At 46.0% G+C, this 269,868-nt stretch overlaps 6 protein-coding genes and 1 non-coding gene across 14 annotated transcripts; 4 read left to right on the forward strand and 3 right to left on the reverse strand.

Annotated features, from left to right (window-relative positions):
• Positions 1-16,154: 16,154 nt before the first annotated feature.
• LOC142772369 (small subunit ribosomal RNA) lies at positions 16,155-16,758 on the reverse strand. Its single transcript, XR_012886340.1, has one exon. It is a non-coding gene; the product is annotated as a small subunit ribosomal RNA (ribosomal RNA).
• Positions 16,759-24,801: 8,043 nt separating this feature from the next.
• On the forward strand, positions 24,802-74,432 carry LOC142771942 (uncharacterized). The gene is made up of 7 exons (XM_075873945.1): positions 24,802-24,899; positions 27,908-28,307; positions 46,309-46,381; positions 49,482-49,615; positions 55,648-55,710; positions 68,569-68,763; positions 74,300-74,432. The coding sequence occupies exons 1-6, from the start codon at positions 24,897-24,899 to the stop codon at positions 68,730-68,732; spliced, it is 837 nt and encodes a 278-aa protein (XP_075730060.1). The 5' UTR covers positions 24,802-24,896; the 3' UTR covers positions 68,733-68,763; positions 74,300-74,432.
• Positions 74,433-79,592: 5,160 nt separating this feature from the next.
• LOC119185447 (uncharacterized) lies at positions 79,593-92,528 on the reverse strand. 4 transcript variants are annotated; one of them, XM_075873948.1, is made up of 3 exons: positions 92,006-92,528; positions 89,722-89,817; positions 79,593-81,969 (listed from the first exon to the last, which is right to left on the reverse strand). In XM_075873948.1, the coding sequence occupies exons 2-3, from the start codon at positions 89,759-89,761 to the stop codon at positions 81,443-81,445; spliced, it is 567 nt and encodes a 188-aa protein (XP_075730063.1). In that variant the 5' UTR covers positions 89,762-89,817; positions 92,006-92,528; the 3' UTR covers positions 79,593-81,442. The 4 variants fall into 4 exon arrangements, 3 of the variants coding, with proteins under 3 accessions (XP_075730063.1, XP_075730062.1, XP_075730061.1); XM_075873947.1 differs by having other exon boundaries at positions 91,739-92,528; XR_012886216.1 differs by having other exon boundaries at positions 79,593-85,263; positions 89,722-92,528.
• A 421-nt stretch (positions 92,529-92,949) lies between these two features.
• Positions 92,950-121,899, forward strand: LOC119185444 (uncharacterized). 3 transcript variants are annotated; one of them, XM_075873950.1, is made up of 5 exons: positions 92,950-93,224; positions 98,184-98,288; positions 99,012-107,527; positions 109,288-109,331; positions 119,717-121,899. In XM_075873950.1, exons 3-5 carry the CDS (start codon positions 107,304-107,306, stop codon positions 120,079-120,081), a joined length of 633 nt encoding a protein of 210 aa, XP_075730065.1. In that variant the 5' UTR covers positions 92,950-93,224; positions 98,184-98,288; positions 99,012-107,303; the 3' UTR covers positions 120,082-121,899. The 3 variants fall into 3 exon arrangements, with proteins under 3 accessions (XP_075730065.1, XP_075730066.1, XP_075730064.1); XM_075873951.1 differs by having other exon boundaries at positions 101,271-107,527; XM_075873949.1 differs by having other exon boundaries at positions 98,184-107,527.
• A 6,764-nt stretch (positions 121,900-128,663) lies between these two features.
• Positions 128,664-136,685, forward strand: LOC119185445 (uncharacterized). Of its 3 annotated transcripts, none has more exons than XR_012886217.1 (2): positions 128,664-132,541; positions 136,536-136,685. XR_012886217.1 is itself a non-coding variant. In XM_037434454.2 (2 exons), exons 1-2 carry the CDS (start codon positions 129,105-129,107, stop codon positions 136,586-136,588), a joined length of 645 nt encoding a protein of 214 aa, XP_037290351.1. In that variant the 5' UTR covers positions 128,698-129,104; the 3' UTR covers positions 136,589-136,685. The 3 variants fall into 3 exon arrangements, 2 of the variants coding, with proteins under 2 accessions (XP_037290351.1, XP_037290350.1); XM_037434454.2 differs by having other exon boundaries at positions 128,698-129,696; XM_037434453.2 differs by having other exon boundaries at positions 128,699-129,756.
• An 18,822-nt stretch (positions 136,686-155,507) lies between these two features.
• On the forward strand, positions 155,508-198,352 carry LOC142771944 (uncharacterized). The gene is made up of 16 exons (XM_075873952.1): positions 155,508-155,594; positions 157,986-158,018; positions 159,082-159,114; positions 160,297-160,329; positions 164,118-164,144; positions 164,337-164,363; positions 164,445-164,466; positions 165,832-165,917; positions 171,784-171,978; positions 174,305-174,527; positions 185,048-185,204; positions 186,632-186,744; positions 188,869-189,001; positions 194,642-194,845; positions 195,909-196,031; positions 198,098-198,352. Exons 1-16 carry the CDS (start codon positions 155,591-155,593, stop codon positions 198,317-198,319), a joined length of 1,635 nt encoding a protein of 544 aa, XP_075730067.1. The 5' UTR covers positions 155,508-155,590; the 3' UTR covers positions 198,320-198,352.
• Positions 198,353-200,611: 2,259 nt separating this feature from the next.
• Positions 200,612-227,675, reverse strand: twf (twinfilin actin binding protein). The gene is made up of 8 exons (XM_075873953.1): positions 227,312-227,675; positions 226,493-226,570; positions 226,334-226,384; positions 224,123-224,250; positions 212,002-212,334; positions 209,107-209,257; positions 205,778-205,899; positions 200,612-202,288 (listed from the first exon to the last, which is right to left on the reverse strand). Exons 1-8 carry the CDS (start codon positions 227,334-227,336, stop codon positions 202,133-202,135), a joined length of 1,044 nt encoding a protein of 347 aa, XP_075730068.1. The 5' UTR covers positions 227,337-227,675; the 3' UTR covers positions 200,612-202,132.
• Positions 227,676-269,868: the final 42,193 nt, after the last annotated feature.

Consider the following 269,868-nt stretch of genomic DNA (forward strand, 5'->3'; position numbering starts at 1 on the left):
TTGTGAAACTGTGTGGTGTAAGATTACTTTCAACGGTATAGTGTACAATATTGGCTCGGTATATAGACTACCTGCGTCTACACCTCAGTTTCTACATTCGCTAAGTGATGTCTTGAGTAACTATGTTAACGGGAACACGATGTTGATAATGGCCTGAGAATTCATCTTGCCACACGTTGACTGGCAAAATAATATGCCAGGTGAGACTGAAACAATTCTGAAAGACTTCTGGAAATTAATTTCTGCCATGGCCTGGAACCAATTGTGCGCGAGCCAACTAGGATTACAAGTTCGTTGAAGTCATTATTAGACCTCCTTTTCTTGTCACAAAATGTAACAGACATCGCCCTAGACACTTTAGATGGCACATCCGATCCACAAACTGTTGTTCTTGGTCATAAAGACAACTGCATGCCCTTTAAAAAGACCGTTCCTTCCAGTAAAAGTAAAAGACTTTAAAAAGACCGATTACACTTCCATCTTGGATTTTTTAAGAACAGCAGCTGTATGACTTCGAGCTAGCATCTGGCTTCGAATCTGTAGAACAATTGTGGCAGTAATTTAAAAGCGATGTCGTGACTTGCGTTGATCGCTATGTTCCTACTCGCATTATTAAGAAAATGCGTAAACGAAATCCTTGGATATCACGTAGCATTACCCATATGAAACGGCAAATCAAACGACTAAAAAAAAAGATAGAGCGACGGAAGCGGCAGCTGTAAAAGTCAAGTTGAAACAAGCCCTGGGAAATTCAAAAATAAAGTTTTTTTGGTGAAACGCTTGTTAACTTCCTTAGAAGTTCGCCATGCAAATTGTGGCGTTACTTCAGTGAAAGAAAGGAAAGAATTGAGCATATTGATCACGAGGGACGCATTCTGACAAACGTTGAAGACTTAGCCGATACTTTTAATCGTTTTTTAGTCGGTTTTCACAATAGACCAGGGGGATAAGATTGAGGCATCCGTCAGCACCGACGTAACAACCGCAATGGAGCCCTTTATTATCAATCGTGAAGGTGTTTTTCAGTTACTGCTTGAGCTAGACACGAAGAAAGGAAGCGGTCCGGATAATCTACCAACAGAGTTTCTCAAGAGATATGCCGAATGGGTTTCTTTTTATTAGCAATATTATTTGTAAAATCGGTTAACACGCGATCACTCCCGCAAGACTGGCGCAATGCAATGGCAATACCGGTTTGTTTGTGTGTGTGTGTGCGTGCGTGTGTGTGTGTGTGTGTGTGCGTGCGTGCGTGCGTGCGTGCGTGCGTGTCTGTGTGTGTGTGTGTGTGTGTGTGTATGTGTGTGTGTGTGTGTGTGTGTGTGTGTGTGTGTGTGCGCGCGCGTGCGTGCGTGCGTGCGTGCGTGTGTGTGTGTGTGTGTGTGTGTGTGTGTGTGTGTGTGTGTGTGTGTGTGTGTGTGTGTGTGTGTGTGATGCTACGATGACGGGTAGACGTGGCCTGGCTCACATGCCATGTTTATTTCATAGCACTTCTTCCTCATCTGCTTTTCCTAACCATCCCTGCCTTCTTACATCACAGGAATCCCCCTCCCCCGTATAGAATGCGCGCGTTACACATAAATCATGATGAACAATCAGTCTTACAGTGAAAAAAATGTCGAAATGGGCTGTAGTTCTGTATCACAACTATATACCGTAAGCTCGCAGAAAGGCTTCACAGGAGAGGGCAGCAATGCGGGGTATCAAGTACAGCTCTGGAGGGCGAGGCTGGCTGTCGCGCTTTGGCCTACATAAGCATGCTTTGAGCGTGGAATCAGATGGAAACACAGCCGGCATTCTAGGGATGAATGAACGTGGTGTGATGGGCGTGGAGCATCGGCTGGATGATTTGCGCAGGCATCGTGCTCTTTGTCTTGATTGGAACACATGTGGCGCCACCCGTTTACGTGTTTGTTGACTGAGGCTGGTGCGGTGATTTCTGCGTCCTTGCGAAATACAGGGTGTGGTTTGGCGCCTTTCTCGTCGTTGATTGATATGTGGGGTTTAACGTCCCAAAACCACCATATGATTATGAGAGACGCCGTAGTGGAGGGCTCCGGAAATTTCGACCACCTGGGGTTCTTTAACGTGCACCCAAATCTGAGCACACGGGCCTACAACATTTCCGCCTCCATCGGAAATGCAGCCGCCGCAGCCGGGATTCGAACCCGCGACCTGCGGGTCAGCAGCCGAGTACCTTAGCCACTAGACCACCGCGGCGGGGCCTTTCTCGTCGTTCTATGTCGTGTTGCCTGAGTATTGATCTCGACTGGAGAAAGCTTACTCGACGTCCCTTGGGAAAATATTCTGGATTCGATGCTTTCTTTGTTTCGAGCGAGACATCTTGCCTATGTCGTCGGTTTGGTTGACTCGTTTGTAAACGGATTTTTATAAACCATGTGTGTTCTTTCGAAGATGGTTCCGTTCGTCGTACCTTGTTGGTGTAGCCTTGGAGACTATATTGTCCTTGGGCTTGCTTTTGCTTGCATTGATTGTGTTGCTGCGGAAGGAGCTGAGGTGGTAGCCCTTTTTGACCATGGCACTGATTTTCTGGGCCAATTGATGTGGTCTTCAGTAGATGGACGTGTAGTCTGTGGACTGTTATGCTGCATTTCAGGTAATAAGGGTTGTGCGCTAGAATTCTCTGGAAGATCTTTCGACGCCGTCATTAATGGATGCTTCAGGCTCTCGGCAACGCGTGAGATTTGATGCTTCCGAGCCTCCTGTGTTTTTAAGACTCTCAAGTGGCTGCACGCGGCGACACCTCGAGAGCCGTGATTTGTTCGAATTTTACTTGGCAATGTCTGTCTGTCTGCGCAACTAAGGAGCTGAGTTGTTCTGACACGTGAATCTGGGCGGAAGACCCAGGGTTCGGCTGAGTATCTTCCGAATTCCGTGGCTCTATCTCGACCGTAGTGAGCATGTGAGATGCGAGTTGAGCGTTGTGAGCAACTGAAGAGCCAGACGACGGAAAAGCAGGAGGTGGTCGACGTGCGCGAGACGGAGATTACACTGCACAGGTTGGCTCCCTAACGTGAGTGCTACGATGCAGTGATGGCGTAACGATTGGTTTGCGATCGGGCAGTTGCAAAACTTGGTGCGGTGGAGGGTACACTTTTCCTGCAAAAAGATCTGGCTGCCTTTCAGAGAGAGGGTGCTTTAATTAGTCTTGTTTCAAAGGCCGATTCTTTCTTGGTGTCTCAATGCGTGAGCAGTGCTTTTGGCTGTGGTGACCGAGTGTGATTGTTTTCAGATGGTTGGCAGTGAGAAAGTTTTCATCATAGTCACGAAAACGGGCGATCATCTCTTCTTTGATCTTTTGCCACGATTCGTCGTTTTCGAATATGTGTGTCAAGTAAAACTTGAAAGCCTCACCGGAGATGTAGTCGGTGAAGTTGGAGATCATCTCTCGTTCCGACCAGGATGCAGCGGTGGCGTGGAGCTCGAAGAGGTTGAACCATACTTCTACGGGTACGTCGTCCGCTGATCTCTTAGGGACGTCAAGGTAAGCAGGTGGCTCTGACATGATGCTGGTCGATGCGTAATGCTAGGCGCTTGTATGGTAGCCCATGTATTGTCAGGGTGTCTTGCAGAGAACTGCGTCAGTGCTGAGCGACGAATGAAGGTGCAGGCAGGTCTCCATCCAGTCGATTCGTGTGACGCTACGATGACGGTGAGACGTGGCGTGTTGCTGTTGTTGTTGTTTTCCTCTGGCTCATACGCCATGTTTATTTTAAAGCACTTCTTCGTCTGCTTCTCCTTACTATCCCTGCCTGACAAAGGTATATATATATATATATACCTCATTTGGATCTTTTGTGTACTGTAACAATCTACTATTCGTAATAATAACTGATTGCAATAATTGATTGAATTATTTGCACTTAAAGTGAACAGAACTTATTGTTGCACTGTGAAACAGCGCTTATCGAAAATTTACAACATGAAATGATTGTAGAAGTGCCCAACCACCCACTTTATTAGAAATGCAGGTAGACGTAGGCTCCCACGAGAGCTCTTTATGATAACGCTCAATGTAGGCAAAAAAAAAAAAACAAGCGTCTCGCCTGGTCTCGAGATCACACATTGACGTTCTCCATCGGTCTTGTTGGGGCCGTGACTCCGCGAGCGGCAGATTTCAGTCTGTAATAGACGAACCCGCCATGGCGAGTTGATTCTGGACTCGGGAGAATAGCTCGCTTGCCGCGATGATGCTTTTGTAAAGTTCGCACTGCTCATCATCCGATTTCAGCAGCGTCAGCGCACGGTCAAGCTTCTTGCGAACGTTACCCAAGTCATGGACTAGGGACACCGCTGCACTTGAGCCTGACGAGGCTTCTGAAGCGCCCGCGCAGGTTGTAAAGTGAGCGCGCATCTCCTTGTAGATCACACCCCGCCCGCACCTCACGCATGCAACGATGTGGAAAGTGCAACTGTTTCTCAGGTGAGAATCCAAGTTGAGAAGCGTATCTTCGTACTCGCAACCACGCCTCGCATTCACACAGTGAACTTTCTCCGACCCAACACAATAGCTCTGTCGCCACTGAATCTCCATGAAGCGAGACAAGGGTCTGCCGTGAACCGGGCAAGCACCTGAACCAACTTCGTCGTGGCATTCCTTACAGGCGATGTCTCCGCAGTTGGATAGATTCGTCTTCTCTTTCGTCACCGTGCCACACCAACTGCATACAGACACGGCGTCAAGTTCACGGATGAACTCGACGAGCTTACATTCGATGAGGCTGCCGAATCCCCGTACTCGGTACACGAAACCATCTGTGCCCTCTGCCATTTCTGGACAACGAGACGCCGAGCAGGAATCCTATAGTGTTCACTTGTGTGGTGTAGCGTGGATGGCTCCGTAAATTATTGGGACCTCTTGTGACACAATGAAATCAGAAGAGACTGCGAACACGTTGGCATCTCATGCTATAGTTGCTGGCGTTATCGTCGGCGCAGTATAACGCCGCAAGTGAGTGCAGGAAATCAATGGACAATTGATCCGACCTATCTGGGCTTACATATCTGAGCAATCAGGAGGCAGATCCGGCCTCGCAAGCACCTGTCTTCTATGCTTCAAACCGACCTTAGAACAACCACTTGCGGCTTTTTTGAACACAGACACACAGACAGACAATGAACTTTATTAAGGTCCAGAGGGGCGACTCTTTACGGGGGAGGAACCACTGCGGGCATGCAGCTCGCACGTCGGCACGGGCAGCCGTGTCTGACCGCCGCGTCGTGGGCCCTCTATGGATGGCCCGTAACTATAGAATGTTTAAGCTAGTATAGTGCCCGTCGGAATGGGTATAGCGAGGATGCAACTGGGCGTTCTTCAGCATTTTGCAATTAATTCTGAATATTCGTGGTACTTAACAGCGTGAACGATAAGGAACTGGTTAAAAAGGAAACACGAGAGGCGCTGGCTCGCAACCAAGTTTAATCAATTACAATCGGGAAAATATATCGAATAAGGATGATATTGAAAATCTTGATTATTATGGTAGCACTCGCAAATGGTGGAAAGAAAACTTTTCAAAACAATAAAGCTTTCACTTGGGCTGATTGGTGCATGCTTGAACACATATTTGGGTTGCGCGAAAAATCGCAGAACAAGGAGAGTCCACAGGAGCAAACATCCTCAGTTGAAGTTTGCGCCCGTCCTGTGTACCATCCTTCGTCTGTGTTCTTTCGCGCAAACCAAATGTGTGTTATTATAAACACCGCTTACACGTTAGCGAAGATAGCTGAATAGGTCGGCTGATAGTCTATTCCTCTATGACGTGGCACAATCTGCCAATTGCTTGCTTAATCCTTTGTCGCGGCTCTCACCCACTAAGGGGGATTGGCCAAGAAGCCGGCGGTTAATGTAAGTCAATACCTGAAGCTTATCCAGACTAGGGAAATATGATTACTTTGGACTTAGCGGGATTATTTTGGCCCAATGTGAAAAAAATGAAAGAAAATAAATACTATACTTATTTGTTAACTGAGTTGTAATCGTTATATGAAATTCTTCTGAATATTAAGTCATTGCAGTGCAATAGTTAAATATTAAATGTTAGATTGGCTAGTAAAAATCGAGAGCTAATCAATGGCTTAGCAAGCTAATCTTCTTGTGCCACGTAGGAATTCGCAGAGAGCACCGCAGATGTTCCTGTCGCTGAGTCCTAATGAAGCAGCCCCAAAGGATAAAATATTAGGAGTAGTAAGTAAGTGATAATCCTATTTTCAAATGCGAAGCATTTCTTAGGAAACGTCGGCGACTGTGAGCGTATCTATCTATCTATCTATCTATCTATCTATCTATCTATCTATCTATCTATCTATCTATCTATCTATCTATCTATCTATCTATCTATCTATCTATCTATCTATCTATCTATCTAGCTGCCTATGACTTTTAGCTCTCCTGGCCGTTCTGATAATGGTATCAATACCAAACTTGGTATGGCACAAAATGACTGTATGAAGAACATATTTGAGTATTCATAACATGAAAATCACTACATGTATGTCATGAATCTCATGATTTACATTTCATGGACCTGCAGCTCTTGCGGTGGTTTCGTTCACATTGCATGTTGCAAAACTGGTATGGTATGACATGATTGCATGGCGAACACGAGCGACAGACCCTAACATGAAAATCATGACATGCGTATAATGTCACAACATGACTACATGCCACGCTCATGATGCGCTCGCGGCCGTTTCGCTAGCGTCACATATACCAAATTTCGTATTATCGTACGTGAATGAATGACGAAGTACGAAGTTATGTGACCGGTGCACACATGATAATCATGAGATGCGTCTCATGTAACAACATGGCTACATGCCACGCTCATGATGCTCTGGAGGCTGTTTCCCTAGCTTCACATGTACCAAGCTCGGTATTGATTGATTTGTGGGGTTTAACGTCCCAAAACCAACATATGATTATGAGAGACGCCGTAGTGGAGGGCTCCGGAAATTTTGACCACCTGGGGTTCTTTAACGCGCACCCAAATCTGAGTACACGGGCCTACAACATTTCCGCCTCCATCGGAAATGCAGCCGCCACAGCCGGGATTTGATCCCGCGACCTGCGGGCCAGCAGCCGAGTACCTTAGCCACTAGGCCACCGTGTCGGGGCACCAAGCTCGGTATTACGCGACACGAACGGACGACATAGCTAAATGACACATTCAAACATGATAATGACGACATGCGTGTCATGTAACAACATGACTACATGCAACACTCTTGATTCGCTCGCCATCGTTTCGCTAGTTTCCCATATGCCAAATATGGTATCACGTGACGTCAATGGATGACGAAGGTATGTGACTGGTGCAAACATGATATTCATGTGATGCGTGTCTTGTGAGAACGTGACTACATGCCACAGTCAAGGTGCCAATACATTTCGACGTGACGCGGTGCGCGTGCTCGCCGGCGTTCGTTTCGTCGCGTCACGCCGGCGTTGCCACCCCAGACGCCGGTCCTGCCAGATACTCGTAGGCACGTGCCGCACTGCTTTGCTTTGACGCATGCGCGTTTCAGCGCATACAGCGTCCCTCCGTCACGAAAAGAGGGAGACGCAGTGTTGTCTGGGTAACGCATCGGCGCGAAATGCTGCACGTCGCGTTTCGCGCAGGTTGCCGTCGGGCCACGCCGACGAACGCTGGTCGCGCCTGGCGTCAGACTATAGAGTGCTCACATTTCACTAACGTAGAGTCGCTGTGCCCAGCTTGCGCGCGTCAATGCTACATTTGAGCATATTGGGCCCTTCATGAAGCGCTCGTGGCCGTTTTTCTGCCTCCACATATACCAAATTTGGTGTTAGCGTCGTCAATAGCTGACGAATGTATATCACTGGTGCAAACATGATAATCCTGACACGTGTCATATAAGAACATGACAACATACCACGCTCATAGAGTGCTCGCGGCCGTTTCAATAGCTCCACATGTACTAAATTTGGTATCACGTGGAGTGAATAGATGACGAAGGTAAACGACACATCCAAACATGATAATCATGACATTGAAGTGATTTATGACATCATTTACCTCCACCTCGTAACGTTCTGCTGACTTTAAAGTGACATATAAACCTTTCTTAATCATGCTTCGCATATCATCGATTCTCACTGTACGTGGGATCTGCGAAGTTTTTAAATAAAATTTTAAAACAATGTGTCTTTGATTTTTATAACGAAGGCATGTGAGAAGGAAATGGTCAATGTTTTCAGGTTCATTACAGTTTTAGCACAGAGAGGATGGCACCATACCATACCTGTTTAAGTATAAATTAAAAGGTGGTACACGGCAACGTAATTTTGTTGTGGAGACTTCCACTCTACGCGTGGTACACCATTTATTATTCCATGTGAAGTGCAGGTTCGAGACATATGGATTCGGTATCCTAATTTTTGATGAGTCTTCAAGAAGAAAATGTTTTCTGAACCTCGCTGCTGTTACATAAGCTGTGAGAGGCATGCTTGGCGCAATCGAAAGAGCAAGGGATGCTCACGCGAGGGAGTCAGCCATCTCATTTATAAGTATACTACGATGACCTGGCACCCATATCATTCGCACTAGACGAATGCTTGCTGGTATTTATGATTTGAAAGTTTGGTACTGCTGATGCCGACGACGATGATAAAAATGAACACGCGGAATATGAGTCAGTCACTATCACAGCTGTCGAATGAGTCACTGGAAGTTCACGAAGAGCTAGTATAACGGCCGTTAATTCCGCTTCAAATATTGGTGTACAACCTGGGAGGCGTAATGAAAAGGACCAGAATAATGAGAGAGAAAAAAATACCCACACCTGCTTTCTGGCCAGTCATATAGATGCATCCGTTGCAATTACTACATTAGTACCTAATTGAGACAAGTGTTCTTCTAATAAGCCTATCAAATATTTAGAGGGCATTCGTTGGGAAGATATCGTCAAATTCTATTTGCACTTGGCCGATTGGTTTGTCAGATGGTATGATCTCGAATTTATTAACATTTAAAGCACCTAGACGTGTTTCAACAAATAGCACTTTGAGTTTATATACATGGGACCAATACTCATTGAAAAATATACCAGGCTCGGCAAAGAATTCAACTGTCGCCTTCCTAAAATAGATTCAGAAAATGTTAAATAGGTTTTAACTCTTAAAATACTGAGTCTGCAAGCAAGAGTGGGTATTCGAGCTTCTTGATATAAAACATCGTTAGTTGTGAGTTTTGCCACACCTAAACAACTTCGAAGAGCTTCCCGCTCTAAGAGAATCAAAGAATTTATTTTGTATGCTGGTCCACCAGAGGATAGTACATATCAGGATTCAAGAATCGGACGAACGTACATGCGGTAAATCATGATCAACGTATCTCTGCGAAAACCGGAACTAGGCCGGCCATGCCTATACCTATCATCCCAACAGCGCGTGTAGCCTTAATTTTAATATTTTCAATGTGATCACGCCAGCCCACTTTTTAGCCGTACATTACACCCAGATGTTTATTACAGTTAACTTGGGGAATTATTTCTTGATGGCCAATAAAATCACGCGTGAAGTGTTGATGATTTTCGTCCTCTTCGATTCATCTAGGCAAGCGACTCGTAACATTTGACCTTCCCGGATGGTGGAGCACAGTCAGTGTGAAGGCTAATTACACTGATGCTTACTCCGAAACCAAATGGCGCCACCTCACGATTTTCTCTATCAGACTAGATTATTTGTTTTTGCATATTCAGTCGATGGCAATGTAGTAAACGCGAAGAATTTCTAGGGTGAACAGACGCACTTTGACGGTATTATCTGCCTGTGTGTGTAGTCACGTGCATCTTCGTGATCCAGTGGTCACGTGTCTTTGTCGACATTGCGTATATAAAAAAATGGCACCACTGACGTGCACGCACAACAAACTAGTGAAGGGTCATGACGTACGGCGTTATGATAAGCATACATGTCATCTGTATATTTAAAAACTCTTAGGGTCCTTCGTGCATTAACCTAGGGCAACTCGGAGGTGAAAACCATATTATTTTTATTCTAAGTCGATGCATTAATAATGGTTCATATATTATTAGTTAATTATTAGTATTATTTATTCATAAGCACTGCAATTGCAGCAGCACTGCAATGAACAGTGGGGTGGTACATGAAGTGTGTCTTAATTAAACAATGACAAGGCCAGGAACATGTTTAGGGCAGATGCAACTTTCCCCGATCAAGAAAGATACCAGAAAAAATAGAAGATTACAATTATACAGACATGTGCAGTAGTATTCAATGCAATTAGACTCGTTAGTACACCTTCTAATTCTGCGTTCCACAGCGCAACAGCGGGGTCTCCAGCCCCCTACATCGCGGTCATGGATGTACAATCCCCGGGGATCCCGCCCGGTACCAGTTCATCCACGGGCATTGCTTCAAGAAAGCGTGGTAATACATCTAGTGAGAGCGAGGACACCGAGCCATACTCTGCATCAGACTACGAGTCCTCGGAAGACGGCTTTGAACCTGTGCTCTACCGCAAGGCCAAACGAAGAATCATGAACGCATCATCGGCATCAAGTACAGCCACTGTGAGGACAGCGCCTCAGCGATGGCCTCACTCCATTCTGTTTGTGCCGCAGACTACTACTGCCAATCTACGCTTCCTCAACAGGCAAGCACTGTCCTTGTACCTTGAAAACATTGTGCCTAACGAGATTAAGGACATCAGGATAAACACGAGGAAGAATATTTTGGCAATCGACGTGAGGAACCCGAGTGCACTGAACACGCTACAGCATGTGTCGGAGCTGGGAAACATCAAAGTCCGATCCATCATACCAGCGAATGGTGACACCGTAACAGGAGTTATCTATGACATAGACACTGAAATCACCAATGAAGATCTTCCTGTACTGATAAAACCAGTGAGCGAAAACAACGTCATTGTGCATGCTGGTCGCCTAGGCAACTCTCGTTGTGTGCGAATAACATTCAAGGGTGACTGTCTTCCCTCTTACGTGAAGGTTGGCCATTTCCGTCACCAGGTTCGCCCATTTATTCCGAAGCCTATGCAGTGTTTCAAGTGCCAGAAGATTGGCCACGTGCAGGGCGTTTGCAGAAATTCCGCAGTGTGCCCCCGATGCGCTGAACACCACTCAGAAGACGACTGTAATGCAACTACGTTGAAATGCCCCAACTGCCAAGGCGCTCACAGTGCTTCCTCCAAGGACTGTCCTCAGATTAAGAAAGAGATTTATATTCTGAGGCAAATGGTGCGAGACAACTCGACTCACAGAGAAGCTGCGCAAAAAGTAAGGCGAAGGCGCCGCCATCGTCGAAGGTCCTCACGAAGGACAGTGCAAAATCTGACGACAAAGTCAGAAACTCAGGTGAAATCGACAGGCGCGGCTCCTAGCACGGCAAAAATCTGCGCTGAAAGAGAAGATGCCGGAAGATCTCTCTCTCCAAAGGAATTGCCACCCCTTCAGCCTAGGCGATCTGTTGAGCCTCAACAGAAGCCGCCTACACGACCTGTTGAGCCTCAACAGAAGCCACCTCAAGAACAAGCACAAAATGCTGCAACAGCCGGGAAGCCAGATCATCGCGTGATGGTGATGCTAAGATCATTAGTGGACACCATTCGCATGTTGTTAAACGACATGAATACACCGTCAGCCAAAAGTGCCCTTCAAGTACTGGACGCGCTTAGTCCAGTGCTAGCAGCCCTAGAGTAGACCATGGCTAACCCACCACTGTCTTTCAGGGAGGAGGTTCGTAAAGCAGCAATACTGCAGTGGAACGCCAGGAGACTGAGATCGCGCATTGGTGACTTTCGTCAATTTGTGTACGCCAATATGTTTCCCGTAATCGTCATCTGTGAGCCGAACTTATCGAGTGCAATACGACTCTCGGGATACGAACCTTTTATGTCGTCTACTGTTACTGAAAGCAGCAAGGTTCTGGTGTACATTCGCCGAGACCTCACTTACATCTTTCAACCTGTACCACCTCATGACGGAAACCAATACGTATGCTTAAGAGTGAAAAAGAGGAGGCTCAACATCACGGTGGTTGGCGCATACCTATCACCATCAAGCCGTTTCGATCAAAAAAGACTACGAGACATCATAGCGTTAACTCCTGACCCGTGTGTTATCATCGGAGAATTTAACGCTCATCATACATTATGGGGAAGTCAGAATACCAACATGAAGGGCAGAAGCTTGGTGTCTTTTGCCTCCGACAACCAACTTTGGTTACTGAACGACGGCAGTCCTACATTTTTACGTGGCTCCACATACAGTAGCTGTCTCGACTTGGCTTTTGTTTCGCGAAGCCTAGTGAAACATACTGAATGGTTCACGGATATAGAAACGCACGGGAGTGATCACATTCCAACATACGTCAAGATCAGAGGATTGTCGCCTCCTAAAGTGCGCGACATGGTTAAAAGAGTGGACTGGAAAAAATTTCAGTCTCGTATGGAAGACCAATGCCAAAAACACATATCCGATTTACAAGAGGCCATCCAGAGCACTGTAAAAGAGACTGTGTGTACGATCCCATGCCCTGCAAGATTCATGGACATCGACATAGAGCTGGAGCGGCTTCGAGCCTTGCGACGACGAGCTGAAAGAAGGTACCGGCGCACGAAGGACATAGAAGATTTACGGACTGCTAGACGTATGCAGAAGAAGATCAAACGTCGGTTGGACAAGCTAGCATTCCAACGCTGGATTACTTTCTGCGAGTCACTCGACCCTCGTAAGCCTTTATCGCACATATGGACGACGGTTAGAGGTTTGCGGTCATCGCCCATTCAGAAGTCACCATTCAAGGCCTTAGCCCTTCACCAAAATCGACCAGATGTGGACGTTGCTGAAGAGTTCTGTGCCGGATTATCAGGGCAAACTACAGCCATCAGCAGCTCACCACTTTCGAGCAGTTGTCCGCCACCACGTGATTCCTCTATGGACTTCCCGTTCACCATTCAGGAGCTCAAAGCAGCACTCGCTTCATGCAAACGTACCTCTGCACCAGGACCTGACGGAATCTCCTACAGAGCCCTGTGTCATCTGGGTGAGCGCGCGAGAATAGCTCTACTTCAGCTATATAATGATTGTTGGCTAGAGGGCACTGTCCCCTTAAGTTGGAAAACTAGTCGTCTAGTACCATTACTGAAACCTGGCAAATCACCATTGGTACTCTCCTCCTATCGCCCGATCGCATTGGCCAGTTGCGTGGGTAAAGTGATGGAGAGAATGATTCTCGGCCGACTCGAGTGGTACTTGGAGTATCATCAGATCTACCCAAATGCCATGGCTGGCTTTCGACGTGGTCGATCATCGATCGATAACGTCATCGACCTAGTCACGTACGTTGAACACGAGAAAGGCCATAAGCGTCTTTGCGCCTCTCTGTTCCTTGACGTCAAAGGAGCCTATGATAACGTGACACATGAATCCGTCCTTGCCGCACTAGAAGAGATTGGAGTGGGTGGCCGAATGTTTAAGTGGATACGCAGTTATCTCCAAATGCGATCCTATTTTGTGAGTACAGAGAGAGAGAGAGAGAAAACTTTATTTGCGCATAACGCGGAGCATTCCAAATGGTCGGGCCCCTATTCCAGGGCTCCGCTGGCCCTAGCCATCATCTCTACCCGTTGGACCAGCCAGCGCTGATCAACAATGGCCGAGCTGGACAGCAGCGCCTCCCATTGTTCCTCTGTGTTGTTCATGTTGTGGTGTTCATTGTGATGCGTACACTCCCACGTGATGTGAAACAGAGTTGGTGTGGCCCCACACCACGGACATATATCTTTGTACTGGGAACACGTCTACACATTTCAGTTGTCGTGGCGTCCCTCAGGGTGGTGTACTGAGCCCCGTGCTATTCAATATAACACTAATTGCTCTCCATACGCACTTACCAAACAATATTTATCTATCAACATACGCTGATGACATCTGCATATGGACATCTGCGGTAACTCGCCTGCGGTTACGAGCGAGAATACAGAGAGCTGCTACTTCAACTGCTTTGTATCTACGCAATCGAGGCCTGGAAATTTCCTCCGGAAAGTGCGCTCTTCTGGCATTTACGCGCAAACCCATGTCGAATTACAGAGTGTCAATTAACGGTCAAAATATACCATATCGTCGATCTCACAAATTTCTGGGTGTCATAGTCGACAGAGACTTATCATGGAGCCCTCATGTGTCGTATTTCAAAAAGCGATTGACAGGCATATGCCATCTTTTCAAGTTTCTCGCTGGAAAGACTTGGGGAATGCAGCCTAATGCTACGTTACGACTGTACAAGGTGCTTTTCCTTGGCTTTTTACGATACAGTCTGCCTGCATTATCAAACGCCAGCAAAACAAGTCGACGCATGATACAAAGCGTTCAGGCTCAGGCGCTTCGAATATGTCTAGGTCTGCCTCAGAGTGCCTCAACAATGGCGACTATAGCTATAGCCAAAGACCACCTCGTGCAGACCCATATTGAAATTGAAGCTTTGAGGATACCCATAAGGCATGTGGGCCGGAATCCCCATCACCACCTAGCCTCTCTACCAGTGGATAGACCTCATACTTCCTTTTGTCGAACAATAACTACACATGGTGACTCCCTACCAACTGGTTTTACGCCCGCGGCGAGACCTTCAATTCCTCCATGGTGCCTCAAACAGCCAGTCATCTACCTGACAATACCAGGCATTCAGAAAAAAGGTGATTTCTCAATACCAGCCCTCAAGCAGCTCGCATTACTTCTGCTTTACGAGAAGTACCAAGACTGCACCCACGTCTACACCGACGGCTCCGTCCTGCCAAACAGCTCAACTGCGGCGGTCGTTATTCCAACGCACGCCACAACCATCAAATTCAGGACAGCTCATGCAACCACAACAACGGCAGCAGAGCTTGCAGCGCTTGGCGCTGCGCTGCGTTTCATTAACGACCAAAGCACGCAACGGTGGACGATTTTTTGCGACTGCAAGGCGGCACTGCAGTCACTTCTGTCAAATCTACGCCGTGGTCCACACGAGCAGTTGGTATTTGAAACAGCAGAAATGCTACACCACATAACAGAGAAAGGGCACCACGTTATATTTCAGTGTTGCCAAGCCACTGTGGAATTATCGGTAACGAACGAGCTGATCAAGCAGCCCGTTCAGCCCATACAGAAGACAACGACCAGTCAATACCTCTCTCAAGAACGGACGCTGCTAGGAGGCTCCGAATGCTTGCTCGCCAACGCTCCATGGCTCTTTGGAATGAGCCTCTCTTTACGCATGCAAGATTACGATCCCTTGATCCAACGTTAAGCATGCAGCTTCCAACAAAAATTCGACGAGGCGACGCTACTGCTCTGTGCAGACTATGGTTGGGAGTCGCGTTTACCCGTGCGTACGCGTTCCGCATAGGTATGGCCGACACCGCCGACTGTGCACACTGCGGAGATGAAGAAACAATTCGACATATCCTGTGTGACTGCCCGAAATACAATCTGGAAAGACAACACCTTTCTAATAAACTAAACAGGTTAGATGACCAGCCGCTGTCAGAAGAAAGGATACTGCGCCATCGTCATGACTCATCGTCACAGAAGAAAGCCGTGCAAGCGCTACTGGGCTTCTTACGAACTACTGGCCTGTCGGAACGCCTCTGAGTGGACTGATTTTGTGTGTGCGTGTGTGTCGGTGTTTTTCTCTTATTTATTTTTTTAACTCTCCCTTTCTCTTTCAACCCCCTATTCCCTAACCCCAGTGTAGGGTAGCATACCGGATACTAGCATCTGGTTAACCTCCCTGCCTTCCTCTTTTCTCGTTTCTCTCTCTCTCTAACGAAAGCAACGTCAATGAATGTGTTGAAAAAACTGCGCCTGTACCCTTCGAAAGCTTCCTGCACCAAGGGTAGTTTTTCGCTGCCTCCAATATCTAAGGCACTTCTACTGGTTTTGCATTGCATCCGTGATCAGACCTTTCTTAACTAAGCTACGTTGCTATGTCGTGACATAATCACGTCGTGACACCTCACGGAGCGCCACACTGACGTCATGATCACCTCGTAGTGATATCACAAACTTGAGCGACTCGTTTTTTTTTTTTCAAAGTAAAAGCACCGGCCATCTCGAGGCACACAGTGAAGTGCACCAAGAAAGAACCGGCATGATGTTCAGTCCGAGCCGTCGCATCGGGTAAATGCACTACTCGTCTGGAACTGAGATCCAACTACGAGCTTTTTAACTGCAGCAGCTTTAGTATACGCTATTGACGCTGGAATTACCGCGGCTGCTGGCACCAGACTTGCCCTCCAATTGATCCTCGTTAAAGGATTTAGAGTGTACTCATTTCAATTACGGGGCCTCAAAAAAGTCCCGTATTGTTATTTTTCGTCACTACCTCCCCGTGCCGGGAGTGGGTAATTTGCGCACCTGCTGCCTTCCTTGGATGTGGTAGCCGTTTCTCAGGCTCCCTCTCCGGAATCGAACCCTGATTCTCCGTTACCCGTAACAACCATGGTAAGCAAGTAACCTACCATCGAAAGTTGATAAGGCAGACACTTGAAAGAAACGTCGCCGGCTCGTGGCCATGCGATCAGCACAAAGTTATCCAGAGTCACCACACAATACAGGCCGAAACGCGATCGATCTTGGTCTAATAAAAGCACCCGTTACCCAAAGAGCTCCAGGCTCACTGCTCCAGGCTCACTTTTGTGCCGTCTGTGGATTGGGGTGGCCTTTACGAATGCTTATTCGTTTCGAATCGGAATGGCCAGCAGTTCGACATGTGACAACTGTGGCTGCGCAGAGACTTTCTCCCATCTTCTTTGCGAGTGTCCTCGCTTCAGCGTGCCAAGAAAAGAACTGTCGAAAGCTTTAGATAGAATAGACAATCGCCAGTTGTCGGAAGAAAAGGTATTAGGACACTGGCCGAGACCGTCCTCTGCACGCAAGGCATTGAGAGCGTTGTTGCGCTTTTTGCGGGCAAGTGGTCTTAGAGACAGACTGTAAACAGCGTCGTGAATCGTCTGATGACCTTCTCTCTCCTTTTTTTTACAACGTCTCTTTTCTCTCATCCTTTATCCCCCTTACCCCCTTCCCCAGTACAGGGTAGCCAGCCGGTCTGAGAACTGGCTAACCTCCCTGTCTTTCCTCATTATTCCTCCTCCTCCTGAGCGACTCGTACGTCATCGCGACATCATAAGGTGACACCGTCATATTTGGCATAACTCTTCCCAGATGACGCGGGAAGCTGACGGTCAATGTTTTGCCTTTCATAGGACATTGAAGGCCTTCGCCTTAAGCGACGAGATGGTGTGTACGTCAAGGAGTTCTCGTGGGCGTTGCACTAATATGGTATAAATGAGAATGTGTAGGCGTGAATAATAGTGTGATGACTGGGATGACATGACATGCATGTCAAATGTGACATGATGTAAATGATATCAATGAAGAGGCATCAGCTTCGATCCTTTAAAAAGACAAGTCCGCTTGTCGAGACGTCGGCTCAAGCGCACATGACCTGCTTACAGATTTTCAGATGCAAGGCGTCTTATGAGCGAGCTTGTTCCGGTGGCGTCCCTGCTCCACTGCGCATGCGCGCCCTTTACGCCTCTCCCCTCCCTCTCTCGCCTATCAACGCCGACGTAGGCAGCGTCTGCAAGCTTACGCTCGCTCCTTCAACTCTCTCTGGGCATCCCACCCCGCGGTGTTTACACTCCGACCGCGCATGCGCGCCCCCTTTTTTTCTTTTTCTACATTCCCCAGCTGTCGCCTCGCAAAGCCGACGCAGGCAGCGTCTGCTAGCGAGTTTCTTGATTAAAAAAAATACGGCTGCTTTCCCTGCACAACCGTCCACGACCATCCCGTATATATAGACACTGGATCTCTTGACTTTCAAGGTTGTGCTGGTAGGAGATTTCTCGTGTTCTTTGTTGAACAATAAAAATTCGCAGTGTGCGCCTGAAAAAAGCCAAGTGTGGCCATGCGCGCCGCGCTGCAAGGCGACCTTCAGCAGCGCGTCGTAGGGTCCAAGTTTATGGGCACGAATCTTGGAGGCATTAATGTGCCTTCGTGTGCATTCGTGTGAACTACAGATAGCGTCGTGTTTCATTTTTATTTTGTTTAAAGAGATACAAAACAAAAATTGGCCCCATATCAGCATGTCAATCTGCAAATGTCGTCGAAAGACGATAGTCTTGCATCTGAAGAGATTGAACAAAACGTTTATTTCATGTTCTGCGCAAGAAAATCGGGGAATGACATTCTGGAGGCGCTGCATTAGAGTGCCTCGAGTGTGCAGCGGAGGCGAATCGAGTCACCAAGTCATGTCACACGTGAGACATGAGCGCTATCTGGCAGTTATCTTGAAAAACGAAGCACGTGGCTCTGAGACGGGCGTGCGTGCCCGTCTCAGAGCCGCAGAGGTGATAAGGTGTAGAACGTATGGCGACGGGTAGGTGCCACCGCCATGTCGTCTTAGCAAAGAGTTGGAAACGCTTCCCTTTTCGCGCAAGCGTTGCATCGTCAGCGCCACGTGATAAACACTCTTTAACGCGTTTGTACGCGTTATTCTCTTTAACGCGTTTTGTACGGTGTTTACAAACACCTACCTGTCGATTCAAGCCATGTCCTCGCAATCAGACATCCTAGAAAAGATTGACGAGGACCGGGAGAACAAGTGGGTGGTCTTTGCGAATGAGTCCAGGCCTCGCAACATTAACATGCACGGTTGTACGGGATACGAACTGATGCCAACATTCATGCACAGGAGTCCACCAAATTTTGAGCAAACTTCGCGACTGTGCGGGCCCTACAGTACATATCCCGAAAGACATCCCCAATGCCACCACAATAAAAAAAAACAGCAGATCCTTGAAAACGTACCGCATGCGAAGGGAAGGTGATTGTTGTAATTTTTATTGAGCGAAATGTTCCGAAATGACGCTAAATACATGTACAAACGTTGAACGCACAGTTAGTTATTTACACATGCGCGCAAGCGCCTATACTTACGAATACAAGTATGACCGTTGACATCTAAGCACATTACTGTCAATCATTCAGAGCTGTTTATGACATTGGTGCTGTCCTGATACACAATGAGGGAAAATGTACACCAGCTGTTTTAGGTGGCATACTATTTTTCTATGTTTTCTGGTGATGTGAATTTTGGATGATACGAATAGCTTCGGTGACTCCACGAGATTCGCATCACCGAGGTTTCATGCTGCACTGCGGGTACATGGAAACGTACTGAAATGGTCCATCAAAGAGCACCTTTTCACTTTATTTTCTACTTTTGAGAAGTAAAATAAAGAGATCAAGGTTTTTCACTGAAAGCAAGTGACGAAAGCGCACGATTAGCAAAAAATATAGAACTCACAAGAACTCTAGGTGGGTAGAAACTTTCACGTGTATTCAACTGCTTTTCAACATCACACGAGAATTTTTTTGTGAAAGCGGCTCGTGTCGCTGACAATAACGTGCAGCAACGCACCAAGAACAGCTTCTTTGTTGTCCTAAATCTCGCTCCAGTCAGATACTGAGCTTATACCGCTCCTAGCGCCAATGCACCATCCGAAAGAGAGGCAGCAGCCATGGCGAGTTGAGTTTGAAGTCGCGCGAACATTTCGCTCGCCGACTCGACAGCCTTGCTCAGCTCGCAGCTCTCACCATCAATATATGTCAAGGCCAACGCATGGTCCAGCTCCTTGCGAGCGTTGGCCAAGTCCTCGAGCAGAGACGCCGCGGCACTAGAGCCTGACGAGGATTGCGATGCACCCTTGCACGTCGAGAAGTGAGGGCGCATATCCTTGTAGGACACAGCTTGCTTGCACTTGACGCATGCGATGAAATGGAACGCGCAGCTCTTCTTCAGGTGGGTATCTAGGCCGGAGAGGGTGCCTTCGAACTGACAACCTCGCATCACATTCGCGCAGCGAATTTTCTCGTCGCCGACGTTGTGGCCATAAGGGAACTGCAGTTCCATCACTCGAGACACGGTTTTACCGTGAACGGGGCAATCCCCGCTGCCGGCCTCGACGGAGCATTCCTTGCAGGCGATGTCTCCGCACGAGTACAAGCTCGTCTTCCATTTCGTCACGAAGCCGCACCAACTGCAGACGTGCACGGCATCGAGCTCGCGCAAAAACTCGACCAGCCTAGAGTCAACGTGGCTGCCAAAGCCGCGCACGCGATACACGAATCGTCCTCCGCCGTCTCCCATTGCCTGGGGGTGTCCACTGACACGCACCGTACTTCGAGCGCCTCTACAGTTGAATGTATTTCGAACTGACTCCCGCTAGGGTGCGCAACGAACAGCAACTCCCACTACGTCTTCGAAAAGAACACGGGCCTCTTGCTACACACTGCTGCGATAAGACACAGCAATCCGTTCGACTGCTGACGCGTGGCGACTGCGATACTATAGATATATTAGAAAGGCACAAGAGCTTGCAGGAAAACAATGGGCAATGTATTCGGCTTATCTCTGCGCTTCCCTGTTTCACCACCTCCAAGCACACTACAGCCTGACGACAATGTATTGCTAGACTATCAAACCAAATTCGGAACAATTGGCATTCAACACTTTGTTCCTTGCTCAAGTAGCAATTTTTAAGCTATTTGTACTAAGATTTAGACATCCGCGTCTTGGTTGTGATGCAAATGTTAGTAACTTAAATTTTTTTGCAAATTTTAAATACTTAATGTTTCCTTATTATAACTTGTAGTGTTACTAACCAATTTATTGAAATTTAACAAGCGAATATGCTTAAGTCGGAAAACTGTCACCATCAACGGATATGAGCCACACAAATTGGGCGAGTCCCACTATTACAACTTTTGGTCCAACAAAAAATGAAGGCGACAAGAAACTGCTGCAAGCGATGGCCGAGAGAAATGAAATATAAAAACTCACACCGCGAAAAACACACAGCCAGAGATAAACAATAGAAAGAAAGAAAAAAGACAGCGAAATGTAAAGGGAAACAGAACATAAAACATGAAAAGAAAGAGAAATTTAAATCAATAAAAGTACTAAAGACATTAAAATAAAAAGAGCGAGAAGGAGAGCAAAATGAACAGAAAAGGGAGAATAAAAACAGAGAAAAAGGGACAAAAAGAAACAGACACGAAAGAGAAACCGACATAATAAAAAAAGAGAAATGATTAGAGAGAAGGAAAGAAAGCGAAGGAAAAAGAGAAATCGAAAAAGTAAGAAAAAAATTGAAGCACAGAAAAAAAAAAGAGAAACACGGCTGATCTCTCCGCCATAGGAATCGGCAAAACACGAAAGTGAAATGTGTCTCCACAGAACTTCACAGTGCGATGGCTGTATGACTGACCCATGCTCAGCGTCTACAAAAATTGGTTCCACACACGCTAGTAATTTTTTATCATGTTGGATTAAAAAAAAACCGACAAGGGGGCATTCGCCTAAGGTGACTGGACGATTAAACCTAACTTTTTCTCTTCGCCTGTCGCTGAATTTATTATTCGCCGTAAACTACAAAAAAAAAAAACTTTCTTGACCTAATGGGGTCATTACACAGTCACCAAACAATTCGTGTTTTTCAGCGAAAACAAGAAGTAGACGGTCCGTTCTGCTTACACAGATATGAAAAATGGGCCGTAAAGCTGAATTCCGCTCACAGCCGGCGACCGCCATTTCGCCATGGCGTCTCTGACGCCACGAGCAGCCAAAAGCCACCGTTTCAGCCGCGATACCGCTGAAGAACTCGTTTCGCAGAAATTCCGGTCTCGCCGGCGTTGGTTGTGAGCGAACAATCATCATCTTACGCGTGATGGACGAATCGAGAACCACTGCAAATAAAATAAATATTTAAAAATTCCTGGGTCTGAATAGGGATCAAAACTAGGTCGTTTGGGTCCAAGTGCGGATCGAACCCGGGTTGTTTTCCGTAGCAAGCGGGTGGTCTATCACACGACCACGCGTCCGCTTGGGAACACTGTGAAAATAACTTCCTCTGCTTGGAAATACAGTGAAAGTAACTCATGTTTTACAAACACACGCACCCTGTATACATGGTTCACAATACAAGACGAAAAATTTCAGTGGTACAAGCGCCCATTGCAATCGGGCGTCAGAACACGTGATTATCACAATGACTTCGTGGTTTAAAGCCGGTAGCCCACTCCAAAGTAAAGCTCGAAAAGGTTTCATGCACGAAGTGCTTGAAGTGCGCACTAGAAACAGAAGATCGCTATTGCATTCAACTCGATTAGGTGAAGCTTTATGGTCCTCTAATTGTTTTCTGTGTCAGGCAGAAGAAAGCTCAAATACCGCGCTATCACGTGCAACTGGCACCGAAAGTACATGCACTTTTAGCTGACCACATTTTGCCTCCCGCTCCGCTCAGCCAGTCGGTGGTTACGCCACTGCGCATGCGCTAGACTCTCAGGTGCTGAGCTTGTGAGGGGACCGTGGTAGCGAGCGAAGGATCACGTGACGTGAGGAGAAACGACCAAAATGACAGCCTCTTGTGCCGCGAGTCCACACTGCTCGGAAAACGCAGTAGTTGTTCGGCTAACTCGCAAGCAGCGACGGCACTTCAGGACACGCAAAGATCTGTGCCTCCTCCGGGCAGTCGTCGCAGCCAATGCCTTCGAGAATCCGCGCATGTGGGGTGAAGTTCCACGAAACGATTTAAAGCTGACACTTCGCGCCGTCCAGGAGCGTCTCGAGATTCTTCTTTGGTACTTCCGTCAAAGGGACTTCGCGAATTTTCGATGGTAAGCGATTTTTTGTAACAATAGTAACAATTTCGTTTTCAACAGAAGCCACTCTTCCATCTTTTATGTGTTCCGCGGCATTATGTGTTCGGTGGTTATGTGTTCGGCGGCATTTACAAACGCAGTAAGCAGGGTGCGTCGTCAGATGATGATGAGCAACTTGTGGAATTACCCCCCTCCTACAAAACGCATCGTCCAGATGCGTTGAGAGGGCCATAAGTTTTGAAATGCATGGTTTGGCTTGATGGTTGAGCACGTGTATCAGCGTTGTTCATTGTATTTCGTAGCAGGGTTTCATGCGTAGCATTGTGTACGCACGAAGCCCTACTTGTTGGCGGCTGCCGATCTCTCGCGTCGGTCCTTTTGTACTGAGTACTGTTCTGCGCTACACGCCTTAGACTCGGCGTTATTAAAATTACGAAAAACATTGTGTGCTAAACGAGTTTTAAACGGATAAAAAAAGGGAAACAAGTTTCCTTGCGTCATTACGTTTTCGGGATGCCGAAAACTTCCAGTATGCCGCGGAAAGACGCTCGGCGCGAAAGAAAATGCGCGATATTAAAATGCCGGTGGCGGTGTCAGATTGAAGTTCCTGCACCAGGCGTCATGACGTCACCGATTTTGACGGCGTGTGTTGGGCCCTTGCGTAGTTCCTAATCAGAAGTATCAGAAGTATCTCAGATCGTCTTCTGAGGAAGCCGAACACAGCAGGGTTCAGGAAATACTTCAAGCCAATGTGGTCAAGACACACACACACGCACACACACACACACGCGCGCACGCACGCGCGCACGCACACACACACGCGCACACGCACACACACACACGCGCGCACGCACACACACACACGCACACGCGCACGCGCACACGCACACAAACACGCACACAAACACACACACACACACACGCACACGCGCACACACACACGCACACACACACACGCACACACACACGCACACGCGCACACACACACGCACACACACACACGCACACACACACGCACACACACACGCACACGCGCACACACACACGCGCACACGCGCGCACGCACTGGCCACGGTGTTTTAGTGGTTGGGGTGCTCGACTTCTGACGCGAGAGCCGCGGGGTCGAATCCCGGCTGCAGCGGCTGCATTTTCTGGTGTCCAAATGCTGATTCAGTAGGCGCGTGTTCGAAGAGGAATGGGAAAAGCTGAGTATCGGCATCCAGACGTTCAGCCCGTGGAACTCAGTCAGGACTCTACTTTCGCAAGTGTATTGTACGGTTTTCCTTTCCGTTGAGAACTTCTTTGCGTGGTGAAACTTCTCGACTGAACTGTGCGAGCTTAAACAGTTCCTGTATATACGGGTTGGCTGGTGAACGGTTGTGCAGCACGGGCAGTCTGTTTTTAAATAAAGAAATTCGCTAGCAGACGGCGCCTGCGTCGGCGTAGTGTGACGAAAGAGAGAGAGCGTAGGAGAGGAGAGAAAAAGAGAGAGAGGGCTGTGCATGCGCAACAGTGTTACCGCCGCGGGGAGGAATGCCTAGAAATACTAGAGGAAAGACGGGGAGCGTAGAAGAGGAGAGGGGACGCGCACGTGCTATGGTTGTGTTAATGCCACTGCGACGGTTGCCTAGAGGAGAGAGATGAGGGAACGAGTGCAATCAGATGGTAGGAGAGACGTGGATAGCGTAACGCACAGCTGTTGCCGAGAGGGAAGGGGGAGAGTTGCGAATGCGTAGTGTGAGTGTGGACGCCGCTGACGCCGCGTGATATAGGTCGGAGCAAGAGATGCTTCGCATTTAAAATGTTTATTTGAATTAAGACGGCTATATTTGAATACGTTACCATAACTATCTATACCGATCAGTCTGTTTTTTTAAGGTCTACAAATTATGTATGGTGATTTTGTGAGGCTATTTGTCTTTTGGGCAATCCCCGTGAGTGTGAGCCCATTGTAGAATTTCGATTTCATCTTCATCCTCTCAGTTCATGTACAAACGAGTTCATGTACAAACGCGCTTCCGTAGCACCGCTTCTTGACCCATACCCCATAGTGGGTAGTAGCCAGTATAAGGAGCAAGTGGGCAAACGGTCTCCGGCTCGCTGCCGATGTCGAGGGAGCGCAGGGCGTTGCCCAGGGGTTGAGACCGCGGTCAGCTTGCAGCATTCCGATGGTAAGTGCGCCCCTTTCTTTCGTAGCCGTGACGACAAGCAAATCTCAACTTTTGCTCGAAGCTTGAAATACGTCGGCATAGTGGTCAATCGTAGCTGGCTGTTCACTATTGGCGTCATGTTTGAACTGCAGAATCCACCACATTCAGAGAGGCTGCGCTGGAGCCTCGCGAGCCCAGTCCATACTGCATGACGTTCTCGCACGCGGTATTATTGCTGAACGGAACCCGGAGACAAATACGCAAAATAAAGATATTGGTAGTTATTTCAGGCCATATTCATTGGCATATAGAGTACTCGTCGAGCTAGCTAATGTAATGCTGTGCGCATTTTCAAGGGTGCGGGATCACTCTCATATATCTGTAGTATAGTATGCAGATAAAAATTCTGGTACATGAGGTCTTGCTGGAGGCAATACGTTGCGTCAATGGGTCTTGTATGTTTCAAGGTAGCAAGTGCCTAGTATATTGTGCGCAGTGTCTACTCGCAAATTAGTAAGTACTGTGGTGGGGGAACGGCATACTAGATAATTTTCTCTTTAGCGTGAGATCTCAAGACACGCAGTCACTCAGCATTTACAGCATCGGCATATTAAGAAAGTTAATATGAACAGCTTACTAGCGTTTATTGCATGCCTGAAGCGTTTTCGGCTTACCTTAAATATACAGCAATTATGAAGTATACGCGAATATCCCCTTCGCAGACCTGGCCGTGCGTTGTAATAACAGAATTACTTAACTGTTATTGGAGGGCACTGGTAATGAGTAACAAGGAGCTGTCCTGTAAAACGTTGATATTTATTCACAATATTTCCGACAAGGTTCTTTTTTTATCAGTGCGACAATTTGAAAACCATCTCTTTGCTCCCTTCCACGCCATCAGCGGTGGTGACCTATAAATCTATACAGCCGACAGAGAAACTGTCGCAGCAGGCACGAAACTGTTGCAGCAGGCACAATCCTCGCCAGCGAAGATTCGAACAACCGGCGTGAATATGTTCCTGCAGGCACGAATACACGCCATGATCAAAATACTTAAACTTCATTCGCTGATATTGTTCGAGAAAGCGAAGAAAAGTTCCCTCGTATGCTAACGTACAGGGGCGATGTAAAGAAACGTGAACAGTGCGGCAGGCACACCTTCTCTGCGGTTTCGCTTTTTCTTTTTCGAGCGATTCTAGCCTGGATAGTAATAAATAAACTATTAGAGTCATTCATGATACAACCAAGAACCATTCTAGCATCGGTTTATTGCCACCAAAGTCACATCGCGATGAAAACAGCTCGCCGCGCTGCTTCCATTTCATCCCCCCTTTAAGTGACGACAAAGGCACCCGTGTTTCAACCGACCTATAGTTGTAGTCACATACAACTTTAGAGATAGAGAGAGAGATCAGTTAATCACGTCAGGCATTGCCCATCGCCCCTAGCCGTCGGCCGGAATCCATTGAGGCATGACAGCAGCGAGGGCTTGGCTGATGATGTCTTGCTGGAGTCAGCGGCACTCTCCTCCCAAACTCGTATGCACACAAGCAAGCATCAATGGGCGCGCACTTCAGACTGACGTCATGCGCCGAAGGGCCGGTGGCCGCACCTTCGGAGAACATGTCGTTGGAATTGGCGGGACTCTTACTCTATTGTCGGTTAGAATGTAAAAATAAATACACGCTCCGCCCTCTGTTATCATGCATGCCTGTCATTCATCTGTGCAACGGAACAATGATCGAGTGGTGATTTTCGTTGTACCCATCACACATTTTTGCTGGTGATGCAAATAGTACGTATATTATAGATTGAAAGTTCGTCGTTCCTTGTTGCAGCGCTACGTTTAGCAGAACAGTGAAATCGGAATTTTCCACAAAATTTGCCAAGTAAAATTGTTTGACCGAAAACTTGCAAAATGAATATGGGCCTGTACGCCTGAATTCCGTGAAATCTGCCTGACGTCACGTAAATAACTGACTGATAATCAGTAAAACGTTTCTGCGAATTCTTCTCGGGTGCGATGGTGACGACTGTGGGTGGAGCTTACATTTATTCTTATGCTGTAACCGAGTCACAAAGGCCATAGGTACCGCGCTTCAACCATCTGGACAGTGCCTATCTGTACTGAAGTTCTATTCGACTATGCTTTACAGCTAAACAAGCTATTTTGCTGGCGTATTTACTTCTCGCAGTGTGTTCTCAGTAAGGAAATGAATTATTTTATATACTATATGTATGTTACTACAAGATCAGTACTGCGACATAAGTCAGCGACAAAAGGGGATAGTTGCTTCATGTTTGCTTAGCGATGTGCTTAATGCAGGGAAATGGCAGTGAAATACAGTTGAACTAATGAGTGAACTTTATTTGAAGCTCGGGCAAGGTAGGGGAAAGGGGGGATTAACCACTGTCCCCTCCCAGCCTTCGTCGATGATGATGGCAGCTGCTCAGGTGACCGCTCGAAGTCCTTGGGCCCGTGTGGCATCTTCGGCTTGCCGGACGGCCCAAGGTAGTCGGACAGCTCGCCGCTGGTGAGTGCCGCCTCCCAGCGGCAGCGAAGCTGACGCAGCCGATCCGTGGCAGTGACCGCAGCCGCGGCGGTCAGCTGCAGCTGGTAATTTGTCCATGCATATATCGACATAAAATTCAAGCACTTCGTGATGAAGGTCACATAGGTAGAATGAAGTGCATTATCTCTTTCTAGGTTCTCCTCGCATTTTATTTCGACGCATGAACAATAAACCAGTTGAAGATAGCGCTCATCCGGTTATGATTGCGTCCTGCGTTCTTCGTAGTCTGTCTGTCCTTCGTAGCGTCTGCCTATCGTAAGCGCATTGCCAAGTCTACAAGTCGCCTATCCTACATCGTTCGTCTCTTGAGAGTGGCTGCAAAGCAACTAGATCTGACGTGCATCAACGCACGGGGAAATCAGCAAAGAATGAATTGTCTGGGAGAGTGGTCAGTTTGTCAGTCATAGATTGCTTTCACGTTCATAGCTATGCTAAGCCCATATACCCGTTGTGCAGGCGGTGGCAATGCAGTACGCCCGGCAGGATCCGTATGCACCACCAGCGGGCGGCATCTACTCTCAGGGCGGCACGTATGCTCCGCAGCCAGCTGCGACGCCTTATGCAGACCCGGCGTACGCAACGTCCCAGTCGTCCCAGCCACAGCTGCCACAGCCCGCCGCGTTTGGAACGCCGCCGCAGCCCGCCTCATACGGAACGCCGCAGCAGCCCGCTTCGTATGGAACGCCGCAGCAGCCCGCCTCGTATGGAACGCCACAGCAGCTCGCCCCGTATGGACCACAGCAGCCCGCCTCGTATGGAACGCCACAGCAGCCCGCTCCGTATGGAACGCCGGCTTACGCCGCTGATCCGTATGGTCAACAGGCCTTGCTACCTCCCCCCGCGCCCTCAATACCGCGTGAGTGGGCACATGCTCTTTGTTATTTTTACAAGCGGTTATTTCGATACTCACACGCTTTTCCAGAATTCAAAAGGACCGACAACGGCCCTGAGTATGAAATGACATGACTTCACCGATGAAAAGATTGTCCGTCGCAGGGACTCAAACCAACCCTGTCTTTTTTACGTGAGAGCTGAATTTATATTTTAATTTCCTCCTGATGGCTCTAAAAATGACCCGTGGTGCCTCTGGTTGCAAAAGCATGAACGCTTCATGTATCTGGCCACCTGACCGTTGATTGCTGTGCGCGTTCGACAATTTTTAGATGTGAAGAAGCCTGGGGTCGAGCTCAATCAGGTGCACGGCGTGGCCACCCTTACTGCGCATGCGCGTCCACCAGCCCTTTCTCGCCTTGCTACGCCAACGCAGGGCGCAATAACCTACGCTCACTCCCCCCTCTCTCTCCTCTAGGCATTCCTCCCCGCGGCTCTTACACCCCCAATGTTGGCGGAGCTCCCGCGTGTGTGGAGAGAGGGTGAGTGCAGTGCTTCGACGCTCCTTCTCTCACCGTTCACACTCTCTCCTCCATTGGCCCCATTTTCCAGTCCACTCGCTTGTACATATTGACCCGTGTCTACATGTGGACAAAAACGATGATGGGGGGATTTAGCGGACACCAGGTAGTGGGCCTCTGGCTTGACTCGAGAACGAAGAAGAAAATCTTGCGGCTCAGCTGTTGAAAACACGCTGCTTTCGCTGCCTCAAGGCGTACTTGTGCTTTGTTCGCGTTGTACTGCGACACTGGTGGAGGTGCTGACCCGCGACCCCGCCTGATGCTCCACACTCCCACGGGGAGCCGTTCATCCAGCCCAGAAGCACTTGTCGACACTCCCGTGCATCGCTTCAGTAGTCGCTTGCGAGGCCTCCTTCCAGAGTTCACCCTCTCACAGGAACACTCTACAAGGCACCGCTCACATCTACCAATGGCCACCGCCAGTCCACAACAGTTACTACGAGACAGTAGTTTGCCAACCCCATCTCAGGTAACCCTTTTTTCACCACTGGTGCCTGATCGCTTTGGTGGTGGAGCACATGAAGACGTCGAAGAATGGCTTGATCACTTTGAACGTGTCGCTAACACCAACCAGTGGTCCCTTGAACAAAGGCTTTCCCGCGCCTATTTTTATCTCGACGACAGCGCTAGAACTTGATACGAGAACAGAGAAGGCAGTTTGTCAACATGGAGTGACTTTAAAAGAGGGATGATTGACACATTTGCCGATGTCTACCGGCGCGAACGTGCGCAGCACTTACTCAAGCTACGGGCTCAGAAACCCAATGAAACGGTGGCAATGTTCGCTGAGGACACGGCCCGTCTCTTCCGTAAAGCTGACCCGCGCATGACCGACGACAAAAAGTTGCGCTACCTCATGCGCGGCGTTAAAGAGCAATTGTTCGCCGGACTTTTGCGGAACCCGCCAAGCACCGTGACAGACTTCATCAAAGAAGCTACGGCTATCGAACGGGCGCTTCACCTACGATGCCGACAATACGATCGCTTGTCCAGCAGCGCCCACATACAAGTCGCCGCTACGACATCTGACAATCAAAGCTCGTTGCGCGATTTAATAAGAGAGATTGTTCGCCAAGAGCTGCTGAAGCTGCGGAATCTGGTCACGGAACCACCCACGGCGTCTGTCACTGAAGTCGCCCACGAAGAAATACGCCAAGCGTTTTCATCAGCTGATCCTACTGACGATCAGCGACCTATGAGCTACGCAGCCGCGCTTCGCCGCCCACCGCCCGTTGCGCCGTCGTACCGCCAGCCATCGGCAGCCGTTCCTTGGTCGCCACCGCAAGAACAGACACCGCGGCGCCCTGCCGTCGTGCCGCCGTACGAAATGTCGCCGTACCAAGAGCCGTCTCCCAACGAGACACGGTCTTTTCCACATTACGAGCCGTTACGGCGTCCACAGCTTCGTAAAACAGACGCCTGGCGCACTGTAGATAGGCGTCCGCTTTGTTTTACCTGCGGAGGTGTGGGCCACATTTCCCGTCATTGCTGGCACCGCGTAGATATGTTTCGACCTCTTCGGCAATGGTCTGACGATCGACGCGCCAACGACGGCTACGCACCACGCCGGGACGCTCATTCTCAAGGACCCCCCTTGTCTCAGTCTCATTTTGACAACCGCTGTGCCAATAATGACGACAGTGTGCCTGATTACCAGCCAGGTATGGGACGTCGATCACGCTTTCCGTCTCCGGCACATTCGCCTTCGTTGCGCCACCGAAATACAGCCGACGTCTGTGGAAGGAGGTCACCAAGTCCACGCCGGGAAACTGAAAGCGGCGACCTCCGGGGGTGAGGTTGCTGGCCGTCAAGGCGACGAAAAAAAAGCCCCCGTTACTTGTACCACAGGACGCCGTAAAACCGAGAAGTTGTAACACCGTCTAAACTGTGACCACAGATCTTACCGTTTCGGTAGACGGACAGCAAGTAACAGCCTTAGTTGACACCGGCGCCGACTTTTCTATCATAAGTGAAAACCTTGCCGTACGCCTCAAAAAAGTGAAGACTACGTGGACGGGACCTCACCTGAGGACAGCAGGCGGCCAGCTGTTGATGCCTGTCGGAAGGTGTATCGCAAGACTCGACATCGGTGGCTCTTCTTTCGTGGCGACGTTCGTCATCCTCACCTCATGTTGCAAGGACTTGATCATAGGGATGGACTTCTTAAGAGAATATGGTGCCGTCATCAACATCCCGAACCGTTCAATTACATTCCGCAACAGCTCTGGTTTAGTTGACTGTTCAGACGCAATACGTAACACTTTGCGTATAATTGATGATGATGTGGTCGTCCCGCCCCGGTCATGCACTCTTGTTTCGGTGGAAGGCCACGAAGCGTTTGATAGCGAAGGCATTGCTGACCAAATTGGCTCGCTGCTATTTAGTCATGGCATTTCGGTCGCACGAGGTATCGTCCGCCTCACTGGTGGACGCACGAATTTACTTCTGACGAACTTTAGTGCTGAGCGCCGGCACCTATCGAAGGGCACAGCTATCGCTTCGTACGACAATATCGTAGAAATGCGAGGCAGTTTATGTTTGTCCGTATTGGACGAAGCGCCTAATCAAGAACCAGAACCCGTTCTCGACGTTGGAACTATTCTGTCAAAGGACGAGCGACAGAGACTTCTTCAGCTGCTAGCCGAATTCCGTGACTGCTTTTCGACGGCATCACGAGTTGGTCGAACACCTTTGATAAAGCACCGAATAATCACCGAGGACACGGTGAGACCTATCCACCAGAACCCTTATCGTGTAGCTTCAAAGGAACGCGAAGCCATACAACAAGTCGCGAAAATGCTTGCAGATGACGTCATTCAACCGTCACAGAGCCCCTGGGCATCGCCTGTAGTGCTAGTAAAGAAAAAGGACGGCACCCTGCGTTTTTGCGTGGACTACAGAAAGCTGAATTGGGTGACCAAGAAAGATGTGTACCCGCTACCACGTATTGATGACTCCCTTGACAGACTTCGGCACGCTCGCTACTTTTCTTCCATGGACTTGAGGAGTGGATACTGGCAGATCGAGGTAGACCCAAGAGACCGGGAGAAAACCGCTTTTGTGGCGCCAGATGGTTTATATGAATTTAAAGTCTTGCCTTTCGGTTTGTGCTCCGCGCCCGCGACTTTTCAAAGGCTTATGGACACAGTACTTTCGGGATTGAAGTGGAAGACGTGCCTAGTCTATCTGGACGACGTTATAGTGTTTTCGACCACTTTTGATGAGCATCTCAAAAGGCTGGAAGTTGTTTTACGTGCCATACGGTTCGCGGGCCTAACATTGAAACCAGAAAAGTGCCATTTCTGTTTTCATGAACTTCAGTTTCTCGGTCACGTCGTCAGCAACGCTGGCGTCTGGCCCGATCCTGGAAAAATTGCCGCCGTCGCACAGTTTCCAGTACCCTCCAATAAGAAGGCTGTCAGACGCTTCCTGGGCCTTTGTGCCTAATATCGCCGGTTTATCGCAGACTTCGCGCGCATCGCGTCGCCACTAACTCGTCTCACAAGAGACGATGTTGCCTTTGAGTGGAAAGAAGAACAGGAGGCTGCCTTTAATGACCTGCGTCAACGTCTTCAAACGCCCCCGGTGCTTGCCAACTTCGACGAAGAAGCCCTGACGATGCTTCACACAGACGCTAGCAACGTAGGTCTTGTGGCTGTGCTTGTGCAATGGCAAGAGGACACAGAAAGAGTGATCGCCTACGCAAGCCGAACGCTAACACGCGCAGAGGCTAACTATTCAACAACAGAGAAAGAATGCCTCGCCGTAGTATGGGCAGTAATGAAATTTCGCCCGTACTTGTATGGCCGGCACTTCAAAGTTATTAGTGACCATCACTCCTTTTGCTGGTTAACTAATCTAAAAAATCCCACCAGCCGATTAGCGCGTTGGAGCCTAAAACTGCAAGAGTTTGATATGACGGTCGTGCAAAAGTCAGGCAAGCGGCATATGGACGCTGACTGTCTGTCCCGTTCACCCATTGAGTCGACAACCCTACCTGAGGAGGAGGAAACGGCATTTCTCGGTGTCCTAGACACGACCGCCATTGCGCAGCAGCAACGTGACGACACTGAGTTGCTTGGCTTAATTAACTACTTGGAAGGCAGATCTCAGAAGGCGCCAAGAGTTTTCGCAAAAGTGTTGTCATCGTTTTGTTTGCGGGGCGGAGTACTCTACAAAAGAAACTTTTCGTCGACAGGATCCGCCTATCTGCTCGTCATACCAGCAGCCCTTCGAACCGAAGTACTCAAAGCATGCCACAACGAGGTGACCTCTGGCCATTTGGGTTACATGAGTACGTTGGCCAGAGTACAGCAAAGGTATTACTGGCCGAGACTAACCACAGCCGTGAAGCACCACGTTCGTACCTGTCTCGACTGCCAGCGACGCAAGTCACCACCGACTAAACCAGCTGGCCTCCTGCAACCCATGCAGGTCCCAACAGCTCCATTCTACCAGATCGGCATGGACATTTTGGGCCCACTTCCTATTTCTACTGCAGGGAACCGCTGGGTTATCGTCGCGACGGATTATCTGACCCGTTATGCCGAGACAAAAGCTATCCAGAGAGGCAGAGCAGCGGAGGTGGCAAGATTTTTCATCGAAAATATTGTACTTAGGCATGGTGCACCAACCGTCGTGATCACAGACAGAGGAACTGCATTTACGGCAGCTCTTTTGGATCATGTTTTGATGCTGAGTGGAACAACGCATCGTAAGACCACTGCCTACCACCCACAAACAAACGGGCTGACGGAGAGTCTGAACGAAACCATTGAAGACATGCTTTCGATGTACGTAGACATTGAACACAAAAATTGGGATGAAATCTTGCCATACATAACGTTTGCGTACAACACGGCCAAACAAGAAACGATCCGCATGACCCCGTTCAGCCTCGTTCATGGACGAGAAGTACTAACTATGTTAGATGCGATGCTACCGCACGAAAGTGATGACATCGACCCAGACGCCAACACGTTTACAGAATGCGCGGAAGAAGCTAGACAACTGGCACGTTTACGGATCCGCCAGCAGCAATAGTACGATGCAGGCCGCTACAATGCTCACCGCAGAGCAGTTGTCTATCAAACTGGCGACAAAGTATGGGTTTGGACACCCGTACGGAAACGAGGACTATCAAAAAGCTCTTAAGAAGATACTTTGGGCCACACCGAGTGCTGCGACAACTGAGTGACGTCACTTACGAAGTCGTTTCCGACGATTCATGTAGTACCAAGCGTCACCAGCACCATCCTGAACTCGTTCACGTAGTGCGCATGAAGCCTTACGTTAGCGAGTGATTGCGTGAGACTTATAACAAAAACTGCCTTATTGACTTCGCATCGGGTCGATGCTATTTGAGAGGAAGGCAAATGACCCGTGTCTACATGTGGACAAAAACGATGATGGGGGGATTTAGCGGACACCAGGTAGTGGGCCTGTGGCTTGACTCGAGAAAAAAGAAGAAAATTTTGCGGCTCAGCTGTGGAAAACACGCTGCTTTCGCTGCCTCAAGGCGTACTTGTGCTTTGTTAGCGTTGTACTGCGACAATATGTATCAATAGACTGAAGCGCGCTCCTCATTCTCGACCGTACGCTAGGTGATCAATGTGTAAATAAATGATTATAGTGCAAATCTTCGCCTCGTCATTAATTTACGCCATTAAAATTACTACGCCGGGTACTCGGAGCAAGAAATGCATTCGCATTTCCTCATGATTACTTTCAGGGAGATGGGGCAATTATTTTTTTTTTACTGTCAAACGTTGCCTGCGTCTGCCCGGCGAGGCGAGAGAGGGAGAGGGGAGCGACAGTTTTGTGAGTGTCATCTTGGGCCTGCACGAGACGTGAGACGCAATCATGCATATAAAAGGCCCGGCCGCGGGTAAGCGTGTGGATGACACCACTGCCGACGCCGATGCGCGACAACGTGCGACCAAGAAATACTTCTCATTTAAAAGTCGCAGCATGCGCGTTAACTAACAGCGGACTGCTGGTCCCTGTGTGTGATCGGGTTCTTCTGTCTCGCATTACACTTTAAGTAGTGATTCAGTGGCAGATGGTGAAGTTTTTTGTTAGTATTGAAATATTGTTCGCTCTTTTATATTAAAAGATGTTACTCCATAAAAATGTACATGTATGCATGCGAGGTGGAAACGCCAAAGACATAACCGGGCGTTGAGGAAACGCATAGCACGGTTAGACAGAGAAATTGAGGAACATGCGTTCCAAGTCTGTAGGTCACAATGGGAAGACCTGTGCAACGGCCTCGAGCGACAGATGCGCGGGGCGAGTGCTTGGCGCCTTTTCCGGCACCTATTGGATCCGGAAGATACTCGTGCCGCTCAAGGCCATAAAACTCGGAGACTTGTGAACGATCATAAAGGCGATGACCTGCTCGGTGCAATACGTGACCGTTACTTTAAGTCGGCAGAGAGCGTCCAACACCCAGATTATGACGGCGTTGCTAATGAGCAACTAGACGCCGAATTTAGCGAAGCGGAAATACGGGCAGTCCTTTTTGAACTAAACACCCGATCGGCGCCCGGCCTGGACCGGGTTTCGAACAAGGCTCTCCGCAACTTAGATGACGAGTCAATCTCCCGATTTGTGACTTATATCAACGAGTGCTGGCAACGCGGTTCCCTTCCTGAAGCGTGGAAAAGAGCTCGAGTTATCATGATTCCTAAACCGGGCAAGCAGGTTGCGCTTGATAATCTAAGGCCAATTTCGCTCACGTCTTGTGTAGGAAAAGTTCCGGAGCACGCAGTCCTCAAACGCGTGACTGACTTTCTCGAAGTCCGCGATGTATTTCCGCACACCATGCTAGGATTCCGCCGCAATCTCTCCGCACAAGACGCGTTGCTTCAGCTGAAGCACCACATTGTTGATGACATTACCAGCTCAACCAAGGCGATCCTTGGCCTAGATATAAAAAAGGCCTTCGACAGCGTTAAACACGAAGCAATTTTAAACAGAGTTCAAACATTAGGACTAGGACAAAAAAACATATAATTACATACGTGACTTCCTTGCCGGCAGACGCGTACGCGTCGTCGTTGGAGATGTGGAACTGCAAGAATTTGAGATGGGCTCGAGGGGCACGCCACAAGGCTCCGTAATTTCGCCATTACTCTTTAATTTAGTTCTATTGGGGCTACCCGAGAAATTATTAGGCATACAAGGATTGTATCACAGTATCTACGCGGATGACATCACCCTCTGGGTTCCCGGCGGAGGTTGTGATGGTCACGTCGAGCGTACGCTCCAGGCAGGTGTAGACGAAGTTCAGGAGTACTTGCGAGGAACGGGCCTCGAATGCTCGGCAACCAAGTCGGAACTTCTAATCTACAAACCTACAAGTAGAGGTCGCAAAACCCCGCGCGACGAGGAAAGGGAGTGCTACAAAATAAGCGTTCTATTGGCAGATGGCACTCCCATTCCACACGTAGACAAAATTAGAATTCTGGGGTTACACCTGCAGGCAAACCGCCATAATGGTGAGACGGTGCGAAGACTACGTCGTTCGGTAGACGACACGATCCGACTCCTACGTCGTATCACGAACAGACGTACTGGTATGCGCGAACACTGCGCGATCCGCCTAGTGCAGGCGTACGCAATAAGCCGTATAACATACGTTGCCCCCTACCTCAAATTGCTAGACTCAGAAAAAAACAAGATCGAATGTATAATACGAAAGGCTTTCAAGAGAGCAATTGGAGTTCCACTGAATGCGAGCACTGAAAAGTTACTAGAACTTGGACTGCACAACTCACTCGACGAGTTAATTGAGGCCCATGTCGTTTCGCAAAACGAACGCTTGTCGGGGTCTAAGACGGGTCGACACATCCTCGAGTCACTTGGCATCCGGTACCACACTCAGCAGGGAGAAAAAGCGGATGTTCCTGCCTCGGTTCGCGACCGCCTAATTGTTCCGCCGCTTCCTAAGAATATGCACCCGACGCATCACGTCGGGCGCCGTAACCAGCGAGCTAGTGACCTTCAAAAGAAGTATGGCACTAGCGACGAAGTTGTGTACGTAGATGCCGCGAGATATGGGGACGGGAGACACGCACACGCCGCTGCGGTCGTTGACCGTGCGGGCAAATGCCTCGCGAGCGCCACGGTGACCACGGGACATACGGAGGCGGCCGAAGAAGCCGCGATAGCCCTAGCAATCGCCACGGTGCCGAACGCTACGATCGTAATCAGCGACTCGCAGGCAGCAATCCGCGGCTTCGCGCGCGGCCGCGTCTCGCGGGAAGCGGCCCGCATCCTTAAGATGTGCGGTTATGGTGACTCAGCGTCGCGATCGCCACAACAAAATTTAACAGTCTTCCTCCTTTGGACCCCGGCACACACCGATGTCCCGCTTCCGGGCAACGAGGCGGCCCACGCCGCGGCTCGAGGTCTCACTCGCCGAGCCGCGGCACATTCCGTGGCCGCCGCCTCCGCTCCCGAGAACGGGGCTTCTGATCTGCCGGATCGAGACACTTCGACAGACACGCAGCGACATCACAGACCACAATGGTCGTGGGGTGATCGTCTCATCACGTTCCGAGATATTACGCAACACTACAGACTGGAAAGGCGAAAGTTCCCGCCACCGCATGACAAATTAAACAGACACGATGCCGTAAGCTATCGCTTACTACAAACCCACTCTTACCCCAGCCCGGTCGTCTTACGCCACTGCTACCCGCACTTACACATTACCGATCTATGTAAAGCATGCGGGCGCAGAGCAACGCTGCGCCACATGCTCTGGGAATGCGCCGGTAACAATGGTCGAGAAACGGCCGCCGTTCGCGATGCGCCTATGGCGGCTGCCAATACCAGGCAACAGGAAGCCTCGAGCTCACTCGTTCCCGCCGCCGTCCCGTCTGCGGGAGCCGTGGGGGACCTTCTCCGTCGGCGACGCCGCCGCTGGGAGGCGGCGCTCAGAAGCTCGGAGCTCAACGACCAGCTCTGGGCTGTCCGGCAGGCCGAAGATGCCGCCCGAGTTCAGGGACTCAGCGCCGCCATCTGAGGCCACCAAGACCAAGCTGCCGGCCAAGTTCTAATAAAGTTTCCTCTCTCTCTCTCTGTATGCATGCGCTGATAGTATGCATTAAAGTGCTGCTACCTTTGCGAAAAGTTAGGATCCCATGCTCGTCAGCACGTCATGAATAACTTTTCAGCGTGCTCACGCAATGATAGAGTTTTCTAAAATTAACAAGAGGACGCTCTGGCGCTGCGCTCATTCAGTGACCATGGAAACGATGAATAGTACACAAATTTACCTAGCCTTCGTTCTTGCGGGCTTCCAACGCACTTGTGGCTTCGTTTATCGTTGCTCTTTAATTTGATATAAGGTAGCTGTTGCAAAACGAGCGCTCAAAAAGGGTGCGCCGCCAAATTCTCGCGACGAAACGCCGGAGTGACGCCGCGAGGTCAACGATAAAAAAAAGAAAACAAACATCCAAAGACTCCCCGAGCGCGCGACTCTCTCCCTCGGAAGCGTAGGTTCGCCGACGAAACCTCCTCGCGTCGGCGGCCGAGCAAGCCCTGGAATTTTCTCGATGGAAAGGGGCGTGGTGATGCCGGGTTGAGTCATCCGTCGCGGACGGCCCCCGTATCGTCTCGCCCCTTCCCCAGCCTTCGCTGCGCATCGCGCCGACGAAATGATGAGAACTTTCTGGAATCTCACGCGGAAGGTATTTAATCGAGCAGCCGAGATGGGAGATCAGGAGAAGAAGGAAGTTAACGCCGGTGTGCGTAGGGTATCCCGCCGCGTCTGTCGGTGAAGGTTTTGTCCTTAGTGACAAAGCAGGAGAAGAAGGAAGTTAACGCCAGAGTGCGCAGGGTATCCCGCCGCGTCTGTCGGTGAAGGTTTTGTCCGTAGTGACAAAGCAGGGGATGAAGAAAGTATGCGCCAGAGAGCGTAGGGTGTACCGCCTTGTGGGCGAAGCCTTTTGTCTTCCGTGACAAAGGAGGAGAAGAAGAGGATTTTTACCTGATGGGTGAAGGCTCGAGCTACAGGCAAGAGTGTGTGTCTACCGCTATCGAGCGAAGACGCGTGGCAACAGCTGCGTGTGTGAAGCCGACGTGTTTCCGGCGAAGAAGTTTGAAGCTTGGAGAGTGGCCAATTGAAGACGCGAGGTTTGCTGGAAGAGAAACTTCGGGGGCAGCGGAACGACAACAAAGCTGGACTTTGAGTGAGTGATTGTCGGAAGAGTATCATTCAGACTTTTGTTCCAAGAAGTTTAGACTGAATAAGTTTTCTAACTCTTTAGTCTTCTTTGTTCAATGCATGCGACTGCATTGTAGTGCGTATTGTTGTCTGTGTCCGTTGTTTCGAGTGTGGCTGATTGTACTGTGTAGTACGTTGTTTGATTGGTGACATATTGTACTCAACTATTGTGGAGTGTGCATAGTTGAGTATTGTTTTTGATCTGCCATTATTGAGAATATAATTTTGTTTTGTTCATCAACTCTCGGCTCTGACTTGTTCTTTGGGCCACAGCCGGCGTCCGCTGGCGCGCCAAAAAGGACCACTTCCAAATTGTCCACGCTTTCGTGGTGCGGTTCGGGGGGCCGATACTTCGGCCCTTGGAATTAACCCGGCGATCGCCTCCCGAATTAACGGGACCTGTGACAATTAATCTGGCGTCCGCGGCAGGACCTTTTGGTGCACAGTGTGTCCAAAGTAGTGAGAAAGAGCCTCGAGTTGTTGATAGTGCTATCGGAACAATTTTGTGTGTTGCTCTGTGCTCTCGTTAACGAGTGCAGGAGAGTGTTCCGATAGGCTGATTTAGGCAGATACTTTTTGCACACGGCCAGACTTTATCTGCGAGACACCATGCATGGATCTCGAAAAGTTAGTAGCTCTTGGTGAGAAGATGGGGCTTTCTGGCGCCGAACTACGGAAGTGGGTAAGCCAGAAGGAGAAAGAAGCGGTGGAGAGAGAGAGGTTGGCAGCTGAGAGAGCCAAGGAAGAAAAAGCAGCTGAGTTGGAGAGAGAAAAGTTGGCAGCCGAAAGGGCGAGAGAAGAAAGAGAGCAGCAATTGAAGTTGGAGCTTGAGAGAGAAAGACTGGTAGCTGAGAGGGCGAAAGAAGAAAGAGAGGAAAGAGAACGGCAGCGACAGCACGAGATAGAACTCGAGCGGCTCCGTTTGCAACAGCGAAGCGAAACTCCGGTCCAAGCTAGAGTTGAAAGCAGCGAACGGGAAGATCATGGCTTCCGCTTGAACCCAAGCAAGCTGCTCGTCGCGTTTGATGAAAGGAAGGACGACCTTGACGCGTACCTTCACAGATTTGAGACGATTACACCGAGCCAGAATTGGCCGGAACATCAATGAGTAACTGCTTTGAGTACTTGCTTGAGTGGTGAAGTGCTCAGTGTGTACGGCAGGCTGACGCCGACCGATGCAGCCAACTATGCAAAGGTGAAAGCTGCTTTACTGAAGCGATTTAGATTTACTGTGGATGGTTTCCGGGACAGATTTCGGACAGGAAAGCCAGCTGATGGTGAGACGGCTACGCAGTGTGCCGCCCGACTTTGCCATTATTTCGACAGATGGATTGAACTTTCAGGGACAGCGCAGGAGTACGATGAGCTTAGAGAGCTCCTAATTAGAGAACAATTTCTTACTAGTTGCCACCCAAGCCTGTCACTGTACTTGAAAGAGAGGAGAGCTAAGTCACTTGAAGACATGCTTGAATTAGCTGATCAATTCTTGGAAGCGCAAGGTGGAACTAATTTGGCCAAGGTCAAGAAGGAGTGTCCCGAAGACTCGAAAAATTCGGCACCCGAACAAAAGAAGCGTGCACCGGAGAGTATTCCACGATGTTTTCTGTGTAACCGAGTGGGTCACCGCGCTAACAACTGCCGAACTAACTTCACGAGCCCTACGGTTGTAAAATGTTTCAAATGTGGTCACACTGGGCACAAAGCAGACGCTTGTCGTAACGGAGTGAGTCAAATTCACCAGGTATCCTGTGTGCTAGCAGCACCGAAATCCAATGATAATGCCATCACCGACGGATTCGTAGAGTTGAAAAATGGGGAGAAATTTCCTATTGTGGGTGCTGTAATGACAAAACAGCCAACCGGTGTTACGAAGGGAATGCCAACGCTGCCTGGAAAAGTTGCGGGCAAGAAGGTTACGGTGTTAAGAGATACCGGTAGCTCCACTGTTATCGTGCGGAGAAATTTGGTACGGGAAAGTGAGTTGACAGGCAAAACGAAACCGGTTCGCCTAATTGACAGTACGGTTCGGATGCTTCCCGAAGCAGAGATTGAGGTTGAAACCCCGTACTTCAGCGGGAAGGTTACCGCTCTATGCATGACGACCCCCCTGTACGACCTCGTCATTGGAAACATCGACGGGGCGCGAGGGCCGAATGATCCAGAATGTTCGGGGGAAAACCCGAAGATGGAGCTTCCGCTGACACAGGGACCGCGAGATTCAGCGGAGAACAATCCTGTGAAGGATTTCACTCGAGCCCAAGGTGAAGCCTGGGCGCAAGAGACAGTGAATGAGAACATCATCGTATTGAATGAGTTCACGTGCTGGGCAGCTGGACTTACGTCGGCACGACCTCAACCGACCGACAGTGCAAAGGTGACGGAGTCGGCCAGCCAGGCCAAATGTCGGGACATGAACAAGCGGGTGAATAACCGGACAGGATCGGTTGAGCGTCATGACCCGTTAACAATGTCGGAAGTGACAACGATGGCTGAGATGCCGCCTCAGATACCGTTGTTGGATAGGGCTCGCCGAAAAAGAACGTGGAAACACAAGAAGAGATCGAGCGAGCACCGCAAGAAAGGGCGCAAGCGCCGTTCGAAATGCACAGGATAAGTGTTGAGGACGAATTGAAATGTGTTTGACAGTGCTATATCTTAAGTTAATGAGGTTGTTGTCCTGTGTCACAACTGTATGTCGAGTGAATCAAAATTTCTGTTACGGTGATGTGGTGTATAGTATGGTACAATTGTTGTAAAGACAGACCTTTGTACATATGTATTGCTTGAAGTATGTGATGGAGTATTGTATTCATGTACCTGTGTCTATATTCTATGTGTTGTGAGATTGAATTGTAATGTACAATTTTATTAAGTGATCTATTGTGAATGTGACGTGTCATGAGCGACGGACTATGTTACAGTCTCTGAGACTGTGGGGACTGTTCGCGCTCCTTTGTGTGGTTTTGAATATTATGAGATAATATTCTTAAAGTGGGGGGCAGTGTCACAAAACGAGCGCTCAAAAAGGGCGCGCCGCCAAATTCTCGCGACGAAACGCCGGAGTGACGCCGCGAGGTCAACGATGAAAAAAAAAACATCCAAAGACTCCCCGGGTGCGCGACTCTCTCCCTCGGAAGCGTAGGTTCGCAGACGAAACCTCCTCGTGTCGGCGGCCGAGCAAGCCCTGGAATTTTCTCGATGGAAAGGGGCGTGGTGATGCCGGGTTTAGTCAGCCATCGCGAACGGCCCCCGTATCGTCTCGCCCTTTCCCCCAGCCTTCGCTGCGCATCGCGCCGACGAAATGATGAGAACTTTCTGGAATCTCGCGCGGAAGGTATTTAATCGAGCAGCCGAGATGGGAGATCAGGAGAAGAAGGAAGTTAACGCTGGTGTGCGTAGGGTATCCCGCAGCGTCTGTCGGTGAAGGTTTTGTCCTTAGTGACAATGCAGGAGAAGAAGGAAGTTAACACCAGAGTGCGTAGGGTATCCCGCCGCGTCTGTCGGTGAAGGTTTTGTCCGTAGTGACAAAGCAGGGGAAGAAGAAAGTATGCGCCAGAGAGCGTAAGGTGTACCGCCTTGTGGGCAAAGCCTTTTGTTTTCCGTGACAAAGGAGGAGAAGAAGAGGATTTCCACCTGAGGGGTGAAGGCTCGGGCTACAGGCAAGAGTGTGTGTCTACCGCTATCGAGCGAAGACGCGTGGCAACAGCTGCGTGTGTGAAGCCGACGTGTTTCCGGCGAAGAAGTTTGAAGCTTGGAGAGTGGCCAATTGAAGACGCGAGGTTTGCTGGAAGAGAAACTTCGGGGGCAGCGGAACGACAACAACGCTGGACTTTGAGTGAGGGATTCTCGGAAGAGTATCATTCAGACTTTTGTTCCAAGAAGTTTGGAGTGAATAAGTTTTCTAACTCTTTAGTCTCTAAGTGTCTTGGTTGTTCAACGCATGCGACTTTATTGTAGTGCGTATTGTTTTCTGTGTCTGTTGTTTCGAGTGTGGCTGATTGTACTGTGTAGTACGTTGTTTGATTGGTGACATATTGTATTGAACTATTGTGGAGTGTGCATACTTGAGTATTGTTTTTGATCTGCCATTATTGAGAATATAATTTTTTTTGTTTATCAACTCTCGGCTCTGACTTGTTCTTTGGACCACAGCCGGCGTCCGCTGGCGCGCCAAAAAGGACCACTTCTAAATTGTCCACGCTTTCGTGGTGCGGTTCGGGGGGCCGATACTTCGGCCCTTGGAATTAGCCCGGCGATCGCCTCCCGAATGAACGGGACCTGTGACAGTAGCATATGTGCGTGCATTGTCATTCTATACATCACTATTTCCCGTATTATCTGTCTGTGCCTTGTGTGTATGTTTTAAAAAAAGTAAAAGGCTGGGCAAGTTGGTTTTAGTTTAGTACAAGCTGACGGTCGACAAAATACTGCACACAAGGAAAAGAAGGACACAGATGAGGCGCTTTCCTTGTGTCTCGGAATGTCTTCTCCGCGTGTGCCGTATTTTCGGGCCCCTCATTTTATATTATGTCACACCTTGACTGCGTTCTCTCTCGACCCGCCACGTGCACGGTGGTCTAGTGGCTAAGGCACTCGGCTGCTGACCCGCAGGTCACGGGATCGAATCCCGCATTTTCGATGGAGGCTGTAGGCCTACGTGGGCTCAGATTTGGGTGCACGTTGAAGAACCCCAGGTGGCCGAAACTTCCGGAGCCCTCCACTACGGCGTCTCTCATAATCATATGGTGGTTTTGAGACGTTTAACCCCACATCGATCGAATGACACCACGAAGACCGCTTCGACCTCGAGAGAGACTTTATTTCCTTGCATTGGCACTTTCAAGTTACGTGTGATCAAATCCAAAATTTCTGCTAGCCTCACTTCCTATAACATTTCAGTTTGTTGCTATCACATTCACTGCTTCGCTCTTGAGGCGAAACTGTGTGTTAGTGCGTGTGTTATTACATTTTTTCGTGTTTTCATAGCGATAGAGAATGGCCGAGCCGGGTGCCAGCGTCGTAGTCGTTCGCCGTTAAGTTCATTCGTTGAAGATCTGATGCGACTTACCAAGCGGAGGATAGTAAGACCCAGAAGTGGGGGAAGGAAATGAAGTGATGTGATCACTCGCGGAAGGGCGTTGTAACTGACTTGGTAGTGAGTAAATAAACGAATGAAACAGCATGAATTTTCTTGGTGAGCTAGGATACATGATCCGAATGAGAAGAAAAACAAAATGACTCAGTGTTAATCACAGATTTACCAACACATTCAATGTGAGTTTCACTGTGAGACCCCAAAATCTTCTATTAGGGCCGCTTTGAGTTTTTTTAAATGACCCTTTGTACTGCTTTGTAATTGAGCTGAACAACCGAGAGCCCTTTCTGTGTTTTTTTCTTGCCCGTATGTATTAGGAGCGAAGCACCTAAAGCTGTGGGTCTGCTTCTCTCAGTCGTCGTGGTGCGTGACCGCCTAGTTCGTGACAGCCTAGTCGGGGTTCGTGACTCACTCAGCACGTGCGGACAGACAGGTCGATGAACAGATGGACGGGAAGACAGACAGACGCACGGACGGGCGGACGAATGCTTCGCCCCACTCATCATCATTTACTGCGTGGATATGCTGAGATTTTTTCATTTAATAATTTTATGTTTATTTTTCTTTAATGGCACTCAGTACGCTTAAGAGGGTAACGGCAACGCACAACAATTAGAAAAGAGAAATCACAAAGCACAGATCAAAGAAATATAGAAAATATCATATTTATTAATAATTGAGTTTCACGTCCCAAAACCACGATATAATTATCAGAGACGCCGCAGTGGAGGGCTTTGGAAATTTCAACCACCTCGGCTTCTTTCCAAAATTTAGTAAATTATTGCGGCACAAAGATGATTATTACCATACACCAATAACGAGCAAATGATAACAAAAATAAGTTTGTTTTTATTACATACTGGCAATAAGCAGAACAAGTCACATGTTGAAGAAGACATTAAGGAGCTGATTACGTAATTATTGTTTGATGGATATTCTTAAATAGAAGGAACTCAGTGGTGCTTGTTAATGGTGTAGGCGGGCATTCATTACAAATTCTTGGGAGATATATGACTGGGTATGTTTTACTGCGTTCCAATTGGGAAATCGACAATGACAATGACTTTATTTTCGCATCAATACAGTGAATGATACGAAGGGGCGGACGGGAAAAGCTGTCGTTCAGACAGATTGACGAGGCCGCTGGCACCTTCATTGCATGCGCTTAACAGCAGCGATGCAGTAAAGATAAACCAACATAATTCAGCAATATATAACACAAGACATATACAGAAACAGAACAATAATGTCTAACTTTACTAAATTGCAATTCTTTGCAGAGAGAAAGCAAAAGAAAAAAACGCAATATGAAAAAATTACAGCATATCCAAGGAGTGAATGATGACGAGTGGGGCGAAACGTCCGTCAGCTCATCCCTACTTCCGTCCACCCGTTAGTTCTTGCTTCCGTACGTCCGCGCGACCACCCGTGCGTCCATCCATGCGTCCGTCCGTCTGTCTGTGCGTCCATCCATCCATACGTCCGCGCGTCCGTCTTCTAGTCCGTTTCTCGTCCGTCCATGCGTCCGTCCACGCGTCCATCTACTGAACACTCCCAAGTACCGCCATCTCCCACCTCCCATCCCGGTGGCTACGTACGACAACAACGGAGGACGGACAGACCCACGCCTTAAGAATCTTCGCCCCTAAAAAAACATACGTGGGGGCAAAATTTACATGTGATAGGCGTCAGAAGAATGTTTTTCGAGAATAGTTGTCTTGAGTTTAAGATAACTGTGTATGGTTTTTAAAGACGTGTTCTCTAATTGTAGTCCTTCGCAAATTATTCTGTTTAATAATCTTGGTAAGTTATTTCCGAGTGTTTGTTTTTCATGTGTTTCCACCATGCTAAATGACATTTTTAAAATGCGATGTGACATGGCGCGCGGAATACAGCAGCGGACTTCACTCATGAGTACCGTGAATCTGTTGCCGCTCGTTGGTCCTCGTGGCGCGTGCATTGCCGCTGAGCTCTGCGTTCGTATACTTCTCTACATAGATTAGGTTCACACTAAAGACCATTACTCTCGCCTGTGAGAGGCTAAGTTTTGTTGTCATGTGCGGGATGCGTTTGGTATATCTGTAATTTATAAACTACTATGTACTTTTTACAGCCGCTCCAACATATGATCCCGGGTACGCCAACTACCTCTACAGTCTGGTGTGGCCACGGAGTTCCAGACGATAGTGAGTTTGATCCTTGCCTCCGTTACGAATGCGTTCGTATTCTTGCGCTTTGCGCATCGTGCAGTCACACCGTCCGCGTTCCAGTACTCATAAGGCTCATTCATCCCCCCCCCCCTCTCGTGAGAGGGAAACGCCACAGCTGGTACTGTGCCAAGGAACTGGACACCGGCCATCGCGAGCATCAGACATTAAATGCCTTCCCATAAATTAGGCACTATAATTCACTATTAAAGTCTTGCACTTTTCATAAGTTAGAATTAACAATAATCAGACAACCACCACAAAGCACGCGCGAAGGACCGTTGGTAGGCATGCTCTGCTAGAATGACACAACGGTTTTCGTGCGGCAAGGACGTAAAGGGATGTTCGCGCGTGGCGCATCACCGGGACCGCCTTTCCGGTGCGCCCGGTGCGTTTAGTTTCGGTTTCTCCCGCATCCTGGTCCGGAAATTCGATTGAGGGCTCTAACCCTAACGAGGGCGCACACGAGGCCATGCGAGGACTCACTGACAGCGCCACCTCCGCAGTCCCTCTGCCTCGCTGGGAACCCTTACTCACGTTCAACGAAATAACAAAGCACTACTATCTGTCAAGAAGGGTATTCGCTCTCCCACACCCTGCCTTGTGCAGGGTGCAGGCAGTTACCCTTAGACTATTACAAGCCAGTGCGTATCTTGACCCTGCGGTTCTTCATGCCATCTACTCTGAACGGTATCCAAGTGCGGACTGCCCTGCCTGTGGACTATTAGCAACATTCAATGACGTGTTGTGGCAATGTAAAGCCGTCCGCTTCGCCTTCAGTGACGACAGGTGGGCAGCGCTCTTACGCAGCCCGAACTTAACGTTCAAACCCTGACTGTCCAGAGTGCCCCTGAACGCGCCGCCAAGTTTGGCTTGTCGTACCTTACGTGGGATTAGCCAGGTGGCGTGGGGTCTCACTGGACCCAAAATAGAGTTTCAATTATCATCATCATTATCAATCTCTCAAATTACGCGCGATATTTTTAATTTTTTAAAAACTGGGCTGGTCATAATTTTGGTGCAAAAGCGAATTGTCCTTATGAACAACCACCCTAAAATTATTAATTAAAAGTTAATTGAAGTAATAATGATAATTAATCATTTCTGAGGTATCTAAATGTAGTGGCATACTCGTTCCACCTCAGCCTAGTGAAGACAAGTGCCCAGCCATTATAGTTTTTATGGCAAAATGTGTATTGCTTATACACCCTTATATTGCCTGAGAGAAAGCGACAAATGGAAACTCGAAGCGAATGGCTGTTTACTCGGACACAGCACCACGAACTTCTACGCTCTTCTGCCACCACCGCATGCAGCGCGGCATTCGTACGGATTCTGCGGCTCCGGATAACAGGGAAAGCACGAGAGCGACATAAGAGAAACGAGAAAGAAATGCAACAATCCTGTGGTTACGAGATGTAGACTTCGGAAACGGGCTGAGTAAATCCATCCCGACCTTTTCAAAATGTGCGTGAGGAGGTCGCATAGGCTGAAGCAGACCGGATGGTTTCGTCGGCGTATTTTTGGGGCATTGGCAAGATGTACAAGCTGGACGTACTGCCTGACGGTTTTTGTAAGGCGCCGCCTGTAGTACTTTTGTCCTGGCCAGAGTACGGGCGAATCCAAGATGACCAAATGATGGCTCATCATGGCATGTACGCAACATGTCGTCGCGGAGAGCAGCAAGAATGACTAGAAGGTCATAGAATGAAATTTGTGTTTGTAGGGGGCGTCGTTTCGTAAAGGGAGAGATGACCGCGCAAACTGACGGGGGGGGGGGGGGGGTTGTGGGCGACGTCTCTCAAGGTATTCGATGAGCGGTAGCAGTTCTAAGTCTTTGCGCTGCTGCTGAATCACGTTTATTGGTGTTAGAATAGCAAGGTGACTGAGCTCTTTGTCCTTGTCTTCTGCAGTGGTCTCAATGGGTGCGCGGGAAAGACAGCCTGCGTCGGTGTTTTTCTGGCCAGACTTGTAAACTATCGTTATATCAAATTCCTGTAACCGAAGGCTCCATCTTAATTGCGGGACGGCCTAAAGTATCTTTCAAATGCGTGAGCATTTGAAAATATATAACGTTTGTGTGTGTAAATATATACATTGTTTGTGTGTGTAAAAATATATAATGTGTATGTGTAAAGTTGAAGCTGAACACCTACGATTTGATTACACTCATTCTGTGAGACTGATTGGGAAGCTGATAGTCTAACCCTGATAGACGTAGATAACTTGTGCAACTCAAAAATGAGAAGAATTGACGCGAATACAACTTAGACACTTCAATCAATACCATCTTAGTATATATATATTTTTTCAACGGCAGAGCGAGCACTCTTATATACGATTGTCCTAGTGAGGAGACTCCAAAAGACACGATATATTAGTGACATGGCAGACCGAATTTAATTCGAATTGAAGTCTCTTTGAAATAATTTTTCTTGAGTGCACGGAAGTGACTGCATGCCAAATAATCGTTTCACCGTTCGATTGCTCCGTCCGCTTTATTAAAGGTTGTCTATCTATAAAATCTCACGTACCCTCTGAGGGCACAAATCGAAAATTTGGCGGCTAGCAGTGAATAAAAATTTTAGAATAAAGGCGACATGAATGCAGCGTTCAAATGAAATATATCGATTACGCGAAAACAATACCTGGGGTTTTATGTTTCAAAACCACAATATGATTACGGGGGACGCCGTGATGAGGGGCTTCGGCAATTTCGATTATCTAGCGTTCTTTAACGTGCACATGACATCACCCAATATACGGGCCTCTACCATTTCACCTCCACCGAAATGCGACAGCCACGGCCGGGATCGAACCCGCGACCTTAGGGTGAGCAGCCAAGCATCGTAACCTAATCGTTACACCATGTTGGCGGACTGTTTTTGATTGATCGACATTCGTTGCAGTTCTTAGTGACGTCGAAGTCTGCAGAAAGCATCTTGTTAGAGCGAAGCGCTCAACATAACGAAACCCCGGTCTGGCTGCGCATTAGTAGCCGTGAGTCACATGTCGCAAGCCTTCCTAAATAATCACTCTTCCGGGCAGGTTAAATCTTTTCTATTTTTGCTTGTTTCAGTATCATTCAGTCTCCGACGAGCCGCAAGGACTTGTTCAGCGGGAGCAACGTTCTCAGCGTGGTCATCATTTGCGGTACACTGTTCCTCGTGTTCATGCTCATGATGTTCGTCATCACGGTCGTCATGCCAAGGAGTGAGCACAAGTTTGCACGCAATTCTCTTTCTTGTGCCGGGATTATCAATTGCCGGCTTCGTGTGCTAGTGCGGTCGCATTCCTAAAGGGACACTCCTTTAAAAAAAAGTTTGCATGAGCCGTGACCAGCTTAAGAAAAGCGCAATGTGATGCATGAGCCGTGACCAGCTTAAGAAAAGCGCAATGTGACAACTTAAATAAAAGGACTCTGTGTTAAACTCTAAAGTGTGTTCGGCGAACACCTGTGCATGTGCCCGAAGAGTTTCCTAAAAATTAACTAGAGGGGACTCTGGCGCTGCGATCGTTCAGCGACTATGGAAATGATGGATAGTACATGAATTTGTCAAGTCATCGTGCTTGTGGGTTGCGAATGAACTTGTGGCTTCGTTTATAGCAAGGTTTGGGTTTGTTACCGAAGTTACCGAATATCAACTAGAGGGGACTCTGGCGCTTCGATCGTTCAGCGGACATGGGAATGATAGGGAATCATGGGTAGTACACCCATCATTTCTATGCTCGCTGAAGCGCTGTGCGTTGCAGCTCCCGCAGACACTAGTGCCAGAATTTCCTCTAATGTATGGGAAACCCTATGCCTGAGCCCATTGAGACGGGGTCGGCCAGGACGAAACATGACGCGCGCGTCTCTCTTCTTGGATGAGTGGGTACACTTAACAGAGCGACGCTACACAAAGCGCACGCCAGGCGCGACCGGTGCCAACGGCGTCCATTAGTGCACCCCCGTGGCCACCTGGCGCCGTGACAGGGTACGGACAGAGGGAGGGGCGGACAGACGTGCCTATGAGACATCAAAGGCTTTCGCCGTAACAGCAAAGTTGCATGGGTGATTTTAGGAGCTTAACGTGGTCTTCTTGGAGGACTTTAGGTCTTTTCTGGCGTATACCGAGTTGAGCCAAGCCACAGTCTGTCAAAGGCCAGCACACAAGGCTAACGTGCAAACTCGGCTGTGGCATCCTAGGTAGACGTGCACCCTTCGTCGATCGTGTTCCGCTTACGTCACACTGGGAAAACTCTGCGCGGCGGCTGTGCAGGCTCTCTGCGTCAGTGGCGTGGATTGGCGGCAGCTGCTCTTCGGACCATGCGCGCCTAGGCGAACAGCGTTTTTTGCGGACGGCGGACGTTTTATCACAAGCTTGAAGAGCGAAGCTCTTAAACCGCTTCATTTCATTGCTGCAAATAACCGCTTCACAATGCCAAAACTACCAATGTGGTTGCCATTGAAAAGTCTTTCTTTAAGCCAAAAGAAAAATTATGGCAGATTTTCCCTGGGCCTTTCTGGTTAGTCCTCGTTATTTATTTCCTTGTTTCCTTTCTTTATCTTTCTCTCTTTCGTGCATTTTTTTACTTTTGCCTCTATTACTTTCTATTTATGCCTGTCGATAGCTTCTCTTTCTGTCTTACTTTAGTTTTCCCGTCTCTCTTTCGCGTGTTTTTATCTCCTTTTCTCGATTTCAGTGTTTTTACCTTTTCCACATCTTTTTATGTCCTCTCTCTCTCTTTCTGTGTATATTTTCTATCCCTTTCTTTCTTTTTTTTATTGAACTTGTTCGTTTTAGTTCTAAATTCTCTTCTGCTTCACATTGTAGTGAGGCTTGGCCGATTTCCGCGCACGGTGTTGGGGCTTGCCCGGTACCCACTTGAGCAGTCTTGTAATGACATCGCATAAACAACGGTGAACTATATGATGCATTGGAATTCAAACGTAAAAACCGACAGTAAATGCACATGGCAACAGCCCGCCCCTACAGCCTCCACAGCCAACTCACAATGTTTGATTTCAACGGCGTCTGCAAGGGGCCGTCGAAAATATTTCTGTTCTAAGCAGACGTTTACACTTAACGCCAACAGATTCAGCAAATATCATTGAGTCAATGCGCTCAGAATTACAAAATTAAAACAATTGTTGAAATACCCAGCTTCACACCGAGACGCGTCATTCTTTTTGGTGGGCGGAGCGCTCAGACGGCTAACACCGAATGGCCGGAGCTTCTGCCACCGCTTCCCTAGCGTCTCAGCGTTAGTGCACGCGGTCCAATGAAGCCGAATACTTGTACATAGATGTTGAATGAAATTATTCACCTCGTAACTGTGTAAATAAAATTAGGTCCTTGTAAGTATGTGTCTTCCCCACTGGAAAACATCGCCTATATGAAAAACAGCGGTGGCCAGTACGAGACCCGCTTGACCGCACACATTACACGGCTTACATTTTGCCGCCAGTCCATTGAGAATGGTAGAGAAGAGGCTTGGACACGCTCACTCTGTGCTTGAGCACAACCTTCAGCTCGGGGTTATATGCTCTTTCTCCATCAAAAGGCCTCCGCCTTTGTTATGGTGAGAAGCAGGGCAATGACAACTGGTGTTCTTGCGCCGATCACCACGAGCTTTGAACAGTTTCGAATCAGTAACCGTAGCACGTCCACTGCACGTATTATGACCAGCGCTCGTCTCAAAGCAACAAAAATCAACATAAATCTTTTTTTTTATTGAAGCCTGCCTGAAAGATTCATGTATAACGCTTAATGCTACAAATGCGCATGCATTACATCTTGCGGTCCACTGTGCGAATACTAAAAGGTTTGTGGACGAAATTCTGCATGGACTATCGTTTGTGTCATTGCGATATCGATTATATGTACACTCCAGGCACATTTTTGCCGTTGCCGATACCTTGAAATCGCGTGTAAAGCCCAAGGGCTATGAAACTGCCACACGTCCCATACTCTTTGTGCGAGTGAAAGTGGGGACGAAACGCGCTGGCCGTCTTCGGTCGCGCGAAGGGCCCATGGAGGGTCCCAGGGAAAAGATTAGTAACTCCGACAGGAAACGTCTACAATGAGCTGCTGGACATGGTCACGCGTGCTTTATTTCGACAGAGATCAGCAGAGGGCCCATACATTTCACGTGGTGTGCTTAAAACACACAGTTTGCGTTGAAGCAACAGACAGCACGGAGCCATTTCACTAGTTGGGATGGCCGATTTCTGTAGTACATGTTCACACGCGTGGGCCACTCTATACATTCGTTGTTGAGCATGGTCGAGATTTATATTTGGGTTCACAGGTGCACCCAATGATGACGACCATAAGCGTGCGCAGGTTTCCCCTTTAGGGGAAGGGGTGTTGAAGGTTCGTGGCAGCGTCCCCTCACCCTATCATGTTAATGCACGGGTCTGACGTTGGACATTGCGCACCCACCCTCTCGCGCCCTCCCTAATATGTCAATGTAGGTAGCTAGCTTTGCCCCCCCCCCCCCTGCCCTTGTCCCCCCTGCCCCTCCTGCGTGCATGCTTATGATGACGATGTACTAGTCCCGCGCTTTGGCAACTCAATTCTGTGAATGCCAGGCGACAAAGGTGAGCCTGGAGGGTCATTGATTTGTAGTTTAATTACGGTCATTGCCTCGAGCACCTGGAAGCTCTTACGCTTGCAGTCAGCTGAAGACGGGCTTTGTAACATGAAAACCTTTCCAGCAGCTACGCCTCATGTTGAGACCACAATCCAGTTGAAATAGTTTCGGCCAACAGGTCCATGTGTTGCGTCGCCTGTGTCTCACAGGCAGCTCATCATTTCGGCGTTTCGTGAGTAGCGCATGGTCAAAAACTACACCATCTTCCCGAAGGGGACCATGGGGTGCAAAGCATTTCTTAGCGAACTTCGGTGACTTTGGATCTATCTATCTATCTATCTATCTATCTATCTATCTATCTATCTATCTATCTATCTATCTATCTATCTATCTATCTATCTATCTATATATATATATATATATATATATATATATATATATATATATATCTGTCTATCTGTCTATCTGTCTGTCTGTCTGTCTGTCTGTCTGTCTGTCTGTCTCTCTATTCGCCGACGCCTTCTAGGTCTCCTGGCCGTTTCGGTAATGGTATCGATACCAAAAATGGTATGGCAAATGAAAATCATGGCATTGTCATGAATATCATGGTTTATATTTCATGGTCTTGCTGCACTTGTGGTGGTTTCGTTCACACGACATATGACAAAACTGGTGTGGTATGACAATACTGCATGGCGAACGTGAGCGACAGACCCTAACGCAGAAATCATGATATGCATGTCATGTAAGACATGACTACACGCCACGCTCATGGTGCGCTGGCGGTCGTTTCACTAGCTTTACATATACTAAAGTTTGTATTACGGGACGCGAATAGATGACGGAAGTATATGACTGGTGCAAACATGATATTCATGAGATGCGTGTCATGTAAGAACATGACTACACGCCACGCTCATGATGCACTCACGGCTGCTTTGCTAGCTTCACATACACCAAATTTGGTATGTGACGCGAACGGACGACAAAGGTAAACAACTCTTCCAAACATGACAATGGTAACACGCGCGTCATGTAAAACATGCCTATATGCTACGCTCATAGGGCGCTCGCGGCCGTTTCGATAGCTTCACATATACTAAATTTGTTGTTACATGACGTTAACGGCTGACGAAGGTATATAACTGGTGCAGATATGATAAAGATTACATGCGTGTCATGTAAGAACATGATAACATACTAGCTCATAGCGCGCTCGTGGCCGTTTCGCTAGCTCCATATATACCGAATTTGGTATCACGTGACGAGAGCCCCGCCACGGTGGTCTAGTGGCTAAGGTACTCGGCTGCTGACCCGCAGGTCGCGGGATCGAATGCCGGCTGTGGCGGCTGCATTTCCGATGGAGGCGGAAATGTTGTAGGCCCGTGTACTCAGATTTGGGTGCACGTTAAAGAACCCCAGGTGGTCGAAATTTCCGGAGCCCTCTACTACGGCGTCTCTCATAATCATATGGTGGTTTTGGGACGTTAAACCCCACAAATCAATCAATCAATCAATCAATCAATCACGTGACGAGAATAGACGAAGGTGAATGACACGTCCAAACAAGATAATCGAAACATGCATGTCATGTAAAACATGACTACATGCTATATAGTGTGCTTGCGGCTGTTTCGCCAGCTTCACATATACCAAATTTGGCATTACGTGACGTGAATGGATGACGAACACACATACCAGGCGCAAACATTATAATCATGACACAGTCATGTGCGGCATAATACACGTACGTCTCGTAACGTCGGGCTAATTTTAGAGTGACTTATCAAATCTCCTAATTTGTGCTTCGCATATCATTGATTCCCATTGTACGTGGGATCTGCCCATTTTTAAATCGAGACACTCGCTAGCAGACGCTGCCTGCGACGGCTTCGTGAGACGCCGCGGCAAGGAATGCCTAGAGGAGAGGGGGTGGTGGTGGTGGTAGTGGTGGTGGTGGTGGTAGTGGTGAGAAGAGGAGAAAGGCACCTAATTTCTGCTGCCCGGTCGGGAGCACTGCGCAGTGCCTAAGAGGGTGAGCGAGCTAGGTTAGAAGATGCTTCCTGTGTTGGCGTGACGAGGCAGCAGAAAGGGAGCGTAGGAGGAGAGAGAGGGGATGGTATGCCCATGTGCCATGGGGGAGCGAGCGCAAGCAGCTGGTAGAAAAGAAGTGGGGAAAGTGAAGTGCAGCTGGGAAAAAGAGTGAAGCAGGAGAGTCGCGCGTGCGTAATTTGAGTGCGGACTATGGACGCGTGACATACTCCCGAGCAAGAGATCCTCCACATCTAAAAGTACCATATCGTACGTCGTCATTGGAAGAACAACGGAGGATTAAAAAGCGGATCCGTATTTTGGAACAGTGCCTTGAAACTGTGATCTGGTCATCACGGCCCATTTATGTGACGGAGTCAAAATTTCTAGCGTTGTGCTTATGAATGATAATATTCGCCTTCAGTTCACTTGCCAGACCCTAGCCGATTCCGCGCCAAGTGAACCCATGGAGGTACAGGTATCCTGCAGAAGGTAACTTAAAAAAAAACATTACCATTGCGAGCTTCATTTATCATGACAAATGTCACACAGACCAAATATGCAGTTTCAAATCAACTAGTAATAGGCGATGCAACGAACACAGTCATGAGGTTATAAACGCTTCTTTTTGGCAGTGTCAAGGAAGCACCACGCGGGTCACAGGAGGAGGCACCAGCACCCCCATGACGTCGACAACCGTGAGTATATTGGCGCTTACAGAAGTCGTGTGGCTCTTCCGGCACCGCGACAGCGGTAACGGTGATAGGCTCGTTCACTTTTAACGCGGCACGCATCACCGACGAACATCAAGCAGTTTTTTCAGCTAGCGCCATTCAGTTTCAGTACGTGTCCGTTGTACTTAGTTTCAAGTGACCAATAAGGAGAATGCCATGCAGGGAAGGAGTGGAGGTTTCGGCATGATTAGTGGTCTTCAAGTTGTAAGCGCACGGGGCGTCAACACAAAACTGGCTCTTGAGACACGAAGCGCAACGTACCAGCAGGGGGTTTGTTCAGCACCACACATACACTCGAACAGGGTCACCGCTCGTGCTCGCTGCAGTGCTTCATTAGAACAGTGCTTATGTTAAACGACTGCCACGCCTCGTACTGTTCAAGAGCAGATTGTTTCTGTTTTCTCGGGTTTTCCCAACCATGGAACGTTTCATCTGAATGCTTAGCTTTGGCTACAGACCTTTCCATGGGAGGTTGGGCATCCCAAACTAAACCAGCATAATCCGCGCGCTATCTTGCTGGAGGAGTCTTGTGGGTAGCAAGATGAGTGTCATCAAGTAGTTTGCCTGGCGCCCTTATTTCTTCACTTTAGTTGGTCAGTCAGTCAACTTTAATTATATAAAAATAAATTGTCTCGAGAAGCTGATCACCCTCAAGAGGGTGAGTCGGGAGTGGACCGCACCGACGTTGGGACAGAAAGGACGAGTCACTCCACTGAATTGCGAACCGTCTGTACAGCCCGGATTTGAGGGCATCTCGGTCCGAGCAGGTTTTGATGGGATCTAGTTTCATTTACAAAAGCTTGTAGCACTGCTCCGGCCAAAACGCGGAGAAACCCATGAAATTCGTGATTGTTTCAGATCGTCCTGCTAAGGTTATGCGTAGGACGCAATTAGTCATGTTCATTCGAAACTTACGCGACCACCAACGATAACGCCATGAGGTTTGATCACTGTAAAAACCATGCCGATGATCAGTTGACTATATATATATTTCACTCCCTACACCCCAAACCCAGTGCAGGTAGCATACCAGATTCTACGATCACGTTACCCTCCCCGCCTTCCCATTCTCCTCCTTCTCCCTCTCTCCGAATTTTAGGGACGATGCTTCTTAGGACGTCAGCCGTTCGTCCCCATTAACGTTTGATTGGAACCGCCGCTCGGTGAGTCTAGAATTCGGCCATAAATGGCGCTACTTGTACTATATAACGAATGCATATACGCTGAGAAATGCAAAATCGTCTCACACTAGAGAGCGTTTTGTAGCCCCGTAGTTGGAGTTCAGAGTTCAGTTCAGTTCAGAGTTCAGTTCGGACTGGCACGGTGGATGGACGTGTTTTTGAGCGCTCCCGATCGACTGCATAGATAAGTGGTTTTGAATGTTTTGAGCTTGCCTTTGTAATTAATAAGAGAGCTGGTAAATCTTTGCAGCACTTATTACATTGTACGGCTTTTTCGGAGTCAGTCACCAGGTATTTACTAGTTTGTGCGTGTGTGTGTGTGTTTGTTTGTGTTTTTTCTCTAGCTACCCTGTGGGGTAGGTGCACGTAGATTAATCACGCAAATTTTTGTAGTAGAGCTTAGACTTTCTCTTTTTCGTAGAACAGATATTGTGTTTTGTAATTATCGAGTAAGACAAGTACAATTACATTACAAGACAAGTACAAGACAAGGAGAATTGGTGTCATAAAGACATGGTTAAAAAGCTGTAAGGTGTTCAAGATGTGGGGTGAGTTTGAAAATAGACCCAAGTGCAGAAGCGAATAGAGAGGACGCTGACGCGAAGTGTAGGCAATGTGAGGTCGAGGAAAAAATGGAGAAAACGATGATTGCCCAAAGTGAACTGCTGATGAGAATCACCGAGTTGAAGAATGCGTTGGCGACAGGGCAAGAGAAAACGAGGGCAATGAGAGAAAGGCTGATGTCCGCCGAGGAAGCACTAGCCAAGGTGTACAAAGGAGCGGCCGATGGAGAGAACAGTAGGGCACTGGCAACCACAACGACGGAGAAGAAAAAGCAAGCAAGTTTGGAAAAAACAGGTTCAGCCGGTTCAATTGTCGCAAAGCCCAGCTTCAGCGAAGTAGTGGTTGGGCTGGGAGGGGACAAAGTAGCCGGCGTCACAGGTGCAAGTAACCCCCATATGCAGGACGCTCCAGCTAAAAAGTCACAGCATGTGATAATTGCCGGTACTCGAATTTAAATGTATGTGCAGAAGCAATCATAGAAAGGGTAAGAGGTGACAAGAGGGTTGCAGTAGAGAAGTTCCCAGGATGCAAGCTGGAAGCAGTCATGAGGCAAGCGAGTGCAAAACTCAAAACTACAGCTGATATACGAAACCTCGTGATAAATTCAGGTGGTTTAGACGATGTCTTAAATGAACATACGGCAGGACTAGCGACCACACTGGCGAAAGGGGTCGATGACATGTGCGCCACTTCTCCTCAGGTGCAGGTAGTGATATGCACGATACCGGAGTACCGGTGCGTGACGGCAACCTGCAAAGAGCGGTTGTCAACGCAAACCAAGAGATATGGTGGATGAGTCGAGAGAAAGGCTTTGAGGGGGTGGAAATAAACAGAGAGGTGCATAGGTGCGGTGGTTTTCAACGAGACAAAATTTACTTCGATAGGTGGCTAGGTCATGAGGTAGTTTGGCGACTTGCAGGACGCGCAGTAGCTTTTTTGGGGGGCAAGCGAGCCCTTCGGGGTGCAGGATAGCTAGTGTAGCGGCGAGAGAAGGAGAGACGTGAGATGACGTCGAAGGCGGCCGATGGGGCCGTGCCGATCTCGCCACTTTATTCCTGGCCTGAAGCGGAGCCACGTCGGTTACCAGCGTCCGCCACGCCAGGCGTGTCAGCTCGTTCTCCTCGCGCAGCTCGACCTAGCATCAGCTGCGTGAGAGGCGCGGCGCGGTGATCAAGAAATGATGGCGAAGATGATGGCACTACAGGGCTCCCCCCCTAGCGCTTTGCGCGATTCGAAGGCATATGAAAAAAGAAAGAGAAAGAGACTATATACATGAACGACAATCCGCAAGGTGTCCGTTTTGGAAGTTCTAGTTTGTCAACGTGTAGTGACCATCGGGAACCAGTGGGTCTCTGGCGGGCGACACTGGGAATGGCGCAGCGGACGAGGGTGGCCAGGCAGGCACGCTGTTGGAAGGAGCGGGCGAGGGTCGTGATGAAGGGACACCCTTGTCGACAGCGAGCACCAACAACAAGGTGAAAAATGTCCAAGGGCCGAGAACACACACCGGCCGCCCCGGCGCGGCCGATTGTCGCGCGCACTCGGACACTGATGCTCAAAAAATGAACTGCAGCATGAGCGCAGCACGGCCAGTTCAGAGGGTCCAGCGTTACCTCCACGTTGGAGCTGGTGGGGACGACGACAGGGAGTGCGGTCAACCCTGGCAGTGCACCCACCGTGCCGGTACCGTCGCTTCCGGTTGCACATCAGCGGGCGCGGCGGCCGCCTGGTCGGCCGAGCAGGGTGCAGATAAGTCTGAAACGGTGCGCTCTGCACCGACGAAGTGCGACATGGTTTACAGTGACAACGAGCCGGCCCAGAGGGCACTGACAGACCGCTTTCCCCGACCTCTGACGACGCGCGACGCGTAGGCGTACGCCGATGAGTCGTCGCGCTGTTCGAGCCAAACCCGACGTCCGGTGATGCGAGACCGAGCGACAGGCATGCGGCGTCACAGCTGTCATGGGCCGTCGACGGCGCCGATATGCTCGAGCACGCGCACGCAGTGGCAGGCGGATGGCCCAACTGCGCATCCGTTGGGGCACGCACGGTGTGCTCCACCCGCGGTGAGCCAGGCGTGTGGCCCTCGGGACCCCCTGACATCGCCACAGCATCACGCACGTCCAGCCGTGCATGCCCAGGGGCCCGAATCCCCGCAGGACACATCGAGGATGATGTCAGTAGGCGCCGGCAGTCCACGAGGCCCTGAGCAGCAGGCACCGGTGTGCAGGGGAAACTGATGGCGTGGAGTGTCACAGCGGGCTCTGGGTCCACAGTGCGAGTGGTGCCGCGGGCCTCCACAGGCGCCTGGACAGGCGGGGAGTCTGCAGGAAGGTCAGCTGGCCCAGCCGAGGTCGTCATGGAGTCTGGTGGGGCCACGGTGTCACGTGCCGTCGCTTTCGTGGAGAACGTGCAGGTGGCAGGTACGTGTGATGAAGCTCCGCACGGGGGCTCTGAGGGAATGTACCTCTCGGAGGGAAGGTCAGTCGCAGTGGGGGAGTCTTCTACCTCGCGGTCGTGATCAGGTGCAGGAGTGGATGTTTCTGTGACCGGATCAGGTGTAGAAGTAGTCGAAGCCGGGGTACCGAGGTAGCGGTCAATGGAGGGCTGCGGACCGGTTCGTACCTTGCTCTGCGACGCCGGGGAAACTTGCCTGGTGCGGGTAAACGGAAGCGGACGGTATGTGTTGCCGCTGCGGGCGAGCACCGCAGCGCAGAGGGCATCGTAAGGCTGCGGGCTGGTGCTTGAAGTGGCAGCGAGATGGCGCAACTCTACCGGAAGGGCGTCGAGAAGAATGGCGTGCATCTGCAGCTGGTCCGTGACGCCATTCACCGCAAGAACGGCGTCGAGCTGCATAAACCATACCTTGGGGTAAGTTGATTGGTACGGCGGCACTGGTGGGCAGAGTTGCGGGAACATGGCCGCGGGCCGCTCGGCGAAGGGCGTGTTCTCCGGGTCACCAATGTAGCGGCGAGAGAAGGAGAGACGTGAGATGACGTCGAAGGCGGCCGATGGGGCCGTGCCGATCTCGCCACTTTATTCCTGGCCTGAAGCGGAGCCACGTCGGTTACCAGCGTCCGCCACGCCAGGCGTGTCAGCTCGTTCTCCTCGCGCAGCTCGAGCTAGCATCAGCTGCGTGAGAGGCGCGGCGCGGTGATCAAGAAATGATGGCGAAGATGATGGCACTACACTAGCAACGAGGAAAACAACCAGGGACACTCTTTGACAGGTGGTATGGACAGATACGATTCCAAAGTGGCACCAGTATCTAAGAGAGGTTGAGTCCGGGGCAGAAATAGACGTAGCCACGAGCGCCAAGCCAATTGAGGCATAGGATATATTAACATGCAGTGTGGCAGGAACCGGCTGAAGTGAGAAAAGATAGAACAGCTAAGGGAGGAGAGGCCGATGGTATACGGTTTTGTAGAAACATATCTTGGGTACATGGAACAACCGCCTAACAATCCGGGCTACGCGTGGGAATATTGTAATAGAACAGAAGGCGGCAGAAAGGGTGGTGGTATTGGGGTATTCATTCATAATAGTACAGACTGGAAAAGGGTCAAGAAGGAGTGCAAGGAACATTTATGGCTAAAAAGGAAAGTGGCAGGGCAAATGGCACTCCTTGGTTTCGTGTACTTGTGGACGGGAGCAAAGGCCAGAGATGAAAACCAGGCAGTGGTAGAGTGTATATCAAAGGACATTGAGGAATTAGGAGGAGAGTGCGAGATAATTTTACTATGAGATATGAATGCGCACATGGAGGATATAGATGGGTATACCGACCCAACAGGCAAAATGATCTTAAATATGGGTGAAAGGCATGGTTTGATCATTTGCAACAGTACCGAGAAGTGTGAAGGGCAAATAACATGGGAGGTAGGAAGGCTGCAGTCGGCGATAGATTACGCACTGATATCACATATGATGTATGATAGGCTCAGGCGAATGCACATAGATGAATGTGTCTCCAGACGTCTGGGTACTGATCACAAACGTATCAAGCTAAGTTTTCGAAGAGCAGTGAAAGTGGGTAGAAGACAAGATGAGCAACTACAGGAAAAGTTTTATTCAGAAAGGCAAATAGAGATAGCTACTAAACAAATTGAGAAAGTAATCACTGAGGATAATTCAACAGCGTGCACATCATCATCATCAGCCTGACTACGTCCACTGCAGGACAAAGGCCTCTCCCATGTTCCACCAGTTAACCCGGTCCTGTGCTTGCTGTTGCCAATTTATACCCGCAAACTTCTTAATCTCATCTGCCCACCTAACCTTCTGTCTCTCCCTAACCCGCTTGCCTTGTCTTGGAATCCAGTTAGTTACCCTTAACGACCAGCGGTTATCCTGTCGGCGCGCTACATGCCCGACCCATGTCCCTTTCTTCTTCTTGATTTCAGCTATGATATCCTTAACCCCCGTTTGTTCCCTAATGCACTCTGCTCTATTCTTGTCTCTTCAGGTTACACCTACCATTTTTTTTCCATTGCTCGCTGCGTCGTCCTCAATTTAAGCTGAACCCTCTTTGTAAGTCTCCAGGTTTCAGCTCCGTAGCTAAGTACCGGCAAGATACAGCTGTTATATACCTTCCTCTTGCGGTATAGTGGCAATCTACCTGTCATAATTTAAGAGTGCTTGCCAAATGTGCTCCACCCCATTCTTATTCTTCTAGTTACTTCAATCTCGTGGTTCGGCTCCGCGGTTGTTACCTGCCCTAAATAGACATAGTCATTTACAACTTGAAGTGCACTATTACCTATCTCGAAGCGCTGCTCTTTTTCGAGGTTGTTTTACATTACTTTCGTTTTCTGCAGATTCATTATAGGACCCACCTTTCTGCTCTCCTTGTCTAACTTTGTAATCATGAGTTGCAATTCGTCCCCTTAACTACTCAGCAATGCAATGTCATCGGTGAAGCGCAGGTTACTAAGGTACTCTCCATTAACTCTTATCCCTAACTGTTCCCATTCTAGGCTTCTGAAAACCTCCTGTAAGCACGCGGTAAATAGCATTGGGGAGATTGTGTCCCCCTGCCTTACACCCTCCTTGATTGGTATTCTGTTGCTTTCTTTATGAAGCACTATGGTAGCAGTTGATCCCCTGTAGATTTCTTCCAGAATGTTTATATATACTTCATCTACGCCCTGATTCCGCAGTGTCTGCATGACGGCCGATATTTCTACTGAATCAAACGCCTTCTCGTAATCTATGAAGGCTATGTATAGTGGTCGGTTATATTCTGAGCATTTCTCTATTACCTGATTGATAGTATGAATGTGGTCGATTGTTGAGTAGCCTGTTCGAAATCCTGCTTGTTCCTTTGGTTGATTGAATTCTAATGTTTTCTTTACTCTGTTAGCAATTACCTTTGTAAATAGCTTGTATACTACAGAGAGCAAGCTAATCGGCCTGCAATTCTTCAAGTCCTTGTCATCTCCTTTCTTAGTTATTAAGATGATGTTAGCGTTCTTCCAAGACTCTGGTGCCCTTCCCATCAGGAGACACCTCGTAAACAGGGTGGCTAGTTTTTCTAACACAATTTGTCCTCCATCTTTCAGCAGATATGATGTTACCTGATCTTCACCAGCAGCTTTGCCTCTTTGCATGCTCTCCAAAGCTTTTCTGCCTTGTTCTATCATTACTGGTGGGGTGTCATCTGGGTTACTGCTAGTTCTTATAGTATTAAAGTCGTGGTTGTCCCGGCTACTGTACAGATCTTTGTAAAACTCCTCCACTACTTTAACTATCCTATCCATATTGGTAGTTATTTGGCTTCTTTGTCCCTTAGTGCATATATCCCATTTTTGCCTATCACAAGATTCCTCTTCACTGCTTTGACGCATCCTCCGTATTTCAGAGCGTGTTCAAATCTCTCCATGTTATACCTTCTTACATCGGATACCTTACGCCTATTAATCAACTTCGAAAGCTCTGCTAGTTCTATTTTGTCTGTTGTACTTGAGGCTTTCATGATTTGACGCTTCTTAATGAGATTCGTCGTTTCCTGCGAAAGCTTGCCAGTGTCCTGTCTAACTACCCTGCTTCTAACCTCCACTTCACACTCCGTAATGATACTCGTCAGATTATCATTCATTGTATCTATGATAAGGTTGGTTTCCTCACTAAGAGCCGAGTATCTGTTCTGAAGCGAAACTTTGAACTCCTGTACTTTCCCTCTCAGTGCTAGCCCATTGATTGGCTTCTTGCGTATCAGTTTCTGTCGTTCCTTCTTTAAGTCTAGGCGAATTCGAGACCGTAACATTCTATGATCACTGCATCGTACCTTGCCAACCACTTCCACATCCTGCACGATGCCTGGGTGTGCACTCATTATAAAGTCTATTTCGTTATTATTTTCGCCATTAGGGCTCCTCCATGTCCACTTGCGGTTTCCTCACCAGAGAAGGATTGGCCACCCTGGTGCAGTATCTGGCCACTACCTCCCACATGCATACGTCAAATAACTCACGGCTCTCAGTCCCCAGCAGCTGCGAAGTAACTGACCACGGTGGTGGTCAGATCTGCAACGCAGCAGAGGGTGCTAAAAATTTCTGGATCCGGACAGGCCGCCATTGGAACCTGAACTTGGCAACGTTTAACGCTAGAACCTTATCTAGTGAGGGAAGTCTAGCTGTACTGTTCGAGGAGCTAGAGGCTGTTAAATGGGATATAAAAGGCCTCAGTGAGGTTAGGAGGACAGATGAGGTCTATACGGTGCTACAGAAGGGGCCTGTCCTTTTTTATCGGGGCTTGGCTGACAGAAGAGAACTGAGAGTGGGGTTCCTAATTCACAGAAACATAGCTGGCAACATAGAGGAATACTATAGCATTAGTGAAAGGGTGGTAGGTATCGTAATTAAACTGAATAAGAGATACAAGATGAAGGTGGTACAGACCTACGCGCCTACATCCAGCCATGATGACGCTTCAGTTAAAAGCTTCTATGAAGACGTGGAATCGGCAATGAGTAAGGTAGAAACACAGTATACAATACTGATGGGAGACTTTAATGCAAAGGTAGGGAAGAAGTATGTGGGGGACCAGGCAGTAGGAGATTATGGCATCGGTACTAGAAACGCCAGAGGAGAGCTACTAGTAGAATTCGCAGAACGCAATAATTTACGGATTTTGAATACCTTCTACCGAAAACGAGGAAACCGCAAGTGGACATGGAGGAGCGTGCACATACACGAATATAATTAGAATGCTTGAGCTAGAGCTTGCTAAAGGACGGGAGCAGTCACCCCGGAAAAGAAGACACAAACCCAAGAGTTGGTGGAATGAGGAAGTTCAGAGAGTCATAGCAAAGTGTCAGGAAGCCTCTAGGGAACACAGACATGCTAAGCAGCGGGTGAACCGACAGATGATGTTGAATGAAAATGGCAAATCTTTCTAAGCTGTAGAAGGGATGCATCCCTTCTGGTCAATGAAAAGATTAGAAGAAAGGAAGCTCAGTGGCTGGCAGAAGTACATAAAAAAGATAGAAATGCAGCTGCGAAATTTTTGAACCATCTAAACTCCCTAGGAAATGAGACGAGCCTAGAGCAGAGGTTTATAACCACAGCTCAAGGTTCTAGGCTGGAATGGGACGAAGCTATTGAATATATAAGAACAAGGATGACAGAAAATTTTCAACAAAGAAGTGCTTTATGCACTACAATAGACAAGGATGAATCGAGTGGCGCAACAGCTCCATTTTCACAACGAGAGTGGGAAAGTGCTGAGAAGAGAGTTCCTAGTAGTACATCAACACGCCCAGACGGCATTCCAATTACGCTGATAAATACATTTTGTCCGAAGTCTAAGCAGGCTTTGAGAGAGGCAGTGAGCAAAATAATAATTGATGATGAAGTCCCCGATGGATGGAAACTCAGCAGAATGAGCATGATCTGCAAAGGAAAATCGGACAAAGCTGACATAAGCAACTACAATCCTATAACAGTGACATCAGTGGTTTACAGGCAGGCGATGCAGATTATAAAGGAAAAACTGCAGGCATGAATAGAGTATGAGGGGGTGCTGGGAGAACTGCAGAATAGGTTTCGGAAACACAGGAGCGTGGAAGACAATCTGTTCTCACTGACGCAGTGCATCGAAATAGCAGAAAAGGAACACAGGCCCCCGTGGCTAGAATTTTTGGATATCAAGGGAGCGTACGATAGCGTGGTTCAGGAGGACTTGTGGGGAATACTGGACACACTAGGTGTGGAAGATGGAGTCACTAATCTTGTAAAAGATATCTATAAAGGTAACAAGGAAACAGGTATCCAAGCCTGCAGAGGTAAAACAGGGGCTCAGGCAGGGTTGTCCTCTGTCACCCTTGTTATTCATGATGTACCTACAAGGCTTAGAGGCCAAATTAGAGGGAAGTGGACTGGGCTTCAACCTCTCTTTCGTCAAACAAGGAAAACTCATCGCACAGGAACTACCAGCATTGATGTACGCATATGATATAGTACTAATGGCCAACAACAAAGAAGATTTGCAGAGATTGATCGACATCCGCGGTAATGAGGGAGATAGGTTAGATTTCAGATTCAGTAAGAAAAAATCAGCAGTCATGTTTTTAATGATAATGAAGGTAGTGAGTTTAGAATACAGGAGGTCACGCTAGAGATAAAAGATAAATACAAATATCTGGGCGTATGGATAAGTGATGGGGCCGAGTACCTAAGAGAACACGAAATATACGTGACAACTAAAGGTAACACGAATGGAGCGCTGATGAAAAACTGGGCACTGTGGAATTACAATTGGTATGATGTTGTGAGAGGAATATAGAAAGGGGTCATGGTTCCTGGTCTGACGTTCGGCAATGCAGTCTTGTGCATGAGATCAGGAGTTCAAACAAGATTAGAAATTAGGCAACGTGGAATAGGTACGCTTGCCTTAGGAGCTCACGGGAATACACCAAATCAGGGAGTACAGGGTGACATCATTTCAAGGCAGGGAAGCTAGCAGAAAGATAAAATTTGAGAAGCGATTGAGAGAAATGGGGGAGGAGCGTTGGGCTAGTAAGGTTTTCAGCTACTTGTACATGAAGAATGTCGATACAAAATGGAGGAAGCGAACCAGAAAATTGACTGTAAATACTTTGAAAACAGCAGGGGGCCAAACCAAAAAGAATTGTCGGTTAAGAAAAAGGTGAAGGAAGCTTAGACCGATAGGTGGAGAATCTGCATGATTAAGAACTCCGCACTAAAGATCTATCGAGCTTTTAAGCAGGAAATTGCCAAGAAAAGGATCTATGATAATACTCGGGGTAGTTCTCTACTGTTTAAGACCACGGCGGGAGTATTCCAAACCAAGACATATCGGTCCAAATACGAAGGGGTAGACACGGCTTGCAGTGCGTGGGGAGAGGAAGAGGAGACTGCTGAACACTTGATGATGTTCTGTAAAGGGCTTCACCCTATAGTTCAGGATGATGACGCAGAGTTTTTCAAAGCACTGGGGTTTAGGGACAGGGACGGCAAAATAGACTTTAAGCGGGTAGAATTGACTAGAAGGCGGTTACCTGATTGGTGGCAAAAGTCAAGGCACCAGTGAAAATTAAACCCTTCACTGCAAAGTACGAGTCCCTAACCTCACTATTGAAAGGGGAAAAATAAATCTAGTTTGTGGTTCACTAAGCATTACGGCTTGGTGGCGTTAGCCACCGCCCGATCTAAAAGAATAGCCATATCAATCCATCCATCCATCCATCGTTGGTTTCGGTAGAAAGCGGTGCGTAGTTTCCCTCTTTCGGCATTTTCCGAATAGACGCCACCAGCAGGCCATTCGGAATCGTCGACGCACGCGACGGGGACGTATCTTGTGATGTAGCGTTTCGCGGCTTTTCAAGTCTCAGTGAAGCAAAAGACGTTGACGTTAGAAAATATGGGGTCCCGTTTCACGCCGTTTACGTGTGCAGTGAGGGAACGAACGTTGAGGAGAGCTAACATGACTTCGGTGGCTCGATCGACTTCTTGCTCCAAGGACTGGAGGCATACCGCTGCGTGACAGTGGGCAGCCGGTGTTGCTCGAGTCGTCGAAAATCGTCTGTCATCTCTCTAGCTTCGTTGTCCTTCGTGTGATAGAGCTTGTGGTCTCCCTTGGCGTTCTTTAATACATAAGAGCTTCGCCCATGCTTCATCAATCACCGCGTGGATATGCTGTCATTTTTTTTATATTCCGGGCACTAATTCGCCCGGTAGGGATGTTTTATCTGTACCAACTTGTGTGCTGCGTTCTTCAACCTCACAACCACGTGACCATATCATCTGTAAGAGTCTGAAGAGTATACAGCACAGTATTTGATTTACAGCTTCACCTAATGTTCGCTTCACAATGAACTAAAACATGAGCGTTACGTATGAACAACGAAGGAAAGCGAACTTTAAAGGCTCGTTTGTTGTTGTTGTTGCTGCTGCTGCTGTTGTTGTTTTTGTTAACTATACAGCGTTAGTTGGACCTAACATATAAAAAAGCCGATGAAAGCACAGGAGATGTCTTTTTGTAGTGATTATGATGTTGATGTGCAGAAAGCAAAGCGGACGGAAAGATAATTTGCTGCTGGCGATGACCGAGCCTGCGACAACGCGTGCGATGCTCTGTCCAGCTGAGCTACACCGGCGGTCATCCCTCCATCCACTTTATAGGGTATACATGTGCACCTAAACGGGGCAGTGTTAGTCAGTGCGTCTAGGAGCCATGACGGCGAGTGGCCTGCAGCACATTGTTGATAGAGCATCGGGTGCATTATTCGAATGTCGTAGGTTCGGTCTCTGCCAACGGCAAATTATCTTTTCGTCCCCTTTACATTCTTCGCATCAACGTCATCATTGCTACAAAAACATCACCCGTGTTTTCTTTAGCTTTCTTGTCTGTTAGTTCTAATTAGGTGTGAACAAATGTTATCTCACAACTTTTCTTGTGGCTTCTGCTTAGTTTCTTTGGGAGGAACACAAAAGGTTGGCTTATTACATTTGAGCAGCAGGAGCCTTCCACACACTTGAAGTAACGGTGTTCTTACGGACATCAAAATTTATATCAAACAAAGTTGCGTACTTCCGTGGCCCTATGCCCTTCGCAGTGGCCTATGAAGAGACACCCATGGACGCGCCCCAGATGAGTGCTGGCTCCAAGAACGAGCAGGCAGAATCTAAGACCGACACCACCAGAGAGACGCACGGACCTAAGCTTAGCCACAAGGACCCGGAGACAGCCGGACATGCGAAGAGCCGCTCGAAGGGATAGTGCTTCAAGGGGAAACAACAAGCGAAAATGCGTGAGTTCGTTAGCGACACGAAAAAGGTTATCGAAAACATCATAGACACGTGCTTACCTACAGCGATTACTTAAATGAACCCCACTGAAGACGTATCCCTGAAGCACACGCATTCCTGACAAAGTTGATTCTGTGCACACAGTTTGTTCCTCCGAAAATGCTACGTCTGTGCGTCTCCATCTTTACCGCTATGTAGAGGTTCTAGTACGAGGAATTAGCGTCGCGATGAGGCAGCAACGCATGCATTGCGGAATCGACACCGTTATAGCATGTCGATGACTAATCCCCGCCGATGGATGCCGGGACGCAGCAACTTCTCGGGAAGACGAAATGACATACAGGGACGTTCCAAACGGACAGACAACACACGTATCGCCACGCCCAACTTACGGTAGGGGAAAAACTATTTTTCGTTGGACCATTCAGGGAACGCTTTGCAACCTCTCCCATATAGTTTCGACAAATAAGCTACACCACTCTTTCTTGCTGCAGTGCAGCGAAGATTACTTTCTCTAAGGTACGCCGTATGGGCATATTAAACACGTGACATCTATCCATGGTAATCCTTAGCGGAACGAGACGGCACAGTCAAGGCGACAGGGAGACGGCTACTGCTATGTAATGCCATTCCTCTAAAGAAGTGTGACGGAAGAAATGACAGCTGTGTCCTGTCATCTTTTTAGGTTCCGCTCGGGGCTCCTGGTGTCTATGGTTACATACCACAGACAGCGCTGAAGGCTACTGTGGTGATACTAACGTCCTTGAGGAGCTTGAACGTATTGTTAAAAAAGAGGAAGATATGAAGTTCCCTTTCATATTCAATAGTCACGTCTTGACGCGGGGCACCACAACTATGACGCTGGAAGGCAGCGACTCCTGATATGGCTCTGATTCTTAACAGAACGAGCAGATCTTTTCGAACATGCGAAACCGTCAAAACCTACTTGACAAATTTCACGCAGTACGAGTTCTTGGTCGTGACATGACATGTTCCTTGAAGGACTATACGTGTTAAGTTCCGAGTCATGGAGTATTTTGACGCCATAAAGTTACAACCATGTTCCGGTTTGTTTTCGACGCACCTTCTCATCCTCCTGAGCATGCATCCCTATATATATTGTTTATCAAGGGGTCGAATTAATGAAGCTCCTGATAATGTTTAGGTACGTGTACCAAATGAGCATATTTTCCGCCATAATGAAGGCTTAGCGGATAATTGTTCCTCCACGAAGAACACAAATGCACCACGTTTCTTTGGGGCACTGATGCACCAAAGGATTGTAATCTACTATTGCCAACAATCACTCATTAGTTATCGAATCACCCGCATTACGTTTAGTGCCACGTCAAGCCTTGTTCTTTTAGAGGCGACGCATCTCCATTACCCCCTCTCTGAAAAACTATATCCTAGCTAGTGAATGCCTCTGATGATTACTTTACCTTAATAATTTAGAACTCGTCGTGAATAGCTTGCAGGCCAATGTTATTGATGAATTTACTCTTCGTGAAAAATGAATCCCAAAACGTGCAACATGTTTTCATACCGATAGCATTGATCTCTGGTAGTAAGCGGTATCGCAAGTATACTTGAAAAATCACAGAATTCAACAATGGCTTTTAGGGTGAGAACACCGCTCCACCACGTCTCGCAGGGTTATTCATCGCGTCGCAATGACCTTGAGCTGTTGGATTAAGGGTAATGTCACGCCACGTGATGCGCTGTTAAGAGGCGTCACTGCTGCGCTTTTTCAGAGCCGCGCCATTGCGGTACCACGTGACTAGGCGAAGATTTAACGGCTCTTTCGCCGGCGCATAGTCTCTCTACCTCACCATAGATCGTGCGTACGCTAGGCTGTTCGTGAGTGCGTTTCAGAGCAAGCGACAGGCTGAATTCAATCAACTGCCAGAAGCTTGCCGAATGCGGTAGCGAACTGCAGCAGTCGCCGTCTTTTAGCAACACTAAAAATAAAAACAAAACAATGATAGCATATCTACGGGGTGAATGATGGAGAGTGGAGCAAAGCTGGGTCCGCACGCCACGGCCACGCCGCTACGGCCTTCCGTTCTTCTACGCCGGGATGTGGTGGCACTCTGAGTGACATTGAGGAGAATAGGGTCCACTACACGGACGCGGCTCGCACGACAAACGGACACTCAGCGGTGGTCGTTAGAGGTACTCATGAGATCGTAAGTGCGGCCTCAATATCTACCTCATCTTCAGCCACCAATTCGGGCGAGATCCTGGCGGTTACCTTGGCGATACAACACACCTTGTTCCTCTTCGCGGAAACATACTACGTACTTACCGACTCGCAACTGGCATGTCAAGCTTTTCTAACAGGTCGCAATGTTCCCAAAAGCTCCCATTCTATTCTCTTACGCACATTCAAAGTTGCTTCACACAACAGCCACATCATACACCTGCTCTGGACTCCTGGTCATGCCTCACTGTCGGGTAATGAACACTCTCATGTGGCTGCTCGAGAACTCACCCTACGAGCGGCTCCACGCAATGAGGCGGCCAACACAGAGCCAGGTTCCCCACTTCTCTCACATATCACGAAGCCACACAACATTACATACGCCAACGACAGCAATACCAACTCCCACCAGACTCGTTCACACGCGAGGAGGCTGTCGCACTTCACCAACTGCAGACCTGAACTTTTCCAAACCTCCACTTCATGAATAAAATATACCCTACTCGTTTGATGCCTGTCCAGGCTGTGGCGCTATCCCCACAACTTTTCACGTTACCGTAGAGTGCTCCACCGCCTGCTTCCCTTCCCTCCCTGCAATCCTTCGGTCCACCCGTACCCCTGAGCAGTGGGAAGGCACTTTTTGCGACGGCGCCCCCGAGGTCTGCCGGGCCCTCATTCTCAGGACCCAGGCTGTCGCAGAGGCTACCACAGGAGTCCTGGAATAGGGACTGCTGTAACCCATTGAACGACGCGACCCAAGCTCTCAAGTGCGCATGTGCACAATCTTATCCCCCTTCCCTCTCCCCCTTAGTTTCCTTTATATATTCACGAGTGTGAATAAAACTGGCTGTTCTTTTCTGTTGGCATGGTCCGACTGTCACGTTTACTGCTGGAGCGGCGTGGCCGCCTCCCAACCAACAGTGGCGACGAGGATGGGATGCAATTATCGGATGCAATTATCGGAACGCACCACACCAGGAGGGTCCTTCTCCCTCAGAGAGGCTATTAGGATACCGTCTGCGCACAAGAATGGAGATGTCTTTTCCTTCCAGAGTCTATCCTGCCAAAGCTGCGAGTGACCCAGGCTGGAATTTCGCACCGGGAGACTACGTGTACGTGCGAAATTACGGCGCCGGAGACAAGTGGTTCCCAGGCACAGTGGAGGCTACGCGTGGCACTCGCCTCCTGGAGGTAAAGACTGTGGATGGCCTTGTCCGCCGCCACGTGGATCAAGTTCGCAAGCGGAGCCCAGATGAAACGCCAGCAGCCGACGACATGTCGAGGCCATCTACACCGGTTTCCCCAGGGCCGGTACGACTAGAAACAACGGCGCCGGCTACCTCTCAGAGTACCCCAGAATCGCAACCATACGTACTACGTCGCTCCACACGAGCCAAGAAACCGGTCGTGCGTTTTGGCTACTAAGGGGGAAGAAATGCTGTAACCCATTGAACGACGCGACCCAAGCTCTCAAGTGCGCATGTGCACAATCTTATCCCCCTTCCCTCTCCCCCTTAGTTTCCTTTATATATTCACGAGTGTGAATAAAACTGGCTGTTCTTTTCTGTTGGCATGGTCCGACTGTCACGTTTACTGCTGGAGCGGCGTGGCCGCCTCCCAACCAACAGGGACGCTCCCCGTTTTCTTTGAATTTTCATAATAAAATGTTTTCATCTTCATTGTCGGCGCCTCCGCGCAGCTTCACAGCACGCTTTTGCCTCACACGCTCGCACATCGGGATTCCGTCTTCGAGTGTGAGCCACCACCGCCTTGCGCGCACGCCGCTCTGCAGCCTTGTCCAACCGCCGACCTTCTGAACTTGCGTGCGCACCAAAATGGCTTTTATTTTACTACACCGCGCCCCCTAGCGTACGGCGCTGCCGACGAACACGAAATCGCCTACGTCTTCGTGTGACGTAATTTCTATTTTACCGCGCGCTCGCACATCGGGGTTCCGTCTTCGAGCGCGAGCCGCCGCCGCCTTGCGCGTATCATACTTTTAATGTGATAGCGTTAAAGAGCTCGTGTCGCAGAAAACCCGCCGCCGGCGTCAGCCCCGTTGGTTGTGAGCGAAAAATCGTCTGTGCGTCTGTGACCGAAAAATCAAGTTACCGAGATAGCCGCGGGAGGCCGCTCTTTGTCCACACATGTGCGCGCGATCACACTGAAAAAGCTGCACATTCGAAGAAAAAAAAAGTGCTCAAGGTCACGAGGCGCGGTAGTTTCTAGGCCCTGCCGCCCCTTCCTGCTTAGCTTCCAGCGCTTTCGTCGGGACGAGAGAAGACAGAATGCAATTGCTGCATGCGATAAACCTTTGTAACTCCACTCGCACTGGACAAATTCTTAACACTTTTGCGGCATTGAATTCATGTGGTATTAAGCTCTTCTCCTGAATTCATTCCATGGTTACTTGAAAAAAAGTGTTTCATGGCCCCTTTAACGCATTTTGTTCGACAGGTGTCACGACGAAAACGAGCCCATTCGGCGATAATAGCGCGCGCTGGTCCAATCTACTGTGTGCGTGTTAGTGTGCGTGCATGTGTATGTAACAAGACCTATGAAAAAGTTTGCACTTAGTGGTTGAAGGGTGCACTTAGGGGCCAGATCTCGCTATGTCGTTCAACCCTTAAAGGTGAAGCTTAAGGGTCCCCCAATTTTTATTTATCGGCAAACCATGAATCATCCTCTAGCCGCGTCCGTCCATAGTCTGTCTGCCTGTCAGTCTGTTTGACGCAAGGACGGACGGACGCATGGACGAGCGGACTGACGCACGTACAGACGAACGGACGAACGCAGAGACGGACGTACGGATGAACAAACGCGCGATATAACGGCCGCACGGACGGTTGCATGGACGCATGCACGAATGGACGGACCCACGTATGAACGGATGGACGCATGGACGGACGGAAGCGCGGGCGGAATGACGGACGCTTTGCCCCACTCATCATCATTCACTCCATGGATATGCTGTGATTTTTATTATTTATCATACTACAAGTAACGTCCTCTAGTATCGTACCATTTGCATTTTTAAGCGTATATGCATTTCATTAAATGTACAAGTACCGCTCTCTACGGCAGGTTCAAGAACTAACGGGAGGTTGCTACATACGATTACGATGGGACGCTCAGCGCGCGCCTGAAGGAACTTCACTCTTAAAAGCACAACATTAATGAAACAAGCGTGCATAGTCTTCGCAAACCAAGCCAAGCATACATTTCGATCGTAACTATGGGTTTACGTTCTAGTTCACTATAGGTTTACGACACTGAAAGCATCAGCCGTATATATTTTTAATTTGCTCTCCATATTATTGTATCATCCACAACAGGTGGCGACGCGAGACCCGGAAAGTCACCGAAGTGGAATGGAAAAAGTGGACGGACGCTGCACCAGCAAGCGCGGCATACTGGCCTCCGGATATCAGTGATTCTACGAAAATAAATCCACCAAAATCTCCATAATACGTTCCGTCTATTTGCAACACTCATCACTTAAACCATTATCGTCCGTATCAGTGGTGTAGCCTTTACGGTGCTCGACTGTTCAACCTAAGGAAGCGGGTCTGATCCGTGCCATGGCGGCCGCCTTGTATGAAGGCTCGTGTACACCAGAAATGCAAAAGTGTTCCATAAGCCGGGTGAGTTTATGATTAAAAATATACTCCCACTTAGCACTAAAGATAGATATTTTGTTGAGTCGGAGTTTATTCTTAATCATGAACTCTAGAAAGTCCCAATTAAGGAAATTCTCACGGTGTCCCTCATTTCCCTCATAATCATATCGTGGTTTTGGGACGTCATGCTGCACGTAAAATGATTATTACTGTTACGAAGCCTTGCGTTGAAAGAATCTTCCTTCTCGTGAAGAATTCGTCATAAAGCAAACGCAGAACTTTTGTAATACTAAGATAACCGTTTCTTGTGCTAGTTTGTTAGCAATTAGTGAAGACATCAAGGAGCAGAATAGAACAAATACGATGAGAGAATTATGCACTAAGAAGCCCCATTGGCGCTACACTCACAAACGCTTTGTTTGACCGACAGAATACCAGGAATCTTTACTGCAAAATATACCCACCGCATTGAAGTTTACCTTGGTAAAATTAGTGAAATTACACTCTTTTTAATGGTGCACTCTGTGCCATTTTGTTACACATGCCTGTTTCAGCTAACTTGTGTGTTCTATTAAAAAAAAAAAAGCATATGCCTTACGTGCCTTCAATGCCTTCAATTGGCCCATCATTGTATGTATAGTCGTGCGCAGCACGTTGGGCCGTTTTTCAACCCATTAAGCTTGGTAATTAACGATGATTATTTAATCAACATTTGTAATTTGTAACCGTAGTGATAATTTCACAAAAATTGTAGCACTTGCTCAGGAACGTCAGATTACTCTACTGCTAATCCAATAAGCTGGGTAATTAACAAAGCTTGCTTTGAAATGTTCACTGCCCAAAAAAATTTATGGAGTCGAGAAATTTTAATGCATATTCAGCTACGCTGATTTATTTATATGTTAAGGTAACTATCCTGCTCTTTTTAAGAGTGGGCAATTTTGAATATACTTGGCGAGGAGTTAGCTGTAACACCCCGGCGCTCAAACTGTCCTCCGGCTGGAACTGAATCTGACACTTTGGTACAGCATCGGGTGCTACATCCGAAGTTCGCAGGTTCAGTCCATGCCCACGGCTGGTTGGCCTTTCGTCCACTTTAACTTCTTCGTATTTATAACGCAATCACAAGCATTGCCGCAAATCGTGGCGGGGAGGGGGGGTCAGGTAGTCTGGACATTCCTTGCAAGTTTCTCCTCTTGAGATTTATCTTTAGGAAATAATACATTTGAGTCACTTGATGCTTAAGTATAGCGCATTCAGCGTATTTGTGTTGAATACATGACCTCTATAAAGGAGGTCGTAGTTCAATGCTCTTTGGCAGTACATGAGACTAAATATCGCAAAAGCCACTCCATCGGTTTTTAGAACACTGAATAGAACAATGCAGTTAGTCACTCGAGCTGGACGCCACGGTCGTTTTTTTTTTATTTTACTTCAAAACATGTTTCACTCAAAGGTGAACGTACTTGACATATCTCTCCCCACTCCTCCCTGGCTGTGTCAAAATTTATATTACAGCGAAAGCTGTCATGAGACCACAACGCGGCTCGCGTGCGCGCCGTATACATATTTGTCCGCCGCCGCCGGTGTCCATAACCACTATTGCACGAAATAAGAAAAAAAATCATAGCATATCCACAGAATGAATGATGAGTGGGCCGAAACGTCAGACAATCTGTCCGTGCTTCCGTCCGAGCGTTCGTCCGTCCGTACGTGTGCCTGTTCGAGCGTCTGTGCGTCAGTCCATCCGCACGTGCACCCGTTCATGCGTCTGTCTGTGCGTCCGTCCATGCGTCTATCCACCCGTCCGTCCACGTATTTGTGTGTTTGTTCGTCCGCTTGTCTGTCTGTCCACCCTAGCGTCAGTCCGTCCATATGGTGAACACTTCAGGTACCGCCATCTCGCTTCTTTTTATCAAATATTCATCATATACAAGTACCGCCATCCAGCGGGCAATTCAAGGACTAAACGAGAGTATGTTCCACATTTCTGCTGTCGGCGCTTTGTTAACACCGACAGCGTGATAATGACGCCGGCTACGTTTTTCGTAAAATGTGGACATGCGGATATGGGCCCGAGGGCGGGTATGTGCCACTGGTATGCGGGTGGCTACCTACTACTACTGCAACTACATACGTCAGAGGATGTACAAACCCATTCCTTAAGGGGCTTCGCCCCTAAGAAAGCTCAGTAAATTCAAAAAGAAACACAGGACACAATGGGATAAGAGCCCAGGTCCCCTGCGTGCCTGCCCAGTATTCTGCCACTGAAGCAAAGCGAGGCTTGAAGCTCAACAGCCCCGCCGCGGTGGTCTAGTGGCTATGGTACTCGGCTGCTGACCCGCAGGTCGCGGGCTCGAATCCCGGCTGCGGCGGCTGCATGTCCCATGGAGGCGGAAATGTTGTAGGCCCGTGTGCTCAGATTTGGGTGCACGTTAAAGAACCCCAGGTGGTCGAAATTTCTGGAGCCCTCCACTACGGCGTCTCTCATAATCATATGGTGGTTTTTGGGCGTTAAACCCCACATATCAATCAATCAGAATCTCTTTAGCAAACTGGCCTTAGGCAGGCTTGATGTGGGGAAAGGAATCCTGTTAATATGAGTAATAAAGCGTTTCAGAACAGTAAATGAATAACCAGGTGCCACACAGTGCGAATCGCGCAACGAGTATGTCGTCGAATGCTCCAACCCTTTACAAAAAAAAAAAAAACTATCTCGTTCACCTATTAACTGTGGCGCAAACCCACTGTGGGGCATTGTGAGGATTACAAAAGCTTCTGGCTTGATTCTTTATCGTCGTTAGTTGCCGCAAAAAAAAAAAAAATGCACCAAGTTACTTGCATGTGCGCAGCGCGTACCACGCTTCGCCGAAGAATAACGAAGGCCGGGTGGCATAATAAATGCGCCAGCCAACTACATAATGATTAATGGCGTAGTGGGTACCCTGCAAGTGTGCTTGCAGCAGGTACTCAAAGTGTTAAAAAAAAAGGAGGGCCCTGAAAGGCCGCTTTTCCAGCTTTCGCCGGCCTGGTGGTTTTTTATAAAACACTTTCCAGTCACTTTAAGTCGATAGTTGCTAATGGTAAAATGAAAAAAAAAATTAAAAACTGGTGCGACGTTTAGAAAGCGTTCATTGAAGGCTTATGAAATAAAAAAATCAGAGACTCGAAGAGAGAGAGGATAAAATGAGGGAAACGAAAAGACAGGGAGGTTAACCAGAAATTGGGGCATCCGGTTTGCTACCTTGCACTGAGGGAAGGGAAATGGGGACTCAATATGGGAAAGAAAGCGAAGAGCAAGATAGACGTGCGGAAAAAAAAAAAAGAGCGGGGGTGCTATAGCTTATTAAATAGGCCACTACCACGCAAAAAGTTCAAGGCCTTCACTGATTTTCTTTGCGAAGACAGATCATTTCAACTTTCGAGCACTGACTGTTCTAACAATTAAGGGTCTGTCGTAAAGGCGGGCTAACGCAGCAACTAGCGGCTGTCTGCTTAGCCATGGCTCGGCAGGTGGCGGGTGGAAGCAAAATGAATTACACCCACCACTGGTGGTACCTGTCGTCACGTCCGGTACCTGACGTCACGTCCTGACGTCTGGTACCTGACGTCACGTCCGGTACCACCACTGGTGGTACCGGACGTGACGGCCTCACGTTCGACTCGCGGGTCGTAAATCGCAGGGGATTCCTACGGAGAGTTGAAACCCTACACGCCTTACCGTATCGCGCTACCTTCGCATTCAGGTAAGCGGGTGTGTCTCTCTCTCGGTTCTTGCGGCACTTCGCGCACTCGACTCCGAGCTCCGCGATAGTCCCAGAGGACTAACCTCCTTCCTTTATCTTTCCCGAATGCCGCCTGGTTTGATGAACCGCGACATACACACATTCGCTCGGGTTTCTAGCAAGGCGGGTTTCACACGCTAGTTATCCTGGCGCACCGAGTCGGACATCGTCGATTGAGCATCGCGTTTCACCAACTCACCAATGAATGGAGCTGGGACGGGAGGAGGGGACCTTCGTACCCTAAAAAAGTAAGCCGTCAAATCTTCCAGACAAGCTCGTTGTTTATAATTGCGACTCCTTGAAGCACTTCTGCAGCTGGCTACGTGCTGTTCGCAGTGCTTCCTCTTGCTGCCCATGTGCTCGTAAGAGTTGTCGAACTTCACGTGGAAGTACAGCTGAAGTGGCTACTGCCTCTCTCAGCCACGACTAGCCATCACAACATTTCTTTGTCCGTGCGACTATAGTGCGACCTTCGTGCTTTTCAGCGTGAGGCACTTCGTTCAACGTGCGTTAGTTATCTCGCACAAAGCGTTCCGGAACGAATCCGGGACATGTAGCTGCGTGCTACCGAAAAGGACAGAGCGAGACTCGGAACGGCGCATGAAAAGTCGGCACAGTCCCGCAGAATCCAGGACCTTCAACTGGAAACTCTATACTCCCATATGATGCTATTTAGGCGAAAGCCTTCTTGTGAAACATGAAGTGGCCGTCGGCACGAATGATGCAAGCAAATCATGTGATGACGTCATCACGGCGCCTAATAGTGACGTCGTTACATTGCGCGCCAAAATTGTTGACGTCACATGATGAAGTCATTGCATGAAATCGTTTTTTGTTCCGCCTGGCTTTTTACTGCCCTAAAGATTGCAATGCCTGCAATCTTTAAGGCAGTAAAAAGCCAGGCGGTGTGCCGAAAGCTTGCAATGGCTCTGATCCTGGAGGCAACACAAAACCATATAGGGTGCAGAATGCACTTTAAGGGTGGTGGGGGAGGGTCAGCACATTTATTAAGAAGAAAACATATGGCATCTCTCTTTGAGTCGTCTGAGGTAAATGCTTCAGGGACACCGTGACCTTTAGCATCTTTGATCACTTACTGGGTAAAAATGTACAAAAACTGAGCTTTCGTTTCTTTTCGCTATAACATACTGTGTTCTTTGTTCCTTGGGCATAAGAGACTCCCCTATACACTATTTCTAGAGAATTCAGACTGGTCACACAAGTTGTGGCAACAGTGACTTACAACTTTATTAAAACAAAACATCGTCAAAATAACAATGAAAGAGAACAAGTGACAAGCTCAACCCAGGGGTGCAAGGAAAATAATGCGAAAACAAGGTTCAATAGACAAGTGTACTTGCACTATAGCCACTATTGTTCTGTAATGGCACACTTTTTTTTCTCTTGTCAGTAATATTTCTCAACTTACTGACACAGTGTCTGTGCTATTACAGAAGCTTTACAACAGCAATCACCACCAAAGTTATTGAACATTTCTCCATACACTTATACAAGAATCTATCAGCATCAAAATCACTCTGGACTTTAGCTATACGTTTGTGATCATGAGTGTGTCTAGATATGACTAGAAGCATTTCATCAAAAATAGACATGTTAATAAATTCCTGTAAAGTGAATCACAATTACGCCGTTTGTTTAACCTTTCCTGAAATAGCTATTGTCGTCGGCTCGAGAAGTTAGGTTAACTTAGCCCACTAGCCACGCAAGTACGGCCATAGCTCACAACAGTCAGTTTGAAATACAAGACTTACATGCTTGGTTCAATGCTTAACTTTCAATGAGTGCTGAAGAGATGAATATATTGGCAGCAAATGAAATGGCATGGCTTTTTTCTGCGGCGTTTTAAGCTACGACAGTTGCCGCACATTCCAGCGATCAGAAGCCCCTCTGACTGTACACCTGACAGTAGGCCAAAAATAAAATGCGATCCCTGCAGAGCAAAACAAATTCCAGGTTATAAATGTACAGCAGTCAGTAAAGAGGTGTGTGCTTTAGAAGCTGCAATGAAACATGAAAGCAGAGGCAGCACGACATGACCTACGTCTTTTTTACTTGCTTTTCTTCTCGAACCTTGCAGCTTGTGACATTGTCTAAAAAACACGTCACTGCTAAGGATTTACAGATGGTTGCACATCAACAAGAAAAATTTCAGTAGGATGAAAATTAAAAATAGCAAAAAAAAACACAAGCAGTGGAGACAATGTTCCAAAATGATGTCGAATTTGCAGCCATTCACCAGAAAATTTCACTGCCACACTTTACTGGGCATTTCTTTTAACACTGCCAGGATCTTGCTCCATGTGTCTATACCTGGCAGTTTCACATGTGAAAACTTCACTAACATGTCCGACTGACTAGTGCGTGAATTCATGTACTATGAGCAAAAATGAATGGAAAATATTTCGAGAGTGATGGCCCAGAGACTGCTGCCAATTCCGAAAGATCAGGTTCGCCCCAAACTGAAGCTTATAGGCAGCTGAGGAATGTCGGCCTCATTTCGACTATGCCAACTGTGTGATAGTGGCACCCTGCACCATCGGGCACATTGTACGTTCTCTTGCACAACTTGTTCAGCTATCACATCTTAAACGATTGTCGTCACCTTTGAGAGATAGCGTCCAGTTGATACAAGAGCTTTCCAGCTGCATTTGGATCATTACTGCTCTCGAAGACTTTCTGGACCTAAACATCACTGCTGGAGCTACAGTTGTGCAACTATGCTTTTGATAGTGTCCTACTTCCACCTTTTGCACAATCCTTAGTTTACACTTCTGCATAAGAGCCATGACCAGCACATTTTGTATCTCAGAATCCTGTCACACTACTTTGTCAATTTCAAGCTACTATTATGTTGGTTGCTCTGTCATAAATCCTAGCTACTCTTGCTCCATCAATTGAATTATATTCTAAAACTCCTTAGTAAGCCCTGTAGCTCACAGACAAACTAAACCCGTGCCATACAATGCACACATTTGGTCCGAATTGTGTCGCGAGTATTCGAGACACTTTTGATCACATTTTATCTTTGGCCAACTGCACACCTCTGAATGCCCTACAGCATGTGGTGGCGCTGAATGTGCATCTGCAAATAGTCCCTCCTAGTGAAGGACCTAGGGCACACGGTGCACTGGAACTGCCCCCCAGTCGTGTGCTGGCGCATGTGCACTGTCAGGTTGGACTTTTGCCGGAAGGCGCGCGAGCAAATGGTGCACTTGAATGGCTTCTCGCCGGTGTGCACGCGCATGTGGGCCACCAGGTGGCCTTCCCGGTTCAATTCGCGGAAGCATATGTGACACGTGTACCTCTTTTCCGGCTTCCCGGGACACTTGTGCTTCTCCAAGAGCACCGGGCTAACGTACGTACGGAGGCAAACGGGGCACTTGTGTTGCCCGGGCGGGACATTGAAATCTGCTCCGTCTAGGGAGCCCTCGATGTATTCATCGCTGCCACAGTGGCCAAAATTTTCCGGTGCATCCTGAGTGTCTTCATCGGAGTCGATGGTCAGCGGGCTGTGATGTGTCTCCGCTTTTGAATGCACCAATCCGGCTGACAGCTGTGAGAAGGCTTTGGGATCGAAGACTGCGAACAGTAAGCATGGTTTGTCTCGTAAACATCACCACAGATCCACTTTACAAATATGTGAAAGTATCATGCTCTTATAAGCAATTAAACATGTGTATCTAGGCTTTGCTAAAAAAATACTTTGCAAAACTTCTCTGAAGTGGTGCAAACAGCTCTGTATGCCACCTCAATTCATATGAAGATACAGCTGATACCTAAACATTTCAGAACAACAGTACGGAAAATAAATACGAGATAGTGATTTCTATGTATGAAGATAGCTGCATTTTATTGAAGTTCACAGTCCCAATAACAATGCTGCATATATAGGCACACCATCAAACTTCAGCAACATTGAGCATTCCAAAAAAAAAAAAAAACAAGCTACAGCTGCTTAGCTTAAGAGCAAAGGAATTATTGGTAAACTCGATGACTGTCAACAGAAAATCTGTAACATAGACACAAAATCTTAATGAACTCAAGTTGGGTGCAACTATAGAAGGCAGTGGCGTACCCACCTGAAAGGCACATGCACAAGGACACACTGATAAGCGCACACTTTATATTGATGTCACGAACAAGTGCGATCAACCGCCTTACCATAGGGGAGCATTGCTGTGTACATGAGTGGGACTATTAAGTCATGGAGGCCACATAGTGCTATAATTAGGTCATCTGGGCAGTGCTTTTCCTGCTTTCTTAAGCCGTACCCGACAGCGAAGCAACACAGCATTCAGAAAAACTGGGAAAATAAAAAGGCCTGCAACACACTGCGACTTTCACGACATTCAATGAGAAGTCTGGAACCCTGGGTAGGTTCTCCTGAAAACTTATGTAATGCCCTGCTGATCATCATTATTGTACACTTCCAAAAATGTTAGCGGCACAGAAAAGAGGAAACAAGGATGTTGGGCACCTATATGCCCGCTGTGTAAATACAATACGCTAATGGACAGAATGTTTAAACAGCTGCAAAAGGCAACCACTATTGTTTCAAAAGTCCACATATTAGTACTCAGCTATGCATTAGAGTATAACCACAGCACAGTAGACTCTCAGTAAATGGGAATCTGTTAAATGGAACTACTGCTTAAACGGAACTATTGCTTCTGTAATGCTTGGTTTCGGACTTGTATTTTGCATTCATGTTCACCTCTCGGTGAAAGGAACTCCTGTTAAATGAAACATATTTTCCCGGTCCCTTCAGGTTTCATTTACCGAGAGCCTACTGTAGTTTCGAAACAATCAATCCGCGATGATAGTTATGCTTGAGCACAACATCCAATTACAGTGTGTAACCACAAAAACTGCTTAATAATAGCCAGGCTAACATAGGCTTTCAGCTGTACGAATGAGAACACTTGATACAGTATGAAAAAAAAAGTTTGGAAAATGAATGTCTACGAAAAACCGGGATATCTAAATCATTTTTCTGTACAATAGAAAGCTATTTCTTCACTTAACTGCTACTGTGGATTATGACGATGTCTGCTTGACTGGTTTTGTCTAATCTTTCTCGATTTATTTTAGCTACAGTCAAACAAAATTCCGGGCCATTTGATAAAAGATGATTCTACAAATGGTACTAATATCCTCTTCTGAGAAACAAGGGTTAGCAGTGTAAACCTGGCAGACTGGAAAATAAAGGATGGATGTATGTATATCCAGTACACAATAAAACACACAAAAGAGCAGCTAAAGTAGTAGGCTCAAGTAAATCAACAATTCGCAACAAAGCTACAATAAAAAAAATTCAAATATACCAAGCTCAGCTGCAGTGCAGCAGTCATATGGAATGTGTATTTGGTGGCATAGTGTGAAGTGACAGTGCCATATCCATTTAACACAGCACTACAATCATGCAGGTAGCGTGGCAAAATATCTATAGCTTGATATCACACTTTAAATCAGTAACCCTACAACACGGACTTGATCAAAGCAGTAGTGAGGTCATCGTTTAGTGGAATATTGAAGGGTTGCTTGAAAAACACAATGTGGTTCAGGTGTTTTGCACTTCACATTTTCTAACAGTTTTACTTTTGTTTGTGCATCGCATGCAAAAGATGCCACATGCAAAATATCCCAAGTGCACGACACTTAAAAAGGATACTAAAGAGGAACAGTGACTTAGTTTAGATGAACAAAATGCATTTTTAGAACTCTAATGTCATATGTTTTGCTATCATAAGTTTATATTAGCAGAAAAAATCAAGGTTAAAGCTTCATATTTAAATTTCATGCCAAAATCTTTGCACCTGATCTAAAAAATTTCAATGTATTTTTTGTATGTTCGCTTCGGTGGCTCGATTAACTTTTTTAAACTTCGTACGCAATGTCTATGGCACCCACAAGTTACAATGTATTTCATTTTAATCGATTGGAAGCTATGTAGGACTCTGCAGACGCCATTAAAATTTCTAAGATCATGATGTTTGGTGCACGAAGCTCACAGTGGCGTCACTACCCGCATTTTCTTTATGCGCGTTTTCTCCCTAACAAAGCGTTGTGCCGTGGTAAGAATGAGGTTTTCGTAATTGCAAAAAATTGTACTTTACTACTATGTGAAAAATAATTTTGCTTTTTAGTGTTCCTCTACATTTAATTGTAGAGTTGTATGCCCCAAGTCAAAATGCAATCTATTACAGTATTGTAAAGACTTGAAATAACATTCAGACTCATGGGGTTATTCACACTTAAACTTATAGAAACGTATGCAAGCATTTCAATGCTCTGCTCTTATCAAACTACATCTGTGATAGTGTGAAATTGCACTCAGAACTTTGCACTTGAGAATGTACTTACTGAACAACATATATAGGGTACCACCTTAAGAATTGTAGTGCTCTGGAGTTGTGAGGTGCGAGAATTCATGATTAGAATCAGTGTTAAAGCTGTTCAGAAATGATGAGAGAGTAAAAATGCTGGCTAGGCCATTCATTTTACACAACCTTACACAAATGTAGTTCACACTCCAAAGTAAGTGACTTTGTATTATCAATAGATAGAAAATGTAAATCTGCCTTCTACATATTCAACCAACACACCCCAACACTGCAACGCATGTGTTAGTTAAAAGTAAGGCCTTGTGAACGAGTTTGAAGAATATGCCAAGGGTACATGAATGTCGGGATTGGTGTAAAAAGGCCACTGAATATTTGCTCAACGAGAAAAATGTGACAATATCTGAGGCCAACATCATAAACACACGACAGAATGACAAACATGGAGTCCAGTAGATAGACGGTCTTGCAGTGATAATAGAAATGCCCTCATTTTCTGTGGAGACACGAAGAGCAGGTTGGTAGCCAAAACCTGAAAAAAGAGTTAATCTGTTCCATAAACCAGAGTCAATCTTGCGGAAGCTGAATTGAGCCAATCAAGTGCCAATAAATTGAACTGAAAGGTTGGTAGGGTGATAAACATTTCAGGAGGCCAGCAGTTGTAGATTCCAGCCTGTCTTTGAAGGCAACATCTCTTACCGCAACATTAGCCTCAACCTGGCAGACTTTTCATTTGATCGTTGCTGTGTTATTGCCAGCACAGAGATACAAGGATAATTGAGCAACAACTGTAAAGTCTCATTGATAACGAAGTCTTATCATTGAAGAAAGTCTTATTGAAAACTGCTGCTGTTGCCTGATTGCGGCATTCTAGCCTTGCCAAGCTGTGTTCTTGGGGCTTTCTTACTAGGGTGGCCTTCAACATTGTACTTCGAGCATGTTGTAAATAAAATTTGACCTAACTTTAATATAAGCAATGACAAGCTTGAATCAACAACATCATCACTGATAGAAGATGCCTCACAGTGAAACAAGCAGCAAGCAACTACATAGACCACAAGCAACCAGCCATCCTTTTGAATAACACCATGAAGCCAAACATGTTGCCGTAAAAGACGACAAGTCTGCATAACAAATAGAGAGACACCAGCATTATGTTGTCACATAAATTTACACTATGGAGTGAGGGGTTAGCACAGTAAGAGCAGTGGGCGATGATATAAACACAGGTTCAAAACTTCAATTTGATCACAGCTTGGTGAAAATTTATGAATTTACTTCTACAGGCATTACAGTCCGTCTTGCATGGACTACATATGAAGTTCAGAAAACTTAATACTGCACAAGCCAAGAAGTGCGTTTAGAGAGAGGGGAACAGATCAAAACTAATTTTGATGGTCTCGAGCTCGCACGCCAGAGCTCGGCACACCGCGGCTTTTAGACTTCTCAGCCATCGAAATATGCTAAGCACAGATAGGAGAGGCCTCACTCTTGATGCCTGAATAGGCTGGCGGCCAGTACTTTGGGTTGTGCAGTGAAATATTCTATGAAGATAGATGTGACAAAACAAAATCAGGCAAAGTTAACAAAAAAATGTAGAAGTCAGAAAGAAAACACAGTGAACAAGTGGAACAAGAAAGATTAGCACATATGACACTGCCACATGTAGTACAAGACAGAAAAGAAATAGAACCAAGGATGTTCACATCTCTTGCAGAATCAACTGCAGAAACATATGAAAAAAAAAAAAAAAACTTGTGGCGCCGCTTGAAAAATCTGGAATATACAGCTGAACCCCTATACATGTATAAGAGCCTGCGATATAAGAGACAAATGGGTGTAATAGACGCCTGTGTGCATACGGTAAAATATGGATTGATAAGAATATGCATACGAGGTATCTTGTTTATAAGAGACATCTCATATAAGATACAAGAACTGCTACCCAGAGCATGCCTCTTACAAAGACGTTTAGCAGTATTGCCGTGGCGTGTCTGTCATCCAGGGGGCCATATTCGATTAACGCTGTTGAAGACACTCTACACAAAACTGTGCGCTTGACTGGACCGTTGAGAACTACACTGTTTTTTCATTATTCCACTGGCACCACCTTGAAATATAAATCAGCAATACTCGGTTTACGTCACTTTTACCACTTTTTGTGCTTTGTAACTCCATTCTCACGAAAATAAGGCACCATGCTATGCAGATTGTTGGGGCATGCGCTCGTGTTTCATTCTGAAGAGCTTGGAGAAAATCCAAGATAGCTTTTTTTTTAATCGTCTTCAAAATATTGCATTTTCAGAGACATGTCCTCAGTTAAACGTCTCTGTTTAAGTTATGACGTCATTTTGAGCAATTAAGTTAAAAAAATTTGTTAACCCAATCTCTGAAAATGCTCTAAAAAGTTTCGGAAAGTCCATCATTTATACGGGCGGAGGAAAAATTTAAAAGTTTAGCAATATTGAGCTATGTGCCGATTTCACAACTTTTTTGCTTGAAAGAACAGTGCAAAAACTGCAGAGTAATAATGGTTTATCGAAGAAAACTATTCTTACTACTGCATGGCCTAAACTTTTCGGACCTACAGCCACAATAGTTTTTCTTTGCAGAATATCACCGAAATACCATTTTCGCAATATGTAAAAGAAGCGGTAGCAGCTGAGTGGACACTTATCAATTTTTTTAAGATAAATTTTTTGTTTACAAAACAAAAATTGGTTCCGTATTTCTGGGAACTTGTAAATGAAAAAAATATTTTTTTGGCAAAATGAAAAGGGGTCAGCGTACATGCACCAACGTTCTTATCTGAATGCAGCCTGTAGTATAGTGATTACGACATGACAAATGTGGAAAAAAAAAAGGAAGTGAATGAAACACAAATTTGCAGACAGTAAGTTGTTTGGTTCACTATGGGAGACCAACGCTCGATAGATGGCGCGCTGAAAAAGAGCACCTGGCGGAGAGTCGCGGCACAACTCGGCCACTCGCGCCCAGACGACTGGTCGCAATGTATTGTGGGGAGAGCACGTGCGTGCACCTTATCTGTGCTTCATTTTGGAAAGAACAGCTCAAAAAGCCATTGCACCAGTAATATTGCACTGTGGTTTAGAAAAAAAAGTAACTTTGTACGAAGGCTAATTTCACATAAAAAGCACTAAAAAACTAAAAAACCCTGCAAAGTGGACTGCATATATGCAAATGGCATCGAAAGGACAGTGCTTTGCCTTGATGGCGACTATCTATGTCGTTTTCATTTTCTGGTTGCATGCTGGGTCTTGCGTTAAGCTAGTGCAGGCTGACATGCCCCCATTGATAAGTCCGTGCTGCTACGATAAACGCTGTCAACATCTGTAGTAAAACAAAACAAAAACAGAGGAAGTGACACATGTGTGAATGCTTTTTTTTTGTGGCATCCTATGTACGCCGTGTCCACGGTATGTATGCACGGGGATGTTGATCAAGCGAACCACTGTGGCAGCATAGCACGAGTGGCGTCACACTGCTATGCCGAGGGCACGGGATAGATTCCAGACTACAACGGCTGCACTTCGATGGGCATGAAATACTAAGAGTACCTGTGAACCAAGATATATGTGTGCATCGGAGAACCCCAAGCGGTCACACTCAATCCTCAAACCCACAGTACAGCACGCCTCTAAATGATATCTAGATATGCACATGAAAGCTTAGCAATTATCAATGTTGAACAGACACCTTTACTTTAAGCTGACACAGGCAAGCAGAAAAACTGAAACTGTGCGTTAGGCAAACTAAAGAATGAGTAAAAATACCAGATATTTAATAATTCTCTAGCAAGGTATAAATTCAAATGTTACTTAGCCACAGTGACCAGCGAGAAAAAAGCTTAACCACATTGGCCGACTCCAGAAAGCTAAGCTTCGAGTAGTCCGCTGAAGACAGAGAAGAACTTTGTCTTTAGCACAAATTAACTTAGACAGAGGCATCTCGGCATCAAGTATTCACCACAAGAGTATATTTTATAACAGTTTAGAGGTGTAGGCGAATGTGCGCTGGACAAAGCTCGTTGACAAGGCAGCTTTCCTTTACACGTAACTGTTTACAAATAAGGTAGGCAGTCTATCGTATAATTCCCTTCACGCGGTGGCATCAGATGGAGTTTGATGGTGGTTGTCAGAAAGATGGATGTAAGAGAAACTTTGTTTGCCCTGAGGTGCACAACTCAATGCTCGGCGGGCCTGATAAAAAAAATTACATATGTCTTATGCCGCATAACACACTTGTTTTATTTCCGGCATTATGCTCTTTAAGTTCGACTGTTTGGCCCTGGCTTTCACTGGTGGCCATCGTCACTATCGAATAAATATAGCAGAATCGTGCCATTCGGTTTAGAAACCAGCCCGACACCACTACAGAAGAGCAAGAGCAGAACCCGACCGCCTGACCGCTTAGATGCAATGCCGCCTCCTCTCTTGTTGATGTGATTAAGAATGAAAAAACGTAGATGGATACGTTCTCCCTCTTTCTACATATTGTTGCACTTAAATGAACAATACTGCCAGCGCCCTTTGGTTTTGTTACATCCCCCTCTCCCACCGCCTCTACCAGCCACCACTCTCGCCTGCCGGAGTGGCTGAGAAGTGTGCGCTTTGACCGCCAGGGCAGCTGTGCAAACTCCTGCGCTGGTTCCCGATAGGCTCCTACCTAAACTGCACCTAGTACACTTCAGTTAACTACAAATAATGTGCGCTACACCCTTTTAGCTTCACTGCCTGTTCACTTCATTATATCTTGCCTAACAAAAAATGTGAGCCCTTGACCCATTACTTTTCTTTCGTTATTTTACAGCTGTTTCCTGTAATACACATTCCTGTAGCACATTGGTAAAGGCGTAAGCATATTTCTTCAAAAACAAGTAAAAAAAGAAGCTTCTTTAATGCTTCGTTTTCTCTATCTCTCCTCCCTGTATAGTTACACAGAAAGCATTTTTTTTTTCTACAGCCCTCACCCCAAATATGCTCATGTGCTGTAAAAAAAGGATACTCCATCAGGTGAGGAGCATGACGCGCCCAGACAAGCTTCGTTGCCCATATTGCCTGTGTTCCTGCAAAGAGATGGACAGTTTATGCACCAATTATCCTGCTAATTGTTAGACATAAATCAATTTGCAAAGAATCCACCGCAATTTTTCTTCACTTCCTTCCTCATGTGATACTGTAGGAAACCATTTTATTACCATTTTATATAACATAATTTTAGTAATAGTTATGGGGTTAAACTTTCCAAAAGCATGGCATGATTGTGAGAGGCATCATATTAGAGGGCTCCAGAAATTTCAACCACCTGGTGTTCTTTAACGAGCACTTAAATCTAAGTAAGTTGGCTCGATCATTTTTGCCTCCATTGAAAATGGGGTTGCTGCGGGCAGGGTTCAATCCTTTGACCTGCGGGCCAGCAGTCGAGTTTTATATAGTGTAGGGCCAATGCTTTAGAGATGAGGTTTCAGCAGGAATTGAACACAGGTGTTGTTTATGGTTACCAGGTATTCCACCATGAAGAATTCAGAGCTTGAAACTGCTTTGAAAAAAAGCCTATAGAGGCATCATGCCTTGTGAGGAGTTAACATCCATGCGAACAGTACGAAGCCAAAGTGTATAATTGTTTGTAGCAGACATTGCACCACGCAAAGTGTTTATTGAGCATGGTTTAAAGCTGCCTACACATTACAAAGGACTCGGCCATAGTTCAACATTGTCATCAGCTTAAGCATCAACAAATGGTGTGGATGCATGTGCCTTACGGCAAGCAGTGGGTACTTCGGTACTTTATGAAATCTATGAGGCTGTGCAGAGTGGGTGCTTGGCAACTGCACTTGCAGTAGGTACCCTACAAAAGTTTGCAATGGGCTCGAAGTGACCAGTCTTCCAGCTTATGCTGTTAGTGCGCTATATTTTCCATGCTAGCCTGGAGATCCTCAATGGCATGTGATAAGAAGTGGATGAAAGAAAAATGATCGAAGAGCCCATTTCCTGGAAGACAAATGCGCATCACCGGGCAATTGAAACACAACGAGAAAGAGTTGCATAAACTGACAATTCAATCACAACGAAAAAGTATGTGTCACATGCGCGGGGGCGTGCGACGTATCTGCGGATTTCATTTTCTCGGCTGCTTGTTGATCTTCGGAATACAAGATTCGAAAGACTCGCAGCCTGTTTTTCTGGTGCGATTCAATGCAAGGCGATGTTCCCACGAAGGAACAGTCGAGCATACGATGGGCCTAGAGTTGGCATATACAGTTACTTTAGATGGGCCCAGCTGAGCACGCTTCGTGGGCATGCGCGTACTGTGGCCCTGATTGCCACTTGGCTCCGTCGTACGGTGCTGACGCACTAAAAACTATGGGTTAAAAAGATGGTGAAGGAAACGGAGACCAACATGTCGAGAATTGGCATGATTAAAAAGTCCGCACTAGTGATCTATCGAACTTTTAAGCAGGAAATTGCCAAGGAAAGGATCTATGATAATACCCGGGGTAGTTTGCAACTGTTTGAGGCCAGGACGGGAGTATTGCGAACCAAGACATATCGGCCAAATACGAAGGGGTAGACACGGTATGCAGTGCGCATGGAGAGAAGGAGGAAACTGCCGAACACTTGATAATGTTCTGTAAAGGGCTTCACTCTATAGTTCAGGATGGTAGTGCAAAGTTCTTCAAAGCACTGTGATTTAGGGACAGGGAGGGCAAAATAGACTTTAAGCGGGTAGAAATAACTAGAAGGAGGTTATCTGATTGGTGGCTAAAATCAGGGCACGAGTGAAAACTAAATCCTTCACTGCAAAGTACCAGTCCTTGACTGAACTATCTAAGGAAAAAAAAAAGATAAATCTAGTTGTTGGTTCACAAAGTATTACGGCTAGGCGGAGTTAGCCGCCGCCCGATCTAAAGGGTACAGCCATATCAATTCATCCATCCTAGGCACTCGCGCACGATAGTTAAAAGATTTGGGCGGCTGTGCACTTACATTAACATGGGTCGCCACTTCAAACACACTTCCCGATGCGCGACTTATCGAGGTCACCGCAAAGCTTAACCCGGTGGTGTCATGGTGTTAGGTTACACCTGAAAGCGGTGTTGCCCTGCGTTTGTTGACAACATCTGATAAACGTGCGGCGCCCTTTAACCGCCTTCCACGAAGCGGTCGTAAGTGTGAGCGCCTCTACGAGGTCAGCTAAGGCTACTGTTGTTGGCTGGTCCGCCCTGAAGTGCAACTCTACTCGAGTGCACGTACGATCTAGATGGACACAGTGCGTGTTAGAAGCGTCGATTCACAAGGTTCCGCCCGGAGTTGTGACACCGTCCAAAGCGCTGACACTGGCAAAGTAGTGACTGTAATGCAGAACTTTGGGACGTCACACGTCGAAGCCCTTGGCCGGAAAAGCGCTTCGACCTTGCGTCACAATCGGGCACATGCCGAAGTCACGAACGTAGTCTGCAAATCATGCAGTTGGTGACACTTGTGAAACCATGTTTGGCACGCAGCGGCAAAGTTGTTTCTCTCGAGTGTACAGAGAAGCTCTTTCCTTCCAACATCGCACTCGCGTACGATAGAGCGACATTCGACGCGAAAACATTGGGAAAGGGACTACGTAAACACGCTGCAATAACTGGCGCTAATCTCCGCTTTAATGCATCGAACACTACGAGGTGCGATAAGCGGAGAGCTTCGATATTTCAGCGCAAGATTGTGCGTGAAACTTCCGCGAGGTATGATGTTGATATAAGCAAATTTCACATTTACCAAGGCGGCCGCCATTGCGTAATGCCGCAAGCGATGCCACTTTTACTATAACTCACTAAATGTTGTAAATTAAACTGCAAAATCCACCTAGTTCTATTGTAAATATTTTTTTTATTTACGTACATTTGACACAGATTACTACTTTACACGAAGGAAGGAAAGTTTTTTTCCCTCCATGACTACTATACAAAATCAGGCAGTAAAAATCAACAAAAAGTAATCTTTTTTTTTGTAAGATATTTAAAAACATAGTTACTGCCTTTTTAGTACTTTTTGTTTGTAATTTTTGTTAGTTAAACTAGCATTATTTTTGTTACAATTGTTTTGTTTCTCAAATATAAAAATAATTTTCGTAAAGCTGCTAGCGCCACAAATAATTCATCACAATTGCAATTGCAGTTTAGCGAGCCTACTGACGTGTAGAGGAGCTTCAGGGCTCCGTGAATGAAGAAAAACGCTTGTTAGCATGGATGCGTCTTTGCCTGCTCGCTGGTTTGCGTGTGTAAAACGGCGCTGTTTGTGCAGTCCACAATTCAAGTGTTGCGCTGCTGACTGTCGCACCAAAACGGAGTACTTCAGGCTCCACGCGCATGCATTTAAAGGTGTGCTTCTCCTCGAAGCGTAGACGCTTACGTTTGCAGCGTCTACACGAGGGCCACTAGGCCGACAGCACACTTCGCCATAGTGTGGGATATTCTGCTTGCGTCGGGTAAGTTGTCGTTATAGAAGTGCATAGTGCGCAGTGTCGGCATTCTCTGCCAAGATACAGTTTTACAATGAGTACGCAAATTTCTCCGTGAGCGTGTTGCCACTGCGCGTGCGTCATGCGCTAACCTTATTGGTAGGCACGTTGCGTTTCGTAATATTAGCGTTGTATGTACGTATCCAAGCTACGCGAACTACAGCCCAAACTACGTGTTTAGCGGGCCACGTAGCCTTGCGAAGCGAACCCAGTAAACGCCGTTTCAAGCTGACGGCCCTAAAAAGTGATAGTGCATTTCATGGTTCTGCCGTCGCGGGTGCTTGCGCACGTTCACCGCACACCTTTCCCCGGTGTTGAATTCGGCTTCTTTAGCTGTTGGTCCGCCGCGCGGCTTCGAAGCCGTGCTGCCGGCATGTTCTCTTTGCAGCGTTTGCTTGACTTCCTATGGCTTTAGAATCAAATGACCACGCGCGCGCCTAGCGGTAGAGGCGTTCGTGAGGAAAAGAAAAAAATTAACAAACAAAAGACGCGCGACTGCGTGCCTCGCTTCTCTCCCGAAAACCATAAGTCGGAACGATAATCTTACGGCGCTTTCGTCGGTTAGGCCTAATATGATTCCGGCCCCTCCTGGTGTGGCGTTCCGGTGATTGCTGCTGGCCGACGTTCGAAGGGGGACTGCCGCAAGCTGCTGTAGCGCCTCGGAGGAGCGTTGTCCAGGTAAACGGCTACGCCACGAAGTGCCAGCGTCACGGCCTCGGGAACCGAACGCCCGCTGCTTCCTGTCGACAGGACGCGTAGCCTCCAATGCCGCCTGTTTCTCCCGCAACCACGCGAGCATTGCCGCCCTTGTTTACGGCTCTTGTCACGCACGTCGAGCCGTGTGCTGCTCCATGCACGCGCCTGTGCCTCATCCGCGTGCTTCTCTCCCAACTTCGTCATCTTCATATACGCGAACTCAATAAACGCCAGCGTTTTCAGAAACGCTCGACTTGAACTTGACTTGCCACCACCTTCAATGCAGCGCGTTTGAAACCCGTTTGTGCCGCCTTGAAGGCGGCGGCAAGTCGCATACAAGTCAAGCAGCATTTCTGATTATGGGAGTTACTCTTCACATAGCCCCCTTCCCTTCCTCTTTTGTTTTTCTTGGAAAAAAAAAAACCTTTTCTTTTTGTGTAAATCCTGTGCATTTTGAACCATTGCAATATCTTGTCAATTCGCATGCCTTTTTACTTACTACCTCACCACATACTTGCCACAAACATTCATTGGTCCCTTCACAGGTCACTTCACAAGATTGTTATAAAAGTCCATTGTCCCTATTACTCTATTCATTGCACTATAAACATCAATACGTGCGATGGATGGCTTGCCGATGCAGCTTCGATTTTCTATTGCCGCTACCTCAATGATAAGCCTAATACAATCGTTAGGGGAGTACCCAACGCACTTGTTTTATCAAATACCGGCATGCATTTGCATTCTGCACAACAATGGCCAGGAAACCATTGGAGCCCTTTTTTACTTTCTGGTTGTGTTCAAGTAATCGCACATTGAGGCATCTGCCTGTCTGACGTAACTTTGACCACAGGTGAAAGATACGTTATATACTACACTCATCACACAATCAATGGATTCGTTTCGGTGCTTAATTTTACACTCGTTAGAAAGCCTTCTTACAGGACTAGACCTTGCACGTAACTGTGACAACTTATTGGGAGCAGAAAGCACCACCGAGACCGCGGCCGTCTGACCCATCTTCTTTACATTGTGTAAAATTCTATGCAAGTATGGGAACGCCAGTGATGTTTCGCACAGGGAATTTTCCCTTTTTTTGAGAATTTTTGCCTCATTTTGAGCCAAAGGCAAAAAAGGAATCTCCGTGATATTGCTGCGAATTTCAGAAATGGTAAAATTCTCCTGCGACGACCGATAATTAGTGGTCACAGTGCGCCTTCATCTGCAGCCCTCGCGATTTATTTGATATTTACGTGAAGCTATTTCTAGTTCACTGTTGCTGTTTGACTTGAAGCCCACAATGCGCAGTGTACAAAAAGTATATGAATTAGTAAGGTCATGCTTGTGTCGTGCGGCAGTGGAAGGGCCAGCCATGATTTCAAAAGTGCCCAGTACGTCAAATACGTGTAATTATACTATGTGTGTGCGTAGGTTCGTGCTGAAGAAATTAGTACTGTTGAGCAGGGAAATATGGTGGGAATATCATCGTTTGCAAGGGAAAAATTCTCGGTAATAGGGAATTTTCATGTCTCTGAATAGGAATTCTTCAATGTAGTGCGGGACATCACTGGTGATCGCAGCCACATTCATACGCAGGGCTGCCTGAAAATCTGGGCGCGTGGCTCTGACTTCGAAGCCTTTCCGCAGTTGTTCTGATGTGGATGCCAACAAGTGGCTAGGATACCCAGTTGTCTACGTTTATTGTGCTTCAACTGTAAAAACACGGAATGCAAACTACCCCGCTCCCACACCTTGCTGCAGTTAACGCTGGTTGCATGTGCCTCTCTATTTGTAGCCAGATAATTGTTATTCATCTTCTGCACTTTTGGAGCAGTCTTTTTTCATTGCCAAAAAAAAAAACTTTTTTTGCTGTTTCATTCTCTTTCTGCTTTTCCCTGAACTCCATACGGCTTATGTCTGTATTCTTCTTGGTTGCCACCTTTGGTCTCATGGCCTCTGCTCCTTTTATTGCCACTCTCATCATTACTGCCTATGCCACTGCAACTACTTGTGGCTGCACTTCTCATAAACTTTTGCGGCATAGCTTCTTTTTACGACTCTCTTTGTTTTGCTACTCTACCACTACGTGCATTCTGATCCCCTGCTGCATCCTTGTTCCTCTCTTGGTTCATATCAGGCTCATCTGCTTTTCTCATTCCCGACACAACGCCCAATATCAGATCGTGCACGGACTTCTTCAAACACTGCGCTGTCACTCAACCTGTATAATATAGACTTGAAACTTTAATCCCAGCTTGTGGAAGCCTTCTCACCGTACTATCCACCAAAATGACTGTTGCATACTCTCCTGCTAAATTTGATACGTCCACTAAGCTCCTTTTCACAGAAACAGTACACTCAAACCTCATTATAGCAAAGTTGCATCTTGCAAGAAAATAAGTTCACTATATCTGGAAATCATTCATAAAGCTTATTCCTAACACTGTTACCTATTGGAAGACCATTTCTCATTCACTTTGTTATAACCCTCATTTCGTTATATCCGTGTTTCTTATAACAAGGTTTGAGTGTATTGGTACCTGTATCTTTCAAAACATTTACCTTTTGTTCGTGCACTTCTCTGTCTACCACCGGTAAATATTTTTTTTGTGAGTAAAATTGAATTTTATTCTTTTCTGACTCTCTTTTTCTGCACCTGTGGCCCTTTCATGCTATCACTGTGCGAGTCTACGATACAGGCTACTTTGTAATCCCAAATTCTATAATCGAACCTCCCTGGGAGTCTACTATACAGATTACTTCATATGTAGTTCCTGACCTACATTCATTTGCACAGTGTCACCTTCTGTAGCGCAGCTGGCACACTACTTGTGCATGCGACGGTCCAGCCCAACAGTTCATAAGTCAGTGTAGAATGTTGTTACACGAAAAACACCTGAGTGGTTGCTGTCACGTGTTTGATATCCCCTGAGATCTACTTTGTTTCATTCAGTTTTCTTTTGTCACCGCCCTCATTTGTCTTTGCTAGGTCTCCAAGTACTGATCGGCATGCTGTGCTACACCATAAAGTGTGGTTACCTTTCTTTTAGGCTGTTACTGCAGCAAACAGTTTTTCCATGACCATGCAGTCATGTACGCCTTCATATATTCTTCCTACTTTCGCCATCTCCATCCATCTTTCAAAATAATTTGACAAGCGACACACAAGCTGCTTTGCTGTTTCTGTATTCTCTGGCTTGCAGCCGCGAAATCGCTCCTGGAAACCTTCGACCTTCAGCATAAATTTTTGCAGTGGTGTCTTTTTTGCCTTATCATAGTCTATGGAGTCATTGGCAGGCATTCAGCTCAACACATTTGACTTGTCCTACCAAACAAAGGGTCAGTGCTGTTGTCCACTCCCCTCTTTCCCAACCTTGACCCCTTGTAATCCGCTCAAATTTATGTAAATAGGCACCCAAGTCGTCACTTCTTTCATTGAACAGAACCATCAACTTCCTCAGACATATGCAGGTAGAGGATGCTGATATGACACTCTGGTCATCTTGCGGAACATTGTTTAGTTGCTCCAAGCTCAGCTTTAATCCAAGCACTTCCTTGCTTTGAAACTTGAGTTTCTTTTCTTTAATGTGCTCTTATTGCACATTTTCGTCATTCCAACCTCCTTTGCTACTGCAAACTAACATTTCCAACCATCTACACACCCCACGAGTATTAAGTGTTTGGGCAGGAAAAGAAAATGATCCTCGAATCTTCTGCTCCTGACAGTTCCCGACCCTGGCAGGCTCTCCAATTGTTTTGTCATGGATCTCGGAGGCACTTGCTATTGCCGATAGACTTCGGGCAGCCCAGCAAATAACAACCAAGGAAAAACTGAATGCTCAGTAAATAAACAACAGTGGAAAAACTTACAAACACTGCTAACAGGATCCCCAAAAGTAAATTGACATTAAAGTAATTGGTTCTTACTATATCCAGCTATAGTCGTAACTTTAGCCTGGCCGCTTCAGTCCTCGCACTCTGGCTGTAGCCCGACCCAAATCGAACCCTCTTACTTGAATTCTTTGATCGTTGTATGCTCAACCGTCATTGTGTTGGGCCCACGGCCGATGTAGCCAACAATCCTATTCAATCGTCGCTCTGACGGCATAATGGACAGCCGCGCTGGCGTAAGCTTTTACTATTCACTGTTGGTGACGTGGCAATATGCCCTCGTCGATTCGGCCTATTATGATGCCGGCCTCTGCTTGATGTGATGACGTGGTGTTCCAGGGATTGCTGCTGGCTGACGTTTGAAGCAAGTATGCTGTGGATGCGTCTGAAACTGCTGCAAGGGGCTGCAGTCCCTCCAAGGAGCGTCACCCAAGCATTGCCCAGGTTAACGGTCGAGCCGTGGTGTGCAAGCGTTGTGGCCTCTGGAACCGAACGCTCGGTGCTCCTGTCGACAGAGTGTAGCTGCCAATGCGGCCTTCTTTCATGGCTTGTGTCACACACGTCTAGTTGTGTGCTGCTCTATGCACGCACATGTGCCTTTCCCGCATGCTTCTCCTCTTACTTCGTTGTCTTTGTCCATATGACAGCCGCAAACTAAAATTTATCTTACCAATGATATTTTACCCCATAATTTGCATTGCTCGAAAACTGCTTCAGAACTCTCCTTTTACTCTTCCAAAGCAGCTCCCAAACTGCATTATTTGTACTCTTTGAGCTGCTCCAAAAGACTGAAGCCTGCTTCTACCCCTGCATAAGCTTTATTAGCTTTCTTGCTTTTGCCTGTTGCATGAAGTATTTTGCACACCTTTAAACGTGCCACAGTCTGTGATAGTGGATGCGAAATTGTTGGGAGACTGAGTGAGGACTCGTGTGATGCGTTCACCTGACGCTGTGATGATGAAACATGATTACAAGCTCTTGATGGTCTTGCGTGAAGCTTTTTGACAGCATAAAACTTATCTGTGTGCGAGCAGCCTCTTGTGCATATCATTCTGCTTGTGTTGCCTTTGAACATGGAGTGGTGACTTGTCATTAGTGTGTCAATTACTGAATTCTGGTCCCCTCAAAATGATACTGTCTCTTTCTTTAATTCTTCTTGGCTTGCAGGCATGCAGCAGTGAAGTAGGGATCGTTTTCTCCATCTGTGGTGAACAATGCCTCACACTAAAGGCACATCGAAGGCAGACAAGATTGGCCCACTCTAAAGCAACATTATCACTACATGCGAAACCAAAAGCACGCACAAATGCAAAACTTGCCAGAGGTCTTGGCATTGCAAGGTCTTGGTGTTGCACGTGCAAGACCTTGTGGCGAAGAGAAACCTGTCTCAAGTGCAATTCGTGCTGGGCTGCCTCCAAGCAGAATTCAGGGTCATCAGCACCGTGTCCCCACCGACACCCACTGACGAGATCCTTGTCAGAATTTTTTCAGTGCGGTACATGCCTTGAGTATACCGGGAATCAACAAGAACAAGTAGTGTTCTCAATGTTGCAAAATGCTATGCAGCTTTATAGTTAACATAGACACATAGTTGCCTCGAGTGGCAACCATGAGTCTTCTTTTTGTTAATTGATGGCGTAAAACGAAACTGCCTGTTTTTTGACGTTCACTGTTTGCGATAAAACTTTCGACAGATGTTCTATTCAATACTCTGATATTTACCAAATGGTAGGACTGCAATCGATATAGCTCTTTAAGAATCAATTTTAAGCATTGGCAGCCGATTTCAGAATCATGTCTTTGAATGCAGGCTACCCTGTGTTCGTGATTATCCTACCGCACTTCTTGTGGTAGTGGATGAAAGACAAATTGCTATTTTTGCATGTCCGAATAGTCTCATAATTGTATCAATCTTGTTCCTAAAGGTTGGCACGGCTCAAATAACTAATAACGTTCTATATTTATACTAGTGAGGGTAATGATAGAACATCGATTAGGCATTGCATGAAGCAGCTATTCATTTCTATTTCAAACATTACTTTTTTTTAATAACTAATGAGTTTAAATCGCTTGTATTGCCCTAGCTGCTACAGGACTGTCAGTATTGAAAAATGCCAGTACCCTTGCATGATAAAAATGTGCTGCGGTTATCCTTTTTAGCTTGAGCCTGGCATCAATGTTACAAGCTATGGTTAATATAATGCGAAAGCATGGAGAGGCATTTGTTTTTTCTGTTTCAAAAAAGATTTGCTTGGGGTTATTTTTTTTTCTGCAAGTTAGAATACTCCTGTTTTAGTTGTACTAAGCAGCTTTCTTCTGCCCCGTGATCATTGGTTTCATGCTATTTTTCTCCCAAATGTTATACAAAAATAACATCCCGATATTGTAGAAAGCACTAAAAATAATCTGCAAGCAATCATTCAGAAGTAATATATTGTAAATATAATGAACAGACTGTATGTCCAGTGGGTTTTTATAATCACGGATGTTATGTAGTGTAAAGTCATGCCTCCTACACATGAGTTCAGAATCTCTTAAAGTACGTGTTGAACGAGGCCCCCTGTGTTCTAATATAAAACCCGCTTGCATAACTATGGCAGCTGTCATTTCACTAACATCTGACAATGCGCAGGCGTTGGGAAAGTGAGAAAATTTTTGATAACCTTTTGCAAAGTGCTCACTGTCATTGAAAGTGTGCTAAGCCATGAGGGAAGAAAACTGCCACCTTGATGTTTAAATCTATATCTGTTCAAAGCACATTTCTTTTAATAAGGAGGCAAGAGTTTTCTAGGTTGATTCATAAAATCTTTATTAAGCGATTCTACTTGTTAATGATTTAATTTACGTGCGAGTCCTCGAGCTTTATGCGTGGTAAAGTGAAACATAAAATGCTTTTAATTCAGATTTTGAAGGGTAAGTGCTAGAGCGGTTGGAATTGAGACTTTTATCGTTAGTGATATTGCTCTTTGCTTTCAAAATTAATATTCAATGTGCAGCATGACAAAAGGGGAATGAAAATGCTACGAGAGATGTTTTCTCTGCTGGTGAAGCAGCTCTTGGTGTTAAAAAAAATTGTAAACAAAACCATTTGTAAGCTTCCTTCACTTGCCTCTGTTTTCGTCATGGCCTTGTACCTAAGTTCTGATGGAAGGAGTCTATGGAGGGGTTGAGCTGTATTGTGTATGCTTAAGAAGCACGAACTCCTGGGTGTATAGGAGGACACCTATACACAGCTTGAGTTGGCTGTGTCTAGGTGTCTTCTTTTCGTGCATCAATTGTTTCACACACCTGTTACGAAGGTGTGTATTCAATTTGCAAGGATATTATAAGATGTGAGCATGCAAGCATATTTGTGGGAGCTGTCGCACTTATCTTGGTGATTGGCTGAACGTTTCTTCACTGTAGTACTGATATTTGGTTCTGCAGGTGAAGCAAGATTCAGTGCTTTCAGCATAGATGCTTCACTGGTCAAGTCGCAGCTGAGCACACCTTCCCGAGGAGGCGGGCGAAGTCTTACCTCAGGGAGGCTTCGGAGGGAGCGGCCCAAAGACATGCATAGCTGGAATGCGGAGGGACCACTCGCATGCCATTCCTGCCCTACTGCAACATGCGCTTCATTTGATTTCATGGACCTCATGCAAACTCGCAGCGGGGAACAACCCTTTAAGTGCACGAGGTGCTCGGCTGCACCCACGACGAGGATGAGCTGCTAGGACTGCTTGATTGACCACCCCGTTGAAAGAGGCCTCGTGGATGTGTTATTAGTCTGTGTCTCCAGTAGGAGAGCGAGTTCATGAAAAGGGCTGATAGCTGGCCAAGTAGACGCCATTGCGTTACTGCAGATTGAGATAAGACAAGCAGAAAGGTTACCAGCAAACGCTGAGTTGCCACTCTGTTTGTGAAGAAAGTTAAAGACTGCTACTTAAAGTAGTACACAGCCATTATTGTGTTCATGTTGTGGCTACACATTTTCAGACGTACAATAATCTTCCCTGCTAGAGAACACTAGAATAAACACCTTTAATATTCCTTGCTCCCTCACTTTGAGCGGATGTGAAAGTACCCAATCCTTGTGGAAAGTGCTGGTCTGTTAAAAGGAGTCTGAACCTCCAGTAGCCAGGAGCCTATGCCCCTTCTGTCACATAAAATTGTTGCATAAAATCGTGGTTTACCTTGTTCCTGTGAACCATTTCTGCAGACTTAGTCCACATTTCTATGCTAACTTTCATCTTTAACAACAGTGACCAACCACGGCCCGCCGCTGTAGTCTATTGGGCGAGGCACTTGGCTGCTGACCTGCAGGTCGCGGGATCGAATCCCGGCTGCGGCGGCTGCATTTTTGATGGAGGCGGAAATGTTGTAGGCCCCTTTGCTCAGATTTGGGTGCATGTTAAAGAACCCCAGGTGGTCAAAATTTCCGTAGTCCTCCACTATGGAGTCTCTCGTAATCATTTGGTGGTTTTGGGACGTTAAAGCCCCACATATCAACAGCAGTGACCGTGTTCGCTTTCGTTCTAGCAAGCAGAATGTAAAGCAGTGCCTAAGTTGGCAGCGGCAGCTTTGATCTCTTTTCAATATGCACATTACACAAACATACTTAGAAGTGGTTCAGTGCCAAACATTCAATTTTGGATACAGATTTAACAGTGGTGCCATATATTACCTATGCAATTATTTTAAAATTTTTCAGGTAAGCTGGAATTTGGAAGTGATGAAAAATGTTAGGAACGCAGGTTGTCGCTGGAGAAAACGCTTTGACAAGCACTTATCTTTTAAAGGCTGTGACTGTTCCCTACCTTGAAGGAAAGTTCACTTGTTGGAATGCTGGCTTCAGCAACAACCAGTTAGAAAGATTTTTTGCTACATTTTTATTGATGACATGACTTGATAGGTGTAAATTTGTCCCTTTTCTAGGCATGTATTGCTCTGCTGTCTTATGCAACACTCCTATCCTGCACCCCTTGTCTGATTGACCGGCACTGTTTAATCAATTGCTACCCTGACAATACAGACATATCAATAGAATGTCACTACTAAGAGTCTTCAGGATACTATTGCTGGTTTTATTAACCGAATTCACTTGACTTTGCCCCAGTCCACTGCCTGTGGCATCTACTTGCTTGGCAACAAAGCACCTTGCTATGTTCTTTGCTGTCTACTTAAAGCTGCCTTAGTTGTGCCTTGGGCTCAGTTGCAGTATAATTTAATATGGCAGCTTCCCAGTGAAAATGCAAAACACCTGCCTACTTGGGTAATTATTATCCATAATGCGCAAAATGTTAGTTGAAACATTTGCATGTTGCTCGAGTTCTTAGTTCAAGCAGTTTGATTTAATCATGTTATTTTGCTTTTTTTTTTATAAGATACTACCACTTTCCATTGCTGTATCAAAGCGCTTCCTTTGCTGTGCAAAATGCCTCCTGATACTATTTGTATATGTATCACATGTTGATTGTAAGCTCATCATTTGATTAGTGTAGTCTTTTTTTCTCTTTTTAACAGTGCTGGGACATAATTTGTTTTAGTTTGCTAAGTGTTCTTGGCATGTTTTTTGTACAGGTTTTATAGCTTAGCCTTTTACATGACTAATTATGAGTAATTATAGCTTGTAGTCTTTTTCGATGAGCAATTATGAGAAATAACGAGTTTATGAGTTAAATTCATTTCTTGTTAAATTGAGCAAGCATGGGAGCCGTATCGTATGCAGTTTTGCAAGTGAAGAAAATATTTTTTTCAAGCCATGCCTCCTTTGATGGCATGCCTGCGGTGTCGCTCTTTCCTGCAGAAAATATGCTTTGCCACGTTTTGGCCAAGCATTGTGGGAGAGTGCTAGCCATCATGTCTTGCAGCTGTCGAAGATAGATGCAATACTCAATAGGAGAAAAGAATGCGCAGTAAAGCGGAGAGGGACAAGCAGCGCGTTTGTTGCTGACATTGCAGGCATGTTTTTGTAGGACGCAGCTCTAGTAGTACACAGCCTTCTTTTATTCGATGTTAGAACAACCACAGTGACTTTGAGCAACAAACAGTTGGCCAAATTTTTAACTGGCATGCGCGAGTGGCGACTTTTCTGTGTGTCAGCGCCGTGTAACTGAGCCAAGTGGCGAAAGGGAAAGGGTAAGCAGACGCAGCTGAGCCCATTGTCTACTAGGTTGTTGCCACTTACAAACATCATTTATTATTAGTGCACTCCAGATAAACCACATCATGCTTCTCTCATGGGTTGGGGGCATGTGGCATGTTGCTAAAGTTTTATTTCCTTGATAGTTTACTGCTTGGTTAACTTTGGAAGATTTGCCTGCTTACGTGGCCTGTTTTTCTTGTGTGTGCTAATATGGTTGACATCCTATAGAAAAAGCGGCCTAGCTGACAATGGGTCCAGCTGGTAGCACTTCGAGGGCATGAGCATACTCTCCCCCTTTTTGCAACTTGTCTCTGTCGTGTGGCGGAGAAATGTCGCTTCCTGGGCATACAAGATTTGGATGGCCATACTTACTCTGCCTGAAAGTTTGGTTCTTTCAATATAGCACGGACATTTTTTTTCTTTCTGCAGTTGAATCGGGACATGGCATTCGGCCCAAGAGCAGATCGTTTCTAGGGTTGTGGGCTGCTAGGGAAAGTCACGAAGGGGCAATGGAGGCCGACGGGAACAGACCCCGCAAGTTTCAACAGGTCTTTGGAAGTGCTTCCGTGGAAGGCGGTCCTACCCCTTGGGAGAAGAAGACGCCGAAGAGCTTGTTTGTCTGCAACCTCTGCCCGTACACCACTCACCACAAGACCCACATGAGAGACCACATTCGAACGCATAGCGGCGAGAAGCCCTTTAGGTGCACCAAGTGCCCTGCCGCGTTCACGCAGGCTGCAAACTGTCGGCGCCACATACGCAGCCATACGAGCACGTGCCGTTAGTGTTCTGGGCCGATGTGAGGGAAAGGAGGGCATTGTTGAAAGTTCTGTCTACAACATACCAATGATTTGAAGCTTTCTTCACACAGGACTAAAAAGGCGTACATGTAGTAAATAAGAGTGCTAAACTTTTTTTTTTTTTTGGTATGACAAGACACAAAAGGATGTGAAACTGAATAATTGGCAAGTCGATTGATTGCGTTGCTCTAGCTGAAATCAGCAGCAACACTTGTAGTTGTCATATTAATGTAGGTTACCCTGCCGAGTGTGTTGGCCGTTCATTGTAATGAGTACGACTTTGAGTGCGGTAGCAGATGCTTCGCTTGTGTGCGTCGATAACTTGATTTTTTGTTTGTGCAGTTTTTGTCACCATAGCAACTATGCATCATTTTATTTAAGTATGCATAGTTTTCTTGTGCTCTTTTTTTTTTTTTTTTTGGTACTGCTCACAACTGGCGTCTTGTTCTTGGTTCCGAGTGCAGCAAGAAATCTTAGCTTGCTCGTGTAGAGTGTGTTTTCTTCTCTTTTTTTATTCCTTTGTAAATAGTTGTGCATAGCACAATATTCTTAAGGTCACTTGTTGTAGCTTTGTCGCCAAGCGCGTTTTTTGACCCCGTGAAATTGCGTACAGAGATTTAATGCCGGTAAATGTCTTTATAACCAAACAGTATATTGTCTTGCACTGAATTAAATTTCTTTACCTTAACTCTTGCTGCTTTCAAGAAATGCACCAGTATCGATATCTGAAACGGCCAAAGAACCCAAAATTGAGTTAATGTTCACCCCACTTGAGGAAATGAAGTATGAGAGAGTTTACTGACACAATGCTAATAGAAGTTTCAATGCAGTGCTTTCAGAATTTTGTCTGCATTTGAGCTTTTTGCACTAGCCATTTTTTTTTTTTACTTTGAGCTCTATTTAATTCGAATAAGGTAAATGGAAATAGCATATTTTACAGGATGGAGCTCATTGTCCCCAAAAAAGCAAAATTATTAACGAAAACAGGATGGGTCTATGGTGTACAGAGGTGGCAGACAACACACGAGGGACGTCGGGCATCTGTTTTTTACTGTGACTTGTTGCTGCTCGATTCATTTACAAGGCTCGTTAACTGACCTTCCTTGCCATGCTGCAGCATTGATAACTGTTTTTGTGCATTGGTTCAATTGGTGATCTGGGGTGTCTGCAGTGTGTTGTGCTGATGCTTGCAGGGATTAAGAGCCGGATATTTTGTAGAGCACGTGGGCCGTGCACCGAAAAGCCAGAAAAGAGGAGTGTTCAGCTACATTGTAGTAAAGGCAGAGAATTAGCTGACACGATTGTGGAAGATTTGTAGGAGTTGACTTATTTTCTTGAATCAATTTCTTGTGGCAATTTCGTGGCTCATTAGTTTAAGAATTCGTTACGGTTGCTTGACAAGTTAGATCTCGCCGCTAAGCTGGAGAGCATACTCCCAGTGACAGTGGTCACATTTTGGTGGCTGCTGGATTCAAGAAAATCATAGTAATTAATTTGTGAAATATTGTAAACTTTGATGGGGTAAATCTGTCTGGAGTCCTCCATTATGGCTCATCTCATAATGTTGTTTCAGCAAGATTTTAGATGGATTTTGTGAAGTGACAAAGACTGAAAATTCGTGCTTTGCCATGGACTTTTCTCACTAATGTTTGCTTAAATATTTAATTATGTGAGCATGCTGCTTTTCTGTTGGGGTTTGCTGAAATTCATCATTATTGTCATTGCAAATAAGAAATTTCGTGTTGCTCAGCCCAGAGCTAAACACTCGTAAAACTGGCGACAGGTAGACTCATGTTTGAGAAAATGTTTTAACTAATGTGAAAATTTTTAAGAGAAGAAAGGAATGTGTGTGTGGTGGGGCAGTTTTATTAGAAAGCATGCCTTTGTGAAAGAAGTCGCCAGTGAAGGAAGAGTTTTGCCTGTGGAAATGGTTTTGTGCACTGACTTTAATATACCATTGTTGCATTTTCGCTCTGTTCAAGTGCTGCGATTTTCTGTGCTCTTTTTTTCTTCTGCATCCCGATGACTGTGTCTATCGAAACTTCACATTGAATAAGCAGCTGTGCGCTTGTTTGACGTGCTAGTCCAGTAATAAAAAGATAGACAACTGATCCCTGCATGTATAATGGTGTTGAAGGGTGAAACCGTACCGTAAAACATAATTAAAGCTGGAAGTATTGACAGGGAAGCATTTGCTAGAGCAAAGAAGTGTAAATTTAGCATCACACTTTCCACGTAACCGCTGGTGATCGTGAATGATAGTTTTCATTGCACTTGACAAAAGGAACGGGAACTGTCTATTCAATTCTTTAATGTGCAGGGATTTATGTGTCGTAGGCATTTCAGAATCTCGCATGGTTTCCTTGAAAAAGCAGTGGCATTTATTTGTCTCCCGCAGATTCAATAACGTTGGACACTTCTGATGAAGATGAGGATGAAGAAGTAGATGTAGAAGAGTTCGAGGTGTCATCGCCCAACAAGCAATTTATTATCCAAGGCTTTGATGAGAGCGGCGGCGTCATACTCAAAAATGGGATGCGCAAGGAGCCGCTGCGCTGCAACCTCTGCCCGTACGCGACGCGCTACTCGACCCACTACAAAGACCACATGCGGGTGCACAGCGGAGAGAAGCCCTTCAAGTGCACCAAGTGCCCGAACTCGTTCACGCAGAGGGCCCACCTTCAGCGCCACTTGCGCACCCACGAGCCCCGGAATCCTCGGAAGCTGGCCCTAGCGCGTGCCTCTGTTCGGAAAGCGAGGTTTGTCTCTTGAAGTTCTTTGAAATGACAGAGAGCCTCACTCGGCGGCTTCAAGGATTACCGATGGGAGCGTTTTGTTTAGCTGTAGACATGCTTGTAATTGGTTAGTAATTGTGTAGCAGACACATGAAAGGTTTAACCCTTTTCAAACAAAAAAAATTCTCGGTTGGTGGCGAAATTGGGCACATGTCGTGCAACAAAAATAAATCCTGGAACCCTGCTCAGCTCGAGACAGATTTTCATGCTTTTTGTTCTGCCCCTGTCCCTACCTTGCACTTCCTGCACTAAACATTTTGAATGTCATGGTTGAGGAATCGTTGCATGTTAGTTAGGGATGGGCAAATACTAACGTTGAGGTCCACAGCTAACATAGTTTAGGTCAAATAATTTTCTGTTGAGTAGTTCTTAGAAGTGTATGGTTTGATTATGAAACATTTGATCGGGAAGATTAAAAAAAGTAATAATGAATGTACATCAAAATAAGGAGGTTTAAAACTTTTGAACCTTTTCATTTGGCTCAGTCTTCATTCATTTCATTGTAACGTATTTAAAAAAATATATATTTTTGTGTTGACTCAAATAAGTTTTTGAGACCTGAGGCTGGACATGTGTGAATGTCACTTTTTCTTTTTTTGTTGTTCGGAATGAAGCAGAAGCAACTTTGAGCTTTAGCTAAATGTGTATAGCAATAGGGAGCTAGTTATATGTAGTATGCTAAATTTCACTTTGAATAATATTATACTTAATTCATATAAGCTCATATGACTCACACTTATGAAAGCGTGTGTGTTATATGGGTGTGAGGTGACTGTGGTATGTAAATAAACCTCTAAGTGTTGCCTCACAGCAATACTAATTTTTTTTTGGATTAGTGGTTTCACAGCATGGCACCCACACACAACAGTGAAACCATCTTTACAAAGGTTTATTTGTAAAATTTGCATATCTTTGTTCGTTTGGAATACTTTTAAAACTTTTGAATCGGAATTAGTGTCTAAGTGCATTTAAATACTGCAAGATTCGTTTGAAAAGTCAGAGTTCGAATGCTCGCTCATCTTTGGTGTTAACGACTTTGTTGCAATCATGAAAAAGAAATAGGCATAAGTAGAGCATTTGATTAGGAAAGCTAGGTAACCTATAGTCTTTATTGGTAACGGACTGGATTCCATTAGAATGCAAGTGGAGTAAAGGGTGCAAAAAAAGCTGAGCAGGCAGATGATCAAGACAGCCTAAGCTAGCGCGGGTGCGACTTCATTGGAGAAACGTGGGAGAGACTGCTTTGCAGTGGGTGTAGTCACGATTGTGGCGATAATGCAAATTGGATTTTATTTGTATTGTATCAAGTTGTATAGAGATCTTGCATTCAGCGTGCTGTTATTCGTTTCATACAAATCCTGGAGTAGCATTCCAGGTTGTCAACCAGGCAGACAGTCTTCAGCATTTCTTTTTAAGACAGTGTATTAATTTTTAAAGTTTATTTGATCGTTATGGTAAATAGCTTTTTGCAGTGTGCATAGTGTTAGTTTTCATTGAATATTTTTCCATCAGCTTTTGTTACAAATGAGTCTATAGCCATCATAGCGCTCATTGTTGAATTTAGAGGTTTGTTGCAATAAATTGTCTTTGAGTCACTGGCAGTGGTGGGCTTAATCTTCTCTTCCACTGTAGTGCAGAAGCCGAAATATTCGAATGCCTTGAAATTTTTGTCGTTTGTGTGTTGGCCGAGCCAGTAATCGTGGTTCCCACTGTCTTTTTGCAAGGTACTCGGAGCGCGCCGATCAGTCGAGAAAGCATGCGCTTGGAGGTCAGTGGATTGCATGCTTTTTGTCTTGTAGTGTTGAGCTCACTAGGGCACATTATCTCGTAATAAATGGTGCAGTCATGCTTTTCATGTAAAGAGGTGCTCTGCAAGTGTGCTGTAGATGACGTTCAAAGATGTTGCAGAAAGTAAAATGATGCATTTCGGTACCATTCTGTGCCGACATGCTGAAAATTTTGAAGGTGTCTTGGAGCATATATTGTCCGCTATGACCTATGTCACTATGCATTCATCTTTTTGTTGGTGTGAAGGCAGAAATAACCACGAAAATTTATGAAGCGAGCTAAAGTGTTTTACCTTGCAAATTCAAAATAGAAGCAGACACTGCCAAGAAGCACACCCTTTCACGTCATGCTTTAGTCTCAAAAAGGATTCGAGATTGATTTGTTTCAAACTTTATTTTGCTCTTAAGCACGCAAGAAAATAGAACAAATTTTTATTTCAGTTAAGTAACTAATTTAAACAGCTGTTAACTGAAATTCAGAATACTAATTCTGCATTAAAATTCATGACCAGAAACCCCATGAAAATCTAATTACTTTGTTATGTAGACAAGAAAGTGGACGTTTGCTGTGAAAGGCCATTTTTAAACTTGCCGTGTGTCACATGTCACAAATATGACTGACATGGAGTGCTATCTCGAGCTTAAAGTAATGCTTTCCATGTGAGAAATTCAATTTGAAGTTTCAGAAAAATATTTGCATCAAAATTAGCTGCACTTATTGAAGCAATGGCCCCAAATGGGGTCACTGGGGCTGAAGAAGATACGGGTGTTGTTAAATTTAGGTTGGACATGAAATACCCTACGTGATGAAAATTAAGCTTGTGTAAATAGTGAAGTTGAGCTTCGGGGTGAATAGCGATTTTGGTAGAATAATTTAGATTCGAAATGTATATACCATATGTTATAAGGAAATAACATATTTGTCATGACCCAACTAACCTGTGCAATATTTTTTAAAAATGGAAACAAGGCATGCACAAAAGCAGTGGTGTAGCCATGGAGTGCTCACCGAGCTTGTGCCCCCCCCCCCCCCCCCCTCTTTTCAAAAGTTTTTGCTGCCATGGCACACGGGGGGGGGAAATGACCATATAAAGGGTGTTGCCCCCTATCCCCCCCTCTAAAGAAATCTTTTGATTCAAAAGAAGTCGAAACAACTGTGAATAGTGACAGGATTTTACTTCCGTTAAAATGCAAGAGACAGCTTGTAAAACATTTCGTATTTTAAGGTTAACAAGCTTTTAAACTTGGAATATGATGAACCGGTAGGATAGTAAGATGTTCATTTAACCTTGAAGCCGGGCTTTGTGGCAGGGTGTATTTTTTCTGGCGAGAAGTTTCTCATTTGGTACCCCTTCGCTGTAGTGAAACTATATTTGCAGAAAAACTGCGATTTGGCCTAGTTGGAACATATTCATATTGAAGTTTTTGCACTAACACATGAGGACAAAGATGAGAAACACCAAATTATTTTTTTGAAAACGTTCACTTAAAAACCCTCAAATCTGCACAATGTAGAAAAAAAAAAACATGAACCCACGTGAGCATGTGATCACAAATTGTGCCATGTGAGCTGCTCACAAGCTTTTTGACCAGATTGTGGAAGTGTGAGGGTTTTTTCAAGTGAGCATATTAAAAAAGAATAAACCAGTATTGTTAGATTGTGCTTGTTTGTGTTTCTCATCTTTGTTCACGTGCACTTGCTCAAGAACTTCAAATATGACTACGTTTACATAAGGTTACCTGTGGACTAATATACATTTGAATAGGTACTTTCACAGCTTATCACCCCTTTACCACAGTGAAACCACCTTTACCGGGGACTACATACGGACTAACATCTATTCGTTCATTTAAATCTTCGAAGTATTCTACAATTTAAATTTGAATTGAAATGACTTCGAGTACAGTAATATTCATTCAGATATTCAACGCATTCGAATATTTGCGCAAGCTTGATGAAAATTATGACAGTCTTCCGCAACAAAGTGCTTCATGCTTATGCTAATGAAACAAAGAAATTTAATTTTCAATTGCAATAGTGCTGCACTGTGTTCTCTTCTTAACGTCTTTTAAGTGGCACCATTTTCATGGCGCAGTTTGGAAACAATGTAGCTCTGTCAGTGGCATAAAAAACTATCCAGTTTGTGTATCAACTCCCGCCAGTTTTCTGAGGCATGTCAAGGCCTTATTGTTTCTGCCATCAATAAGATATATCGGCCACTTGCAAACCAGCAATGGTAAGTTCGAATGATCGAGATGCACGTGCCTTATCCATGTACAGTCGAAACCTGCAATAACAAAGTCGCCAGGGAAACCGAAAAAGAGAATTTCGTTGCCACGAGTATGAGACATAAAAACAGTGATACGGCCAGCAGAGCAAAAATTTATTGCCAGAAGTCGGTCAACTTACTTTGCCAACCCTTGCCATGCAACAACTTCAAAGCTCTCCCTTCGCACTGGAAAAAGTGGTCCATTGCTACGTCGTCGTCATGTTCACCGAAGAAGGAGCGAAGGGTGTCCAGCAGATCCAAAACAACCCGCCGGTTAGGTTTCTCTGCGTGCATCTTTTCTTGGTTCTCGGTGTTGTCAGCTTCGCGCACGCTTTCGATAAAGGCCTCGTCGGTCACTTCCTTGTACACGACTACATTGTCATCGGCGCGAACGAACGCATCAACGGTGAGTTCATCTGGGGTGTCGATGGCTCGAAGTTACGCCCAGGCGTTGGTCAGGGATAGAGACACTGCACTGCCACCACTCTCGCCGTCAAGTGCACCTTCATCCAAATATTTGTCTGGTGAGGCCGAAGCGCAATCCGTGCGTGATGCTTGCACGGTGGTGGTGAAGCCCGGGTGCTTGAATCAGTTCTCAATCAGCGACGGGGATGTTGCAACCCATGCGGCGGCCACCATCTCAAAAGCCATGCACAAGTTGGCGTCGGTGGGACACTTGTGACGGAGGTTGAGTAGCAGACGTTGGATCAACCTCTCCCTGTAGGCGCACTTGACGCTCCGAATTACGCCTTGGTTGAGCGGCTGCAGAACGGAAGTGCAGTTCGATGGAAAAAAAACCAAGCACGTGTTTGTGAGCTCTGTCTCGTCGATGTGGAGAAGCAGATGTTTACAAATTTTGAGTGCGCATAACATGCATACAAGCATATTTTCAACCAGTGAACCTTTGGTGGGAGGGCAAAATAAGACCCACACCGTGGCAGAATATTCATTATTGCGGGATCGCTGTCCAAAAACATTTTGTTGCCGCGAGATACGTAATACATGGGCTTCTACGAACGTTCGCCGGGGATCCGGAAATATTTTGTTGCCGCGGGGATTTCATACTCGCGGGGTTTTGTTATTGCAGGTTTAGACTGTATACATAAGATGTGCGTTCTTGTACTTTTTGTATTTACTTACGAAAAATAAATTTGACCATGGAGTTCGTTTGCGACTATAACATTGTAGGTGACGCGGACTCCCGGGGAAAAGGCAGTGAAAACATCATTGCCTTTTGAAATATATTTGCATGCGGTGAGAGGCGCTGGCAAAGATGCATTGACCATAAAATTAGCTTCGTATGTATTGGGTTATAATGGACAGTTTTCAATAATCTGCAAGGTGGCTTTCCTGTAAGATTTGTTTTGCAACCAAGAATTCTCGTTCACAAACTGCTTTTATCACTCATTGTGTTTGTTCACAGACTGCTTTTATCGCTCATTGTGTTTTTGCCTTTCTCCTCTTTGACATTTTGTTGTACTTGCGTGCCTTCACTGGAATTCGGAGAGGTTAAAGCGCAATGAGCGAGAAAAGCAGACTGTGAACAAGAGTTCTTGGTTGGAAAACAAGCCTTACAGGAAAGCCACCTTGCAGATTATTGCAAATTGTCCATTGCCACTCGTTCAACATGAATGTCGCTGTGGATTTAAAACAGTAGATAGCATTACAGTTTTAGCAATTGCACTGTATGTTTCATGGGTGCTGATTTCGCTTGAATATTTCTTGACGTATGCAAATTTATTGAAACATTATTGTTTTTTTTAATAGGTTATGCTTTCTGCATGGGCGACATTGTATAAAATGCCTAGAAATCACTGACAACTGCATTTAAACTAAAGGTGGTGCTGTAATGTTGCCCTGTCTCTTACTATTTGAAAATTTTTGTTTCCTTGCCCTGCTAGAAGACTTTGAGAATGCAATGCCATAGTGCTTTGTAAAGTGCAATGACCAACACTGTTTTCTTAATCTATGTGTACTTCATGTTAGGCATTGTAGAGCTGTTCTGAAAGGCATGTCTCCTGCTCCAAAATGAATAACTACTGCTCAAAACCTGCTTCAATTCTGCTAATGTACTGCTTCACAGGCTGCTGTAATACATACAGTATTTTGATACTTCCATTTCTGAGACAATGTTTTGTTAGTGAGGAGCTGATATCAGCTGAGTCTTTTGAGGAGGGCCATAAGTCAATCAATAATCAGGTGGATTGAATGATGAAGTCGGGTCTAATTGATGGCTATGACAGCATCCAGCATGTCTTTATTCTGCGCTTGCTTCCCGTGTTTGCCTGCCATCAGCTTTTGCATTGCGAAACCTGCAGTTCCTCTGCTGCCTGCTCTGACAGGTAATACTGGAATCACAATTGTATATATGAGGTGTGTTCAAAAAGAAAAATAATTTCTCTAATAGAGTGCCAATCACCAGAAAGAGCGTGCAGCAGCGTCAAGACGCACATAGCGGCAAGCTTGGGCAAGAAACTCATTTGCCACGATTCGCTCCGACCTTTAGTTTGTGAGCTACAGCTGTTAAAGTGAGCACATGGACAAGCTGTTCTTCGGAAAAGTACCGAAGTGACAATGAAAGCTGGAAGAACAATTTGTGTATGTGTGTGTGGAGTTCTGCTACAAACTTGGGAAAAGTTTCAAAAAAAACTTGACTTTCACAGATACATTTCAGTTTTAGCCAAGCGTACTGGGAAAGAGTGTATGAGCCTCGCGCAGTGCTACGAGTGATTCAAGTGTTTTGAATGCGGTAAAATGTCTGTCGGTGACGGTCAAAAGCCTGGACGACCTTCGGCTACAGCAGATGATGACCACATCAAGAGTTCATGCTGTCATTCGAAGGAATCTTCGTTAGACTGTTAGATAAGTTGCTTACAAAGTAGGAATAATAGCGCAGGATATTGCCATGAAATTTCGATTTCTTTGATCCCGAACATACAATCAGATTGGAAGGCCACTATTTCCAATCCATAGAGGAGACCCAGGGCAATGCCAGAAGAGACCTGTGGGCCATTCTAAAAAGTGCATTCCAGTAGAGAGAGAGAGAGACATATAGAAAACTTTTATATACATATTTATTTATTTATTTACATACCCTAAGGACCCGGGAGGGCATTACATAGGGGGGGATTAGGATTTTATATATATATATATAGATATACAGGGAGTAGGAGGGAGATCGCCTGGTACGGACCACCCCTCACTGGCAATAGGTGGGCTCCTCGTAACAGAACTCTAGGGCACCTTCCGAAAATGGTAAAAACTTTGGGAATGGTGCATTGCTAGTAGAGGGGAGTTGCTTCACATGGCAAATGCTTTAGAGGTTGTACCACAAATAGTAAAGGTGCTATAGAAAGAGTTCGTTTTTTTTTTTCAATGCCCCTCATATGTTGTTGAAATGAGGGGGGGAAAATTGGTGAGTAGTGACCGATGGTCTGCGAACCCCTCCTACCACACTCCTACCCTCTGTTTCGTTGTGCGACCCTTGTGCAACAGTTATAAGTTATTGCGATGAAACCTTTTTGGCACTTGAAAATGCTGGAAGTGGGTTTGACTGCGTGTGATATACCTCTCGGTATACTGTAATCACGTATGCTGGTCTGTTTCAAGGTCTTTGTGCTAACTTACGACGGATCCGATTGTTGACTTTGCGTGGCTTTTTGCAACGATTCCCACTGCTACGTTTTATGCTTCCTCTTTGCTTGTTCGTCATGGGACTTGAAGCTGAATAATTTATCTCGCATGTGTTACTGATTTGGAGATACTGGAGCAGAACGCTTGCAGGACTGGGATCGCATACTTTATTTAGTATTGGTGGGTGGCTACTGAAGAGGTGCAGCATACAGTTTTTCCAATGAGCATGGGCTGTCAGTGTTCTGAAATTAATTGGATAGATGCCCTCTTCTATCACCTTTATTTCTATAGTTTATTGACTAGCTCTAGCATAGTTTTTAAGCACAGTGATTGAAGTAACTTGTTTCTACTTGAATTAATCTGACAAAATTTTATGGTGTATACGTTGCCCAAATTAGGGGAGACGCTTCTCGAAGACACTTTTTTGAATATGAAATTTGAGATATTTATGGAACTTTTTATGTTTATTTCAAATATATAATTAGTTTTCTTGCAAGTTGCATACTTTCAGCTTTGCAACATGACAAAGTAAAATTTTAACCCTTTTGCCCCCCCCCCCCCCTTTTTTTTCATCCGTAAACTTCCCTAATATCTTACCATTCATAGATCATAATGTTTCAAATAAAGTGTAGAATATAAATAACTAATTAGGAAGCACATACAAAATATGCAATAGGCGTGAAAAATAATAGACGTAAAAAAGCCCATATGTCACCTACCCTGGTAAAGGTTTACATACAACTTTTCATTATATAATAATATATTGAAATTTAAGCTAGATAATTGTATTTGTCATTGGAAAAAAATATAGGCAAAATTTCATGCAGATCCAAGCACTAGAAGTGCCTGAAAAAGGAGGGGCACTTTGAAAAAATGGCGAAACTTGTGTTTAAAAAAAAAACAAGTTTTAGAGTTAAAATGGAGTTTTTATTTATAAAAGATCTCTTTAAATTTGATGAAATTTGCACACCAAAAAAACACTCCTTCTTGTAGTGGCCACTGCCACTAAAATACATCAGCACCATGAGTTTGTCCTTCTCGGCATTTTCGAGCCAACTCCTCACAGACATTTCGCTCACAGGCAGGGCCATGAAACGCTTGCCAAACTTCTTCCACTCCATCTGGCAGAGCCTTGTGCCTACTGCAAGCTAGGAAGAAGTTCGACAGGACTGCAAAATCTAAACCAAGTCCCGTGTCGTGGGACACAACAGTGCCAATGCCATTTTGTGGCCACGTTTGTGCCACATACCGTCGTACATAATGGCAATGTCGTCCCCGCTAAGTTTCCTCACAGTGAGCTTTTCGACCTCGGAAGATTGGCGCTGACGTCATCCATTTACTCATCACGAACTTTCTGGCTGATGGCTGTGAATTACTTTTGATGGATTGGTTTTTGCAAGCGAACAACTGCCGCGAATCAGACCAGCCGCTCGTAGCCTTTTCTTACAGAGCGCGCCATCACAACAGCTTTAACGGGCGAGCAATGGCTTTTTTCATTCATAACGAAGATATATACACGATAAAAGCATTGTTCAGCTGCGCTTCTAGCCAAGACATGGACCCCGCAAGTAGGCTCCACAGCACATACAGGCGCGCAGCGGCCAATGGTGGTCCGTACCATGTGACAAGCCAGTCGCTGAGCTCGAAAAATGTGCGAAAGCGTGCTTCTTTTTATTGTTTCTTGCGCCGTATCAGCGAGGGAAACTGTCCTTTTTTGAAGAGTGAGGCTCGACTGTTCACCTCATGCGATTGACAATGGCAAGCGAAGGCCTATTATCAGTGGCAAGGTACTTGAAGACTGCATACTTTGGGCCTTTTAACAGGCACCTTGTGCTCTCTAGATGAAATTTTAAAGCATTTCTAGTTAAGTCTCGTCTTCTTCTTTTTTTTTTTTTTTTTTTTCAGAACAGTAGAGGTACTAATCCCATCACAACAGGGGAAAATTTTAAAAATGGTAATTTTGAAAAAAAGAACGTGTGGTTTTGGACCCGCATCTGCCCTTAAAGACCTACTATGATGGTCTAGTTACTGCTTATGGTGCTCGGCTGCTTGCCTCAGTGGTGCGGGTTTGATCACAGTTGAGGTGTATGCATTTAAGTGAAAGTGAAATGTCAGGGGCCCATGTACTTGAACGTTCTCATTTGAAATGCCAGGTTCTATTTATTATGCAAAGCTGCGAAATGTAAAAATAAAAGCGATGAATTGAAGACTGTTTCGATTTTATGAGATTTCGATGTAGTAGATCATGCCTGGTGTAGCCAATGTTTTGACAATCTTGTCCCCGTCAAAGTTTCAGCTGCGTACATTAGCGCGAATATGTGTGTCCTTTGTGCCATCTCCTCCTCCTCCAACCTTGCTCTTTTGTTTGGGTTGGAGGAGAGGCTGCAAGACATGTACACTTATGAGAGAATCTATATGGACCATGGCTGTTTCTATATGTTTGTTATTTGCCAAATCTTTGCGTCGTTTAGAGAATAGTTGTCGTGTTCAGAGCATTTCTCCGACGACTTCCGTCTCAGTAATTCTCTCAAAGGCTATTTCGTCGAGGCAGTGCTTTCAACAGCAGACAGCCCGCGACTAGACATTGTAACAGCGATTTCGGTACTCGCTTTTGTGGCCCGTATACTTTTGCACAAGGGTGTGTGTGCATGTATGGGCCAAAGTTGGCAGTTGCAGACTTTACCAAGACAAAACTGCTAGCCAAAACGTTAGCTCCAGCAACTCCCTCCGTTCTAAATCTTTTCTCCTATTCGAGCTTCCACCTTTCCCTGAACATTCCTATCGTAAGCTGTCTTATGTGCGGTGAATAGGTAATATACCTTCAGTGGGAAATGTATTTATTGTAGGCGCACTTCATTGTTGAGAAACATCCCTCAACACATTGAACAGGATTTTTAATCTACAGAGGGTTCATAAGACGTCAGGCATAAACAGTATTTTTTTACTTCGTCATGCTCATAAAGTGCGAGCTATTTTTATTCACTTAGTTCGAACTTTACCTTGCTGGCAGACGACAGAGCCAAGTTTTGTCCCGGCATTCCATCACGCTTTGGTCAACAGGCACATTATGGCATGCCTGTAATGGTGGTCTGTTAATTATTTCAAGATTGATTGTGGAAGAAGTACGTAAAATTATGCAAGCAAAGAGCCAGCAATCAGCTCAAAGGCTATCTTAAAGGTTGCTAGAATGAAAATGCCAGCCTAATAATGGTTATGGGTAATTATTCTGCTCTGTACCTGTCGCAGTGGTCTAGTGGTTACACGGTTTGTTAGTTTGTACCAAGGTTTATTAGTTTGTATCCTGGTCACAGCAACCACATTTTGATAGAGACGAAATATTTGAGGTACATGTACTTGAATTAACATCCTGACAGATACGAGTGAAAGCGAAACTGCTCTAGCTCACTCATAATGGACAGCGCTACCTGAAACTGCCAGCAGCAATCAGTGAAATGTTCAAGGTTTGCAATATTTTTCTCATCTAGTGAAAATTCGCTGCAGTGTTCCAGAATAATCTTTGGGCAGCACTGCTTTCTCTCTCAGCCCTGGCACTACCCATATATTCCACAAAATGCAGTTGCCACAATTCAATTAAAAATTACTCCAAAAAATGTTTAAGCATTCTTTTTTTAAGTTTCCTTTTTTAATGTATTAAGAGATTCTGGTGACATGTGAAGGATTAAGAAACTGAGCACCAATTGATGAGTGTAATTTACTTTGCATTATGGTGCTAAGCTGACTGCATGAAAACTAATTTTAGGTGCATATCTCTTCCTTTGCTGCGTAATTTTCTTCGCTTGAACTATATGTGAGTGAGTGTTAGTGTTTTTCTTATGCTTCGAGTTGTCATTTTTTTTTCATTTTTTATTTTATGCCAATTCCTCGGTGTTATTGTTATCAACTTTCTGCATTCAGTTATACTTATTTTAAGACATATCTTGGATCTTGTATCTTTGTAATGTGCTTTATATTATTATTCTGACCAAACTTCATAGAGTAAATATTTGACTTTTAAATAAACGAGAGCCAATTTAGTCTGACGACATCATCCTGTTTTTACCATGATTTGCATTTTTATTTACGCAAGAAACAGTGTTCTGTAGCATACATCATCCGGGTTCAGCTTCCTGAATATTTATTTATTGGAAAATACCTTACTAGGCCAAAAGGCACAGAGTAAGGGAGGTTACTATGAAATGTGAAGTAAACTTATTAGGAGCAACTTTACAGTTCATGGGATACTGTGCAAGTACTTCGGCGCTGTAACACAATTATTTTGAAGACATTTTTAAGCTGTACAAAAAAGACAGCACATTAACATAGAACATACATGCACATGGAGCACTGTTCTGTGTGTGCGTTCTATGTTTCTCACGTGTTGCCTTTTTAACGTACTTTAAACATGTCTTCAAAGATCGATGAACCAGCTAGCCCATTACTGCAGCTGGTCTGTCTTCTTGCAGTGCCAACAGGACGCAATTTACGAGGTAAAAGCCGCTCGTTTCTCCAGTGGTGGGCAGTGAAGGAAGATTCCGACGACGAGGAGCGGGCCGAAGGGACGAGGCCACGCAAGTTCCATCAAGTGTTCGGGCATTCCAGCATGGGCCCCCCAGTACGGGTGAAGAGGAACAAGAAAAAAGCTTTCGCAAGGAAAGATCCGCTGGTCTGCGGCCAGTGCTTGTACACCACGTACTACGTGACCCACATGAAAGACCACATGCGGACGCACAGCGGGGAGAAGCCCTTCAAGTGCTCCAAGTGTACGGCTGCATTTACGCAGGCAGCCAACCGCAAGCGCCACATGCGCACCCATCACCAGGGGATCTAATCTCACGGCTCTGAAAATTTTCCTTCTTCAGATTCGATTGTAGCAGACAACAGAGGACTGTCATTAAATTGCTTTTTTTTTTTCATAAATTCAAAAATGCAAGTAGCGAAGACAAGTAAGGGTGGATGACAGGAGGTGCCCAGTGTTTTGCCTTTGCTAAAGAGGATAAGCTTGTACAAACTAGACCAACAATCACACTCATTCAAGTGAATGTGGTCGTTGTTGATTGTCTTATGTAAGGCGAGCATCATGTTGATATAGCTCGGTCTGGGACAATGGATCTGTGAGCTTGTCCTTATATTGCTGCTAAATATCGGTGTTCATTTGTGATTCTGTATGTTGACCTTGAAAATAATGGCTTAGTGTGAAAGGTTGATTCAATAGACCTCGTGACTAAGCCGCTCAGTGCGTTGCTGTTACCTATACCATTGCTCTTGTCTAAATAGATGGCTACTGTGGTTGAGCAATGCATAAAGAACATTGGATAGCAAAGGCATATTTTGGGCACAGTAATTTGGCACAATTACTGAAGGTAGGGTGCTAGAGCAGTGGTTTGCACCTTGCGTGTTGACCAGTATTAAGACCACTTTAAAAGTTTCAACTTTAGTTTCACAACACTGTGTGTGTGTGTGCTTTCATTTTAACGGTATGCATTGATATCATGCATTCCATTTCTTTTTTCTCCATCCATCATTAATATTTGAGGCTTCTTCATTTTGATTGCACACATGAAATACTGTTTTGCTGTAGACATGTTGTAGTCCTTGTTTTTGCCTCTGAATACGTTGTCAAGGAGTACTGTGCTCTTGTGGACCTGCATTTCATAACTTGTCAGAATGTCAGGCTGTTTGAATCCAGAATGAACGTCGAGCAATGTCTGTAGGGGTGAATATATTCATCATGTACGCACATTGCTCGTCATGCTACAAGTTTTCTAATTTTCTCAATGTGTAATTTACTTCGAGAAATGCACATGCCTAGCCTTGTCTTCAAGTGCTTACTTGAGTGGAGATTTTCGAGCCAGTCGCCTGTGCAAGATGCGACTAGCGTTGTCAGACTTGTTTGGCTGTGCACAGGCCACGTCGTTGTGGCACTGTGCAAAGTTGGATATGACAGCCTGTCATGACTGTTACTGAGACATCACCTCAACCTGCACCAATGTTGTGAAAACTCTAGAAAGTGAAAGTGTTGTCAGGGTTTAATCCTTCGCAACCCTGCCCTAAGTCATTTTGTACAGTTATAAATGTGCGTAATGCACACATTTTAAGATGCTATTCTCTCACCCATAGGCTCTAAATTTCATAATTTTTGTAAGCTGAAATGTCTTATCGTAGTGTTAAGTTACATGGATGCAACATGCTATGTAAAGCTTTTTATGTTTTGTTGTTGCTTGCTTTTTCTTTTTCTTTAGAAAATCACTGCAAGTTAGGTATACTGCTGCTTATCACTAATGAAAAAAAAAGACATAAGGTTTCTAATTCCAGCAGATGACATAACTGGGAGCAAAAAGTGAAGAGTGGGGAAGAGAATGTGATGTGTCGCGTACCTGATATGTGTGTAAAGAAAGAGATATATGTTTCTTTTTTTCCTCAAAGAACTAAAGGAATATGCACTATTTGTATAGGCACTGTTTGGGTAGTCAGGTCAAGCAGTACATCACGAGAATTGTACCTCACAGGGTTACAATGAACTGGCTGCAGAATGATTCTACAAAAGATTTTCCTGGATCTGAGGGGGCTGTGTCTGTATGTGAGTGACTCTGTACATGTGAAAATGTTTTCCTTTTGTCTCAATAAAGACAACTTTGCATTGCTTGAAGCATATTCTCAAATATATACTTTTACGTGCAGTCATTATGTCATGTATTCACCACCGTAATAAATTTAAGAGACAGTGCATTCATACTGGAATATACATTGTTTTTCACTCCTGCGGAGTACTAGTGAAATCAGCCATGCTGTTATTACTGTTTGATATGGGGGCCAATATACTATCACTTTGACAATGCATAATTTTGGTTATAGTAAGAGTACCCGTTGGGCAGAGACATGGAATAGTGTGTTAAACTAAGACTTAAGCAAAACATCATAAGGGATTACTGTCACACAAGCATGTAGTGGATACAGTAATAATGAGATCTAACAGACAATCGTACATTTACCGCCAGTGTCCATAACCACTTCGCGCGAAATTGGAAACAAAAGCTTAGCACCTATGGAGACATTGGGGCTCGAACCTGGGTCCGCTGGGTGCCAGCCCAGTATTCTACCATTGAGCTATGCTGGTACTTTTTTTTTTTCCCATGGTATTTAATAAAGTATTTGTACAATAAAGACAAAATGAAGTGAACAAAAGTACAATCAAATCCGAAAGTAAGCGCTCAAGCATTACTCATAAACGCTAAATGGCTAACACAGCGCGAGTTCCTTACATGGAGAGTTCTTCACATCGTGTTATACAAACAAAAAAGGGGTGAGGTCAAACAGTTCTTCAAGACGAAGTACCAGTCCGGTCTAAAGTCTAGCTCGTCGTAAATGTTTTTTAGGTGGATAGACATTTGAATGAAGTGTGCGCTTGAAGAGGTAGTGGGCTCTGCATTGCGGTCTTGCATTCGTGTCTTCCACAAGCTGTGCATGCCCATGAGAAAAAACATATCATATGGTACTTCATCAAGCGCTGCTGGTAGAAGATAACGTATTGTGTGAGAATTAATGACGAAACGTTTTTTCAGTGCTCGCTGAAAAACACCCCAAAACAGTATGGCATCTTTGCAGCTAACAAAGCAATGTTCAATCGTTTCCGGCACATCACATAGACGGCAGTTAACAGACGGAATAAAAATACCCTTTCTTTCTAACCATGTGTTTACCGCCAATGTTTCAGAGTGGAGTTTATAGAAGAATGTTTTTGAATTCGGTGGAGTGTACATTTTGCGCACTCGCTTCAACACATCGCGGCCTGGAAGATTGGAGTACAGTGAGCGGTACAATGGAGGTGGGAAGAGTGTACTCAGTAGGTCCTTATACAGCACCTTGCGCGATACTGTGTACAGGTATTCTACAGAAAAGCGAGCTTTAAGGAACTGAACTGCGAGGTAAACTTCCTGCATGAATCCCCACAAGCATGGGCGTTCGGAGAAGTTCGATGAAACAATTAAATCTGGTAAGCAATTAACAAGTGTAACCTGCAAGAAGGAACGGATTACAGGATGGGAATTGTCTCGAAAAAAGAAGAATCGGGACACTATTTGCCATAAATAAAGGTGTTTTAGTCCTAACCCACCGTCACTAACTGGCTTGAATATATTGTCACGACGCATGGGCTCAAAAGTCGAAGACCATATGAAAGTAGCAAAAATCCGATGAAAGCGTTGTATATAGAATCTTGTGCAATGAATAAGTTGCCATACATAGTAAAGTTTTGTTGCTAAGAAAGTATTGCAAGCTTCAGCTCTCCCAAATGTCGAAAGTCGATAGGGAACAAATGTCTGGGCCTGTCGTTCAAGCTTAGGGACGCGTTCCTTCCAGTAATGCGCACTGAATCTATATGCATGCAATGGTGCACCGAGGTATGTTGGAGGAGTTCTTGTCCAATTAATCCCTGCAAAGTGGTTCGGTGTGCTACCCCACAAGCCAAACCACAGTCCTAAACTTTTAGAGGCATTTAAACGAGCTCCTGATACTACGCCAAACTTTTCAATAGTATATACCACATTTTCGACACTTGGTTTATCTGTGTAAAAGAATGCAACATCGTCTGCATAAGCCAATACTTCAACCTCACTGCCTAATATACTAAAGCCACGAATGCAACTCGACTGTATTATGGTTAAGCACAGTGGTTCTAGATAAAGTGCAAATAAAAGAGGTGACATCGGGCATCCCTGTTTTACAGAAGAGCGAATAGAAACTGGCTTGTAGAGTTGACCATTAACTATCAGACGAGTTGAGCATTCATTATAGCATAGTTTAACGCCTTTAAGAACAACTTTGCCAACATTAGCTTGTTCGAGAAGAGAAAAAAGGAAGGAATGACGAACACGATCAAAAGCTTTTGCAAGGTTTACCTGTAGCATTGCAAGATGTTCTTGAGAACCATGACAGTATTGAAGCACTGTTCCAGCGACATGTACCTTGGTTTGTATGGATCGACCTCTGATCCCACATGTCTGATGAGACCCAATGAGGATCGACATAGCAAATTGCAACCTAGTTGCTAATACTTTTGCGAAAATTTTGTAGTCCACGTTTGACAGCGATATTGGTCTGTAGCCCTTGGCGAAGTGAAGTTTTTCCTTGTCAGTTGTTTTCGGTATTAACACAGTGTGACTTTTGCAAAAAGATTGTGGGAGTGTATCCATGTCATAACTCATCTGAAAAATATTCAGTAATATAGGAGCAAGTGTTTTCTTGAAAGCTTTGTAAAATTCGCCTGAGATGCCATCAGGGCCCAGTGTTTTCAATAGGGGCAAGTTGTCGATTGCTTGCTCGATTTCCTGTATAGTCATGGGCCCATCAATGACTGCACAATCATTGTCCTTCAAGGGGTTCACAAGAGAAACAAAACTAGCCTTGAGGTGAGCGTCAAGATCATCAGAGGGGGAGCTAAATAAACTGTTATAGTACGTTTCGAACGCCAAAGTAATGTCTCCATTATCTTTTGTGAGCACATCGTTAAGTACAAGTCTGAAATAACTTTAGAAATCGCATGGCGTTGCTCATCAAGTAAAGCTTGGCGTGTCGGTTGCTCAGAATTTAAAGTGCGCTGGTTCCGAGATCTAATAAGTGCCCCTTGGTAGTGAGCAGCATCATATCTCTGTAGTTGGCACTTAATATTCTCAATGTCTTTGATGTACTTTCCCGGCATTTCGCATTCCATCTCATAAAGATTGCAAAGACTTTTAACAAGTATCTTTTCGTCATTCTTTCTATAGAAAGACTTAACAGCACCAATTTCTAAAGCTATAGCACGAACTTCTTGTTTAAAAAGCTCCCAAGCAGCGAAGATATGAAAACCAATCGAAAAAGATTGCCTCAATGCCATCTGGACGCGATTCATGAATTCCTGATCACGGAGGAGCTTCGCATACATTTTCCAAAGTGCCCACTGGGGACGGAATCGTTTGTGACGATTTTCACCAATTTGGGCTATGACAATACAATGGTCTGAGAATGATACAGCTTCGGTGCTGCAGGACATTTTACGAGATAGGAGTGATGAGGACACAAAAATCCGGTCAAGGCGAGCATGAGAACTGCCTTGTACTCTTGTATATGCTGTTGCCCGATTCGAGACCCCGATGTCAATTAGTCCTGCATTATCTACAATACCGGATGAAAGCTCGCCACTCCTGTCTCTCTTTCCAGACAAATTATAATGATCAGTAGCTTCACATACGCAGTTGAAATCTCCCATAAGTACCGTGCATCTGTCGACGTCAATTAAATTACGCACTTTTTCAAATAACTCAAGTCGTTTCGGAACCTCATTAAACGCATATAGAGTGATAATTCTCCATGGCACTCCTTGCAACAAAAAATTACAGCATATATACCTGCCCTCTTCATCAACACTAGTGCAGAATGCTGAACAAAGTAGGCTCTTTCTCAGAAACAACTAACAGCCTGCAGATAAACCTTTAGCATGTGAGACACACATATTAAACTGAGACGGAAAAGGCCGCAGGGCCTTCTCGGTTTCTTCCTCGCTCTCGATCTTTGTCTCTTGGATGGCGACAAAGTCGAGACGCTTCCGATTGAGAAGTCTACGGAGCTGTGCCTGTTTCTGTGAAGACCTAAGGCCGTGTATGTTCAAGGTATCAAATATGAGTCGCTCAGACTGCGCCATGGTGACTACCTTCCAATGCGCCTATCGTCCCACTTGATCAGTCCCAAGAGTTGGCCCTGAGGCTTCCCGTGAACCTCCACGAGGCCTTCTAGATCGGGATCGGCGACACTTCCCCTTTGGCATGGACTTTCGGCGACGGCGTGACTCCCTAGTCACTGATGCTGGGTCACTCCCTTTGCTTGAATCCGAGCTGGACGATGCGCGACGTTTCGGTATTACTGCATCCATAGAGATCTGCATATTATCTTCCGACACTGCACCATGATGAAAAAGCTGCTGCGGAGCTGCAGCGCAAGCAGGTGAAGAACTTTCTGCGGCATCCAGCCCAGAGTCTCTGTCTTGTACTGGTGATTCTTCGGCATCTTTATGGGTCAGCGCAACAGCACTCTTCATAGGAACTCCTACTTGTGCTAGGGGTTGTGCGGAGTCATTTTGGGTATGCTGCTTGCATGATTCACTTGGCTCTTTGCACGCAGAAGTTTCAACTGTGTCAACAACCAGTGACTTTCTTTCCTTTTCTGGATTCCTTGTGGTAGAGCCTGCAGCATATGAAATTGACGGAGTGTCTCCCGTTGTGTCCAAAACCTCGGTGTCATCCCGGTACTTGGGACTTGTTTGCTTTGATGTCGAGCAAGCAATCGCGTTAATACGACTTGTAAAGCTTTTTAAAACGGCGAAAGAACGACCAGTCGTCGCATGATGCGAATGGCGTAACGAGTGGCACGTCCAATGCTCCAACCTATTACAAAAGCTTGTTCTTGTTCCCCTATTAACTGTGGCGCATACCAACTTCAGCCATAATTCCTCATAGTCGTCAGCCACTGCATGGACAACTGGCCCAAAATTCCTTGCACGTGTTTTGCAGATACCACGATTCTCAGAAGAATGACTAAAAACAGCATAGCGAATGCCGGCCTACTACCCAATATATTATTAATGCCACAGTGAGTACCAAGCAAGTTTACTTGCAGTAGTTACCCAATATGTGTTTTGAAAAGGCTCTGAAAGGCCGCTCTACTAGCTTTCAATGTGACTGTGCTGCGCCTACCACGTAGGCCTGGCGTTTTTTAAAGACGATAGTCTTTCTTGGGGACCTTCGACGCAAAATTTTGGTCTGTCTGCCAGTACATTTGTCTGTTTGTCCGCCCTTAACGGTACCCCAAACGGCCGAACGCACCCGCAGCGCCCATTAATATTGCTCAAGATTCAGCGTTCATACTTGTGTGATTGTCAATTCGAAAGCAATGGTTGCGCATATCTGAGACACCATAACAATGCGTCGTAGATAAGGCACACGACGATAGATAATTCTAATGACCGTAGCGTTTATCACGCTGTGCTGACAGTGCAACGCGACGCTCAAAAAGGCAAGTGTTGCAAACGCTTTGCTAAGACGATATGGTGGCAGCACGTATACCGTCGCTTTGCGTTCTACACCTTATCATCTCCGAGACTGGCGCGCACGTGGCGCGCTTCGTTTTTCAAGATAACTGCCAGATAGCGCTCATGTCTCAGTGTGACGCGACTTGATGCACTTGTCCGCTGCACGCTCGAGGCACTCTAACGCAGTGCCTCCACAATACCATTCACTGATTTTCTTGCGCAGAACATCAAATAAACGTTTTGTTCACTCTCTCCAAACGCAAGACTATCGTCTGTCGACGACATTTGCAGTGTAACAAGTAGATACGGGGCCAATTTGTTTCTTTCCATCGCGTTATGCCACAATGCCATCATAATGCCACAAATTTAGGCAATCAGTGGCGTCACTATGAAGGTCACGTGGGTTTTTGGACGGCGTTTTGCAAGTTTCCCACGGACGGATGCACCAACATAGCCACTGGAAAGGCATTAAAGACAGACAATTAGAGTGATGGGACTTCAGAATGTCCAAAATGTCATTATGATCAGCTGTGTTTTTTTTTTTCGAGAGCTAAGGTAAAGGGTCTGACACTTTGAGTTACCATTGGGTCATTCTACAAGGAGCACGGTGACGTAGAGTAGCTACAGTGCATTTAATCGCTAGTACTCAAACTACCCATGACGACAAAGAATATTGCAGCGATGTGGTAATGAAATGGTAGCTTCTTCCTCATACGATATGATGTGCCTAGTTTGAGGATCGCTGCCGTTGCCATGGGCAAAGAGGTTTAAAAAAATGCTGGAGTGTAATTCAAAAACTAAGCTCCCGCAATGCCTTGTCAGCAAAAGTGAGAAGCCAGCTTTTGCCCTGCCAAGATGTCGGAAACATGCTCTTTTTTGGTAGTGCCCACTGTTAGATCAAGTGGCTTTGATATGTTAATGTAAATGCTACGTTAATTCTATATTAAAAGATAGTTGATCCCGACGAAATAACACAGAAACGATAGTAAGGGTGACCAACTCTCCAATGAACTTTACCTCCAATTAGAGGCACTTACTAAGGAAAACTAGTAACACTAAGACGCGGTTGGAACACTATGTGACCCGAAAATATTTCCACTTTGAACTCGTTGGGCGTGCGAGGGAAACGCTTCGTCTTTAGTAGCTAAACGGTGGTAGTTTTTCATGCCCCTAGTAAGATGGCCGCCGCAACCGCCGTTTAGCCATAGGCAAGGCTTCACTACTGGGCAGTAGTTTTAAGGCAATGGCTGCTGCGCCGCGCGGCGCTCCAGCCCATACTCCAGCCATCCCCACACAGAACTGGCTGCTGCGCCGCACGGAAGTGACGTCACAAAAATTGTCATGACATACGTCGTTTCCGATTTAGCGCGTTGTTCGAATTTACCAAATCGGAACGTGGCTCAGCTGGCCAGCAGACGCTCACTTGCTGCTGCTGCTGCTGCTGGAGTACGGCTGGTTGCTGCTTCTGCGAGCTGTCTACAGGCCTTGTTCTGCTACATATTCGCAAGCCTCGAACATCATCTTCATCTAAGCTCAACCGCTTATTTTCACTGCTATTTTATATTTACTAACGTTGTTTATATCCATCCCAATACGTATTTTTGTGATTTTTCGCGTATAGGCTGATTTAGCAGTATCTGTGCGTGGCCCTTTCTTTGGTCATCCGTGTTAACGTGCTTCGTATCTGTGTCGTAGTGCATTTGCGTAGTTGACAGCCGTGTTTTAGACTAAATATTCACTTTCTTGTTTCTTTTTTTTTCATGGTGTAATTCTGAATTGAAAGTGTGCGCAACATGACGCGTGTGTTAGTAGCGGGCGATTCAATGGTGAAATACGTCGACCAGTATTTCCCATCGCGCCGTGGCTTGTCTGTTAGCGTTGCCGCACACAGAGGAATAAGGATTGAGCACTTGCTCTCAATGATTGCTGACAAGCTGGCCAGTTTTGATGTTGTCATTGTACATGTTGGCACGAACAACACTGTTGACAGTGTCAACATGTGCATGGACAAATATCGCCAGCTCGCTCAGGGAATCATCGAAAGCAATCCCACGTTGCATGTAGCTTTTTCTGCCATTCTTCCTCGGGGGCAGAATCGGTACCGCCAAGGGGAGGAACAGTTGTGTGATGTTTGTCATTTGAATGACCACTACAGGAATGTGAATGCTGCACTCGCACAGCTTTGCCTGGAGAGGGGCTTCACTATCCTGGATAGTCTTGTGGACAGCTGGCCTGGATTCCTGAGCAGGGATGGTGTCCACCCCAGCCGGCTTGGCAACAAGGTGCTGGCAGACTTCCTGTACCGTGAGGCCTGTGCCTTGTCCACCCAACTAGAGAGGAGACACATCCAACAGTCCTACAAGGAGTCCAAGGCATCTGCATGGAGTGGGTGGGCTCGGCAGGAGCACTTTTCCATCAACTTGGAAGTCGATTTTCCAGCACTTGGTATGCATGCAGTTCAATATTCTCCAGCAGTAGGTGGACCTTCCGCTGCACCAGCTCCTGTCTGGAAAACCAGCAGTGCTCTCATGCAGAGACACGACACTGACCAACTGGCCAGTACCATTCATGGTATTGGCTTTACGCTCGTTGGCGGTGTCCGCGTTCGCTGCAAGGGAAGCAAGGCTTGGTGGACCTGGGACAGCCTGCCTTCCCCCATTTTCCATGGCACAAGTGTACCATGCAAGGGAAACACTGGGGAGAGGCCTATTCAGCCAATGATCCCTAGTCGAGGTGCAAGCACCACTTGTGACAGGAAAATAAGGAGAGCCTCACAGGAGCATGAGAGTGCTCTTGTGCGCTCTTCTGTGGGGGAAGAGGAGGCCAGTGCTGGAAAAGCAGCTGTGCCACAGGCTGTCGGCCAGTGTGGCGACAGTGAGTGGAAACTGGTGCAGTCAAAGAAGAGCCGGCGGAAGGCTGCGGCACTGCACAAGCAAGAACAGAGCTCTAAACTGTGTGCAGACAGTGAAGGCAAAGTTCTTGCTGTGACAGCTGCCAAGTCCATCAGGTCCACTTCACCTATGACAGCAGTTGTGAGCCAGAAACAGATTCAGTCTGCTTCTTCCGCTGTCTGTGGTAGAAAGCCTGAAGGACGAGCCAGTGTCTCGCACAACGTCATTCGTGATAGTTTTAAAAAGGTGCAGCGTGTTCCTAGCAAGCAGTTGAAAGACTGCTCAGTTAGTTCCGCGACTCACTGTGAATCTGTCACGAATGACGCTGTGAACGAGGTTTCTGTCTGCAAAAGCCATCTACCAGCACTGACTCGGGATTGCATGCGAATTGAGCGCGATCCTGGCACAGAGGCTGGTGACCCTATGGAAGCTGGGTGCACTGCAGCTGTGCAGTACAAGTATTGTGAGGCTGCTTTGACATCCAGAAGCAGGCCTGTCAGCCTTGGTGCCCAGGCTATTTGTGTAAACACTGGTGCCAACCCAACCGTCCTCAATAACCCAGTAAATACACTATATGGTGGGGGTAGCAAAGTTTATTTAAATGCAACATTTGATAACTTTCCTTCTTTTAAGAAAAGCTTTGATGAGTGGTGCAGGGAGGGCAGGCATGTAGTCATGATAAATAAGAGTAATAAAAGTCCATTCACATCAGAAGATAAGGACTTCGAGTATATTAGGATTAAATATAGCTGCATTCACGGTCGCACAATAAAGCCCAGGGGGATAGGAAAGCGACCAAAGCAAGCTTACAATGGTACTGGCTGTGAAATGACAGTATCGGTAAGCCTATGTAAATCGCCTACTCTGCACTACAAGATAACTAAACTACAAGCTAAGCATAACCATCCCACAGAATATTATGATTTGTATCCTCAGAAGAGGCTCCTGAATCATGGAGAAAAAGAAGAATTCTTTGACTTAGCTAAATGTAATATTGGCGCAAAGGATTTTAAAAACTTGGTCGAGCAAAAAACTGGTAAGAAGTTAACTACAAAGGACATTAATAATTACAAGCAACGATTTTCTATTCCTATCCGCAATGAGCAGGCTCATGGTGAAATGGTTTTAGAGAAGGTAGAGACCTTGCTAAAAAATAATCCAAACTGGGTTATTCACTATGAAATGAATCAAAATAATAACCTGCAATTCATACTTCTTCAAACAACGCACATGCGTGAGATTTTGAAAAAGTATCCAGAGATTCTATTTATTGATGGAACGTATAAAGTGAATATTGAGGGTTATATTCTTTACTCTATATTAGTTCAAGATGGTCGTGGGAGACCTGTGTGTTATGCCTTCTTACGAAATGAGACGACTGAAATTTTTGAGCCCATGTTCACAAAGTTTGTAGATTTCAACCCATTTGTTGTGTCTGCTTGCAAAGTAGTGATGATTGATAAAGATCTCAATGAACTGCGCATTTTAACCAATATTCTTCCTAATTCTAACATACTTTTGTGTACGTGGCATGTGTTGCATTGTTTCCAGCAAAAGGTTCATGAAAAAGCTAGACAGCAACGTGATCAGTTGGTTCCTCTCTTAAAAAGCTTAGTTTATTCCCCCACTGAGCAAGACTACTTCGATAAGCTTGCTAACCTCCAAGCTATGACTTGCACAGATTTCATTTCTTACTATATGCATAACTGGCACTTGTGTAAGGAAATGTGGGTACATGCATATCGGCAAGCCCTTCCTACATTTGGTAATAATACTAATAATCGCATTGAGTGCCACAATTAAAAGATTAAAAATTATCTCTCTTCAAGCATGCATTTGGTTCAAGCAATAGAAGCATTGGTAGGTTACATTGATAATGATTCTTTATCTCTACAGTTCTCTAAGCTTAAAGAAATGAAGCTGAACCTAAACATAAATGATTTCAATGACCCATTTCAGCTAGAATTGTCCCGTAATTGCACTTCTGAGGCTACAAGTAAAGTACTAGAGCAGTATGAGAAGTTTAAAAATGTAAGTTATCAAGTCACTTCCACTCCTAATTCTTATGTTGTAGTTTCACCAAGATCACAGTACAGTGTTTCATTGTGCTTGGCTTCTTGCACATGTGCTTTTTATAACCAGTACACTCTGCCTTGTGCACATATTTTAGCAGTGCGTGACTTTACTAAGCAAGATCTTTTCGACAAGGCTTGCATACCAGACAGGTGGTGCAAGGATCATTTCCTGAGTGACAGCTGCACAACCACTAGTGCCACACCAGTGGTAACAAGCAGCATTCAGTCACCACCCTGTGTGAAGCTTGACACTGCACAAGAGAAGTATACTTATGCTTATAAGAGTCTTTGCGAAATGTCAGAAACCGTGGCTAACGTATTATCTAATTGTGGTGAGAAGGAGTTAATGGAAAAACTTTCGTCCTGCGAGGCTTTCTTCAGAAATTTAACCACATTTCCTCGTAACCAAACTTCAGCAGCCATAAAGGCTGCACCAGCTCAGTTAGCACAAACTACTGCCACAAGTTATCTTGGGCATTCTAACAGTACAAAACTTGTGGTACCTTTGGTTAAAGCAAGAAGGGGGCGGCCAAAAAAAGTGAGAGCTGTCAAGCATAAATTTTTCCCAAATCAAGTAAAAAAGGTAGGCCTTGCAACTGTTAAAGTAGACATGCTAAATGTCTACAAACGGTATTCTCTTTCAGATGCAGATTTAAATGTTCTGGTACAGGGCACCTCCATATCAGATAGCGTAATCAATGTCGCACAGTATTTAATTCAGAAAAAGTATCCTACTTGTGTCGGCTTTCAAGATGTCTTACTGGGCCGATGTTTACAATTCACTCAAATCAAAGGCCCTTTCGTTCAAATCTTGCATGTTCAGAACCCCAATCATTGGCTTACAGTAACAAATGTTGGTGTGGACAAAAACACAGTCTTCATATATGATTCAATTGATCAAGATACCCCTCCTGACGCTGTTAGGCAAATCTGTCATATTCTAAAATTACAATCGCCAACATTAACCATTCAAACAATGAAGGCACAAAACCAGTGCAACACACTTGACTGTGGCTTGTTTGCAATTGCCAACATGTATTATATAGCGTCAGGCAGAAAACCAGAAACTTTGAACCTTAACCAAGTTATGCTACGCAAACATTTGCTGCAATGCATACAGAATGGTATGATCGAAGACTTTCCCCTCATAAACTCCATGGCTGCTCGCGTACAGCCAAGAGATAGTATTTACAAGTTACATTGTGTCTGCCGGCAACCACAATATAGTGGGGTAGTATTGGACATTACTTGTGCAAGTTGTTCAAGAGGATTTCACGGAGCTTGTCTCGGCTCTTTAGCAGCTAACTTGGACAAAAAAGTATTCGTCTGTTCTCAGTCATGTTTGCTGGTTGCCAAGGAAAAGATACATTCTTCTAATTAATAATAGCATTCCATTTTGGTGTAGACATATGGCAAAATTTCTAAGCATTCTTCATGTCTCCTCGTCTAATTTTTGCTTTTCTTTAAAGGGCCACTCACCGGGTTTGGCGATTTTGAGCTGACAAGTGCAATGCGTACATCGGGAGTTTATGGTCACGTCTGCCAAACATTGCAACTCTATGCGACGTGGAAATGGGTCAAATTTCAAAACGAACGCTTCTCCCCCTTTTTTTTGGGTCGCGCCCCCAGAGAAGGAGGTTATGATGTGCAAGTATGAATCGCCCTACATACACAGCAGTGCAGTGACGTTGGTCCTATATGTATACGACTGTGCTCTGACGCTGCCAACAGTGGCACGTGACATGACGGAAATTATTTAACGTGACATGCGTAGTTAATGTAATTTGTTGCTTGAAGAGATTAATAAAACTTGGGATACATACTGAGACGCAATAGAAGAATGCGTTTGTCTTTTGCATTTTTTCCCCGTGAATTCCAACGAGATGCCGAGCTAATGTGCTGGCGTTTCGCATGCGTTTGTGTCTCCGCGGTTACTGCATCAAGCAGACTCCTGTCCTGGAAAAGAAATTAATGGTCCTGCGCATTCGAGCACTCATTATGCTCATCTTTTCAACCGCATCAAAGCCAGCGTTTCCAAACAATGTCGCAAAAACAGGCAGTAGACACAATACAATGCTGGTCAACAAAAAAACACCGCTCGCGCGCTCGAGGGTTGGGCTTGTTTGAGCACGTCATGTGCACGTGACCTCTTGGTTGGATGCTGGAGAGGGTAGGAAAGAGATTTGGCTTGTGAAGGCTACACGGGGGAGTGGCAAGGGTTTTGAGCTTGCCTCCTTTCATCCTTGTTTCCTGCTGTTAAAAAAAGAAGAAACTGTTTTCTCAGCTCGTAATGAACCGATTGAAAAACTTTTTGTGGTATAATGCTCTCCGTTAGATACACAACTTCCACAGTTTGTTATGGGACCTGGTGAGTGGCCCTTTAGGGACTGACTTCAGGGATCGAAAGTATGAAGTTAGGCATGTTGGTAATGCATAACGGATCACATAGCACAAAAATTTGACCCAGGACAAGAGAAGGAACAAACACGAGTGCTCACTTCCAAGAAGATTTATCTTGAAGAGCAAACACATATACACTCCTGAAATGTGAAAATCAGGCAAATCATTCAAGACGCCCACAACTGCCATGCGCAAATAAATATCTTACATTTTCAAAAAAGACAATTTGACAAAGCCCGAGACATAGTGCTGATGCAGTTCAGCTCTAGTCTACAAATCCTCTTTGCCTCGATAATTTCTCTTGTCATTTTATTTGTTGTTTTTTCTTCCAGCAATAATGATGTCCCGCAAAATCATTTTGCAGCCACACGTGCTGCAATAAACACCCCTGTAACCTCAAGAATGGTCGCAATCGTTTCTTGGCCTTGCACTGTAGCAGGTGTGGCTCCAAACCACTTTTGTGTGACACCATTATCATTGGGGAAAAAAAAACTACAAGAGAAATTGTCGTGGCGAAAAAGATTTGTAGACTAGAGCTGAACTGCATCAGTACTTTCTCTCACTCTGTCTCTAGGGATTTGTCAAAACGAATTGTCTTTGCTGAGGATGTAAGGTTTTCGTGCATGGCAGTTGTGGGCTTTTTGAATGATTTGTCTATTTTTTGCATTTCAAGAGTATATATGTTTGCTCTTCAAGATAAATCTTGTTGGAGGTGAGCACTCGTCTTTGTTCCTTCTCTTGTTCTGGGTCAAATTTTCACATTATGTGATGAGTTAACTTTCTGCATGCACCACCTTATTTTTTTTCCTTGTTGTAAGCTAGTGGTGGAGCGTTAACTAGAAGTACATAAAAACATTGCCAAATGTATGTTACCCCAACGAACCAAATTCCTTTGTTGAGGCAATCCTTTCTGTGGCATTCCTTCTTTATTGACTTCTCATCACGTCAAACCTCACACCTGTCTCTTTCATAAAAGTTCTAGAACTAGTTCTTGCTTTGTTTTGTTTTTTTGCCAAAAGTAGAAAACTTCCCTTTGTTGAGCAAATTTTCCTGAACTAAAATATATTCATATATAATGCACGGAATAAAAAATAAAAAACAAGAAAATTTATAGGCTGATCACTAAATGTCAATTGAATAAGGATTTCGGAAATACTACCATGAATGGCACACAGCAAATACTCATGCATGCAGCCTTTTACCATGTGCAGCTGTAAACTGCAAACAAAAAGTATCAGATATTGTATATGATTTGCTTTTTTTTCTTTACAGCAACAGTAACTTGCCCTTTAAAAGAAAAATATGAATATAAAATTTTCAAAAATAGTCATTTTTGAAAACCTGTCAATATATCAAAATGGTCTAGTTGATTCATGATTATGCAAGCAGTTCTTGCATGCCTGTGGCACTGGGATTGTTAATGTAGGCAGGCTGAGTTTGTAATGCTCTAAAGCCTCAGCATTTTAGTGTTATATTACAATATAACATTCAAATATTTTATGAATGCAACTATGAAATTTGCTCACAATGAGTTTGCTACAAATTAAGCAACCAAAGTCTGTGTATATATTGCCCACATTAAGGTCACACTGCCACAAGTCTCTAGGCGGAGCCTGACCGCTACAGAGCGCGTTCTCGGGTGGCGGATAGAGAAAAGTCTTGCAATGAAGTGATGCTAAGCAGCTTCTATTAATAAACAAGGCTGGCACTTGTGCCCGCGGACCAACAGGCAGAAAATACATATGACAACAGGAGTCTTTTCACTGCTGTGGTGGGCAAGTTGAAAGTTTCAGGTGCCATTTTTTAAACTCTTTGATTTATCTGTTGTTTTTTCGTCTGTTTTCTTCATCTTGTACAGGTCCAGTACATTGTGGACTCACCCTGTTGTCAAGTCATCAGGAAGTTGGATGATGCTGTCTTCTTCTAGCTAAATTATGCAACTACTAAGAAGGGGATCAGAATTCTATTTTGTAGCAGTTATTTTACAAATAAATGTTAGTAAAATTTTTCTTGGTTGTAGTAGTGTCATTGTGTACTCACGGACCATAACATTACATAAGACAGGAATTCAAGTGCACAGCAAAAAAGTGCTGCTATGAGCACCTGTTATCAACATCAGCTGGTCATTCTTAATTTTGGTCTTTTATTTATCGCACATCGAGTAGCCGCAATTGCTTGGTTTACAGGCTGAGAGAAAATTTAGCTCCCTTTCTTACACGCCAAAGGTTGCTGGCAGTGAAACAGCGTTGTCAGCATTTTGATAGATACTTTGAAAATGAACGTGAAAACGATGGAGGGACAAGACAAAGGCGAAGTACTGAGTCTTTCTAATCTCGTGTCTCCGTCGTGTTCGTGGGCGTTTTCCAAAAATGCATAGTTTCCAACTCGACCTTACTGATATATTGTGAAAACTTTATGAAAACATGAATCCCCGAAGTTAAGTATAAAACTTTCACATAGAATGCATCACTTCTAGCGTCAACAGTTGAGCTATTACAAAACTTTGATAAGTCGCAAGGCACGTAAAAGCAAGTATGGTCAAGCTTCACTGCCTTGTGAAAGCACTGCGGTAAAGCCAGCGTGAGCAGAAGAGCATTACATGATACGAAATGAACGCATGCACAGGCCACTTGTGCATCAAACAAATATAAGCATTTGCGACTGCTCAGGCCGAGTATGCATCTTGGCACGTCCGTTTCAGGCAAACAAAAGGACAAATACCAAACTATGATCAAGCTTCACCGCATGGAAAAAGCACTGCGGTAAAGCCAGCGTGAGCAGAAGAGCATTACATGATACGAAATGAACGCATGCACAGGCCACTTGTGCATCAAACAAAAATAAGCATTTGCGACTGCTCAGGCCAAGTATGCATCTTGGCGAGTCCTTTTCAAACAGACAAAAAGACAATTACCAAAAGATGATTAAGCTTCACTGCATTGCGAAAGCGTTGCGGTAAAGCATATAAGTAAATGATGTGCAGCAATCAAAGGATATATGCCTTATTCGTCGTACGCACCTGTTGGTGTATTAAAGCTGCTCACATTTGACAGGCTATTATGTGAGTGAGAGGCAATACCTGATGTGATAATAGCTGTTACATTTCTTTAATTGCTCACTTTGGGAACTATAGCTGGTTGATCGCAAGTTGAATTTGCATGAGTCCTTGAGTAACTTAGCCACGTGCCATCTTCGCACATGATGTCTTAGCTGTCACCGAGTTATATAGATACATTGACGTGGCGTGGCTTTGATTGCGCGCGCAGTGCTGTTTAGGTTAACTGCTGCAGATGGGGAATAAATATTTAAAATCTCGTGGTACGCGATGCATTTGGTAAGGCATGCAGGGCTTATTCCTAATGTACGGCTCCTGCTTACGAGCTGCGCAGTCTGCGATCTGCGCCGATAGACAAACTGATGGTGGAAGAAAAATTGCTCTCTCCCACTAAAGGGAACCATGCATACGTGTGAAGCAGCGGGCGCTAACGCTTACACAGGCGGCGCCGTGGACGCTGGCTCTCATCGTGGCGTTGCGCAGGAGATCAACCTGGGGACGAGGCGCTAAGCACGCAGTGATGGACCGGTGTTTCTTTCTGTAACATGCCAATCACTGCTAATGGGTGAGAGACACAAGACTCTTATTAAATGCAGAGACCCTCAGTACATTTTTAACTAAGTATAACGCGCACTCTGCTCATTTTCATTGTTCAACAACGCACAAGAGAAATCTATCACCAGCACTACCTTGGAGGTCAATATCCAGTGCCTAATACGGGGTGGCCAGTGAACGGTTGGGCAGTGCTAGCAGTCATTTTTTTTTTTTATCAAGGAACTCGCTATCAGATGCTGCTTGCGTCGATGGTGCGAGTCGAGAGAAGGGGGAGTGTAGGAGAAAAGAGAGACGGGGAGGGGACGCGCATGCGCAGCAAGGGTGGTCACGCCGCACACAGCATTGAACTCGACCATAACACGCTTGGCATCTAAAGTGGCCCCAGTGTACGAGAGAAAATTGCTGGATCTGCAGTCGAAGATTTTCCGCCAAGGAAATGTAGGCTGCAGACTCTAGATCACATTACCGGCTGCCATTTGGTTCAGCACATTAAAAGTATCAGTTAATTTACATGGAGCATACTACGAACTATAGCTACATGTACTTTATAAATGTACCCGCAAAATCACCTGTAAATTTACACGGTGGACACTAATCCAGAGTTCCCGCCTGTTTCTGAAGCATTGTTACAGCAGAACACTGAAAAACATTGCTGCAGGTGCATATATATATGTAACGTAAGAAGGTAGCGATAGTTAAGAGTTAGTAGTAGAGGTCGAGAAGGAAGAAGTGAAAATGGAATAAACACGGAGTATGAGCTATTGCTGGAATAAACAGTGGTGTTTATCTCGCCAGTTAGAGGTCACTTATACCAGATTGCGCTGTGCAGTTCCACAACTAAATTATTACCTTAATAAAGCTCAGCTCAAGGCGTCACCGCTATGCATTTGGTGCAACGAAATTGAAACAATTGAACATTTCTTTTTATTCTGTCATCGTTATTCTTATCAGAGAAAAAGATTTTTAGTAGCCCCATTACAAAAGCTAGGAATACAAGTAAATTTACAAGTAATTTTATCACTTGGCGGAGCTTCATTTGGTTACTGCCACAGGGATGTATGCTCCGCTGTGTTTGACTACATGAACGCAACTAAAAGATTACCATGCTAGTGAACCACTACCTTTTCAGATCTTTAGTTTACAATTCATAGTAATGTCTTTCAAAAACAAAAGATGGTTTGACCGCTTGCTCAGCACACATTTTTGTTTTTCTGGTAGTATTATTTTACGCTACTTTTTCAGATTGGCTTCATTTTTAGTTTAGTTTCATTTAAGTATCCTGCCGCCCGGTTCTTGGCCCATCCCCCTTTGTGGGTAAGCGCCATCCATCACAGGTCATCAGCATCAGCATCAGCATGAGCCAGGCCACGTCTCCGATTCATCATAGCGTCACACAAGTCGACAGGATGGAGACCTGCCTGCCCCTTCATCAGTCGCTCAGCATCGACGCAGTTCTACAGAAGACACCCTGCCCATACATTGACTACCGAATCATCGCCTAGAAGGACAACGACCAGCACCATGACAGAACCATCGGCTGACCTCGACATCCCCAAGTACACCGGATCAGCGGACGACGGACCCGTACAGGACTGGTTCAACCTATTCGAGGTCCACGCCGCCGCTGCATCCTGGTCGGAACGGGAGATGGTTACGAACTTCAGCGACTACGTCACTGGTGAGGCATTCAAATTTTACCTGATTCACATTTTCGAGAACGACGAGTCATGGCAAAAAATCAAAGAGGAGATGATTACCCGTTTTAATGATTATGACCAAGACTTACTCATTGGCAACCATCTAGAGACAACTGCACACTATCGTCAATTTCCTAAGCAGTCCTCATGCATTCGAAAGTCCAGCGCGAATCGACAAGTGCCTCAAGACGAAGTGGCACATGCGTTTACTTACAGAAGGCCATGCGTATATTCGGAAAAACCTAACCGTCAAGCGCGCATCCCTTCTGCGCGAAAGTCAGCATTTCCGAAGTCATCGCTTCAACATACGACACGAGACGTCGCTCACCCTACTGATGCCTTTCATGCTTCGTCTGGCATACATGGTCCACCACCTGGTTTTCTACGACGCAGCTCTTCAAAGGCTCCTAACGGTCACTATTCGTGTCATAAGGACGCCTTGTTCATGGTAGACCAGCTGACACATGAGGAAAATGCCGAACATCGCCAGGACGACTCAAAGAGTGAAAATCAGTCTTCACACATTGGATCAGCTTATTTTCCATCCAGCACAATTGGGCTACCTCCTGGTTTTCCGCCACTTGGCTCTTTCGTCGCTCACAACGCCCACCTCACATCTAGCACGCTCACAATGGTCGGGATAGAGCTGTGGAGCTCGGAGAATACTCAGCCAAGCCCTGAACCTACCATCCAGATTCAGACGCAAGAACCACTCGCAGCGAACAGTGAAGAAGCCCCTGATGATGTATCTATCAACTCTGAAGCATTACCTTCATTACCCGAAATGCAGCACAACAGCCTAGAGACTACTACCTGCCCACTCGACACCACATTCAATTGCCCAGAAAGTCAGTGTCATGGTAAAAAAGGGCTGCCACCTCAAGTCTTTTCGCAGCAACATCATCAATTCCAGCAAGTCCAAGAACAACAGAGATTCCAAGGGCTATATCAACAAGGACGACGACGAATGGAATCATCTTCGGAAGAACACACGCGGTTTATGGAAAGCCGTTTACAAACGTGTCAACCAAGCCAACGACATATTCAAGATTTCTCACTCGAAACAAAGAAAGCATCGAATCCAAGATATTTTCCCAAGGAACGTCGAGTAAGCTTTCTTCAGTCGAGATCAAGACTCAGGCAACACGACATACAACGTCGAGAAAGGCGCCGAACCCTACCCTGTATTCCGCAAGGACGCAGAAATCACCGCACTAGCCTCGGTCAACAAGCACGCAAACGGGTGGCGATGCATGGGTTCCAATCAAGACAAATAGCACGACACCTGCGCAAATCATCCAGCCAATGCTTCAAAGCCATCACACCACGTTCATTCATCGCAAGAATACCGGCTGTGTTTCCATCTGATTTCACGCTCAAAGCATGCTTATGTTGTCCAGAGCGCAACAGCCAGCCTCGCTCTCCAGAGCTGTACTTGATACCCAGGATTGCTGTCCTCTCCTGTGAAGCTATAGTGTGTTAACGGAAACTTCCTCGGACTTGGAATGATCTTCTCTTTTTGACAGTGTTCAGTTCTAAGCCGTGCATGTTCAGTTTTCATTCGTGTTCATCTGACGCGACTTCTTTCGGGGGGAGGGGGAATCCTGTAACGTAAGAAGGTAGCGATAGTTAGGAGTTAGTAGTAGAGGTCGAGAAGGAAGAAGTGAAAATGGAATAAACACGGAGTATGAGCCAGGCCACGTCTCCGATTCATCATAGCGTCCTGTCGACTTGTGTGACGCTATGATGAATCGGAGACGTGGCCTGGCTCATACTCCGTGTTTATTCCATTTTCACTTCTTCCTTCTCGACCTCTACTACTAACTCCTAACTATCGCTACCTTCTTACGTTACGTATATATATATATATATATATATATATATATATATATATATATATATATATATATATATATATATATATATATATATATATATATATATATATATATATATATATATTCACACAGCAATTCATACACGCCATTCTAACAACCTGACATATACACATGGCCCCACTCATGGGTTGGCTGCTGTGAGGAGCATGCACAGTAGCTTTCCTTGACACTCGCAGTGCATCATGTTACTGTAATATAAACAGCGTCATAAGGCTAGACTATATTTTAGTTTTATGACATTCTTTGGCTCCCAAGGAGCAGGATGCTTTTCTTGAAAAGAAAAAGAAAAGGCAGATCCCATGCACAGTATACAGGAATCGATGCATAATGCGAAGCAGCCAGGAAGGAGGAAACCATGCTGTACAAATAAGACGTGGATATTATGATTTGCATGTTAGGAAATGTCATTTATGGTCATCATGCAGTGGTATGCAATGCAAATTTCACTGTATATTAAGTTAGCGAAATTGCCGCAAGCACACCAAGAGCCCGGCATGTAAATCACGTGGTGCATGATTGTATGTCATAATTTACATGTTACCATTTCCTCTTTATGTTCATCATGCAGTCACGTCCATAGGTTGACGAACTCACCCACGAGTCGACTCAATCAAACTCAGATCAAGCTGTGAGCCTCAGTCTGAATGAGCTGCATAAGTTTTGCTGACCTATGGTCACGTCATATTAATTTTGGTATAAACCAAGCTATAGCAAAATAACCGCAAGCACACCATGAACGTGACATGCATGTGAGCCCATTCGTGACATGCATGTCATGTTTTTTCCATTACCACACCATTAATTTATGTTATTTGCACAAAAATATCTCGTCATATCATATTTGGCATATATCTATGTAATGAAACGGCTGCGAGTGTACCAATCAATGTATAACGGTATGTATACCAATTTTGTTGTGTACATTCTTTTAATGATATGCTAAGGAGTGCACAAGGTCGTAGGCGGCTAGATAGACAGGTATATATATATATATATATATATATATATATATATATATATATATTGAGAGAGAGAGAGAGAGATCGTTTGATTGTATGATTGATTGATTCAAAGTCACAGAAGTTCACTAAGAAACGCATTGCACTTGAAGTTAAACAATTGTAAAAGGTCAGCTTTTATTAGTATATTGCGTGAATGGCACCAGTGCTCTATCTGGCTTATTAAATGCATATTATTTAATTTATTGTTATATAAATATAAAAAACACACCTATTTCATTTGCAGAACCCTCTGAAGAAAGTAGCATGTTATGATCGTAAATCTGTAATGGCTGGATGGCTCATTGAGATGTTGTCACTCTCTTACCACATTGCTTGTATTGCCTCTGTTGGCAATAAAACGCCAATGACAACCCCATTTCGTTCATAGACATGCCAAGCTTACTGCCTACATCCCAGATCAGTGGGCTGGGGCTGAAGGCTGCTGTTGCGAACGCGTGTTGCCACTTGCATTACATCGTCAAAAAGTTTACAGTGTTACAAAATTGAAAAAAAAATAAAGTATTTCTCGAGTTCAAAAAACAATACTTCCCTGTAACTTCACATATTTTTAGGTAATATATATAACTTTATGAATACTTTTAGTCCACTAAGTGACACTGAGCTTTCTTCTAAAAAAAAAGCGAAATTGGAATTTATTTTTCAGTCGATATATCTTGAGCACCTTAATCGTTTTTACTTCATAGCATGTTGAACAGGCTGCTATGACATATTATTTGTGCCGTTTTATTTTGACATGCTTCTACAGTGAATATCGAATTTCACAAATTTATTCAATTTGGCTCGTGCCAAAATCCCTTAATGAGTTTATATACATAAAAAAGTAATTTATTTACAGTTACATTATCTCATTAGCTTGCCATAAACACCATTTTATCGAGTGCACCCTATAGACATCCTTTGAATGAAAATTGTTGTTTGATACTCTCTAGCTGAGTCGGCGAAAAGCTATAAACTAGCACGAACAGGCAAGAAAATTTTCGTCTACAGAAATTAGCAAGCAGAGCAAGTTTTAAACACAAAGAAAAATTTGGTGATTTTTTAGCCAGATTTTGCAAAAAGCTGTTGAAGAGTGAGTATCATTTTAGTGGAGAGTTGTAGATGTTTGTCTGGCTTTTCGCCTGACATGTTACTCCAGATACTGGGTGATAACTATGATATATGCAGTGATAAACACATAACACATACACTCACACATGTGCACTACACTATTTACAATGTTTCGTTCAGATTTGGGGCCCAAAAGAATGTCAGTAGCACTTTTGTGGCATGTAACGCACTGGAGCTACTTTGCCATGGGCCTAAAATATCTGGTGACTCTCCTTAAAAAGTATAAGTGATTGCTGTCTATATCTAACAAATTCTGGCCTTTTGGATTATATTTATCATACCTTTATCTCGTGTTTGTTTGATACTATTGAGATTTTGCTGTAATTTTAAACAATCAAAAAATATTCCCTTGAGTTATTCAAACAAAAGACCAAATTGAATGGTACTGCACAATATTACTTGCACTTTTCAAATACTTTCACACCATTAATTCTGACACGTCAACTCTACCATGCTGTGTCCAAACTTTTATTGCATGACTTCATCAGTGTACTGTTATCATTTACTTTAGAGTTTTGCCTCTAAATTTAGGTTACAGACTTTAACAAAGTAGTACGACCTTTTCGAGACAGTGTATTGGAAGGCTCCAGACAATTTGAACCCCATTGGGTTCTTTATTGTGCCCTAGTATTCCACCTGACGTGGTTCTCTAGAATTTCACTTCTACAGAAATGCAACCATGGTGCCTGGATTAATCAAAGCTGCATCTATTGGGTGAGTAGGCGAGTACTGTATGAGCCACTGAAGCGGCACCACCTCTGAAAATATAAGTGCATACATGTGCACCAGCCTATACATGCAAATGCTTCTCTTGAATAAAAAATGATTTTTTTGTGGCTAAAGTATTTTCTTGCTATTTTTTTCTTCAGGCTTAGAAATGGCATAAAAAAGACATTCACAAACTTTATTGATAATGACTAACTAGCCTAAAAATTCATAAAGCAGTTTCATTTAAACGGGAAGGAGACTTTGGTACATTAGAATTGTCATTTACTGATTTTCTTGCAAGAAATGCCTCAAGGCCCTTACTTGTAGGGATATATTGCATAAAGAGGAGGGAAAAACAGATAGCCTGTAGCATCAATAAACAGCAGAACAACAATACTCATCAAACAAACACCTAAAAAAGTGTGACATAACAAACAAAATATACAAAAATGCAATTCTGAAAATAGAAAAGCTCTAGTGAGACAGCCTACAAATGGGTAATACTTTTAATAAGTTCATTAAATTTAAGTGTATTAATTTTAGTTGTAATATAAGGAGGCAGCCAGTTCAACTCGATAATGGTTTTAGGGATGAATGATTTAGCAAAGATGGAAGTACAGCAAGCTATGTGTTTAATTTTGAAAGGACGATGGTGATGTGGAAATATGATTGGAAAAAAAATGAAGTAATGAGTGGCAGTATATTTTATAAAAAAGAGGTAAAGAAACTAGTGTACAATGATGGTAAAGGTTATCAAGACCAGCACAAGCCTTTAGGACTGACACACCAATGAAATGGTAGTAATCAGAAAAAAAAAAAAATCTGTTGCATTTTTTTGGAGAGATCGATGTTGCCTATGATGTAGGCCTAATTCAGGTGCCACATCTATGAAGTATACTCTATATTTTAGGATGAATTAAAGTAAAGTGGGTGAGATTAAGCACCTGTGCAGGAGCATGTTGTAGATTACAATTTGAGAGGCAGAGAGGTAGTGGCAACTACAAAGCGAAATAGGTATGACGGCTCCATGTCAGGTCAAACATAGAATGAACATTTAAATAGTTGTCAGTGCAAGCTGAATCAACATTTATGTATTTGGAGTATGTGAAGTTCAGAAAGCAGCATAAAACTTTTTGTAAACGTGACAAGTTGAGCCTTACACTTATTTAGAAATGTAGCCATGATGAGCACCAAGTTGTAATTGAACAGAGGTTGCTTTATAATAACTGATAGCCAGAGTTACTTTTCATGGCTCAGTACACTACAAATGAGGTCATCAGTGAAAAAGTCTAGTTTGAGAAAAAATACATTCAGGCAAATCATTAACAAATATTAGAAAAGAACAGGGGACCAAGGAAACTTCCCTGTGGAGTGCCGAATGTTACTTGAGCTGTCGAAGAGTAAGAGCCATTAACAGAGGTGAATTGACTGCGATATCAGAGGAACCCTTGTATACTAAGATGTGTGTGTGAATGTTCAGTTGTGTTAACTACAGAGTCTATGGCCCGTATTCACAAACCAACCTTGGCCTTTCCTCGAGTTCTCCTCAAGCTTTTGTACCCTCTACTTGTGTTATAAAGGCACAAAAATGGTAAGGAGGTAAAAAACTACAACAAGACTGGTTCACGAATACTAGCCAACTTTGTACATCAAGCGCAATAAAGGCTTACAACCGATAACAAAAACTTGAGGTAACACCGAGGATGGTTAGTGAATACAGGCCTATGGTCGGAGACCCAATCAGTGCACCGAAAAAACTGGGAAACAAGGTTTCAACTTGAAAGCCAGTGTCTATTAATAAGCCATGAGTAAATTATGTCAGCTGATGATCACAAGGAAATTCCTTACAGAAACTGTGCTATTTAAACATGATGTAATCTTTGAAATAATTATTTATTTGAGTTTGAATGATGCCTTCGAGGAGCTTGGAAAAAGTGTAAGTGAAAGGAATGAGTCTGTAGTTTAGAGAATCAGGGCAGGTGCCTGATTAGAACATTGCATAACTTGGCTTCACACCAGTGATGAGGAATGCAACAAAAGGATAATGATCCATAAAAAAAGTGCAGTAAAGGCTTCAAAAATGCTCCCAAATATATTTTAATATATCGTGGCTAAAAACAAGGAGATCTATACTTGCAGCATTTTTATTGTTTCTAAATAAAGAAAAAATACCATCTTTACTGACGACTACAAATTTATTGCATAGAATAGAGAAATCATGAAATGAACTAAAGATTCGAAAAGGAGTAACCATTTCAAGAGTGAAAACAGATGAGAACGCTTTTATAATAAGATAGGCAGAATAGACGCCATTCAGCTAGTCAATGTTCAGATGGATCAGGATATAAATGCGGCTTATATTACATTCCAAAATCTCCAGGGTTTATTACATAGCACAGTGGACACGCAGGGGTGTCTGCATAAGCAGGCGTTTAGTGTGTAGTGACACCACGGACCCGAGCTAGGGGGGGGGGGGGTTCTCACCAGAGATGGATTGGCCACCCGGGTGCAGTATCTGGCCACTACCTCCCACATGCATACGTCAAATAACTCACGGCCCTTAGTCCCCAGCAGCTGCGAAGCAACTGACCCCGGCGGCGGTCAGATCTGCAATGCAGCAGAGGGTGCTAAGAATCTCTGGATCCAGACAGGCCACCATTGGAACCTGAACTTGGCAACGTTTAACACTAGAACCTTATCTAGTGAGGGAAGCCTAGCTGTACTACTCGAGGAGCTAGAGGGTGTTAAATGGGATATAATAAAACTCAGTGAGGTTAGGAGGACAGATGAGGCCTATACGGTGCTACAGAATGGGCACCTCCTTTGCTATCGAGGCTTGGTTGACAGAAGAGAACTGGGAGTGGGGTTCCTAATTCACAGAAACATAGCTGGCAACATATAGGAATACTATAGCATTAATGAAAGGGTGGTAGGTATGGTAATTAAACTCAATAAGAGATACAAGATGAAGGATACAACCTCACGCGCCTACATCCAGCCACGATGACGCATCAGTTCAAAGCTTCTATGAAGACGGACGTGGAATCAGCAATGAGTAAGGTAAAAACACACTATACTATACTGATGGCAGACTTTAATGCAAAGATAGGCTGGAGACCAAGCAGTAGGAGATTATGGCATCGGTACTAGAAATGCCGAAGGAGAGCTACTAGTAGAATTTGCAGAACGCAATAATTTACGTATTTTGAATACCTTCTACCAAAAACGAGGAAACCGTAAGTGGACATGGAGGAGCCCTAATGGGGAAAGTAAAAACGGAATAGACTTTATAATGAGTGCACACCCAGGCATCGTGCAGGATGTGGAAGTGGTTGGCAGGGTGTGATGCAGTTACCATAGAATGGTACGGTCTCGATTTCACCTAGACTTGAAGAAGAAACGACAGAAACTGATACGCAAGAAGCCAATCAATTAGCTAGCACTGTGAGGGAAAGTAGAGGAATTGAGAGTCTCTCTTCAGAACAGGTGCTCGGCTCTTATCGAGGAAACCAGCCTTAGCGTTGACGCAATGAATAATAATCTGAAGAGTATCATTATGGAGTGTGCAGTGGAAGTTGGAGGTACGGTACTTAGACAGGACACTGCCAAGCTGTCCCAGGAGACGAATAACCTCATTAAAGAGCGTCAAAGCATGAAAGTCTCAAGTATAACAGACAAAATAGAACTGGCAGAACTTTCGAAGTTGATTAATAGGCGTAAGGTATTCGATGTAAGAAGGTATAACATGGAGGGAATTGAACATGTTCTGAAAAATGGAGGAAGCGTCAAAACAGTGAAGAGGAAACTTGGAATAGGGAGAAATTGGATATATGCACTAAGGGACAAAGACGGCAAAATAACTACCAATATGGATAGGATAGTTAAAATAACGGAGGAGTTTTACAGAGATCTGTACAGTAGCCAGGACAACCTCGACCTTAATACTATAAGAACTTGCAGTAACCCAGATGACACCCCACTAGTAATGATAGAAGGAGTCAGAAAAGCTTTGGAGAGCATGCAAAGAGGCAAAGCTGCTGGTGAGGATTAGGTAACATCAGATCTGCTGAAAGATGGAGAACAAATTGTGTTAGAAAAACTAGCCATCCTATTTACGAGGTGTCGCCTGACGGGAAGGGTACCAGAGTCTTGGAAGAATGCTAACATCATCTTAATACATAAGAAAGGAGATGACAAGGACTAAAAGAATTACAGGCCGACCAGGTTGCTGTCCGTAGTATACAAGTTATTTACAAAGGTACTTGCTAACAGAGTTATTAAAACATTAGAATTCGATCAACCAAAGGAACAAGCAGGATTTCGAACAGGATACTCAACAATCGACCACATTCATACTATCAATCAAATAATAGAGAAATGCTCAGAATATAACCAACCACTATTCATACCCTTCATAGATTACGAGAAGGCGTTTTATTCAGTAGAAATATCATCAGTCATGCAGACACTGCGGAATCAGAGCGTCGATGAAGCATATACAAAGATCCTGGAGTACATCTACAGGGGATCAACTGCTGTCCTAATGCTTCATAAAGAAAGCAACAGAATACCAATCAAGAAGGGTGTAAGGCAGGGGGATAAAATCTCCCCAATGCTATTTACCACGTGCTTACAGGAGGTTTTCAGAGGCCTAGAATGGGAACAGTTAGGGATAAAAGTTAATAGAGAATACCTTAGTAACCTGCGCTTCGCCGATGACATTTCATTGCTGAGTAACTCAGGGGACTAATTCCAACTCATGATTAAAGAATTAGACAAGGAGAGCAGAAAGGTGGGTCTTAGAATTGATCTGCAGAAAACGAAAGTAATGTACAACAACCTCGGAAGAGAGCAGTGCTTCAAGATAGTTAATAGTGCACTTCAAGTTGTTTATTTATTTTTATTTCATAATACCCCTAAAGGCCCCCGAAGGGGTATTACATAGGGGAACAAACACATGAAACAAATTTTTGTACGCTTATACAGTCTAAAAACAAGATTAAACAAAATAATGAAAGCGAGCTAAATACAAAAAGCAACAACAACAACCAAAATCAGATACTATGAAAAAAAGAAAAATTAAGTAGAGATGAAATATTGAATACTGGAAACATAAATTAAGGGCACTAACAAATACAGTATACAAGGAAAAAAAACTAAAATGATGGCATGATCTTAAGATACAAAAGTTCGTAATTAACACATAAATAATACAAATCAAGCGTGTACAATGGTCGTGAAAAACATTAACACATGATAACAAGAAAAATAAACACTGATGTACATATGAAGAAGCTTAATGAGAGTACGCGCGGTGGATATCTAATCGGAAATGTTGAGTAAAAGTTCGTTAAATGTTGGGAAATCTGCTTGAGTGGCAATGTGGGATGGCAAGCTATTCCATGCAACTATTGTTCGGGGAATGAAGGAATTAGCGTAATGAGCTGAGTGACAAGTTATACATTTTATCTTGAAGATATGGTCTGTGCGTGGAAAGATGACTGTTGGTGCTTCGAAAATGCGGTGAAGGTATGGGTGATGATAGAGCTTGTGGAGAAGCGAAAGGCGGGCAGTTCTGCGGCGATGAGTTAAGTCGTCAAGCTGAGCGCGAGTTTTTAGTAAAAGACTATGTCTACTTAGTGCAGGTAATAACCACGGAGCCGAACCAATAGATTTAAGTAACTAGAAGAATAAGAATGGGGTGGAGCACATTTGGCAAGCACTCTCATGTTATGACAGGTAGATTGCCACTATCCCTCAAGAAGAAGATATATAACAGCTGTAACTTGCTGGTACTTAGCTACGGAGCGGAAACCTGGAGACTTACAAAGAGGGTTCAGCTTGAATAGAGGATGATGCAGCGAGCAATGGAAAGAAAAATGGTAGGTGTAACTTTAAGAGACAAAAAGAGAGCAGAGTGGATCAGGGAACAAAACGGGGTTAAGCATATCATAGTTGAAATCAAGAAGAGGAAATGGACATGGGCTGGGCATGTAGTGCATAGACAGGACAATTGCTGGTCGTTAAGGGTAACTAACTGGATTCCCAGAGAAGGCATGAGAGTTAGGGGGAGACAGAAGGTTAGGTGGGCAGATGAGATCAAGAAGTTTGTGGGTGTAAAGTGGCAGCAGCAAGCACAGGATCGAGTTAACTGGCGAAACATGGGAGAGGCCTTTGTCCTGCAGTGGACGTAGTCAGGCTGATGATGATAGTGCACAGCACCTCAACTGACGGCTTGAGGCTTTGAGCATTTTTCTGTAATCCATATCACTTGCTGTTGAATTCCCAAGGATTAATAGGGTACAGTGTAGACCTACACAGACATTTTTGTTTCTTCTTTTTATTGGCTCTTTGAGGCAAAAATGCACATTTACTACAGCGTACTTTTGTAACAGGTATGTGTCATATCATGAGTTCGGGTAGTTTTGAACGGCGTCTAATTTTGTTTAAAAAAATGGGGAGAACATAGAGCTAAAAGGCTCTCAGAAAAAAAAGTTTCAAGGTTTATCTCATCAAAATCAGAACCTACAATTTGTATAGGCTTCGTGATAAACTGAGTCAGACATATGATCGCAGCACTTCCAACCATGCCCTGGTCACCTCAATAGCGAGACGTGAAGACTTCGTAGATCATGTGAGTTTTTCGACAAAATTGTAGTGCTTTTGTAATCTAGCTGCTATAGGCAACATTAAAAGAGGCTCTCGTGCAGTGCCACGATTGCCGGCCTAATGCTGACTGTACTAACATTGTCGTCACAGGTGAAATGAATGAATTAGTGTGGTTTTAATGTTGGGTGTTGCATTAATTAAATTGATGGCAACCTGTACAGTATGGCTGGTAATTCAAGTAGTAATGGGTTAGTCATCTTTATCTCATTTGTGAAGAAAGGTTGGATGAAAACAGCTTGTATACCTTTCTCTTATGTTGATGATAATAACCTTTATACTTGGAAAAGGTTTCTACATGCATACGAAGCTACAATAGTCAGCCCTGTCCATAGCTGTACAAGGTTTGCAAGTCCTACCTGCGAACCAATCGCTGCACTATAACACGCTAAAAAAGAAAACCGAAGAGCACCTGCAAGTGCTTTATATGGCAGTCTATTTGCGAACATATTCAACTCATACTTAGTGGAAGTGCAGCAGCACATCGTAGCCGCATGAATTAAGATGTGTAACCCTGGGCATGAGGAAGGTCAAGCTGGTTTGCTTGGTGGTCCAGACACGACTACCTGGTCTAGAGGCACAAGCGACAACATGGCCAACATTCCAGATTTGTTTAAAAGAAATAAGCGGACCATCTCTTCCTCAGAGTGTAAGCATGTAAACATTTTAATATCCAGTGCAAGGGTATAGTTAGCACAGAAGCTTAACGTGGCATGCATAGCACGTACATAAATGACTTTTTGTTAACTTTTTCATATAAGGCGATCAATAATGTGCTGCATGAAAACTGAAAATTGCATACGAAAGTTGGATCGCATTCTTGATTTTAGCAGCGCACTGAAAGATCCTCGTCCCTCAGAGCACTGCTGAAATCAATAACAACAATGTACTGTCTGCGACACAAGTTAACAAGTTTCTCCTAAGCACATATTGGACTGATCTTCCTGAATGCCGCCTCCTTTGATTTCGAATGTTTGATTATCCTCGCAGAATAGGACATTTATACGCTTGTTCAACAATCGATGCACTTTCTTGCCGAGACGTACAAGGACACACAAAACTCCAGGCCCGTAAGCGAAAACGATGCAACTGACTGCATCGTTTCCTCCGCCACTGGGTAAGCAATGCTGTTCACGCTATTTATTGAGGCTCTGATGACAGAAAAACGCGCCGCAGTAGACGTGGTACCAGAACAGCGTCGTTGGACGCATAGATTTCGCGAACGAAAGGCAAGCATGCCCATTAATTTGACACCAGACCACCGATTTCCTCTCTGTCTACAAAAGAAACACTCTGTCGACAGGCAAGGATGCACATTAATTTGACGCCAGACCACCGATTTCCTCTCGGTCTATCAAAGAAACACTCTGTTGACGTTGCAATGCAGATTTATCACACCCTGTTCGGCGAATGCTGTTGACATGGCACATTGCGATGTAGAACGTACACATGTACTGTACAATATTGTGTGCGATACTGTACGTATGTGTACTGTATGTGTACAATACTGTACACATGTACTGTATTAGGGTAGTCGTAGGATCAAAATACGCTCCAAACCGAAACCAGGGGCAAACCCGCTGCACCCTCGAGCACAGAACAAACAATCAACTTATTTTCCTTTTAATAATACTTATAAACCAACAAATAATTTATTACGTTGTTAAATTGAGCAATATATACTAATATTACAAAAACAGTATACAAAAACAAATATTTTTATTCAATGCGTTAATAATTAATTTATGCACTATAAAAAACACGTTACACACTTGTTTAATGACAATTTTGTAAGTTTATTGCATTATAAAGTAATTATTTGCACATTTAAATAGCTTTACGTTAGTTTTTTTAAAGTGACGTCACTTCCGTGCGGCGCAGCAGCCAGTTCTGTGTGGGGATGGCTGGAGCGCCGCGCGGCGCACGAGACGCTGCCTAGTTTTAACTTCAGCAATTTTTTTTTTAAACCTTCTTGGCCTGGGGTTCGGTAAAAAAAAGTTTAAAGGCACGCATTTTCCACGCGTGTCATGTTTTGTACCGGGTGTTTCAGGAAACGTGCCCGAAATTCTCAAAATTTGGGACAGTATGATATTTCTTCGATGCCTTTATTTTGTAGCCGTAGGCATTAGCCGACAGGTCATGCCCAAATACCCTAGATTTTCCTCTTTTACTTGTAAGATTCGTTTGTACGCTGATGATTGTGTTTTATATCATGTAATCCACTCGCCCAATGATCACATCCTTCTGAACGATTCATTTGCATCTTTCTGCAACTGGTGCCGTTCCTGGCAAATGGACATTAATTACAAAAAAACTGTGTTCATGTCCTGTACTAATAAATTAGTTCCTTCAGATTTCAACTACTCATTTAATGGACTGTCTCTGCCGAAAGTTTACCAATATAAATACCTTGGCTTGCTTTTCACTCCTAACCTGTCCTGGTCTCACCATATTGATTACATTACTTCTAAAGCGCTGAAAAAACTTTGTTACCTCCGGCGTACACTATCTGCGGCCCCTAGCGACACAAAACTAACTGTGTACAAGACCCTTATCCGCCCCGTGCTCGAATACGCGTCACCTGTATGGAACCCCTACAACCAGTGCGAAATAAAACAAATAGAATCGGTACAGAAAAAGGCCATTAGATTCATCTTCAGGCGTTATGACTCTGCTTTTTCACCTACGTCAGCATTACCATCTTTGAACCTATTTCTACTTTCATCGCGAAGGAACATTGAGTCTCTCAAGTTATTACATTCTATAATTTATTCGACGTGCAAACTTTCAAAAGATCTCTACTTAACATGTTCCAGACCTTCTTCAACACGCCAATACCATCCTTTGAATATGACACCATTCTACGCCCGTACTAACACGTTTAAATTTAGCTTCTTTCCACGAACTGTTGAGCTTTGGAATAACTTATCCGGTGACATACGTTCTTTGCCCTTAAATGAATTCTTGTTATCCATAAATACCCTTTGACAGTTTGTCTTTTTCCGTTTCACTGTTTACTGTGTTTACTGTGTTCTCTTCCTTGCCACCATGTCTTCATTATGCCACCATGTGATGCCATGTATTGCCACTTTGTATTTTGCTTTCCTTCGCAAAGTATTACACCATGTTTTGTACCGGCCTGTTACCCACTCCTGCCATAGCCCTTACGGGTTGCAGTATGTAAAAAATAAATAAATAAATAAATAAATAAATAAATAAATAAATAAATAAATAAATAAATAAATAAATAAATAAATAAATAAATAAAAAGTACCGACAACTGCCTCCTCTGGCCGCCCTCTTCCAGATGCAGCCCATGTCTACCGCCATGTTCTTGCATAGTTGGAAGATTTACAAAACCGCGTAGAAATATTTACATTAGCCCCAAATCCAGCTTTGGATTCATGATCATAAAACGTTCATTAGATGTTCTGCGCGAGTAGATCGGTGGGTGGGATCATTTGTCCGAGATCTCATTGGAACTGCTGGTGTGGAAGCTCCCGCAACGCCTTGTCAACAAAAGTGAAGCCACGTTTGATTGATTGATTGATTGATTGATATGGCTGAACCCTTTAGATCGGGGCTAACGCCACCTAGCCGTACGCCTTGATTTGTGGCGCGCAATCTAGTGAGCATTGTTGGAATCGCCTGAGAGCCGACACCGTGAGCGGCGACGCGCTAAGTGGTCAGCATTTCTGAAATCACCAGAGAAGTGTACACGCCGCTGCTGGACAGGGCGCGAGCATAATTAACTCGCCGAGCAAGCTCCTAAAAAAAGACTCGTCTTTGAAAACGGCGTGAGGTATAAAAACGGAGCTCTCAGGCTACACTGATGATAATTATTATGACGGCTCTTGTCTTCACGTTATATCAGACGAATGAATAAAGGACCCTGTGATTTTTTTTTAATTCTGTGTTCTTTTCATGTTCTAGTTGTAGAAAGAGCTCCCTTAAACTTTATGCTCATTTTTTTTACGTGTAGCATACGCAAATGCGTTGGATATTCAATTCATAGCTAAGATAGATTTATTCCTTTGACGCTGTAGTGGGTCCGAGCCAAAAGTAGAAGATCAAGCAAGCAAGCGGGACGGCTAAAGGGCGCGGTGCGCGCGGGTACGTGCCAACGCAACACCACCTAGGGTGTTGGCCAACGTTCGTGAAACCATTCATTATCCTCAACAGCTTTTCATTGCTTGCTGCTTGCTATGGGTGAGTTTATCTTTTGTAGTTGTAAAATTTATATAGATGTAGGAATTATACAACATGACATTTCCAGTTGCTTAAGAAGTGTGGCACTGTCTGGCTGGAGATCGCAAATGGTTGCGGTGACTCCAAGCGCGCCCAGGAAATACGCGATGTTCCAGCGTCCGGGTGGTTTCGATAATGTACGTACAGTGGACGCTAGGGCAAATTGAATATTTTGTGTAACACGTTACACTCTATGTAACAAAACCGAAGGCGAAAGTCTGCTCTTCACTTGACAATGCATTTAGTGGCGCGGTTAGAAAACGGAGATCTAACGTAACAAACCATAGTGTGAGAGGCTCCCGAAAGGCGCCCTGCAGCGTGGTCAGAAGACGCTACCGATCGGCAGTCGAGAACCCTGAATAAACGCGAGCCAAGCATTGCAGCGCTGCACGCTGCCCGAGAAATAGTACAATTTATTGTCAGTCAACTAGTATAATCACTCCGTTCACTGGACAAACGATGCATATGCCAAAATGACCGCGCCATAAACTGTTCAGATGACTGATTTGAGCACCGGGAACTGCGTAATTACCGTAGCGGCCACAAGATGACGCCATGTGCCTGCGTGCGCGAGCAAGTAGCGAACACACTGAGTGTAAGCCACGCTTCCAAGGAAAAAAAAAAAAAGATATGTTAAAAACGGGCTCAAAGTCCTGACGCGTACTGACAAATAGGCTATCTTCTTGTCCCCTCCCTGTGTAGCTTTTAGCGCTCACGCTGGTACGAAAGGAGAGAAAAAGCGCTTGACGCGTGTGACACGTTTTTATAACTCCGTTATAGAAACGTGTCGTGTGGCGAAACATATGGGGGCTTCGGCCCTTGAATTGACGTAATCGATGTGATGATGATACACTTTCTCCTGAACCGGGCCTCCTTTGGCCAAGTATCGTGCTTATTTTTCGTGAACACAACGAAAAAATTCGAGCAAATACGAAATTGTCTCAGAAGCTTCGGCTCGGGGCTTGCTTTATATCCGCTGACAAATCCAGCAGATCCATCGAGTCTTCTGAGGTGGTCTACAAATACTAGCAATAGTCACACGGTCGCGTATCAGTTCTCCCAAGACGACTGCAAAGTGAGAGACATCTTCTTCTCAGCCATGTTCGTGGGAAGCGCAAAATTAAGCTACACATGAATATGGATTCATACCTATACTGTTTATGCCATGTTTATACTGGATTCATTTGATGTTCGGAGGGAGCTACGCTTTCCACGAACATGGATTCATACCAACTAGCCCAATCTGCATGTTTATCTTCTCAGCCGATGTGTTTCTCCTCCTCGCCTCTTCGAAAGTCTTCTGCTTTTGCACTTCCTCCACGGTCAGGTCGAGACGTGGCGAGCATTCCGCGCCTCATCTGCTTTTGCACTGCTCCCGTGATGGCTCCACCTTTCACCAAGCTTTGATGTCACATGAACTAGACGTCATGTTATGTGAAGTCACAATTACGTCACACGGGGACGTCATCACGCGATAACTTTTTGAATCATTCGCGCCGAGTCCTGCGACACAGACGTTCAATTTACCCGTTTTGTGAGGCATCTAAGATTTTCGCCCTCTTAATTAAGGTAATGAACAGTTATTAACCACACAAGTTTTGCCAGGATTGTTCTAGTATTGTTCGCTAGTGGTGTGCAACCATGTGTGAATAACAATTAGGTGCAGTTTTCATGCACTTACCGCACTAAATAAGAATGGGAAAATCGGGAAAAAGAAAGGCAGAGGACACGTAGGGCGCTGGTTTTCAACTCAGCCGAATGTCAGCGCGTCCTACCGGTCCTTCGGCTTTACTAACCTTTGATTTTTTTTTTCTCATTCCTACTTGGTGAAAAACCAGTGCCCGATTTTCACTTTTCTTTGAACACTGGATAATGCATAGAAAGTAAATTTTGCAGCTTACCCAGCATTTTGCTTTAAGCAGTTGCAGAGCCATTGTGCAGATGCGAAAGAAACTTCAGGGAAATAAATTGAACGCTGCTAACTTTGATCGTCGAGTATAATATTTCAGCAGGAAAGTATCCAGAAGCTTTTTCGGGGGGGGGGGGGGGGTCCAATTATACTTTATGCGTTCTGACGCGGGCGTTTGTGTGCGTCTATAATATGCACATAAAATTACAAAAGTTCCGGGTAAGAAGGGTTTCAAGTCTCACGCCTTTGTACCTCAGTGTGTGATCGCTTGTTCCCTCTAACGAAGGGCCTACTGCACTTTGGTTTCGAGGTCTACATTTCTTGTTCTTGCGACACCAATCGAAGAAAAACGTGAACTTACAGGTTAAAACAATGCATTATTATATGCCGTTGGTATACCGAAGCTGAATTCGCGTAACTGCGGTGTCCTTTTTTGTCAACAGAAGTTATCACGGAAGAGTCACTTGAAGTTCAAGGTAAGGGACTTTTGATCGCTATATAGATAGTGTTCAAGCTCGGCGTCCTCAAACCACTTTATGTGATATGCGACTCATTGAAATCCGTCGTTTTTGCAAAGCCTGCTTCAAGGTAACGTAATTGTGAAGCAGCCACCCGCCCACCAAAATGTTGCCGCTACGACAGAGATTAGATAGAGACATGTTGGTCACCTAAGCTGACAAAAGAAAAAAAAACGCGTTATTGTATTTTCTTTCGGAAATTACGCCGAAGCTAATACACTGAGAAACATCAAGCCATGCATCGAGCAAACACGGAATGGTCTAATTGACGTTCCGCAGGCGCCAGTAGTTTCAGAGGCTATATACGGCCCTTGGTTCGCCTCATATCTGGTAAACACAAGCTTGTGTTTTCTGAAGCGCTGGGTAAGTGCTAACGATAAGACATTGGACATAAACAGTTCATGCAGGTTTGCCGGGATTGCTTTCGTACGTATTACTTGCTAATGATGTGTAACCAAATTAGACTGAGAGTTATATAGTTGCAGTTTCCTTAATTATATTACGCTAAACGGGTATTGACAAATCGGGCAATAGGAAAGGCAGATTCTAGTTTGGATGCGGGTCTTCGATTCAGTTGAAGACCAGCGTCCTACCTCTCCTAATTTTTCAATTTTCGTTTGTGCTGGATGGTGCATATAAAGTGAATTTTTCAACTATAATCTAGCTTTCTGTTTCATTGTGCTAATGAAAAAAAAGTTCAGGGAAATTAAATAAACGCTGTTGACCTTGGTTTTCGAATGTGGTATCTCAGCAGCAGAAAGGTTCTAAATCCTCTGCACCCCTAAAGCGCCCCTTTATCTCGGTGTGTGATCTGCACGCATGTTCCCAGTGACTATGGGCCGAACTGCTTTTGAGTTTTGCGATCTGCGTTTCTTGTTCTTGCGATACCAATCGCACATGCAGGCAAGAAAACTGGGCTGACAGGTCAAAGGTTTAAACACTGCTATCGCATATCGTCAGTACCAGATTTAAATTCAAGATGACCACGTTATTTCGTTCTTTCCTTCTTTTTGGCGAACAGAAACGGGCACCGAAGAGTCACTTGAAGTTCCAGGTAAGGGATTCGTGGGCGCTGAATGTGGTGCCCAAGCTCAGCGTCTCGAGACCGCTTTATGTGCTGCGGATTATTGAAACCCATCGACTTACAGTCGTCGTCAAGCTCAACACGAATGCTCCGCAGCGTGTCCTCAAACAGTTCGAAATTGACGCTAAGGCCGCGTAGCTTTGGGTTCTGTTGCCGCGACGTTCTATTGCCATGCATGCCGACATATACTATAGGGAGTTTTCGAACAGCGTCCTCTAAGTTAGCGGGCGTTGCGGGCGTACCATTTGCGTATGGGTGTCATATGAGTTATCGAATAGCGTCTGTGCTCCACCATCGCAACGGGGTTTTGCGGTTCTTGCAGGCCGCACGATATTTCGGATTTCTTGAGGGCGTACCGCATACGCGAACGGTGACTCGCGTTACGACGCATGCGCAGTGGCAGTGACCGCACCGCAAAGGCTTGTGGTTCACTATTCGAAAACTACGCATTATCCAAACATACCGTGGTATTTATCATCTCAGCAACAGCGCCCAGTGCTTCGCGGCTTGCATCAGACAAACCACAAGTCACGCGTCAGAGCGTTCGTGATAAGCTTGCTGACGATTAGTACATATATTAACCAAAGCCTGCTTTGAGGTGAAATATTTGTAAAGAAGCCGACCACCAACCGCAATGTTGAACTTACGATAAACGTGATATAATAGAGACGTGTCTATCACGTAAGCTAACAGAAGAAAAAAATAAGCCATGCTATTTATTTTTTGTTGCAAATCACGCGGAAGCAAATACAAGGTATACTCGCCGAAGTATAGCTATGATTTCGCGATTTACATTTCTTGCCCTTTTGATACCAATCGCACAGCCTGGAAAACCTGGTGACAGTTCTGAACGATTGATTGATATGTGGGGTTTAACGTCCCAAAACCACTATATGATTATGAGAGACGCCGTAGTGGAAGGCTCCGGAAATTTAGACCACCTGGGGTTCTTTAACGTGCACCCAAATCTGAGCACACGGGCCTACAACATTTCCGCCTCCATCGGAAATGCAGCCGCCGCAGCCGGGATGCACAGTTCTGAACGAGGGAATGTCAGTAAAGTCGATACTATATAACGCTAAATTTATGCTGACCACGATGTCTTGTTACCCTCCGAATCTCTCTCTTTTCTTTTTTTTTTTTTGCGAACAGAAGTAAACGCCGAAGAGCCGCTAGAAGTTTCAGGTAAGACAATCACGAATGGTTTAGATGCTGCCAAAGCTCGGCGCCAACGTACCAGTTTTCTACTGAAACAGACAAACTTCTCAAGGGCGATTCTTTGAACGTTGGATGCGCCCTGAGCAATACCATACCCCGAAATACATCGTATCACAGTGTTAAAAGGGACCACGAACCAATTTTCCATCTAATCGTCGAATAGCCTCAGTATCTGAGTTATTGCTCTTAAATGAATTGTCGCAAAAGTTTCTCCGCTTCGTCGAGAATGAGTGCAGTTACAGGGGTTTGTTGCGCGTTTTAAGCTCATCCCCTCTCTTTCGTCTCGACGAGCGCGCTGGACGCTGGCAGGGAAGGAGGCAGAAGGCCTGACGTACGCATCCGTTGCAGCGGGTCGGCGCATCTCTTGATGACGCGGCTGTGGTGGCGGCGCCACGCCCTCTGTCATATGGAGGGCGCACAGCTTCACGTAGCTACACACTAAACAAATTCTGACCCATGAGGGTGTAAATGAGCTTGTCTCACGCATGCGTCCTCTCTCTCAATAGAGAGAGGGCACTGCTCCGCGTCAAAAAGCCACCCACACGCTGCAACGTATGCGTTTGGTCAAATTCCCAGGCACTGCGCCGTGCTCCCGACCGGGTTGCAGAAATTAGGTGCCTTTTCTCATCTTCTAACCACTACCACCACCACCTTGTGCGCGTGTGATGAAATAGATCTCTCTCTCTCTCTCTCGTTGTGATACGAGTGGAATTCCTTTGTGTGAGGGTGTCTCACTGTGTAATGTTAGCAGACTATATGCATTGCGACTCCAGCACATGGCGGTACCCCGCGGCAAGAAACTCATCTGATCCGAACGCCACTCTTGATTTATTCGAACTATTAGTCAGTAGCGTGATGTCAGCTGTTGGATGTCACATGGCAGGCGCCTGTAGGTCTGAGGAGAGTGAGCACAGGCCTCTTCATTAAAAGAGGATGTCTCGAAAAATGGCGACTCCAGCCGCACCCGACTGCAAGGTTAAGCTGAGATGTCACAGATTATGGTGGCTGCAGATGATGAAATGAGACAATTAAGATTCGGTAAACGACAAAACACATCGAATAAACACAGGCATGATTCTTTAAAATATAGAAATGTACCAGAAATAGAGTTACTGCTCAAACCCAAAACAAATCACACTAGTAACGTGACCGTCCTAATCATATAGTGATGTACCGTTAGCCTTACTACACGTTCCGACCTTACTTGACCAAATTTACTGATTCGCTGCTCGTCAATGTCTGGCTTCAGTAGCGCTGTGTCTCTGTCGGCTGTCGGGATTTTCAAACGCCGCCGTCCCTGCCGCTACCGACGTGGTCTCCCGCCGTCGTCGTCACCGGATGTCGTCCAGTGAAGCGGATGGCTTCAGCCATTAGGCTATAGCGGCGCTCGAGGACACGGCCCACCGTGAACTGTCTTCGCCAACTTGCCTCGAAAGGAGCTTGCGCCAAAAATGTCGGATATTGCTGTGCGCGGTTGCTGCTTCCCGAGGCCACTCCTGAACCGGGTTGATGTCTACGGCCACCTCTCGGGACGCTAGCGTCACAGGCTGCCGAGCCGAACTCCTGCCGCTCCCGTTGCCAGTGCGCTTGCTCGCGAGACGACCTTTTCCTTGCAAGACCACGTCGACAATTCCAGCGCATCGTTGTTCGCGTCCCGATCACAGCTCGGGCGACGCGCCTCGTGCTGCACCTTATGGTGCTCACGCTCGTGCCGTTTCGAGCGTTGCCTGCACCTCTTCGTTCTTCTGTAGGGCTCTTACAGATGTTCGCAGCAGTGTCTGCTAACGCAGGATCTGCTTTCCCACCACGGCCGAGAGATGGTTATGAATGTGGCAATGCAAGTGTGAACGCAATAGTCCGACAGATTTGTGTATGTCTTCAGGAAGTGGCTATGACACCATTACAAAAATGTGAAGATAGATGGTGATGGGGACATTCACTTTACTTCAATAACAGTGAGTTATCGACCACGTCTAGGTGGCTCCACTCGGAACGCGGCCCTTGATGTCTAGAAAACAATGGCTCCTTCTCGTGATCGGGTACATATATTCTGTTGAGCTCGTCCCATGTCCGTTTTGGAGGGACCTGACAGAAGTGATTCAGGAAGGGTGAAGCGACATGAGTTTTATATATTGATTTTCAAAAGGTTTCGACGATTCAAATGGTGTTTATAGGTACATTTCTTGTGTTTCATCGTGCAGTAGGGCGGTTTGTTTAAAACAAGGTTGATCCCTCCGTCGTATGAATCGGTTTGACATGAAAGTGAACAGCGCCTTCATAGAAGTAGTTGATTTTTAATTGTACATTGACACACAAGAACAATGGATTACGCAGCTGTAGAACCATGGGACATGGATGCACCAACGCTGGCGCATAGTCCATCCCGAAGACTAACGTCCATGATTTAGATTTAACCGTGGTAACAGCTGAAGTAATCTGAATACACCTGGGCACAACGTATGGTGAATATTTCGCAGAAATGGCATCAGCAAGCGCACAATAGACGCTGGGGCTCGATGTGCGCGCATTCAAGGCGTCGTCGCTTGATGAAAGAAACGCCAAGGTGCGCACACCCCACTGATAGGGTAACGTACGCTTTTCCAGGAATGTGAGCGAGAATTCATGGCTTGTGCTGTGAACGTGGCAAGGCATTCTGCTCCCGTCTAGGGCGTCGCTCACTTCACCGAAAGCTGACATCCACACTCTTCATCGACGCTGACTTGTGTCACACTGGTCCTAGATAGTAACACTGCTCCCCACCAACCAAGGTCACTGTAAAAGGGAGAAAATTGCAAAAATTGCATATGTGAGGCGCTTCTTGTGAGGCTGCAAAGCTGCCGCCACCGGTGGCGCTGCTGTAGCTGCGGGCTTGTCGACTCACCGTTAGGTGCCGACTCTGTTCGATCTATCTGGCGCATAGTAAGCTACATTGAGCCGTTCTAGGAGATTGGGCATGTGTTTCAAGTGGCGGGAATATTGCATGAATGAATGAATGAATCAATCAATCAATGAAATAAACCTCTTTGTTTTACGTGAGGAAACCACCATATGAAAACGCACCGTATATAGTGGAGAACTCCGAAAATTTCGACCATATATATGTTAAACGTGCACTGAGATGACGCAGTACCCGGGCATCCAGCACTTCGCTTCCACCGTAGGCGTCCGCACGAGGGGCAGGAAGGTGAACTCCTCCCCAACCAGATGTCACCTTATAGGGGAGGGGGTTCGCCAAGTCTGTTTGATACATTGAGTTAACAGGGAGGCGAGGCGCTATACGATGGACCTTCGCCACCCTCCCCCCCCCCCCCCACCTTGCGCATCTGAAAACCCCGCGCTCGCTTATCATCACCACCGAAACGCGGCCGCTGCTGCGGGGAACGAACCCGCGACCTTCGAATCAGTAGCCGAATACCATTACCACTGCGCCACCAAGACGGACGAAAGTGAATGACTGCATGAATAAATGAAATTATTGGTACTTCATAAAATTCTGCTCATTTTTTGTGTTTTGTTTTTGCCTTACAAGAGTTCTGATATGTAGCAAAAGAGCTGTGCTGTGTTCTATAGTATATCTTTCGCTTAATTTGAGTTAATTGGTTTATGACTTTGGTGTATACAATTTCTGTCACGCTTCCCTTACTCCCTTTACTTAATTGCCGATGTGGCCATGTAAGGTAGTTTCGCATACATAAATAAGTAAGCAAATAATAAATAAATAAGTACATAAAGTGATCAAATATTCTCCTTCACAGATCAGTACACTGCTCAGACAACATCGGGTAGGTACCTCTGGTGCATACGATTTTCGTCACGCTCCCTTTACTCGATGTCTGTGTGGTCATGTAAGGTAATTTTGCACAAATAAATAAAAGCTAACTAACTAGGTAAATATAAATAAATAAATAAATAAATAAATAAATAAATAAATAAATAAATAAATAAATAAAGTGATCAAATATTCTCCCTCACAGATCAGTACACCGCTCAGACATCATCGGGTAGGTACTGCTTGCCACGCGATGAAATATTGTAAACCTTGCAGACGTCTTTTGTTTCCCGTTTGTGTTTGACTATCATAGTGACAGAGCCACAACAACTTGCGTAAGTAAATCAAAAGCTCTTCTTTCAGTAGGCTTACTGTATGTTCTTGTACAGCGCAAAAGTTCCTAAAACACTTCGCGTTCTTCTTGGAGGCAATAGGCAGTCATCTCGAGTGGCATGCCGAATCCACTTAAGCAACAAAAGCCGGCGTGGTCCAGATTTGCCAGCCACAAAATAGACTCGCAATGTTATATATAAGGATGTTAGTAGGAATATGAGTATTCTTTCCGTCACAATAATTGGAAAATATAAGCAGGGGTAACACTAGTCATGAAAAAAAAAAAAAACGCAATCTACGAGGAATAGTGTACCAGCTTGAGGCAGCTGGCGTATGTTGCTCAATGAAATATTTCGAAAATGGCCAAACACAGAATACAGAAAGGAACAAAGAGCTGCTCGCTCACCATTTGTGTGTTTGTCTTACGTATTTGTTTCTGAAGAAGCACAGTGAGCAAAAGTAACTTAGACAAGAGAGAAGGAAAGAAGTGTATACTTAGTTGGACACAATAAATGGGATCTAACAGACAATCATGTGAAGGAGAGTATAGGGGAAGTTATTACAAGTAATTGTAAAGTACATGTGAAGAAATAAAAGTGAATGAAAAGATAACTTGCGGTGGGCAGGGACCGAACCAGTGACCTTCGAATTACGCGTTCGATGCTCTACCAACTTTGATACCAGGGCGACTATACCCCATCCAATTTATTTGGCTATACATGTGAATTAAATGTGGGAGCGTCAGTCAGCGCCACAACGGCGGCGAGTGTGGGACACTCTTTATCAACCTGTTTGGCGTCCCGTAGCAGGGGAACTTAATACGAGCTGGCAGCTGACCAATCATCCCTTGTATATATATATATACGACCTAAATGCACCAAGTTTGCAGAACAAGACCATGGTTATACTGAATTAATGAAATAAGGAATGAAGGAAAAAATGTACTCTTCCGTCTTCGTTGTTCTCGCGTTGTACTCAAACATGCTACCATGCCTACTAGCCCATTCTTCATTCCTATTGTAACTTATGGCCTTCACCAATGACGTAGCCTGGAGGGGAGGAGGGAGCTGGGTGGTTTCAACCCCCCCCCCCCCCAAAAAAAAAATTGACAGTTTCGCATGTGTCTGTATACACGCACATATACAAACGTACTCACGAACATAATAGAAAAAGGGTTTAACATTCCCGAACCCTCTCCTCGCCTTGAATATATATATTTTTTTGCTATGCGACTGGCTTTCCCCTTATTAAAAAGGGGCTGATTGAACACGGAGGTAGTCCTGAACAAAAATAGAACAAACGTCTTATTACTCTGATGTACAGAAACCTACTTTATTATATTTTAACCACTCTTGTTCCACACGCAGTGGCCTCAAGCGACCCAAGTGGGTCATGTACTTTGCGCCAATCGTCATTCTGTTGGCCTTCGTTGTCACCATGGCACTGACTAGCAGTATGTACTTGCTTCTCTAACCTTGAAATTAGATAAGGGCGTAATGCTTAACATATTATCGCCATTGTGGAGTGCAAATCGATTACCAACAGGCAAGGAAAGCCGTCTCATGGTCGATCGAATCGTTAGTCATAAAGGAACAGATTTCTCGTACGTGTACCCGCTTCTTTTTCTATATATATATATATATATATATATATATATATATATATATATATATATATATATATATATATATATATATATATATATATATATATATATATATATATATATATTTACTTGCTGAGCCTCTGCCCCACAACACAGGTCAGACTGGTGATGATGAGTATGTACATATAAGATGACGCGTATGAATAATGCTTACACTTATTTTTCCCCCACGCTTAGTAAGAGGCCAGCCCAGACGCGTCTTACATGGAAACGAAACGTCGAACGAATGGCTTCAGACGCGATACGTGGAAAATCTCCGAACCACGACAGCGACGATCCGAAGAAAGGTCGGTGGGAGTGACACGATAGTTCACTGGGGAGGTTTGTTCATTGATTGTATATGGTCCAATGAAGCGTGACTGAAACTTGTCACACAATCCTGGAGTACGAATGGGCGTCCAAAGCAACACTTTATCCCCCGGACTGAAGGAGACGTCGCGATGAGAGCTGTCGTAGCGTTGCTTGCGATCTTGCTGATTGGCTTCTGTATTAAGGCGAGCCCGTTGCCGGCATTCTTTGAGTCTTGTGATGAACTGCTCTGATATGGTTGCCGAGGCGTCGGTTGGCACATTTAGGAAAGAGACGTCGATGGTGAATGTCCGTGAACAGCCGTACACGAGGTAGAAAGGCGAGTAGCCAGTAGTTCTTTGAACAGCGGTGTTATGGGCAAACGTCACAAAGGCAAAATTGTATCCCAGTTGTTGTGGTTTGGTGCGATGTACATCGACAGCATGTCTGTTAGAGTCCGATGAAATCTCTCTGTCAGCCCATTAGTTTGGGGATGGTAGGCTGACGTCGTCTTATGTACTGTGCCACAGGTTGTGAGCAGGGCTTCGATTATGGTGGACAGGAACATCTTGCCGCGATCACTCAGGAGGACGCGAGGTGCACCGTGACGCAATACAATGGCGTTGAGGAAGAAGTCTGCGACGTCTGAAGCAGAACTTGTGCGTAGTGCAGCAATCTCTGCGTACCGTGTCAGGTGGTCGACAGCAGTCACAATCCAACGATTACCTGCTGGCGTGATGGGGAGAGGTCCGAGTAGGTCTATGTCAACGATGGCAAATGGAGTCTCGGGACACGGGGTAGGTTGCAGAAGGCCAGTGGGAGACGAAGTTGGTCGCTTCCGCCGTTGACACAGATGGCAAGATGCAACGTACTTGGCCACAAAGGTAGAGATGCCTGGCCAGAAGAAACGGTTTCTGATGCGGCTTTGTGTTTTGTGAAATCCCAAGTGGCCTGCACATGGGTCGTCGTGAAGGGCTTCGAGGACTTGATAACGTAAAGAACGCGGAAGTACTGGAACCCAGTGGTGTCCATCAGTAGTGTAAATATAACGATGGAGCACATTGTTATCAAGCTTAAATTGTCGTAGTTGTCGGCGCAATCTAGCATTAGGAGTAGGTGATACGCCATTTAGGCGTTGGATAATGCGATTGCAATATGGATCATCACGCTGGCGTGTGGCGAAGTCGGTGTAGCGATTTGAAGCCGGCGTGTCGATAACCGCAAGGTGTGATAATGTGAGGGTGACGCAGTGCCTTGCCCACCAGACGAGCAATAAGCTGACGTACTTGATGATGAAAGCGGAAAGGGGCAGCGAGAGAGAGCATCTGCATCTTGGTGTCTTTTGCCAGACTTATAGATGACGTCAAAATCGTACTCTTGTAGGCGGAGCACCCAACGACCGAGACGACCAGACAAGTTTCTCAGTGTCGAGAGCCAGCACAAGGCGTGGTGGTCTGTAATAACCATGAAGTGGCGTCCGTAAAGATACGGTCGAAATTTTTGTATGGCCCAAACGACAGCAAGGCACTCCTGCTCAGTTATAGAGTAGTTCTGCACAGCAGCCGTAAGAGCATGACTAGCATATGCTATAACTCTTCCCCGTTAAGTGGCATCCCGCTGTAGAAGAACTGCACCAATGTCATGGCCGCTCGCGTCGGTGTGCAGACATGTAGGTGCGTTCTCGTCGAAATGGCACAGAACAGGGTCGAACGTTAAAGCATTCTTGAGGGCTTGAAAGGCACGCTCGCAGTCATCGTTCCAAGCGAAAGTTGATACAGATGTGGGCAGCTTGTGCAGTGGCGACGCGATGGCAGCAAAATGACTAATGAAGCGGCGGAAGTAAGATGCTAGGCCCAGGAAACTTCGTAGGTGTTTCTGATTTTCTGGCCGAGGGAAGCGTATCACGGCAGCAAGCTTGTCAGGATCCGGACGAATGCCATCTTTGCTGACAAGGTGGCCCAACACCTTGATGTTCTTGTTGGCAAAATGGCATTTTTTTGTGTTAAGCTGAAGTCCAGCACTAGAAATACACGTCAAAACTTCATTCAAACGATCAAGATGCTGACGAAAAGAAGATGAGAAAATGACGATGTCATCTAGATAACATAGACAAGTTTTTCATTTTAGGCCGCGTAGAACTGTGTCCATCATGCGTTCAAACGTGGCAGGAGCGTTACATAAACCGAATGGCATGACGTTGAATTCGTACAGCCCGTCTGGTGCTGCAAAGGCAGTTTTTTCTTTGTCCGCTTCGTGCATAGGTATTTGCCAATAACCAGACCGTAAATCGAGGCTGGAGAAAAATTCAGCGCCTTGCAGAGAGTCAAGTGCGTCGTCGACTCGTGGCATTGGGTAGACGTCTTTACGCGTGATCTTATTAAGTGCTCGATAATCGACGCAGAATCGCACCGAACCATCCTTCTTTCGCACTAGCACTACAGGTGATGACCACACGAGCTGGACGAAGGCCGGATAACATCTCGTTTGAGCATATGAGCAACGTTGTCCTCGATGATTTTCCGCTCTGCGGATGACACTCGATATGGGTGGCGGCGTACAATTGTATTGCCTTCCGTTTCAATTCGATTCATGGCGACAAAGGTGCGACCCAGAAGCTTGGAAGATATATCAAATGAAGCGCTGTGTTTTTGAAGCATACCCAAAAGTTCTTGGTTTTGCAATGACATGAGATCGGGATTTATTGTGGCTGTTAAAGCAGCCGTCGTAGCATCGTCATCAGTACTCGTAGAGAAAGATGGCGAGTCTGCGTGAAGGGGCACCAGAGAAAGTGGTTCGTTATCTGTGAAGCAAACCACACTGGTGCCCTGGGGCAGTGCAACAGGCAGTGAAGTGGGGTTAACTGCCGTAACTAACGCTCTGCCATCACGAAAGCGCACCAGGCTAGGAGCGATGGTAAGTCCACCAGAGATGTAGCGTCCACACGGTGCTATGAACACATCACCAGTACCGATCTTATCTGATGTCAGGGTCAGGATATGCTCATTACCTGGAGGAATAAAGCAGTCATCAGCGGTGACAAAACGCTGGCTATGGGCATAGTTATCAGACGAAAGCGCAGTATCTGACATGCGAATAACCCTCTGACGGCAAGATATCACGGCTGAAGCTGAGGAGAGAAAGTCCCATCCTAAAATGAGCGCATTGGTACAGGATGACAGAAGGACGAACTGTATATGGTGAACGATGCCCTCAATAAAAACTCGTGCTGTGCAAAAACCAGAAGGCTGAACAAAAACCGCATTAGCACAGCGAAGGGGAGGGCCATCATACGGCGTCTTCACTTTGCGCAAACGGGAGCACAAGTCCACACTAATAACTGAGAGCGATGCACCTGTGTCCACCAAGGCCATATACCCTCAATACACACTAAAAGTACATTTGAGGGGCGTTCCGGAGGAGTTCGATGCAGTCCGCAAAATGCAGCTTTCCCTCCTGAAGCTGCACTGTTTAGTTTTCCGGGCGATGATCAGATGCCGTGGTAGCCGGACGAAGTGGTGCCGAGGAACGGCGCATAGGTGACGGGGAGCGACGGCGCGAGGAGCGGAAGGTACTGGCTGCATCGAAGTGTTGTGGAGAGCGTGAGCGGCGTTGGTACAGTTGGTATGGGGGACGATGTTGTAGAGCAGGGGCAAACTCCTCCCTCTCGAAGTCACCATAGCCACGCCTTTCGTCTTGTTGATGTCGACGACAGAACCGTGAGATGTGGCCGCGTATTCCGCAATAATAGCAAATTTGTCTAGATGGACGCCAGGCTTGGAAAGAATTAGGCGTTGCTCTCGGTGCGAGGACATTTATTGAAGGCTGCATAGTTGACCCATACTGTGGTGATTGCTGAGGAGGTGACGCTGCAACCACCTGAGCGTACGTCGGTTTTGGAGTGGTATGCGAGCTCGGAACTTGCTCACACGTCATGGACGCTAGTTCCTCCCTCACAATGTTGCGGAGGCTGCCTGCAGAAGGCGTCATGCGGAGCTCACAAGATGACGAGGTGGCCTGGAGCTGCAGCTACTCACGGATCATGGACCGTATCAGCACACGGAGCTCACCGTCATGCGTTGGCCTGATATCTGCTGTTTCAGGTTGTAAACGTGTCAGTTGAAGGGCATCGAGTCGCTGACACGTACTGATGATATCGGTGACCGTGGTCGGGTTCTTTGCCGCCAGAGCGTTAAATGCGACGGCGCCTATGCCCTTGAGCAAGTGGCGAACGCGGTCATGCTCCGCCATCGAGCTGTCGACGCGACGGCATAGGGCAAGAACATTTTCAATGTACGAAGTATAGGACTCGCCGGAGTGCTGGACACGTTCAGCAAGCTTCCGTTTGGCGATGTCTGCACGTACAAAAGGGTTGGCAAATATCTGACGGAGCTGCTGCTTAAAGGTAGGCCAGTCTGGGAAATCCAGCTGATGGTTGAGAAACCATGTCTTATAGTGACACCCGTCAGATAGAACGGTACGCGGGACAGCTTGACAGAATCATGCCAATAGTTAAGCGCACTCACACGGTCGTACTCGTCCAACCAGTCTTCAACGTCTTCACCGCGAAGGCCGGCGAACATCGGTGGATCTTTTTGAGGGGCGGTGACAGTCCAAGAAGGCATTCCCAGGGGTGCAGGCGGGGTGGGTGGGGCCGTGTTGTTGTGCTTGTCTTGCGACATGACCGTAGGCTGACTGCGCAGACGGCGACCCGACCGGAGCTCCAGGGATGGTTCGTAGTCGAAGATAACGAAAAATTGCTGCAGGAAGAGGACCAGGGGACCGGAAAGCACTCTCCACCACTTGTAAGGCAACGTTTTTGACTGCAAGATACTTGCCGAGCCTCTGCCCCACAACACAGGTCAGACTGATGATGATGAGTATGTACATATAGGATGACGCGTATGAATAATGCTTACAATATATATATATATATATATATATATATATATATATATATATATATATATATATATATATATATATATATATATATAGATAGATAGATAGATAGATAGAGAGATAGAGAGAGAGCAATTACAATTATAGCTCTGGAACTTGCACGGCCACTATAGCGATAACGCTGGAACCATCGATGATACTTGTAGAAAAGCCGACGCGTTTGACCGCTTCTCAGTTTTATTGACTGCTATTATGAGTGTACAGCGTGCGTTTTTTTGCTGTAATCTAAGTTTCCGTTTCACCTTGAAGGCGTCGACTGCTCCCTTTGTCCACGTCACGACTCCGTGACAATACATTTCTAGAAAGCTGAAGTCAACTCTCCTTGAGGGATGACTGATATACGAAATATGGCAAATGTCTTCATTGAAAACGGCAACGTTAGCTGACATTTTGTTCGGCCTTGCAGCCGTCCGTCAGACTGCGGCCATCAGCACGACCGAAGAGGCAACTAGCGCCGCCGAGCCGCGCTACATCACGAACGAACCCGTTGGCGTGCAAACAACGGGCAAGACGGCGGCCTTAGACGCGGAGCCAGAGACTAGCGCCACCCCGGAGATAACCAACACGGTCAAGGCGACACACATCCGACCAACTAGAATTAGTAAGTGTGTTGGCGATTGTAAGTACAGCGTGTAGTTATGTACAGAGTGTGAAGTAGTGGTTCTAGTCTCACAAGAACAGAATTCTTTCAGTCAAGTTAGACGCCACTACTGCTGTAAACCATGCAGTGAACAATACTAAATTTGGTCGTATATACGTCCAAGAGTTTACGAGTCTACGATTATTCTTAGGCACTCTTCAAGTGTTGTGCAGCAGTACAATGCTGGTTCTGCGCATACACAACCAGACATTTGGTAATCTATAGACTCTACTTCTATACGTTCTGCTATTGATGTTCAGGAGAATATTGGTACTGGAGTGCGACAGCCGCTTCACTTATGCTATAGTCTCAACAGATGGATGTCCAGTTACAAAAAACGACACAAAACAAGCAAAGAAACAAAAAAATCTTAAAAGCTGTAGCAAGTTTGAACTCATGACGAGCATTGACTCACAGCTGAATTTATTAACAGAAGATAACATAGATATACAAGTCTCTTGCTTCTCAGGCCGTGTTCGATATGTATTTTGTACGCCAGTTCCAGGTGTAACTATGTTACTTTTGTTTTGCTATGGAAATGTCCAAACAGCCCACGTACCCGACCTCATAGACGAACAGAGCCTATTACAAAAAAATCCAGAACACCAGTGGGAGGCGTTACGTCACTAAAACCTGAGCACCAGCTTCGACTCGAGGAAAGGGCTCGGGCGTCGGCTGCAAGCCATGGCTGCGGCGGTCACCTAGGATGAGGAACTCATTTACCTCTGGGTGAAATGAACGTGCTTTTGGGCGCACAATCAAGTTAATTTTCTTTACTTCAACAGTTATTATAAACGACAACTTTGCGCTTGTTCTGTGTTTCAGGTTCCTTCCACTTTTACATGTCTACGTTTTCTTGAACCGTTTCTTTGTATAAGGCGGATAAACCGTGTCTTTGTATAATGCGTATGTACAATCTTTCCATCCTTTTGCAGTTATTAGTCACTTTTATCGCGTTTGTGTCTTAATAAACATAAGAACGGTATAATGTTTACGACTCCGTAGGAAGCTGAAAACCGCAGTGAATGTGCCCCTTTCCAGCGCACCATCTGCAGCAGCTAAGTGGCTTACTTGAAAAAAAAAAATCATATGAGCTAACTTAGCCACAGATGACAGCGTTCGCTGTTATCTCTTGCTGTGAAATGACTAAAATATGATACGGAATATAATGAGAGGACCACGAAAGACGATCATCTCTTGCTTACAGATGAACAAGGAACTGCCGAAATTGCGGTGCTTTTGTGTGAAATGGGATTCAGATGTGCGGAAGACGAGGAAAGAGAAGACGCTTGAGACAACCGAGCGCTGACTCAAATTATTTAATTTCGAAACAAGCTACCACATACACAGCGAATAAAGACGTGACACACGCCATTCGCTCCACCCACACGTAATTCATATCGGTTATCTCAAGCCCCTTCTCTGTCTTCGTCTTGTGCACCTTCTCTTTCTATCTTACACCCCACCCAGACAGTCATCCTTGAATTTTTAACTCTGGTTAAGGGACTGCCCGCATGTAGTCTCATCTCGCAGTGCATGTCATGCCTCACGTTGGCGTCACGCAAGTCCCACGTTTATTACGCGTAAGCTGGTAGGCTGTACATGTGGAATTCCAGCGCTTGCTTGCCCGTGAACGTCAGCGTCGCCCAAGGGGCTAATTGGCCTGCCCGATCCACCGAAGCAATTGTGAATAGTCAGCGCCGAGAATCACGCTCCCGTAAAACCCACCACGACGGTTCATTGGTTGTGGCGCTCGATGGCTGACCCCCACGTGACGGGATCGAGTCCCGGACGCAGCAGCCACTTTGCCGATGAAGGCGAAAATGCTTGAGGCTCGTCCGCGTGCATAGGTGTAGGTATTCGCTGAAAAACCCCGGGAGGTCAAAATTTCAGGAGTCCTTCACTGTAACAACTTCGGAAATATTGTTTATGGACGTAAAAGCCTGAAGATTATTATTTTTTAATACACTCAAGCAGAAGAGCGAAGTGGAGGTGAAGCGTCATCTCCGGGTGTTAGACGCAGTTTACGCTCATAGAATCTCGCGTTACAAGCACAGTGGGAAGAAGACCGCACAACCGAAAATAACTAAATCGCAGAAGTAGTCAGATAATCACATGACGAGAGCATAACGGAATATATAATGTCGCATAATCAGACGAGAAGAGCAGGCAATCACAACATGAACACAAGTGAGGCGCAGGCGAAGCAATGCTATACCGCAATTCGTCCATCTTTCACGGAGAATGGGTGGAACTGACCTTTAGAACCCCCTCCCCCCCGTCACAGAGCGTCCTTCCCTGCGCGGCGCCCTCGTGTGCACGGTGGGCACGAAGCTAAACCGGAGCCTGGCCCTTCCCGCGGACGGCCTGTGCGACTTCGCCTTCTTCGACTCGCTGCAGCGGGACGGCGTCAACGAGCTGGCCGGACCGTTCGAAGAGAACTTCCGCCGCTTTGCCGAGCACGCCGCCCGGCACACGACCACCGAGTACGGTGCCGGGTTCGACTACCAGTGAGTGGAACTACTATAGTCTCTCTGGGGCTCTGCTGAATCTTGTCTCGCGTAAAAGAATGTGCTAAGCGCGGGGAATATCTTGGCAGACATGCCCCGCTACGTTGGAGAACCTATATTAAAGCACATTGCTGTTTCGCTTAGTAAATCGCATGTAGAACGCTAAAGCGCGAAGAAGTTCAGCCGAAGGAAAAGCCGACGTGCAAGCATCAATGACTTTCCTACACTTATTGTAAACATCCATGAAATACGCAGAATATATATATATATATATATATATATATATATATATATATATATATATATATATATATATATATATATATATATATATATATATATATATATATATATATATATATATATATATATATATATATATTGTCACGTGCTACAAAAGGTCTTCAATTAGGAAGAACTGAGCCGGCGGAGAGACGCACCGAAAACTGGCAAGATGGCTGCTTCAATAATAAACAACTGGCCAGAGCACGCGCTGCCCCAGAACATCGTCTTCCATTCTTGCGGGCAGCCATGGCTTGCGCTCGCCAAGCCCTAGGCGGGAAAACTAACGACAGCGACCTTCGGGGGCGAGGCCGCTGACACTCGACGCAAGCAAGGCCCCCCACCGACGCAAGCACGGACACGGAGCGATTCCCCGACGACAGCGACGAAAGCCAGAAGCAGATTTTCTCTGGATATACATGTGGTAGTCGACGGTCACCACGACGTTAGTGCGTTATTGGACACAGGTGCGGACTACTCGATCATAAGCGGGAAACTAGCAGCGCACATAAAGAAAGTTGTAACGCCTTGGTACGAAGCACAAATTCGTACTGCCGGCGGGCACGTAGTCACCCCAATCGGCATGTGCACTTGTGCACTATCAGAGTGAGCATTCGGGGACGTACGTTTCTCGCCAGCTGCCTCGTACTTCGTGACTGTTCCCGAGACCTAATCCTCGGAGTCGACTTTTTGCGGGAGCACGGCGCTATTATCGATCTTCGAGAGCGTACCGTGACGTTTTCGACAACTGGATCCTCCGACATACCTGACGACATCCGTGACAGCACGCTTCGCATTTCTGCCGACAGCATCACGTTGCCTCCGCGTTCAAGCGTCCTAGTTGATGTGGTGTCTGACAAGTTACGAGATGGTGAGGTTGTCACCGAAGGCAACTTGACGCTTTTGTTCGCGCTAGGTATCTGCGCTGCACGCAGCCTCGTCACGCTTTATGACGGACACTCTGCCCTACTTGTGACTAATTTTAGTAACGAGTACCGGCACCTGTTTCGTGACACCGCCATCGCTTTCGCCTACCCTATCGCAGACGTTTCTGAATGCTTCGCATTTACATCAGCCAACGACGGGCTTCGACCGACACCAAGCGACGTGACTTCACTACTTGGAAAAGTCGATGTCGACTCGACCCTCTCGGAACAACAACAGACCTAGCTACGTGAACTGCTATATCAATTTAAAGAGTGCTTCGCCTCCACCACGAAGGTTCGTCAGACACCGATCGCCAAACATCGAATAATTACGTATACCGACGCCTCGCCCATAAAACAACACCCTTACCGCGTTTCGGCAAAGGAACGTGACGTTATAAATACTCAAGTCAAAGAGATGTTGCAAGATGACATTATCCAACTTTCGAAAAGTGCCTGGTCATCTCCGGTCGTGCTCGTGAAGAAAAAAGATGGATCACTGCGCTTCTGCGTGGACTATAGGAAACTTAACAGCGTGACAAAAAAAGACGTCTATCCGCTGCCTCGCATCGACGATTCCCTCGACAGACTGCGGCGAGCCAAGTATTTTTCATCGATAGACTTGAAAAGTGGCTACTGGCAGATCGAAGTTGATGAACGAGATCGTGAAAAAACCGCCTTCGTCACACCGGATGGCCTATATGAATTCAAAGTGCTTTCCTTCGGCCTCTGTTCTGCACCTGCGACATTCCAGAGAATGATGGACACTGTTCTTACCGGTCTAAAGTGGCACACGTGCTTAGTTTACCTCGATGATGTTGTCGTGTTTTCTTCCACCTTTGAGGAGCACCTGAAGCGTCTGCAGACTGTGGTGGAAGCGCTCCGCTCTGCTAACCTGACACTAAAGCCAGAAAAATGCCATTTCGGTTACAAGGAACTTAAGTTTCTCGGCCATGTTGTCAGTGCGGATGGTATTCGACCAGACCCTGACAGAAGTACCGCCGTGGCCTCGTTTCCTGTTCCACGTGATAAGAAGGCAGTGCGTCGCTTTCTGGGGCTCTGCACGTACTACCGCCGCTTTATAGCCAATTTTTCTAGGATTGCTGAACCACTCACTCGACTCACTCGTGAAGATGTTCCATTCGTCTGGGAGGAAGAACAGGACGCAGCTTTCTCTGAACTACAGGAGCGTTTGCAGACACCACCAGTCCTCGCTCACTTTGACCAATACGCTGATACTGAAATTCATACTGACGCCAGCAACGTGGGTCTTGGTGCTGTCCTCGTACAACAACAAGAGGGCACAGAGCGAGTGATAGCGTACGCTAGCCGCACTCTTTCCCGCGCCGAGGTCAACTACTCCACGTCAGAGAAAGAGTGCCTCGCTGTTGTATGGGCCACTATGAAATTTAGGCCTTACCTTTACGGACGCCACTTCAAGGTAGTGACCGACCATCATTCGTTGGGCTGGTTAGCCAACCTACGGGACCCGTGTGGGCGACTGGCACGATGGAGTCTTCGTCTGCAGGAATACGATTTCACGATCGCTTACAAATCGGGCCGCAAGCACGAAGATGCTGATTCATTATCCCGTGCACCTGTCGAAGTTTGTGGCCACGACACCGAGGATGACGATGGTTTCCTTGGGGCCCTTAATACAACAGATCTGATTACGCGACAGCGTGCGGACGATGAAATTCGCGCAGTTATCGAAAACCTTGAAGGACGCAACTCGTCCACACCTCGATGTATTTCTCGAAGTCTGTCATCGTTCTGTCTGCGAGATGGGGTCCTGTATAAGAAAAACTCCAACGGCAATGAGAGAACCTATCTTCTAGTCGTGCCAACAGACATGCGTGACGACATTCTTCTTGCCTGCCACGATGAGCCCACATCTGGTCACTTAGGTTCCTCTCGAACTCTCGCTCGAGTTCGACAAGCATACTACTGGCCTAAGCTTTCTGCATCAGTTAAGCGATACGTGAAAAGCTGCCGGGAATGTCAACGCCGCAAATCCCCGCCACTAAAGCCCGCGGGGCTTCTTCAACCAATAGAACCACCCAGAGCGCCATTTGATCAAATAGGAATGGATTTACTGGGGCCCTTTCCACTATCATCTGCCGGCAACAAGTGGATCGTAGTAGCCACCGACTATTTGACGAAGTACGCCGAAACAAAGGCACTACAACGTGCTACTGCTTGCGACGTCGCCCAATTCTTTATGGACCAGATCGTTCTTCGCCATGGCGCCCCGTCGTGCGTAATCACAGACAGAGGAACAGCATTCACGGCCCTGCTCATTCATGACGTATTCAAGCTCAGCTACACGAGCCATCACAAGACCACGGCATATCATCCACAGAGCAACGGCTTGACAGAGCGACTCAACAAGACCATCGCTGACATGTTATCTATGTACGTAGATGTCCAGCATAAGACCTGGGACCAGGTGCTACCGTACGTCACATTCGCGTACAATACGGCCGTCCAGGAAACTACTCGATTCACGCCTTTCCGTCTTGTCTATGGACGTGAGGTCCAGATCATGCTGGATGCGATGCTTCCACACAATTGCGATGCTTTGATCACTCCTGATGCTGTGCAGCTTACCCGCAGTACGCCGAAGAAGCACGCCAGTTAGCACGCCTACACATTACGCACCAGCAGAATACAGACGCATGCCGCTACAACGCTCGCCATCGACAAGTTGAATACCATCCAGGCGATCAAGTTTGGGTGTGGACTCCAGTTCGATGCAAGGGATTGTCTGAAAAACTGCTAAGTCGCTACTTCGGACCATACAAAGTCTTGCGACGCGTGAGCGATGTGAACTACGAGGTAGTCCCTGACGGCGCCTTCTCACCACGACGGCGAAGGCACTCCTCAGAGATTGTCCACGTGGTGCGCCTGAAGCCGTACTTCACGCGGTAGTGCGACTGCGCATGAACCATATCGCTGTTTTTGTGTATGTGCGTATTTTCTGTTGGTTCGCCCCGACTTTGCCTTTGTGCTTTCCGAGCATCAGAGTGATGCCTTTTTTTTTTTTCTCAGAGGGGGAATAATGCCACTTGGCCACTAGTTACGGCGAGCGCAAGCCATGGCTGCCCGCGAGAATGGAAGACGATTTTCTGGGGCAGCGCGTGCTCTGGCCAGTTGTTTATTATTGAAGCAGCCATCTTGCCAGTTTTCGGTGCGTCTCCCCGCCGGCTCAGTTCTTCCTAGTTGAAGACCTTTTGTAGCACGTGACAATATATATATATATATATATATATATATATATATATATATATATATATATATATATATATATATATATATATATATATATATATATATATATATATATATATATATATATATATATATATATATATATATATATATATATATTGTAACAGCGAGCTGTTATAAGATGGTTTTATTTACAGGAGGTGAACGATGGTCGTTTTGCGGCAGCACACTGCGATCGTGCCAAGACTCTTCGTCTTCCTCTGCTTCTCTTCTCTACCCTTTTCTAGTCTGTTACATTCCCCCGCAATCAGACGAAGCCCGTAGGGCGAGTTATGATGCACAAGGAGGGTGGAAAGGTTTCAGGCGAGCCACGTGAGTGAGCTGCGTTCTGCTCGATCGTCGACCATTGGACAAAAGACGAGCTATTACGTAAGTGAGCTGGCTTAGACGCTCCAAAACTACAAATGTTCCTGAATATCGTGACAGAAGCTTTTGACACAATCCACGCTTGCGTTGTGGTGTCCAAAGTAACACCAAGTCACCTTTTTCGAATAAAACTGGTTCGTGATGGTCGTCGTATCGTTCCTTCGAACGACGTTGAGAGGCCAGAGTACGAAGACGAGCGATACGACGGGCTTCTTCCGCGAGGCACAGGGTGTTTGATACAGAGTCGTCATTGTGTAGAATGAAGGGTAAGAAAGTGTCTAGAGGGCTTAGTGGCAACCTTGCGTACAACAGATAAAATGGGCTGAAGTTCGTTGTTTCATGTTTTGCCGTGTTGTACGCGTACGTGATAAAAGGCAGCACTTCATCCCAGTTCTTATGATTGGAAGAAACGTACATGGCAAGCATGTTGGTCAGCGTTCTGTTTGTCCGTTCAACGAGGCCATTCGTCTGTGGGTGATACGGTGTGGAATGACGGAACTGTGTCGTGCACATGCGTAGTCATTCTTCAACGGCATCGGCAGTGAACTGGCGGCCACGGTCGCTGATAATAACACGCGGTGGGCCATGGCGAAGGACCACGGAGTGAAGCAAGAAGTCCGCCACGGATGCAGCGGTAGAAGAGGGAATAGCTGCGGTTTCGGCATACCGCGTAAGATGATCTACGCAGACGATTATCCAGCGCTTCTTATTGTTAGATAACGGAAATGGACCCATAATGTCAATTCCTACTTGTTCAAAAGGTGTGCTGGGTGGTGTTAACGGCTGAAGGGGACCTGGTGTAGCGGTGGCCGGGCGCTTGTGACGTTGGCACGTCTCGCAGCTAGCGACGTAACGCTTCGCCGTTTCGTACATCTCGGGCCAGTAAAAGCGTTCCTGCGTGCGTTTCAGCGTTCTAATGAAGCCGAAGTGACCGGACGTCGCATCGTCATGCATGGCACGTAGAATTTCGGAGCGAAGGCTCTCGGGGACAACTAGAAGAAAACGTGCTCCAGGTCTGGAGTAGTTAGTTTTATAGAGCAACTTGTCTCGGACCGTAAAGCGACCACTGTGTTGGGAGGCACGTGCGGCGGCAAAAAGAGGATCCAAGTTGAGATCGTTGCGTTGTTCTCTCTGGAAATCAGCCGCGTTGGGGAACGTGCTTGTAACAGCAGCAAGGCATTCGTCAAAATTCTCAGCATCGCAGTCAGTAGTCGCAAGAGGAATCCGGGAGAGGCAGTCTGCGTCAGCGTGACGACGGCCGCTCTTGTACGACACCGTAAAGTCGTATTCCTGAAGTCGCAGCGCCCAACGTGCGAGGCGGCCAGAGGGGTCACGCAAACCGACCAGCCAGCATAACGAATGGTGATCGGTAATTATCTTAAATGGCCTCCCGTAAAAATGACAACGAAACTTCTGTACAGTGAAAACAGCTGCCAGACATTCCTGTTCCGTAACTGTGTAATTGCGTTCTGATTTGCTCAGGCAACGGCTGGCATATGCCACGACATGCTCTGCGCCATTGTGACGTTGTACAAGCACCGCGCCTACACCGATACCACTAGCGTCCGTGTGGACCTCAGTCGAGCAAGATGGATCGAAGTGACGCAACAGTGGTGCTGACGTTAGTACAAACTTAAGTTGTGAGAATGCGGCGTCACACTCTGGTGTCCAGTTGAAGGTTGCATCCTGTCGCAAGACGTTTGTCAGCGGATACACGATCTCCGCAAATCGTGGAACAAAACGACGAAAATATGAGCATAGGCCGACAAATGATCGAAGTTCTCGTGCGGACTGCGGTGATTTAAAAGAGCTCACTGCTTCTATCTTGCGAGGATCGGGTCTGACGCCATCCTTGTCGACCAAGTGCCCCAGCACGAGAGTTTGACGTTCGCCAAAGCGACATTTTTTAGAATTCAGAACCAGCCCGGCTTTTTCGATGCAGTCGAGAACAAGACTGAGACGGTTGTTATGTTCCTCAAACGTACGGCCAAAGATCACAACATCGTCAAGGTAGCACATGCATATCTCCAATTTTGGACCACGTAATACTGTCTCCATAAATCTTTCAAAGGTGGCTGGAGCATTACAAAGGCCAAAAGGCATGACATTAAATTCAAATAAGCCATCCGGAGTTATGAAAGCAGTCTTTTCTTTGTCGCCGGGTTCCATAGGTATTTGCCAATAACCTGACCCCAAATCAAGCGTTGAAAAATAGGAAGCGGCATGCAAACAATCTATGACGTCATCAATCCGTGGTAAGGGATATACATCTTTCTTCGTCACAGTGTTTAGACGCCTGTAATCTACGCAGAATCTCCAGGAACCATCCTTTCTCCTGACAAGAATTACCGGGGCTGCCCACGGGCTGGACGACTCTTGCACGACCCCTTTGTTCAGCATGTCCTTTACTTGTTCGGCGATAACTTTGCGCTCAGAGGATGACACTCGGTAGGGCTTTTGGCGGATGGGGTGTGCAGAGCCAGTGTCTATTCTGTGACGAGCGCGGGACGAGGGTAACTGAAGGGGTGCATCTCTATGTTTGAAGTCGAAAGCAGCAACATGCCGGGAAAGGACCCGCACCAGCGCTTGCCGTTCCGTCGTACTGAGAGTCTTGCTGATCATAGCGAGCATTAGATCTTCATTATGGCGAATATCACAAGCAGAGGAAGAGGGGGGGATGTCCGTAGCTATTGCTGCTATCGAGTTGCATAAGGCTTCATCAAAGAGAGCTATCTTCATCCCGCGAGGAAGCACAACCGGCGTGGCAGAACAGTTCAGCGCCCACAATGTTGCTACTCCTTTCGTCATGCACACAACAGAACAAGGCACAAGTATGTCCTTCTTAAAACAGTTCTTGCGCAGAGGCCCCACTACGAGGTCAACACAAGCATCATCAACCGCTGTGGAAGAGACTCGAACGGGTGTCAGGCACCAAGATGGTGCTATCACTTCATCAATCACACTAAGTGTGTTCCTGTCTTCGCCACGGTAGTCTTCTTCGGAAAGCGACGGTAGAAACAAATTGTTTAGTGATATTTCCCTACTACCACAGTCAACGGAAGCACCGCATTGCTCCAGGAAATCGATACCAAGAATGACATCGTGCGAACAACGAGATAGAACCAGAAATTCCGATACAAATACTTTTCCAGCCAATGAAACACTGACAGCACATACACCAAGAGGATTAAGCCACTCGCCGCCTACACCACGAAAGGTGATTGTATCGTCCCATGAAAACATAACTTTGCGACCTAAGCGGTTTCTGAAGGCGAGGCTCATTACAGACACAGTCTCCCCAGTGTCAACTAACGCCAGCGTCGGTATTCCATCAATCAACACATTCACTTTGTTTTTGATCATAACAATAGGCAGAGGTATATCTTGAAAAGACCGTCCGGCGACCTCACCTCCATTGGCCGCGGATGCTAGTTTCCCGGCGGCGGAGAAGAACGACGCAGAGGAGACGGCGAGCGACGAGAACGGTTGGATGGTGGTGTCAAACTCCGCTCGGATGCTGGCGAATCACTGCGTCTGGTCTCGTGCAAAAAACGGTCCCTTGGAAACAAGTCGGTTGTCCGCAGGTCATATGAAGCACCGGGTCTTAGTGGCGAAGACATGGCTGGTGTCCTTCGTGATTGGCGGCGTTGTTGGCGGCAATACCGAGCAATATGCCCAGTGAAACCACAGTTGTAGCACACGGGAGGGTCACGGTTTATACTGTATTCATCGGAACGAATCCTGGGCCGCTGCTGTCGGCGAGGAAGTTCGTTATCAGGCGAAGAACGGGTTTCTGCCATTCTCTGGAATCCACTGTATTCGCCGTAAGTCGCATCTTGGTAGTAGGGTCGGTACTGTCCTTGCCGCAGCGGGACGTAGTCCGGCTGAGAACCCTGAGTATAAGAATGTGGCTGTGCTCGTCGTGATCGTGCGTCATATGCAGGGCTTCTATCGTATAGACGTGGCTGATACTGAGGTGTGGCATCAGAATCCTCAAAGCCCTCCGCCACTCGGTGCGAGGAGAATGAAGCAACGTTTCGCTCGAACTCTGGTGGCTGATAGGGAGGATGAGTGCTTGGGCGGTTTGCCACTTGCGCGTACAGGCCGAGTTCTTCACGTACAATCTGCCGGATTGTTGTTGCAAGATCAAGCGCCTGGTTGCTGTCTATGCTCGCGATGGTCGTCACATTGGGCAGCCTGCCGAACTTTGGCGTGATGCGCCTCATCTTTAGTTGCTCAAAATTGCGGCAATGACGAATGACATCGGTGACAGATGTCAAGGTGTCTTTCGCGATGAGGAAACTGTAAACATCCTCGGCGATTCCTTTTAGAATGTGCCCGACTTTGTCTTCCTCAGACATTCCGGAGTCAATGGTCCTACATAGCTTTATGACTTCCTCAATGTAGGTCGTGCAACTTTCACCTGGCATTTGAGCGCGTTGCATTAGCGTCTGTTCTGCTCTTTTCTTTATCGTTGTTGGGTCGTCGAAACGCTCTTTGATTTCAGAAACAAATCTATCCCACGTCGTTAGCGTTTCCTCCCGATTCTCGTACCACATTCATGCAGTATCGGTCAGAAAGAACACGACGTACAAAAGCTGAGAAGCGGCATCCCATTTGTTAGCGGCGCTCACCCGTTTGTAATGGATGAGCCAAGCCTCGACGTGTTCATCTGGTCTGCGGGCAAAGGGACGAGCATCTCTCAGTTGTGGAGCCGAACTGGTCGGCGCAGAAGTCGAGAGGGGTCGGTGTTCATTTGCGTTGTGGGACATGTCCAGCCCAGATAGATTCGGTGGAAGTCCAGCAATGCGACGGCTCCGTCGAAGAACTTGCGGTTCACCTTCCGTCTTCGGGTGTCGATTACCCAGCACGTCCACCACAACTGTAACAGCGAGCTGTTATAAGATGGTTTTATTTACAGGAGGTGAACGATGGTCGTTTTGCGGCAGCACACTGCGATCGTGCCAAGACTCTTCGTCTTCCTCTGCTTCTCTTCTCTACCCTTTTCTAGTCTGTTACAATATATATATATATATATATATATATATATATATATATATATATATATATATATATATATATATATATATATATATATATATATATATATATATATATATATATATATATATATATATCTGTGTGTGTGTGTGTGTGTGTGTGTGTGTGTGTGTGTGTGCGTGTGTGTGTTAACATTACTCTTTACATCATTCGTAGCGAGGGTCTAGTTCTGGCAAACTCCGTCCACTTGTATTCTACGGGTTATTGGTCGACAGCCGGCTCGTAAAAAACAAAACAAAAAGAACATAGCGTGCGAAGTTACGCCAGCCGGCAGAAAAACAATGTTCCGCACCCAACGCCATAGTTCCGATCGGCGCTGACTGACACTCCAGGGTTAAAATGCATAGATATACTTAATGAAGTGAACGGGGGGATGACCATTGCTGTAGCTGAATCGGCAGAGCATCGGACGCGTAAGTATAAATGGATGCAGGTTCGGTCCGTGGAGGTGGAAAGAGACCTCTTCGTTCACATTACTTTTGTCACATTTCGTGTCATATATAAGTACTACAAATAACATCTATACTTTTCTCGGCACTATTGTCCGTTAGCTCTCATTGATATTAAATATATATAATGTTATTCTTTTTTCAGTGCATTTGAGGAAATGGACGATATTCTGTCCGACCCTGCGACAAAGGGCCACCTGACGAGCCTCTGGAAGCAACGAATTTTCCATTTCGGATACCTGAACACCCCGTATTCTGATTTTTCTCACGATAAGTTCACGCAGCTGCTGGAAATACTGAAGGTAAGGCTGAAATGTAAACCGCTTTGAAGGAACAATACACCTAGTGTTTTCTAACAATCATTGTGGCTCAGATGGTCGTGGAGTGATAGACTAACAATGTTACAAAAGCGCTTTTTGTGCGTCACTCTCATCGTACACAAAATATAAGACGGTCGTGAATATTGTCACGACGTCAAAACAGAGGTCTTGCCGCAGAGATTGACACACCAGAAGCAGACCGATCTTTTTAATTAGAACGCGCAAGCGAGTTCTTCTTTATCGTCCATTTCGTAGTCCTTCGTGGCACATGCACAACTGCCATCGTCTTTCTTGAGCAAGCACGTGACAATATTATTAACACAAGCTTTTCTGTTAAGTACCCTCTACGCCTTCGTAAGATGTAACTAATTGTGGGGAATGTGCTGCCGTAAAATTCTGACATGTTATGAAATGTGGTCCCCCGGTAAGCATTAACGCAATAACGTCACGAACCTTCAAAGACAGAACTAATATAATAGTCGGTTTCAACCTACGAATAAATACATGCTCCGCCCCCAGAATCCCAGCACGTCTGTTATCGATCTATGCAACAGAACAATGATTGGCGATTTCAGTTTGAATCATAAGCACTTTTCTATTGATAAATACTATGCATATTATGAATTAAAATTTCGTCGTTTCTAGTTAAACTGTTACGTTTGGCTTAACAGTGAAGTCAGAACTTTTGATGAAATTTTCCAAATAAAATTCTTCGTCTGGAAGCTATTGAAATGAACAAGTGTCTGCAAGGCCAACCCATATCCTTTAAATACGTGAACAGCCCTGACGTCACGCAATTGAACGATTGCAATTAGTGGGGAATGGAAATTTTGCCTGGTCTGGACTGTAACCGCTGTGGGCGGAGCTTGCATTCATTCTGAGGATGAAACCGACCATAAATGTGTGCATTAATTGCTTTCTAACATAGTTACGTATAATACAAATGGTAAAAATTTACTAGTGCTTTGTAAAGTGAACATATTTAGTGCATGGGTCCTTATTTTCTCCTTGAAATATTTGAAGTGCAAATTAATAATGGCAGCATTGCATGTTGCCGATGTTCTCGGCCACATTTATTTTGCAAGTTCCTGCTTCGCGAACTTTGCCAATATTTGATGAACAGGAACTTCATATGGCATTTTCTGCAATCCAGCTTGACTCGGTTACACTTGCTACCTTTCGTCATTTTCTTTACAGCATGTATTTCACATGCCTATAATCTAATTCAATTCTACATACCGATAAGAGCTAACAAAGTGGAACGATTAACGAAGGGTGAAATTCCTCTAGTGCCTGTTTATATTTGCTGTTTTGAAAACGACTGGGTTGTTTTGAAGCTCCAAGCCCTGCGAAGGGTTGAAGCAGTAACATTTAGAGTATACTGTGGTCGCGGGGGGATATTTGCGCAGACCGTGTCCTCGGTGATGCGAGATAAGAGCACCGCGGAACGCCCCTCATACACCATCTTGGTGGCTGCCATGCACAGTGACCTGTGGATCAAACACGCCACGCACGTTTTTAGGTACGCAAAGATCATATCATTTATATAGATTGCTTCCGCTTGACGTAACTGACGCAGCTTTTGAAAGAAATTGGTGCTCCATGATGGCGGATTTGATGACAAAGTTGCGTCTGTGTGAAGACGACACGGCACGAACGTTTCTGTGCGTCAGTAAAGAAAGAGCATGCAGGCGATGTTTTCGTAACGTTAATGTGACATCAGGGACATGGCTTCCCCACATGCTAGTGCTCCAACACGGCGCTTTCAGTTACGTCAGTGGAAGCCATATATTGTTGCGAGAGGAGGTGCAACAGGAAGAGTGTTTTACGCAAAGAAATTGCAAAAGTTGCGTAGTAGAAAAAAAAATCGTCACTTCTGATAGGACAGTGAAGTATTTATTTCGGACGTCTATTCGCTATGAGGGCTATCGGGAACGCACTAACTGCGGCTCAGAGATCACTGCGTAAGATACGTAACTTCTTTGCATACAGTGCATCCAAAAATTTCTTTCCTGGCACCTGCGCGTCCTTCTCCTGCGCAGTACAAACATCTCATGTAATATATCTTAGTAAAGAAACGGAAACTTACGGGCTCGTTTTTCTTCGTTAGACACGATATTAATGAACACAAACAGTATGCCGATTCTCGTCAATATTATTCAACAAGATAAGAAGGCTCAATTTATCCTGGTGATATTCTCTTTTACAGGTCACCCATATAGACTTGTGGTTTCGTGATTAATGTGGAACAAAAATGTGCGTGCTCACTTTTCCATAAGTTATTGTTTTTTGGACTCAATACATGTTTATAGTGTTTATCTTGTATCCTCATAAAATTTACATAACGCAACTGGTCCCTCAGTTAGAAAGCAAGCCTTAGTCAGGAGTGAGTACGACCTTGAGACTTTCTCTTCGTGGTTTGTTTGTATTATTTCTTTATGTTCGAAAATGAGTATTCAGCTACAAGTGAGTAGAGTGACGGTTTCGCCAAAAGCTCAATCAGTGAATGCGACCTTTACCCTTCTCACATTTCAGTTTGTTGCTGAGCAACAAATTGAAATGTCATACAAGGTAAGGATTGCAGTCAACTGCTAAAGCACCAGACTTTGCACAACCAAATCAAACGCTTACGCAAGAAAACACGGCCGCGAGAGAAGCGATCCACTCGCTAGCTATTGCTTCAACGCCAGCAGTGGTGAGAACACAGTACGCATAAAGGTATGATACGCCCGCTTATTCCTCTCAAGACAGGACGAGCGCGACTACCACGCGCTCATCCATCAAGATTCGCTGTTCCTGCTGCAGCCGTGCCATCCCCATCCTCCTCCTCCTCGTATATTCTTCATGTGCCTTTCGCGCGACGGGGACGATTGTCGCGATTTCTCATCGGCTTCCCTTGCGCGATTTCACTCTCACGTATAAGATATAACGCGTTGGTATAGTGCTATGACCCTTAAACTTTATACGGAAAATCACGGCGACCGTCGACGCTGACGCCGAGAACGCGTTTGGAGTGTTCACTAATTGTTAAAGATAAACTATTCCCTTCAAGTTGTTTCGTTACTTATGCGAACCACGCAAATATTTCAGCGAAAAAAAAAATCGAAGCATATCCTCGAAGCGAATTATGATGAGTGGGCGAAGCTCGGAAAGACCATTCAGGTCATCGCAAATCCCCCGTACGTCTCTATCTTTCATCTCCCCCTCCCATGCGCAGGGTAGCAAACCGTCTGCCTATAGGCTGGTTAACCTCCCTGCCGTTTCTTTCCTCCTATTTTCCTCCCTTCCTTCCCCGTACGTTGCCCGCTCGAAAATGTAAGTGAATGACAACACGTGTGTACAGTGTCGTTATAGGGATCAACTCCGCGAGGGTCTTTTGCGGGTGAGATTACTTTCACGATTGTTTTTTTTTTACTGTGGCATAAATAGAATCTACGGCCTGGAACGCACTTGTTCATCATCAGCATAATCGCCATGACATATAGTGGGTACCTTGCATGCGCTTGCCTACGGCGAACGCCAACGCCGCCAACGGATAAAGCCTCGATCTTAAGGAGCTTCGCCTCTAAAAGCTGAAGCGCGCATCCCGCTTAGTTGGGAATTATAGCTGCGCGCCTACACACCGCTTTGCTCTCTTGCTGTTCAGGGACACGTTCGAGCCGGACGCCGTGGTCTTGGTGGGTCACTTGCCCAGCCGAAGGAGCGAGTCTGAGAGCTGCGAGATACTGCCGCCCACGACGCTGGTGCACTATGGCCGACATGCTTCTTCCCCCAGCTTGGTGAGCACGCGTATGTAAAAGCTTGGAGTGATGTCTCGTGAAGAAGTTCCCCGCCGCGGTGGTCTGCTGGCTAACGTACTCGGCTGCCGACCAGCAGTTCGCGGGATCAAATCTCGGCTGTGTCGGCTGCATTTTCGATAGAGGCGAAAATGCTGTAGGCCCGTGTGCTCAGATTTGGGTGCACGTTAAAGAACCCCAGGTGGTCGAAACTTCTGGAGCCCTCCACTACGGAGTATCTCATAATGACATGGTGGTTTTGGGACGCTAAGCACAAGCGGCGCGAGCACAAAACATACAGAAAGGTAGGAACCATCGACTAACTTTTGTGAAAAAGGAAAGCGCGCTACCACGCACGACCCCAAATCCTTTTGCTCAAATTTCGCATTTGCTGCATGAGCAACGCAGCGCCTCACCAGCAACCCTTTATGCTCCTCGCGTGGCAGAGCTGGCCGACGCGTTTAATCTATACCCGCTTGCAACTCCGGAGTTTTAAAATAGCGCACCGCATTGTGGTGCTGTCACTGCCTCTGCGCATGCATCGTAACGCGAGCCGCCGTTAGCGTTTGCGGTCCACCTACAGAAAATCCGAAATAGCGTGCGGCGCTTGCGGCCCGCAAGGCCAGCAAAGCGTTGGTCTCGAGGCTCTGGTGCAGCTTTCGTGCTAGCGCGGGGGGGGGGGGGGGGGGTGTTGATGTCTCAAGATTTTTTTTCTAAAAGGGGGGGGGGGGGGCAAATGCTATTCTAAAGCTCATATGGAGCCCACAACGCTTGCTAACGCTATTCTAAAGCTCCTTATTAGGGGCGAAGCTCCCTAAGGCGTGGGCTGGTCGTCACCGGTATGTATGCATGTACGTATATAGTAACCACCTCACAGCCCATCCACGGAGTGATTGATGATGACTGGGGCGAAGCTTCGGAGGGTTATGTCGGCAAACCGTGAATCATCCGCTGGCCGCATCTGTCCATCCGTCGTGTCTGTCTGTTTTACGCACAGACGGACGCAATGGTGGACGAATGGATGCACGGACAGACGCACGCACGCGCGGACAGAAGCAAGAACGAACGAACTGACGGACGTATTCGCCCCACTCATTATCAGTCCCTTCATGAATACGCGGCTATTTTTTTAACCGAAGTCTTTTACGTGACCACAATGTTTCCTTCGATGTCTTCGTACGCGTGCTGGCCTTCGACTGCACCTTTTTTTTTTGTTACGTTTAAGATTTGTCGGCGTCTCGTCCGTGAACTCTAGTGTATTTTCCCGATCTCTTGATACATTACTTTTACATAAATCTCAGCATGCGGTACTCTTGGACTCGCACGCACACGTACGAGGTCCGCGCCGTGGTCAGCCAAACTGGAACGCCAGAGAACTTGAGCGTCTCGTGCAGCAGTTAGCATTGGCTGACGTACATGAAAGGGTAAATAGTAGTAATTATGCGTATACTAGGCGGCGAGCAGCGTCGACCAGCAGAATCGATCGGTTGTACACATTCCCCGGTCTCATGGCGTATGCGCTCACGACAATGCGGTAATGTCGTTGCCAACGACACCAGTGTAGTACATCAGTGACGGCCACCCAGTTACCCTGGGACGGTTCAGAGACCGAGGTATCTCGATTGCCGCATCCTTCAGGACTTTCAGTGTATACGAAAAATTGCCCCGGGTGTTACGCACATCGCTGGTCGGCGCGGATTGCCGCCTCAAATAGCAACGCATCACCAATGCAGTGCATAGGGCAGGGGACTCCCCACCCGTGTGTCCCAGGATGCTTCACTGTTAATACAAAAAATACGCATTGCCCACCGTGATCCCAGTCCATCCTCTGTTGTGCGTGCATGAAAAATGAGCTCGTTGAACGATATCAACGTACTATGGCGCTTCTTCGCTCTCGTCTGCAGCTTGGCGCTGTAGACATGCACCGTCTGCAAACCATGAGGTGCTCAGGTATGCTTCGTGTACCAGGCTGCCTGCCCACTTGCTAAACCTTACCAAACCAACTGCTGCTGGTACGCTTGACTTCCAGGCGTTCACCCGACACCTTTAGTCAATGGCTCAATCTGTTGCTAGTGTGCAGTTATCCAGGACCCATTCTTTCACATCCCCTGCTGAACGACTTACCACATGACTCCAGCATGACATATGATGTTTCCTAACACCATCACCGGATGACGAAATAAAGGGTGCTTTAGCCGCAATGAAAAAGGGTTCGGCTCCCGGGCCTGTCAGACTCCCTGCTGAGTTTTATGTACAGTTGTGGCCTATCATTGCTCCATTTATGTCACGCGTCATTCGTACGTATTTGCTAGACCTTACCCTTTTAAACTCTTTCCACAGAGGTCATAGTACACGTGTCCCCAAGAAAGACTCAATGTCCAAGTGACCAGAATATTGGTGCCATATTACATTGCTTAATGTACATTACAAGCTCTTGGACAACATCCTGGGGGGTCGAATAAGTCTATCTCTTCCACAATTGATTGCTACCCACCATGTTTGGTTCGTTCCGGGCCGAGAAATACACACCCATTCATGGTTAATGCGCGACATCATTCCGTACACCACTGCCTGATGTGCCCAAGGGATGTTGGTTTCCTTAGACCAGGAAAAAGATTTTTGATTTCATAGAACAGGGCTACTTATATTTTACATGCATTCGTATTCCCGAGATCGTATTCCCGGACAAGTTCAATTAACTCATTCACACGATGTACACGAATTCAGAAAGTACCCTTTACCTAGATTCCCGTGAGAGACACCCCTTTCAACTCACGTGTGGAGTTCGTTAAGGGTGTCCAGTTTTATTTGTTCTTGCATTGATTAGTGGCTTACCTACCTGGTAACACTCAAGTAAAGGTTACTGCATATGCAGATGATATTACTATATGTTCATAATTAACAGTTGCTGTAGCATACCCTCAATACTTGCCAACATTTTGGAATTATCTCCGGTGCAACATTGAACTTTTATAAAAGCCAATAGTAATTCTTTATTGGCAACCCCCATGTTTGTATCAGCATCACGTCATCTATACAGTGGTCTCCAAACATTACAATATTGCGCGTCACTTTTACTGCATTTGGTGTACTTGACAGCACCTAGTCATCCGTTGTACATACTCTTCAAAGTGATGTAAAAGCTGCCCGACACTTCAACTTCCCCCTCTTGAAAGTCGGTGTACTTATCTCAATCGGTTTATCTCGGGAAACCTTGGTACCTTTTTCGTAGTGTAAAACCCCCGCTCCACGACTCTGGGAAAATGCAAAGCTACATCAGTTAGTTTTTTCTGGTCTGGTGGCACAGAACTATTATCTCGTACAGCTTTGTCTCAACGAGATCGAGGTGGATTTGCATTCCCCGACGTTTCCGTCACAGCTTCTACTTTGTGCCTCTACACTTTATTGCTAATGCTAAGCGACGGTACGCACGCTCAGACATCTGGGCCCATTACTGGGCGTCTTCCTGCCAGCTAGCCAAATTAACCGTGGTCCCCAATTAACTGAATTACCATCTTTGTATGGAGGCCTACTGGCAGTCCACCGACGTTAGTAGGCTACATGTCCAGAGGTAGACTTCACAGATTCTAAAGTGGTGTACACAATGGCCACCCTTCTGTGGCCCTTGGTGCCCCAGCACCCATGGAAACGAATAACTGCAGCTGTGTTGCCAGGCTCCGTGACTGTTTGGTGGTTGGACTAAGGCTTGCTCTCCACGTGAGATCGGTTGCAACGATAGCGTTCCTAGAACCTAGCGCTAACTAGGTTCTAGTAACGTTGGCTCCAACTGCGTCATGGTCGAGACCAATCGACATGGGACAATAGAGTGTATGATCGTCTGCCTTTTTTGGCGTGTGGTCCATACTGGTTTTCATGTACAGGGTGTGGTGGTCAACTTTTGCGCGGGCACTTCTCGGCTGTTTCAAAAGTTGGGGAATGTTCAGCCTTTGGGGAAACCGATGCAAGGCCGTGGCTCTGAATTGCCGCCGCCGTGCTTTGTGGCCAATACTGGGGCGACGAGAGATCCTCGCATTCCTCTCTGATGAGCTCTTCATCCTAGAGGAGTGCGAGTTCCTGTGGCATTGGTCGTACCCCTTCGTCAATGTTGAAAACAAAAGGGTATAACCTATTTTTCGACCGAAATGGTGCTAAACAGCTCCATTGAATCACTGTTTATGCCTTCATTTGTAACCAATTGTTTTCATTGCACCTAATGTATCATTGTACCATTGTATTCATTGTATCATGATACTATCCCACCGGGTTCTTTTGTACATCCATGCCACGTCTGCCACGTATAGTAGAGTAATTATGTATTCACTACAACATAGTGATGTACAACATATGTTCCCCCCCCCCCCTTTTTTACTGGAAGGTTATTATTTTCTTGTTTTTTTGTCATTAGTGTAAGTAAAATTTTTAGAAACAGTCTTTTGATCTTCGACTGTGACGGGTTTCGGCTCTCCTATAGTAGAGTACCAAGTACGAACGAGACCAAGTGCTCTATATTGTCAAGCACTTTTTCAAATCACAGTCTCACTGATCTTGAAACTGGGACAGCTTATTGCTCTCCCATAGTAGAGTATCTGGTTCTCTAAATCATGGAACATTTGTTGTAAACATAATAATCGGGACACTTATGGCCCTCCCTTGGCAGAGTGCGTATAGTGCTTGAAAGCATTGACAATATATACTAAACACCTATAGTTATGATTTGATAATACCGAAAGTAGCAATCACACCGCGAGAGGACTCATGGAATACGAGATAACAAGCAAGAAAGTAGTTGGCGGATGGTCTTTGTAACGCCACGGACTCTGAAGGTGAAAGAAAGTTAGGTAAACAAAGATTTCACAATGCCGAGAGTAGCAATCTTGCCACGAGAAAACACATAGAATACGAGAAAAAACGCAAGAAAATACGGTCAGCAGCACCTTCTTGGTCACCGTAACATCATGAATTTCGGTGGTGTCTGCTATAGGGACTGCGTAATCGCTAATGCCTGCAGATTGTTCGCATTATATTTTTAGGGGCCCCAAGCTTTAATATATAGCTAGCTTTTGCGATGCGCTTGTGCTATAGCGACAGATTGCAAAGAGCACAGGACGTGGTGTTAAAAGAACGAGCACTAACTACAACTGGTCTTTTATTGATGCGTAGTCGACATAAATACTCACAAAAGCATGTGGACAGATATAAGAGTATGAATAAAAACCCCGTTGAAATTTGTGCTTGTTCTGTTAATACTGTGCCCTGCGTTATTCAAAATCCGTATATGTATGCGCATCGCAAAAGCCAACGTGAATAAATTGACTAGCCCCTTTCGACGCATTGCTTCAACATGGCATGTTCCAGAAAACTTCATTGAGCCAATGTGTCCAAGATACGCCAGAAAATTTTGAAATTTGTGACGGCCCACTGACTGTAAGCTCACTCACGGCCCACTGACTGTAAGCGTGTTGAAGTTCCAGGGCGAAATTCAAGCATGATACCTTTAGTTTCATTTTCTTTTCTAATTAAAAAAAACCTATGAAAGAGAAGTTAATGGCAATGGCATTCTCAAGTAATGATTCGTCAGCATAGGCGTATTTCATACTTAGTGTCTCTCTCAAACTTTTCGTCATCCGTTGCATAACTGAACAGGGAGACGCCCATGAGACTCTCCGCAAGCTGGACTCTGGCGGCATTAGGGCGGCACTGTTCGTGTCTTTGGCCATGTTTGGGCGCTGGTACAAGCCGCGGTACCAGAACCCCGAGTCGAAAACCCGGGGCGGATCGCGGCGTGCTTTCGATTACATGCAGAAGTGCAGGCACGACTCCGGGGATGTGCTAGGAAGCCACGTCCAGGTATGTGTTCCCCTTTCAGTGTTGCTTTTCATGGGCTTCCACGTTCGTAAACAGCGGTAGGGGCCGTCGACAAACTGGGGTGCTTGTAGCGACGTCGCGGCGCGTGGGCTCTGCCCAGCCCAAAGCTCGCCACCACTCTCAGTGGTCACGTGACGACTGGAACAGGAGTTGCGAAGCTGCTATCCCAGCAGAGCGCGTCATGAAGTCTCCCACTTGGGGGGGCCCCCCCGACGTGCTGTGCTTGGAGGAGGAGTATCTGTGAGCGAAAATGCGAATGTATATAATACCAGCTAAACTAGGCGTCCATAACAAAGGCACGCGTGCGTGGAGGTAGGGTGGGGGAGGGCGACTTAGAGTTTGCTTCATGCTTTTACTCAGCCTGACTTGTCCCGCCATTGTTAAAAGCACGGGATCACGGACACTCAGGATCTTGAAGAAAATGGTGACTGAAGGCTCCGGATGTTGCATTCCAAGAGCTGTTTGCTTGCTATCTCTACTCCTGGAAAGCCAGGGAGCAAAGGCAGGTTATTGTGATTGTGAAACGCGCGCGTCATTGCTTCTTTTTCACTTGCACACAACTTTATCACTAACACGGAGGGGAGGTGGTGTTTTCAGGTGCATTGCGATTAAACTTTGCCTTCCCACACCACTCTGCGTCCGCCCGTAGTTAAAGTTTTATTGCCAGTGCCCCGAAGCGACTATAGCTACGTGTAAGCCCTTGGATTCTCTACGGGTGCGACTAGGAGTAAAAAAAGTAAGAGCATGTGTACGTAAGCCACTTGGGATTTCCGGCATGCTATGAGGTTGCTTTCCATTCAGCCGCACTCACAGAGAATACGAAGGCATTATGTTCATGATTTTCAATCAGCGCAGCAAAATACGCCAAACACTGACGAAGACAGCAAGACAAGTCCTGGGCCGAACCTTCAACGTTGGAAATACTTTCTACTTTATACCTCTATCTACTTTATATCTAGATATCCAGATATCTACTTTATTTAATTTTTCTTTTTGCCCTGCTTTGGCGTTTGCTGGAAATGAGGTTGTCCTGGGTCTTTTGTAGGTATGCCGCGACTCGGCCTACACCATCGTCCACCACAAGAAAGAACCTCGTGGAGCCGTAGCCTACGACCCGGCGGCAGGAAAGCTGCTCGCGTACGACAGCCCAGAATCTCTGAAGCAGAAGGTATGGACAACGCGCAATACCACTAGGGATTTGGGGGATGATGCACCATGTTTGAAAGAAGTACAAAGGTATGCGTAGAAACAAGATTGCCACCGTTGGGACAGCAGTCGTGCTACAAGGGTCAGAAAAAGAAAAAGAGCAAATGTGCAGGGAAACGCATGCACGTGTCTTCGTTCCTGGATTTATAAGTACGGATGCCTAGGGTTAGGTTGCCATCCAATAAGGATAGCTTACACGGGCATGAGATGAAAAAAACAATCATCGTCGTCCTGACTACGCCTACTGCACAGCTAAGGAATTTCTCGCGTTTGGCCAGATGACCTGGTGCTGTGCTTGCTGAGGCAGCGTTAACTTTACTGATTTTTTAATCTGACCGACTTCCCCTCACTCGATATTGCTTTCTTTTGGAATCCAGTCAGTTACTTTTAACGGCCAGCGGTTATATCTTGCTGTCGAGCTACATGCCTTGCCCATGCCCAGTTCTTGATTTGGGCTAAGGTGTCCCTAACACTAGTTTGTTCACTGATCAACACTGCCCTTTTAGTCCCCAAGGGTTTTAACTTGCACTTTTCTTTCCATGGCTTCCTGCATCATCCTAAATCGAAGCTAGACTTCTGCGTTAATTCATTTTATCGTTAGGGCACATGATTATATAGATATTGGTGGATTACGTAGCCGCAGCTTCGATTTGAGAAAGGAAGGCAGCGTAAAAATGAATAATTTTTTTGTACAATCGCTTGCGTGCAGTTTTGTGCTGCATCACAACAGACCTTTTTGAATACACAGAAAATACTTAATGCTATCCTACTTCATGTGAAGAAGACAAGGCAAGTGGTAACTGCTTCCCTAGAAAATCACTTTTCGCTTTGCAGTGACTGTTCTTCTTTTTCACAGTTTTTGTACTCTTTGCTTGAAGCGGATTTCTTACTTGAACGGCTTCATGATAGGCTAGTGTGCGTGTGCTTTACAAAGCAAACCTTAAAAGCATAACCCATACAAATAAAAAAAGAAGAGAGGGACCCACACACACATGCAACTAGAATGGTAGCGTCAGCTGTCGCTTCCGCAAAATCCTCACGGAACATAAATCTCGTATATTTGTAGGATTCATGAAAGATATGGCTCATTCGGAAAGCTTTACTTGCAGAAGTACAGTCACCTCTCGTAATGAAATGTCACATGGTCATCACGTGGAATAAGCCAGCAGGCCGCATGTCCAAGATCGAATTGGGCTGAATTCGTGGCCGGGGAATGGAAAGTCAAGCTGCAGCAATACACAACGATGGAGGTGAATGGAGCGTCGACATTTATACATGCTGCATGGAAAATTGGAGCGTTGTCTCTGGTGGGCCTGTTTGTTCGAGAATAAACTCAGGTGTTCGCGTTTGCGCGCTCAAGCATAACAGATGATGTGAAACAGATTTTGGAATGCTCCTAGGCATTCTAGCGCAGTGTGTGCTAGGCAGTGACTTGTCTACACGCACAATGGGCTGGTCTGAACCTCGATGGAATTTCGTCACACAAGGTAATATTCTTTGAGAGACAAAAAAAAAAAAAAGAAAAAAAAAAGAGCCTAAGCCTGGCTATTTTCTAGCCCAAGTATCGCTTTAATGAAAAATGGCTGAGAAAAAATTGAAGGTTCATTGCAGCGCCAACCCTTTTCATTATGTCATAATATGGGGCTGACTTTACGTCGCCCCCCCCCCTCTTCCCCCTGAGTGGCAGCACTCGCTCCCTACCAGTCAATGTATGAGGCACACTTTGTGCTCCTCCCTTCTTCGGTGACAATTGGGGGGGGGGGTCATTTTTTTGTGCGCGCACCAAGACCAGAAGCAATTATTTATTTCGTACTAGCTTTTATGAATTTTTTTCTGAATATTCAAAAAATAAGTGAGTCCTCGACAGGAAGTAAATGTATGAGAAACAAGAGCATCCCTCAGTGTTCCTTCCTGCCACTAATAGACCACGACTTGATCGGGTTTTTGTAACAGACACAACAAAAAGCATACTTTAAAAGCCTAAGATCTATACGTCTTCACACATTACGCCTATCGTCTTTGTTTCAGTTGTGCATCGCCAGGAGCAATGTGACAGCGGTGAAGTATGGATTCGCTGCCTTCAACGTGGAATACGAGGACGGAACGAACCGTTGTGGCGGTGGAGCCTTCTCCCGACTTCAAGCTCTCAGGGATCTTCTCAATGCCTTCGGTCGCACCGATATGTCTACGGAGGCCGAGGATTGCATCGCCCTTGCAGAACGAGATAAACCTGCCAAAAACATGGCATAGCTAAATATAAAACTTGATATTTATTTGCTTTCATTGTGAGTTAAGTGTTCAGTCAAGAATTCATACAGTGAGTATGCTTTAAAGAACAGCGGACTATATCCGTGTACAGGATCCATTCGCAGGTTTTTCCATTAGGGGAAGGTGTCGAAGTTCTTATGTAGAGCACTACACCCCACCTCTATTTCCAACAAAGTCCAAGCTTTAGCAATGGGTGCAAGAAAAATTTACTGAAGATTGATACTTCCTAATGCGAATTCTGAGAGCAGCTTCAAGTTGGGGCAATGCCAACTGAGTTTGAAGTTTTGGGCCCCCGTAGTACGGTAGTAGCATTGTAAACTTCTAACATATTGCCACAGAAAGTGCTAGCGCTTGAGTGCTATGCACACCACTAAATGCTGTGGTACAGTCATTACTGTTCTAATCTCGGTGAGAACAAGTCACGCGATTTTGGTCTCGTGACTGGCCATTAATGTTTTTGGCAGAAAGATGCCGTGGCTAGCCGTCACATGATTTTAGTCCCTTGAGAGTATTTGCTTGGTTTATGTCAGGAACATGTCACCTTACTTAAAGTTACGCAGTTTTAGCCACGTGACTAGTCATATAAAACTTTTAGACGACGTGGATGAACCCACCGTCACATGATTTTAGTCCCTTGAGTGTATTTGCTTGGTTTATGTCAGGAACATGTCACCTCACTTGAAGTTACGCACTTTTAGCCACGCGACTAGTCATATAAAACTTTAGACGACGTGTATGAACCCACCTGTCTCCGAGGGCACGCACTCAAGACCTACGTCACGAGCCGGATCTCGAGTCTGGGTGGTGACTGGCCGCCGCGTGTCATACCTGTGTAGTGCCTCTCCAAAGTTTCCAGGCTGTTTTTGACTAAAGTTGTTTTGCAATTTAAGGTGCGAAACTCGTAATGATCGAGGCTTAAAGGGATACTCTAGGCAACTATTAAGTCGATGTTGATTATTGAAATAGCAGTCCAGAAGCCTCGTAATGTCACTTTTGTGGCAAGGAAGGGCTTATTTTGAAATAAAATCACATTTTAGTGGCCCGCATCGAGTTAGCCCACCTCAATTTACCAGCCTCAACAGGCGGACCGAATCTCATCTCTAGCCATGCACAACGTTGCCTGGCTTTAGTGCGCTGTTGATAATAGTAGACAGAATGATAGCAGCGGGAGCCACAGCAGCAACAACGGCCTTTGATCAATTTGCCACCATTGACTTTGATATGACATACGAGTTTCGGTTCAACTGTGCCCCGCTAGATGGAATGACCAATGCGGTGTAACCACGCGAAAATTGAATTTTCGAACCATTCGTGCCATTCCCCATAGTGACATCGGGCGGTTTTTTTCCCCATGAATCAAACAGAAATGAACAAGCAGCATTTTATTGATGCACAGGAGGTTTTTTATTTAGTGCAGCTAGATCAATTACTAGTGATCAATTGTAGGCGGTTCGTCCGATGTCATCGGTATCATTTTAAGAATGTCCTACTGCAGTGCAAGTATTCTTGTGCATTTACCTTAATTTCTCGGTAAGTAGGGCACTGCTGTTCATAATATTGTCGTTTTAAATGTCGTATATTCTGCTTTTACTCTGTCGTAAATTATTTGACTTTAGTGTCCCTTTAAGAGTGCTGCCTTGGGCGCTGTTGACACTTGCACCATCACACTTGCCCTTTTTCGTGCGAGATTCTAATTTCTTGCTATCGAATTTATTGCGTCGCCCTCGCCAAGAAACTAACTTTTTTTTTTCATGTGAATTTTCGCAAAACAGGACCTTTGCGCCCGCACCGCATAACTGCTCTAAAAATAGGGAGTTATATAGATTGACACACGGATCTTAAGTGGTCACAATGTCAATATGAGAGTGCACTGCTGATAAAATTGAAAGATTGTCAAGGATAGCAAAAATTTCAAGGACTTTCAAAGGCCTTGAAAATAATTTTTCAAATTCAGGGGGTTTCAAGGATTTCAAGGACCTGTACTAACCCTGCAGTGAAGACTGCAGGGTTAGTACAGGTCCTTGAAATCCTTGAAACAATCCATACAATCCAATTTACAAATCCAATTTACAATCCAATTTACTTCATGTTTTGCATTTCAGAAACTAAATAGGCCCAAGCGAGCGACATCTCAATGCTGCATGGCCGCGTCAATACTAGCCTTGGTGTCATTCTGGTAGCTTATGAACCTTCCTATATCTAGGCCAGAATGATCGTACTACAGCTTGCCTTTATTTCATTTCTATGATGCACTATTAACTAAGAAACCGTGTATATGGACTCCTTACAAAAGATTTATTTTCACGTCACTACACATCTACAATTGTTCTCTCAGTAAACTTTTTTTTTCAGAAACTGCAGAGTAAAAAAAAGTGTTGCTTTCCACCTACTGCCAAAAGCGCAACACCAGCAGCAAATATATGCCACCATTTGCATGAACCCTGCCCGACTGTGGAGTCCGCCAAGGAGAAGCGATTTTAATGACATCCTACGGCTCTTTATTGTATATCACTCAGCCGGAGCACTAAATTCACAATAATAAAGTGCAAGGCTGTAAGCGTGTGCCTCGTCATTTTTCTTTTCTTGATCAAATGTACTTAAATAGATGTTGACAAAAGACACTCCGACGCCAGCGAATTGCCGGCATGAAAAAGCACGTTTCCGGTTAAGCCCAGTGCCCCCTTGTCACGTCACTGACGCTTGTCTCGACTCTCGTTCTAGAAGACGTGCCAAAGCATGATACCGTTGTCAGCAGACACTAGTTTCCAACGGTGCGCTGATGAAGATTCATGCAATGCACCAACTCGGTGAAAAAGAATCGCGCATCACACCTTGACTTAGGCAGTTGTAAAACAACAGCACCAACTATCTTGTACAGGGACCAGAACAGTGGTGCAAGCATGAGCATCAATTTCAAGACTTTCCATGAGCGTATTAGAACATGGGTGAACGTGATCGACACGTGGAAATGCATAGCTGAAGCCTGATGAAGGCAACAACAGTCAAGCACTTTCACCACATTTCAAGAAGTGTCACTAAAGAGGAAAGAACGGGATGTGCTTGGTATATGTCCATTGAAGAAAAGCAGGAAGAAATCACAAAATCCATAGAAATCAAGAAAGAAATAAGTTGCTCTAATTACTGCACTTTGTTTGGTATCATCAGACCAAAGGAAACACTCCTTGTATAGACTGTGAATGCAAATAAGTGCATCACGTGCTGCGCACCACCAACTTCGCATGACGAGCTGCATCTTCTCATTTACGGTGCACTAGTGTGTAACGCATGTGACTGTAGTGAGTGTTACAAGGAAGACTCTTTTGGGAGTGCACAGCTGACCTTATGCTGCCTTGCCAGAAAAGTGCCAGTAACTTCTGCGACTGGTTTGCTTTAATGGCAGCTTCAGCTCCAGATAACCAAGTCAAAAAGGCAACAGGATCGTGTTCCATCACTTCTGTTTCTCCTCATCAATTGTGGTCTGAATGGCTAAGTAATACACAGATTTCACAGCACTAAACCAGGCACAGTGGCGAAATGGCTGTTTTAGCTGACAAGCTTAATCAAGGTGGCAAACATTGCATAGCACAATAGCAGTTCAGTTGCATCCCCCAGAGGAGGCACTCAATAGCCTTCTTATGATTTGGCTACAGCTTAATTCACACGTCTGTGCCTTTGCATCGGGAACGACATTCACCAGCTGCAGAGCCTGTTCATGCCACAACCTTGCTGTACTGTGAGACTATGACCACCAAATGCTGTTTCCAGGCAGATGGGAGGCCCACCAATGGGCAGTGATCAGTTCTCAGGATCGGCAGTCCGGATCAGGCGTCTGGCACCGCGGTTGGCCGGACCCTTGGGCTTGGCAAATTTCTGCTTGCAAATGTTTTGCTTTGGGTGCAGCTGGTCAACGAGGAAGGCCTCATTCAGCTCGGTAGGGTCGTCAATTTCCACCTGCGAAACAGAGCGGCCGAGTGAGCTAGGCATACACACGTCAGCCCATTTTGGGACCTCAATATTTGGAAGATTAGTAAAGTGGGAAGGAAATGAAAGAAGTGCAATGCCACAAAATAAAAAAAAAAGTTATTGTTTTGCAGGGCTAACAACACAGGCAACCCTGTGTGATTTCCTGTAAAGTTGTTAGAGGGTGATCGTACTGGTCATACTAGGGACCAAATGTTCCATGTCCCTTGACAGCTGGTAGCCCTTCCTCAATCTCAGAATGCACATCTGTATAACACCAGTGTACTCAAGTACAGTACTAGTCTACTCAAACCTTTGACCATTCCATACGTGATAGGCATCTCTGAATGACTGCCAGTAAAGTTTTCAGATGTATGGGATTGTACTGGTCATGCTATGAACAAAACTGTGTGCCATGTTTCTTGGCAGATGGTAGTCCATTCCGAACCTTAGTATGCCTTTCTGCATGACACCAGTAGGCAAAAGCAAGTCATTAGTGTACTAGAGCACTTTATCGTCCTGGGGGTGACCAATCAAGGCCAGATAATTTTAGAGTCGCTTTCACTTGTTTGTCTAGTTTTTTTTATTGAGTGGTGAAATTAGGACGATAGTTGTAGCGCGAAAACAGAACGACGACAAAGAGACAAGAAGGACACGAGCGCAAACTTCCAACTCCAGCGCTCGTGTCCTTCTTGTCTTTTTGTCGTCGTTCGTTTCTCGCGCTATAAGCATCGTCATGTCATACCAACTAGCCCAAACTGCCCCACTTCTAAGTGAAATTAGGGCTCTTTTTCGTGAGATTTATGACCATGTCTGTACAATCAGGATGATTGCTCACACGCAGGAATCTTCCAGTGGAAGAGTTGGCGGGCTTGCACACGACCCCTTTAAAACACGCCGCACCTGACTGACTTGAATTTGGCTTATCTGACATTCTGTGCATGATGTATTCACTGTAACAAAAGGAGACAGTGAAAGCAAACCTTGCTATTTCAATGTGCAGTACAATAAAAATTTTCACTAATGCCCACTTGTTCAAGACAACCTGCGAGCAATGAGGAATTAAATGCTGCTCTCCCAGAGAGAATAAAATAAAACTTAAATCCTACATATCCAGAGTGAAGGGTGTCCCTGCACTGTAGACTAGACATCATGACGTACCTCTTAGCAATAGATCATCCAGCGATTCTCGTTTTCTTATGACCGAATGCTGGTAAACACCTCACATTTGCTAGGATGGCTTTTCTATGCTAGAGGTACACGTGCTACAATACATTAAATGTAGCTCCAAAGAAACAGAGGTTAAGCTTTGCTCTTGTAGTAATTGTGCAAGGTATTTAACTACTGTACTGATTTCATTTCTATCATCTTAGTGACTAGTTGACACATCAGGCAATGCCATTTTTTGGGAGTTCACAGCTAAATTTCTCCTCCCTAATCCAAATGGGAGCTTTTCTCCTCAAAGAACGGAAGCAAACTGAGCTATATCCTCTACAAGGTGCCCCAGCTAACACTAGGGTAGCTCGAATTTAAAAACACGCTGGCACACTATATTGTGTTGTTACCAAATGTGTATTGCTTGCAATTGCATAGAGCAAGTCCACTATATTCTTGTACTTTGATAAATTATGCGAGATTATTTATCCAGATCCTTAAGCAAAGCTGGGCAAGAAAATTCTAAATAGAAAGTTGTACAGTCAAACTCTGCTACGATGATCTCCTATACAACAAAATTTCCGCTTCAACAAATATTCTTTGATTCCCTGCCCGCATCCCATGTATTAAAAACTTCTTCCACAACAAACTCTTTCTTTATTGGTCTTCATGTTCAACCAAACTTTTCCGGAACATGACAAAAAATAGCATAGCGAATGCCTGCCCACTACCCAAAAAATTTTATATTATCAATGCGACAGTGGGTACCGAGCAAGTTTACTTGCAGTAGTTACCCAATATGTGTTTTGAAAAGGCTCTGAAAGGCCGCTCTTCTAGCTTTCACTGTGACTGTGCTGCGCCTTCCGCGCAGGCCTGGCGTTTTCTTATACTCAGGAAAAAAAAAAGTACTCACGACAATGATTGTTCTGTGCATTAGCTTTTTCTTGCGCTGTCTATAATAGGAAATTCTTATTAGCTGGCCCACATTCAAAGTCTACATTAAGCATCTTCTTGGTTTTCTGACAATCAAAACGATCATAAAAGCACCAAAGTTAGCCTAAGTCCGTGTAACCCGTCAAATGCTGCAAAACCATGACACTATGGGGGACGCAATCATGTGGAGTTCATGACGATGCTTCACAGCATTCTAAGAAACCTAGAGTTATGCCGTGAAGGCCTGCGAGCTTGCCCAGCCGAAGTCGAGCCAAATCTACACGTTGAATATTAGCTGCTGGCTCACCTTTTTTTCATGTGTTCTGAGGCGTTGGTAGTGTTACTACTGGTTAGTTGTCACCTCACTAGCTCAGTAGTCCAGCACGCATCGCCTTGCATCGCTTTTCAGCTCCGACCTGTGCATTTTTTTCGTCGGTCTACAGCAGTGAGAGCTTATGGCGGTGCTGCAGAGTACAGAAGTTTCTTTTGCTGGAGCAGACGCTGGAAATAATTACCGTGGCAGCAGCAGGACGAAAAAATGAATGCATCGCCAAGGAATACGGTGTCTCGCCAAGATCGCTGTCGACATTACTCAAACAGAGTCGGACACATCTGCTCAATGGAAGGAGACAACTCAGCCAGCCAATGAAGAACTTGGCAAGGCCGTGTAGGCCTGGTTTTGTGAAACAAGGGCTAAGAGATACCGATCAATGGTAGCCTGATTCAACAGAATGCACTGAACTAATGCTCAGCGCATACAGTGACACATGTACTCATGACAACTGAACCTGTAGTTCTCACACTTTCAATGTAACACCTGATTGATTGATATGTGTGGTTTGACGTCCCAAAACCACCATATGATTACGAGAGACGCCATAGTGGAGGGCTATGGAAATTTCGACTACATGGGGTTCTTTAACATGCACTCAAATCTGAGCACACAGGCCTACAGCATTTTTGCCTCCATCGAAAATGCAGCTACGGCAGCCGGGATTCGATCCCATGACCTGCAGGTCAGCAGCTGAGTACCTTAGCCACTAGACCACCACAGCGTACCTTGAATGTAACACATTTCTTTGCACGTATAATTAACTCTAAATAATGTTCTTTACATGACCAATAAAGCTTTGGAATTCACTCACTGGTAACAATCACATGGTACCACTAAAAGCATTCATATAGCAATTGGTGAGCATATTACTAACTTGTAATCAACTTTACTTTCATTATTGTTTCGTTATGAGTGTACTTGCTATACCATCTCTAGTATTTACTTGTGGCTTTTGTTGTCTAGTATTGTAACATGCCATTCCTGCGACAGCCCAGGACAGGGCAGCCGCATGTACAGAGAAATAAAATGAAATGCGGCAGCCTTAAGGGGCCCCTTACCTTTTTGGTGATAGGCACGCCAACCTGCGTCTCAATGGTCTCCACCAGGGGGAGCTTGCAGCTGGAGTACAGCATGCGCTCTTTAACAGGGCACTCACTGCCAGCGATGGAGTAGATGAACACTGCACGCACATAGAACACACAGAGAGCCAAATGAACACAAGCCTCAAAGAAGGCCAATTAAATATGATTAACATCCTCACTTATCATTACCTTTATCGTGAATCATCATGTTATCAAGCTGAACTGATCATCTCTAGAAAGTCAAAATTCAAAAAAATCTAAAATTAAAAAAAAAAGAGGGTGGCCTTAATTTAGGTCTGACGGTCCCATGTCACCAATTTCATATAGGGTAGGTGACCTCCCAAGCGACTAAGAACTCCGTTTTGCCGAGTACCAGGTGTGAGGTGCCCTTGTACCTATTTAACCAGCTGTAGAATTGCTGCCTGGTGGCAGCAATTCTCTCCCTGCCACAGCAGCCACAATTGCTCAACTATTTTACCAAAGCTGTGGTGGGTTAAGGTGCACACAGGGGCCTTCGCAGAACCTTATGGAACTACCTTTCGAGCTGAGTACCTAAAAAAAACGGAGTGCCAGGTCGGTGTACCCTTCTACCTAATGGGATAAGCTGGTAAGTTCCCGGTCAGCACTGGGAATTGAACCTGGTACCTTCCGCATAGAAAGCAGATGCTCTAACCATGTAGCCACAGCTGTTGTATATTCTTTCAGTCATTTCTTTTTGCTCGAAAATTCCCGACAATAGAGCAACGTTCCGACTGAAATAGCAAACTCTTTCTCAAGGCTGTCTGAATTTTAAAATTCAAACAAAGCCTGTGCTAATACCATTTTACGCTCAAAGGAAGTGAAAACAACTTTGAATAATAGCAGGATTTTAGTTTTGATAGAATGCAACTGATAACCAGTAAAATATTTTACGCTGTGAAATTCATGATCATTAACAATATCTAGGACTTTACATCCCAAAACCACGATATGATTATGAGACACTCTGAAGTAGAGGGCTCTGGAAATATTGATACCAGGTGTTTTTTGACAAGTGCTGACATCGCACAGTACACGAGCCTCTACCACATAACCTTCACCGATATGCGACTGTCGTCGTCCGGTTCGAACCCGCAACCTTTGGGTGAGCCGCCAAGCACCGCAGCCACTGTTCCCCTGAGGCAGACATAAAATTCACTACACTTGTGTCTCAAAGCCGGCATAACAAGTTTTCAAACAAATGAAATGGGTGTAGTGAATCAATGTAACAGTAACATGTTCATTTAACCTTAAAGAGACACTGAAGTCAAATAACTATTTTGACTATTTTGGTCAAAGTGAAAGCTCAATGTATGGAAACATCTAAAACGACAATATTATCAACAACAGTGCCCTACTAACATAGAAATTAAGGTAAATGCACAAGAACACAAGCGCCACAGTAGGACATTTTTAAAATGACCCGATGACATCAGAAACCGTCGACAAGTAATCACTAGTAATCGATCTAACCACACTAAATGAAGAACCTTTGGTGGATCAGGAGATGCAATAAAATGCTGCTTGTTTTTTTATGCTTGATTCATGAAAAAAACTGTCAGACGTTACTACAGTCGCCGACCGATTTTTCGGACCTGGCGGGGACCGAAAAAAAGTACGAAAAATCGAACAGTCTGAAAAATTCGTTTTCGCCAAAAATCTGAAGTTTATTGCATCAGGCAGGTTTTAAAAAAGTCCTTGATGCTGCCTTGCCTCAAACTACGCTTGGAGGCAATTTGGTTTGCCCGTATTTGCGCCAAGGCGACATCGTCGCCGTAAACGCTCAACAAAATTGTCACCGCGTTGGCGATCTCCGCCGCCGACGGCTGCGGGCGGTCGTCGTTGTCGTCGGATGACAACGACGACCGCCATCCGGCGTCGACCGTCATCCAGCGACATCTAGCTGCGAACGTCCACTCTCTATTAGCTTGATTATGGCAGCTTTCTTCTCCATCGTCAGGGTCGTATACTTCCCACGCTTCTTCACACCACCTGGCTCCCGCGATGGCACAGATGGCGGAGCCATGGCACCGAGAACACAAAATTCGATGCCGCAGATAGCCGCTGCGAAGCACACAACGTCTCGACGCTACGCGACACAACACGTGCAGATTGGCGACTGTAAAAAGCTGCAACGACGATAAAAGAATTCTTCTTTCGCCTCCTCCCCGTGCGATGTGATGACGATAGTGCTGACCGAAGACGAAAAAACGGCATCCATCACCGCGTCTTTTAAAAAGCAAACACGGCCTCCGAAACTTAAAATATGGCGTGCGCATTCTAATCTCGGAGGCAGGAAAGGCATCTGAAGACCAAGCTTAGCCAAGCCGACGGAAAATCCAACATGGCGGCGTTCACAATGGCTTGGGGCGTGGCACAAAACGAGCGATTTAGTCAGAAAAATCGAACTTTCAGGGGCAAATTCGCCCGAAAAATCGGTCGAAATAATGCATTAGCTCTATGGGATCCCTGACGGTGCATTTATGAAGTCCGGAATATCCAACAAGTCCGAATTTTTGGAGTCCGGAAAATCGGTCGGCGACTGTATGGGGAATGGCGCAAGTGGTTCAAAGATTCAATTTTCGCGTGGTTACACGGGACAGGTGGTGCTATCTAGCGGGGCACAGTCAAAACAAGAGTGTCTGCAATCTCAAAACCAATGGCGGGAAATTGATCAATGGCCGTTGTTGCTGCTGTGGCTCCCGCTGTTTTAGGTCTGCTGCTATTAGCGCTATTAGCGGGCAACGTTGTGCACGGCAACAATGACGCGAGACACCCAGGTTGGTCCACTTCTTGAGGTGGGTAACTTAAAGTGCGATAACTCAATGCGGAGCAGTAAAACATAATTTTATTTCAAAATAGGCCCTTCCCTGGCACGAAAGTAACGCTACGAGGTTTCTGAACCGCCATTCAACAATCAACGTCGACTTGATAGTTGGCTTTAGTGTCCCTTTAAAGTACGGATTTGCGGCAGTGTGGACTCCTGGGTAGATTTTTTCGTGGCATAGCGCCCCTTTACTGCGATGAAACCATCTTTACAAAAAATTACATGCGAATTACATTTGAATGGGTGCTTTCATGGCTTAGCACTTCTCCACTGAAGTGAAACAACCTTCACAAAGGTTACATGCGGATTACTCTTAGTTGTTCATTTCGAATGCTTCGAAATTTTCAATAAATTAAATTCGAATTGAAGTGGATTCGAATACTGTACTATTCGTTCAAATATCCGAAGCATTAGGATATTCTCACATGCCTACAATTCAAAGCTCACAATGCGCACTTACCAATACTTTTGAATTTCTCGCCCTGGTGTTTGTGGGGGAAGAGGAACAGGTGGTAGCGGGGGTGGTCACGAGGAACGTGCTGCGCTAGCCTGTCGACCGTGATGTTGTCGCGCAGCTCTAAATTAATTTCTTCTTTGGCCGCGTCTATGCTCTGCAATGATGGAAAGCAGCAATGTGGAATTTATTATCTCATTCGCTCACAATCTTTGCAGCACTATTACAGCATCATGGCAGAAAAGGCAAGAAAATATGATGCAGTAGAATGAAAAAAATGGGCGATTTCGTACACTCACACAAGGAAAGCGAACATTGAAAACATAGGAGGCAAAGCGGAAGGAGCTTAGGCTAGTGCTTGACCTCTGTTCCAACTTCTACGCTCATTGCATACATTTTTTCGCACTGTTCACTTTTTTCATCGAAACGATATAACAATGCACTTCAATAACAAAAGAATCTGGGATAACTCATTCTACATATTCATCTCTCAAATCTTCATAAAAAAAAAGACAGCCATGATTTGTTTGTGGAATGAGGCTGGTAAAAATCTAATAGAAGTTATGCAGAAACGTTTCTAGAAATTTCATGTTACTGTAGATTTTCAAACAATGCAGGATGTAACTGTGCAAGCTTTTGAAATCATTGGCTTGACAGTAACTAGTCGGGGTGGAAGAAAACACGACGAAAGAATGCAACATAGGGAAATACTGGCCTAAATTGAAAAGGTGCAAAACTTGAAGACATTTTTGCATAAACATCAGAGCTTTCACTGCTATTTTGTACTTATTCCTCAATCTTTGAGAACCTCTAGATGAAGGAAAACATATGAAAGTCTTGAAATAAAAACTTAGATTGAACCACACGCATTGATGAGACCCATCATTCTGATTCGCAAGTTTGAGCACAAAGGAATGGGAAAAAAAGTGGTGCCATGGGCGGCCTTTCCCTACACACACCGTGGAGAGAGCTCCGATGTGCAACTAAATGTATAACTGCGCAATTGTTCTTGCATTTCACTCCTATCAGAATGCTGCTGCCAAAGCAGACACTGGGCTCATTAGCTCGAGTGCGGCAGAGCAGTGCCCTAGGCAACTAATCCCCAGTGCCACATTGAATATATATTATTTATAAAGTTCATTAGACCGTAAAGTAGAGCGGAAGTGCCTAGTTTTGCTCAAGGGCTGCATTGACATTTCCGAAACTTCAGAATTCTCAAGATTATATGTCAAGTGCCTACCTCTCCCAAGTGCCAGCATAAGCCAAAATATTCACCCTGATAGCAACCATTATGAGACCATAAGGGACAATCCCAGGAACGCCCGATAAGTTACGTTGGAAATGTAAACACCTATTGGGGTGGAGACAATGCAAAGGGAATGAAGAGTTCTTGAAAGAACACCTTGTGGTCACAGAGTTTTCTCGACGAAGCACGCCCACAGCTGCTGTGTCCAAAGAGATGGTCATGTTTTCTTGCAAAGGGCGTGAAATTAGGGTCGTGTTGGATGGCTTTGAGAAATGGAGCTCGTATAACTGACTTGCAGGCATCAATAAGCCCGTGGGCTCTAAGTCACGTGGGTATCAACAATGAATGCAAGGACATTTTATTTTGCACAGACTCGGGAAGTTCGTCCACTTGAACCGGAAACGATGGGCACACATTAGCCTATGCCATCATTTACATATTCAAAACAAACATGCTTTGCTCCATTCTACAGTCACTACAATACTACAAAGCTGTGTCGAAGATCTTCGTTGGTGTCAGTTAGTATGAAGCAACAATTACCGGCGTGTTGTGTGTAGCGCAATTGATGCGGCTGATGCAGACCGCGGAGCAAGTTCCCAAACCGTCAACTAATGAAGCTGATCCATTCCACGAAGGCGAACGCGGGAGACCTGTGCACAGGAAATAAAGGAGACTCCTTCGCTCACGCAGTTCACGAGCGGAGCCGTCAAGGTCGCCTTCGTTTGGGACTAGAAGGGGAAAGCTTACTCAGAAGAGCGTCTTGCAAGAAGTAGGCTAAGCCCCGCCGTCTGAGTTTAAGTCATTTTTGGCATACACGCGTGCCATTGGGAATGACACAGGGACGCGACCACTGTGCTGTCCGAGACATGATGGTGGCACGCAGATGAGCTTATTCTCCCCCGCTATACATACGTCATTACTGACTGTTGTTAGGATGGCGGGGCGCCTTGCTGTCGCGTGCACACTTGGTCAGCACAGAGGGCCTCACGGTGTGCTCACGGCGCTTAAGGAAGCTTCTATGAAGCGACGTTTAATGAGAAATCTGATGGAGCTCAAGCGTCAGAACAACTACCGACGGAGGTCGGCCGATACACGGCCTGGCATGGGAGAGAGTGTGACACGCAGAGAACCTACCCCTTTGCATGTTGTATTTGGTAATGTGGTTTTTACCAATGCAGTGTCTGTTATGAAAGTGTTTCTGCAATGGGTTGTGATGATGTGAGCCCCAACGTGTGATTGGCTTGCGTGAGGACCCTTTGTTCAACCGAGAGTTGAAAAGAGGATGTTTGAATCTGAAATGGAGAGCGGAAGTTCGGGCTTAGACTCTGGCAGATGCCTGAGGCTGCAATAAAGCGTCTCTTCACCAGACTACGGCTTTTCCTTCGCACTGCCACTGCACACTCGAGTCATCGAGGGGACCCATTCTGAACCTCAAACATCTTCCCTCTTTAGTTAGTGTAGAAGCTAATCGAGGAGGAGAAAATTAACTGCGGCGATCTTGGTTTTTGCGGTTTTGGATGAACAAATGCATTTATCTAAATTAATGTGATTCTTGGCTAATGTAGGAGGGGGGTGGGCTACAGTATATTACAGCAATAATAATTGATTATTGTGATATATCATGTAGACAGCCAATAAAACGGGTCAGCTCTCACCAACTGAACGTAGGAGATCGTTCCACTCTTGATATCGAAGAGCGCTTCCACTGCGTCGTCGGAGATGGGAAACTGCAAACCCCGTAGAGTCTGGTGCCGCGAGTCCACGCCGGCAGTTTCTGTTGCCTCGCCAAGGCGGATGTGACGCAGCTCCTTCTCAGCCTGTGTTAGTGGAGCGGGCGACGTCTCGTGTTCCGATGCCAGCACTCGTCGCACCCCTTGCAGGCGCATCTCGTCACGTGAAGTGCCGAACAGCTCGTGCGTGATGTTGCCACCACCAAACTCCTTCTTCAGGGTCGCTTTGGTCGATGCGTACAACATCTTCTGGCGCACCTGTGGGATGGTAATTGCATAAATAAAAATTTGGTCACTCGTCTCCGTAACATGCACCACCAGCGATGCGGATCAAAGGCAGGCTGGTCAAGCTTCAGGAGCAAGCAACGCAAGCTTCTCTATTTTAACAGAAGAGACTGAAAGAGATACTAAAGAGCAAAACAATTTTTTGCGTGTTAGTAAAGTACAATTTTACAATCCCAACAAAACACTCTGACCACTACACGATGCTTGAAAAGCGAGAAAATGCATGCAAATAAAATGCAGGTGGAGACGCCACCTTGAAATTCCCACGCCAAACACAGTGAGATCATAGATTTTAAAGGTGCCTACTAGGTACTATGTAGCATCTAATAGATAAAAATGAAGTGCATTGTCATCTGTGGGTGCTTTAGAACTATGCGAAGTTTGAGAAAATTTTATCAAGCCAATATCACGAAAATAATAAAGATACATTTTGAAGTTTCTGACATCATGCGCAGAGATTCAAGCGTGAAATCCAAAAATGAAAATTCCACCCGATTTTTCTTCGCTAATAATGAACTTATCACAGTGAAGCAGCATTAGTGCTTTCAAAGTGCTGTTTTTGCAATCTAAGTGAAGTCATTGCTTTTCTTTAGAGTTCCTTTAACATTTATCTCTTATTGCAGATGCAATTTACAATAAAATCCACTTACAGTGTGACATTAGCTGGCTTATAGTACTAAGAATGGAGCACTCGTATGTACAAGCAAAACAAATGACATAGTAATATTAATAGCTAACAAATATTTATCAAATTGCTTAATAATAACTCACTCAGAAGCACATGTGGCATAAACAGAATCAAGGCTGTGTTCATTATAAACTATTAGTACAAAAACATTTTCCTTGATGTAAGTTGCACAAGGCAAGTAATCTAAACTTCTTATATTAGGGCCGAAGCTCCTCTTAGCTTTGTCACTTGTCACGCGTAACCAAGAGAAGAAGAGATAAGAAAGAAAAGAAGGAAAAAGAAATGAATGACCATTCCTCGTCTCATTTCCTAGATGGCGTTACTCTGCGCTACTCTTCGAAGTGCCCCTACTCTCCGATTGGCTGCTGCGCGCTTCGCCCGAGTGTGCATAGAACGAGGGCCTCTCTCAGTTTCCTGGATAGTCGCCATACGTGGCGGATCATTGGTGGGGCATGGATGAAGCAGAGCGGTCCGTGTGTTGAAGACGCTTGCACTCGGCTTTCTTGGCTCGTGTCTCGTTGGTGTTACCGGCGTGTCACCTGCATTCTCGAATGCTATCGGACACATGGACGCTTCGCCCCACTCATAATCATTGACCCTGTGGATATGCTGCGATTTTTATAAGCTTGTTATGTTTCAGTTAACACTTAGCCTTCTAATTTTGGCAGCCTGAGTGTATTTGTAATATACCGTATTTACTCGCATAATCGGCGCACTCGCATAATAGGCGCACCCCTAGTTTGGTCGCGGAAAATTCGATTTTTTAAAATTCCGCGCATAATAGGCGCACCCCGAACTTGGCCGTGATCTGAAACGATTCTACCCCCCCAGCGGTACAGTTGGAACACGGTCCCCGTACCCTGAAGAAAAAAAGAAGGCAAATCGACGAGCAAATAAAAAAAATTCGAAGTGCAACGACCTAACCAACGTGTTTGTCGAAATAAAACTTGAAAAAAAAAAAAAAGCGTCCATGAGCGAAAAAAAAAAAAACGGCTGTTCCATCAATTACTGATACCCCCCAAATCGCCGCGCTTTTTGGAGGTCACGTGCACAACGCCGGGGGCTCGATCGCCATCACCACCATCAGAGAAAAAGAAAGAAACGCCATTTTGCAAGCGGTGTGCGTATGTTGTGGTCGTGTATTGAACTTTGGTTCCACCATGAGGAAGTACCCGAGCTACACGGCTGGGTTTAAACTGAAGGCAGTGCAGTACGCGCTGGAGCACGGCAACCGGGCTGCAAGCAGGCATTTCCGCGTTGGAGAAACCAGTATTCGGTACTGGAGGGACCAAGAAGAAAAAGGAGGAACAGCTACGACTTTTGTGTAAATAAATTTTACGTGTGTATGTGCAGTTGACGGCTCTCGCTTGTTCATTAAAAGGTATGTAGGTATGTTTGTTTTATGCTGAATTAATTGGTAAACGATAAAGTCGCCTTTTACTTGACAAGTGTGCAGATTTAAAGCGCGAGAACCGAGCTGAAAAAATTTTCGAAAATTTTACCCCGCGTAATTGGCGCACCCCTAACTTCGAGCCGGATTTTCTGAAAAAAAAAAGTGCGCCTATTATGCGAGTAAATACGGTAATAAAACTAGCAGCATAACCTTAATATGATGCATAGCAATTTTCAGGATTCACGTAAAACGATGGTCAAGTTCTCTAATTAGCAATATTGACACACATCTGTCAACTATAAGAAATGTCACAGTGGGTTTATTTTAATTACAACTAGAAAATTAGGAACAAATAAGCACTTTTATTGCATATTAAGGACTTATGTTAGTGAGCTTGGTCCACCTCATACAGCCTGGAGCCTTGAGAGATAACATGTTTTACTGTTAACTTTCCTGACCGGAATATGGGGATGGCAAAGTTTATATAAAAATTTAATTTTGACTTTTGCAAACCACAGCAGTGACATGATTATGAGGCACACCATAGTGGGGGTTGGGGCAATAATTTTAACAACCTGGAATTTTAGCGGGATGCTAAATTTAACAACACGCATGTTCCTGCACTTCGTCTCACTTGAAATGTTATCTTCCACAGCTGGGAATTGAATGCAATGTCTTAAATGGGCCATGACAAGGTTACCCAACAATTTGTGGTTTCAGCCAATACTACAAGTAGAGCGTCCATTATTCCTGTGAAGGCCATAAAAAAATATTTCAGAGCATAACAGGCCGTAGAAGTAAGTGGCTGTAAAACCCATCTTCTGTCAGTGATTCCCATTTTACCAAGGCGCCTGTAACGTCACGTGCAGCAAGGAAAGGTATTGTTGTCTTCTACCACAGTTTCAGCAACACCGAAGAAAGCTAAAATATCTCGACTTCACACGCTGCTGACCACAGAGAAATGTCGTTCGCTGGAATGCAGACGGTTGCACCGCCAGCCCCTTGTTACATCACGGATTGGGAGTGCACCAGTGCTGCCACGCTCCCTGGCCTCTCACGTGTTTGTAAAAATATCCAGTTGTGAATTAGGTGTTCCAACGAAAGTTGTGAAAATTTAGCGAGCTTATTTTAGAGTGAACGTGCTATGTGCAAACATGTTCCTCATGAGGCAACTTGCAGAGGAGGGCCATTGCTTTCCATTACAGATGGCCCCCGATGTCAAAGCAGTGCTTTGATCAAAGAGACTCTCAGCCCCGTTTTGAGTTGATAATTATAAGACCTTGCTGTAACAACTGTGGCTTGCATTTGTTAACTTTTGCCATATAGCACTGCTTTTCTGAATTCTGGCCAAGAATGGTGAAATTTTTTCACTGTGCTAGCACAATTTAAATGCTCAGTGCAAACGAGCTTACTAAAGCTTTTCCTACACAACACTGTGTGCTGCTTTCTATGCAATGGCAAAGTATTAGGAAGCCGGCCCATCCATGGCCTGTGAAAAAGAGGTAAAGTACCATCGTTGTTGTTGTTGTTTTAACTGTTTTGCTGTGGAGAGGTTGAGGAGCCTATTGCCTCGGCTACTCCATATCACAGAGTTCTGCAGCGAAAAATAAAAAATAATACAGAACGGTACCCAAAAATTAATAATACGAAAAAAAAAAAAACACATAATAGCACACTGAAACCAGTTCAAATAACATGTCAATACACAGTTTTCTTCACGCAGTTCACACAGTCATAAACTACTTTCACGCACACCTTAATACTCTAATGCCAGTATATACATGACCACCCTTTACATAATACTCATTTCTGGCTGTCAGTCATAGGCGCTTGTCCAGTCCGGTCTCCACTAAAAAGTCTGTCAGGAAGATTATTGCCTTTTTCTGAAGATGCATCTCAGGCCATGGTCCAAGTAGTTTCTTTATTGTGAGGGGCCGTCTGTCCAAACTTGCTAATTTGTTCCTTAATTTTTCTCTTTCTTTCGCGTATTTAATGCACTCCAAAAGAATATGGCGAACATTTTCTTCTGCATGACCACAATGGCATTCCGGTGAGTTGGATCGATGTATCTTGTGCAGGAAGCTGTTTGCGTATGCTACTTCCAATCGAAGTCGGCGCATCAATGTCTCTAGATGTCGTGGGAGGTCTGTCGCTATGGAAAATTTTCTGTGTGGATCAACTTCATAAAGTACCGTTTCCTTTGATTTAGGGCTCTCAAACCACTTCTCCATCGAACAATGGTTAGCTCCTTGCGATATAAAATGTCGAATATCCGTCCCAGATATAGGGATTGTGCAATCCCGTCCTTCCTTCAATGCTTTCTTCGCGAGACTATCAGCATCTTCATTTCCCTTTATTCCAATGTGACTGGGTATCCATTGGAATACGATGTTGTGACCCTGCGATGAGGCATATTCCACAGTTTCTGCGATACATTGTGGTATTTCACCATTTCTGTAAGGTGATCTCACATTTCTGATTAGCTGAAGAGCAGGTTTGCTATCAGTGCATATCACCCATTTTCGTGGATCTGGATTCTCGCAGATAAGCTTAACTGCTTCAAAGATAGCCACCAATTCTGCTGTCGTCGATGAAGATTTGTGCGATAATTTGTACATCTTCTTTTCCTGAATTTCGGGTATAAAGACCGCACAGGCTGACGCTTCTTCTGTGCATGATCCATCTGTATATATCTTCGTTTTTTCATTATGCATTACATGAAGCTGATGAAGTACCAACTGTGCCGCTACTAGAGGTGCCATGGCTGCTTTCTTCTCTATGCCGTCTATTTCACTGATAACGTTGAGAAGTGGCAGTGTCCAAGGTGGTTTTGAAGGTTTCCATTGTTTAAATTCTGGTACTACTGCTTGAAATGATGATATAGTATCCTGTAGTCTCGTTGCCGTTCTTTGTGTTAGTGCACCAGATAAAAAATGACTTTCATGTTGCGTGAAAATTCTAAATAAATTTCGAGATGTTTCTTTAGTTCGCAGTACTGTCAAAGGTGGCTCTCGAGCCTCCGCATACACTAAATCACTGGAAGTTGGCCGTGGTAAACCCAAACATACCCTCAAGCTCCTTGCCAATAACAAGTGCAGTCTCCTTTCGGTGGAGGCTGGAAGTCCGTGCAGCAGGGGCAGTGAGTAAGTTACGATGGGGCGTATCCAGGCAACATGTAGGGCTAATAACGACTCTGTAGTACCACCCCATTTGGCCCCGCAGAGATGCCGGAGGATTCGAATGGCCTGATTCACTTTTTGTTCCAGGGACTGGACATGAGGCGACCATGTTAGTCTCCGGTCTAAAATTACTCCCAAGAATTTATGAGTTTTGACCATTTTAATAGGCTGATTTTGCAGAATAATCTGGAAATTTCCAGGTCTCTTTAATGTAAACGGAAGTATGGCTGTTTTGGCCAGACTCAGTGCCATACCTCTTTGTTTTAGAAAATGGTCTACATTATCCAATCCTTCTTGTAGAGTTTGTTGTATATCCAAAAACGATGGACCAGACGTCCATATACTTATATCATCAGCATATACTGAACATCTGATGTTGGGTGGAAGATTATACGGGAGCTGCGCCATGACTGCATTAAAGAGAGTAGGGCTTAGTACGCTGCCCTGTGGCACTCCTTGGTTGACGACATGTTCTGACGTTGGGCCCTCCTGCGTAACTACAAAAATTTTCCGGTGCTTCAGGAAGTCAGCGATCCAACGCAGTATCTTGCCCTTGAATCCCTGTAACGCCAGGCCTTCCAGAACGTGAACGTGACTCACTGTGTCGTATGCTCGGTGGACATCAAGGAATACAGCGACAGTGATGTTTCCTTGCGTTCGTTGGTTTTCCACATCTGTGACCAAATCCAGAATGCAGTCCATTGTGCATCTACCTCTTCTGAAGCCGGCTATGCTTTCTGGTAGTAGTTTTTTCATGTCTTGCCACCATAAAATTCGTTCATTGATCATTTTTTCCATCACTTTTGAAAAACAACTTGTCAAACTAACCGGCCTAAACGAGTCCAACTGCATAGGGCTCTTCCCTGGCTTTAGCAACGGTACTACTTTTGATATCTTCCAACTTTCCGGAACTTTTTCTTCTTGCCAAATTTTATTATAGATGTCCAACAGGTGTAATTTTCCTTTTTTGCACAAATTAGCAAGAGCAGCGTATGTAACTCCATCTGTTCCTGGTGAACTTGTTCGTTTTACTGAAGACAACACATATTGGAGCTCCTCTGGTGTGAAGCTGTCATCCAGATCTGATGAACTGATCGCAGAGGACTTTGTTACAACCGCCGAAGCTGATTCTGCTGAGGATTTATATTCGCTCGTTTGGGCGGTCTCTCCATTTCTCAGTATAAGATCGCAAAATTCTTCGGCAATCACCTGTTCGCTAACTCCTCGAGACAGCGCTAGAGCCTGTAGTGGTCTCGAGTGGACTACTGGCTGTCGGAGGGCGCGTACCATGTTCCACAGTTGAGTCGCCGAGGTAAATGGGGAAAGTGAGGCACATAAATCTTGCCAACTTTTGGTTGAAAGCTTCTGCAGTTGGTTACGCATTGTAGTGTGTACTTTCTGTGCAACCTTGAAGTCTTCTAAATTACCTGACCTGCGATATCTTCTTTCAGATCGGCGTCGTATTGCCCGAAGCCTCTCATACTCAGCGTCAACACCCGAATACCCATCTGGAATGGGTACTGTACGAGTTGCTTTTGTTAGAAAATTTTTTATCTTAGATGCATACGTTTCTGCGTCAGAACAGGGTTCAAGATTTTGTCTCTGTAGTTCTCGAAAGATTGCCCAGTTTGTGATTCTTGTTGTGCGGTTATTTCTTGTTTTCTTCAACTTTGGGTGATATATGAATACTGGCAAGTGGTCACTTCCTCTTGTGTCAGCGTCTGCAGTCCAGTCTGCTCCAGCCGCTAATTCAGAGGAGCACACAGTAATGTCTAGTACGCTGCAGTAGTTATGCCCCCGTAGAAACGTTGGAGAACCATCATTTAGTATAGTGTAACCATAATCTTCGCATATTTTTACTATAGCAGATCCCCTTACACTACAACGCTCACTACCCCACAATTCATGGTGCGCGTTAAAATCACCACATATAATTATGGGATCATGGTCAGATCTACACACTGCAGCCAACTCTGCGTATGAAACGTTTGCTTGAGGGTGCACGTAAACACCAACTACAGTTACAGTAACGTTACCAAACTTCACTTTGCATCTAACAAATTCCGGCGCATCTGTTTTTGAAGTAGCCACAAGTGTCGACGGAATATCGCGTCTCACACACAACATCACTCTGCTTTTTGCAGCAGGACGGTCTGCTTGGTACACCACATAATTGGACAAGCGAAAGTTAGTGGATACTCTTGTTTCGGAAATACACAAAATCGGAAACGCGTGCTGAGCGACGAATTTCCGAAAATCTCCACTCTTATTCTGCAAACCGTTGCAGTTCCACTGGAATATTGCACTTCTTTTGTACCAGTTAGATAGTCCGGTAGCCATGATTACGACAAGAGAAGATGCTCAACATCTAGCAGCAATTTCACTTCTGGTAAAGAGCCTGCTTGTGGCAGGGATCGTAGAATTGCTTTGAGAGCCGCAAAGATTATTGGCAAAATGACTTGCTCGCTTCCGCTGTCTCCGCCGAGATCGCATTTCTCGAAGAAGTTTTACTCAGCAAGCTGCTGTGACCCTTCCCTTTGGTAGTCAGTGGCTCTTTGGCTGTGTCTGGCCTGGTAGAAAGTTCCACTTCAGCATGTTCCTGGGGCCGGACTTCTTTTCCAACGCGATGTTTTGGTGCTGAGCGCTTCAATACTTCCGAGTAAGAGTCGTGGCGCCACTGTTTTGCACTTCTTTGTGCCGCAGGAACATCTTCGACTATATCCGCATTGGGTGCTGGACCTTTTTGTATCTTATGGTACCCTTTTACAATTCTCTCTCTTTGTGCCGCTGATGCCAAACGGTTTCGAGAGCAGCCTGAGAACGACGCCGGATGTGGTCCAGCACAGTTTGCACACTTAGGTTGACGCTTCGAGGTGCATTCTTTGTAATCATGTGCGCCCGCACATACCTTGCATCTCTTGGTTCCCCTGCAAGTCTTAGCCTTATGCCCATATCTCTGGCAGTTGTAACACCTTACCGCCGGCTCAATGTATTCCTCGACAGTGTGAACCATAAAGCCGAGAGCAACTCTTTTTGGCAATGGCATGTCATGTCTAAACTGGAGTATTTATTACATTTCGTATGGGCTGCATTGTGACACTTCCATCTTCATTTCTAACCCATCTCTTTTGTCGTGTGACCGAGATTACTCCAGCATCTTTAAGATAATCCAGTAGGTCATAATCACTGTATTCGAGTGGAACATCTCTTATCTTTGCTAGGGTCTTCATGTAAGACTGAGGTATCATCACTTGTACAGGCAATCCAGCCAGACTCTTGATCAGCAGTAACTTGTTTGCCGAGTACAAAGACCGTACTCCAACACAAAAACTTCCGTCTCTGTTGATTCTTGATGATGTCACTTTCTCATTGATAGCAGAGATTATCTCAGACGCTATGCGATTGGGATTCACCTTCCAGAAGGAGTCCTCGGCAGCGATTGGTCTGAATACCACCGGTATCCCCGTAGCTCTGTTCTTGTGATGGGTGACCACCGTGTAAGCTCCCTCGTCTTCCTTGGGTGCTTCTGTATCCATCTGTGTCATGTCATTAAGGGAGTACGTCGATGTAGCGTCATCGTTGTCAACCTCTTCCTCCTCTGTACGCCTCTTCTTGCACTGCCAGGCCTCGCTGCTCTCTATAGGGGACGTCGATATTGTTGCTGATCCTGCAGCAACTTGAAGTCGAGCGGGATGGATAAGAGGTGCTCCTCTTGGCGCTAGCGGCATCTCGTTGTCCCCCATACCCGGGCTTTGCCAGGTATGAGGCACGGGCCCGCTAAGGGGCGATTCTGATCGCGATGCGTAGTGAAACTCCGACTCACCGATGTTTAGCTGCCACTCTGGAGACAGTCCACCCACCGTACACACTGTAAAAAGATCCTGAACTCAATATAATAACTGAATTAAGAGAGCGAAATGAAGCTACGGGCTTCTTCCATTCACTTCTTCTTCCTCCTTCAAAGTACCATCGAAGATCTGAGCTCCCCCTTGGCCAGTTTGGAAAGCCATAGTCAACCCCGAATAAGAAGCCTATTTGGCCTCAAAACATTGTGCTTTTCTTTCAAAGAAATCTTTGCTGGAGAGTAGTCTTTTGCTAAGTATTACTTTACTTAAGACAGACTTCTGTTCCACGGCTACATTTAAATTTTTTTTTTAATTTGCACTCTGTACTTGGCACTGACTACAGGTGGCAAATAATCATTCAGAATACATTACTTTTAGCACAGCTTTTAGATAGAATGGCCACAAAGTGAATAGAAGGCAAGTTATTGCACTACCTCAGGAGGTTTTCGGTTCACCTCTGTAGGGCCTGTTGGCTCGCTGAAAATTTGGCAGCATCCAGAAAGGCGCACTTACTAGAATTTACCACCACTTTAACTATGCTTTATTTGAATCACCCACGTCAATGACCCCTAAGAATGCACTGGCTGCCAACTTTTCTTCTCTGCCCAGCTGCGCAGCTGAATCTCCCACGTCAATGACCCCTAAGGATGCACTGGCTGCCAATTTTTCTTCTCTGCCCAGCTGTGCAGCAAAGCAATAAACAGCATCTGAATATCTTCATGGCAAAAGCACCATACATCAATAAGAGCGGAATTCTTATAATTAATATCATTTCATGTGGTTTCTAGTTTGGCACCTTGCTTGATTGCCCTTACCAGCAATCTGTGGTTCAACATTGCTTCACAATATTGCGCTAGTACCTCTAGGGTCACACCTATGGAGTAGGCACACCGATTCTGCAGGAAAGGTCAAAGCAAAGACGGCAATCTTATGATAAATTCTAATGGCAGATCGCGAGTGCTCGGCCGGATCGCGAACGGAGTGCATTGATCCAAACGGGATTACTCTCGCCGAATCTGTGATTGGAACGCATGCGCCTTAGCAAGAGCAGTTGGTGAGGGGAAATCTAGCGAGGAGGCGCGAGGGGCCACGAAGCGTTTTTCTGGTCGTCCACGGCTACCCCCAAATGTAAAGATATGGCCGCGATGAGATGAAAGGTGGGCGCACACAATACATCACACAAACTTCTGGTAAAATCCACCAATTTGGGCGCAGCAAGAATCCTTGCTCCACGGAGCAATCCGTGACGTGTAATTGCTTTTATTCTGCCACTGGAACATACAATTCATACTCCCAGTCTACCATTGGAATCTGATTTCTCCCCTCAGAGCAAAAAAAGTTGATTTGAATTTGCCATTGGAAATCAACATTAGGGTCTGGATAATATTATGCTTAAAAAAATCTAACCTAGTAAGTTTCACATCTCGATACCTTCAGTATCCTATTTTCTATCTAGACAGTAATAAATGTACACTTCTAGCAAAAAAAGTTATAACAAAAGGGCCGCCACGCAAGAGGCAACTCCACTGTAATGGGGCCCAGCAGTGATTTACTGGAAAAATCTGCAATGGAATTCTCTGCGACATTCTCCTCTCTCTTTTTACATCAGTTTTCTCCAATATGCAATACAAAGATGCATCAATACATGCAGGGTGGTGCAACTGTCCCTCTTATTTTGACATTAAGGGGGCAGACTGGCCTTAGACATTTTTTGTTTATTTCTTCAGTGATCTTGATAAAACTGCCCAGGGTTATGCAGTATTCCTGCTGATTTCAAATATTTAATTAGTTTTCATGTAACTCACCTTGTTCCTGAGATAACTTAAGTTCACCCCGTATTGTTTAAGGCTGCCGTAGAAAAAATTGGCCCGAATCTGCATGTTACACTGTAAATGTCCTCGAAAGACGATAGTCTTGCGTCTGGAGAGAGTGAACAAAATGTTTATTTGATGTCCTGCACAAGAAAATCGGTGAATGGTATTCTGCAGGCACTGCATTAGAGTGCCTCGAGCGTGTGTCGGAGGCGAACGAGCGCATCTAGCCACGTTAGACACAAGTGCCATCTGGCAGTTATCTTCGAAAACGAGGACGTGCAGCGCGCGGAGAAAGATGCGCTCCAGTCTAAGAGGTGATAAGGTGTAGAACGCAAAGCGACGGGCAGGTGCCCCCACCGTGACGTCGTAGCAAAGCGTTGGAAATACATTTTTGAGCCTCGCGTTGCAGTGTCAGCGCAGTGCTGGCAAATTATAAAGAAGCCTCAAAGTCGGTTCCCCATTTTTTGGCAGGTTCTGCATGTTAACAGCACCAAGAATCTATACAGTTAGAATGACATTACAAAAAAATTACCACTTCGTGATGTGTGAAAATTTACAGAGAGATAGAAAAATACTTGCAGAAAACAAATATGTCAATTTTAAAAAATAAATTTTTTTGTCACTTTTTGGTACTGAAGACCAGTCTGCCCACTTAAATCAGAGCACACGACTTGACTCTGACTACTCAATTACTTTGCGCCACCCTATTATGATGTGCACATATTTTCTGGCTTCTACACACTCTCATGTCTGGTTGCCACGCTGCTTAAACGGTGTTTACTGGTCAGCACTGTCCGCAATCGAATGTTCATGTTAACAGCATAATTGCGGTGACCACTCACGGGCGAGTCGTCGGGAGACCAGCTGATGAAGAGCCAGTCGTATCCATTCGGGCAGGTGGAGTCAAGGCGATAGAAGAGGTAGCATGGCTGACCACGTTCAAGCAGTGGCAACACCAGGGTGTCATAGTCTGCAGCAGGAGCAAAATAAACAGGCTGACACAAAGTGACGAGGATATGTACAGTGCCCAACTCGGCTGTCTATAACGACGGAGTGTCGTGCGCGAAACAGCACGGGCGACAGTTGCAGTTGCAAACACGCGACATCTGAGCATGCGCAGCGCCAGTGATGTGCCTGCCTCGCAATACTGATCCCTGTTTATCGCCGCAGATGCAACAACCGCTTTGGCCATCGAAAGTGCTCTGAGCAATTTTGCGAAAAGACAAAGAACAAGTACGAAAGACGAAGTAAAACCGTTGGAACTGTGATATAATCTCATGAAGCGAGAATACTTCTTTTTGTTATTGTTTTATTTCGATTTTGTAATGTTGACAGCGCTTCGACGGCCAAAGCAGCCATCGCGGCCGCGGAGATGAAGAAGGGTGAGAACTGCAGGGCAGGCACATCGTTGGCGCCGCGTATGCTCAGATGTGGCGTATTTGGGACTGCAGATGCTACTCGTGCTGTTCCGCGCGCGACGCTCCGTTGTTATAGACAGCAGAGTTGAGCGACGTACATGCTTTGACTGTAGTCTTCCTGCTGCCGAAGAAATACCTAAATTGAGTGCACGTGTGCTGCTCCACAATATTTGAAGGGACAATTAACCTATCTCTCAAGCAGTTCTTTTTCCTGCACGATTGAAACCCCGTATACCCACAGTAGTTCACAAAAGAATGTCTGAAAGTTTACATAGCACGACATTTCAATCTTCAAAATCAGTTTTGTGTTTAGTTGCCAGTAGCAGCAGAAACTGTACAGATGGTGACAGCGTATGACAGAGCTGAGTTCATTCAACCCCATGGCATGTGTACTACACACAAATTTAAATGCAACATTTTTCGCGGTATGGCAACTGCTAGGAGCAATTGCTTGTGATAAAAGCCTCACATTGCTGTAAATATGGTCGCTAAAACTTGTACTGCTCCTGAAATGCGTGTTCGAGTTATTTACTGCCACTGACATACATGCCCGAGCCAGATTTATGCCGACATGACACAAACTTCACACTCTGGGAAGAAAAGCATGTGCACGTGATCCTAGTCTGGCACATGCAAAACTAGGGATTAAAACTCGACACTGTCTGACCTCGCGGCAGCTCTGCCTTAAGCCCGATTCTCGCATCCGTCAAACGCACTGTCCCATCAATATTATGTCACCACTATACATCATGAGACTATCCATCACCACAATCCATCAATTCTCTGTGGTTTGTTCCACACAAATGGGATACACTGCTGGGGTACACTGTCCTGGGCAAAGAGTTTTCTGCTGTTACCTAGAGGGAACTCTAGTGCTGCAATCGTTCGGTTCCCATGGAAATGATGGGCAGTACATATTAATTCTTTGTGGTTTCAGCTTCGAACACAATTGTGGCTCTGTTTATTGTTCAGTTTCGGCATTTGTTACAGGTAAATGAATGGATCCTCGTGAACTTCATGAGCAGACTTGAATTGGTGAGCCTAAAAGGTTAAGGTGGCGAAGCGGAACTGCTGAATTTTGTCTGTGTTGAATTAGCTTGAGGCTACATGGAGACAAAAGAATGAAGCTAGGATGAACCCATGTACCACCCCTAATTCCCACAGTGCTGCCATGTGTTGCAGCTCCCACAGACACTAGCGCCAGTTGTCTCTAGTGTATTATTAGGAAACGCCATTGTCCCATGACTACAAGAGGCATGTGATGTGATGGTGAATGCATGGAGTGTTTGATGGCCACAGAAATGGAGCCGCATAGTGGCTATCTGTGTTAAGCTTGCCTTCATCTTAATGTGGTGATGTCCAAAGGGTTTGTTTTTGAAAATGCTTCGATCAGATAATCTAAACTGACTATATTTTTAGGTTTGAAGTGTCTGTTACAATAGTGGCATCATTGAAATGCCACTTTAATCGAATGTTAAGCAATATGTGAAGGCATAAAATGAATCCACACTAAGTGGCAAATAAAAAAAAAGGAAGAAACGCAGACCCAAAAAAGTGAAGAAGCTCACAGATACGAATTTAATCGTAGACACTGAATCTATCGCAAGCTTATCTAAATGTAATGTGCGGCCTTACCTCGCTCCCAGTTGTCCTTTGGTGGCTTCTGATCAACAAGCGTTAGTTCCTCTGCAAATAAGGCGAAAACTGATATAACTGGCGGTCAAGAAATGAAATAGCGGGCAAGCAGAGCTGAATAAAATTTCGGCTAATTTTCTAACAAATCGCGATACTTGCCTTCGACGATTGAGACTTTGAAGACGCGGACGCTACCTTTGCGACACTTGCCGAAGAACTGCTTCAACTCGGCATTTGCTGTAACGGGACAAAATCAGCTGTGAGTTCCATTTCTATGGCGACAGTAATAACAACAGCTGGTCATTGTTCACATCAGCCGGGCCGCCGAACAAGTGCATACTAAGCCGGGACGTGCCGTGCGAAAAATTAAAGCAGGTGCGTCCACCGAGGCCAGTCGCGAGCAAAATGCTGTTCCGCACCGGCGATACACCATCTGCCGGACCTCGGATTCACAATAGCGATCGAATACCAACTGTGTTTACCGGCGCTGCTATGACGCGGGCGCTGTAGATTATGCAGTGTAACATAAATACGTCACAACATCGGCAACATCCGCAAGTTAGTTTAGGCAACTCTGCTACCGCGATCGTTGTGCTAGGCAGTCGGGTAGCAGTACATGCGCGAGACCAAATTCTATACAACCTTAACGAAAACGAGCAGAAAGCGAAACCAAAGAAGGTATAGCGGACGTTGACCAAACTGTTTTATATGTATTATAGCAATAGTAATATAGATGTTAAGACTACGAAAAGACAGCTTGTAGCCGGTAGGCTTCGAACCTTAAAACTTCGGACTACGCGCCCGATCGGGCGCGTAGTCCGAAGGTTCTGTCCTCTATACCTTTCTTGTCTTCGTTATGTGCTGGCTTTGATTACTGAAGTACTAAACAAAACGACGTAGTGTCCATGCCCCATGCACATTTCACAGGCTGACCCCCGGTTCGTTTCAACGGCTCCGAAAAGCGGTCGTTTTACTCACCTTGTATACCGGTTTGGTGAGACATCCTGGGTCGCTTGCCCACCAGCCGAGCGGGGTTTTGTTGTTATCGCAGTCTCGCCAACACACCCAGCCGGATATTCAATGCCGCCCCCTGAAGCAGCTTTTAGGCAGCACGTTTCGGTTCACACACACCGACGGTCAAAACGGCCAGATGCGTGCACTATCGCTGACGCTTCATGCGGAAGGTAAGCGACGAGGTCGAGCGCGACAGCAGCACAAGGCAGCAGCTCCGTGACGCGACGTTCGAATCCAACAGGCCCGATCACGACCAACCGAGCGATGCCCGACCCCGATCGCTGCTGCCCCGACTGCCCACCTTCGATTTAGGCTTTTCACCGCTGCGATAAAACCTACCTCCTTGGCAATTTCACTTCCGCCTAAATCATACCGTAGTCGCTCATCATCATCATCGAGAAAAAGCGCGGCGAAAACGAATTCGCGTGGTGATCAACTTCAACAGCGCTAATACTGCTCGACACCCAACTGTCGTCAAAAAAAAAAAAAAAAAAAAGGTTTTGTCTTCTTAGTAGGTGTACCAGCACCAATAAACCAGACAGATCAGGCGTGCTGCAAGGGTCCGTAATAGGCCCTTTACTTTTCTCCATCTATATCAGTGACATGGGTGCCGATTTTTCTCAGCAAATAGCTATAAAACATTATGCAGATGACACCATTGTGTATGCGAAGATAAGCTCCACTGACAATCAGCTGAAGCTTGATAACCATTTACAAAAAATTAGTCTTTGGTGCGACAAATGGCAAATGGAACTGAATGCATCAAAAACTCTCTTCATGCGCATGACACGTAAAAAAGACCCGTTATCCTTTTTTTTTTACAGCATTAAAGGCACAGTGCTGACTCAAGTAAAGAATGTTAAGTATCTAGGTGTTCATTTTACACATGACTTGAACTGGTCCATGCATGTTGACAGTGTTTGCAATAAAGCCATGCGTAAACTTTGGTCGTTACGACGAAAACTTCACGATGCCACCCCGGAAGCTAAAACAATGGCGTATAAAAGGACTATTCTTCCAGTATTGACCTACGCAAGTCATCTACGGGAATTATACACCGAAATAAATGCACTAAAATGTGAGCGTATACAAAACAAAGCCTTACGGTTCATCTTCAACTCCTATTCCAGAACTCAGTCTATTAGTGAGCTTAAAGACAGAGCCGGTTTAATGACGGTGAAGCTAAAAATACAACATAATCGACTGATATTCTTTTTTCACATACTCAATGGAGACTACAAGGTTCACCTAAGGGAACACATCGCACTACAGCCATTTACCACATCCAGAACAAAACACTCGAAACATATCACACCACTTAGCTACAGAACAGATTTATTCAAGTATTCGTTTTTGGTTCGGAGCATCGATGACTGGAATCAATTACCTGAATACATAGTCGAACATTGCGATTTACAAAGGTTCGGAAAGGCTTTGTCAGAATATTTGTAGCCAAATCGCTTGCTCCTTGTTGGTTGAATGTGTTCAATGTACTATATCAATATGTTCAATATGTACTATATACCATCAAATCTTTTTTCTTTTTTTGGGGACGTGTACGAGATGTATTCGAACATGTTTCTTTTATCCGTGACCTATGCGGGATGTATTCTGATATAGTTTTGCGTTTCTGTTTTGTTATTTCCTCATAGTGTGTGTCTTGAGCGTACAGTGTGAAACTTGTTTCTACATATGTTCTTTGTACATGCAGATATGTAACCCCAACTCCTGTCTTGGCCCTTGGGCTGACAGTATGAATAAATAAAAAAAATATTGCTGTCATATGAGGCGCAATCGCGCCAGAAACGATCAGAATAACGGTCAGACCAAATGCACAGACTAGCCACAATACGGAAACTGGGCAGAAAGCGCTATGACTGGTCCATAATAAATTTGCTTGTTCCCATCTATAGTTCTATATAGCTATATACGCCTATAGTTATAGTTCTACCATGACTAGAAAGACGTCGAATAGGTCACTCTAGCCATGACTACGTGCGCTGCCATTGATGCAATATGTCACTCTGTCCCTTGCCAAGGTCGTAAATGAAGGGACATTTGGCGCTGCTACCACTGACGTCACGGATAGGGTTGCCACCTTTCCCAGAAAAAAAAAAAAAACTCGGCTGGTAAGCGGGGGTTCACGAAGTTGATGATGATGATATATGGTGTTTTTTTGGCGCAAGGGCCACTTGATGGCCAAAGAGCGCCAGTTCATGAGACAGGAATGTGGACAATGATTGTGATTAGCGGCTGTATAAGGGCCATAAAATTTTTCGCAGTAAAGCGGGTAAAAACATACAATTAATAAAATCATGACCATGCCGTGAAAGGTGTGTGTGGTGCGAATAGATGACAAAAGGTAATGATAATAAAAACGATGGTGGATATGTCTGGCATTAGCACAAGTGCCTCACTCGTTCATACCCTTGCGTTCAAGGGCCGTGAGGCAAGTGCTTTATTGTGTAGCCACCGCAGCGAAAACCTCTCTGGAGAGGTCGTGCTACGGTATGCCCGGGTATATGACATGAAAGCTATGAATTTCTTTTAAAAACACTAACAATGATTTGTGACTAAAAAGCGGTTCCCTACCGACGAACATTGCAGAATGTAAAGGTATATGTTGTCGGTAGGGTGAAGGAAAGTGTTGTTTTCTTAGAGTGTCCAATTGTTTGCACTGAATTAAAATGTGAAGAACTGTTAGTGCTTCACCACATCTGTCACACAATGGTGGATCGCCACCGGAGAAAAGATATGAGTGTGTCGTGTATGTGTGTCCTATCCTGAGCCTCGTTAATGTTACCTCTGTGTGACGTGATTTTGATACTGGTGGCCAATGGCCAAGGTGTGGCTTGATAACGTGTAGTTTGTTTTGTGTGTGTGTATCCAACTTGCTCTGCCAGTAGTCCCTGAGTTTTCGTTTGAGAGACGGCTTAAGATCAAGGGCCGGGATTGATGTGGGTGTAATGGCGGTGCTTTCGTGGGCGGATGCAGCAAGCTGATCCGCCATCATGTTGCCTTGAATCTCACGGTGCCCTGGCAACCAGCACACAACAACATGTCGGTTGAGTGTGTAGAGTGTGCAAAAAATGGAGTAAAGTGAAACGAGGACAGGATTTTTTTGTTTTTTAAGACTGTGCAGAGCCGTTACCACACTGAGGGAGTCTGTATAAATTACTGCTTTTTGTATTTGTGATTGTTTGATGTGTTTAGCTGCCACAAGTATCGCGTAAGCTTCCGCTGTGAAGATACTTGTGCCTGGATGTAGAGGGCCAGCACCCGAAAAGGAAGGGCCAATAGCAGCGTAGGACACAGAGGAGTTAGACTTAGAGGCATCTGTAAAAAACTCAGGACGTGTGTATTTGTGTTGAAGTTCCAAGAAGTATGTTCGAATATGGGCAATAGGCGCATGTTTAGTAACTTCTAGGAAAGACACATCGCAATCTATAGTCTGCCACTGCCATGGTGGCGGGTATGCTACAGGAGCCATTAAACTGTGTTCGAGTGACACTCCAGTGTCCTCAGCTATACCCTTCAGGCGAACTGAGAAGGGCTGGCTCATTGAAGGCCTGTTTTGAAAAAGAATGGAGCTCGGCAAGTCATTAATAGTAGAGTATGAGGGGTGCCTCTTGTCTGTTTTCACCTTAAGGAAATATACAAAGGACATGTAGGTTCTTTGCAGATGAAGCGACCACTCATTCGACTCAACGTAAAGGCTTTCTACGGGGCTGGTGCGAAAAGCACCCGTAGAAAGGCGGATGCCCGAATGGTGCACGGGATCCAGCATCTTCAAAGCACTTTGAGTCGCAGACTGATAAACAATGACCCTATAATCTAAGCGGGTGCGAATAAGGCTTCTATACAGGTTCATGAGGCATTTCCTGTCACTACCCCACGTAGTACATGACAACACTTTTATAACATTCATGGCGTTTAAACATTTTGTTTTTAAATACTTTATGTGGGGTACGAAGGTCAACTTGTTGTCCAAGATTAAGCCTAAGAATTTATGCTCGGCTTTGACGGACAGACGTTGCCTTTCAGTCGAATGTCAGGTTCCGAGTGCATGCCTCTCTTTCGAGAGAACAAGACACACGTGCTTTTTTGTGGGTTCAGTCGGAATCCATTTTCTTCTGCCCATTTGGAGACCTTGTTCAAACCTAGCTGAACCTGCCGTTCACACATAGCCAGGTTGCATGACTTGAAGTCAAGCTGAACGTCGTCGACATATGTACAATAGAATATATTGCGGGGAATGGACAAGTGCAAAGAATTCATTTTGATAATAAAAAGTGTGCAACTAAGTACACCACCTTGTGGCACGCCTGTTTCCTGGACAAATGTTTGGGAGAGAACACTGCCCAGACGGACACGGAATGTCCGGTTTGACAGGTAACTTTCGATTATATGAAACATTCCTCCGCGCACACCAAGGTGGGACAGGTCTCTTCGAATTCCGAAACGCCATGTTGTATTATAAGCCTTTTCGATATCGAGGAACACAGAGAGAAAATATTGTTTATGGACGAAGGCGTCTCTGATCTGTGCCTCGATACGAACAAGGTGGTCTGTGGTGGATCTACTTTCTCGAAACCCGCACTGAAATGGGTCGAGCAAATTATTTGTTTCAAGAAAATGTACAAGTCGGCAGTTTATAATTTTTTCGAAGACTTTGCACAAGCAGCTTGTAAGTGCTATAGGCCTATAACTCGAGGGTAAAGAAGGGTCCTTGCCCTCTTTCAAAATGGGAATAACAATAGCCTCTTTCCAGGAGGTAGGAATAGTGCCAGAAGACCAAATAGCATTGTACAAACAAAGTAAGGTTTTTCGGGTTTCGTTTGGTAGGTTTTTTAACATTTCATACATCACACGGTCAGAACCTGGGGCAGAAGTACTGCAGGAGTTTAGAGATGTTCGGAGCTCAGCTAGACTGAAAGCTTGGTTATATGCCTCGTATCTAGTGGATTTGTGTTCGAGTTTCTGCTTTTCTAGTGTTGTTCTGTATTTTTGAAAAGTGTCAGTATAGTGGGACGAGCTGGATACCTGTTCGAAGTGTGCACCGAGGAAGTTTGCCTGATCTTCCAAGGTATCACCCTGAGTGTTTACGAGTGGAAGTGTGTGTACTTGTTTTCCTGCTATCCTACCGACCATGTTCCAGACTTTAGCCTCCTGTGTGTATGAATTAACCCCTGATAAAAACTTCTGCCAGCTTTCTCTTCTGGCCTGCCGACGCGTTCTCCTGCCTTGAGACTTTATTTTCTTGAAGGTTTCAAGATTTTCGGCTGTCGGTGAGTTCCGAAGCAGCCTCCAAGCTCTGTTTTGCTGTTTGCGCGCGTTTCGGCATTCAGAGTTCCACCATGGCACACATCGTTTTCCAGGGTGTCCATTTGTTTGTGGGATGCATTTTGTTGCAGCATCAATCAAAAACGCTGTGAAGTAGTTCACAGCAACATCAATGTTCAAAGTACAGATGTCATTCCAACCTAGACAAGCGATAGTATAAAACTGTTCCCAGTCGGCTCTGTTTATGAGCCACTTGGGAACACGTGGTGGACACTCAGTTACTGTCGTTGTGCTCAAAACTACGGGGAAGTGGTCACTTCCGTACAGATTACTGACGACATTCCACTGGAGTAGAGCCACAAGAGATGGAGATGCTATGCTCAGGTCTATGGAGGAGTAGGTGTTATTAGCGAGATTATAATAGGTTGGTTCTTTTCGATTCAGGAGACACGCGCTCGAGGAGAGAAGGAACTGTTCGATCAGTCGACCTCGCGCGTCATACCGAGAATCACCCCATAGCCTGCTATGCGCATTAAAGTCTCCAAGGAGAACATAAGGCTCCGGAAGTTCATCAATTAGATAGTGTAAATCGCGTTTTTGCAGCTGATAGCTAGGAGGAATGTAAATAGTGCAGATTGTGATCAGTTTATCAAAAAGAACCGCTCGAACAGCCACTGCCTCAAGGGATGTTTGGATTTGTACGTGTGTGCATGCTATTCCTTGATTCACTATGATGGCAACACCTCCGGATGATGTCATAGCATCAACACGGTCTTTTCGGAAAATAACGTATTTACGAAGAAAATTTGTGTGTTTTAAATTAAGGTGTGTTTCTTGTACCCACAGCACTTTTGGCGAGTGTTCATGTAAGAGTTCTTGGATGTCGTCAAGGTTTCTGAGAAGGCCTGTAACGTTCCATTGTATAATTTGAGTGTTCATGGTGAATGTGAAATAGTGCTGTGTGTACGAAAAGCGAGTGGCTGTTTAGACAGGGAGTTTGAGTTCACTTAACAGGGCCATCACCAGGCCCTGTTATCTGCTTTTTTGTTTTCTTGACGCGCTCTAGGGAGCCACGCCGCTCTTTCGGCACCAAGGGTGCCGACGTATCCATTGCCTCCTCGGAGGCACTGGATGCCCGCACGTGTGGGCTGTTAATTCGAATTTCGGGCCTCGCCTGGTGAGGTGAGGCCTTGAGACCGGAGGACTCTGGAGTCACCGGTCTCTGTTTGGGAGTAGGCGGTGTAGCTTGGGCTACAGCCGCCTTGGGGGCAGGTGCCACAACCACCGGATCGGTATGCGCGGGCCGAAGGAGTGGCGAGGGCTGGTGCGGCGGTGCCCCCTGACGCGCCGCATCAGCGTATGTAGGTCCATAGAATGGAGCGACTCTTCGCCGTGCTTCCTTAAATGTAATGTTCTCCTTCACCTTCAACGCAATTATTTATTTTTCTTTTTTCCAGTATGTGCAGGAGCGTGAATATGCGGCATGGTTTCCTTCGCAGTTTACACAGTGTGGCGGTTGTTCGCAGTTCTCAGACATGTGGCCTAGAACTCCACATTGTGCACAAGTCTGGCGACCACGACAGGTTTTAGAGCCATGGCCATACCTCTGGCATTGGAAGCAACGACGAGGGTTTGGTATGTACGGCCTGATAGATGTCTTTGTGTACCCTGTTTGAATAGATTCCGGTAGTTTACTAAATGCAAATGTGAGTATTAAGTGTTTCGTCGGTGTTTCCTTATTATCTCTTCTAATGATGATTCTTTGTACATTAGTGACATTTTGGCTCTTCCACCCCTCCAAAAGTTCAGTCTCAGTCAAGTCAAGTAAGTCCATGTCAGATACCACTCCGCGAGTTGTGTTCATTGATCTATGTGGTGTTATGGTTATTGGTATGCCACCGAAATCTGAAAGACGGTCTAGCTTTTCAAATTGTTCTTTGTCACTGATTTCGAGGAGAAGGTCTCCACTAGACATTTTGGTTACCTTGTATCCTGTGCCAAGAGTTTCGGTAAGACATCTAGAAACCAGGAAAGGAGAGACGGTTCTGGCTTGCTTTTCAGTTTTTTCACAGTGGATAACATGATAGTGAGGATATGTTTCTTTGGGCTGGTTAAAAAAGTTTATATCATCGGTGCGTACCCGCTTTAAGCCGGTACGATCAGACAGTAAGGGGAATACTCCATGCATGCCTTTCTTATTTTTGTTCAGCAGCGTTGGCGGCCACCCACCACGGAGCCCAACGAGGGGACGCTACAAGTTTACAGATGCTGAAAACTGCAGACGCCAGCCGTACAACGCCACTATAACCCAATGCGCCTAGACCAAGGTAGGCTATTTGCACAGGGTTAACCCTAGCCGCCAGGAAGTTTGGAAGTAAACGGAAGAGAGTAGAAGACAGGACAGATAAATAGTAAGAGATAAAGACGAAGATGCAGGGAGAGAGGGATAGGAAAAGGCGACTGCCGATTTCCCCTGGGTGGGTCAGCCCAGGGGTGCCGTCTACGTGAAACCGGGGCCAAAGGGGTGTGTTGCCTCTGCCGGGGGGCCTTAAAGGTCCAATCGCCCAGCGTCGGCTCAACCCCCAGGATCCCTTTTCCCAGGACACGGCAAAGCCACGCACGGCTAGGCGTGGGAGGGAGTAGAAACTCCCCCGTTAGCTCGGGTCCGTGGTGTCGCTACACACCAAACGCCTACTTGCGCAGGCGCCCCTGCGGGGTTCACGAAGTTGAGGTTGTGTGGAAAATAAACAAAGTTCATGTTAAATCTTTGACATGCGATGACATTTATTGTACCCGTCTACAACATCAACATAATATGTCCACGTACATACAAACACAGCACAGCGAAGCGAATCAATAAGTCTCTGGTGGCAAGCGCACAGATACACTTACAATGTTTGCACTCAAAACGAGGGCAAAATTATTACGTATGCTGAACAAAATATTTGCCAGCGAGGTTTTCAGCCAGACTAAAAAATTGGGTGCTCAAATCCGTAGACACAACCTTTATTTCAGACAGAAACTTGCAGAAAATGATGAATTTAATGCGTTTTTCACAAACCGCCGTGTCTTGAACTAGCGTGCCTTCAACTTCCTCGAACCACCGTGCCTGGAACGGGCGGGCCAACCATGCCATTCCGTCGGCCGTGTCTCTGAACTCGCTCAGCCCCCACTACGATTCCTAAAACCACTACGAGCGGCACCTGCAGCGAACGATGTTCCCAGGTTGGATAAAGCCCATAAAGAAGGCCTAACATCTCAGCATCTTTGTGAAAGAGGGAGAGTGGGATATAGAGGAGAGGTAGAGAAAGGGAGGTAGCGGACGCGAACACGTGCACCTTTCAGCCGCGGAGCTCACGCTGGCGTACAGCTGCCGCACGCAAACAAAAATATGGCCAGCTGTTCAAAAACATGTGTAACAAAGTCTGATTATCGAAATAGTCGTGTCTTCCGAGTAGAATTTCGATGTTTTCGTCATTTTTTCTGAGCTGTTCAGTGCTCCTTTAAAGAGTATGCAATGTATGTACACCTACAGGTGCAATAATGTGCAGTCCGCTCACAACGCATAAAAAGAAATAAAGAAATCCTATGTGCTTGCCTTCTCCTATTCGCGGAACTTGAATGTGTACTAAGAATTCGACTTAGCAGCTCGGATGAGCTTCTTGTTTTCTCTCGCCATCTTTATAAATTCTTCACAGCTGTACACCAAATTGTACTGCACACCAAGCTCCGCGTTAACCATCGGGGCGCTTAGCTGGTTTATTTCATTTGTCCACAAGTTTCCCATCACGCTGAAGACGTGTTCCACGAACGCATTGCTGCAGGGAATGGAGTAGACATGCTCCATTAGGTTCTGCAAGAAGGGGCACTTTACCTCTTTTATGAACTTCAGCCACATCGAGCTCGATTTCTCGTCACATTTTACAAGTACAGGCAGAGCATCCTTCAAAAGACAGAAATCTGAGTAGAGTTCATCCCCTTACTCTTGAAAGTCAATGCCAGAAAGGTTGCCCGCATTTATTACCACCAATAGAGCGGGTGCACCTTTGCGCAGATCCAAATCGGCGAGCATCTTAAACGGGAAGTTCTCGAAGTCAAACCACTTTTCGAGGTACGCAAGGGCCCTATCATAGACATTCACAAAGTCCAGCTTTGCAACCTGTCCACCAGGAAATATTTCAAGGCCCAGATTAGAATTGACACCGAAGAACATATCATTCCTTCGATTAATCATCTGTTTCCTGAGCTTAGTCATTACAGCGTAAAGTTCTGTCGACTCAAGGTGTATCTTTTCGAGGATGAGGATTGCTGAATGAAACACTGCAAGGACCGAGTGCATAAAGTGCATGTAGCACTCCGGTAGCGTGACACTCTCTGAAAGTTCATCAGCTTGGTTGCCTATAAATCTCCAGATTATTTTTTCACACTCCTCCTCTCCTTGACTCAGAAAGTATGACTTGATGGGTGTCCAGTTCTTAATTAATCTGTCCAAGGCTGTAAACAAGCTCAACCATGTGGCGGACCGAAATATGACACAAAACTTCACTATATTCCTGATCACAAAATTCAAAGAATGTTTTCAATTCCTCTACACATTTCGAGCAAGAAGAAAATTCTTTGAATAGCTGTAGTACAAGAGTTTCAACGTCAAATAAAGACTTGATTGCGTACTTGGCAGTGTTATGTACAACATGGCAGTTGCAATTGGCCAGAAAAATCAGCCGACAAAGTCGGCTGATCTTTCCTTATCTTTCGGAAAACTGAGTTATGTTTCCCATAATTCACAGAAGCATTATCCGTGCTTTACTCACCCCAAAGAAAGGCCTACATTCTCCAAACTTGTTGCCAAAAGTTCGAAGATGCCGCTTGTAGTCTCGTCCGCGCCTGCTCAGAAAAGTCGATGAGAGCATCAATTATTCCGGCACCACTCACATCGTAGAAACGCACTGCAATGGGGAAAAGTTTTCTGTTTCCCTTTGTTGGAAGCGTCAGTGGAGAGAGCGAACGGAAGTTTGTGGCGTGCTGGACGAAGTTTTAAATGCGAAGCATTTCTTGGCGATCGTCGGGGACTTTGAGCGTATCTATCTATCTAGCCGCCTACAACTTTTAACTTTCCTGGCCGTTTCGACCATGGTAAGAATACCAAACTTGGTATGGCATAACATGACTGCATCAAGAACATATTTGACTACTCATAACATGAAAATTATGACATGTATGTCATGAATGTCATGACTTACATTTCATGTTCCTGAAGCTCTTGCGGTGGTTTCATTCACATGGCATGTTGCAAAACTAGTATGACATGCCATGATTGCATGGCGAACACAAGCGACAGACCCTAAATTGAAAATCATGACATGCGCGTCCTGTAACAGACTACATGCCACGGTCATGATGCGCTGGTGGCCGTTTCATTAGCTTCACTTATACCAAATTTAGTATTACGGGACGTGAATGGATCACGAAGGTATAATACTCGTGCAAACATGATAAACATGAGATGCGTGTCATGTAACGACATGACTACATGGTACGCTCATGATGCACTCGTGGCCGTTTCGCTAGCTTCACATGTACCAAACACGGTATTACTCGACGAGAACAGACGACATAGGTAAATGACACATCCAAACATAATAATCACGACACGCGTGTCATGTAACATCACTACATGCCACAATCGTGATGCGCTCGAGGCCGTTTCGCTAACTTCACATATGCCAAATTTGGTATTACGTTACGTCAATGGATGATGAAGGTATGGGACTGTTGCAAACATGATAATCATGAGATGGGTGTCATGTGAGAACATGACTATATGCCATAGTCAAGGCGCCCGTACATTTTGACGTGACGCGGTGTGCGTGCTCGCCGGCGTTCATTCCGTCGCGTCAGGCTCCTGTCCTGCCATATATTCGCAGGCGCGCGCCGCGCTGCGTTGCTTGGACGCATGCTCATTCGAGCGCGTCTGGCGTCCCTCCATCACGAAAAGAGGGAAACACAGTGTTGTCTGGGTAACGCATCGGCGCGAAATGCAGCATGTCGCATTTCGCGCCGGTTGCCGTCGGGCCGCGCCGATGGACGCTGGTCACACCTGGCGTCAGGCTATAGAGTGCTAGCGTTTCGCTAACGTAGTGTCGCTGTGCCCAGCGTGCGCGAGTATCAACGCTACAATAGAGTATTTCGGGCCCTTCGTGATGCGCTTGCGGCCGTTTTGCTAGCTCGACATATACCAAATTTGGTGTTACGTGAGGTGAATGGATGATGAAAGTATATGACTGGTGCAAACACGATAACCCTGACACGCGTGTCATGTAAGAGCATGACAACATACCACGCTTGCAGTGGGCTCGCGGCCGTTTCGTTAGTTCCACATATACTAAATTTGTTGTCACGTGACGTGAATAGATGACCAAGGTAAACGACACATTCAAACATGAAAATCATGACACGGAAGTCAAGTACGGCATCATTTACTCCCCCCTCGTAACATTGTGCTGATTTTAAAGTAACATATCAACCTTTCTCATTTGTGCTTCGCATATCATCGATTCCCACTGTACGTAGGATCTGCCATTTTTTTTTCGACTATGCACTCCACTGCGCAAAGCGCCAGTACATATTTCACGAGGTGTCCCATCTTCGTTCCTCCAAGTCGCATTCTGGAAGCAATGCCTGAATCCGATCCGACAAGACTTTCGGTGCCAACTTGCTGCCGCTGTCCATTGACAGGTAACTGTAGTTGTGCTTGATTCAACGAAATATGGTGCCCAGATCCGCAGCAGTCATGTGATCTTCTGCGCTAGAAATGGCTGTAACAAAGAAATTTTTTGATTGTAGCCAGCTGTTTTGAGGCGGGGCTTTTCTGTTCTTGTTTCTGCGTTGATGCGTGATGCTTCACAGCGCTGACGCCATCAGATTTAACCGTAAACGTGCTTGCACATATGGTGCACATTGCAGCTGTGGCATCGTCGTCTACGGGCAGGAGCCAGCTCTCATGCTCGGGTTGAGATCTACACTCTTTCCGGAACGTGCACTGACGTATTTTTCACTTTTTCAAAGGCTCATTATGCAAACAAAGCATGTAACTAACTACTGATACTGATTTCCACTCCATTCCAACGATTGATGGGCTTGAAGGGTTCTTGCTTCGAGCTTTTGTGGGTACATGATAGAACGTGGTTTTCTTCAGTCCTATCGGGAGCATGGCACATCGTCTTGGAGAGGGAGAAGGAGGATTGATCGAGGATGCGTACAAGGCTTGCCGTGACTCTTCGCAAGCCCTGGCAGGAGAGGGAGGGCGATGTCCCCGTAGAGCGTTTGGTGTTTCCTGTTGCAGCTGAATGTGTCATGATTCGAGGAGGAGCCGCCGGCGAGGGTTCCTTTCTTTTGCCAGAACCATCGCGTCGTCGGGACGGATATGGTGGTGAAACCGCTCGCAGTGTTCTGCTACTGCGCTCCGTTCTCGGTTCAACCGACGGAGGTTATTCTTGAGTTGTGGCACTCTTTCGTGGAAGTTCGTGGTTTCCACAATATAGGAAGTGGGCCAGGTGGCGTGATCCGGTACACGACGCCCTGAGCTTTTTCCGCAGGTGAGCGATCTTTGGACCGAGGTATGAAGAAGCCAATTGGTGGTGGATGGCTTGTGGACTACGTTGACCCTCACGTTTCTCAGTACACGGGATACTGCTTCTCTGGCACCGGCGATCGATGTAGGGGATCGACACGCGGTCTCGTTGCGGTGACGCAGGTGTCATGTTTCTCCCATCCTTTCTATCCACCTGCGCAGACAGTCCCCGACCACGCAGGTGGAATTCCTCAGTCAACAGGTGCGGCGAACACAGAGAAGAGTAAAAAAAAATATATATATATTTGGGATACGATGAGCAAAGAACCGGCCAATGACGACCGGTCTTAAGTGCGGACTGGCGACCGGACCCTTGTCTAAAAAACCAGCACAGCCGGTCCAAAACCGGGCAGCTGCTCGCAAATTAAAGTGTTCTATAGACGTCAGACTCTGCCTAGGTGGCGCTGCGAAAAACGCCATCATCAGCGCCCTCATCGACGCGCCGGCCATAATTGGGTAGTGCAAAGCGAGCCGTCCGCAAGCGAACGTGCATATAGGTCATCCTCTTTCGTTGGCCTTGAGGCGCCGTTTCCTGAAAATGAAGGACCTGGCAAGCTTTTTATTTCAATCCAACCTCGCTTCAGAATAGTAGGAAGCTCATCAAAACAATCTGTGGGTACAATGCGAAAGATGTTTCTGTTGCTTCAGCGTACTGCAACTGACACTTTAAGTGCAATCGAGCATCGCATGACATCGAGTTACAGGCAAGCACTCCGATGTTCGTTCGGTAACGCCTAAATGCGTTAAAATTGCGCATAAACATGATGCAGAACCGATGAAGTGCATACACGAGCAATCTAACGATCAGTGGAACGAAGTTCACTTTATTCTGCATAAATAGCCCTGCCGATTTTCGCCATTGCAGTTGCATTTTCGGTCAACCTCTCGCTTCCTGTTCGTTGAACTGTTTCATTACGCGTGATATAATGTTCTGTTGACAGTTCTCATCCGTTTGTATATACTGCAAACGGGGATGCATTCGTGTCTGCTTTCTCGGTGTACAACGAAAAGCAAAACCGAGGCCTCCGAGATAGCTCTGGCAATCGCGGAGACCAACGGCAAGGAAAAAGATTGGCAGATCCCACGTACAGTGGGAATCGATTATATATATGCGAAGCACGAATGAGGAATGTTGATATGTCGCTTCAAGATCAGCACAACGTTACGAGGTGAAGGTAAAATGTGCCGTACATTACTTCCATGTCAAGATTATCATGTTTGAATGTGTCGTTTACCTTCGTCACCTATTCACGTCGCGTGATACCAAATTTAGTATATGTGGAACTACTTCGTCATTCATTGACGTCACGTAACACCAAATTTGGTATATATGGAGCTAGCGAAACGGACGTGAGTGCATCATGAAGGGCCCGATATACTTCAACTTAACGTGGACGCGCGCGCACGCTGGGCACAGCGACGCTACGTTAGCAAAACGTGAGCACACCAGGCGCGACCAGCGTCCGTCGGCGTGGCATCACTATAGCGCGGCATGACGGCAACCGGCGCGAAATGCACCATGCTGCATTTCGCACCGATGCGTTACCCAGACAGCACTTCGTCTGCCTCTTTTAGGGGCGAAGCTCCTTATGGCGTGGCTTGGGAGTCCCTCGTAGTTCGTAACCACCAGTGGCACATACCCGAAATAGGTATAACATTTGACCTCCAAGGTGGTGCCGGTGAGAGATTTCTTCTGTGCGTTGTTTAACAATAAAAAATAATGCTCAATGTACATGCCAAAGGCTGCTAATGGGGAATGAGAGACAGGAGCATTCGGCTTTTAGTGAACGCGCACGCTGCGATCTCCATTAGCAGCCACTGGCATGTACATTGAGCACTATCGGACAAGAAAGAGTTGCTACATTATACTCGCTGGGTGTAACCTCCTTAGTCTTAGAAAGGTTTAGCGAGCGTTGAGCCGCGGGGCCATGAATACAATGAACTAGTATATACCATGAATGAATTCGAGGTGGTTAAAGGGGGGAAGCAGATACGAAGCGCAAGCCGTAAGAAATTAAAAGCAGAATCCTCTTGTCTCTCATTTCCCATTAGCAGCCACTGGCATGTACATTGAGCACTATCTGACAGGAAAAGGTTGCTACGTTATACTCGCTGGGCGTAACCTCCTTGGTTTTAGAAAGGTTTAGCGAGCATTGGGCCGCAGTGGCATGAATACAGTGAACTAGTATATACCATGAACTCAAGGTGGTTGAAGGTGGGAAGTAGACCCGAAGCGCAAGCCGTAAGAAATTGTGCGTGTGCCACCTCTCGTTTAGTCCTTGGAATGTCCACTGAATGGGGGTGCTTCTATATGGGGAATATATGAGAAAAAGATGCGAGATGGTGGGACTTGGAGTGTTCAATAGATGGACGAGCGGACACACAGACAGATGCATGGATGGACGCATGAACGGACGCAGGGGCGGATGCATGAACGAACGCAGGGACGGGCGCACGAACAGACGCATGGACGGTCACATAGACGGACGCATGGACGGACGAATGCTTCGCCCCACTCTCCATCATTCACTCCGTGGATATGCTGCCATTTTTTTTTTGTGACAGAGGGAGGCTGGACGTGCTGAAACGCGCATGCGTCGAAGCAACGCGGCGCGTGCCTGCGGAGTTTGGCAGGACCGGCGCCTGGCGTGGCAACGCCGTTGTGTCGCGACGAAACGAATGCCGGCGTCGTCGAAATGTATTGGCGCCTTGACCGTGGCATGTGGCCGTTCTCCCATTACCCGCATCTCATGATTATCATGTTCGCACCAGTCACATACCTTCGTCATCCATAGACGTCACGTAAAACCGAATTTCGTACAGGCGAAGCTAGCGAAACGGTCGTGAGCGCATCATGAGCGTGACATGTGGTCATGTTGTTACATGACACGCATGTCATGATTTTCATGTTATAGTCTATCGCTTGTGTTCGCCATGCAATCATGTCATACCATACCAGTTCCGAAACATGTCATGTGAACGAAATAACTGCAACAGCAGCTGGATCATGAAATGTAGATGATGACATTCATGACATACATGTCATGATTTTCATGTTATTACTAGTGAAATATGCTCTTCATGCAGTCATGTTATTCCGTACCAAGTTTGGCATCGAAACCATAATCGAAATGGCCAGGAGAGCTAAATGGCGTAGGGGGCTAGATAGATAGATACGCACAAAGCCGCTGAAGTTCGCTAAGAAATGCTTCGCATTAAAAAAAAATAAACATTTTGTGGCCGCGATCATGTTGTGATTTACCTGTGTGTTTCCGGAGCCCTCCACTACGGCGTCTCTCATAATCAAATGGTGGTTTTGGGACGTTAAACCCCACATATCAATCAATCAATTATTTACCTGTGTGACGTGCATGTTCGCATTTCATAGATAAAGCCGGAACTTAGAGCCTTGAAAGCCCTCAGGCGTAATGCTGTGGAGCTTCAGGTTATCGGCAGTCGCGGCTTGTGCGATGTTTATCGTGCGCGTCACCTGTCTACTGCTGCATGGTGCGCACCGCGGTCAGAGGCTCGAAATGTAAGTTACTATGGTTCCCCTTGATATCAAAGCTACTCAAAACAATAGCAGGAGACCTACATTATCAAACTTTCTCACGCGAACGGCTGTAGAGAACGGGGGTGATTTGTTTATCTAACACAACAGCACATGTCCAGTGCTCTAGCCGTTCTGCTTCGTGAAAGCCGCAGTAAACAGTAATAAAACGAAATCTTTAATGTCCGTAGCAATTCACAACGCAACTGTAGCATCGACCATAGTCTTTTTTTTTTTTTTTTCGTAGAACGCGAAGCTTGTTGCATCTGCCCTTGTTTTCAACGTCGTTTTGGCGAGTGAACCAGCAAGCACTTCACAGCGGTTCGGGGACGCACCTGACTAGCGGAGAAAAGCTCGTAGCTCTTTTTCTAAATGTTCAATGCTGAAATACACCCATTATTTATCTCAATCGCTGTTTTTTACGCCGTAGTTGCACCTGGTTGCGCAGCAAACGGTGCAAGGAAGTCGGGCTTTGCCCTACTCAAAACTGCGTCGACAGGTGGCGCTGCGTGTCCGCAGAACTTTAGTCGGATGAATAACCAACCACCGGTAAACCAGTGAGACTCTTTGCCCATTTCTATTGTAACCTTTCCTCACAGCCCACGCAAATGTTTTTTCTACTTTACAGACTTGAATATGACATCACGTCCTGCCGCGGTTCTGTTGAAAGAAGCGAATATGAACGCTGGTTGGGCGCGTAGCAAGCTTGTGTCTAAATTGCCAGCTCTATGGAGCGCAATACGCACTCTGCTACGGTTGAGACAAAAGCTGCCCCCCCCCCCCTTTAATTAGAAAAAGTGGTTAACGATTTTGAGTACATGGTACTCTACTGTGGGAGAGCATAAACCCGTCCCGTGGGCTATAGTGTGTTTAGAAAGAGTGGCTAACAATATAGATCACTAAGTACTCTACTAAGGGAGAGCATGAAGCCATCCCGTGGACCTCGCACTTGACGAGGCCGCAAACGTGGGCGAACTGTCTAGCAGCGCTGTTTAGAAAAAGTTTATTTACATTATGTACAAAAAACAAAAGCTTCATAAGATTCCAGTAACGGGCACATACACTTCGGCAGATCTATGTACCACTACCAACATCACTACGTTGAAAGAAAGACGTCATTGCTGTAATATACATGACAATGTTGGCATACGTGCACACAAGAACTCATGCGATATCATGATACAATGAATGCTGTGTTCAGAAAAAAATGCTTAACGACTTCGAGTACTTCGTACTCAACTATGGGAGAGCTATGAGCCGTCCCGCTAACCTTATCGCTGTTTAGAAAAAGTTTATTTACAGCATGTACAGAACACAAAGGCTTCATACCATTCCAGTAACAAGGCACATACACTTCGGCACATCTATATTTCACGACTAACATCACTACGTTACAGTGAAGACATTTGCTCTAATATACATGATTATGATGGCATACATGTACACAAAAATTCAATGTGATATCACGATACAAGGGTATAACGATACAATAGATCCTTGTTTAGAAAAAGTTTATTTACAGCATGTACAGAACACAAAGGCTTCATACCATTTCAGTAACAGGGCACATACACTTCGGCACATCTATATTTCACGACTAACATCACTACGTTACAGTGAAGACATTTGCTCTAATATACATGATTATGTTGGCATACATGTACACAAAAATTCAATGTGATATCGCGATACAAGGGTATAACGATACAATAGATCCAAATGAAACACAATTTGTAACAAATGAAATCATTGCGATGATGTTTAATGGAACAGAGGAGCGGTAACGAAGTCGCGACGGAAAATGGGCGAACAGCAAGTCTGGCAATGGCGGCACAGGTTCTCGCGCAATCAGAGCACGGGCTTTTCGTTGTCTTCCGAAGGCGCATACGCGTTGGTGCGTATGCTCCACTACAATACCCCCGGGGTGAAGGGTAGCCATCCTGGCGACTCAGGGAGTAGGCACAATGAGGGGGTCGTAGTAGGGCTTGAGACGGTCGACGTGTACGGTCTCGCGTCCTCGACGGCGCAAATCTGGTGATTGTGTTAATGGCTCGATGATGTAATTCACCGGGGAGGTCGCGTCAATGACACGGTAGGGACCATGGTACCGGGCCAGAAGTTTAGAAGACAGGCCAGGAACGTGCGGGGGCACCCAAAGCCACACAAGGGAGCCAGCACGAAATGTAGGAGCTATGCGGTGAGCGTCGTCGTGTCGAGTCTTTTGTAGACCTTGAGCCTCACTTGTCAGAGACCGAGACAACTGACGGCAGTCTTCAGCGTATCTGGCGACTTCCGAAAGCGGGGAGCACTCAGATGCATCAGGGCGGTACGGTAGTATAGTGTCGAGTGGGTGGGAAGGTTCGCGGCCGTACAATAGAAAGAACGGGGAAAACCCGGTAGTCGCTTGCGTCGCGGTGTTATAAGCGAAGGTAACAAAGGGCAATACAGCGTCCCAGTTAGTGTGGTCGGAGGAGGTGTACATCCTCAGCATGTCGCCAAGTGTGCGGTTGAACCGCTCAGTAAGACCATTTGTCTGTGGATGGTATGCGGTAGATTTCCGGTGGATAATGTTGCATTCAGCGAGGATAGCTTGGATGACCTCCGACAGAAACACTCGACCCCTATCACTGAGTAATTCCCGCGGAGCACCATGACGTAGAATGAAGCTGCGGAGAATGAAGAGTGCAACTTCGTGGGCGGTGGCTGCCGGTAGAGCTGCAGTCTCAGCGTAGCGTGTCAGATGATCGACTCCGACAATAATCCACCGGTTTCCAGAGCTACTATATGGGAGGGGGCCATATAGGTCTATACCCACGCGGTCGAATGGGCGAGCCGGGCACGGGAGCGGCTGTAACGTGCCAGTAAGGTGCCGCGGAGGTGTCTTGTTCTGTTGGCAAGTGGTGCAAGACTGAACGTATTTCTGCACAAAGCGATACATTCCTCGCCAGTAATAGCGTTGGCGCAGCCTTTCGTAGGTTTTCAGGACCCCTGCGTGAGCACTTTGGGGATCTGCATGGAAATTCATGCAGATGTCAGAGCGCATATGAGTTGGGACAGCAAGGAGCCACTTCCGACCACCAAGCATGTAGTTGCGGCGGTACAGAATGTTGTCTCGTAAGGAAAAGTGGGCTGCTTGCCGGCGTAGCGCTCTCGTGGAAGGGACAGCAGACGGATCGGTAAGGTAGTCGACTAACAAGGCAAGGTATGGGTCTTTACGCTGCTCCGAAAGCATGTCAGTCGTGTCGAGTGGTGACAAGGTGGTAAAAGGGGGAGACAAAGAAGCCACAGCTGGTGTTGGCGATCGCGAAAGTGCATCGGCATCCGCATGTTTGCGACCGGAACGATATACGACACGGATGTCGTATTCTTGCAATCGAAGTGCCCAACGCCCCAGGCGTCCGGACGGGTCTTTCAAGGTGGACAGCCAACATAGAGCGTGGTGGTCTGTGACCACGTCGAAAGGACGGCCGTAAAGGTACGGGCGAAACTTCGTCAACGCCCAGATTATGGCCAAACACTCCTTCTCTGTCACGGAGTAATTCAATTCAGCCTTCTTGAGAGCGCGACTTGCATAGGCGACTACGTATTCAGCTTGGGTGCCTTTCCGTTGTGCCAAAACTGCACCGAGACCGATGCCACTTGCATCGGTGTGAATTTCTGTGGCCGCAGCAGGGTCGAAGTGACGAAGAATAGGTGGTGAGGTCAGCAGGCGGCGCAGCTGGCGAAATGCATCGTCACATGCAGGTGACCATGCAGATATGCCCTTGCTGTTGGAAAGCAGACTCGTGAGAGGTGCGATGATGGACGCGAAGTTGCGCACGAAGCGACGAAAGTAAGAGCAGAGACCGACGAAACTTCTTAGGGCTTTCAGTGATGTGGGCAACGGAAAGTCAGCGACAGCTCGAAGCTTATCGGGATCCGGAAGAACACCGTCTCTTGTGATGACATGTCCCAAGATGGTTAGTTTTCGTGCTGCGAAGTGGCACTTCTTGGAGTTGAGTTGTAGGCCTGCAGAAGTTAGACACGTCAGAATCTCGTGGAGGCGAGCAAGATGTGTCGGGAAATCAGATGAAAAGACTACGATGTCGTCCAGGTAACATAAGCAGGTTTTCCACTTGTGGGCACGCAAGATGGTGTCGATCATGCGCTCAAATGTGGCAGGCGCGTTGCAGAGCCCAAATGGCATGACTTTGAACTCATATAGGCCATCCGGCGTTACAAAGGCTGTTTTAGGGCGATCACATTCAGCCATTGGCACCTGCCAATACCCACAACGCAGATCCAAAGATGTAAAGTACTCGGCGCCTTGTAAACAGTCAAGAGCATCGTCTATTCGTGGTAGCGGGTAGACATCTTTTTTCGTAATATTGTTTAAGCGGCGATAGTCCACGCAAAATCGTACGGTGCCATCTTTTTTCTTGACCAGAACCACAGGTGATGACCAAGCGCTTTGAGAAGGCTGTATCACTCCACGTTTAAGCATGTCATCTACTTGCTCCGTAATGACGCGGCGCTCTTCGGCGGAAACGCGGTAAGGGCGCTGTCGCAGAGGCGAATGTGAGCCGGTGTCAATAGTATGAGTGATAGTCGTGGTGCGGCCCAAAGCAGGTTCTTGAAAGTCGAAAGAAGAACGAAACTTGTTAAGGAGAGCAACAAGTTGGCGGCGATGCGAGAGGGGAAGGTCTGCGTCAATAGCATTGTCGAAGGCTGACGAACTTGACGGCTCAGACGCATGAGTGATTGCAGCAATGTGACATGGCGTTTCGTCGGGAAGAATAATATCATCGATATGGTCGACAGGTTGCACATATCCTAACGTTTCACCACGAAGTAAGCCAATGGGGTAGTTGCAGTGGTTGGTGACCAGCATTACGGTTAAACCAGATGCAATTGTAAGAACAGCAAATGGGAGAACGATGCCCTTGCGTTCAGTAAAAACCGGAGATGGCGTAAACACCACCGTGCCGTCAGGTTGCGCCACACATGAAAGGCTAATAGGGACCGAAGCTTCAGGAGGCAAGGTGATGTCGTCATCAGCGGTGAGTTTGCAGAGCAGAGGAGAGCGGTCGGGTGGTGTAAATTCACATGTTGGCACAAGGGACACTTCGGCACGGGAACAATCAATGATAGCTTCATGACGTGATAAGAAATCCCAACCCAGGATAAGGTCGTGAGAGCAAGATGGTAGAACAAAAAACTGTACGACGTACAAAACGTCTCGGATGACGACGCGCGCCGTACACACAGCCGAGGGATGAATGCGTTGCGCGCTAGCCGTGGACAGCACCAAGCCACTGAGAGATGTGGTCACTTTCTTCAGCTTCCTACAAAATTTTGCGTTCATCACAGAAACGGCGGCCCCGGTATCAATTAACGCTAATGTGGCGACTCCCTCAACATCGACATCAACAACATTTTGCGGCGAAAATGGAGGCCTTGGGAATTGCGCACAAGGTGCAGTTCTTGCCTCCGGAACTGCACTGATTAGTTTCCCTCCTCAGGAGGTGGTCGACGACGCATAGGCGATGGCGATCGGCGACGAGGTGATGAGAAACGAGCAGTCGATGGGTGGTGATCCGAGTCGGAGTGCCTCTGTTCATATCTAGACGTGGTAGTCTGCTGCGGTGCGTAGGTAGGAGCTCCGAAGTATGCGTGCGCAGGTGTGGGACGGCGGCGGCAGAAGCGTGCAATGTGGCCAGCGATGCCACACGCGAAGCAGATGGGACGATTGTCTCGGGTGCGCCACTCATTAGATGGACGGAAAAAGCGAGGTGGGGGCCTGTAAACTGGAGGCGAGGCCGGAGGAGGTGGAGCCGATAAGGCGACTGGATGCGGTGGGGGCCGCGCGACCACAGCTGCGTAGCTGAGAGGTGAAGGCGGCGCAGTTGGTGCGTAGCCAGCAGTTGAGAGATCAGATGGCACCGAAGTGCATGGGTAAGAGGCCGGAACTGTAGGGAGGGCATTGCAAATTTCAGTGCGTATGGCCTGCTGCATATTCGAAGGGAGGCTTGTCGTGGGCGCGTCGCTATGCGGCAGCAGGGAGAGCTGTCGGGCGACTTCCTCCCTGATGAAGTCTTTAATCTGGTTCGACAGAGTTCCTTGGTGAACGTTGCCATTTGCGAGTGCGACGGCCGAGATTGAATCTGGTGATGGGACACTCTGTCGGGCGATGGAACGCTGACGACGCAATTCATCGAAGCTCTGGCACAGGCTTACGAGGGCTGCTATTGTGGTCGGGCTTTTCGCCAGCAACATCTGGAATGCGCCATCCTCGATGCCTTTAAGAATATGTCGAATTTTCTCTTCTTCAGGCATGGATGAGTTAACACGCTTGCAGAGGTCGAGCACATCCTCAATATAGCTAGTAAAGGTCTCGCCAGGCTGCTGGGCTCGGTGGCGCAGACGCTGGTCAGCGCGGAGCTTGCGGACCTCTGGTCGGCCGAACGCTTCGGTCACGAGGGTCTTAAAGGTGGACCAGCTGGCGATGGCGGTTTCGCGGTTGGTGAACCATAGCTTGGCGACGTCAGCCAAGTAAAAGATAACATAGGCAAGCTTAGAGTCATTGTCCCATTTGTTGCTGGCACTCACGCGTTCGTACAAGGAGAGCCAGTCTTCGACGTCTTGCTCACCACTGCCGCTGAAGATTGGTGGGTCCCGCTGACGGGTAGCACCGGGGCAGGTCGACGGGGCAGCCGATGGTGCTGGCTGTGCTGGGATGGGCTGGTTGGCGACAGCGTCAGTCATGTTGTACGGTGGTCTTTCGGCCAACTTGCGAGAGCGGAGCTCCAGGTCTGCCTTGGGATCTCAGCACCTCCACCAAATGCGATGATGTTTAATGGAACAGAGGAGCGGTAACGAAGTCGCGACGGAAAATGGGCGAACAGCAAGTCTGGCAATGGCGGCACAGGTTCTCGCGCAATCAGAGCACGGGCTTTTCGTTGTCTTCCGAAGGCGCATACGCGTTGGTGCGTATGCTCCACTACATCATATATAACAACTCAACGGGCGCTGCTTAGCACTGCATGCCCTACCCGTTTACTTTTGCGCATGCAAAAACAGCGTGTTCTTTGCAGTCGATACACTAGACATAACAGAGGCATGTGAAAAAGCCTGGTGCGTGGCCTCGTCTTGTGAAAAAAAAAAATTTGTGTAGGATCATAAAAGCACAACCCCTAAAGCACATTGCAACAGTGTACTTTTAGTAAAGCACATGGTTTTTATTCAAGCACGTTCGATGCAAAATTCTTGTGGTGCACGTCTGTGCTACGATGGACAGTATTTGATAACCTCGACCACATGGAGACGTACAAAATCAGGCTTGGTGCACGCCATAGGCGTATCAGCCGGGGTGGGGGCAAGGGGGGCCGGAGCCCCTCCCGCACTATGATAAAGGGGGCTTTAGCACTATGAAGCCACTTGTTCGGCTTCACAGGCTTTCATTGTTTTTAAATGCGAAGCATTTCTTGGCGAACTTTGGCGACTTTGAGCATATCTATCTATCTATCTATCTATCTATCTATCTATCTATCTATCTATCTATCTATCTATCTATCTATCTATCTATCTATCTATCTATCTATCTATCTATCTATCTATCTATCTATCTATCTATCTATCTATCTATCTATCTATCTATCTATCTATCTATCTATCTATCTATCTATCTATCTATCCGCCTACGGCTTTTAGCTCTCCTGGCCGTTCTGATAATGATATCGATACCAAAATTCGTATGACATAACATGACTGTATGAAAAGCATAAGTGACAAGTCATAACATGACAATCATGACATGTATGTGATAAATGTCATAATTTACATTTCATAAAATTGCTGCTCTTGCGGTGGTTTCGTTCAGATGGCATGTTGCGAAACCGGTATGGTATGACATGACTGCACAGCGAACACAAGCGGCAGATCTTAACATGAAAATCATGACATACGTGTCTTGTGACAACATGACTACATGTCATACTCATGATGCACACGCGGTCGTTTCGCTAGCTTCGCATATACCAAACTTGATATTATGCATATACCAAACTTGATATGATGGATTGCGAAGGTATGTGAGTGGTGCAAACATGATAATCATGAGATGCGTGTTATTTAATAACATGACTACATGCCACGCTCATGATGTGCTCGCGGGAGCACATCATGAGCTCTAGCTTCACCTATACCAAAATTCATATTATGGGACGTGAATGAACGCCGAAGGTGTGTGACTGGTGCCAACAAGATAATCATCAAGTGAGTGTCAAGTAACATGACTACATGCCACGTTCATGATGCGCTCGCAGCCGTTTCGCTAGCTTCACATATATCAAGTTTGGTATTACGGGACACGATTGGATGACGAAGGTAAGTGACTGGTGCAAACATGATATACATGAGATGCGTGTCATGTAACAACATGACTACGTGCCACACTCATGGTGCCACTACACTTCGACGTGGCCCGGAGCGCGTCCTCGCCGGAATTCGTTTCGTTGCGTCACGCCGACAATGCCACGCTCCACTGTAACCACGCCAGGCGCCAATCTGCCTGCCCGCAGCGCCTGAACGCAGCGCAACCCTGCGGGTTGCGCTGCGTTCCTTTGACGCATGCGGGTTTCAGCGAGCCCTGCGTCCCTCCGTCACGACGAGATGCATACGCAGTGCTGTCTGGGTAACGCATCGGCGCGAAATGCAGCATGTCGCATTTCGCGCCGGTTGCTGCCGGGCCGCGCCGACGGACGCTGGTCGCGCCTGGCGTCAGACTATGGGGTGCTCTCGTTTTGCTAGAGTAGCGTCGCTGCGCCCAGTGTGAGCGCGTCAATGTTACGTAAGAGTATATTGGGCCCTCAATGATGCGCTCTATGCCGTTTTGCTAGCTTTACATATACCAAAATTGGAATTACGTTACGTGAATGGACGGCGAAGGTAAATGAAACGTCCAAATATGATAATCATGACATGCGTGTCGTGTAAAACTTGACTGCATGCTACGCTCATTGCACACTCGCGGCCGTTTCGCTAGGTCATCTACCGAATTAGGTAACAGGTCATGTCAATAGAGGACGACGGTAAATGAGACGTTCAATAATGATAATCACGACATAGCAATCATGCACGGCATAATTTACCTCTACCCCGTAAAGTTGTGATGATTTTAGAAATCACATATCAACTTTCCACATTCGTGCTCCGCATATCATCGATTCGCACTGTACGTGGGAGCTACCAATTTTCGATATAGCAAGTTCTTAAAGCTGAAGTGGGGCTTTATGAAGTTAGCCGCGGCTAATGAAAAAAAAAACAAACAAAAAAACTCCCAAGCATTTCCCCGAGGGTGAACATGGTTAAGTGCGAATGCACGGGGTGATGCTATGAGGGGGAGCAAAGATAAAATTCGTTGGCATTCGCCAGTGAGTTAACGTAAACTCCCCCGTGTGATCACATTGCGATTCCCAGGAACCATTAGACCCTCTCGGGAAATCTTGGTGAGCAAGCTCCAGGACCCACGCTCGCTCACACATCGCGCGTCCCCCTGCCAGATCGACTTCGGGAGGCTCGGCTCGTTTCATCCGCTTTCGTTCGGCGTCTCGCCGCCGGCCTTCATCACCGCAGGCGATGCGCCGTTTACGTCGCCCATCGGCCTCCCGCGCGCGGAGTTCGAGATCCGCGGCCCGCTTGCGCTCGGCAACACAGGCCCTTCGCCGTGCTGCCTTCTCTTCAACCGGCGCGACATCTTCAACGACGCGTGCAATGCTCGCATTCGATTGCGTTGTACTCGTTGTTGGAGGTATCGCAGTCGAGGTTGATGCCTGCGATGGATTCATACCTATGACGACTTGCCGATCTCGAGCAAGTCGTCATAGCAAGTCATTCAGCAAACCGCGAGTGAGCTTCAGCCGGTGGACGTTTATATACGGACTGACGCTTAGGCGCCGCGCACGCGCACACAAGGACGGCGGAGCGAATTATGGTTGAAGAGGGGGAGGAGCGGTGGAGAGACACGCGCGAAGACGCAGAACCGGCGAGAGGGGCTGTCAGGCGAGGGGAGATGCCCGCACCGAGAGTGAGTGGAAATCTAACGAGGGAGAGGCACGCCAGCTGCATCGCGCCGTGACGTCACGGCGCGAGAAAGAGGTGCAGCGAGGCGGCGCGCCAGCTGCACAGAGCACCATGACGTCACGGCGCGGAGAGCGGTGCGGGAGCCGGAGCGGAGGGCGGAGCGCGCGCAAACACGTCGTGTGTGACGTCACTGCGCCGTTGCTACAGACGCTCCTCTCTGCTCCTCGCGCCGTTGCTAGGAGAGGAGGAGGCGCCCCACGGACGGCGGATTCAGGGTCGCTTATTAAGTGCATTCGCACTTAAAACGTCCACCATAGAAATGGTGGATTCCACCATCCACCATTTTGGTGGAATTATGGTGCTGGAAATGTTGGCACATGGTGTATGGAGGCGTATGGTGGATGGCGCGCTCCAGCCGACCGGCAATGCTGGAGCGCGAAGCAGCGCCAGAAGCACCATGACGAACTGCCACTAAAGAAATAAAAAAAATAATTGTATAAAAAACGATGTAAAAAGCACCCGTAGAAAAAAAAAAAACGTGCGACAGCGCGCAATCAAACCTGCCACCTTCGGGTTTCCAACTAACACACTAACGCCGACAGATGACACTGATGGTGTTAAAGTAATAGTCAACTCACAAATTCACTGTTTAACTTCAGTTCTGTTTGTCGCTTACTCGAGACGGAGAGTATCTGCACCTTTTACTAAAATTTGCCCGTTTGATCAACAGGAACAACTGCTGCCTGTAACAATTGCCACTGCGATAAGGGCAACAGCGCTATGTTTTTGTTACAAATTACAACCGCAAGGAAAAAACCAACAACAACTCAGTGGACTGAGGAGCAGGTAGAGTTTATTGGTGGTTACTGCCAAGTTTAATATCCGTTTCTCGCTCCTTTCAAAGGGCGATATCTGTTCAGTCTTTATGACGCTTCTATGCTGATTCGATAGAGAGAGAGAAAATTAACTTTATTAAACGTCCTGAATTGGAATGGGCACCTCTTACGGGGGCCAGTCCGGTGGCTCCGTCCATGTGGGGACTTGGAGTCGGAGCTCGCCAGCCACCTTTTGGGCCTTCTGGACGGCCTGGTGTTGAAGGGCCCTGTCGGGGCTCCTGAGGTGGTTGAACCAGTCGTCCTCGGTGGCAGGGGACGCGAAGCTAGCGTTTAGCACGGGACACTGCCACAGCATGTGACTTAAATCGCACCTTGAATTTTGGCATTTGGGGCATTCTGGCCTTATATCTGGTAGGTATTTGCTGCAGATATAGGGGCTGGGGTAACTGTGCGTTTGCAGCAGTCGAAGCGTTAATTGTTGTGCTTTATTTAGTGCTGAGTGAGGTGAGGGGAATTCCTTTGTAAATAACTTATAGTGCGAGCAAATTTCGTGATATGATAGGAGTGGCTCCCGGTGCGTGTTGGTGTCCCCGGCCAGTGAGCCGGACCGCGACCCCCCGCGGCACGTAAGATCACGTGCGAGGTTATGGGCCAGCTCATTACCGTTGGGGACCCCTGGTTGAACGTTGATCCCTTCATGACCCGGGAACCAGTGGATGTGCTTGTCTACAGTTATTTGAACAGATGCTAGAACTCTTAATGCCGCCTGGCAAAGTGTACCGCGGCGGTATGCCAGTGCAGCGGGTTTAGAGTCGGTAAATATTGTGTCGCACTGAGGGAGTGCTAGAGCAAGGGCAATGGCCACTTGTTCAGCCTCGCAGGCTTTCTGTGTTTTTACGGTAAGAGCATTAAGAACTTTTCCATCTGGGGCGACCGCCACAGCTGCAAAGTAGGGTTTGTCCATGTATTTAGCGGCGTCTACGAAAACCACGTCTGTCGCGTGTAGGTTGGCTGCTTTTAGTAAGGCTTGAGCTCGTGCCCTTCTTCGTGTCTGACTGTGCACCGGGTGCATGTTCCTGGGGAAGGGTAGCACTGTGATTTTAGCGTGAAGGTGTTGCGGTAACGGTTCTGGTTCGTTGATTTGAGTTGGGATAGGAAGACCTATGTGTGAAAGGAGTTCCTGACCCGCAGCTGTTGAAGACAGGCGTATGAGTTGGGACATTCTTTGTGCTTCGGTGATTTCTTGGAACGTGTTAGGTACCCCAAGGGCTAGCAGGCGCTGCGTGCTTGTGGACATGGGTAGACCAAGTACTCGTTTTGTGCATTTTCGGATGAGGTTGTCTACTTTAGTTTCATCGCCTTTGCCCCACGGGTGAGAGCAGGCAACGTAGTGAACGTGGCACATTAAGAACGCATGAAAGATGCGTAGTAAGCTCTCTTCTGTGAATCCTGCATGTCTATTAGCGACGCGTCGGGTGAGGTGAATGACTGCCTCAGCTTTTTTGGTGAGATGTGTGATGGTTAAGTCGTTTTTGCCATTCTCCTGTAGGGTAACGCCCAGAATTCGAACCGACGACACTATCGGGATAACCGAGCCATCCATTGTGGAGAGGTGTATGGTAGGTTCGGCTTTGGCGCGGCCGTACTGTGGTGGCAGAAGCAGCAACTCGGACTTAGATGCCGATAGTCTGAGGCCCGTGGGCTTTAAAAATGTTTGTACTGCAGTGACTGCTTCCTGAAGGCTCGCTTCGATTTGTCCATCGCTCCCTCCAGTACGCCAAATAGTAATATCGTCGGCGTAGAGCGCGTGTTCTACGCCTTCGATGTGTCTCAGCTTTTGCGAAAGTTGCCTGAGGGCTAAATTGAAAAGAAACGGTGAGAGCCCCGACCCTTGCGGGGTGCCGCGCGGGCCTAGGTTGTAGGTGTGTGACTTGAAATCCCCAACTTTAAGTGTGGCCGTTCTGGCTCTTAGGAAAGAGCGGACGTATTCGTAGAAGCGGCGGCCTAATCCTGCCTCCTGAATCTCGTGTAGAATATGAGCGTGGCTTATGGTATCAAAAACTTTCTTTAAGTCAAGAGCTAGGATTGCTTTGAGGTCTTTGCTCCTTACTTTAAGTAACGTCTCCTGCAGCATGAGAAGTACGTCCTGCGTGGCCATAGCCGGCCTGAACCCGACTTGATTGAATGGGAAGAGGTGTTTTCGCTCTGAATATTTTGTGACTCGACGAAGAATGACGTGCTCCATGACCTTGCCCACACAGGAAGTAAGGGAGATGGGTCGTAGAGAGTCGAGTTCCAGGGGTTTGTTCGGCTTGGGAATGAGTATGATGGTCGCGGCCCTCCATTCTGGCGGGACGCTCCCTTGCTCCCAAACCTCATTCATGTGGTTGGCTAGTGATTCAATGTCATGGTCAGCCATGTTGCGGAGTAGCTTGTTGGTGACTCCGTCAGGACCCGGGGCTGACTTACTACTTGGTGACTCCGTCAGGACTAAACGAGAGGTGGCACACGCACACTTTCTTGCGGCTTGCGCTTCGGGTCTACTTCCCACCTTCAACCACCTTGAGTTCATGGTATATACTAGTTCACTGTATTCATGGCACAGCGGCCCAATGCTCGCTAAGCCTTTCTAAAACCAAGGAGGTTACGCCCAGCGAGTATAACGTAGCAACTTTTTCCTGTCAGATAGTGCTCAATGTACATGCCAGTGGCTGCTAATGTGAAATGAGAGACAGGAGAAGTTCAGCTTTTAATTTCTTACGGCTTGCGCTTCGTATCTGCTTCCCCCCTTTAACCACCTCGAATTCATTCATGGTATATACTAGTTCATTGTATTCATGGCCCTGCGGCTCAACGCTCGCTAAACCTTTTTAAGACTAAGGAGGTTACACCCAGCGAGTATAATGTAGCAACTCTTTCTTGTCCGATAGTGCTCAATGTACATGCCAGTGGCTGCTAATGGAGATCGCAGCGTGCGCGTTCACTAAAAGCCGAATGCTCCTGTCTCTCATTCCCCATTAGCAGCCTTTGGCATGTACATTGAGCACTATTTTTTATTGTTAAACAACGCACAGAAGAAATCTCTCACCGGCACCACCTTGGAGGTCAAATGTTATACCTATTTCGGGTATGTGCCACTGGTGGTTACGTACTACGAGGGATGCACAAACCGCGCCGTAAGGAGCTTCGCCCCTAATAGAAACCATGGAACAAGCGCGAGTATACGTACTCCGAATTTGCAGCGTCCGTCAAAATTATGCTGAAAAGCTATCATAGAAGGTAACGACTGTGCTCAAGAATTCGTTCAATGAATGCCTTGAAGGTTAGTGACAGTTATGCGGTGTTGCTTCTTATGACAACGGACGATGTATTTGCGCTCCAGAGGCCCTTATTAGGACTGTAATCTAATCCTGTACAGTTAAACCTGTACAGTTACCACATGCTTCTGCGCATTAAAGTTCCTGTACTGCTTCGCTTAAGATGCTCCCTCTTCGCAATATTGTCTCGCTCTCCGCATTATTTCTGTATTATAGCAAAACTCGTTAAAATGTCTACACGCACCTGCACAAGGTAACTAGGTGCACCTCACTAGATGTGCATGCTTGTGCATTCAGAAGCTGACAAAGCCGTTCGAACGGTGTTGACCAAGTGATGTTGGCCTTTTCTCACGCATTCCTTCGGCTAACTTTCCCACCTTTCGCCCTAACGCGATCCTGGTCTCCGTTCTCCGTAGCTACCAGTGCGCGTGAATCGCACTGGAGACGTCTTCCCACGCACTTTCAGGTGGTCTCCGCTACTTTCGTTCTGATGAAATCATAGCCTTTGGGATATCAGTAGGAACCAGTGCGCGTCGGACAAAAGAGGGGCGAAAAGAAAGGCTGGCGCAAACTCAACGGGCTGCCACGCACACAAGCTCCACCGACGCTGACTTTACTGGCCTAATTACGGACCTCCGGGTTTATTGCAGGGAAGAAATGTTTTCTTTTTTTTATCGTTGTGTCTAGCCAACAGCCTGACCGAAAATTTCATAAAGCCTAAAGAGAAGCGCAAAAGGGGGAAAAAGGGATCTGAAAGAAGCTGTATAAATTTCAGTTTCTGGTTCTTCATGCGGCAATGTCCGAAATATCATCTTTATTTTCACAAAGAACACATCAAATAAAAAAAAAGCTACGTGCAACTTGCCGTGTTTATCGTAAACGCCGGCAGTGCAAGAGTACAACAGCCATATGCAGAGATTTTGTTGAACGTATCGCGGCAAGACAGCGTGTTGAAATCCGTTCCGTTGGTTTCGGATAGCACCGGCGCACGCGGCGCGCAGACCACGTGCTTTTTGAGACAGAGAGGGAGTCACGCCTTCTGCTTCGCATTCATGTGTAAACAAGAAAGGAGAATTTGCTCAGTCAATATGGCCGACTTCCGGCTTCATCGCGGCTTCCCAACGAGTGACGTCAGGGCCTCTCCTTACCTTTCCTTCCTCCGTGGCTCCAAGTAAACTCGCTTCACTTGTGTAATGTAGCGTTTTTCGTCGGCGAGAGCTAGTCGGGAAGCGGAACAGTCTCCACAGGGTTTTCGCATTGCGGCACGCAGCACCCTGGCATTTACACCCCACAGTTTTTGTAAGTGAGCTTAGCGCGAAAATGGTGTTGTAGCGGAAGCTAGGTCTATGATATATAGTCAAGCGCAGCTCATACCGCAGCTTGCACACCCGCTGAACATGCAGTTGGTGCAGTGCGGCGGAGCAGAAACGCCTGGCCGTGAGAACCAACACGGCGCTTGTTGCCATGAAAACTGGGACTGGCAACATGACTGTGGTTTAGTGGGCGGCGGCAAGTGCGGGGGCAAGTGGTGGGTCGGTGGGTCAAAGGCTGGCACCAATGGCTGACACTACCCTAAAACACGGAGACGCGCACATGAAGTATGGTACATGAAGGCTCCCAGGATGGATGGATAGATGTATGGATGGATTGATATGGATGGGCCATTTAGATTGAGTGGCAGCTCACGCCACCTAGCCGTAATACTCAGTGAACAAAAACTAGATTTATCTTTTTTTATAGTGAAGTTAAGGACTGGTACTTTGCAGTGAAGGATTTAATTTTCACTCGTGCCTTGATTTTAGCAAGCAATCAGATAACCTCCTTCTAGTTTTCTCTACCCGCTTAAAGTCTATTTTGCCCTCCCTGTCCTTAAACCCCAGTGGGGCGTAGGGACCACAGGATGGATGAATGGATGGATGTATCCGGCTGTGTTTTTAGATCGGGCGGTCACTCACGCCACCTAGCCATAAAGTCAAGTAATATCACTATGTGTTTAAGGATTGAATTTCACTCGCGCCTTGATTGTAGCCACCAAGCAGTTAGCCTCCTCTTGGTTATTTATACCCGTTTGAAGTCTGTTTTGCCTTCACTGTCCCTAAACCCTAATGCTTTGAAAAATTCCGCGCCATTATCTTGGACTTTAAGGTGGAGCCCTTTAAAGAACATTATCAAATGTTCAGCCGTTTCCTCCTCCTCTCCACACGCACTACACACCGTGTCTGTGCCTTCGTATTTAGCTTGGTACGTCTTGGTCTGCAATACTCCTGTCATCGACTCAAACATTAGAGAACTACCCCGAGTATTATCGCAGATCCTTTCCTTGGAAATTTCCCACTTAAAAGTTCGTTAGATCTCTAGTGTGGTATTCTTAACCATGCCAATTCTCCAAATATTGGTCTCAGCTTCCTTCACCGTCTTCTTAATCGAATTTTACTTTTGGCTTAGTATTCTGGTGTTGTCTAAATACTTGCTTGACAATTTTCGAGTTCGCTTCCTCCATTTAGTATCAACATTCCTCATGTACAAGTAGCTGAAAACATTCCTATCCCAACGTTCCTCTGCCATTTTTCTCAAGCGCTCTTCAAATTCCATCTTGCTGCTAGCTTCCCTGCACTCAAACGATGTCCATCCCATGCCACCCTGTACCTCCTGATTTGGGGTATTCCCGTGTGCACCCAAAGCAAGTCTACCTATGCCACGTTGTTTAATTTCCAATTATGCTTGAACCTCTGATTTCATGCACAAAACCACATTGGCGAACGTGAAACCCGGGGCCATGACATCTTTCCAAATTCCTCTCACAACTTCATATTTACTGTAGTTCCACAGTGCCCCATTTTCATCACTGCTGCACTCCTGTTACCTTTAGTCGTTACGTATATTTCGTGTTCCCTTAGGTACTAAGTCCCATTGCTTATCCATACGCCGAAATATTTGTATTTATCTGTTGTCTCTAGTGTGACCTCCTGTATCCTATGCTCACTACCTTCATTATCATTAAAAATCATGACTGCTGATTTTTCCTTGCTGAACTTCAAACTTAACCCATCTCCCTGATTACCACAGATGCCTATCAGTCCCTGCAGATCTTCCTTGTTGTCGGCAAATAATACTATATCATCTGCATACATCAATGCTGATAATTACTGTTCAATGTGTTTTCCTCGCTTGGCAAAAGAGAGGCTGAATCCGAGCCGACTCCCCTTTAATTTGGCTTCTAGTCCCTTTAGATACAGCATGAATAACAAAGGTGACAAGGGACGTCCCTGTCGAAGCCCGCGTTGTGTCTCTATAGGTTCAAATACCTGTTCTTCCCATTTGATAACTACCTTGTTACTTTTATAGATATCCTTTAGAAGATTAGTTATTCCATCTTCCACATTTAATGTGTCCAGTATTTCCCACAAGTCTTCTTGAATCACTCTATCGTAAGCTCTCTTGATGTCTAGAAATGCCAGCCACAGGGGCCTGTGTACTTTTTCCGCTATTTCAATACACTGCATCAATGAAAACAGGCTGTTCTCCAACCTCCTTCGTTTACGGAACATTTCGTTACGGAACGTTCGGGCTATGACCACCATTTCGTGGTGCGTTAACGCGCTCACGAAATTGTTGTATTGAAAATGCGCCGAATGGGACGGATGCGTAACCGTACGTATTGCAGTTGCTATAGTCGTAGAGCCCACAGTAATGACAGATTACTTCGCTTTACTGTTACAAGATGGCAACACTATCCTGATGGCTAAGAACACTGTAATAGGAAAGTGTGAGATATAAAATGCACTTTTGTGCTGCAGTGCTTCTGTGCAGCAGCAGTCTAAATATATCTGTTTCACAGCGGATATCGTGCTCAGCCCTTGTGGCGGCGAACGGATAGGTGATCGGTTCGATGGTCGTTGGCGGGACATTTAGGGGCGAAGCTTTTTATAGCGGCACCCGTTCGTCCCTCGTAGTCATAGAGTGTAACAATTGTTACATTTTGACCTTCAAGGTGGTGCCGGTGGGAGATTTCTTCTGTGCGTTGTTGAACAATAAAAAATAGTGCTCAATGTACATGCCAATGGCTGCTAATGGGGAATGAGAGACAGGAGCATTCGGCTATTAGTTAACGCGCACGCTGCGATCCCCATTAGCAGCCATTGGCATGTTCATTGAGCACTATGTGAGAAGAAAAGGTTGCTACGTTATACTCACTGGGCGTAACCTCCTTGGTTTTATAAAGGTTTAGCAAGCATTGGGCCGCAGTGCCATGAATACAGTGAGCTAGTATATACCATGAACTCGAGGTGGTTAAAGGTGGGAAGTAGACCCGAAGCGCAAGCCGTAATATAGTGTGCGTGTGCCACCTCTCGTTTAGTCCTTGGAATGTCCGCTGAATGGCGGTGCTTCTATATGGGGAATATATGATGAAAAGATGCGAAATGGTGATACTTGGAGTGTTTTATAGATTAACGAACGGACGCACAGACAGATGCATGGATAGACGCATGAACGAACGCAGGGGCGAATGCGTGGACGAACGCAGGGACGGACGCACGAACAAACGCACGCACGGACGGGCGGAAAGACGCATGGACGGTCACACAGACGGACGCATGGACGGACGGAAGCAAGAACGAATGGACGGACGAATGCTTCGCCCCACTCTCCATCATTCACTCCGTGGATATGCTGCCAGTTTTTTTTTTTCACATTTGACTGCGTACATTTTTGCGACGTTATTTCTGTGACGGAAATACGTCATTCAAGTCTAAGTTGACCATGGCATACAACAGTTTTGCGTTAAAGTTCGGCAGATGCTATGAAATGTTGGAATAGGTTTTATGCGAAGCAGTCAGCAAGTACCTGTAAATTCCGCATTTTTTTATTTCTTTCATACAGGCGTTACGAGGTACGTTGATGTGGTTTTGTGAATTGAGTAATGGCGTGCCAATTGTGCGTTCACGAGGCACGTTGACCGTCAACACTGGCATTTAACTCTTTCGTTACCACGTGAAAATGGCTGTTTTTTTATGTCTGGGAAAGGTAGTTTTTGTCAGCTTGAAAAGTGCTCCAGCACGCATTGCAGCCTGCCATCTTTTGCACAATGAAATGCTCTTTCCAAAACGTACTTGCTGTAGAGCAACGAAAATATTTTGGGATGAATAAACTTGTGAAGAGTGAGTAATTTTTGATTGACGTCTCACAATAGAGTGGCCGTTATGTCCCGGGGGGCCTTTTACTGGCTGAGCAGTTTTCATAAGTTTGACAGACAGTTGACGACGCATAATATGCAATGAAAATACACTATATTGTCCTTGATCGGGCAGATTAACGCGTGCTTATGTTGTCATCGTACGTATGTTAATATTTGGCAGCATGTGCGCTTATGTGTAAGCGATTTTGAAGTGGTGGTGACCGTACGTGCTCGAAAATACCAAATGGAGATGGTTCTGCAAAATATTGCCGCATGTTTCAAAGCATGGCCAGTATTTATTATGCGCAACTGTATACGCTATAACCTTCCAGTCGTCGATGAAATAATTTATTGAGTGATTGATTGATTGATTGATTGACGTGTGGAGTTTAACCTCCCAAAAGCACCGTATGATTATGAGAGACGTAGTAAAATGCTGCGGAAATTTAGACCACCTGAGATTCTTCAACGTGCACCCAAATCTGAGCACAAAGGCCTATAGTACTTCCATTTGTTGGAATGCCTTGTGTACATGTCGTTCCTCCCTGTCTCATTGTTTCTAAAAGCTGGCAGTGTTTTACTGTAAGTATATGAAACAACTAATCCAAAAGTACATCTTGACACATTCGTATTAACCATGTTCGAGGTTTTGCGCATTCAGGACGGGACAGAGAAGAAAACACAAAACACGGCTCTAGTGAACACATACACGAACACATTAGCGCCGTGTATGTGTTCTGTGTCTTCTTCTCTGTCCCGTCCTGGATGCGCTATACCTCGAACAACATGAACAACCAACAAGCCCGCCGTGCAACCTTAATCGTATTAACCAGTTTCGGGCTGAATTGCGACCGCATTAAACGCATGAGAAGGCATTATTTGCAAAAAACGTTAACCTAGAAAAAAAATAAAAAAATATGTGTTGTCCCATGGTCCAGATGTAGACGATGGGAGCAGACTTTATGTCCAAGATGAAGCTAATAATTTGATATATTTGTGGGGTTTAACGTCCCAAAACCACCATATGATTTTGTGAGGCGCCGCAGTTGAGGGCTCCAGAAATTTCTGCCACATGGGGTTCTTTGACGTGCACCCAAATCTGAGTACACGGGCTTAAAACATTTCCACCTTCATCGGAAATGCAGCCGCCGCAGCCGGGATTCGATCCCGCGACCTGCGTGTCAGCAGGCGAGTACCTTAGCCACTAGGCCACCGCGGCGGGGCTGAGATGAAGCTATTTGACCGAACTTGTGGCTGGTAAAGGGGAACTCGGATGACAGTGATGCGCACTGGCCCTGATAGCAGCGAACAGAGCGTCTGCCGTCGATCAACTGACCATCGTTGGTATAGTGAACTATAGATCGCTATAATCGTTGAGATGCGCGCCATCTTGTATACATCACGCGTCGAACTTCCCAGGCTTATCATTGGTGTTCATGGAAGCTCTGGAATAATCTTCAGTGTTTGCGTCTTGTGCGCAGTCTTAAGAAAATGATCTACAAAAAACGCGAAGGTTCTTCAACACCGAGACGCGATCTGTGCCGAGTATTGCTCACAGTTTTTGTGGGTTCAAACCGAGCACGCCCAAACAACACTCGCGGCAGTAGTACGTTAAATCGCACCAACGAGATTCAAGTGTAAGTGCTATGTCGTCCGCCGTGGTGTTGGTTATCGTGCTCGGCTGCTGACACGATGGTTGCGGGTTCGATCCCTGCCGAGGTGGTCGCATTTCGATGGAGGTGAAACGGTAGATACCCGTGCGATATCAGCGCACGTTAAAGAACAACTGTATGGTCAAAAATTCCGCAGTTTTCAACTGCGTCGTCTCACACAATTCTATCCTGGTTGATGATAATGATATGTGGGGTTTAACGTCCCAGAACCATCATATGATTATGAGAGACGCCGTAATGGAGGGCTCCGGAAATGTTGGTCACCTCCATGGGGTTCTTTAACGTGCACCCAAATCTGAGCACAGCGGTCTACATCATTTTCGCCTCCATCAAAAATGCAGCCGCCACAGCCGGGACTCGATCCCGCAACCTGCGGGTCAGCAGTCGAGTATCTTACCTAGTAGATCACCACGGTGGGGAAATCTTATCCTAGTTTCGGGCCCCGCCGCGGTGGTCTAGTGGCTAAGGTACTCGGCTGCTGACCCGCAGGTTGCGGGTTCGAATCCCGGCTGCGGCGGCTGCATTTCCGATGGAGGCGGAAATGTTGTAGGCCCGTGTGCTCAGATTTGGGTGCACGTTAAAGAACCCCAGGTGGTCTAAATTTCCGCAGCCCTCCACTACGGCGTCTCTCATAGTCATATAGTGGTTTTGGGACGTTAAACCCCCCATATCAATCAATTATACTAGTTTCGGGACATAAAGACGTAGAACTTCAGATACTATTATTGCTGTAAGGGCTAAGTCTGGAGACACGACACGGTGGTAGCATGCGGAACACGCCTGAGACGATGCCCTTAGGCAGGCATTTTTAGTTCACCGACACAGCGCATGTGCTACTTCAGATCGACGTCGTAAGTTGGGCCCTTCAGGCGAGTGTAAACACACCTACCTCCATGCTGCATGTCATTCTCACGCTCCAGCGCATCGTAGTGAGGCGTGTCGACCGCCAACACGTCTCTCAAGGCCCCCGGTTCCGCTGTGTTGTTTCCTTTTGTTTTTGTTTCTGCCTCTGGTGATGTTGTGTAGCTACCTTTTGTTTCACATGCGTTGCATGACGTGACATTTCGAGTTTTCTTTATTGTAGTGGAAGTACATTTACATTGGTGACAGGCCCGAGAGCTTCTTCTTATAGTAATTCTATTTACCATATAATTCGCTTCCAAAGAAGAAACGAGTGTAAAGATATAATTAGGGCAAGACTGGTAGGTAGGGTCGGAACAGTGCTGCTCGGTTATCATTTTAAATACGACGGCTCGCTTATTGCATGTAACAGCGTGTCTGACTAGTACAGTTAGTGTATGAATATTAAAGGCAGCGCGCACACGGACGACTGATGATACAGAAAGAAACAAAAAAACATCAACCCACATTAGAATTTTTCTTCGGAAGAGGCGACATACTTTTACAATGACATACTGTGCACGAGTTTGTCGAAAAGCACTTTATTATTTTCGGAAATTTGTTGACCAATGAACCAATGCTACCGCTGTTCATCTCTGTTCCCGAGGCTCTCGCTTTTAGACGAGCCGAGTTAACTCACTAGGAGTACTGTGACGTCAGCAATCTCGGTAGCACGAGCAACGACGGACGCTCTTGTTGCTCTTCCAAGCACTTCTGGTCGAGCCATAATTTACTTCCGGTTTTAGGGATATCGAGAAACAGGTCTTGATGGAAAATAAAAGTGGTACGCGAGCGATGCTTCTGCCTCAAGTATGTTATACATATAATATAAATATATTGAGGTGTTGATTTGATCAAGGAAGTACTGACACGAAATTCGAATATTTTCTGTTTGTTGACTTTAATAAATGCTCGGGTGTCAAGCGCCCTGAGCAGTGTCGAAGTGCTTCGGAATGCATTGAATATCTTTTTAATACCGCTGCCATAAAGAAAAAAAACGCATTATCAGTGTCGAAATCAAACGTGTGGCTTCACAGATACGTGTGAACTCAAGTCTGACGTCACAGGAAGACTGTAACTCAGAAAACACTAGCACCATGGAGCTTCGCCATTTGCTGTCAGTCGCATGCGGTTCACGTAAAGGATGAGTGATTTATGCGATTTAGGTTGCACGCAAGACGCAAGCTTCGCAAATACAGTGAACTGTGTCATCTAGTTATGATAACGTACATTGCAGTGGGGCTGGATTGCAGATGCTTGGCCATGAAAAATTTAAGACGAAAGTGAAATATTTTTTACATGGCGGCGAAACTGCATGAGGTCCGTGCACTTACCTTTAGGTGCCTGTCAAGGAACCCTTGATGGTGGAAATTTTCGGATCCCACCACTATGGCGTCTCTTCTAATCATACCGTGGTTTTGGGATGTCAAACACCAACAAGTCAAAAATCTGATTGAATCCAAGCTTCGGTGTGTGGAGATCGTTGATAGCGCTAGTCGTTGAAACGGGAAATGCTCCTTTTAGGATGCCTCAAAATCATTTAAGTACTTTTAGATGCGGAAGCATCTTATACTCGCGCCTTGTAGTGCGCCGTCCGCGCCGTCCGCGCCGTCCGCACCGCTTCTCGAACATTCGACAGCTGACGCGCGCGCATGCGCCGTCGCCCACCATCTGTGCCGCGCGCGCTTCTCCTTCGAGAACATTCGACAGCTGACAGTGCATGCGCCGTAGCGCTGTATATATACTCAAGGTCGGCGCTCGCTCGCTCAGTTGCCGCTCGTCGGTTGGTTTGTACGGCGCGTCGACGTCCAAGGTCGCGGTGAAATGAATTCCAACGAATCCACAAACACAATGATCGACGTCCCTTCGACCAGCGCCGTCCTTTCGCATACGTGTGTACGTGTTCACTCATTTAACACCCCCTCCTACAACCACGTTAACCAATTTAGCCATCGACCCAAGTAAGTCGCAATTTAACACCCCATTTCACAACCACGTTAACCAATTTAGCCATCGACCCAAGTAAGTCGCACTTTAACACCCCGTTAACCAATTATATGCTCCGCATCCTCCTCAGTGTTCCCCCGAGGGAAGCTGCGGGCAATTTTTTTCAAGAGAGTCAATGAACTGTCAAGATTGTAAATGAAAATAAACTCAATGCATTCTATTAAAGACCAGGCCGTGTACTTCTGAGCAGCTGCGATCGTTGCGGCACCTAACGAGGCATATCTCAGCCACGCTCTGCTTTCTACGTGGCCTCAGGGATCGGCTTAGACAGTGTAACGAAACATGAAGTTAACCCCAAAAAATACACCAGGTCACACAAACGCCGAGTTGCAAGCGTCTATACCAGGCCTCGTAAGCCCTGAATTACAGTCACATTAGCTTTTTTTGAATTCCGTGGCCACTGCAGGTCTTCTTCATACATGACCTTTAACCTCTAATACGCCTGAATCAAACGGATGAATAATAAAGTTCATGGGGAGAAAAAAAAAACGAAAAAGGACAGATTGCTTTAAACACGGGCTTTGACTATAATTTTCACTGGTCTGCACACGGGAGAAATGAGCATGATATTCTCATAGAGCTTTGAAGAAACAGAACCATAGAAAGAAAACCTTAATCCTCCGTCCTTACAACCGATTACAAATATAAACACGTTGTCATAATTTTTGGACTTCGAGCACACATCATGTACGCTATAACAATAAAAAAGAGAATTTCTATATAAGAAAAAAAAGAGAATTTCTACACTTCTTGGTGATTCCTCGCTTTGTCACATGTATAACCCCCCTTGGAGATACACTAAAGTGAAACAATGGCTTGGTTTAGATTAATCAACTGTACTCTGAGAACTGTAACGTCGAATTTCGCGATCATAAGGTCGTTACGAGAGAAGAAAATGAAGGTTGAAAGTTTTATTTTTAATCTTTGCACCGAAACATCCGTGTGTTATGTCACGGATCTGAAAGTGTGTTTTTCCTGTTTTTGCAAGATTGGCTCGACGAAATTTTCTGAAACTTCGCATGCTAGGTCTAGGAGCCCCACAGATTCCGATGTTCTTCGTTATAACCGATTACGAACTACCTAGAATCTAGTAGACGCCGTCAAAATTTATGACGTCACCATGTTTGGTGCGGGATTTTCGCGGGGGCGTCTCCATCGGCATTTTCTTTTTGCGAGTTTCTAGCCTACCGAGCGTCGTCTTACGGTACGAATGGCATTCTCGGCATTGTGGAGTTTTACTTTACTGTTGCGCAAAAAAAAAACGTTTTCCTCTTTAAACTAAAGTACCATTTTTTGTTTTTTTGTTTTGCGTCAAATGAACAGTCAAGCCCTCGAGAGCCTAGAAGATGTACTGCTAAACGTCAGCGCACCCTAAAACAATAATTACAGGGTGTTGTTATGGCACATAGTTGGTTGATGTTATGGAACATTGGAATGCACACCCGGTGAAGTGACGACCGCGAACACAAAAGCGCTCGCAATCACTTGTGTTGTCTTGTTGTCTACGTGTTCGTCGTTTCACACGGTGTGCGCTGCTATACGCCGTTAAAGATACATGTTAATTCAGTTTTTGGGATTACTTTACTCCCTTCGACATGTCCAGGGATGTAAGGCGCTTCAAGAGGGTTAACGTGCATCTTTAAAGAGAGTTACAGACGTTGCTAGCGAAGCAGGAAAACACCAGAGAGAGAGAGAGAGAGAGAGAGAAGAGAGAGAAACAGGTACTCGCTTTTTTCCTTAGAGTGCAGATTGGGATAAAATGACAAGTCAGGAAAACACCAGAGAAAGAGCAACATGTACTCCCCCCCCCCCTTTTTTTTTTCTGAGAGCGCAGGTGGAACAAAATGAGCAAGGGGCATGGGTACGCCTGTATACATTCATACTTTTTTATCCTGCCCTAAGTAGAGTGATGAACATCAAGATTGAAGACACATGAAACAACATTCATGCAATGATACCGATTGTGCGGGGTGAGTATTTCTCGCTCCGTATAACTGTGAGTAGGTGTACGCGCTGTACAAGTGCGACGCCCCAGGCGAACCGTGCGTGCTTCGATATGTCATTTTTGGCAATTGGAATGAGAAAGGAGC

The sequence above is a fragment of the Rhipicephalus microplus genome, chromosome 9 (assembly GCF_043290135.1).
Source record: "Rhipicephalus microplus isolate Deutch F79 chromosome 9, USDA_Rmic, whole genome shotgun sequence".
NCBI classification, from domain to species: Eukaryota; Metazoa; Arthropoda; class Arachnida; order Ixodida; family Ixodidae; genus Rhipicephalus; species Rhipicephalus microplus.

Excerpts from the sequence above, each read along its gene's own strand:
- LOC142771942 (XM_075873945.1), top strand. Across the intron at positions 28,308-46,308 it reads CCCCGCGCCCTCAATACCGC|CCGCTCCAACATATGATCCC; the intron begins GTGAGTGGGCAC and ends TACTTTTTACAG. Across the intron at positions 55,711-68,568 it reads CCCCCATGACGTCGACAACC|TGGCCTATGAAGAGACACCC; the intron begins GTGAGTATATTG and ends TGCCCTTCGCAG.
- LOC119185447 (XM_075873948.1), bottom strand. The coding sequence starts at position 89,761 with ATGGAGTATCCTTTTTTTACAGCACATGAGCATATTTGGG. Across the intron at positions 81,970-89,721 it reads AGCACATGAGCATATTTGGG|TCTTCGATCCCAAAGCCTTC; the intron begins GTGAGGGCTGTA and ends TACTGTTCGCAG.
- LOC119185444 (XM_075873949.1), top strand. The coding sequence starts at position 107,304 with ATGCGCAAGGAGCCGCTGCGCTGCAACCTCTGCCCGTACGCGACGCGC. Across the intron at positions 107,528-109,287 it reads GCCTCTGTTCGGAAAGCGAG|GTACTCGGAGCGCGCCGATC; the intron begins GTTTGTCTCTTG and ends TCTTTTTGCAAG. Across the intron at positions 109,332-119,716 it reads GAGAAAGCATGCGCTTGGAG|TGCCAACAGGACGCAATTTA; the intron begins GTCAGTGGATTG and ends GTCTTCTTGCAG.
- LOC119185445 (XM_037434453.2), top strand. The coding sequence starts at position 129,105 with ATGACGCGTGTGTTAGTAGCGGGCGATTCAATGGTGAAATACGTCGAC. Across the intron at positions 129,757-136,535 it reads AGTCGATTTTCCAGCACTTG|GTCCAGTACATTGTGGACTC; the intron begins GTATGCATGCAG and ends CATCTTGTACAG.
- LOC142771944 (XM_075873952.1), top strand. Across the intron at positions 164,145-164,336 it reads CACTGCTCAGACAACATCGG|ATCAGTACACCGCTCAGACA; the intron begins GTAGGTACCTCT and ends TCTCCCTCACAG. Across the intron at positions 171,979-174,304 it reads CATCCGACCAACTAGAATTA|AGCGTCCTTCCCTGCGCGGC; the intron begins GTAAGTGTGTTG and ends CCCCCGTCACAG.
- twf (XM_075873953.1), bottom strand. The coding sequence starts at position 227,336 with ATGTCTCACCAAACCGGTATACAAG. Across the intron at positions 226,571-227,311 it reads TCACCAAACCGGTATACAAG|CAAATGCCGAGTTGAAGCAG; the intron begins GTGAGTAAAACG and ends GTCCCGTTACAG. Across the intron at positions 209,258-212,001 it reads CGATCTCCTACGTTCAGTTG|AGCATAGACGCGGCCAAAGA; the intron begins GTGAGAGCTGAC and ends CCATCATTGCAG.